At 45.5% G+C, this 246564-nt stretch overlaps 1 protein-coding gene across 4 annotated transcripts; it reads right to left on the reverse strand.

Moving 5' to 3' along the window:
* Positions 1-84337: 84337 nt before the first annotated feature.
* LOC135908450 (calcitonin gene-related peptide type 1 receptor-like) lies at positions 84338-241444 on the reverse strand. 4 transcript variants are annotated; one of them, XM_065440227.1, is made up of 20 exons: positions 240772-241444; positions 148461-148719; positions 111726-111781; positions 110738-110873; positions 109548-109658; positions 100511-100596; positions 99514-99676; positions 99309-99428; positions 97640-97746; positions 96593-96684; positions 95915-96041; positions 95648-95801; positions 93965-94031; positions 93566-93632; positions 93358-93443; positions 90354-90486; positions 89931-89972; positions 89267-89356; positions 87405-87468; positions 84338-84865 (listed from the first exon to the last, which is right to left on the reverse strand). In XM_065440227.1, the coding sequence occupies exons 3-20, from the start codon at positions 111756-111758 to the stop codon at positions 84843-84845; spliced, it is 1701 nt and encodes a 566-aa protein (XP_065296299.1). In that variant the 5' UTR covers positions 111759-111781; positions 148461-148719; positions 240772-241444; the 3' UTR covers positions 84338-84842. The 4 variants fall into 4 exon arrangements, with proteins under 4 accessions (XP_065296299.1, XP_065296307.1, XP_070388393.1 ...); XM_065440235.1 differs by lacking the exon at positions 87405-87468; XM_065440220.2 differs by lacking the exon at positions 84338-84865 and having other exon boundaries at positions 85656-87468.
* Positions 241445-246564: the final 5120 nt, after the last annotated feature.

Below are 246564 nucleotides of genomic sequence, written 5' to 3' on the forward strand. Positions count from 1 at the left end.
CGCTGGCTAATACTTCCACGGCTAGTACACTGACGTAAGTGTACGGCCTAATGACTCAAGATATGGCACAATTGGTAGTACACCGCAAGTGTAATGTGAATTTTCTGCATTTGGTTTCGGCGAGAGACAACTTTGGACCCAATTTCATTCAGATTTTCTTCATGAATTTTACAGTTCAGGTGCAACCAAACGTAAAAAACTCTATGCTTTCCATGACTTTATGGCCTGTTGGATGGTCGGGATTAACAAAAATTGATTCCCTCGTCTTGCCTTCTCGTTCGTATATATATATATATATATATATATATATATATATATATATATATATATATATATATATATATATATATATATATATATATATATATATATATATATATATCATATATATATATATATATATATATATATATATATATATATATATATATATATATATATATAACAACAAAAAACGTCCCTCGAGCTTCGCTCCTTCGAACGTCGTCCTCCTCTTTCTCGCCTGCTGTCGCGTGCCAATCGTCTGATTCTCGCGCACGAGCCGCCGGCCTGTCAGCACCGGCCGAGCGTTGCCTTGCGGTGCTTTGCTTGACGCTCGCGGTGTGGCGGCTACGCAGTTGGGATATGTCGGTCGTCTTTGTCTTCTCGCAATGCTGGCGGCATTAGCCCCCTCCGAAGAAGCATCGTCCCGATGCGTAGAAAAGGCCGAGAGAGGCCAACTGCTTTTGAAGGACAGTGGTCAGAGGATGGCCGGTGCTAGGCTTGATCGTATGTGCAACTTCTGTTAATCAATGTCTTTCGTAGTATGGCTTCATTCGTACTACGTGTACGACCTCTGGGCGAGTCCTGCGTCGTGTGGAGCAGACTTGGCCTTCAGGAGTTACCTCGTAGTTTAAGGGACTTAACCGGCGAAGTACTTTGTAGGGGCCAAAGTAACGGCGCAGTAACTTCTCCGAAAGACCGGGTGTACGTATAGGCGTCCATACCCACACTTTGTCTCCGGGGTTGTACTGTAGCTCTCTTCGCCCTAGGTTGTACCGGTTTGCGTCCACGTGTTGCTGTTGTATGATACGGTGCCTTGCCAACTGCCGTGCTTCTTCTGCCCTTTCTATGTACTCGCTAACGTCAGGGTCGTCTTCGGTGCTGTTGTCTACAGGTAACATCGCGTCCAGTGTCGTTGTTACGGTCCGACCGTAAACAAGTTCAAATGGCGTGAAATGTGTCGTTTCTTGTACTGCAGTATTATACGCAAAGGTGGCATATGGTAGAATACTGTCCCATGTCCGATGCTCGACGTCCACGTACATTGAGATCATGTCAGCGAGCGTTCTATTGAGCCGTTCAGTCAGGCCGTTTGTTTGTGGATGGTACGCTGTGGTTTTTCTATGAGCAGTATGTGTTAGTTTCATAACAGACTGCATCAAACGGGCCACAAAAGCTGTTCCTTTGTCTGTTACGAGTACCTTAGGTGCGCCATCTCGTAATACTATGTGTGTGACAAAAAACTGAGCCACTTCAACGGCGGTTCCTTTTGTAAGAGAACAGGTCTCAGCATACCGGGTCAAATAATCGGTTGCTACCGCAATCCACCGCTTTCCTGAGGATGAAACTGGAAATGGTCCAAGTAAATCCACTCCTATTTGTTCAAATGGCGCTGTCGGTGGCTGTATCGGTTGGAGAAAACCTCATGAGAGTGGCTTGTTGGGCTAGTTGGTACATGGTTATGCTAGGAGAATGCCAGCAAACTTTAGAGCAGGAAAAAATCGAGAGGCAGACAAAGACAAAGAGACAGGAAGGTGGCTGGACTAACAACTGAACTTTATTCATGAAAACAACGTCCCCCAAGTCCGTACTGAACATGCGCAGGCACAACAAAACAAAAACACGGCCAACACCTTATCTATACACGTCTACAGTTATCAAGAAATAAAAGCTCTTTCTTGGAGAAAACCTGCTGGTTTGAGTGGCGGTGTTTTGCGTCTTTGACAATCTCGGCACGATTTGACATAGTGCTGCACTGAATTCATCAACTTCGGCCAGTAATATTTCTGGCGGATTCTCGCCAGAGTCCTACTAACGCCTAAGTGGCCAGCTGCAGGGTCATCATGGCAAGCTTCTAAGATTTCAGCTCGCAGCGATGATGGTACGAGAAGTAGAAACGTCTCACCACTGTGCTCGAAGTTTCGTTTGTAGAGGACGTTGTTCCGGAGGACATACGAACACAATCCGCGAACGAAAACTCGAGGCACTTTCACTTGCCGACCCTCCAGGTACTCGATGAGCAGGAGTAATTCCGGATCAGTACGCTGATGATGAGCCATGTCCGTCGTGTTCACAGCCCCAAGAAATGGGAAATCTTGCTCGTATTCAGGTGACGTAGTTTCGATTGGTGCGCGTGATAAGCAGTCAGCATCATTGTGCTTGCGACCGGACTTGTAAACGACCGTGATGTCATACTCCTGGAGACGCAAACTCCATCTAGCGAGTCTTCCAGAAGGGTCCTTGAGGTTGGCCAGCCAGCACAATGAGTGATGGTCGCTTATGGCTCGAAACGGTCTGCCATATAAGTAAGGCCGGAACTTACTGATGGCCCATATAACCGCCAGGCATTCCTTTTCTGTAGCTGAGTAATTTGTCTCGGCTTTCGATAAGGTACGGCTTGCGTACGCAATGACTTTTTCTTCTCCATTCTGCCACTGAATAAGTATGGCACCGAGACCAACGTTACTCGCGTCGGTGTGGATGTCCGTTTCGGCATTTTCATCAAAATGAAAAATATAATATATATATATATATATATATATATATATATATATATATATATATATTATATATTTTTCATTTTGATGAAAATGCCGAAACGGACATCCTGTGCATGTGTGTGTGCGTATATTAACCTCGCGAAGTGCCACTTTGGCACTTCTAATGCTAAGGCATAAGAAAAGGTGTTCGAATTATCCGCCTATGATTACGCCCAACATCAAACAAACGCTGGTCCTTTTTTTGTTGCTCATTGTAGAGTTCCACATACCCAATCAGGTTGCTGTGAAAGAGGTTCATTGAGGAGCCGCACATACCGAGTGGCACATAACCAGGGACCTAAGTTGCCGTCGAAGATATTAAACAAATAGTGGCACATGCCCAGGAACACATGCCCAGTTACGCAAGTTGGACCGACGGTTGGTTTTGAACCACGTTCGCTCGCACAGAGGCCCACTGCTCTACCTAATAGACTACGAACTCGCCACTGGCGAAATTCGGCCTGAAAGAGGTTAGAGGTACACGGAGACAAAGACGGACGGACGGACGGACCACTAGGTGAAACTCTCAAAGGTTGCGAAGCGCATAAACGAAATTATCTCTATATCTATCTCTAGAACCTGTATCCTGCCAGAAGCGATTGTTTTTGCAAGGGATAAAACTTTGCACTGGTGGTCGAAAAGCCACGGTGCACTCGCAGTTGTGGAGGGCACGCTGCTTTTGTGCTTGACAGTCTATTGCCGCAGTGGAAACGCTGACGTGCCTCGTTTCTATTTGGAGGACGTCCTTTCACTATTATGACAGCCAGAACAAAGAGGACGTTACGAAAACTCTACGCTGTTCTATCAGCGAAAACGTGATCAGGTTTCCTCGAGAAACACATGGGCGTTGAGCAAACACGAATTAAATGCTGAAGTTTCGAAGCCACGTCATGTAGTCTTCTTTCAAGACCGCAAACGCAAGTTAGGTTGACACAGGCATCGCTAAATAAAAAAACATTGATTTCTTAATATAAGGCTGATATTCGGAGCAGCAGTGTTTGTTTTTCAAAGAGCTTAGAAACTTGCACTTCACTGCCAGATAAACACTAATATTTATCTGGACTAGAAGTGCCTCCAAAGAATTAATAAGACCAAAGCCCTAGACGGCTCATGGGTATAAAAATTCAGTGTCTGGCCTTATGTTGCCCGGCGCTGCACCATCCCGCGTTATGGCATCAAAATTATTGGCCCGAAATGCATGGGATGTCCAACTCTCAACGTTTGGTGGTAGTCGAACCCACTTCGAAATGTGGGTGAACAGGCTATCTCTCCAATTTGCATTCCAATTGCCATCGTGAAAGTCGAGACTCGAATCCGCGACCTTTGGTGGGAGTCATATCCTCGACTTTTAGTTGGTGATGAGCTCAGCAGGAGATATGGGCAAGCCAGTTATATCTCCAAGTTGCATGCCAAGGACACCGTCAAGAAAAACACTCGAACCTGCTACCTTTGGTGTTAATTAGGGTATAATTACTTAGGGCAGTGTTAATTAGGGCACATGAACTCACGACCTTTGGTCGAAGAAAACAAGCAATAAAAAGAACGAACGCATTATAATTAAAATGTAAAGTAATGTAAGGAATGTTTTGTGAGCGGGGAGGCTTTCGCCTTTATCCTATTCAGCCTACGCTAAAGTGACTGTCAACATATACAATATTTCATCAGAAAGGAGTTTATGTGACAAGCGTGTATACATAGGGTAAATTGGTGCTGATGCTGGTGATGCAACATTTACTGGGCCCAAAATAAACCGGTGGTGCACACGGGCACCAGACGGGGTGGTTTCCTAGTTACAGGACCCATATGTTCCCAGCAGCTCCTGGTCCCTGCCCGTAAGTGCGAGCAGAGTCGATAGGGTGGGGCTGGATAACAGGGTCTCCCATCGCTCAAGGGGGTGGAGATTGGGGGTGTTGGCGGGAAGGGCAGGAAGGCGGGCTTGAGTTCTGTGCACTCTGCCAAGACGTGCGGCAGGGTGCCCTTTTCTCTTCTGCAAAAAGCACAGAGCCTATCGTATTCCGCAGGTACATGCGGTTCACCAGTACGGGATGCGCAAGTGATACCACTTGCGCTCTACGCAGCATCGTCTGTCGTTGCCTGATGAGTTTGGAGTGCGGTTCTGGCAGTCTGCACCTTTCCTCTCGGTACATCCGGGTAATGTCCCGAAAGCTGGTAACCGGGTGCGGTAGCTCCTCGGGCTCGTGTTCGGCCCGGATTGACATTTCTCGGGCATGGAAGTCGGTGAGTAAACTGGTGACGTTTGAATGGGTTCTATTTGTTTATTAGCGCCAGTTTTGCAATCCCTGTCACCATTGAAAGCATTTTTTAACCGTCGTTAGGTTATTCAAGGTAAAACGTGAGAGGGAAGCATTACAGAAACGAATGAAGCATTCCTTGTAGTGGTTCTTCTTAGGAGAAATCAAGATATCTTAGCAAATTTAGTGGTCATTTAAAATTTGCATGACATGTATCTGCAAAGTCTCCGTTTGAACTTTGCCGAATTATATTGCCGCTTTCTTTATTATGTTCTTATATATCAAACTACGAAAAGCTCAGTTGTTAGCGTTAACTGCAGAGTCTTGAATCTAATTTTAAAAAAGGAATTCCGCGTGCCATTAAATATTAAATGAATAAATAAAACTATGTTCTCCCAATTCACGCGCTGCGGGAGCATGTTGCATTTATGCTTTAGGTGATGTTTGTGAAAAGAGCCTGTCTTGTTTTCTGCAAGCATTGCAAGCATTGAGCTCACGACGATTTTGAGCACTCTATCACTGGGAAATTCTTCGCTTGAACTAAAGCTGACAGCGCTTAAACAACGTAGACACGTCCGACACAAATAACAATATCTCGCACCCTTCAAACAGCGAATCCAACTCATCCTGCTTGAAAGGCTTCTCAGAGTACTCATTTGCACCACTGAAACAGGGCTGTTTCGTTTCGCTCCTCTAGCGTGACAGCGTATCGACGACAACCGGCTCTTCTCTGGACAACCACGCCCTTCTTTCATTACGCGTCGACGCTGTTCGGCGATCCTCAATCCGGCGCTCCTCGATCTCCTCGCCGACACTCGACATTGCTCCACATAGAATGTATACCTCACGCCATGGCTGTTCCAGGGAATGAGGACGCGCAGAATCGCACCCATGCCCCCCCCCCCCCCCCCCGCTCCTCCGGGACTCCCCTGTTTCTGCCCAGATGCAGCGTGTACAAAAATGGCAAGGAAGACGCAAGCCACACAATGGGGCCTCTCTTTACAAGATGAAAGGAAACAGGAGAACGCTGCCCACATCTCCGCGTACGCATGAGCCGCGAGGACACCTACATCTTCCGCCGTGCGCACACACTCGCTCTCTATTTACTCCGTTGACAATAGACGAAATCACTGAAACCCCTCGTGCTGCCATAATTTCCTAGAATGCCTGTCTTTCACGCATAGAACTGGCTCCCTTCAGCAATCTAGGTGTTAGAATCGCTCTCATGGCCCCTCGTGTGGCACCTCCGACAAGTAGGAGGTGATAGTTATTTTCGCTGAAAAGGAATTGGGGGTCTGTGTTGACTGAAGCCTTCTCCCTCTGTGTCCCCTTCTCATTTACAAGCAATTATGCACACGCATTGGGAAGCTTGCGCTTCCCAGGCTTCGCAGCATCTCGAAAGCGTTCGGGGTCCGATCACCGCTTTTCCTGAATGCTCTTGAAGGTATTGAGTCGCATTTTGTTTGAATCGTACTTCACGTAGCGGAAAAGGACGAGGTGACGTAGTGGAAAAGGACGGATGCAAGAGGTCTATCGCTGTCTGCCAACTGAATTGTATTTTAAAGAACACCAGTCGCTTATACGCTTTTGAATGAAGAAGAACCACCCGGATGGAAGGGCGTGCGCACGGAGTGACTGCAAGTACATATGTTTATCCTAAGAACAATCGTCTCTCACTTTGCTTGGCTATGTAATGCCGTTCTGACACAATTATCTTTTGGTATGCCATATGCGTGCGTGATTTCTTTTTTATTCTTTCATACTTTAACGGTCTGCTACTACTGAACACTTGAGCACATGCGCACAATTGCTACAGTGAACGGCTAGATGCTACCATACTAGTTTTTTACATTGTTGTAGTGCTGCCTTCTTTCATCATTGAAACATTGGCCACTTTGTACTGTTTACCTACCCAAAGCTCAAAGGTGTTTCGTAGACAATATCTCAATCGCACTTGGTGAATTTAGTTCAGCGGTTAGTAAAGCACTGTAGTGATTTTAATTTTTTTTATTGCATTATACAATTTCGAAAGTTGGCAGGGAGTGTAGAACACAAATTTGAAGGGGGAACGGGGGACGTGGTGTCTATTGGCTACCTTATTAAGAATACGGGAAAGCCAGTGAACATAAGGTTTGACGTGCACTTATATTTAGTCCTTTTCTCAATCTTCTGTTTGTCTTCCGGAGCACTTTATTTTTCTCCTTTTTCTAGTAGTCGTTTACATGCATAGGTTTCATGATGGGAAATATCTGTATACCCGGCCTCTGTTCGGGTGCAATAAAATAGCTATTCTCCAGTCAATCCTCGCAGGAGTGATGATTGTAGCTGGAACATGAATGGTGCAAATGCGCTATTTCACCAGTTTGGAATGGTCAGCGTCGTAAGATAGGATAGCGTTTTTTCACCTGGATTGACAAACACAGCGCACCAGTTGATTCGCTTGAAATTAAAGATTAATACCTAATTTTTAGTTCTAGGGAACTTACGTGCGAAAACAGCAATTTTATTATAGAGAGCGCCATCGTGGGGAACTACGGAGTAATTTAGATCACCCGGTGTCCTTTACCATGCCCACAATGCACGGTAGAGGGGCGTTCTTGCATTTAGTTAATATTTACTCACAGACCTCTACAGGAAGGAACGATGCTAAAACATGAGTGGATAATGCTAGAACCATGAACACAAGAACAAAGAATTGATCAATTATAGCGTATTACAGCATCAAAATACGGGTATAAACAGTTATGCACGATAACTGTATTCACAACATACAACTATGGTAACAAATTTTCGGACAACACCAAGAAAATGTAGCACATATTAAATGTAGATATTTTTTTTCCAATTTTAATGCAGGAAGTTCCTACACTAAAGGAATACATACAACAAAAAAGGGGTTTCCAGTCACTTTTTTTCAGCAGAAGCTGCTATGTAGTGGCGTTCAGGCGTATGAGCTTTGGCATTCAGGCGTATGAGCTATGGCATTCAGGCTATGAGCGTATGAGTGGCACTCGGGCGTATAACACCCTCATCTACGCCGAATTTTCTGTCGAATGGGTATGCCGGACTCTCCACGAATTCAACGGCCTTTCCGCCCCGGAGCCCGATGGCATAACCAACAAGCGCCTGCGAAACTTAGACAACCCCTCGGTCGTGTACCTCATGGGCGCCATCATTGACGTGTGAGAGTGGGGCGAGTAACCTGACGCCTGGAAACTCACCCAGACTATCCTCATTCTAAAGTAGGGCAAAGCACCTGGCGTCGATAACCTTCGCCCCATCTCGTTCACGTCGTGCGTAAAAGGTGGCCGGGCTTATCGTACTCAACAGAGTCGGCCGGTATATCAAGGACCGAGACTGCTTCACACACCACATGATCGGCTTCAGACCGGGCTCTCGACACAGGATACAACGCTTCTCCTGAAACACGAGATCATAAATGCCGGGCCACTTGGGACACCCACGCCATACTCGGCCTCGACCTTAAGAAGGCGTTCGATAACATAGAACACTCGGCAATTCTTTAGGCGATGGTGGACCTAGAGCTCGGGCGCTGGTTCTACGAGTTAGTCCGCTCCTTCCTAACCCGCAGCAAGGTCGAGCTCCGTGACGGAGACTTCACGTCGGAAGCAGTCAAGCTCGGATGGCGTGGCACACCCCAAGGCCCAGACCACTCGCCGACGCCGTTCAACCTGGTAATGATCGGGCTCTCCGAACACCTCTCGAAGATGAAAGGCCTCAACCATACGGCCTACGTGGACGACATCACCATCTGGTGCTTAGCGGGGTCGAACGGCTTTATCAAACCAGCTCTACAGGAGGCAGTCGAAATCGCTGAGTCCTACCTTGATCACACGGGCCTCAAGTGCTCCAAAACGACAAGTAGTGTAAACAAGTACGGTACACAAGTAGGCAATAGGTCTAAGGGGTCGAAACAGCCGACCGAGTGCAACATCACCGTCCGCACCAGAGATGGTTGCCTCATCCCCAGGGATGACTCAATCCGAGTACTGGGACTGATAATCGAGGTGGGCAGATCAAACATTCAAACGGTCCCCAAGCTTACGACAAAGACGGACACCACGGGCTCAAACAAGACGATCTGCTACGTCTCGTACACGCATTCATCCTATTTCACTTTACCTATACATCACAGCAATGAACAAGTGGAAACAACGGGAGCGTGACAAGCTCAATAGACTCAACGGAAAGGCTCTCGGGCTCCCGATCACCACGCCCACGCATGGACTCCTCGAGCTCGGGGTGCACAATATGCTCGAAGAGATCGCTGAGGCTCTGGAGAGAGCGTAGATGATACGACTGACGACGAAACTAAGACGGGCCGCCACATCTCAGCTACTTCCCTACCGAACACTCTGGATCCACCGGAGTTTACGTCGGTTCCCCGCAAGGTCCGCGACCTGATCACGATCGCACCCATTCCCCGGAACGTACATCCGGAACAAAATAGAGGCTGGCGCCTAGCTCTGCCGACAGCATTCCTCAAACGCATAGACAATAAAGTGGAGGACTTCGTTCTCGTGGACGCCACCGCCTACCAATGCAACCGAGCCTTCCACACGGTAGTGGTTTCATCCTCGCAGCGGACCCTAAACGCCGCCACGGTACTCACACGCAACCCTGAGGTAGCAGAACAAGGGACCATAGTCCTGGCAATGTCCGACGAGAAGCGAGAGGTAGTATTCATGCATTCGACACCGGCTATTAAAGCGTTAGAGAGAGGAGTCGTCTCCTGTCCTCCGCGGCGCTGATCCGAGCACCCTCAAGCACCACACCGTCATCTGGTTTCTCGCCCAACTGGTTCGGATCCCGGGCGCACCGCCCTACCTCAACGAGAGAGCCCATGACGCTGCTCGCGCGCTTACCGACCGCGCCGTACCTCATCCCCGGGCAACCACGTCTCGACGAGTTGGAGACGAACAGGAACGCCCTAGTAACGTACAGTGAAATCACTAAACACTTTTACTTGTGACTACGACTCTTTCCGCCCCCGCACCCAAGGCCAAACAGGCTGCAGGCGCTAACGCTACGCGTTACAGGCACATACCTATCCCAAATCCACCACGTTATACGTCATCTCCCCGGACGTCTACCCCGACGATGCGTGCCGCTCATTCGGGGACACGGTGACACTCGCACACGAGCGCTGGGAGTGTAGAAACGCTCCTCCCGACTCTACCTCGGACAACCGGGAGAAGACCCTACGAAGCCCGCTACTCCAAGACCAGCAAGGCCGTCCAGCAGGCTCCCGCAGCGGCCGCCACGTACTCCCTGTTAGTCCCTGCGTGGGAGACGCCCAGGGCGCGCTGACGTACGTCTTCCAGGACCTGTAATAAACTTTGTCCAATCCAATCGTATGAGCCATTTGAGTATGCTGATGCCTACGACGCAATTATACTTCCCACCTCCAAATTGGTAGTACAAACATTACTCCCGGTTTCACATTTGTCATCATTATGCACCACGTCATGCTTCACTGAACCTTTGTTCAACAAAATTCACGTGCGCGTCTCCCTCATCATACACTCATTTGTCATCATTGACGGCGACTTCAAAGCGAATCCCTACCTTGCGGCGCGGTTGATCGAGATGCACACGGCTGCACAGTTATCATAATTGGCGCCCTTCAATGATCTCGCAGTGTGCTCAGTAACCATTGGTCCCAGCCTACGTTTCAATGACGCACCGCTTACAGCATACCGGATGGCACGTAAGCCTGTCTTGTCCTCGCGTCCTGTCGCTTCAACTGGTTCATTAGAAATTGCAGTCTTTTTTTTTCCTTTACCTAACCTTTTGAGCCATTAACATTGACAAATCTCAACGAAGACGCCTTATACAATTTGGAGCACAAAAAGTCCGCCAACAGCATTTAAGGTTCTTTTCCCTCCGATTGATTCAACAAGTTTCCCTGCATTCAAAAGAAGGTACAATATTTGCCACTAATAATATTGTATTTCGTAACCGCAACTGCGGTTGCGAAATATAACAAGTTACGAAACTGTGGTTTCATAACTGCGTAATTCGCAACCCCATCGTTTGTTTAAACGTCGTCACCTTTGTACGGAAGCAAGCAATACAAATGAATGGCATCATTTCATTCTAACATAACGTTTACTCAACACCTAAACTGTTACGGCAAAAATAGGAAATTCCTACCGTCTTTTGCTTACATTTTTAAAGCGCCCTTGTATCCCATCTGTGTCCTTGTATCCCCAATTGACATTCGCCTTTTATGCTATAGGTATGACCCGTTTGGCGGCCAACATTCCCGACATATGAATTTACGTCAAAACTCCGCTGCACAGAATCCACACAACTACCCTAACCATTATATATGCATTCTGCACACCTCGTGCCTAGTACATCTTCTTGTGAGTTTGCTATCTGCCCGATTGCCTCTTTCATCCTGTCTTTGGTTCGTTCTCGGCTATAACGCTACCAGCATTCTTTGAGAACTTCGCTCTGTTTGCAGCATGTATAAGACCATAACTTTACAGCAAAGATGGCCTGTAGGTGGTCGGCATCTTTCCTTCTCGCCCATGAACAAAAATTATCATCATCGGCAATGGCTCATAACCCCCCTAACCCAGCAAGAATGCAATGGCTTAACTCCTGGTAATGCAGAGGATACAAGCACTCAGCAAAGTGAGGGGAGCAGGGCATAGATTCATTGGAAGCGGGCATACAACGTGGAGAACAGCGCACATTTCAATAAAGAACAAGCACAAAACAAGCGTCTGTCATCATCAGCAATGGCTCATAGCTCCGTGATCAAGCAAAATGCAATGGCTCATACCCCTGTAAACAAAATAAATACTGTGTGTGTTCTGGCTGCCGTCTTCAGGAGCAGACAACGTGGCTTATTGAGCACACGTCCGAGTGGACAACTTGTTGTTGGCTCTCCGGCCTAATCGACTACTTGGGTCACTTCGGCACTGCGCCTGTGAAGCTGGCACTGGGGATGCGGAAAGGGAGTGGTGGGTGAGGGTGGTGACACAAGCAGTGCCCTTCGACATAGCGTATGTGACATTTAGCGCCCCACAAATGCTCCAGCACAGATAGTTTTCAGCAAGTACACATTTGGTTCACGAAATCAAACGTGACGCATTATTGAGAAAAAATAAAAGGTAATAAATGGACATTAGCAACTAACAAGAATAGTTCGTAAGCAGACACTTTTTTAAAACGTAAACAAAAACGCAATGTAATCGCGCTTAAGCGCTTTTTTGTTTTTATATTATATTATTCAGATATCAATGTGTCATCTTCATGTTACATTCTGGCTTACTTGCGTTAGAAATAAGATTCTGAGATGAAATAATGAAGCTGGGCTAGTTAGAGCCGCCTGGAACATAAGTGCACCAGCTGCCGGAGAGTCAGATCAAGAACAGAGCGTTCACATTCCTCGTTCCAGGACAGATGATGCAAGGCAGCCTCCTCACCTGGCACGCAAGCTCTCTTTAACAGAGTGGAACACCCCAAATATAAGGCACACCAGGTTACAGGAACTGAACCCTCCGCTCTAACTGAGATCTTTACCCGGGCTTCGCTGAGATGAGGCATCGCTTCTGCACTGCCTGTGCTTGGGAGTGACCTTTCACGAATGCTTACATTGCATTTATTGGAATGAGCGACAGTGCTATTCATGCGACTTCTGCGGCAGCGAAGTGAACATCGAACATTTATTGTTCCACTGTCGTCGATTTCAGTCGGAAATGCAAACCCTGTCTATAGTATTGCGATGACTACATGGTCGGCCATTGTCCGTGCAGGCAATATTTAAAAGACATCCCCATTGCTCTTCAGCTTACAAAGCTATGAAGGCTCTTTTGCCTTTATTGAGGGTGACTGGCCTGTGTGAGCGCCTTTGACTTGGAGTGGCCGCCCGCGCGCGTGTACGAACTCGCCACGTCTTCCACCCACTCTTCGCTATATCTAATTTGTCTAATCCCACATTCCCGTTCCCCAGTGTATACTCCATCTCAGAAGCTGGCTGCAGCAGGGTCGAAGCTACGAAGCGCGCGGCGGCGGTGTCCCGGCGCAGCGCCAAATAGTGCACTGATTGCATGGAATGTTCCTTGGTCTAATCACTACAATAGGTATTGTTGTGCGTATTGGTGTTATTTAAATCCCACAAGGAGGCCTTCATCTGGATAATTTTACGCTCCTTCGGTTTCGTAAAGCAATTTGTTTGTTTGTTTGTCCACTTTGTGCCAAGACCACTGAAAAAAATAGTACCTGGCAGATTCAAACATTATGTTGCAAAGATGCCAAAAATCGATCCGTGGGTTCAGCACTGATATGAGCCTATTGTCCAGAAAATACTCCGAACCTCTATGTGTGTAGTTAAGAGGACGTACGAAGCAAACGCAAAAAAGACAAAGGCGAGGCATCGTGCGGAGTAGTGCGCCGTCATTAGGAAACATGGCGTTCGCCGTAACAGTCGCATCTCGTTCCCGCCGTTCTTCCAAAGTGCAATGTGTTCCGAAAGAAGCGAAGACGTTAGCTTTAAACGTCTTATAATCGCTTCGCAACCAGCGAGGGCGAGGAACAAGCATGAATTTTCTGGTCAAGAGGACAGCACCACTCTCCAGTGAGCGAGCGGACAGTGTACGAGTGGGTGTCGGAGATGGAAAAGGTGGCAGGGTGTTGACGAAGAAGCGTTCTAGCGGGACAGGTCATGAGGGCAAAAACAAGCAGGACAACTTTCGCCTGGGGGAGTTGAGGAGCGTCGTGCACAACTTTTTTTGGAGAAACGAGATCCCCCTGTTGTCAAGCTGGTGCATCACTTCGAGGGGGACAGCGAGCTTCCATCAGCATCGACAGAAACCATGCACAACACCATGAAGAAGCGTGGCTTCGGATACAAGAACCGTTCTCGGTGAGCACAGTTTAAGGAAGCGACGCACCTTCTGTAGTCTAGCCCCCGCTATCCGCGCTACACTGCGAATCGAGTTGCGCCGAAAATATAGGTATATTTTTTACAGAGTCGAAAGATGGGTCAACGACGGCCACATAAGTAGTCAAGTGTGCGTCGATCTGGACTGTCGACGGACCTCCAAAACTGCAGTGGCAAAGGTTGCAGGTTTACTGTGACCCACTGCGGCGATGAAATGAATTTGTTGAAGGTGCAGGGAAATTGTGTCGCGCAAAGAAAAGCTCAGGCGATTATAATGAGATGAATGGCCAGCGCTACGAAAAGTGGTTCGCTGCGAAATTGTTGCCTCTTCTGCCACCTGGACGTGTTACAGGTATGGACAGTGCAAGGTATCACTCAGTAAAGAAGAATGAGGGGTCACGAATGAGCAGCCTCAAGAAAAAAAAGTACAGGACTGACTTTCTGCAAAGGCTGTTTCGCATGGCCAGGCCATGGTAAAGGATGAACTCATGAAACTCATCAAAAACACTAATACTGATGGAAATCAACACCTAGTGGACCGTATTACTGCACCATCAGACCACCTCTTTGTGCGCTTGCCCAGAACTGCAAATAATTTAGTGCTAATCTACCATGACCGAAGTTGTAGGTTACGAAGGAGCTTTTTGTGCAATAAGTAGGTCACCCTGCAAACAACACATACATAATACAGGCAACTTGCTCAAAGGAGGCTGTGCATTTTATGTGTATCTTTCTGAAGCGAACAAATTAAAACCGGTCCTGTCAGACGTTCTACATCTCTGCAAATCATAGCCAACTGGGGCATTCTCTTTTGTCTATTTCTTTTAATTTGGGCTGTGGCATGGTGATGGCGGCTGAATAAACGTGCTTCTGCAATAAAGAAACATCCCGAAAGCTTGGGCTGTCTGTTTCATAATGTCTTTGTGATGCTGCTGAAATGGCGTAGCTTCGGTATCATGTTATTTGCATCAAAACCGCGACTGGCAATTATCCATGATACCAGCTGAGATAAACATCCCACGGGTGTGTACTCGTCTGAGCATTCACACGTCATCAGATTTGCTTCGTGATAATTTGGGTGAAGCACGAGTTACAGCCGTTTCTCCACACCTTGCTTCTTCCGAAAGAGCACATGTTTTGGCGGCAAGCAGAAATTTCGAAAAGCTTACAACTCCACTGTAAACTAAATAATTATGATCAGTAAATGAAACTCGGCGTAATGTTAAGCGCCCGATGTGCTCTAGCGTTTTCAGCGCATCGCACCACTTTGACCGAAGCTAGCTACGTCGCATGCACGACGGGGAGCTCATACTACAACCGGCGGCAACCGCGCCTACGTTTCGCTTTGTTATTCAACCGCATTGCGCATGCGCAGAGATCCGCGGCAGAGGATGCGCTTTGCCAAGCTCCCATTCCGCAGCGTGGTCGCGGCTTTTCGTGCAGCCTCGACTGCATCGTTCTCTTGGAGGAAGGAAAAATGAACTAGTAGAGAGCGTCAAGGGATTCTGCTGTACTCGGCAAGCCAACCTCCTCTGAAGCCACCCCACCCGCTCGCTGGCCTGGACCTTGTGCCTTAAGGGTAGGAAGTGACCCATATTGTTGTCGAACGATTCATGTTTATTTGGTACGTGGTAACGATTAGTGGCTTAGTGGCGCCTGTCTTCAAATGCATGGAGGCACGCAGGCGCTAGAACGCGTAAGTTTCTGCTACCACGAAAGTCGTTCTTCGCTTAAAAAGCGTTGCCTTAAAGCTTGGAAAGAGACCCGGTAGCCAGACCCTTGACGGCATACATTTCAAAGCATCACTTGTTTTTACCACCGCAGGTAATCGTTGCTCTCACCTCGGTGCCCGTCCAAAGTATGCCGGCCTGAGCGTCCTGTATTGTTTCGTCAAATCATCTGTTGTGTATCTGAAGGTCAGGTGCGTATTTTGTTGCTAATTTTTCTTCCGCTGTCTTGCACCTATATAGGATGAGACGAGATCTTCCGCGGGGTAGTTATTAGTCACGTGTTTGCTTAGTATAAAGTTCTGCTGTGCGTCTTTCGTTGTGAAATAAATAAATAGCATTACTCTTCATTTCATGCTGAAGTCGTCGCCTTTTCTTGAGATTTACGTGCGCTATTTTGTAAGATATTGTGCTGCGACGACCTTAAGCTGTTGGAGACGTGCCTATTGAGTTATCGTCTGTCTGTGGACAGCCAGGAGGCGTTTAGGAGAACGACAGCGTCGACTCCGACCGACTGCCATAACAGTCCACCGACACGGCCATAAATATGGTCGGGGTCCCCGGCTCGCCGGTCCGTAGGGCACATGATGAGACGAATTTTTTTTCACATGGGAAAGCAGTCGCAACGGACCCTGTACGCTCACTTATCGCCTGTACATGTTTGCAGGGCCGAAACACATCATATTGTTTCCTAACAAATGTCCCCAAACGTGACGAATCACCGTCGGAAGGACGGCTTGGTTGCCTCTACATGTTTTCAGGGCGAAAGGCTTTTTTTTAGTTTCCCTGAAACCGCCCTGAAACACGACCAGTCGTCCTTGAGGTGGCCGTCGCGGTTTGTTGGGCACAATGGGCGGTTAGTTACCCGAAACTTTAGTTCGCTAAAGCCTTGGTACCTGTATGGTGCTTGCTTAAGTGGCGAGCCCCATGGTGGTTGATCGCGTTGCCTAGTGACATAACAGATACTCGACTGATTCACACATTTGAATTCCTTCACCCAACGTCGGCGGACATTTGCCACGTCTACAATGCGCGCATATTTGAAAATACTCACAGCAGACGCAACCAAAGCGAGCCGACTAAATCTACCGCTTCCCTATCACGTGAGGACCGATTTCCCATCATCCGATTCCTCGGATGCCTAACAGCCCAAAAGCCTAAAAGCCTAAAAAAAGTCATGACATACCAAGTCGCCCAAACTGCCACGCTTTTGACCCTGTTCTCCGTTCCGTTTCATTACTTACCTTCCTTTTTGCTCGTTGTGAGCTGCGCTACAAGCCTAAAGAAGTTGATTCCTCTAACATTTTTATGAGCATTCTTCAAACGCCCCCTCCTAGTTTTTTGTTCCGTTCCTCTACGGTCATTCTGCCCGCTCAAAGTGAGGAATGCTGCGATACGTGGCAGGCGCGGCTCGGCGCGGCGGGCGCAGAGTAGGAAAGAAGGTGTTCACGCGCCAGGCATCGTTGGAACGCGCGCGACGTCGCCAGACACGGCGGCTGAGGCTTATCGTTGGAGGATATACGCCGGTTGTTCGACACCGTGACGTCGCGGAGCTCTACGCGTGCGCTCGCGTTACGTCGGAGCATAGGTGCCTCTTAAGACGTCGATGAGGCTCTTACGCAACAATTTTTTCCAAGATGCGCAGCGACAAGGCCTTTGCGAGGAAACTAGCTCTGCCGCATAACGTACTCTGCTAACGGACCACGCCACGAAGAAATCCCGAGTTATGAGCCATATACAGTTTTAATGTAAGCATATTAAATATACAGTTTCACCGTAAACATAATAAAAACGCAGATAGCCCTACAAGAAAGGGGCCACCTTTGAAGGTTTTCGTTGGCGTCCGTGAAAAGCAGTCATAGGCCCAGGACACCCGTTAAGGACGCTACAGAATGCAAACGAACAAAAATACTACTCAAACAGTGTGATGGAGTGCATTTGGAGTTAGGTGGCAACGAAAGATGACCGTAAAAGAAAAGGCTTAGTCAGACCTATGCGAATTTGAACAAGCGTGCACTCAGACTTGCACAAACTCGTGGTACGGGCGTTCAACCGATTAGGCCACAGATGAAAGCAAACGGGGTCGAACACAACGCAGAGGTGCTCGTCTTCCTGATTGGTTAAAATCCCGCCAGCCTTTGCATTGCCGGAACCAACTTGTGAGATGGACTACAGGGCAGCCAACCAGACGCACTTCTGGGGGGATATTCTGTAAGAGTCCACCTAGTGGACTGTCGATTTCGGCCCCTGCTGATTGGATGCAGCTGTACGAGCGAGGAGGAGACGAGTGGCCCCAGCCAATCAGCAGCGGCCGAAATGGACAGTCCACTAGGTGGACTCCTACAGAATACCACCCCTGGTTAACATGCCTGCTTTTTGGCTATCTTTCCTCCTCCTTTCCCTCCTTCACTCGGTATGCTTTGCGATTAAAACTGAATGCTTCAAACAGCGCGCAGACGCCCACTGTGATGGTGGCACCCAAGTCTTGATTGAGAATCCTTCAATGCACTGTAATAGAGCAACGTCATTGGAATGCATAAGGCGCACAGCTAAAAAAACACAATTTAGCGTAAGGAAAAGTGGTTGATAGATAACTTACATCGTGTCTCTTAGCCTTCCTTTTCAAACGAAAACATTGAGATTATAATCTCACTGTAATAGAGCAGCGTCATTGGAATACATAAAGCGCACAGCTAGAAAACACAGTTTAGCCTTAGGAAAAGTGGTTGATAGATAACTGACATCGTGTCTCTTAGCCCCCCGTTTCCAATGAAAACAGTGAGATTATAATCTCACTGTTTACATGTATACATTGCGAAAGTGGTTGGAGTTTTATTGCCAGAACTGTTTAAGGATTCGTCACTTTCTTTGCTCATACTTAATAGAGGGCGGCTCCTTGTTTTTCGCAGATGGGGTATTGCTTTCTTGAATAGCGCGCTGCGTTTGGAACTCGTGGTTGCTTTGTGTACGTCCTGTTAAGGCGGCATCATCCGTTCGATACGGTTGTAGCGTGCCAAGCTGGCATATCGAGATTGACCCGCCTCCAGATGACCATATGTCATCGCTATTTTCATTCAGCACAAGAAAATAAACATTGCCTTTGGAAATAGAAAATTTAGACGTCTGGACTCGTATACACATGTCTGTCTTGTTACTATATCCTGATTACTATTTACGAATGGCCCGCAGATTCTTTCATATTCGTCGAGTACAAATGAGCTCTGTCAAAGAGTGTTTCCTGTCCGCGCGGTTAGCCCTTATAAAAATCTTTGTCAGTAGTTGTGCTTAGATATGCCACGGCTGAGGTACTTGTACTCGTGACTCCTGGCGATTTCTCTCTCATATTCAACATTGCAATCGTGTACTTCGTGTCGGCAGTGAAACTATTGCAGCACTTCTACTAGTCGGGCCTGCTACCAGCATGTTGAACGTAGACGCTACCGGATTACTATAACAATGCGAGAGCCTTTAATAGTAAGAGTGTCTTCTGAATGAACGAACTTCATTTTTTGTTGGGAGTTCTGAGGTTTCTCAGCAAGGTTAAATCCAGAAGAACTTGCTACGAATCAAGCTCATGAGTGGCCTTGCTGAATGTGCTTGCCGGATTTATTCAGGATACATAAGAATAACACTCTAGTTTGGACTCCTACAATAAATAGAGAGAAGTTTGGCTGTTGTTTTAAAACTGGTAACTTTCATCGAAGCATGGGAACGTGGTGCATGTGGTATTGTGAATAATAACATCTTTGGGAAGTTCTATAAAACGGTAATTCTGTTTAAGGCAAGAATTGATAAACCACGCTTCCTGCGAACAAAGCAGCTGGGGTTAGTTGTAAACTAAAGCATGAACCAAACATAATTAACACACAATGAACAATCATGCAAAAGTTACCTTTGTTTTATTGACACTACTTTGCGGTGAAGCATCTGATACCCGGCAATATTATGATGAGTATTCCAACCAAAATTCTATTTCTCTGGAATACTGGATAAACTCTCGCCATGAAGTGGTCTTTGTATCTTGCTCTAATTACCAAAAAAACATACAACACCCCCTCCTTGCGGCTATTCCGAAAGCATGGACATTCTGGTCGGCTCCCACGCAGTCCTTTTATAACGAATTGGTAAGAAACATGGCAGTCAACTCGAAAAATATAGTTTTTGTTCTGAGTTCGCCCGAAGAACAAGCCTTGTGTTCTCAGCGCATAGTAAGGCACCCATTATATGTGTACATGACTGATTGGATAATCTTGCCCGTCAGCGAAGTCATACCGAAGCCCACAGATATACTTCAAGTTAGAGAGAAATTAATGGCTTGCAAGTGGAACATTTCTGTCATATCTCAATTGACAGATGCTCAACGGTGTGTTTCGCTGACTGGTGTAAATGCATTGGCCCTGCAGTATGGTCATTACGTAAGCGAAGAGAGAACATCATTCCAATCGAGGTTTTCGAGCCAGCTGATCAGCTTTGGCTGCATTCACAGAGGGAAGGCAAGAGGTCAAGTCAGTTATGGCTGCTCAAGCAAATTTTACTATGACCTAAACGGTGTCCTGGCAAGCATGAATGTTACACACAAGCTCACAGAATGTGGAGACGCAAGAACAACCCTCTTATCTGTCGTTGATGGAAAAACGGATGTGATAATATCGCCGATAAAGGAGGAAGACCAAAGCCTCACGTACTTTTTATATCCTTGTCCGGTGAGATTCACGTACGAAACATTTTACGTGCGCAATGACCACTCCTACGCCAAACTGTCATCTTTCGAGCTGTATAAATCTTCATATGTGGGTATTACCTACACAGTTTTCGCTATGCTGGCAACGCTGCTGGTCTTGAGTGTGCTTGAGTATATTGACATACGCCGCATAGACACGGAGGCATTAATGGACTCTGGAATGGTCCTGGTGGCTTCCTTTTTCGCAACCTCGGTGCCTATTGACGAGGGTCATTCAAGAAGACGCCGGCGGTTTTCTAAATTAGGGCACCTGATAATTCTCTGTGTTTGGGTGCTCGGAATTTTCCCTTTGTCGGTTTACTTTCGCAGCGAACTCACATCTCGTCTCTTGGTCACGCTTCCACCAGACCCCGTTGACACGAAAGAGGAGCTGGAAGCGGCACTTGACAAAAAGCAAATTTTACCATGCCTAGTGAGAGATGGTTGCTTCTACGGTATCGTCGACGGTTTCTTTTCGTACACCAACGACACTTTGGACCACAAACTTAAGCACGCTTTCCAGGCAAACAAGAGAGACACCGACCTGTTGTTTGGCTCGAGCAAAGAATGCCTTCGTTGCGCAAGTAGGCCTGGTTTCGTGTGCTTGCTTTGCGAGCTGGAAGAATGTGCGCACAGCTTTAAGGGGGAGTACGTTGGCTCGCAGGAGCCGCTGAATTTGGTCTTAGTAACCACTCCTGTTCGAAAAAACTTCCACCTCGCTCGCGCCTACGCCCAACTTCTGCAGAGATTGTTTGACACCTCTCTACGCCCTTTCTTCGATTCGAATCCTTGTGACGGCGACACTTCAGCAGGCGCGCATCTGAATGAATTTCAAAAGGAAACTTTACTAATCTTTGAAGTATCCACATTCTTCGTGTTTATGTTGTTGCTCATGGCATTTTCATTTATTACATTTCTTCTGGAGTTATTAGTTGGTAGCCGTTGTAAACGCTAAGTACCATTTATTTGGGTGTATATGATGAGTTTTTATCTTTTTTTAAAAGAACTGTTGATACCTCTGATACGACAGTGCTTTTTCTGTATTCTTAAGACCAGGCGCGCTAGCTTGACTAAAGCGCGCGCTAGTGGAAGAGACCATGCGCGGCAACATTCTTAAAGAACTCGCTAACAAATTATTCGTGGCCGCGACGCTAAAATGGCGATGGTTCCGGCCGAATCGGCTGAGGGTTTTGACGATGCGTCCAATGATGACGCCTTCGATCACGTCGAGCTAAAGGCAATACCCGTCGGTTTCCTGCGCCAGCAGGACCCTTGGTTCAAGTTTCATTCTGTTGGAATTGTCAGCTCGTTAAGGTTTAGTTTATGAAATGTTATTAAGTGGAACGCGCTAGTACTACATTTCGCGATGAATGTGCAACCGTCCTTGATCGCTTCTCATGGGGCAGACCGAGATATAAGTATGTGCATGGTATACAGAGACTCATGTGATACATATAAGTAGGAGATGCGTGTTATACGAAGGTGTGACTTTTACCTCGGGAAATTCGGCATTCTCTTGTTGATGTATGGTTGGCACGAGTATATGTTGAGACCTGTGATGAGTATCGTGTCCATATTCAACTACCAGAACGCTGGATAAGTGAGAATGCTTGGTCACGACCAACACTGCTTTTCGATGAGGTGCTTAACGACAGTCAACGATTTAGTCCGCCGTCTATACCGTTTGCCATCCTTTTTCACGCTTTCATGTGTCCGATTTCAATACAAACATTGGGCGGAATTCAAAACGATGTATTGGCTCGTATTCGCAAGTGTACGCTCATCAAAAGAGGACATCAGCTTACGTGGAGAGGAGTGAAGCACGTCTGCAACAGATGAGCTACTTGACAGTCAAGAAGTATTCAAGTGCTCAATATCACCTTGTGCAGTGACTGCGAACTCAAGTGATCGTCTTCATTGCCTTGTAGTAGTGAAAATGTTGCTTCCTGTTATCACTGATTGTTTTACGTGTGCATAAAAACTATCTGTCTTCAGTATATTCCTTTCTTTACGCGATAGAAGGCTTGCCACGTTCACTGCATGAGACCTGTGTTGTGTGCTGAGATCATGTTCCTCACCTTTGTAGCACAATATCGCTTATGCGCACGGTACGTGATGGTTTACTCATTTGTTTGCTGCCAGCAATAAAGCTTTATAACGTCTTGTAACTTGTGTGCACCTTTTTTTCTACCACTTGATCACATATTGCGTGCGTAAGTTTGGACAACAAAAGCATTCGAAAAACAGTAACGCCGCTGAGCGGCTGCTTAAGTATGCATTCTTTCAATCTTGCCCGCACCACCTTGCTTCTATATGAAGGAAAATTTTTATGCTCTGTACACTGGTCCTATTTAAGTATACCCGCATATATCGCCCGGCTTTCAAAATGATATTCCAGCATAGAGTGAACTCAATCTGATTACGAGCTACAATGTTCATGCAAAAATATGCAAATTCCAAGTGATTTGTTGTGCGTTCCATTTCAGTGCCAGTTTTTCAGTCCCGTAATTTTTACTTCTAGAAGAGATAAGATTGCCAGTATCACCTTGTTCGAAGCAAGAGACTGAATTGCGAAGGCAGGCTTAGTTTTACTCATATTTTGGTTTCGTGGTTAGGATCCCGTCGAGAGCTCCGTTAAATACTTTGCCTTGTAGGACGTCACAATGTTTTCTTGGTCACCTAACCCTTACTCTTGAAAGATTTCTCCTTTTCCGCCAACACTTTTACCAAAGTGATACTGGCGTTATCACACAAGACATAGTGCACTTGCATGATGATTGCAAATGGGCAGCTCGCTAAACAAAAAAGAAAGAAATGAAAATGCGTCAGGCGAATATTAGTTCTCTTGGAATGAGCATGAGAAGCACAACAACAAATCAGTAACATCGGTGACTGGCAGTAGTGGTAGCAGCAACGTGTCTTTCAAAGAGACGATAGCGAATTACTAATCTGCATGCAGTTGTCGAACAGGTCACTGCTTCTTGCATCGAAACGATTGTCGCTTGAACGAAGGCTGTTTATCGATAATGCAGCTTGTCGTTCTAACATGCGCAGTCAGAACCTTTTGCAGCCTTAATATTTGGTAAGCGTGTTGGCTAAGCATGTCGCCAGTGGTTATTTAGAGTCATCGAATCTTACATGAGCAAAGCGCGAGCACGGCAGTGTACAACGCCCACATCCGCTTGGCTACGTCCTGGTAAGAGTGTTGCCAGCCTTTGATTGGGCGCGTGTCGGCCCCCGCAAAATGCTGGGCTCAACTTTCTGCCAATCTTAGAATTTTTGCGACGCAATATGTCGGTCTGCCAAGAGGCCAGCCCGACCATGATTCAGCTTAGCCAGGTACCTGTGACTATTGTAGCTGCGCAAGTGATCCCACCTCAATCCCACTTGATATATATATATATATATATATATATATATATATATATATATATATATATATATATATATATATATATATATATATATATATATAGAGAGAGAGAGAGAGAGAGAGAGAGAGAGAGTGAGAATAAATGCACGTATGCAAAAATAACAGGAATTTACTGACGTTGCTGTCGAGTTTAGGGACTGATCGAGAGTGAGATTGAAATCACACAGAGTTCAATTTCTAAATTTCTCTCTGTAAAAAACAAAAAGTGAGTGAGAAAAAACAAAATGTAAATACAAACTGTACAATCTTGGGCATGCACACATTGACATTAAATTTATATATAAATATCGTTAGCCTGGTTACGCCCACTGCAGGGCAAAGACTTCTTGCATACTTCTCCAACTACCTCGGTCATGTAGTAATTGTGGCCATGTTGTGCCTGCAAACTTCATAATCTAATACGCCCACCTAACTTTCTGCCGTCCCTGCTATGCTTCTCTTCCCTTGCAATCCAGTCCGTAGCCTTTAATGACCATTGGTTATCTTCCCTCCTCATTACATGTCCGGCCCATGCCCATTTCTTTTTCTTGATTTCAACTAAGATGTCATTACCTCGCGGTTGTTTTCTCACCCAATCGGCTCTTTTCTGATCACTTAACGTTACACCCATCGTTCTTCTTTCCATAGCTCGTTGCGTACGTCCTCAATTTAAGTAGGACCCTTTTCGTAAGCCTCCAGGTGTCTGCCTCGTACGTGAGTACTGGTAAGACAAAGCTGTTATACACTTTTCTCTTGGAGGATAATTGCTGCCTGCTGTTCATGATCTGAGAATGCCTGCCAAATGCACCCCAGCCCATTCTTATTCTTCTGATTATTTCCGTCTCATGATCCGGATCCGCGGTCACTACCTACCACAAGGAGATGTATTCCCTTACCACTTGCCACGCTGCCTATCGTAAACTGCTGTTCTCTTCCGAGACTGTTAAATATTACTTTAGTTTTCTGCAGATTAATTTTGAGACCCACCCTTCTGCTTTGCCTCTCCAGGTCAGTGGGCATGCATTGCAATTGGTCCCCTGAGTTACTAAGCAAGGCAGTATCATCAGCGAATCGCAAGTTGCTAAGGTATTCTCCATCAACTTTTATCCGCAATTCTTCCCACTCCAGGTCTCTGAATACCTCCTGTAAACATGCTGTGAATAGCATTGGAGAGATCGTATCTCCCTGCCTGACACCTTTCTTTATCGGGATTTTGTTGCTTTCTTTATGGAGGATTTCGGTGGCGATGGAGCCGCTATATATATATATTTCAGTATTTTTACCTATGGCTCGTCTAGACCATGATTCCGTATTGCCTCCATGACTACTGAGGATTCGACTGAATCAAACACTTCCTCGTAATCAATGAAAGCTATATATAAGGGTTGGTTATATTCCGCACGTTTCTCTATCACCTGATTGATAGTTTGAATATGGTCTAGTGTTGAGGAGCCTTTACGGAGTCCTGCCTGGTCCTTTGGCTGACAGACGTCTAAGGTGTTCCTGATTTTATATGCTATTACCTTAGTAATTGCTTTGTAGGCAATGGACAGTAAGCTGATTGGTCAATATTTGTTCAAGTCTTTGGCATCCCCTTTCTTATGGATTAGGATTATGTTAGGGTTCTTCCAAGATTCCGGTACGATCGAGGTAGCTTCGTATAGCTTCGTATAGCTATCTACAAATTTGCTGTCACAAGCGATGCTTCGGCTTTCGGGCGATACTTCTACTTTTTTACTTAATGAGTTGCTTTCGTTTTTCCCTTTTCTCTATAATCTTCTTAGTATAGCACCCATTTTAGCACGAAATTGTTCCTTGTATTCATGGCGTGTGTATGTGTTTGCGTGACATAATAATAATACTCATAAGAAATGGTGTCCGCCTGGACAGATAACTCTTTAGTAGTGACACAATTTTAATAAATTTCCAGGCTTAATTTTTCCATTCCCGTTACAACTTAAAGAAACGTGAGACAGCAATGCGTTAGTATTATGTCGCAGCTCTATGAGGTCCTGAATCTATCATTTAAACTGCTTCCACCACATTGCAAACTGTTCTTGAAAAGTTCACTCAACACAGGTCCTTTTTTTTCGAGCACTGAACAGCAAGTGACGCTGTCCTGCTCCAGACCAACGTCAATTTCAGGCAGACAGACCACGAACTTGGTGAAGCTCTCAAAGACTGCTGATGGCATAAAAGAAATATCTGCATCTACCTCTAGAACCTGCATCCTGCCAGGATCGATTGTATTCGCAAGAGATAAAACTTTGTACTGGTGTACGAAAAACCCCGGTGCACTCGGCGTTGTGGTGGGCACGCTGCTTTTGCGCTTGACAGTCTATTGTCGGAGTGGAAACGCTGATGTTCCTTTTTCTATTTCGAGAACGTCCGTTCACTATTATGACAACCTGAACAAGGACGCATTACAAAAACTCTACGCTGGGGTAGCTATCAACGAAAACATGATCAGGCTTCCTCGAGAAACACATCGGCGTTGAGCAAACACGAATTAAAAGCTTAAGTTTTGAAGCCACGTCGTGTAGTCTTCTTTCAAGACCGGAAAGGCGATTTAGCTTGATACAGGCATCGCTAAATAAACAAAAAAACGTTTTCTAAATATAAGGCTGATATGCGGCGTGGTAGTGTTTGTTTTTGAAAGTGCTTAGAAACTTGCAATTCAGAGCCAGAAAAACACAAATATTTATCTCGACTAGAAGTGCCTCCAAAGAATTATTAAGGCGAAAGCTCTAGGCGGCTCATGGGAGGCAAATTTGATGTCTGGCGTTACGCTGTCCTGCGTTGCACCATCCCGCGTTATGGCCCCAAAATTAATCGCTCAGAATGCATCAGGAGTCGAACCACTCACCTTTGGTGGGAGTCGAACCCGCTTCCATATATGGGCTAACCGGCTATATCTACAATTTAGATTCCAATTGACATCGTGAACGTCGAGACTCGAACCCACGACCTTTGGTGGGAGTCATATCCTCGACCTTTAGTTGATGAACCCACTTGGAGATATGGGCGAACCGGTTATAATCTCCCTATTTGGATTCCCAAGACAACGTGAAGGACGAGGGTCGAACCTACTACTTTTGGTGTTAATGCGAAGGTAATTAATGCACGGGTAATTAAGATGTACCTAATTAAAGCACTCGAACCAGCGGCCTTTTGTGGTAATTATGGCACAGATATTTAGGGCAGAAATAATTAAGGCACTCGAACTCACGACCTTTGGTGGGACAGCAACCATTTCGCTGAGTAGTTACCGTTGCGCACGTAAAAGGTATCGTACGCATGTGCTATGAAATGGGGAAAGGTGAGGAATCAGACTTCAGCGCACATTCGAACCAGTAAAATTAAGACGTTCGTTACTCCACTCATCCCAATTGGCACGGAGCACTATTTAGATCACGGGTAACAATAAACTTCATGGTGGCACTTAGGTCACGGAGAACACGAAACACATTGTGCATACATCCATTGACACACCTGTAAGTAAACAATTTAACATTAGTTCCAGTTACTCAGCAGTGGCGTTGGCAGAAAGTTCGCTCGATGAGAGACGAGGGGGGGGGGGAGCTCACGTTGCAGCTCGGCCTCCGCCTTATATATTTTTTAGAGGGAACAAATACATGAACAATAACAGCATTGCCATTTCCAAGGATGCTTCAAACGAATTCCTGAATGCTCCGCATTGTCTAGACAAGTAAAACATGTATTCTTTTCTTAAAAGAATGTATTCGTATGTCCTAAAAATTGTGCCAGAAGTAGCTAATGTCAATGCTTAAATGTTTTTTTGTCTGTTTAATAAGTAAAGAAAACATCACACAAACTTTAGAACTTTATTATTTGGGTAGCAGCAGAGCAATGCATGCCGGCGACATGAAAAACAAAAAGGCCATGAAACGAACAAGTTGAGGAAAAATGTTTTAATGAATCTTTGGTATAAAGTTTGTAAACAGGGATAAGGTGCCTCAGAAAGGCTGGCCAACGTTTCGATCTTTGTCTTTGACTTATCTTTGTCAAATCTTTGTCATTCAAGAACTTTTTTTACATGTTTGTAAATATGCTACGGCCAGGAAAAAATCTCAGTGACGCTATCGTTCATTCCAATGCATTGCGCAGGAGCAGCTGTCACCGGTAGTGTATTGTGAGTAATTGCACCGCTATTACAGTCGCAACAGAGAGAACGTATAGAAATCAGGAGTTCTGCAACATATACATTAGAAATATGAAGTTACAGTGGAATTTACAAACGCGTAAATACAGCTTCATAAAGGACCAAATAGTGCCACTGCAAATAAAGTTCACTGAATGCATACACAAGACCTCGCAATAAGATGTCTAAATATACGTATAAATCTGCAATCAATCGGTACATAAATCACTGTACATAATGCGCAATAACAGATTCACAGATCATAGAATACTAAGGTACGCCCCACATCCCTCAACTCCCCCGATGCATCGTGCGCGACGAAAGGCGCAGCGCTTCCTGCACGCTTTTCTCCTTTGCGCACAGAAGACTGAGCCACTACAGTGGATTCCCCCATCCCCCATTCTCTCCTCGCGCTTTCACGTGCAGATACAGCATGCGACGCGCGGTGGCGATGTTCACGCCCTTGGACTTCATATGGAACCTGATGGCCGCGGCAGGAATGCGCCTGGAGTGTCCATTTAATTGATATCGCAATAATATATTAAGATCATCCAGCAACTGAAGAGTCCCATGGCCCATTACTTTCCGCAAAAGCCAAATTAACAAAATCGAACTTTCACTATGCGAGAATTCGCTGCGCCGCAACAATATGTTGCGCGTGTGAGTGTGTGTGGGTGTGAAGGGCGAAGGCAAACAATTAAAAAAAGCGCAAATAAAAGCATGTTTGTCGCAAACGAATGCCTACTTTTGGGCACCTAATGTGGCCACCGAAGGAATATCGCAGAAAACGTGAGACGCTTTGTCCGCAGAGAGCCATGCGCATACTGCTCGGTGTCCTACACCGGCGAGACAAAAGACTTTCCAGAGATGTTGCGATAAGATTGAAGCAGTGTTGCCAGGTTTACCTGTATGTAGCTGGACTACAGAAAAAAAAAATGTTTGGCGTCGACTTTGACGACTTGGCTATGTGGCTATATCTATGCTGCTGAACATCTACCACTTGGCTTCGTTTGCGCTATACGTGGTGCCCTAACCCACGCTTCAGAGGTGGCTCTGATCGAGCAGAAACGAATCCCGAAGGCCATGTTTAAGATGGCTAAGCCGGCAGCGCGGGTGTGCGTGTGTGCGTGCGCGAAATGCCCCACTCCCCTCAGTGCACCGCTGTCTGAGCCGATGGCTTTGAACTTTGATGCACTTCCACTGTGCTTCACCATTCTAACATCTGCACTAGCAACATCGTCTCATCTCCACTTTATCAGTTTCAGTTATCAGACAACCGATTACCGGGCATCGGAATGAGCTTGCGAGTAGAGGATTTTTCACAGTACACTGTACTAAAACGGCTATTGTCAGAAAGGGAGAGAAATGAAACAGGGCCGAGCAATCGTGACGCCGGCATGAAAGAAGGGAAGCACGGATAAATGACACGCTCCAGCGTGTTCATGGCCATCATTTCTGGGGGAAGTATCGCGCCAGGTACCGCTTTCGACTTGCTGCACGTTTCTTTACTGCCATTGCTGTCATTTACTGCCAAGCTTTACCGTAATCTTCCTTTACCTGCAGATGAATTATAACGAGACAGCGTTGAATGTTGCAGAAAATCCGGTATCGGCGCTCAGTGTCGGCGTCATTCTGAGTATACGAGAAAAGTTATCCCAAACCATGGGATATTGAACTAATTATACTAGACTAATTCAATTTCTCAAAGTAAAATGCATCAGAAAATTTTCAGGTATGACATAAACACAACCTACAGACATGATAGGGTCAGATTGTATTTGTAATATGTGAGAAAACATATTCCTATTTAGCAGGGTGCGTTGTTGGGTAAGTTGGTTCATTGTATTTGGAACGATTGGATGCGCTTTGTAGACGAACACAAGAAAGAAGATGGGTCAGGCGCAAACTAACAACTGAAGTTTGTTCGAGGAAAACACTTAAATATCAGTTCCTGCCAGCGCTGGCACATCGGGTATCGGAAGCAGGTAAGAGGAGAAAAAACACAAAATAAGAAAAAACCAATGGCGTGGCTCAGTTAATCATATATTGTAGGAAACGTGCCTCCCTATTGTAAAGTATGATCGATGGGTCACTGATGTATGCTTGTCCTTTCTTTTTTATATACTATGCCTCTAGAAGTTCCCGTGCTATTTCGTTACTGCACTTGCGCAGGATCTTAACATGGTTGAGCAGAGGCCTGCATTTATTATCTAGGCAATGCATGGGTAAATGACGTTGCTCACGGTTTTTAATAGACCTTTCGTGTTCCCGGATTCGCACGTTCAAACAACGGCCCGTCTGGCCTGGACATGTCAGTGGAATCTGATAAATAATGCCAACTTCGCAATCTGAATGGGGGTTCTTGTGTTTCACGCCATAGCCACCTTCCTTCTTTCTGGCGTGATGTCTCTCAATGCGGCCGCAAAGGTGACTCCGCTTGCAGGGAGCCGATTAAACGAGTGGGACACCGTGCTTGGTTGCTGTCTTCTTCAGATTGTGTGCAGTTCTACGAACATAAGGGATTGCGACTGGCTTCGAAGCTTTGTTGGCAACATCAGTGTTTACGTTTTGAGGCGCTTCTAGCCTCTTTTCGAGCGTTTCAACAACTGCCAGCACAACCACACCAGGGAAGCCAGCCTCTTTCAGCCTCGAAATTTGCACGTCGACGCTGGCCTGCATGGCATGTGTACATGCCTATTTCAGAGATTGCTCGATAATCGGTTTAGCAATGTCCCTTTTGGTGAGTTTAGAGTGAACGGAATCATAGGGTAACCGTTGGTTTTGTGTGCGGGGGCAGAAACAGCAAAAACGTGCTCATTGCGAAAGGTAAGATTGAGGTCAAGCAACTGCAGAATGTTGTTGACAGGGAGCCCATGTGTGAGGGTTAGACCTAAGGCATTATGCTCAAAGAGCTTTAAAATGTCTGCAATGACATCGTCGTACCAAGAATCATACCGTTCCTTCAGCTGCACAAGAAAATCGTCAACGTACCTAAAAAACATGTACTACTTTGTCCTTGTCAAGTACACCAAACAATGTGCCGTCAATACTCGATAAAAAGATATTGCATAGAACTGGTGCTACGCGTGACCCAATACACACTCCTTGTCGCTGCAAGAAGTTTTGGTTGTCAAAGGTGATAAAAGTGACATTGAGATAAAATTCCTATAGAGCCAGGAACCCGTCTATCGAGATCATCATCATCATCATCATCATCATCATCATCATCATCAGCCTGGTTACGCCCACTGCAGGGCAAAGGCCTCTCCCATACTTCTCCAACAACCCCGGTCATGTACTAATTGTGGCCATGCCGTGCCTGCTAACGTCTTAATCTCATCCGCCCACCTAACTTTCTGCCGCCCCCTGCTACGCTTCCCTTCCCTTGGGATCCAGTCCGTAACCCTTCATGACCATCGGTTATCTTCCCTCCTCATTACATGTCCTGCCCATGCCCATTTCTTTTTCTTGATTTCAACTAAGATGTCATTAACTCGCGTTTGTTCCCTCACCCAATCTGCTCTATTCTTATCCCTTAACGTTACACCTATCATTCTTCTTTCCATAGCTCGTTGCGTCGTCCTCAATTTGAGTAGAACCCTTTTCGTAAGCCTACAGGTTTCTGCCCCTTAGGTGAGTACTGGTAAGACACAGCTATTATATACTTTTCTCTTGAGGGATAATGGCAACCTGCTGTTCATGATCTGAGAATGCCTGCCAAATGCACCCCAGCCCATTTTTATTCTTCTGATTATTTCCGTCTCATTATCCGGATCCGCCGTCACTACCTGCCCTAAGTAGATGTATTTCCTTACGACTTCCAGTGCCTCGCTGCCTATTGTAAATTGCTGTTCTCTTCCGAGATTGTTAAGCTTTACTTTAGTTTTCTGCAGATTAATTTTTAGACCCACTCTTCTGCTTTGCCTCTCCAGGTCAGTGAGCATGCATTGCAATTGGTCCTCTGAGTTACTAAGCAAGGCAATATCATCAGCGAATCGCAAGTTACTAAGGCATTCTCCATTACCTTTTATCCCCAATTCTTCCCAATCCAGGTCTCTGAACACCTCCTGTAAACATGCTGTGAATAGCATTGGAGATATCGTATCTCCCTGCCTGACGCCTTTCTTTATTGGGATTTTGTTGCTTGCTTTATGGAGGGCTACGGTGGCTGTGGAGCCGCTATAGATATCTTTCAGTATTTTTACATGCGGCCCGTCTACACCCTGATTCCGTAATGCCTCCATGACTGCTGAGGTTTCGACAGAATCAAACGCTTTCTCGTAATCAATGAAAGCTATATATAAGGATTGGTTATATTCCGCACATTTCTCTATCACCTGATTGATAGTGTGAATATGATCTATTGTTGAGTAGCCTTCACGGAAGCCTGCCTGGTCCTTTGCTTGACAGAAGTCTAAGGTGCTCCTGATTCTATTTGCGATTGCCTTAGTAAATAGTTTGTACGCAACGGACAGTAAGCTGATCGGTCTATAATTTTTCAAGTCTTTGGCGTCCCCTTTCTTTTGGATTAGGATTATGTTAGCGCTCTTCCAAAATTCCGGTATGCTCGAGGTCATGAGGCATTGCGTATGCAGGGTGGCCAGTTTCTCTAGAACAATCTGTCCACCATCCTTGAACAAATCTGCCGTTACCTGATCCTTCCCAGCTGCCTTCCCCTTTTGCATATCTCCCAAGGCTTTCTTTACTTCTTCCGGCGTTACCTTTGGGATTTCGAATTCGTCTAGACTATTTTCTCTTCCATTATCGTCGTGGGTGCCACTGGTACTGTATAAATCTCTAAAGAACTCCTCAGCCACTTGAACTATCTCATCCATATTAGTAATGATATTGCCGGCATTGTCTCTTAACGCATACATCTGATTCTTGCCAATTCCTAGTTTCTTCGCTGTTTTTAGGCTTCCTCCGTTCCTGAGAGCATGTTCAATTCTATCCATATTATACTTCCTTATGTCAGCTGTCTTACGGTTGTTGATTAACTTCGAAAGTTCTGCCAGTTCTATTCTAGCTGTAGGGTTAGATGCTTTCATACATTGGTGTTTCTTGATCAGATCTTTCATCTCCTGCGATAGTTTGCCGGTATCCTGCCTAACGGAGTTACCACCGACTTCCATTGCACACTCCTTAATGATGCCCACAAGATTGTCGTTCATTGCTTCAACACTAAGGTCCTCTTCCTGAGTTAAAGCCGAATACCTGTTCTGTAGCTTGATCTGGAATTCCTCTACCGAGATGCCTGCTGAGTTTTGGAAACCTATGACATCGTTAGTTTCAATGGAGCTGCGCACTGATTCAAAAAGTGGCTGGTGAGGTATGGAGTACAATAAATCTTCTTCGTCATCGGAGAACCCAAATCCGATGGAGTCAACTGTCTGCAGAAGCGAAATAACTTATTCAGAATTCTCAGCGGCAAAGGGATCATCAATTTGCAACATTTTCAAGCGCTTCTGCAGAAAGATACTAATTTCATGTTGCCATGTGCCATTCTCGCAAGCAATGGCTCTGAAGGGCACATCAACCTTGTGCGTTGTTGCGGTAAAAAACACAGACAGGCTATCGTTCTTACTGTTGTCAGCAATATCAGACAGTTTGGCTAGTTATAGGTTAGCGCATAAGGAGATTTCGGGTTGTTTTGCGCGAGTACGTTTCACGGGTACCTTTTTAAACTTCTTGAGCACAGCTGCAGTTGCTTTTTCGTTGAAAAGTCCGAAGCGCAGAACGACGAAGCCACCTTCCTTGTTAGATTCGAAGAGCTGGAGGTTGCTCCTTAAAAAGAAGCCGTAAACAAAGCTTGTTGGGTCTTTCTTGTTACCAGTCTTCTTTACTGATTTTGCTGAGCTGTCAACGCCGTCCAATAGATTTTAGATTTTCTTGCGCTGCTGAAGGAACGAAATGATTCTAGGTACGACGATATCATTGCAGACATTTTAAAACTCTTTGAGCGTAATGCCTTAGGTCTAACCTTTACATGCGAGCTCCCTGTCAATATCATTCTGCAGTTTCTTGAAGTCAAACTTATCTTTGGTAGCGAGCACGTTTGTTGCTGTTTCGGCCACCGCACACAAAAGCAACTATTACCCTATGATTCCGTTAGCTCTAAAGTCACCAAAAGGGACATTGCTAAACCGATTATTGAGCAATCTCTGAAATAGGCATGTACACATGCCATGCAGGCCAGCGTCGACGTGCAAATTTCTAGCCTGAAAGAGGCTCGCTTCCCTGGTGTGGGTGTGCTGGCGGATTGTTGAAACGACCGAAAACAGGCTTGAAGCGCCTCAAAAAGTAAACAGTGATGGGCCAACAAAGCTTCCAAGCCAGTCGTAATTCCTTATGTTCATAGAACTGCACACAATCTGAAGAAGACAGCAACCAAGCATGGTGTCCCACTCGTTTTCTCGGCTCCCTGCAAGCTGAGTCACCTTTGCGGCTGCATTGGGAGACATCCCGCCAGAAAGAAGCAAGGTGGCTGTGGCGTGAAACACAAGAACCCCCATGTAGATTGCCAAGTTAGCATTATTTATCAGATTCCCCTGACATGTCCAGGCCAGACGGGCCGTTGTTTGAACGTGGGAATCCGGGAACATGATAGGTCAATTAAAAGCCGTGAGCAACGTCATTTACCCATGCATTGCCTAGATCATAAATGCAGGCCTCTGCTCAACCATGTTAAGATCCTGCGCAAGTGCAGTACCGAAATAGCACGGGAACTTCTAGAGGCATATTGTAAAAAAAAAAAAAAGAAGGGACAAGCATGCACCAGTGACACATCGATAATACTTTACAATAGGGAGGCAGGTTTCCTAGAAAATATGATTAGCTGAGCCAAGCCATTCAATTTTTTCTGATTTTGTGTTTTTTCTCCTCTTATCTACTTCTGATACCCTGATGTGCCTGCACTGGCAGGAACTGATATTTAAGTATTTCCTTCGAATAAACTTCAGTTATTAGTTTGCGCCTGTCCCGTCTTCTTTCCTGTGATAGTCTACAAAACGCTTCCAATCTTTCCAAATATTTCTGTTGCACGGAAACGCAACCACAAACCCTTTTTCTCAAGAGAACAGACTGGTGGTCTAGTTGGTATTGCATAACTTGATGCCAAGCGCAAGAAATGACAACAATGACAGAAGGGAACGAGGGCACATCGCTTTCTCGCTGCCCTTCGAGGTCTGTTTTTTTTGGCGAATTCGGCAAATCGCACTGACGCGCACCGGGCTGCCCTGGGGCGACGATGATTGGATGAAACGGAGTACTGGGGGGCCCGGTGTGCCATGGCGCGATTTGCCGAATTTGCCATGAGGGGGAACGGGGCGCTTGATTCCTTGCAACACCATCCGGATGGAGCTGGTATCCGCGGCCGCGGCGGCCCCGCCATGCCGGGGAAAGACAAAAAAAAAGAACAGAAGGCTCGCTTTCGTGCATAGTGTTAGCCGCCTGCGTTTGCAGGTAAACGTTACAGTTGCAGAAGCTGCAGTTGCCGGGAGGCATGAGAAGCAGTCAGGGATGTTTGAATGTTATCGCGTTCCAGCCTTAAAGGCGAAGCTTCCTCGAAGTATTTTGTTCATGCTTTCGATAGGTTCGGCCTCTGCTGCGATTCGCCGGAACTTGAGTTTCCGGGGCCAACCAAAAGGCGTTACGTGTGCAAGCTTGATGTCGCTGTTGTCGATGTTATGGGTCGACCATCACGGCGTCACAGACGTTTTGTTACGATGGGTTGTGCAAAAAGGGATTGCCGTAGTCAAATGCGAAAATCACGTACAAATTAAACTGCAAATAAAAATGGCTATATTTGACTACAAATTCTTTTTGCTCTGTTTTGTACTTGGCTACGTTTGGGTTACAATTTCGCTAGCTTTGGGCTACGCTGCGTTGTTCGACCTTGCAACACTGTGTTGAAGGTAATGCCCTCAAGCGAACGCGTTGCAATCTTTCGAGTCTCCACAGTGATGGCGCAGAGTGACCATTGCTTCTTGTTCTCGTCTGCTAGCCAGAAAGCATCCATAACTCTGCCAGGCCAAAATCCACTCAGCCAGAGAAAAACGAACGCGCACCGAACTGCGCCGCGCTATAGCCGGGGCAATACGAGAAAAACGCATACGCTCTGGCTGGCTCTAGCAGCCCGCAGGTATCGAGAACAAGAAAATTGAAGATGCTCAATGTGTCCTCGCGAATAAAAGTAAAGTAGAAAAAATAAATAGGAACGTATTTACATTTGCTGGCTTTAGTGTCCTGATATCTATGCTTTGGCGGAGGGTGAAAAAATGTTGATATATTTTTTTCTGAGATGTGATAGCACAAATGAACCAACACGACGCTTCGTCTCAACGGACCTTGCTGCGTGCTTTGTCAACTTGTGCGACAATGTGTTGATTTGGCTTGTCCCGTTGTATGGTCCGATGTACGACTTTCTAAAGTTAAATGCACCTTTGGTGTCAAATGTTTATAAGAACACTGAACTCACAAAGTTCCGGAATTAAAAATCCAAAGCACCACTTTCGAAATGGCAATGCACCCTTCGCATCAAAAGTTTCAGAACGTTTTACCCATAAATTTTCCGAATTGAAATCCATGCATTCCGTAGATTCCGCAGACTCCACGAGATGCCGCGACGAGCCTGCTCCCGATAAAAACACCTTTTAAACTTTGTGCTCGGATGGGGCTCCTTGCATCATGTAACTACGGGTGCATAGGCAATGCCGCGAAATCCAGCTCGAGTTCGCATTATTCGCGTCGAAATGTCTTTTCGAGCGTGAAAATGACATTCCAGATAAAATACAGAGTGACTTCCTGCACCAGAGATTGTGTTGGCGGTGCATGACAGCACAAAAAAACTTTCAGGCTGAAGCCCCATGAGGCCTCACCCTCCCCCCCCCCCCCTGGCTACGCCCCTGGTACTAAGGCACACTCAATTGTCTGCCCAGAAAACGCTGTCATGAAAAGGATAATTTGGTCAATCTGATAACGGCTGTACAGTTGAGCGAAATCAGCCACCCCTGGGTTTGAAAGACACAACTTATGCTCTCGACAAGGCTCTAAAAGTTAACAATCTCGTCTGCTAATAAGGTTTTTTATCTAAGTCTGAATTGAATACTGTGTTCTTACCTGCGAAAACCGTGATTTGGTTATGAGGCACACCATAGTGGGGGACTCCGGATTAATTTTGACCAACTTGTGATCTTTCAACGGCGCGCAATGCATGGGGACACGGAATTGTTTGTATTTAGACCCTCACAAATTATGGCCGCCTTGGTCGGGATTCGAACTTCGGACCTCGTGCTTATACCAAAGCAACACCATAACCGCTAAGCTACTGCGGTGGGCTCGGCTGAGTTCAAGTGTGTCTCTTCGTTTCCATTCGGTGTTACTATAAGGTAACGCCGTCCAATCAGTCATGCAAAGCGTGAAACATATGCCTCGCATGCGTCACAAACAGAGTGGTTGATCTTTAGGCGAACTAAGTAGAAAAGACAACTGCTTTTTACCTTGTTCGCCATGCTTCGCTGCAGCGTCCGATAAAAAAATGCCTATAGGAAGAGACCAGATCGTCCAAGTGGGTGGATGAATAGTCAAAATAAAGTGTCGCACATTTTTTTTTTTTTGTAGCTCATGCAAGCAAGAACGTCTACACTGTCGCGAGAACGTGTCCAGTACTGCAGCAAAGTAGAGTTGCGGTCGGGGTATTCATGAGGCGTGTGTGGTATTCTAAATCTTTCGCAGCACTGTTCGCAGGTAAGCAAAATACCGCTCCTGCGAGAATGTGCATTTTGAATTTGCGGGTATTTGAATACGCATCCACATTAAGCTATTTGATCGCAAAAAGAAAGTTTTTCTTGTTTGGCGTCCCGAAATTATTCTCTCCGACGAAACTACAAAACTGAAAAAAATTACAAACCACTCAATATACACAATACCTCACACGAACATAAACTGCCCTTATGAAACTACCACATTACAAAAATGAACTCGAAAGAATATTTTGATGGGTGAAGCTAGTGATGAAATTGATAAACAATGAGCTTGCCTCACAGTTCAATCTCCTCAGTAACATCCATACAAGTAGCAAAGTTAACTATCACTTCCCTACGATGTAAACTGAGCTATGAAAAGTATATCTCACTAAGTAAATCCTATTATTTTGTGATTCGCACACCTAAAGTAATCATTTGTGAGCGCCTTTTAGGATGCGGTTGCGTACTTTGGCAAGAGAATGTACTCAATGTACCAACTACATTGTTCGGTTCCTGGTGAACACTAACTCACCTCCCTCAAGCAGTCTTCACTGCCTTCCACCGCGCACCTCGCACAGGCGAAGGCAAGCGCCTGATCGGATTCACCCACCTCAATCTAAGGTTCCAGATGAGTACTGCGGTATGTGGAAAGTAGATGTGCGATTCATCTCCCCGCTATTAAAAAGGCGCGTAGCACAGCTTACACATGGGCTAATCACACTTTGAAGAAGGAAATTGCTTAAGCCTGTGGTGCGTCATCAACGAGAAAGGAAGAAAAGAACATACGACAGAGATGGCTCGTTGCTAGGGGATGAGCTTTGTTCGCTACCTTGCACTGGAAAAGGGAGAAATGGAAGAAAAGAATAACAGGATGATAGAAGTCCAGAGTTGATGTGCGCTGGTGTAGCCGACGTATGGGGATTCTCAGCGCTAAGTCCTGTATGGTCGGTCCGTCCCGTGGACTTCAGGAATCGAGGCCGCGCTTTGGTGGCTTTCTGTAGAGCTCTGTCAATTGCGAGACCGTTCTCTCGAGATCTTGTTCGAGGAGGAAAGTTTTGTGTTTCGCTGGTTCACAGCAGCGCGGAGGCCCCACCCACACAAAGCACGGTCACCCCGAATGACGAACGAAATGCGAAGAATATTTGACTATAAAAAAAAAAAGATTAGCAAGAACGCAGTACTCGCGAGCAGCTGTGGAGATGATCCCCTTTCGCACAAAAATCTGCGCGTTACTTTATGGCTTGCGCACACTGAAGTCGGCCAGTAAGGATCCGCCTTTAAACCACATTTTCATCTACGAACCGTTTTCGCCTCTTTCGTGAGGCAGCAATGGTGCTCTCTCACTGTTTGCTCACGCAATCTCGATCTCTCGTTACTAGCGTAAAGCACTTATGGTGTGCTGCATGCACTAAGAAATTTCAATGCAATGGTCAAGGCCAGTATTAGGGTCGAATATGATTTAACAAGAAATCTAACTGTAGTGCTACGTGAGCACTAGCGCGACGCGTCACTGGAGCAACATACAACCCGTAATATGCTCAGCAAAACGAAACACGCAGCCTGGTGAATATATTGTGGAGAGTTATTTGTCAAGAAACCACTACTCGTTCGCTCAGAAGGACTGCATGTACACGCTGAAAATATTGAAACTGTTCTGGTGTTTCCCCCAATGAAATACGGGGTTTCGGTGAAGTCTAGTGACCGAAATGTGTCGGCTTAATAAACCTTCATTGTGACAGTACACACTGCAAGAGAGCCACCACTTTTCCTTCTACATACTTCAGAGTTGTCCAAGCTACGTATGGCTGCTTTATTGCGCTTTGATCACATTGGTCACGGCCGCTCCAACAGACCTGCGTGCTTACTGGTTTGTTCTTTTCGTAATGACGCGACTGTTCTAATTTCCTCCGCGGCTACATTCGTGGAACTCGTCGAACGAGGAACATGCTTTGTTTGCTCACTGTCGCTAACATTGTGATACATTATGCTTCACCACTACGCCTTCCTTGTACAATTTTTTTTGCCAGAACCATGCACGTTATACATGGTAATGAGGCTACACTGCCAGAATCATGTCGCAATCCCTCGATCGCACTCTCGGTTTCTTTGTCGGTTTCTGGCGTGCTACGGACAGAAATGTACTCCTGGAGATTTTTTGCGCAAACACCGTATAAAATTATACACGCGAGGAATTGATACTTTATTCCTTACTTGTACCTTCAACGCAGTGACCCAAGATAGAGGTGTTGCGTGACATGCCATTCGCTCTTTATCTAAATATGACTAATGAAAATTTCAGTGGCTTGGTTTAACGCCGATGTTGAAATAACAATAGCGCAACGGGGCACCGCAAGCAGCTAAACTTATTTATGAGATTTTTTTTCATTGTTGGCGTGGGAGCCGTACAAATATTTATTTAACCCGAAGCTGCAGAATCTTGATGTGGGCGAGTTGGTTTTGCTCTTTTCTTCAAGTATTATTTAACCCGCCTTTCGGTATTTCGATGCGATATGCGAGGTTCATTCGGTGTCTGCAGCGAACTAAACAACGCACCTCTTAGCGAAAGTAAGTGCCATCTCATCAGTAACGAGTAGGTAAAGTCTACATTTGCAGTCATTATGAAACTGCGGCGTGCACGTAACAAGCGAGGACACAAGGCCAAAGTAACACACAAGCTCTCTGTGTTGCCTTTGCCTTGCGTCCATGTTTGCTGTGTGATCGCTGCATGAATAGCTACCAACTCGCCAAACTTTAAGTACCTTTACAATTATACATGTGCTTTAACTGCGGTCTTTCCAATGAAACGCCCATGCAAGTGGGTTGGAGCGTCAGGAATGTGTTCCGCAAGCGATGTCTTATTTAGCCCGTTGCCTCGGCAGAACAACAAATCTCACCGAGATAGAATTTATCGAAACGGGGAATAGGGGGAGGGCAACGCTATAACAAATAAGCATGCGAAGTTTCTTGCCTCGGGATCGCGTGCAGTTTCCTGAAAATATTTCTTTCGGTGTTTCAAACTGTTATATGGCCATTACCAGCTGAGCTTTCCAATGTCACATGATACCTCTATGTTACAAAATGTTTATATTTGGCGGAAAAAAAGGATGATGATGTTAAATGTAATGTGTGGCGAAATGTTTATGTTCGTTCCCTAATAATAACTATTGCAAATTATTTAACAATCATTATTGCTCTTTTTTGGCATTGCACGAGGAGGAGGAAGAAGAGGAACGAAAGAGAGAAGGCAGGGTTGTTAAGTAGAAACGCGTCTAGTTGGCTACCCTACTCTGGGGAACGGGAAAGAGGGAAGAGAAAGATGAGATAGAGAAAGGAGGCGCGGGGGGGGGGGGAGAGAACGGTGAGCTCGCATCGTAGTATGTTTCGCCGATGTTATTGGTAAACTAAACAGGCAGGTTTCTTGTGCTTGCTTGCAATTTGAGCCATGTTGGGGGTAATGTGCAAGTTTTGCAAAAATGTCAAGAATATAGCAGAAAAATATGCTAACAAGCTGACAGCCGAAAAAAAAAAGCGGTGCGATGACAACTAAGTTGCTCTACAACGTGTCAAAACGTAAGCCATTGAGTCACCATCATGAGCAGACTGTGATGCGTTACCCGTAGATACTACACCAAGGTCTAGCTCAAAACAATGAAATAAATTAGAATTTCCTGTAGTGGCACCAGCTGGTTCCCGATATCAATGTACCTATTGATGCCCTGCATTTCTTTTGGCGGGGGGGGGGGGGGGGGGCGCAGGGATGGATTCTAGAGTGGTGAAAACGTAACAAATAGCAATTTCGCCGCACTCACAAGTCCCGATGTCAATGTACTTATTTATTCCCTTCTTTTTTTTTGAGGGGGAGGGGTGGATTCTAGAGTAGTGGAACCATTAAAAATAGCAATTTCGCCGCATTCACACGTTCTCCGCATCACCTTCTTTTTCCACTGACAGCTAATGAGAAATTTTACGAGCGTAATATGGACACACTCGTATACGGACGTCTCATTAAATACTTACAAGTGTTCAAGCGGTTGTGAAGCCGAAATAATACCGCAAACGGCTACTTTGTTGTTTGTATATTGCGGATACGGTTGCAGCAATGCGGCGAAAGCCCCGCAGTGGTATCCGTCTCTGTTCGCTTCACGTAGAGCAAGCCTGAGAAAATTGTACATTGTGCCGCGCGCGGCGTCCCCATTGGCCACGCGCAGTTCGTCTTTAAATTTTCTTCCAAGTAGCCCAGGTTCAGTTAACAAAAAAGCAACGTAGGAAAGAGAGGCGGGAACACACTTGGTACGAATCAACTAGAAATAGACAGCACTTGCGTCATCGCTTGAAGGAGGCGGGACATAGCAATGGCCGCACGACGTAAATGTTGACGTGGAATGCCGCGGCTTGAGGAGAGGGTAATGTTCACCCACTCGTATCTATATGTACCAGTGGGCAAAGATAGGTATCTGTACGTGTCTATCTGCATATACACCAGAACACCGTGAATTCTAAGCGCGCCGCCATATTGATGAACGCCGGTCGCACCATCTATCCCAAGCGCCGCGATGTAGCAGGCCTGGGCTTCCACGCTGGGAGATGCGACCCGGCGCGAAAGCGAAACTTGGGCTTTTTAGCTGGGCGGAAGGCGTGTTTCGCGTTTTTTCTAACCTGCCATTTCCGCTCTCTCGATTCAATCAAACTTCAAGACCTCATGCAAGTCCGCAATGGTCACACTGAGTGCTGTGCAGACTGCAGAAGCGAATATATCGGGTAAGTACGCTATTACGTTTGTAGAAACCACGCGCTATATGCTAGAACACGTGTGAGCTTTTTGGCACGTAATCTGTGAAGGATTTTACAGCACTGTGTTGGTGCCACATTTTATTAAAGCACGCAGAACATTGTCCTCTGCACTTTCAGTTTGATCTTGTTTGTCATGGTCACTACTGGGTTGGCCGCGTTTGGCAACCAACTGGCGAGGTCGTTTGACTGCCTGATTAGCAGACACCTCCCCTTCACCACCTGCACATTGAAAACAAAATAGATGTTATAGTAAGAAGGGCTGTAGTTCTTTCCCATGTCATCACTGTTGTGAAGATATAAAATCCTCTCAAAATGAAATAGAAAATGCACCAGGCCAGTTGTATCGTACGACCACTTAAGAGTACAACATTCAGAACACAAGCCTACAGCACGCGAACAAGCAGCATAGGATGCTAAACCTGCACTCATTAGAAAATGAGGAACTACAGTAGTTATAATGTTCAACTACATGTGCAGTCAAAGCCCGTTTAACAGGGCGAGCATGACAGATGCAGGTGTTGTACAGTTGCACAAACCATGACAGGGCACATACGATTACCATTCCTACTTAAAGCTGCATCATCAGGGACCCCTTTGGTACAAGAAAACAACCGCACCTGCATTCCACAAAATTAGCCCCACCAACTGCAGCTACCTAGTATCACACCTGTTTCGCTTGCGCGAGGTCATATCGGCTTGTTGGCGTTCCCTAAGAAAAAACAGTAAAAAAAGAACTGGTGAGAACGAGCAAAATTTTGTTAGAAAACAACAACAATGATTAAGCACCTTATTTTCCTCACCAAACAGCCCGCACGCAGTTTAGAGCTCAGGAGGCTCAAATGAATTCGTTAGGAATGACACCTACAACACCAGCTCGTAAAGACAGGCGAGCTGCTAGAACACCTTCGGCGACGAGCAGTCGTCTACGTTTTTGTGGACGCATGCTACGTGACGAGCGGACTTCGGTTTACTTTCATTAGCAGTAACGCTCACCAGCAGGGTAACATACTATTGCCTACAACTTGTCGTTCACGCTTAATGGTCATGCCGTTCACCAGCTGCAAGTATCGCTAACCGCAAACTCATCTGTTCCGCTTAACCGTCGGGAGCTCTGCCTGAATGAAAACACGAACACGCTTGCCTTCTTGTTATAGCCAAGGCGAAGCACCGGCGCGGGATTCTGCTTTGTAGGCTTGTTGTCCAGAAAGTGCTCGGAGCAAACCTGCGTGTTGCACACATTACGTTCGTAGGGCGCAGAGTTGAACGTGGCACCAAAATATACACAGATCGAATACTCACTCGTGCATTTTCACTGGGTTGGTAGTACTTCCTATTCACTGCAGCTATCCACCGGTGGCGCAGCTTGTCATTTTTAGTTGCGGACGGAAATCGATGCAGGCTGAAAACACCGCACCGGCACGATTCTCTACGTGTATTGTGCTCTTCGCCAACAGCGCTAAGCAACCTACTCCTTTTCCCGTAGTTATTTCGGCATCCAAACACGACGCAACGATGCCCAGATGACTTCTTGTACTTTGTATCCGCGTGAATGGGCACATTTCCGCACTTTGGAGTCCTAGAGCTAGCGCTAGCCATGTCTGCTTGTCGCCGGCGAACACACTTTTGCAGCCCAGAACAATATGGCGCTGGTCGACCGGGCAATCCGGGTGTGAGAGTATGCGTTCGATTAGTCTGGGTGCGAGGCTAGCGTATTCTGGTCTATACCTATCAGTAATTCTTGTGCGAAAGCATTTCTTGAGAGCTAGCTTCTGTGTTAAGGCCTAGGACAATATCCCTTTCAGGGACATTTAAGGGTGCAAATTTCTTTGGTGTGTACGTGAGGTGTCCTCCGTAGTCTGAAATAAAATCAACTCTAACAGTGTTACCCGAAGACATAGTTAGCGATGCTTGCGTCATGGCACCAGAAAGCACTCGACTCGTTGTGCTTATAACAAACGGATATTTTCTCTTTTTCGAGAAGGCTGTCCAGGTGTTGAACCAGTAAATGTTTTTACTCAAGCAGGCGTCTGCCGATATCTGCATCTCGAGGACGAAGATGGCTGTGTCTGGCTGCAGTCACAATAAGTGGGCGTGTATTGTCACTCGCATTGGAGGAAACCACGAATCTCGCGTATGGAATACGTCCTGCTGATTCGGAACTCGGGTTTCGGCACGTCTAGCTATCCAACTCTTTCGTTAGCTACTTCGCTCGACTGAACAGCGATCTCATAACAGATTAGGAGATCGACTACGGCAACTTCTCTCTTGGATCGATACTCCCGGCGAGCACTATCGTGATACGAGCGTCAGCAGCCGGAATTATTTCGCAAGCATACACAAACAAATGGCTATTTGTTTGATAGATGTTCCTGTTCGTCTATTTGCCTACATTTTCCTTCTCCGTGTTTTCTTTTGCCTGTCTGAAACTGGAGAGAGTGTGGTGAATTTTTTTGTTGCTAATTCTTGCTCCGTAGTTCACGTCCTTCCAAAAGTTTTGTTTCTTTGCCGATCACACTGAATCATATCCTGCTTAGTGTCGCATATTTTCGGCGCATATTTGAGGATGCTGTTGCGTAGGGAAATGCCAGGGAAGGAAAAAAAATGAAACTTCGAATGACACAAACGGAAGAACAGGAGGGCTGCTGGAAGCACCGTGTTCTTTCGTCTGCGTCTTTTGTTTCCTGTCTCATCGCATAAAGCAGAGAACGGAAAAATGGTGCGCCCCTTTTTTAAAATCGTTCAGGCGCATGGGGGTATTCTGTTTTGATTATTTGCAGTGATGATTCTTCCTAATAATATTTGGGGTTTTACGTGCCAAAACCACTTTCTGATTATGAGGCACGCCGTAGTGGAGGACTCTGGGAATTTTGACCACCTGGGGTTCTTTAACGTGCACCTAAATCTAAGCACACGGGTGTTTTCGCATTTCGCCCCCATCGAAATGCGGCCGCCGTGGCCGGGATTCGATCCCGCGACCTCGTGCTCAGCAGCTCAACACCATAACCACTGAGCAACCACGGCGGGTGTGATGATGCTTCCTAACGACGAAACCACTTGGTTACACAGAGCGCATGCAGTGGGACTCTATGGGGCCGAAAGTGATTGATTGTCTGATTTTGAAACTGGATTACTATTTGGGACGTTGGAATTAAGGAGGTGTGTGACAGCCCCGCGAGAGCAAGAGCATCAGTTCCGTCACTACCAGCAATACCAGTGCAAAGTAGGAACATATCCACGAACTTAATCATTTGCAGGCCACGTATGCAGTATAGTCTCTACCAACAAGATAAATATATTATGATAACGACGTTATGAACGACTGTGTTATGGTATACTGTTAGGCATGTTCCCCTACCAATCAGAGTGGCAACCTTGGACAACATAAGCAACAACTCCACCCGCTGGAGGTCCGTGTTACATCCAGACACGCCATTTTCACTGATTGGAGTATTTCTCGCGTCTTTCTAAGCGGCAGTTTTGCACGTAATCACACGCCAGAATATTTCTTCCAAAGTGGCATCAGAAAGAGCGGAATTTCCAGCCATCGTATCGAGGACGACACAAATAGAGTGGCTGATGGTCTCGTCACACCAACAGAGTCGCGTGGACGTGTAGCACCCAGTGTAATTTCGGCTAAGTGCGCTTCCGTAAATCTACTTCCAGCCAGAGGCGACACACCATAGTTGAATCGGTGCGGGAGGACGTGCAGAAGCAGTTCCAGCCTTAACGATGTGTGGGTCGTGGGAAAGCAACGGCCAGCTTTCGACAATGCGGGTTCCCGTCCTACCTAATACGGCCGTGAGCCGTCTTCTTTTTCACTTCTCTGTAGCTGAAGCGCTCCTCGCTCAGGGCGCGCTCGGCTCCCGTTTGATGACTTCAAATTTTCCTCCGCATTTGGCTACTTGTGCTACCAAGTCCTGCACTTCTCTTTAGCCGACCTGCGCCTTTAATTCGTGCTTCCTGTTCGAATTGTAAATTCGGGCACACACTCACGGGTACATACCCATGCGCGGCAACTGACCAAAAATGGGCACATACCCATTGATACCTGTGGCCGAAATCGTCTACTTGGCAAGGCAGCAAAGAGCCAGCAACCGCAAAGCGGAGCCAAGGGGCAAAAATATATCCGCTTTAAAAGGCGACATTTCCGCTGTGATATAAAAAAATGACTGCATGCTAACAGAGATGGATACCCTGATACAAGGGGGTCCGACGGTGAAAATACGGGGTACGTGAGTTTCGATGTTTGGAGGTGAATAGATGAGGACAAGTAATTGAATAATTGAGCTTCACGTGTTTGCTAACGTACGTATGCCATCGCAGTTCAAGAAATATTCGGCGAAGCGCTTTGAAAGTTTCGCCATCGAGAATTTGTGTTGCCGAATTCGCGATAGATATTTGGTTATAGGAAATATGGTAGCGAGAGGAGGAGTACAGAAGTAGGTCCAGCAAAAGAATAACTCTTGGCACTGAAAGAAAATTGGGAAAATCGTCTTAATTCATGATTTTATCGCACGCCATTAGCAACTACAAAAATAAGGTTTGAACAGGACGCTAGCGACAGATCAGCTAAGCGACACATCAGCTAACATCTATTAAAGAAAATGCTCATTGCCTTGCAGTGTAGCCTCTCCTCTTATTGTAGCGTCTCCGGTTTTTCTTTTCTTTCTTTTCTGTCACATACACTGTTCTCTCGTTATCCAGAGGTTGATCCTGAAGTTAAGCTTGAAAGCTCCAGATTTCTTATATAGCCCATGTGTTTCTTTGAACATTTGCTTTCTTTTTCTTGCATAACTGTGAAATGGCCTGCACAGGTGAAAAACGGGTGAGTGAACAGTCAAGGTTGACGTTTACGGGAGTCAGGCGAGCGTGGTTAAATGTTGCCTGAGCATGTTGTGAGTAATCTTACTTGTCACCTAACCACACTCACAACCACACACGCACATGCACACATTCCAAACACCTTTTCTGAAGATAAGGGCTGATTATCGGAAGTGATCACAGAGCCAAGTTATTAAGTTGAAAGGAAGTTTCTTAAAAGGGACAACAAGTAATGCACTTTAGAATTCTGTGAAGCTAGAAAAAAGGCAGAGAAACGTTTGCAACAGAAGTAAAATTAGTCTATATATAGGGATCAAAACCGGGACCGAAACCTTCCAAAGTTCTCGCTCTGCCATCTGAGCTGACTCAAAGCTTTGATTTTTCAAACAGTTGAACATTAATGTGGCGATGTATTAGCTACCTGATTAGTTTGGATGCTTCAAGCTGTCGGTTATTTGGCGACACTAAAGAATCTGCTAAACTACTGCTCAGCGCCCATCGCAGAGCAACCACTTGGAAACGGTATGGCTCCTTTATTAAAACTCCGGACCAAGACACTGTTTATAGATGTGCGTAGCATTTTTATAAACCCGTATCAGTTTCCTTTATAAATTCATGCTACTCTGAGGTGGATGACAAATGGTATTTCATTTCATTCAATTTTTTTAGTGTCTATGCTCCAGTTGCTTTTCCCAAGCAATGTAAGCTCTTTTTTTTTTTTTTGCAGGCACAGGACCTCTAATTGGTTCACTTGCTTCTAACACAACTCCTAAAAGGACATTTCGTTACAGCTGATAATAAAAGTAAAGCTACAAGAGGAATTGATACCATGCTATTGACGTTATTAGGAAGTATCATGTAGCGCTCATGCACTTTGGCTAAAGGTAACTGTTGAAGTACATACTTTGTTAATACCCAGTACACTGTCATCACAGTCCTCGCAGTTCATCTGCATAAAATGTCTGTTATATAATCATATAAAATAGATCCGTGAAGTATTCACGTTTCGCTGCATCCACTATAGAACAATGTGCTTGTGCTGTTCTATTTGTACTTTACCTGTTCTTTTACCTACTAGTACTGTCTGATGCAGTAGCCATAGGGATATGTTGTGTGCGCTGTGATTGAAAGTACGTGGTCTCTGGTCGCATTAGTGGTCGCGGCGGTCTCATTTTGAATGGAGCAGAACGTAACATCGCCTGGTTACTGAGATTTTCGTGCACGTTTGATAACTCCATAGCTGTTGGAAATTTTTATGGTATGCATCACTATGGTGCCTTTCATTCTGCAGTGAGACTCTAGGTGAAAAAAATTCAAGAGCATAGTGCACTTTGTTTACTCTATTGGCTGGACGATTGTTTTACCTTTGCTTACAACACTGCGTTAAGCACAATATTTGAAGGCACGAAAGACGTATTGCACTTTTTCCTTGACTGACTTCCCTCGAATATTACACTCGGTAGTTTCAAGGTGAAAGTGGTGCTTATTAGGAAGTGGAATATATGAAGATGACGCCTGTGATCTTAGACTGCACGGGAATGCGCGTTGACTAGGTATATACACAGTTGTCACATATATACAGCGGCCAGCAGTGACGAAAAGAATATGCTACGCTTGTTTGTTTAGTGTAATGTATGTGAACACGGCAGGGGAGCTTAACCCGAAGAACGCATGCAATCTCTTGTTAAGAGATACGGTTACAGGAACTTCATTTCTTACCTGTACTACTGTATTTGCACAACCCTAATACGCAGGTAGATTGAAATTTCCATGCCCGTTGCAATCGCAACTAATTCTGCAAAATAAAAAAAATGAAGCCTATTCTTATTTTTTAAAAAAGAACTAAATGAAGGCAGCTAGCCATACTGCCAGCGAATGGATGTTCCTTTTTTATGCCATGGTTTGCCGTCCCCATTTTCCAGTTTGCTGTAAGTGTGGAATTTCTAATGCGTTAGATGGAACTGAAGATGACTTTATGTGGTCGGTAGGCAGTGAAAATGAGGTGTCGTCAGACTCCGATAGCCACTAGCCGCTAAGATTCAGCTGTGTGTCTCCTTATGTTACATAACATTTCAACACTGTACGCCTCGACTCAGGTGTCGTTACTCGGTATGCGCGGTAGAATTGGCACCGAGTGTTTTTTAAATTTTTTTTAAGGCGAAAGGCGTCAGGCGGGGAGATACGATCTCTCCAATGCTATTCACAGCGTGTTTACAGGAGGTATTCAGAGACCTGGATTGGGAAGAATTGGGGATAAAAGTTAATGGAGAATACCTTAGTAACTTGCGATTCGCTGATGATATTGCCTTGCTTAGTAACTCAGGGGACCAATTGAAATGCATGCTCAATGACCTGAAGAGGCAAAGCAGAAGAGTGGGTCTAAAAATTATTCTGCAGAAAACTAAAGTAATGTTTAACAGTCTCGGAAGAGAACAGCAATTTACAATTGGTAGCGAGGCACTGGAAGTGGTAAGGGAATACATCTACTTAGGGCAGGTAGTGACGGCGGATCCGGATCACGAGACGGAAATAATCAGAAGAATAAGAATGGGCTGGGGTGCGTTTGGCAGGCATTCTCAGATCATGAACAGCAGCTTGCCATTATCCCTCAAAGAGAAAAGTCTATAATAGCTGTGTCTTACCAGTACTCACCTACGGGGCAGAAACCTGGAGGCTTACGAAAAGGGTTCTACTCAAATTGAGGACGACGCAACGAGCTATGGAAAGAAGAATGATGGGTGTAACGTTAAGGGATAAGAAAAGAGCAGATTGGGTGAGGGAACAAACGCGAGTTAATGACATCTTAGTTGAAATCAAGAAAAAGAAATGGGCATGGGCAGGACATGTAATGAGGAGGGAAGATAACCGATGGTCAATAAGGGTTACGGACTAGATTCCAAGGGAAGGGAAGCGTAGCAGAGGGGCGGCAGAAAGTTAGGTGGGCGGATGAGATTAAGAAGTTTGCAGGGACGGCATGGCCACAATTAGTACATGACCGGGGTTGTTGGAGAAATAAGGGAGAGGCCTTTGCCCTGCAGTGGGCGTAACCACGCTGATGATGATGATGATGATGATGATGATGACTTCTTTATTATTATTAATTGGGCGGTAATATATCTGCACTTTACAATCGGGTGCGCGAATTGTGCAAATAGAGTACTTACTTGATATACCTGGATAGACATGAAATGTCAATACAATAATGCTTGAGGACTGGTTTTGTGAATATTGTAGTTCTGGATAGTGTTAGTCTGAGGCAACTGTTTCTTCTTTAACTGTGGGATGTGAAACATTATTCTAAATTATGTCATTGAACTTGTTCGCGAAGGCTGAAATGTCTTGCTCCTCAGCGTCTTAATTCGCCCCCTTGGTGTTAAGTATGAAGAACAACACTTCAAAAAGCCCTTCAAAAAGAAAAGCACTAACGTACAAATAAAGTGGACATTTTTTCTTTGGTTTCTGCAAACAAGTTGGGCCATTTTCCTCGTCATGGAAAAGAAAGTGTAAATATACATGCAGCTTCCCATGTTGTGCAGACAGTTTTTTTTTTTTTGCTTGCCGCAACCGTCATGGAGTGCCGCACCAGCTCCGTACTAGAAACTCGGCCTCAGCGAAGAGAGATAAAAAGAAAAATGGTGTCCTCGAATACGTGAGCGAAACAAAAGAAGCATAACAGAATGAACCTTTAGCGGCCCAGGCCCGTTTACAGCATTATCTTGTGACGCGATCCGTTAACCACTACCGCAACCCAAGCCCCCGTATCTTACGACATTGGGCCAGATGCTAATGGAAGCCATAAATCAGCTCACATCTCGTTGTAGTTGAGCATCCGTGCAGACATCCGAAACGGCAGTGTAAACAGCCCTGGCGCCGAATAGCTGTGTTTGTGCTCAGCCGTGCGCCGGCATTGCGAGAAGCGGCGTGGCACGCGGAGTGCCTGGAATAGCTCACGGTGGTTTACGGATCGCGAGGAACGTGACGGCGGCCATGAGAGGCCTTGCGACTTGGGTGAGGCGTTGATAAGAAGAAAAAAGAAAGTGATGTTGTGTGAATGTGATCGCACGTCACGATCCTAGGAGACCGGCACTAGCAAATCGCACTTAAGTTTCCCGATATCGGTGCGAGGTAAATAGTGGCCTCTCGTGCGGAATACTGAGCAGGCAGCCGTAGAAGGAGTTGGGCCACTTGTCAGTGACAAATTTGTGGCGGACCTAGTAGAAATGTTGCGGTTGACTAACGTCCCGTCGGCAAACGTGAGACGAATTCGGCGTGCTTTCTCAAGGACGCCGTGAGATCGGACGCGTCGAAACACAAACAGTCCCAATAAGTTAGCTCACGTCAGCCTATTCCTTTGTAGTTCTTGCTCACATAAACACTCGATAAAGCTCACTCATTGTGTTGCAGCAACATTTATACCACGAGTGACGTAGTTACTAGCGCGAACAAGACTAATGGAAAGAAAGGTGGGACAGGACAGAGCGCTAGACCGGGAAGATCTTGAAGTTGCACAGACGTTAGGAAAGGCCCCTTTGTCCTAGAAAGCAGAGTAATTAACGCAGAAAGTTGGGCTAGTTGGTGTTGATGCAGGTGCTGTGACATAATTTTCAACGCGAACAGGACTAATGAAAAATAAAGCGAAAAAGTCGTCCAGTAAATGGATCTTGAGAAGCCATTTACAAGACGTGTCAACCTGTAGCTGGTGGCTGATCCGCTGTTATTTGTGAAAAAAGTTATCAAACACTTCATAACCTGCCTATGAGATACTAAGTATCAGTGGTCATATCGAATTCCTTACCCTTATTTAGACTACTAGAAGTCCAACGCTGCATCTGATGGCCTAATGAATCATGTTCTCCACGGTCTTCGTACACAAACCTGTATTCTTAAGCTCGATCACATATATTTCGAGGATGTGACACGAAGTTAACACGCATGCGCTATATATAAAGCTTACCTGAAGCATTAGGCATAACACTGTATCAGTTATGGGAAGTACAGTGCTATCTCATTAAAAGGACATTATTTAAACGGAATTAGCCGGGTAAGTGGAAGAACATTCTCCAAATTGTCTTGTTCTTTATTTATATATTAAAAAAGAGCTTCCGTTAAAAGATTTCTCATCCCTCTGTAACCGGAACCGCTCGTCGTGCAGAAATGTTGCGAACTATTTGGTTCGTACTAAGCCAATAACGTACTTCGCACAATGCGTGTCCTCTCTACCTTTCTTCCCTTCTTCATGTATGTTGCGCTATGGGTCACTTGTTCAAGAGGTCATGCATTTTTACTGCGCACCATGCGCAGTCGCCGACCAATCTTTGGAATATGCTCATTTATTAGGACACCGTACAGTGCAGCAGAGTCGAGAAGAAGGAGCGATGTTTTTGTTTTGATAAGTGACCTGCGCCTCGTAAAACCCTAAAGCGCCGTAGTTTATAGTCAGATCATTGGTCGGCGAATTTATAAAAACTACGCAACACGCGTATCCAAGCCGTAGAGCTGTCAAAGCATGCATTACCGGTTTGCCGTGTGTGCTCTCTCAACGTTCCGCTTTTATTGCGAAGAATTATATGTCTCATTCCAGCTTCCCATAGGTCGATATGTGCGTAGGCAGGAAGGTGGGAAGGTCGGTATTTCCTGTGTCGCCACATTTCAGGCATTCATAAAAGGAAACGCGAACCTCTGTCTTCGAGACGAGCGGACCAATGCACTCGCCACTATGCCACGATCGCGTTCTTTCTCTTTAATACTTCAGTAAAAACAATAGAAACTACGTCCCTTGGTACTAAAAAGATAATATTACTTCATTTGTCTAGACAGCAATAGTTTAAAAGGCCTTCAGAGAGGCCTTCATAGGCGTCAAACCATCAAGTTCCTGAAACCAGTCGGGCGGTTCAACCATGCGCTTAAGGGCATCGCACGTGTGCGTGGGCGTGCCCGCATACTTCTCTCGCGCCAAAGCCGACTAGCCCCTTGGAGGACGTTTGGCGCCTGCGTCACGTGCCACTTTACAGCTCGCGCCTTGCGACCGCCTGTGTTAGGCAACACACCAGAAATGAAATTGCTCCCTAAATTAACTTACTCTCGCACCCGCGCCTAATTGGTTTCCTCAAAGTTGTGACAGATATTATGCATCATATGTTTCTTTATCGCAAGCTCGCATTAATATGGAACGCACTAACTTAGCGAACTTTCTATGCAAGAGTGTTCGATATTAAATATTTACGTTTTCTGGCGTGGGCACTTGTGTACTTTCTTTTAAGCTTATGTTAATGAAACATAAACGATAACTGAACGCTTCGTGGAAAAGTGAGTACACTTAGTTTTTACCCGTTATTGGTTGGCAGGACCACCGTGATAATCAATTGCAAGCAACCCGGCCGCCAGCACTTGAATCCTGCGCCCAGAGATTGTTGGCTTGAAATTCGTTTATTTTTTTGTCGCACTCGTTCAGCAACTGTCCGTCTAACAAAACGAAGCAGTAATGCACTTGTTAAGTATTTTCAAGCGAAGCTTTCTTTACAAAGATACCAGGACTTACTCGACCGCGGCTGCCGCGTGCTACTGCGGTTTTGCATTGTAGCTCATAGTTTACAAAAAAACATTCAATTACGTCGCCGATGATGGGATAGAACCTCGGTCCCCAAACAAAAGCAGCCTGATGCATTAATGGTTGGCACACAATCGCACGTGTAGCTTTATCGAGCCAAAGCCTTCTAACTATTTGAGACGGCTGCTGCGTGTCCCACACTACGTAGCGTGGGTGCACAAGAGCACACGTGCGTGCCTCACCTTTATTTGCGCCAAAAGACACTGGGACGAAAACGCCAGACTTGCCGCATTTTACCACTGCTTCACATTTATTCAGGGGTGTGTTACAGATCGGCATATCTTTATCTTTTTCTTCCCGAAAATTGTTTGTCTTGTCTATTGCCTATAAGCACCGTTTTCACGTTAAAAAACCCCAGGTGGTGCAAATTTCCGGAGTCCTCCACTACGGCGTGCCTCATAATCAGAAAGTGGTTTTGGCACGTTAAACCCCGTTATTTAATTTTTTAGGCACCGTTTTCCATGGAGAATAGAGAGCGTGAGGATTGAAAATCAAGATTCTTGGTGCTTATAAACTTTCGGAAGAGCGCTAGGTGACGAAATAAGAAAGGCAACAAATGGGCGTCCATTTGTTCTCTTTCTTATCCCTGTCGTCTGGCGCTCTTCCAAAAGTTTCGATCCCGAGTGATCTGTTACCTCGGTAACAATATAACAGCGCAGGGAAAACACCCTCAGATTCACGCACGCACTCAAACACACAAACATGCAACGAGACACCCCCTCACCCTTTTCACACAAGCGTGCCTAAACTGCACTCACAAGACGTTACGACGATGGATTACCAACTAACCCAGCGACAAGTTATTTTATGTCGTGACAACATTTCTGCCCTGGCATAAGCGCGGCGCCAGGCTTACTCCTACACTTTTGCTTGTTCACTCCTTTTCCAGTGCACAGACGTGCTTGCTCTATAAGCAGATATCAATTTAGACATGCTGTAAACAGATGCTTATAAAATGAGTTACCACGTTAAGGCTTTTTTTGCGTACATTATAAAAAGTCCGGTTTCATTGCCTGAGAATCTATTTTCGCATTGTTTCGAAGTTGCATGCAGTGTAGACAGATATACATTAGTCAGTCGCTACACCTCATTTCGTCATCCCCTGGTTTTGTTCGCGTCCTGGCATTGCGTACACAAAATCGGTTGAGACAGGTTACGTTCATTTTCAGATCACGTATACGCAAGCAGCCGGATTGCAAACAGAGCATGTCTGCGGCGCGTATCAGAGGGGCGGGTGCGGAGGCCGGAATCATCCCGGCAGCTCGGGCGGCGTCGGCTCGCTGACTTAATTAGGCGCGAATCCGGCACTGCGATTTGTCGCAGCGCATCGTTAACAGTTCGTGTAGGAAACGAGTCCGCGTGCGAAATAACCTTGAACCGTGGTCAACCCCGAAGCGCAGTTTCGCAATTTTAATAACTGCTCACTATAAGGTTTCTCCCGCTGGAGAGACAGTTAATCGAGCCGGCAGTGTGGCGAAAGATGTTTTTAGGAGGACCGGCTTGTAAATTTGCCCAAAGGTTCTATGGTGCGTATTTCGAGCGGAAGTTGCATTGCGTAGGAGTGTGTCTAGTTAGCCAGCAGTGTTTGAAGTGCGGAATCTAGTGTGCATCTGACATACACGATCAAATCATGGGCCGTCCAATCTAAGCGTATATACCACGTGTTCTTTTTTTAGGTGCTTCAAATTCGTAAAAACTGCCTGTGGCAGATAGCACAATTTTAACCCTTCAGCGAAATTACTCGATGAGATGGCAATCACTTGAAAAAAGAATAAATGTGCTGAATTGAATAATTATGATAATTAGACTAATCAGCGTTTTATTTATTCATTTCGCGGCACATATTTCAAACTATGAATTGCAGCCAGTGAATTCCCAAAACATATCAACTAGGAACAAATGATCAGAATTATAGCAGTTACCAGTTGCAATGATGCCGCATATCTAGAAACTGGTGTCATCCTCAGAATTTGTTTCAGGTTGATATCTTTGCAAGCTGACTAGCTACGAATCGTACATTTAAGTACGCTCCATAAATTAGTAAAGTAAAACGGCAAATATAATATTTCTGTAAATTGTTCAGTTAAGGATTTTAATTTCTCGTCCATGTAATGGCTGCTAAATCGAATAATTGAGCTGAAGGGTTAGAATCGTGCTAACTGCAACAGCTGAATTTGAAAATTCTGGTGCAACCAAAAAACACCCTACATGTTGTTTGCATAGCATTACGGCTTGGTGTGGGCCTTTCTAAACAGATATTTTTCGCGTTCATATTTGTCGTGGCACTAATTTCTTTTCACATACTAACCATTTAACTTCTCGTCATCTTTGAAAACAAAGGTACATGCACACTACAAGTACAAATACGCTTTTTATTGGAGCATAGGTAATCACCACATGCAAAATAATAAACAGAGACAAAGAAATCAATGAGCGACCACCACCCTTGCCCCCTTCCCGAGTGTATTTCTCAGAATCATCTCTTACCCGCAAAGTTCTGGGCTCAAAAGAATTGACGAAGGCAATATTTTCGACCTCGAAGAAATGCGTTGAATAGTACTCCACAGCTTCTGCGTCGTTCTTGTATCCTACCATCCACTCAGCCTAAGTTGTAAGTGCCTGCTATGCGATAGAAAGGAGTTGCCCGAGGTGAAAAACATTGACTTTTGCGGCAGATACACAGCGCACAAGTTAAGTGCACTACGAACGCTCACTTGGACGCTTTAAATATAAGACGTTGCGCCCCAGTTACTTTCAAGAAGGAAGCGTGAGACAATTCTCACAGTAAATCTGCACCGCGCGTAGATTCAGACGCTGAAAATTCCCTTGGCAAAGACGAACGCTGAATATGAGAATGGTCTGCAGGCTCGCAGCACCACCGAAGCTCTCTGGGGCTCTTCGAGGGTTTATTTGTGCGGCTTGCATAACCTGGAGCCTTTATAACGACTGCAAGTGACTCTCCCAAAACGATCCAATATTGTTCTGCCGTCTCTGCCTGGGCGCATCATGTACAATGAGCAATTTTACCGAAAAAAAAATTACCGACGATTACGCTACTTCCTAATGCGAAATTTGAGCGCAGCAAATAAGCTGTTTCACCTTTTCGATAGATTGAGGCAAAGAAATCGAGCAACACATGTATGCGCTATCACATAATTTTTTTTTATTTTTCACACGTATTCCTTTAGCAAAGACTCCACTAACAGTTCTTGACAGTCATGAAGGAAGCTTTGTGGTCGGAGAAATAGACTGATATATGTTCGACTTGGTACACCAATGCTTGATTCTCAAAGACGAGATCTATACAAGTGCCTCGCGAGGTTGTCACAGTAGTGGGACGCGTTACGAGCGAGAGGAACGGGATGTTCTCCCGCATAAGTGTTAGGAAATTGCTGTTTGTCTTCATGTCAACATTAAAGTCCCCCACTACTAACATCGGTGTGGATCGATGGACGGTTAATGCGAGTTGCAGGAAGTGCACGACGTCTTTCGTGAGTGCGGTAGGGGCGAAGTAGGCAGCTACTACCAGCAAGCCGTTGGGCAACTTTGCGGCGCACAGTTCGCCAACTTCATGTGACGTGCCAAACATTTCCGCCGCCACCGATCTGGCTCTCTGATTGCCACCGCACAGGGGTTGCATTGGAGGAGGAGCGAAGAAAGGAATTAAGTTCGAACCGGCACTTTGACAACCGGAGACTCGCAGGAAGAGGGGGGAGGGGGGCGGCGTGTACACCCAGCGGCAAACGATGGGGGCAGAAGCGCGCGCAGCAAGCGGACAACACGATAAAGGGAGGAGGGAAGAGATAGCAGCGACTGACTGATGCCGCTGACACCGATAGTGAGTCAACCCCAGCTGCGTAGTTGGTTTCAGGGACAACGCCGCCGATGCCGACACAAACAATATGATACCCTCGCTTCCGCAGCGCTAAGAACCAGGTCTAGCCGTGGGAAGGTGGTCACGTATTCGTCGACGTGCCGGGGCCTACGTGAAATAACCGGCGCGTCGGCAACTGAAGAGCACCCTATCCGCCACACAAGAACAGGGGGGGGGGGGGGACCCTTTCCTCCTCTTTCTGCATGGCGGCGACGGTGTTCTATGCAGTCACGTTATCTTGACTCTCTAGCGGCGTCAGCGGCATCCAGCGGTATCAGTCGGTCGCTGCTAGCGCTGGGGGGATGAAAGGGGGGCGGAGCTGGTTACGAGGCCGACGACAACGCCAACGACGACGCGAAACCCAGGAACGGACGCCAAAGAGCTGCGCTCTAAAAACGGTTGATGAAGAAGCGTGTGATTCCTACGGCACTGAAGAAATTCGCGATTGCATTTTTAGACCGTGGGACCCTCACTCAGTTGTAATTAAAACGCGTACAGCACAAGCCGTGAATACTACGTCCACCGCACCTCTATAGAGACCGCACTAAACCGGGTAAACTTGGAAACATTTTTGGAGACGAAAGTCTATCGCTACCACAGAAGCCTATTCAGGCGATACTGCATTCTATTTGTGTGCACCAGCTTGAGTGGGTGTTTATAGTTCTGTGCGTCATCATCTGTGGATGCAGTGTTCGCTATGTCCCTCTCTTCTTCTTTTTATTACCCCTTTCATTTGCCACCATGTAGAATAGCTAATTCGACTTATTTATTCTCGCCCTGTGCTCTTCATGCTGCATGTACCTTTTCAAGCTCTGTAAGTTTGTACAAATACTCAAACTAAGTAGCACAGCTTGTAACTTCAACTGGACGCTCCTGTGGCTGACCTTCCTACGTTTATTGCTTTGTTTCCTCTTTCTCCAGAGGATTGTTATTCAAGCCGAATGAACCCAAACAAAATCACCATGTTTCAATCAATTGACACCGGTTGCCGCAGCGCAGTCGAGCGTTTGTAAGTGCTTAATAATAGTAGCATCTGTTCGCTCACGTGCAATGACAGTGGCGTAATGGTTAGGAGGCGCGGTATCAGTGTGCACGTAAACGCTTTATTTCACTTGTTTGAAGGTTTCTAATCAGAAGCTATTTTATAAAAACTTTACTTACCTAAGAAATTTTGCTATTTGACTAACGTTCGAACGCCAGCCCCTCATGATGGCGATAACCGCGGTGACGAAAACTTCAGCGTAGGCACGACCTAACATTAGTGGTGCTTCCGTAAGACAAGTTTTGTGAATACATGCTCCACAAGAAAGTTGGCAGCTCTGAAGAATAAACGTCGAAGTTGATAGCAAGGTACCGCGTTGCGCTCGAACTGCTTGCGCGCTACATTATCGATGCGGGGAGATGACATGGCGCGACGCATCACGCCAGACAACTGCTGATGCGGATCATGAACTGCACCCTGGCTGTTCCTGATCCATGCGTAACACCACGCTATGAGTAAAGCCGGCAACGGTTTTAGAGGCGTCGCTCCTCGATAGCGCACGAGATGACACCAAAGGATAATCGTCGCCATTTGCCAAACTTCCATTGGAATGATTAGATAGCTCCCGCCGTATTCGCAAATGGACCTCGGCTTGGAGCTCTTGCTCCATTCTACCGAATTGAGTACAGCACCACCCCTCGAGTGAAGAAGGTACTACACTTCTCAAGAATCGCCGTGGTCTGTCAATGAAGCGCAGTGACCGCTTCTGTTAAAGAGAAGTGCTGCCATCAACTTTATTGAGTTTATGTGGATAGATGTGTGGAGGAACGTTCTAGAATACGGGGGTTAGCTCACATCAGTGTATGCGCAACCCTGTAATATACACACAGCTCCTCAGCAGGAGTGATAATACGCGCGCGCTCAAAGCCCATGCCAGCAGCGAAGGCCAGAACGCTCGCATGGCTGCGGCAGAGCCTATCAAACGGAGCCTGGCGTTGAGTCTTTTGGGCTTCTTCCATCTTGTAACCAAGCTCAGTGAGCATCTCTGGTAGAGTACAGGTTCTGTACGGTACGTTGCACAATGACCCACCCAAGGTGGGCTTGATGGAGCTGCGTGTCGCCTAAGAATGGAGACACACCTCTTCTGTATATCTGTATATTACATTTCCTCTTTAGCACCTGTACTACATGTTCTTTGTTCTTATGCTTTCAAAAAAGGGCTGGCACGGAGTGCTCCTCTCAAGGAGAGCAAAGTGATCCAGTGTGCAGTTGGAGGGGAGGGGGGGGGTTGTATACGTTAGATTGATGCTGCTTATTGGCGACTGACAATTGAATAACAGATACATTGCTACTGCGTTTTTTATTGCACCATATTTATTCTCAGGTTAAGCGAAAGTTCCATGTCATGGCTGGGCGAAGCATATGCAGAGTGGCAACTTACGCCGTACATTTCCTTTCACTCCGTTGTGACGTTATTAACGTCCACGTGTGGGCCACTTGTGGGCCTTCATACTGTGACAACACGACGGTGAAGGTGGTGGCGCTGATGGTGTGAACGGGCCTCGAGTGTCCGTAGAATTACCACCGAACAAAAAAAAAACATATTACGGTGGAGCGCCTCATAACAGGAGCTACCCACAAAGAAATGTGTTGTTGGACATAATATTAGTCAAGGCTGGCAGGCAATGGCCAATAGCGTTTAAGACCGAAAACCTTCATCGTTTGCAGGCACAGGAAGTGTTGGTTTAGATCAAGGAAGTTTTCTTTTTTTCTGCTTTCTAGGAATGTTTGAGGTGCGCAGCCATTGCTTTTGCTGCGACGCTACAAGGGCCAGATGGAACAAGAGACTCGCGCTACAGGTTTAGTTCTACGTACCTGAAAACTTTCACAATCTCCTTTCACTGAAGTGGCCTGATTTTGCCGCAGAAGGCCGGTAAGTTCGCCGAGCTTGAGCGGCTGCATAGTAAGGGTGAGCAAAGATAAAAAAACATGCTGCTGCATTGGTTCCTCGTCACCACGTGTAGCAGTGCTGTACATAAGACAGCCTTCTTAGCTCAAGTCGTTGACGCGGCAGAAGTTATGCGTTAATTTTCGTTTATTATTGCGCGCCGCACACCTTCCATTCCTTTGCGCTAATGGACCGTTTCCTGTCTGACCTTATGCACTCAGCAGAGCTGTAGAATCTATGGTTAAATTCAATGTGCGTCCGGACTGCCTATTGTGGAGTCTCGAACACAAGATCGCAAGAATGAATTTTCACTATGTATTTCTTGAGGCTCATTCATACAGCATTCCCGTCCTATTTTTTGCCGAGGAGAGAAGGAGGAAACAGAAAAGCTGAAGGCAGGGAGGTTAACCAGAATAATGTCCGACTGGCTACCCTACACAGATGGAATGGGAAAGGGGAAAACAAAGATGACCGGGAGAGAGAGGAGAGAAGCAAAGTAGCGGTGAGTTCGCTGACGCGTGTCGTCTAATAGTGATTGCACTAATAGTCACAGATGTTGACACATTCTTTGCCGACCGCTTTGATGAAGTGCCTGGGACATGCACATAGCTCATCAAATGCCAGTGTGCTCTTGTTGAGGGAGTGTTGCTCCATGTGAACGTTGAGGAACTTGCGCTAGCAAGAGAGAGAGAAGACAGAGGAAGGCAGGGAGGTTAACCAGAGGTAGTTCCGGTTGGCTACCCTGCACGGGGAAGGGTTAAGAAGAATAAAAAGAGAAAGAGAGTGGAAGGGGGAGACAGAGAGAAAGCGAGACGAGAACTAACAAAGCGCGTACACTATAGAGCGGTTGTGGGCGGCGTTCTTAAAGTCTATTGTTAAGCCCGAAGACCACAGGAACATTAATAACGCGAGTTCTTTCAGAGCACTGGCCTAAAGCTTTCAGTTCGGATAGTGGATGGTTGTCACACTGGTCCAGTACTCTGCACATCACTTGTCTCTGGGCAATATATCGCGGGCAGACACAGATAGTGTGTGTGAGCGTCTTGTCGCTGTTGCATGCGTCGCACTTGGGGCAGTTGGCCATTCGTATGAGGAAAGCATATGAGTTCGTAAAGGCAACGCCTAGCCACAGACGGTACAGCGTGGTCTGTTCACGTCGTGGTAACCCAGGTGGCAGGTGCATCCGTACGACCGGAGACAACGAACGCAAACGACACGTGGTGAAAGCATTCGAGTCCCGCAGGGGCAAAGTTCAATCACGGGACATCAATCGCAGCCCAGCCGCAGTGTCTGCTCGCGAAAGCGGAATCAAGACACGTTGGCAAATTTCATGCCCAGATCGGGTGGCTTCGTCGGCGTGGTAGTTCCCACTGGTGTTACAATGCCCTGGAAGCCATTGAAAGATTATGTGGTGTCCCTTGTCGTGGCTGTGATGATAGATGTGTCGAATTTCTGAGGCCTGTTGTTCATTGTGTCCGTGGCGCATTGGGCTTTGTACGCACTACAGGGCGGCCTTCGAGTTCGGTGAAACTCAACAGCTCTGCTGCTGCAGTCTTCATCCCCGCAAAATCTGAAGAAATCAAATTAACAACTTCATGTGTGACCACAACGACGGGTGCAGAACTCGCGGCACTCCGTGCTGCACTTTATTTCATTAAGCAGGAACCACCGCAACAATGCGCTAGCAAGGAGCACACACTAAGCGCCTTGATGAAGCTTTGCGGCAGCAAAGCATTGTGGAGCTATTTAGCATGCGCTCTGTGGATGACGATCACTGCTCCATGATTTTGTTGCGTACGTGTACACCTCTTTTCGACTATGAATGATCATTTCTTGCCCTTTATTTTTTGAGTACCCACAGATCAAAAATGAATTTACCCAAAAGCCTGCCGACATATTTACACTAGCCTGCGCAAATACAGTCTGATTTGATACTGACATTCCGAGAGTGAATTGCAACTAATATTTGGTCTGATTAAGAGGCTTCGGACCGAAAGGCTTCACTAACGACAGCAAACTTTCAGCATAACTTGACATCGCAATCAATGGAAAACATTTAGGCAGACTGGAGAGCACTGATCCCTTACAAAAATGCCTATTAACATTATTTAGAACTTCTACCAACTTTCTATTTACTTTACTGACAGTCTATTTGCATTTACATTCTAGTAGCATTTCTTCATACACTGTCAAAATACTTCTTTCTTACTTCTGTATAAAGAATATTTTAAATACACCGAGAAAAGACTTCCTTCTTACATATGTATAAAGAATATTTTAAATACGCCGTTAAAAGACCTACTTTTTACTTTTGTATATAGAATATTTTAAGTACCCCATTAACATCTTTTCTAGCTTTTGTCAAAATAACTTTAGTACTTCGTCAACAGGCTCGTTACTTTTGTGTAAAGAATGTTTTACTATACATAATCAAAATATGCTTTTTTCTGAAGGACATGTATCCTCAGTGCTTCCACAGGTGGTGCTTTTTGCCGAAAAATATTTAGAATGGGAAGTAACTTGAGAGTTTTTGATAAATTTTTCTAACACACATTATTGCCGATACATGACATACTCAGGAATAAAGCTCCTTGTTTTAAATCACAATTCCAATTTAGGTCGGTAACGAATTGTTGACGGTGTGCTACTAAAATGTTTAAAGAAATATGTTCGTAAACTGTTAGGACTAATCTTCTTAAAGGTTCTATACTGGACTGTCAGCATGCGGTGACGTCAGCACACTTCGAGAAAATTTGCTCGCGATACACCACCTGACCGGTGTGACAGTGGAGTACAGTGCAGGCCGCGGACCAGTTACAGAGCTTTATCCCAGTATTAGGGCTGGCTTATTAAAGGCCGATTTACGCTTGAGCCGTGACACCACCCGCTTGCCGCACGCGTGCATGTCGTGCGGAAAACTGCACATTTCGCACACTGGTTCACAAATTTTGGAATACATTGGGCTCGCACATCCAGTGTAAACCGATATGTGTGTACGAGTCTGTGAAATGTGCAAAATTTCACCCGACCACAGGCGTGCGGGCAGGCGGGTGGTGTGACGCGGGGCTCAAGCGTAAAACGGCCCTTACCAAGCACTGCTATTGCAAGACCGCCGATTAGCTTTGCAGCGAGATAATCAGGTCAGTGTACTCCGCGATATAAATATTGCGCCCTAAGCTGGAACGTGTCGGCGCAGTAGCGTCATGACAGTTGTTAAAAAGATGAAAAAAAAACGAAACTCAGGGTAACCCGGCGCTGGAACGTTATCGCTCAAATATCCAGAAGGCTGCAAAATACAGCTGCTGCTATGTGAGCGCGAGTGTTTACCTGAGTAATCGCACAGGTTGAATAGAAAGAAAAGCTGAACTCTTTGCATGTGACACCTTTCGGTGAAAGAAGAATGAAATTATCCTTACTGTATAAAAGATGTAGCTTGGTTCGCGTCCCCATTCGCACGCTTTCGTCCCTACCTCCTAATAGAATGTTGAAAACTACTAGGACGTTGTATCAAAGTGAAGGCAATGTAACTATGTCAATTGATCTACTTTACGGCATTGGTAGCTTGCTGTGTGAGAAAACAGATTGCAATGGGTTAGTTATGCATGCCTAATATTCAGTGCTTTTGCCTCATAACACGGTGACAAAATTCGCAGCTCTGACAAGGTGTTGCGGTGCCTTTATGATATTCGTAATCATGGCATTGCGGATACCAAGAGCCAGGATAACAAAATCCATGCTTTGGCCGTGGTTCAGGGTTCTGAGAACCGGTAACGTCATAGCCACCACGCTTTGGACATCTATTTAACTATAATTTAGCCGTGTGTTCTTATTACCAGACTTGCAGATGGGAACGACCTTACCCACCTCCCAGTCGTGAGGCTTAGAAACCGTAGAAAGTGACTGCGAGAATATAAGACACAAGAATGATGATGAAATATATTTTGTATGTTTCAGCAGTTTAGAGTTTATAACGTCTATACGTGCTGAGAATGAAAGTTTAAGGTTGTCGATTATGCGCAAAACACCATCAGGATAAAACACCATGCTCAACATGCTAGAAGCTATGTTGCAGGGGACATTAGACAACGGAACGTCATTATCATAAGAAAATATTGACGAAAATGCGTTGTTAAATATGAGTGCGCACTCAGTTACAGGCATGATTTTACCCATATCATCAACAAGAGCTACAGTGCGTGTGTTACTTGGGTTGATAACTGTCCAAAATTTCTGGGGTTGTCTGTTAACATTTTAGGTAAGTAATTATTGAAAAAAGACCATTTGGCATTGCGGACAGCACGTAAGTATTCTCTCTCAGCGGCGTAATATTGATCCGATGAAGTTGGGCTTGGTTTATGCTTGGCACTACGAAAAAGTAATTTTTTTCTTATTTTCCAATCTCTTTAAATTGTTATTGAACCAGGGGTTCTGATGATTCGCACGGAATGTTAGTTTCAGAATTTAGTTTTTGCTAGTTCATTCATTTTATTTGTAAACATTTCCCAATTGTCTTGAACAAATTGTTCATTGAATGAGGTCTCAAAGACTGCAAAAACAGTGCACAATTTTTCATTTATAGCTTCAAAATTTGCTTTTTCATACAGGTTGATAGTTCTGCTGGAAAGAACACGCGGTGTTGGGGCAAAGTCAAATGTGGCATGAATTACCCCTCCTTCTTTTGCATTATTTTCGTAAACATAATATTTTGATGTTATTTTGATGTTATTACTTCTTCTAGCTTAAGAAAGGGATACTCACAATGGATCACATCCATGTCATTATTCAGGTTCTCGAGAAATCCGCAGAGTATAATGAGCCTTTCTATATTTCTTTCATAGATTACGAAAATGCATTTGATTCAGTAGAGATACCAACAGTGATAGCGGCATCACGTAACCAAAGAGTACAGACGCTTGCGTAAATACCTTGAAAAATATCTACAGAGGTTCTACAGCAACCGTAATTCTACCTAAGAAAAGCAGGAAAATACCTATAATGAAAGGAGTCAGACAGGGAGACACAATCTCTCCCATGCTATTCACTGCGTGCTTGGAAGTATTCAAGCTATAAACTGGGAAGCCTTAGGAGTAAACGCCGACGGCGAATATCTCAGCACCCTTCTGTTTTTCGATTACATTGTTCTATTCAGCAACAATGCAGACGGGTTACAACAAATGATTGAGGACCTTAACAAAGAGAGTGTGAAAGTGGGATTGAAAAATAATAGGCATAAGACAAAGATAATGATCAACAGTCGGGCAAAGGAACAAGAGTTCAGGATCACCAGTCGGCCTCTAGAGTCTGTGAAGGAGTACGTTTATCTAGCTCAAACAATCACAGGGAGCTGATCAAGAGTAGGAAATTCACACAGACATTGCAAGCTCCTGACTGGAAGCTTACCATTATCATTGAAAAGGAAGGTGTACAATCAGTGCATTTGACCAGTGTTCACATATGGGGCAGAGACTTGGAGGCTGACAAAGAAGCTTGAGAACAAGTTATGGACCGCGCAAAGAGCGATGGAATGAAGATTGCTAGGCATAACGTTAAGAAACAGAAAGAGAGCGGTTTGGATCAGAGAGCAAACGGGTATAGGCGATATTCTAATTGATATCAAGAGAAAGAGAAATGGAGCTTGACAGGTCCTGTAATGCGCAGGTTAGATAACTGTTGGACCATTAGTGTTACAGAATGAGTACCAAGAGAAGGAAAACGCAATCGAGGACGACAGAAGATTAAGTGGAGTGATGAAATTAGGAAATTTGCGGGCGCTAGTTGGAATCCGTTGGCAATGGACAGGGGTAATTGGAGATCGCACGGAGAGGCCTTCGTCTTGCAGTGGACATACGTATAACAGGCTGGTGATGATGATGCTTTCAGTTTCTTATGCCGCATTTTGGCAGGTTATTATATCACGAACTGTAACGACATGAAATGTTTTAAGGACGATTTTCGTACATATTTGAACTCCTCCACGCCATGCGGTTTGCTTGAAGTTGCTATAAACACGAAGCGTACAAACTACGTTTTCGCAGCTGTCCCGATGACTTTATGTGTGGTAAATATTGTCTGATCATGAACACATTTTTTGCTCTTTCCTACTCTGGCTTTCACGGTTCGCATCGGCGAACCGCGAAAACCAGGCTGCACTGGTTAGACAAGTGTGAATGCGAAAGAAAATCATTCGCACTTCTCTAACCACTGCAACCTATGTCATTTTGAGCCGGTATTTTTTACGCTGATATTTTGTTTTCGAGTAAAAATGAACGAGCACGTGTAATTACAGAAGCGTTCATTAATAAGCCGGGCTTAAACATGAATCCGTCAGCCATTGGTTGCTATCACTGAGAAAGAATTTGTATTGAATGCTGCTTCAAGTTTTGCAATCTGTTTATTTAAATATGGCTGACGCGTTTTGCACATGCTCGGTGCAGCTATCTGGCGCTTTTACGTTCTATGCCTTTTCATAAATAAACACTTGTGAGTAAGCGGTCGCGTGTCCACCTTCTCTGCGTCCGTGTCTATTGTTCTCGCTACAATTTTCGCCGTGAATAAACCATGTAATTTACTTTTTGAGTAGTAAATTATTTATGCAGATAATTGGTTAAGAAAACATTTTGAGAAACTGAAGTTATTCAGGCCACAATTTTGAGTGCTATAACAATAGTTTTCGGCTGTTTTCCATTTTGCGGAAACGACTTTGTGCACTTTCATCATTTTAATAACACGCAGTAAGCACAACGCAGAAAAGGATATGTATTGCAATATCTGCCCCATCTTTGCCATTTCCTCTGCAAGTAAACAGCGATGACGGTTACAACTTTAGCATTCTTGTTAACTTGCATGTGAACCTTGTGAAAAAGCTGTTCTATATATGTAATGTGCTAACCTGAACACACTGACCATCTTGTTTCTGTGCAGGGTTCAGTCTGCAAACATTTTCAGAGGCATCAACTCAGAATGTAAAAAATATATTATCATCGATGCTTGCTAGAGAATATGCGACAGCTGTCATGCCGAAATGAACTAAGTCATTATTTAATTATTATTCTTATTTATTTCTCTATTACCTGTCTCAAAATCTTCTATAAATAGACTTCTTTTAGTGCAAACTGGCATCTGTGTTCCATGTATATGCACCTTCTAGGTTGCATACTGCCTTTTATCAACATGTTCGCACATACTGACAAATGTTATTAGAGGGCTGGTAAAACGTCTGTAGCAAGTACATAAGCCCATGTAAGTAAAGTATTGCCACAATGTTACTACAGAGCCTAAAAACTTGTGTTGGTTTACGGTTACTGGAATGTTTACAGACCATCTATTAACATGCTTCAATTGATGTATGGTGGTCAATTGTTGACAGCATTTTACTAGGGCGTATAACGACAAATGTTCAAAGGTGATTGGTAGGAAGTTGGCAGAACGTTTACAAACATTCTTCCATTGGGAGAATGGTATTTTGGTGTATAAAGAACGCCTGTTAATAGGGGCTTGGTAGGAAGTTGGCAGAACGTTTACAATCATTCTTCTATCGGAAGAAAGTTAATAGGTGGTTGGTAGGAAGTTGGCAGAATATACATATGAACATTCTTTTTTTGAAAGAATGTTACTGGGGAGTATAAAGAGAAATGTTCATATGAAATTGGTAGGAAGTTTAAGACATCCTATGAACACGTTTCTATTGGGAGCTGGTGGCAAATTGTTTCTAGGGTATTACTAGAGCGTTGTTAGGATGTCTAAAGACAGTTCGTAGGACTTCAGTTGATTGTTGGCAGGTTCTAGTATTAATAGACTAAAGACAGTCTAAAAAAAATGTTGCTAGAAATTTTTCTAAGGGAGTGTGCGTTCCTTTGCACGCATTTAATTCTATCTTTTGTGTTGAGAAAGTTTTGTGTATGATAGAGTTCAAAGCCGTAAAAGTTGTACTGAAGGCCACCCAAAAGGCAGACGCAGGTCCGACAAAATCATTGACAGTTAGTGGCAGGACAAAAACAGAAAAAAGAAGCCGCTTTAAATGACTACAGTGACTAGAACAATGATGGCATGACGACGATGATTCGCCACGACAGTGTGACGGCGAAGACAATAATGGCGATTATGACGACCACTATGAGTTCGATGACACCGACAGTTGTAATATTAGGCAATGAGGCGATGCGCACGCATAATAGACCAACTATCAAATAATTGTTGGGGAAAATCTCACGTTTATCTTCAGATAACTTTTTCTAACAGCATAACATGATACCTGCGGTAAATGCTGCGAATATTCCATAAATATATTTTGCAGCTGACTTTATAAAAACATGTCGCAGCTTAGCCTACCACGAATAATCGTATACATATTTTAACAATTTTTCCAGCTCCATGTCATAGGCATTTCACAGATTGAAACACAAGCGCAGGCCCTATTATTCTTTTTAATCTATCGCGACTTAACTGAACTCAACACGAAATACCTACACTTTGACATGCGCATCTAATTACACACCGCAGGCCTTCTATATTGCTCTGGTGATCAAAGAAAACTTTAGTAGTTTGACTGAATGTAGTGATCTTTTCATAATAAATATATTTTACTCTGGCTCATTCCTGTGATCTCCTAATCAGTACATGAAAATCCGTATCAAAACACAGAGCATATTTAACAGGGGCACATGAGACAGTGCACTGGAGGCACGGAAGCCCGAAAGAAGGCGCCAAGAAAAATATCTTCATAATAAGTACTGAATGAATGAATATAAATAGAAGAATACAAGGGGTGGCATGCCGCTCTTTTATGAGCATTACGTGTTCCATGGTTTCTTTCTATAACAGCTGGAGCCACCATATTCAGTATCTCTTCTGTATCCAATTTTCTGAGCCTCTTTATTACCCGTCTACTCTCCTCTTCCGCAATATTTTTGACGCCACAGCGTTAATGAGCTCGCGTCGCAGAAAAGCCGGTGTCGTCGGCGTCGGTGTCGGCGTCGGTGGCGTTGGCCGTGCGCGATAAATCCCAGCAGGCACTTCATGAATAAAAAACAACTTGCAAGATGGGCTGGGTGGGAATCGAACCAGGGTCTCCGGAGTGTGAGACTGAGGCGCTACCACTGAGCCACGAGTTCGATGCTTCAAAGCGGTACAAACGCGCCTCTAATGAATGCGGCGTTGCCTTAGAAACGAGCTGTTTCTAAGGCTCAGGCGTGCGTCGCTTGCTCAGGCGCACATTTCGTTGCCGCGCCGAACGCTGCGTTGCTCGACGCTCACCGCGTCTGATGCGGGGCGCGTAGTCGCTGCGCCGTAGCCCATTGTCTTACATCCCTTGGCGGGTCGACGGGAACGCTGTCGCGTTCCACTCTTGAAGGCGAAGCTTAAGCGTCCTCCAGTTTTTTTTTCTTATGCGCCCTGCCTTTTTCATTTCATGCACGCGGCTAAACGATATCAGCGGCTTTGGCAACAGACACTCCTGCGCGCATGAAGCTCTGGCCCTCGATCAATACGACGAGATATCTTGAGACTGGCTTATAACTGGAAAATGATAGGGCTTAAGCTGATATAGTGAATGGAGTGCGCCTGAGTACTCTTATCTCTGCTGAAAATGGCTAACAGTTGCAAGAGCATCTCATGCTACGTCGAGAGGTTAGCCTAACTCGGCATAAATAGGCGAAGCAATGGGAAGTTCCAAGCCACTAAAATGATGGAGCAGGAACAATGGCGAAGATTGACTTGTCATACAGAACCTATTACCCGAGCTCTCTCTGTTACACCTGATCTTACTAGGCCCTTCAAACAAAGCAAATTAAATCGCGCATGTCCTTATCACCACACAAATACTGCTGTGCAAGGCACTGGAATGCCACTAAAGTATTCCTTTTAGACATTAAGCATCACATCCACTCCAATGAAGAGCAAATTTTCTGAACAGGCATATTTAAGCAGAAAATAAAGAAAAATAATGCGAGCACATCAATAGTCTTGGCGATTGCAAGAACACGTATCTTACAAAGAGTTTATCAATACGCAATACAACGCGTCCTGCCTGTGAACTGCACTATGGCCGCTCATGTCTACCAATTTTAGCCTCGCTTTTACGACCATGGATCGGTGACAACGTTCGATCCCATTGCAAATATATCCTCCGCGTCGAGATAGCTTCTACCAACTAGGGAGCTATATACTCACGCTCATGAACTGGCATCTGCGTTTGGCGCAGATTGCGTAGAAATGTTTGCAATAGCTTGTTCTACGAAATTTCGGGATCAAAAGCGTTCCTAAAATGAACACGCACAAAAAAACACACAACACGCAAATGCACGAAAGAAGCACGCACAGTCCAGCAAACACACGTGCATGCAAACATAACTCGTTTATGTCCTTGCGGAGCCAGACCGTCGGAAACATTCAAACTGCATCACGTCGACTACACCCGGCACATTGTAAATGAAATAGCCGTCGCAATTTGAACCCTCACGCCAGTGTTTACTCCAAGAAGCGGGACCACATCGTGTCCGATCGCGCCGGAGCGCAGGACATGTTTACCTACGCAATTTAAGTTTTTTTTTTCATATTCAACAGATGTACACCCCCCAGACGTTTCCACTATATGCCCTAAGTGATAAAGAAAAAAAAAGCTCCAGTGTCTTGAATGGTGTCGACTCAGTTTGAAGGAAATGGGTTGCGACTGTGCAAGTACACTGTGTCCATCAGAGTGCCGCTTTTTAAGGTTCCCGGATGCTCAATAAACATTCCTCCAAAGAGCATAAAACGAAAGGAATAGTTCCACTAGCTAAGGCATCTGGTAGGACAGTTGGCGTGTCGTAGACGTTCGTGTTTCTTCTTGGTTGTGAGCTGTCCGCTGATAGCTAGAATACCATTTCTTTTCCTGGGTTGCACGCCCGGACTATGGGCACGAATAGAACAGGGCATTGTATCCCAATTTATACAAAGTTAGGACGATTCATAACTGATTTAGCAGCCGGTTAACACGAGCATGAAAAAAGAACTGAGAGGGTGTGTGCTGTTTTTTGTTGTGAAAACGCCGAATGTTCTGGAAATTCCTTCGTTTCCATCGCCTTTCCCACCCTGCCAATAACATCTCTCTAGCCACTCCAATTCGCCTACCTGTATGAACTTGCCAGTGCTTTTCAGAACATGTCGCTACTCAGAAACATTCAATATCTAAGTTTCTTTTAATGCGTTACATGCCCCATGAGGCAGAAAATCCGGTGCGATCAAACGATGGCTCCAAAAATGGCCAACGGCACAAACAATGAAATCACGTCAAAGATGCCCGAATTTACGCCAGATTGATCAGGGAGGCTCTTGCAAACAAACTAAATAATGGCTTTGGAAAGAAAATTTGGTACATCTGCGTGTGGGCGGGACTTTAACCCGGGCATCCGGGGTGCGAGACGAGCACGACTCCACGACGCCATGGCGACCTAGCGAGTGCGTCCTTGCACACGTCGCGTGGCAGCCATCTGGCTGTAAAGTTAGAATGAATTAAGTTTGGTATAAATTATATCAGGGTGGACTAAGGTTAAATAAGCTTGCCACAAAGTAGAACAAGTTAGAATATTGTGGATACAAGTTGATTAACGTGCATTAATGCTGGTACAAATTAGAGCAAGGTGGACTTAGCGAGAGTTTTGAAGGACACGGGACAATGTATGACCACGTATCATGAACGTAATCAATTCATTGCAGAAAGCACTATGCTGTCGCATTCAAGTCACATAATTACAGTTAAAGGACACTAAAGCGAAACAATAAATCAGTTTAGACTAATTAAGCATTGTTTGAGAACCCTGCAGGCAGTCATTAAAAACAACAGTTTGATTATTAGATGAGAAAATGATGGTCCAAGTATCAGTATTTGAATTTCGCGCCGAGACCCCAGCGCCGGTAGGTCAGCGTGACGTCAGGGATTCCAAAGTATGTGTTCGCATTTGGGCCGCGTTGACTGAGTAAATGTTCCCGAAACTTGCAATGTTTAATATTTGGTTCCTTTAGAGCAAAATGTAGTCAATCTGTACCGCTATATGTCATTATCAGGTCCTAGAAGCTGCCATCAAAATCCAAGACGTCACAGCCCCCAGGTGCGGGAACTTAAGTAGGCGTCGCCACCCGTATTTCGTTCTTGCGCTTTTTCTTGCTCACCAAACGTCTTATTGTTGTAAGAGTGGTGTTTTTGGTGTTGTAGAACGGTAATTTACTGATGCAAAACAAATAATTTTTCACTTTAGTGTCCCTTTAGGTGACTGTCAATTTTTTGATGAGTTGCTTCTCTTGAAGTACGTGCACGCGTTAAAGGAAACTAATAAATCTCAATCATGTATATCTTTGACCTTCCTGTTAGTGAAACGAAAATACTGGAAAGGCGGTAACAAGTGCTACAAATTGCCATCTGCATAACACAACGCTTGGAAAACTACACTTAGTATGTTGAAAAAAGCACCCGTCCTCACCATGGAATCAGGGCCCGTTCTCTCGAATTGCTTCACTCAGTAAATTATTCGTAAGCGAACATTCCAGTCAATCATCATGTTGGAGATAATAACAGCAAATGTGACCTGCGAATGGTAGAGGGCAGATACGGACAAAAATATTGGAGAATTTTCTGCCTGGGCTTGTACTAAAAAAAAGTTTTCACGCTGGAATTGCTCGCAAGGGCCGACGACAGACAGTCGTTATGTTGGGCTTGTTACGAATGCGTTGGGCCAATGGCAAAGGACACTTAAGAAAGACGAACTCTCTTTCAGTGCGGCCTTAAATCCGAGACAATCAACTGTTCATCAGCGTAGCTAGCTAGGTGGCAAGCAGATGCAGCGAACAATCAGATTAGTTTGCACATAGAGTGGCCCGAACGCCAACTAGAGCGGACTTAATAAGCCCCTAAACCAGCTGAGATTCAGGTGTCAACGGGTTGTTTTTTCTTGCCACCTTTCTCTTGATTTAGCATTAAGCACGTTCACAAACATTGTTAAAACTGATACAGAAACCTACGCATAGAAAACAAAGTAAAGGAGAAAGATAATTGAGTTGCCCGTCTGAACATGACATATACTGCGAAAAAGAAAAAGAAAAAGAAAAAAAACTCTCCAAATGTGACGACATTATCACAAGCGAGGTGCGGTAAATTATAGATACTCTTGACATATTCGTCCTAAAAAAAGATTTGTAGCGGCAACGGAATTGAAAAAAAAGAACACAATATATTTATTGAATTTTTTTTGCTATAAGCTCGTTCACTGGTACTCTCAGCGAATGTGCAATGCCACTTTATTGGGAACTTTTTGTCGATTCGTACAGCACGACGCATTCGAACACTACTATATTGTTGTGGAATACGATATGCGTGCATATGCGCAAGCGCATTCACACTTATACACGGCGCAACATATTCCAGAAATTTATCTGCTTTATATTTATAGTTTATCTGCTGCGCGACAGACAACTGTGGACTGCCCGGACGCGTGAGTTCGAATCTTCGTGGCAAGCCAAAGCTGCCTATTTCCTTTGCCCGATGGCGCTAGCCAAACAGCTGTGGACTGCCTAGGTGGGCAACGAAGTCGTACCAGAAAGACATACAGTTGCTGTACACCCAGTTTTAATATGTAAAATCATCTCGCACAAATATTTCGGAATATCCTCGAAAAAAGAAACATTTGGGATCGTTGAAAATCAAATCAATACTCCAGTAATCGTTGCCGCGGTTTACGCCCGTCGCCTAGCACCGCAATGCGTCTACAACTGTATCCGTGAAAGCTATTCAAAGTAGTCGAAGTGTGTATTTTAGTGGTCTTATCTATGTAAAAAATATCCGTAGGCATCTCGAGTAATAGCAAAGCAGCCCTGACAAAAAAAGAAAAGAGAATGCACAGAATTTTGAGTTGACAAAGGAGATTGTATAGGAGGAAATGCCGAATCCTTTATGGCTAACCCTACGCAGGTTAACCTTTTCGACCACTTATTTCATTATGACGTTGGATTTCTTCCCTCTTGTCTTAGTATACGGTAACTCCACAAAAGGGTTTCGCATCCGAATTATAGGAAACTACATTCTATGTCTCACATTCGACGTAGCTCCCAAAATGCGAATTATGTTTATGTAAAATATTCCCCGTTAAGCATATTGCATACGAATGACCCCTGCACGCGCTGTAGACCGTGAATAGATTATAACGTGGGCGTGTCGCATGCATAAATTAGGGACCGTCGAATGCGCATCCACGGAATGTTCCACATTCATGATGTTGTCCCTTATCTTATCATTTATCCAAACACTTCTTACGCGCTTGTACTGCAAAACTTGAAAACTGCCTAACAATTCGGCGCAGTAATAAACAAGAACATCGGTTAGAACGTTTCGAGGATTCAACGCATATCATTTCGCATATAGCCAAAGTGACATCCATGCTATATAATTGTTCAGCTACAGAAAAACCGGCTACATTCACTACAGTGTGAGAAATAACATCACCCGTCATGTTGAGCAGCATGACTTGCCCGGTGCAAAATTATCGTAACATCAAGTGTAATCTTGAGACGCGCCTTGGAATGTGCTTGCAGCATTGGGGTCGAACAGGCTACGATCTGATTACAGCGCTATAATGTTTGCCAAGCGAGGTAAACATAACTTTCTTACTAAGTGTCTATTGTTTAGTACGTGTGCCAATAAAGGGCTGTCCAAAGAATAAACGGCTAAAATTCGGATTGCGTAGTGTTCGAGGTAGGGTAAGAGCACTCTCTCGAATACCGCTCGAAGTTCAAGCATCTAGTAGGCGAACAGCGTTATTTATTCAGATTAGTGCACCATAAATTGGCGGAAGATGCTCGCTAAAAGTGTTTATTCCCGGGTCTTTTCTTCAGTTCAACGTTGCCTTATTCAGTCATTTTGAGTATGTTGTTTTACGTTAAAATGAGTAAAAATAGGATTACACGAGAAAGCTGTAAGCGAGATCGGTGCGAGTGCACTACGAAAGTGAAACCCACGCCGATAAAAGCAACGCTTGCTATACCGTCATCTTAGTTTGACCTGTCAGTCAGAGTATCGTGAACAGACGGTGACAGCTCGGTGCGAAGGAATAACGCCAAACCTTTTCATGAAGCTGTCGCACAAAGAGCTGCTGTGTCCCAAGTGGTGCTGCAAAATCTGATATAACAGGCGTCAACTGCTGCGGACCTGAAGACGTACCAACAGCATGCGACCACTTAAAGAAAAGAAGAAAAACAACCGCACCACCACCACCAACAACAACAAAAAAGATTATGCAGATTTTCAACATTCATGAAGGAATCGATATGAAGCGAAGCTTCCTATACCCGTTTTGCTTGTTTGATGGAATATAAAGCCAGGTATAGCCATCTTTCCATTTGTGTTTTTGTCTGCTCGAAAATTTAAATATGTTGGTATCATTTCAAGAAATGTTTTATAAATTTTTCACGATCTAATTAAACTCGATTATTAGATTAGATCAGTTTTTTTCCGACGCATATACAAAGTGCTGTGAGAGCATGTATCGTGACATGTAGTTTCATAAATTCACCTCAACCTCTTTGCACAAACGGACTGATTTAGTACCTTCATATAAATATAATCCGTGATTTCTTATGTGCCCTGATTTTACTGTAGCTAAGTGACCGTATTTGCTGTTTACTTTAGTGCACATATGTGACTGGGTTTTGTGTTGCTGTGTGCCTTAGTTGACTTTAAGTTTTAGCGTTGCATTAGTGTACTTACGTAAAGGGAGCTTGTGGTTTTATGATTTGGTGTTGACAATTTTGTGTTGTTATGATTTCGTTATGTTTTTTACAGTTTATTCCTCTTGAAATCCCTATGTGAAAAGGAGTAGTCGGCGCCAATTAAAGGCGACATCTCCTACATACCATATAGTAATATAAAAAAAGCCTTGTGCCTTTTAACGGCCGCATGCACCTACTGCTTAATGTGCTGTTCGACATTCGATGACCTATATGAAATGATTTAGCCTGGGGATCGATGCAACTATTCTGCTCTGATGCTTTCCTTGTTTTCGCTTGTTTTCCTTTCATTCCCCTGCGATGCAGGTCATTTAGCAGTAAGTATTGTGGGAATTTATTAGGTGTTAAATATATACGGATCACATACCCCGTGAGAATCGACGTGTAGCGAAGCTTTCTTTGCTGTTTGCTTTGATTGAGAATAATTAGCGGTGATGTTCATGACAAAGGTTTACTTTCTTCAACGTTTAGTCCAACACGAGAGGTCATAGTTGATGACAAACGTTACCTTGCGCTTACACAGAGCACACAGGAGGAAGTGTTTGCTTGAGGAGGTGCTGTAGTGCGCCATTCTTCATAACTATTGAAAGGGCTGAGCATATTCATTTCCTCACATGGCGCGTCCCATCAGGGAAGAGCTAATAAACTTTATTGAATTATGGGGCAGTACGTGACCAAAACCACAATCGAATTATGAAGACTGCCTAAGTGGCGGATCGCAGATTTATTTTGACACCGTGGTGTTTTTAATGAGGCCTTAATCTATGCGAGCGAGCGTTCTTTATTTCGCCGCCATCGAAATGCGGCTGCATGATCGGGCTCCAACCCGCGGCCTCAAACAGTGTCATGGCTGCAAGGCTGCTGCGGCGGGCACAGAAGTATTGATTTGACGGGTGACCGAATTGGTGTCGCCTAGACCCTACGGTGCGCTTTAATGCGGCTCTGCTTCTGGACGCCCTGCGTAAGTTCTACGTTTGACAAATTTTCATGGTGTTTATTTTCAGAAATAGCTGACACATGCCATATCATACCTTGAACTCACATTTTTCCCGTTTGTCCGTCGCCGCTGTCATGTCCATAGCAGTAGTGTTTCTTCGCCTCCTCACGTCACCTTTTCCCTTTACCCTCACCTCCCTCTCCCTTGTACGAGAAACACAGAGCGAAGAGTGACATGGCTGTTATGCGCTCGTTTCGCGACTGCTTTGGTTCTACCCCTTTCTTTCATCCTCTTCCTTCTCTCTACCACTCTATTCAGCTTCGCTCAGGACTCGCACTTAGTAGAAAGGCAAGCGCTGTAATTTCTGCAATACTTTTGCGGGGGGTCACGGATAATAACAGCTCTCAAGAGACTAAGTTAGGCACGCCCAGGGAGCTCCAGAGGGTATTGTACACATTCGATGTGGTTGAAAGGTCCAAACGAGTTTCTCGCGTCGTCTTTCCTCTCTTCCGCACTCCTGTCATGTATACACACGCTTTGAACTACCCGCGAAGGGATGAGCTCTACAGCAGCAGCAATGCGAAAGTCGAAGGAACAAACAAATAACTATTTCCTTCAACCGGAGCATGATTACAAAGTGATAGTTATGAGTGGAAGAGTGAGATTTACTATGCCTGATGAAACGTTCGAGTTCAGCGTCAAGATTGAGGCAGAACGAATGACGTTTGGTCTAGACTATAGACTGTTGTCAAGCGCATTCAGATTATTACGCTTCTGTTTGGCTATTGTTAGCTGTAGATTCAAGTCCAGGGCCATATTACTGCGAATAAGAACATATACATTTTTCAACAATTTTTCACTCTGCTGGGGTGAAAAATCATATTGAGCAACAATGGCGTTGAGTGGTTATCTAAAAGATACGCGGCTAGAAAAGACACCACACTTGCACTCTGCTTTATGACGGTGGAGATGGCTCGTGGTGTTAGGCTCGACGGCCTTCAATGCAAGAAGCATAGAGAAAATCGTGCACCAGTGTGTGTGTGTGTGTGCATGGTGGAGAATGGGTCCCCAGCAAAGAGCCCCACTTCGGCGCAGTGAATGCAGGAGGTCACAGCCACGTGGCATATCGAGTCACCACCCAGACGCTGCTCGACACGCATAGAAAAGACGGCATCGAAGAAAAAACAACGGGTGGTCGGGGACGGCGACACCCGAATTTCCCGAAAAGTGTTAACTTACGGCCAACAGCGACGACTGGGGGAGAGCCATCCGGTGCACCATTCTCTCCATGCGGGAGCTAAGCAGCAAGCATGATGCAAGCGACCGGAAACTTCCTCTCCAAACAACGAAAGCACTTGCAGTGGCCTTGAACGGAAGAAGGAACTCAGACTCGGAATACGCGAGAGATTTCTCAGTTTAACTCTGTGTTTTGACACTTAGTAATCTCAATATTAATGCAAAGCAAATGTAAAACAGGTTTGTTTCACAACCAACGAACTGACCTCGCAGAAAGGCGAAAACGACGACCATATCTATCGACCATATATCTTTCCAATCACGCGTTCAAGAACAAACCTTCGTCACGCGGCGTTGCCGAATGCATTCATTAGCGCTACATAACAAGAATTACACTACTAAGGCATTCCTAGGAGGCCACCACTGAAGTCGATGCCCAGTGTATTACTCCAAAGTTTGCGCACTGAGATGAAAGGTCGTTTTCCTGCGAAGAAATCAAGCACTCGCCCATTCTTTTTTTTTAGAGGACCGCGTCTTTTGTTGCCGCACTTTCTCGTATAAGGTATGTATTTTTTAGCCTATTTCATGGATTGTTCTCACGGATATGTGCATTATAAGAACGTGGGCCGTTTAGCCACGTAGCGCACTAAAAATGTAAGCCTATACTCTTCCCCCGCGACAAAGTACCGTGCGCAGTTACTGCATGCCATTCGAACATCCAACTGGCTGAGTAAGACATTGTCTTTCTTCAATTTCAACTAGGGTATAAATCACCTTACAAAGTTTTTTTTTTTCACCTTCTTCATACTTGGCATCTTTCCGATGGGGCTTTTGAGTGAGCTGCGCTTTACGGTTTTGCCAGAGTTATTCACGTTGCTTGTGGCCATTTGCGAGCTGCAGTCTTGTGTCGTTTAGTTATGTTTTACGCTCAGGCAACTTTTGTTTCGTCGATCGCTCTTGACGGGGAGAAGTGACTTTTTTGAGAAGAGTGAACGAACTTTTCTTTGATCGTTTTTAAGCTTTTTAGCGTACAGGCGCTTTCGTAGAGCCACTCCCTTGTTGACGAATGAGTATCTGCTTCTAACTCGGCGGGGCTACTCTAACCCTACAGTAAAGTATACAGCTTTATTAAGTGCAGCAAGAGCTCTAGCTTTCTGCTGTAGCTTTGAGCGGGACTGATGCTGATGGCAAGCAAAAATGTCTTAGCAACACTTGATAAAAGACTTTGTCAACTTCGTCGTTGGGCAGCTTCCCGGTGCGTTCCTAACTGCCTAAGCTGGGTTTTTCGCATGCTTTGTCATTTACGGCCGCCTCCGTCTTCAGAAGTTCGCTCAACATACCTCCGCTGAATCTTGAAAGACGAGTCAACTTCCTTTTTCTTCTCCACGCGTCCGACTTCGCCGCTAAGCATTGCTTGTTAACCATTGTCTTGTTAAGGATTGCTTACTAAGCATTGTCGTTGCTTTGATGCCACCTAGGAAAAGCGTCACCAACCGCGACACGCGACACAACACCCTGTTTGCTTGTTTGAAAAAAAAAAAAGAACTTAGCCACCCTTCCTAAACTGTCCTGTGACCTGATTCAACGAGCACAGGAAAACAACGCATAAACAATATAAATTAATCCCGTCTAGTGACAAAAACATGCCCAATAATGGGTATGTTCAGATGATATGATCGAAAAAATATAATTACACTTCATGCACAAGAGCGGCTGCCTGAGGGTGGCTTCGGGGCTCTGGTTGTCAGCACCTTGTGGTCAATATATTCAAGTTTCAGCTGGTATATGCGATTTATCCAGCACAAGTTATCACTATACGTTTATGGCCTGCTCTATATACAGGTTAATTATGCAGGGTGTTCCAGCTAAAATTAGCCAGAGTTTGAACGCAAATACCACGTAGCTGGACAGAACAAAGGTACTGTTGTTTGCCGTCACTTGGAAATACTCAGATTATCTTTTTCGTCGCGCCTAATTATATATTTCATTCATTCATTCATTCATTCAAATAACATTATTGAGTGCCGAGCGATTTGTTGGGGTGGGCTTGGACCCCGCTTAGGTTTCGGCCAAGGATTGTTGGCTCTTGGCGGCTTCCTCAGCTCGCTCGATGGCCCAGAGGGGCACCCAAATGTACGCAATATTGCCGCGCGACTGGCCGCTCGAGGCACTTTGCGTGTATTCGCCGGCGTCTTTCACGCTCGGAAAAGCACTTTTCTGCAGCGCGTATTCAGCAACAGAAAGCTGTATCGGGAGTTTTAGATGTCGCTGTACAATTTTCTTATTGATACCTTTCATCTAATTATAATATTTAAGAAGCTGATTCATTATTTAAGACTATTTATCTAATCACGCAAAGCGAAAAAAAAGAACAGTTTGAGTATCTCCAAGCGACGGCAAACAACATTACCTTCGTTCTGTCCAGCTATACGTGGCATTTGAATATCTTTAATCTTTGGCTAAAATTAGCTGGGACACCCTTTATATACAATGGTTCCTTACTAACAGGTCTTACTGTATGTACCTTCCCGTCAATAACTTACCCGACAGAGTTCCTTCCTGGTTTTCTTGATGTTGAGATCGGCGTACACCGTAACCGAAAATGGTTCGCAATACTGAAGTTCAGTGCATTCATATGCACCGGGATAGCGTCGCTCGACGACGTCATGAACTTTACGCATAAAATATAGTGCTTTTGTTTTTCATTTCGAACGTATTGAAAGAAAAAACGGCCGCAAAAGTTATTAGAATCACGTCACGATGTTTTATGTGCCCAGGCGGGCATCAGTTGTAAGAAAAAGTCAGGCAATCTACTCACTGAGTAAACTTAATATATTGATTACCCTCGTAGCTACAAACATTACGGCACGTATTTATATTATTACCGTAAACGCAATAGTCATACAATTCAAGCTCTGGAAAGCGTTTTAAAAGAATCATGTAAACCTAAATGATTGGCCTTAAGTTATTTGCTGAATTTGCGTGATTACGTAGGGAGCACTGCGAGCGTCCTGTAACGCTGCCGTAGCACTTCCCGCTTATTTATCGCGATCTTATTCCTCATGGTGCTGTGTGAAACTCCCGATAGGTTCCACAGTCACTTCAGCAGCAGAAGCGAGACGGACGTCTTCATTGCGCTTCATAGCCAATCATCATTTTTCGCCGCTCTTCTACGCCACAGGAAGGTTGCACTGCAACCCGGGCGTCGCAGTGTTTAGCGGGTGTAATCATGTAAAGTCAACAAGTATTTCGAGGCCATTATTTCGGTTATCCTGGCTATTTTCAAATGCTGAAACACGAAATTAAACTTTGATGATAACCTCCTTCAACTTTCCAAGATAAGCATATGAACCATAAAGTTTGCGACTAATAAGAAAAATAATGTAATTCTCTAGTTATTCCGTTGATTGCTTTGGTTTTTTTTTAAAATAATGTCCGACGAGGCACCTAATTATTGTGTAGGGACGTGATTCCAGTAGCCTTTGTGGGCTTCCTTTAAAAAAAAGTATTCAAAGTGAAAAAAAAAGACATGCTGTATAAAGGCAACATTAAATCGACACCAACATACGGCTTCACTTCTTTATACCCAATATATGTGAAACATTCCTATGTCATGAAGAAAGTCCTGAGAGAGAAAGATTATGAAACGTTATTTCTGTGTGACTCTTAGTCTAAGCCGTAGCTGTTAGAGTTCAGCGGCATCGGCCCTCGTCTTGGTGTAGAGTGTATTTGTGGAGGCACGTACGACCCTACGTTCACAAGGCTTCTCGCTTCCGTGTATCTTCAGGCGCTTTCATCCAATTCTGGCGATCTCATTGTCGCAGCAATTCTCTGCATCCTCGTCCATTTTCGTTTTTTTTTCAGCGATCTTTGTTGTTCACTGTGCGTAAGTTCCAACGCTAACAGTTCAAAAGAAACTAGGCTACAGTATGGTATTTACAACTTCGTTGCATCAGTACTAGTGGCCACATTGTGACTCCCAAATGCGCTTTCAGATCCACACCTTGGCTAATAGCCAGATAGATAACGATTGCATATAGAGAGAAAATAATGCAGAGAAAGGCAGGGAGGTTAACCAGAGGTAGTTCATAAGATTTTTATAGTGATTACAGGGAACTACTATCCGACTTATTTTTCGTTCTTTGCATTTAGTTTTATGCTGTCGGAACATTTCAAGTCATCTTCTCATAAACTCTGCTCCGGACAGTTACCGTCTCGGGTTCCTTTCATCTCTGTATTCTTCCTTTTGCGCTGCCTCGGTGCATACGTTCTAGCTCGCATCGAATGAGCGCCGACAAGGCAAATTCTGCCTCACATTGTTTTTTTGCCTTGAATGAGGTTGCTGGACATTAAAACGCCAGAAGAAATAGTGGCAAGCCTTCTAGCTTCCTAAATAATTTTCTGTAATGCATTTTCTATGGAGCAGTTCTAGTTTTGTCTCCCAGGAGCTGTGCGTGTCATGACGTGCTGAGGCAGAAAGTCATCACATTACACTCACCATTTTGATATTCGCTCCGGCTAGCTAGGTAGCCTGTTGTGTTTCCACTTGTTTCATGCGTCAATGTAACAGCGAAATAAACGACGCAGCGACTAAAAACCGCATTCTTGACACTATTTTACCCTGTGTTGGAAAGTATGAAGCACTATCTTTTATTTGCATAATTAGCCTCACCACATGGTGTTTTAGAAGCACCCGTGAAGCAGAGAGCACACAGGAAGCGCTTCAAGATGGGACACAAAGCAGGAACAATACAAACGCTAGGCTGTTCTTTTTTTGTGAGTGTGTGTGTCGTGTGCGTGCGTGTGTGTGTGTGTGTGTGTGTGTGTGTGTGTGTGTGTGTGTATGTGTGCGTGTGTGTGTGTGTGTGTGTTCGCTCTTTCTCTGATGATGAACCACCTAGCCCGTCAGTCAATCCTTGCAGTGAGTACAGCGTAGTTATAAGGCATACGCTTTCAGGAAGCGCACATTACAGTAGCTATAGCTCCCCCAGCCGGCATGCGACAGTTTGTTATATACTCTGTATGTGGAAATGATCCCTTTTTCTTCCCCGTTTATCTCCGCATGTGATTTTCTTTGTCGGCAGGGGTCACATGCAATCCCCTGATTCTACGAACCATAGGCGAAAGCTTGCCGAACAGGGCTTGTCTGCGAGCCAGGCGCTTGAGTTTTCGGGGTAACTTGTACGCCGGTGGCGCTTTTTTTTAAACAAAGAACAATAATAAAGAATAATATCTCAATATCAATTGCAACCATTTCTCAGCGTATAGCTCTGCAGTTGTAATTCTAGCGGCGTCATTCAACGACTACCACAGCTTTGCGCCGTCAGGCTTGGGTTTAAAAAACAAGGGTGCTATCAAAAAAGAAAAATGAAACAAATGGTACGGCAACGGCGTTTAACGCAAAGGTGTCTTAAGCACATTTTGTAATAACAATGTATGGGCATGTAAATAGCCGGTTCTTTTTTAAAACGAAGTGGGACTTCTTTGAAACACGAAGCCAAAAGCCCCAGTAGAAAAAAAGAAAAAAGAGGCGCAACAATGAGTCTGGCTCAAGAATTTTTGATAAACCTACTGTGGGTGACTTGGGAATCATTGCGATATTCCTAGCCGATAACAAGGAACGCGAAAAAAGAAAAGATGGCGGCATAGTACCGTAGTTGTTGCCAATACTTCCAATTTATTGTATAAATAAATGAAATAAGACGATTGACGCGAAACAAACAAAAGTAGCACTTATGATGGAAAGCACCATGTTCACGTAACAGGCAAACCATTCGTACGTCATAAATGCTGTTATGGTGCATTTGGGAAGGACGGTGCAGCATGTTTTATCTTTTCAGTACCTTGTTTCCGTTGCTTGCAGCCCTAGCTCACTTTATTCTGAGGTCGCATTGGGGTTGATGATTATCCGATGAGACGAGCGCCTTCAGATTGTACAAATGTGAGCGCCTATGCTAAGCGCGAACGTCGACTGCAGTGTGAGATGATAAAATCTCGCCATGCTACGCACTTCCTCACCGCTAACCTCTTTTCGGGAATATAGCAAAACAGGAGTGCAGCCCATATTTGAATTGTGACCCTTTTACGCAGTACCCTGCATTTCGTTCCTTTCACACCAAGGTCTGCTGCAGGTGATTTGGCGACACAGACGGACTTCTACCATCAGATGGGCGTCTTGGCAGAAACTGAAAAAGAAATAGCTACTTTGTAAGCTGGGCTTTAGTTCCGCCCAGAAGGGGCAAAAACAAAAGTCAGTTTTTCTTTTATTGCGAGATCCTCTGGAGACAGATTCGATGACTAAAAACGCCTGACTGCATCTCCACCGTGTAATTTCACATTGCATGTCCTCTAATCACTAAACTTTGAAGGTCGCGTGGGAGTTTATGATGAGGAAAATAACTTATGCGAGTGATCACTGCTAGGGCAAACAACGATCGTTATTGCGAAAGTGCATACACTTCGTCACTTATCTTTGGTTGCGTAGTTTCTTTAAAAACAATGTAGAAAAATCTGTGAGTGAATCAGTCACTTCTTTATTTGCAATTTTAATGGAAGTATAAAATTCTAATAGCGGTGTGAGAAACAATTCCTGCTGCTGGTTCTTCACAAAACCTATTACTTCAAAAGGGCCAACTAATGGGCTAGTTAATATCGCATCGCGCAATCTTTACATCAAATAGGGCACCTCGTGTGGCGTGCCCTACTTCAGCTACAGTTCACATAATGGGGTGTTCATTTTACAATTGATGTACTGACACTCATAACTACCTCACCGTGTATAGCCTAGTGTCAGTGCAAGAGAGCCCACATAAAATGTTTTCATAAATTATTACATCAATATAGGGTATTTTGACCACATGCGACTCAATTTGAGCATATTATCGTGCGCTGCGTGCGTAAAGACAACATGCAAGCCATGCAAATTGCGTTCCCGATGTTCGAAAGCAAAAGCCCTTGTACATACACTCTAAGAAAAGTTGGCACACACTCGCAAGTTCATTAAAAGCGGCCGAAAAAATGCGCAATCACACAGCGAATACTCCAGACAACTCCGAACAATCAATTTATTTCAGGCTTCTACATTGGCCTGTTGGCGTGGTGCTCGTACATCCGATACGCAGCAGTGTTATTTGAAATGTACACAACTTTCCGCAATGATGTCGTTTTTCTTGCGCAGGTACCAATTGGTCCAAGTTGTACGACTCGTACATGATGATACACAGCCAGTACTGGCGGCTATTATGATTCACAATGAAACGCGCATGGTGACACGGTGTTTACAACACAACACAACTAATCTAGATATTTGGCACACTGCAGTGGTAGGATTCTGCAACGAGGACGATGTCAATGACTTTCACATACAACAGAACGTTCGTTAACTGGAGTACAATCTACACACCCTGTACATATATCACACTGGTACGCTGTGTTTACAGAACACATGCACACGCTGTAGACCCTCGTTATAGCATAATTTTATATCTCTAAACTGCGTTCCGCTTGATCGAAACCCAATGTTGTAGCCAAATGGCACTTCTCATGTCCTGCAAACGGATGCACTGCTGCTTGACTGGTTGACTTGTATTCGAGGAGCAGCATACGTGAAAAATTTCCATGTCTGCTTTGAGTATGATATCTAGTTGTTCTGTGTTCCTAATTTATGCCCAGCTTCGCACAACGTAGCGATTTTCATCAGATATACCGCGCCCTAAGAAACGTCCTAAAAACAGCCCCCGTGTCATTTGATCCAACACTCATCCATGCTCAAACATATTATAACAATTACGCGCATCGCTAAGGGTATCTTTCATGTTGGCTCGGCTGTCCATGCGAACGTCAGTGTGGTTAATTTGTCAGCGCTGCAGGTTTATGCCAAAATATATACTATCTTTACTACTTCTTTTACGTAACTTAGGGTTGCTATTCTTGAACCTTGGGCTGTTCAAATTACACAGACTTTTTAAGTTTCCGTTCTGTGAATATGCGTTAACGAGGGTCCACGACACGTAAAGGACACGTTGCCTTGAACCCTTGCCACATTGAAGCAAAAAATGACGTGACGTTAGAGATGCCTTCTCTGAGTACTCTACTGGTACTTTCAAGAGATGAGATATATGGAGTACGGTAGTAGTAAGCACCCGATGGCAAACTGTTTAACTCGTAGAGGTCAGCCACGCTTACTTCCTCAAATCTGTCACAATTTATTGAGAATAAGATTATATTTAAGCAAACCAGTAGCCGCGAAGACCAACAGAAGATAAAAGGGTGAGGGGGGGGGGCGAGAGAGGCAGTACGTTCAAGCAAGGTTGGGGCCAGAAGCTGTGAGTTCACAAAACGTGAACACTTTATTAAATACCACTGAACCTTAGTGGGAGGCTTTACATCGAATAACGTTTGTTCTGCTAGGCGACCTCACATAATTTCGACATCATTATGATTTCAAGATGCCTCGTACAGATTTTGCCGGTAGCTCTACTGAAGCCGTTTCAACGCTACGGGCGCGTAATAGGTTAACGGGCGATTAGGCACTTTTATGCTCTCAAGTGCAAATTTTGCACAGGAATGGCAGGGGCATCAAGGCAACACTCTGAAAGTCACAGCGTTAACTACGTCTGTCGACAAGCCAGAAAATCAGCACAGAAAGCTATTCATAGCGCACTCTTCTAACAACATTGAATGTGTACCCTATGGTAGGTACTATGGAAAGGAAATGCGCCTCACTTGAGTGGGAAGGGGCTTGAACTCGGGGTAAGGAAAAATTGGGGTGCAAGCAGTGATAACGGGGCTGTAAGAGGAAAGGTTGTCATAAGCAAGGATCGTCACAGAAGGCGTGTTAGGGCGCCTTACTACAGCAATGCGACAGCCGCCAAACAAGATGCGATGCATGCTGCTGACAAGCAGAAAGCTTGTGCCGGCTTACATGTAATTGTACAATCATTGGTTTTTCGTTGCGCTCAAGAACAACCTCAATCTGGTGCACTTCTACAGGTCTGCCACACAGTGCTATCGCGAATGTATAAGAAAGCCAAGGATGTCCAACGCGAAAAGAGCATGCTGCTTCATCGCCTCGATCAGGTTTTTACAAGTTTGAACGAAGCAAGATCAGAACATTGGCAATCTTCCCCGAACAAGCAGCCAGCAATAAAATTGAAAAAACCAATACTATGTATTCTTCTACTCTGAGTTACGCTTCTTTAAGGGGACCAGCAACGCAATTAACAAAAACATTTTCATATTTCTTATACCGTGTAAATTTCTCAGCAAAAAATTCCTGAATATCTTTCTATGAAAGAAGATATCTGCCCTGAAACTGTCGTGCTGCCACGCCTTTGCAGGTGTTTAATTCCTTTTCGTCGTTTTTTAGATGCTCGAAGGCGTGTTGGAGTGAACACGCTGAAAAATATACACATCTGCTCCGTCCACAGTTTGCTTTGTTTTGGCCTTAGCCTGCAAATCTTGACTGCGCGTCACCATGCCGAACCGCCCTATTTTGAGACTATTATAGTGGTGCAGTGGTACCTCTCCCGCTCAGCAGATGGGGCCGCTGCTATCCTGGTGATCAGGTTTGACAGCTTTTGCACGGGAGGTGCGGGGAGGGCGAATTCACTGCTTAGTTGTGTCCTCCTAATGAAGGTAAACCAATAACATTCATTCGCGTAGGTGCGTTAGAATAATCCAAGGAGAGGCGGGAACTTCAAAGAAAACACTGAAGAAGGGGCCAGTGGTCTGGTGAGCAGAAATGACAAATTTTTCTCATCAGCTGGAAGCATCGTCGTCTACAGACTAGTCACACTTATTTACTATGCTAAAAAAGCATTGCGAATCCCCTTCAAGCACAAAGTCGAGTGTTTGCACATTGTCTCAAGCACGCAATGCGTCGAAATACGATAGGGCAATGCATGAGCAAAGGAAGAAGGTGGGGTGCAAGAAGAGGGTCGTGGGAGGTGCTGAATGAGTGAGTGGGTTTATTCAGACACGCTGCTAGGACACAATGACGGAGGCCAAAAGCAATACAAAAATATCGCCGAGTATGCGCTTTACATGAACTAGTCATGGTGCTGCTGGGATGCTCATGTACAGTGGCATCAGAAAGGCACTCTAGTGCGGAAGTAACCTACGCGCACACCATTATACCCTGCGAGCCGAATATACAATGGCTGGAGCCACATAAGTCCACTTACACAGCATATACAACACAGCGTCAACAGAAAACGCGACAGCAGCACAAAGACACTGTACATAGTTTTTAATATTTTTGTTTGTTTGGAATCGGCTCAGAGCACCGTGGAGGGAGATAAAACGTGGTGGAAGAGTAGGTGCGAGCAGGCGTTCCGCTTGATCAGGCCGGAAGCCATGCGATATGATGCTTATAGGTGGAATGTCAACGTTCATGCAGAAAATAGAGCGACAGAGTTCGAAAATGCCGTGCCCTCTTGATTATTTATTTTTACAGAGGTGGAAGCTTTTCGGGAGGCATGTGGAACACAAAGAGAGTCACCATTAGAACGCTGTCCTCATCGCACTGCGTCTCAAATGACACTGACGCACTTATACTTCTGCGGAGATTTCCTAAAGCGACTTACACTGATGCTGGTATTCGCGTATGACATCCGGCGGCCCTCGTTTCTGAACCACGGCGTTTGCGACAACATTTTCCGCAGAACGCCCAAAACCTGAAAAGAAAGATTCAATCACGCAGTTATCAACTTCGTCGGTGCAGACGTCGCACTTTCTGACTATGCGTGTGATTTGAAGGACGGGTGCTTATTTCGATGCGTGCGACCAGACGAGATGGAAGCAATATTCGCAACACTCATCAAAAAACCTTAAGGAATCAAGGCACGAAATAAAATACGATGTGGGCAGTGCCGGGCGTTATAGATAGCACAATAGACAACACGTATTTTTCTATTCCGTATACATATATAATGCACCATTCCAGCGTTTGCGTAGCATCTCAGAGCTTTCTAATATACACGTATATAGGCAGCTTAGGAGGAGGTGGTGGGTAGTAATGGAGGACCCGTTGCACGTACATATATTTTATTCTATGGCAACTAAATGACGTGTGCCTCGTTTTTTTTAGCTTTCAAAGACCTAAATTAAACAGAAGCAATTGCTTGGGACCAAGCACATTCATCCTACCTGTATAAATGTGTTGTGTGCCTTCTTTCTAATTTATCAGGCTAGTGTCGGAGCAAAAACTATTTAAGGTTGGCACGTGTACGAACATGCCTTTTCACTCACCTCTCCATTGAAGAAGCAAAACAGAAGTGCGACGCAAAGACCCTGAAAGAAATAACGCATCAAACTTTCGTCTTATCGCTTGCTTATACATTCAAACTGATGTTTTGGCCAGCAGTGCAGTTTGTACTAGCGGTAAAGAATTCCACTAATATCCATAAAAAAATGTCTGCCTATCAGGAAAATTATGGACCAGCTCTGTCAGGACGCGCCTTCGTCCCTCCACGCTTAATTCATTATGACACTGGCACAGCATGATATACACTAGAAAAAATACCAGATAAAGAAATGATGCTCCAGCTGAAATAGCGTGTTTTGAGTTACACTTTCTTGTTGTAGTAGTAGACAACACGTATTCGTTTTGTGCAATAATCATGCGCAACTAACGCTGCAGGTTAAAGGTGAGAGAGCCCGACAGTTTGGTACCTGTAACGATGTGACCAGCGCCGATATGACCTCGTAGGCGAGCAGTATGGCGCCTTTGTCTGGTCTGAATGGAGTCAACACGTAGTGCAAACCCAAAAGTGGAAGCAAGATCACAGTTGCTCGCACAGCTTTTCTGAAAATAAAAGAGATCATAAAGGGTTCATGTGAAGAATACGAACAACAAAGAAGCAGACGCGCAGTGTCAGTACGAAGCAATACCATGTGTTGTTGACCACAGCCTCCGTCCCCCTCTCCCATCCCCTCCCCCTCTCCCTCTTTCATCAACACCAGAACCCTGTGCTGCACCCTACTGTTTAGAACCGCACATAGCTTTCTGAAAGACACTACAGAATTCAAGAATTGTGGTATTGCTGCGAAAAATGTACCTGATCTTACGGTGAAGTCGTCCTCTAAAGAAATAATGCACTTACGAGGCTTCTTATGACCGAAAACGCCGCAGAATAAAACTCTTTACTATCACAGCTGTTTCTTCTTAGCGCTCAAGTCAGAATGGTGGCACTGCAGCTCAGCGATAGCGTTGCCCATTTCATTGATGCCAACTAAAAACTACTAATACTTTGCTGATGTGTTGGTTCCTGAATCGTTAGCTGCCCTTGCTTTACAGGCACCTTTGTAGATCAGTGCCTTTCAAAGGGCTGTTGCTTGACCATGGCAAGCAATTCGAGAACTTCGAGGCTCTCAATCTTTCCTTCACGCCATCTTCCCCCATCATACAAAGTTTTTCACGCAATTTTTCTGAGCAGAACAAAACCAGGCCCTTATCAGCCATAGCCATTGTCAACTATTGGCACAGCTGCCGTATACGGACGTGATGAAGGCATACGTTGCACACACATCTTTATTGTTTTCTCTTTTTCATTTAAGGCTTTCCCTCAAGGACCATTGATCAACCTCGAATTCCGTAGTATGCAGCATTGAAACAACTGCTGCCGACGTTTTGCTATCGTCGCCATAAGTGCATGTGAAAGCCCGGTATTGCAATCCTTCTTTCATATTTGCCCGACCTGACGCTCAAATGTGTCCTGCGTAGTTCTGTCAACCTCAACTACCTCACGTCGTAGTTAACTGATTTTACCTTGGTCATCTCCGAAACGCGCGAGCAAAGCCTTTCTTTTTTTTCAACTTGCGGTTTGAACTTGGCACGTATTCCCTGTTTAGTATTGTAAAGCATATGATCGATAGCGAACTTCTGTCGTAGCTCTTTTTAATACTTCGCGCAGCACTTTCGATCCCCCGCCACGTAACATAGCTGCTTTTACCTTCAGAAAAACTTCCAAGCTCATTTTTATGCTTTTTAAGAATATTGAGAGTGCAGAAAGGCGTCATATAACCAAGGATAATTTTTTCATAACACATACACATAGAATTTCTCACTACGCTTGGCAAAGAATGCAATGTAGCTTTAGAATAAAGCCTGTGGCGATTCTTCCATGAACATTCAACAACCTATTGACAAGACGCATGCGAAATTTCTTCTATAAATTTATAGACACATCATGGTACAAGAAATATTGCCTGAAAAAAGAGCAGTGTATTTCGTCGTGCTGCCAGTAAATGTCAGTGCTGCCAGGGAGCGTCAGTGCTGTCAGCAAGAAGCGAGTTCGCAGAGCTGGTATCTCTGGACTTACTGAAACCATTGTGAGCACCTAAGCTGAAGGGAATGTATGTGACATATGGGAAGCATATAAAGACCTACTATACTATGGTCTTAGCATAAAAAGCCAACAAACAAAGACACCAAGGAAAATACAGGGGAAATTATTTGTGTTTAATAAATGAAATTTGAATAATGAAATGAAACGGTAAATTCATGGAAATGAAACTGGATGAAAAAACAGCTTGCCGCTGGAGGGTAACGATCACACGAAGGTTCTGGGATCATTCCCCTCCTGCGGCAACGAGAAAAACGGGGGTCCCTCGGTTAACCCCCTTTCTTCTCGTTCGTTACAGTACGGCTTGGCTTTCAGCAATTATCCCAAAGGAAGTCGAAAATCTTCATGGACAATTACAGAACAATTTTTATTTCTTTCTCGAAGACAGTGTAGATTTTCCGAGGCCACATAATGCTCTTCAATACATTTTAAGATTTACTATTCCAGAAAGCACTTTTCAAAATATGCCACAAATGAGGTTTCTTAAGTATAGCATTTTTTACACCACTACTATCAGACGCTTCCTCAGTGAATACTAGAAAAATTTTGACTTCAATTTCAGAGCTTTTCATTACTAATGGTTCCTTCTCATTGGCCAACCACCTCTGCTAATATGTTCAGCATCAGCATTGCCTAGAATCTGCTGTTAAGAACATTGCTAGCGTAAAGTGACCCAGGTAGGCGAGATGGTCATTGAAGAGCGGCACGTACTCAGTGCATTTGCGGAGCAGCTTCCTAAAGTTTCGGGTTGCTATCCTTGAGTAACACACATGTGTGTTTGATTCGAGCTAGCATCGCACAAATTTGAAAGGTCTTTCTCGTGATTGTAGAGTGGTATATCCCCAGGGTCACATATATTGTTACCTAAGTTGGCGTCAGATACATTCATTGAAGAGCGGCACTCACCTACCGGCACAGACCAACTGACTCAAGGTGGCGTCAAATAAGTTCATTGAAGAGCCGCACAGACCGAGTGGGCCATACCGAGGGCCCCTAGTCGGCGTCAAAGAGTTTAATCGAATGGCGCTACCTGCCCAGTACCGTATATGGAATGATCAATGTCTCCCTGAAAGAGGTTTATTGAAGAGCGCCACATATGTTCACATTGCCACATACTTATCGACCCTAGTGGATCCTCCAGTTAATTTCTAACCCTGTTCCATTATCACAGCAGCCTGATTCGATACTAATTCGAAGATGGACTACTCAGCTACCCAGGAAGGAGGAACAATGCTTAGAGACAAAAATAAAAACGTGTATAAATATACAATTAGTCCTCTGGAAGTGTGCAAAGTACCCTAAGAATGCTAACAAAATAGAGGGAACTATACCTTGTGCTTTCATTGTCAGGAGAATTCACGGCTCGAAGCTTTGTGACCAGGACCCTGACAATGTTGACGAGGAATGCAAAGCTCAGCTGCAAAAGTCGGCACAGACGTTGTCGTTATGTGAATACTTTTTTCTTTTGTAAAAAAAGTCTGTGATCAACCTAGTATCACACTCTGTACTGAAGTTTATCTAAGGAACTGGGAAGCTTACCAGTATAGAGAAGCAAACAGGAACACTGAGTATGTACGTATACCACACGTCATGCTCGACCCAGCACCTGTGTAGAGACAGAGGGAAAACAACAATTTTCACTGCACCAACCACGACTAAAGTGTTCAAATTAAGCTAAATGTATTCGTAGGCTGAGACTCTTCACTTCCTGAGCATACCCTTGACCCTGATTGAATGATGTGTCAGTATGGCTGACTTTTTCGTTTTCAAGCCCCACTGCCATCGGCAGGGATCATACTCAAACATCATTATACCTGCCCGAATTTGATGCAGATCGGAGACTGGGTCATACTTGTTCTAATATTCTAACAGCTGCATTTCAAATGAAATTTGCAGCCTTTTAATTGTAGAATAGGAAAATGAATAATATTCACTTACATTTTTGACGCTTCTGGATCCAAGGATCTCAAAACAGTGTAGGCGATTATTGGAAGCAAAGGAAAACCTGTAAAAGAGCAAAACCTTACTTCTGGTCGCGCCATAGCTCTTGCTTCCCTTTAAAGAAAGGTTGAATTGTATCGAGACCGCGTTTTCTTTCATTCATAATAGCAGACAAAGACTGGAAAAAAAGGTTATGAAAAACTACGGAATTTTAACCACGCGTGCATTGTAACACTCCTGTAACACTCTTGGGACAATAAGGACTAGGCGAAGTTGTGCTTCAATGCCTACAGACTTTCAAAGTGTCAATAACTGACTAGCGAGTTTCTTTCAGCGGATGTTGTAATGCGCACGATTCTCGCAAACCAATGCGAAATTTAGAGCTCGCTTCCTTGAAAGAATACCAAGTGTGCCATGCGCAAGTTAGGCAAGGCAGTACGCTATTTATATAAAGAACATAGCACCGTTTGAGGCGGGACGTGGGGTCGCTGTGAGATGCAGTGAGGAGGCAGGCTCAGGTGGTGACGACATCTGCAGTTTCGCAAAACGTCCTGACGCGTCGAATTCGACTGCCTCAAGTTCTAACGGCTCGCGATAAGGCTATTGCCTCCTAAAGACAATATATGCTGTAGCAGAACACGGGATGCAGTTGACGAAGAGGCATCTTTTAGCCAAATGAAACGGCGCTGAAAGGGAGCGGGGCCTGTAAACAGGTCGTTGAAATATGACGATGGCCCTTCGAGCAAGTCCCCGGCTTCTTACGCGAGCAGAGAATGCCTTACGTGACACGCTTTGAAGACACGCTTTGTACAGTTTTCCATAGAGCAGGGCCGCTTGGCGACGGTGTTCTACTAAGACGAAGACACAGTGAAGCGATTGAAATGCCGAAAACTTAACGAGACTCTCTTCAGGTGTTTGTCCAAACAGGTAGTTAATAAACATTCAGAAAAGATCACAAAACTGCTAGATATCCTTCTTTTCTTGATTATGCGGTGTAATTGAAGCAAACACAAGTTCTCGTTAGTAAATTATCACGTACATACACCTGCTCAAAAGTGCCAGACGTGTGTACATTTTGTCATGTGAACTGCGCAAATCTTGAATGTTGCAATGACGAAGCTTTCAATATAACATTCACTGGTATGTACTCCTGCGCACGGGCTTAGGCACCAACCAGACCTCAAAAGTCGAGCTCTGTGCTCAGGGTAAAAATAATTTCAGCGCTTTTGCATGCTCCTCACTCTTAAAGCCTTTTCGAGTTGGCATTCCGACAATGCTATACTATGTATTGCTGGTTTACGATCTGCTAACTTCCCCCCAAAAAATTCGTCTTTATCACATAGCGATTCCCTTGTGCACGTTGCCCGTAATCTCTCTCTCTCTCTTGTCTTTTACGTGTTATCGTCCACTTTTTCCCTTTCCCCAGTGTGAAGTAGCAAACCGGATATTCCCAACTTGTTATACTATCTGTCTGCCTTGCCATTTCTTCCTTTCTGTCTCCCTCTTTCCTAAATGTACACTTAGCGATGCCAAATAGTTTTCTGAAATGAAGAATGAAAACACGCAGCTAATACTACAATATCTTCTATTCCTTCAAGACAACATCTCGACGCTAGAAAATACCTTCTAACTGATCTCAAAGAACCTCTAACAAGGCCTATGCGCGGTTCATACACGCACCCCAGCCGATGAGCAGGAACCACTTGAGGATCTTGTCCTCCGCGATGAAGGCGAGCACTAAAAGCGTGTGCAGGTACAGGCCTTCGCAGAACATCCACAGGTAGTTGCACAACAAGAAGTACTGCGTCACCACGTGCAGCGCTTGGCACCAGTTCTGTTGTGAAATACAAAACATGGTCGTATTTTTGCACTACCATGCGTAAAGTCCACCTTCCCGAATTATTACGTGAAACTACTTCCTAGGGAACGCTTTCCTCTGCTGCTTACCGGATTTTCTGCGATCACGTGCGGCTGTGCGATGATGTGAATGTACCACAGTATCCAACACAGGTTGTTGACAATGAACGATGTGAACAAGTTTTTGTGGATTGTGATCCTTCGACAACGAAGCGACCTGCAAATAGTGTTCGTTGTGAGCCTGCCCACATCATGTACGCTTTCAGTGCGGAATAATCTGCGCGATCTTTAGGACAAAACAAAGAAAACTGCTCTCGTAATAGACATAATAGTATAGGGCTGTTTAATTTAGCCTAGTTTTGCTAAACTAAGTCACCCGCGGCATTCTAGTTACTCAGCCAACTGAGAGCCCGACATGAGCACCTACGACAGCAATCGCCTCCAACGAATACGCCGGTAAGGATGCTGACTAAGAAAAACAAGCTAGTTAGGCCACTCATAAACATGAAGAATCAGGACACAAGCGGTGGTATACAAAAGGGTCCGGTCAAAGTCAAAGAGGGGAGCATGTAGGTCATGTATTCTAGCTAGCGCTGAGTCGGATGCATGCTAAGAGTTTCATAGAGCCACTACGGTTTCTTTCAATTACATCACGATTAGCTATATAATTTAACGTAACCATCGGGTAACTACTGCATCAAAGATAAAAAGACAAAAGTAAAACAAAAGGCATCTAATGGAAAAGTCAATGGGAAAACTAGCACTCACCTGAAGTAACAGAATATGATCATGGACAACAGAAGTGCGACAAGTGATATTGAGTATCCTGCGACGTATAATGAATTCACCAAGTTTCGAAACTGCAAAATGAAGACAATCGTATTTGTTAGCCTCGCAGTCAAGCAAATTTAGCTTGGAAGAAAATAGAAGCATCTGGGTCCCTATTTGCAAAACGTCGCTTTGGAAGGTGCAGTAAGCCACCAGCGTTTGCCAACAATATAGCTCATGATGGCCAACCCCTTATTAGCGGTATCAACCATCGCAGTAGCGATGGCCGATTGTACATGCCACTTACCAAATAGAACTTTTGAAAACACGGACTTTGGATACTCCACCAAAACATTTAACAAATATTTTTCTTTTAGAGGTTGCGGAGTCAATTTGCAGATCTTTTTTGCAGCCATAATATAGATAGTTCTGATCACCGAAATCCTACTTGCTGCAAACACAGAGACGCATATTTTGAAAACAGGTTGCTGGTAATGAAAGCTATGAATATGTTCTTGTGAGTTATTTGTCCTCAGACCACATCACACTAAAACAGTGCAGCAGTGAATTACCTCCTCGCTTTGAACTGCTAGAACTTTCGCAATACCTTTTTTTTTAGACTCACCGCCTAAATTGCTTATAACATGTGATTACCTCATAAAAGATAATTGGTCATACTCACAGTTGTTAGCCTGTGGTGTCAAAACCACAAGAACTATTCCTATGTCTATCAAAGAGCATTGATGAATTCTGCGCTGCATTTTCTTCATTCACGCAATACCTACCTTCATTTGGATTGTCTATGTTCGCAGGTCTCCAGACTGCGCCAACCCGACAATTTGGAATACCGCCTTGTATTGCGTACATTGGCCAGAATAAATACTCTCTCATCTTAACGTATCAAATCTCAGTAAAACCTGTGTTTTTTATTTAAGTAACTCGAAGTACGTCGGTAAAGTGCGTCGTCTTATCGTAAATAACTATAACTACCACTAAAACAAGGTATTTATGTTGAAAAACGTGAGATTATGGCGCTGCAGTACATACCTGCAAGTCCTGAGTATCCACACATGCTGTGTAATTGGACCAGACCAGTCCCGTGACAGGGTGACGGAACCATGTGCCATTCGTAGTACACGATTTGTGCGCTTGCCCTTTCGAGAAAATGAGAGGAAACAATAAATATGGATCGCGTGATGTGCCTAGTACGCAGACAGAAGCTTACATAAAAATCGCGATTTTTATACAGGATCATCATTATTATTTTCTGGAACTTTAAGACGATCCGCGTGCAGATAACATAATTTTAGTAATTGAACTGGATTATTCAGAGAGGCGGACAATCTTGCTCGAGAAATCGAAACACATATTCAACTAATTACAAAAATTCAATAATTGCATTTCCGAATATTTACTTTAGGTCCCATATTGTAATTTACGAATTGTAGCCGGTGAGCTTGGAATTGGAATTAATTTCCAAAATGACGCCTATTTTGGAGATATGTGCCACTGAACTTGCCCTAAAAATGCACTGTTGTTCCACATACTTTTTCAACAAAACGCTCTTTTATGCATTGGACCACAAAAGTATCCGGAACGCCCATGTATCTCGTTCCACATTTTGGTAAATGGCATCTCGAAACTGGCTTCATTTTGGAAATTCACTTCAACTGGATACGTCTTGCCATCTCGCCAGATACAATCCGTTAATTGCAATATCTGCCGTGAATAAATTAAGAAGTTACTGAATTGCTGTTAATTAGTTCAATGTTTATATCAATTTCTTAAGCTACCAACACCCGCCTTTTCGTATAATCCACTTCAAGGACAAGAATAATGTAATCTGCCACAGGCGATCCTTAAAAATTCCATAAAACATTAAAATGATTACCCTTTATTTCAAAAGCCATTTCAAGCCATTTTCAATAGCCATTTCTTCTTAATTTCAAGGTAGACCAGTCCAGCCATACTGTCGTGCATTTATCGGCTCTATGACAAGCTTCTTCATTAATTTGCTTATATTAAAAATCCGTATATGCATTCATACTGTTCTCCCAGGTTTCCACGCTCACAGATATCTATGAATGGACGGAATTGTTCCAGAATAATGGGTGAGAATGACAAGTTATTCACTTGTTTCTTTGCTCAACATTATGGGCCCGTTTATATGTTACAACTAAAACTACAAAAAGTCCTAGAAGCAAGGATGTGAAAAAGCGAGGATCTCATAGAAGCAAGCAAGTGGAACTATCTTAAGCTGGGGAAGATAGCGATCACTCAGTTGTAATTCCTTACTTGATGTTTACAAGAATGTGGTGCAATCCTCAAAGCATCTCTTCATTTACGTGCCTTTAACGTAGAATTATGATTTTAACACAACGCTGCTATAAAATTCTGGCTTTTATTCCGAAAGTTAATGTTTAATTCTTTCTAGTTTCTATATTAGACCAGCTCTCGTCTCTTCTATTTCGTTTGAGCAGCACTTTTCTTTGTTTCGGTGTTATGAATACTTGCTTACAATTTTCAAATAATGAAAAACATGTAATAAAATTAACCGGTTGTCGTAACTTGTCGCGAAGTTTGAGGTATTCTGCCTTATTGCGTGTTGTGTCGCATTTCGTGGCACTGTTCAGTTAATTATAATGCTACGCGTGCCACTTTCTAAGAAAATGAGCCATGCTGCGTGTAACTGCCACTGTGGTGCCGATGCACTTACTAGTTGACAGAAACCCAGCCACAAACTGAGGACAAGGCGCGTGTACTGTCCGACCGGGAGGCGTGTCGTCCCAGCAGTTCCAGCCATCCCAAGTGCGGGGACACAGTGTCTGGTTTTCGTCTGCGAGAAAGAGCGCGCTGATGGAAATCTTCGATCCTCCGCTGGTCATCGACGGTGCAGGCTGCTGTGACATGCCAGGGCATACCGTTCTCCGCGGGAGGCTTGAGCAGCACCTTCTCGAGGCAGTGCTTGAAGTGGCCGATCTTCTCCTGCCACATCCAGTTCTCGCCGCGCGCTGAGACTTGCTCCCAGGGAACGTACTCGCCGATGTCGTTAGCGATGGCACGCAGCAACGTCAGCTCCGTCTCCTAGAATAAAGAATACAGTGTGAAAGTTCCCAGCCCACAGTGCTGCGAAACGCCACTTAGCAGCCGCCGCGTGACTAAACGGGCTCGAGAGTAATGGCTCAAACCGCGAGGCCTAATGACTTTAGCCAACTTGTCGTCTGCTTCTAATGCTGGCTGTTGTATGTGAATTAGGGCTAGATGAATTTAGTATCCGCTGTCTTTGTGACGTGCTGTTTTTTCTCTTGTTAGGCTCTGAGACTTTTGTTATGTTCGATAACCGCCATTATCTTCTGGTATCAATAGCTTTTTTAGTCAAGTCAATCTTTAAAGAAGTGTAAATGAAGAATAATGTACAGTGACAGTTTAGCAGGTAGCAGAAGGGGTCCTCAAGAAAGACAGAAAACGTTTACATACAGCATTCTTCTTCTTTGTGTAGATATATTTCATCTATGGAACGACGCCTTAGTAAGCTTGCGTGTCGGCAAATTATTGTGCGCCTGCATTTACCACTGAACAGAGAACGAGAGCTCCAGAAATAAAACGGCTGCTTACGGTTTACTTAGGGCAGTCCTTCGCTTTCGTGATGGGCAAGTAGGACGCGCGCAGACATTTTTGGGGGCAAGTTTTATACCAATGCAATTTTTAATCCTACATTTCTATGCTATTCACCATGTCCTGTGTGAGCTCAAATGCCCTTATTATGTTTTGATAGGTATTAAATTACAGTATATCTTGCTGACAGTTGAAAAAGTAATATAAAATTTGGTCCTTATCGTAAAAAAGGAAGTATCAATGTTAATCAATGTTAAGCCTGAGGAAATACCGTCACGAGCCATACACAATAATACTGCTTACGTGATAAGGCGAGCTTGTGCAGGCGCTGTAGTTGCCTGTTTCACCGTTCCATGAACCATTAGCCAGGCACCGGTATTTCGCCGTCCCTGCAATAGTGCGCTGCCATTTATCAGTCACAGACTAAACTGTAGGTAATATACTGAGCCAATAAATACATGAACAGCTGCTGGGAATAGGGAAAACGAAGAAGAATGATAAAGGTCGTGCTTGTGTTCTGTTCAGTTCAGTCTAGGAATGCTACATTTAAACTGTTATTTCTTAGGCACAAGAAAAGTGTGATGTTAGTACATACCGGATTATGCCACATAAAAGCAACGAAACAGAAGCCTCGGAATGCCGACCTCAGATTTTGAACAAACTTGCCTTCGGAAGTACAGTGTTTCGCTGCATTGCTAGAATGCGAATCACGTTGCCATCGGCGGTCATGGTGGGATGAGTTCCACAGTAATATATGTATATTTAAATAGCCATTTTGATATATATATATATATATATATATATATATATATATATATATATATATATATATATATATATATATATATATATATATATATATATATATATATAGGTCCCTACAAGCTGTCTGCGACAGCTTTTTGTCTGGGGGCTTCCAACTAGTGTGTTGGAAATAACGTGGACTCTGATTCCGACTCTGATAAACAAACAAAACAGAATGAAAGGACCCTTTCTTCGGAGACATGATGTCATTGGTGACCACCGCGGGGTGCCGGGTGGTATGTGTTAAATGGTCGCTAATTTAAAAAGAATCCATTAGCTAATTTCTAAACCTTACGTTTCAGCGGGCTCATCGTAATCGGGAAATTGAAGCGAGCTCTCTGTAAAGCTATACGAACTTTCGGATCCGAAAAAAAGAAATGCGATTACCCGCTGAACTGTGACACGATGAAATTCGCCTATCGGAGAGCGCGACATCGAAATTGCCCACCTGCCAGTGCTCTGCGGCTCCGTGCACATGGCTGTCGCAGCGCCCTGGCTGTCCGCTGCTGGTTGACGTAAGCAGCTCGTCGCTTAGAGGGGCGAAGCTTTGAGCCCGCTTCAGCTTCCCAACTTCAGTTTCTTTGGTCGTGCTACAGTTCTATGGGTAATGAGATTTTTTCCAGATCCAAATGTTGATATGGCTTGTACGGGGACCGCGCTTAGATTTGCTTATTACGATTACCTCGCTAAAACAACAAGTTTTCAAGATCATTAATAGTTTTTATTGCGATAGCAATTATATGGACACCCCAGGTACATTTTTGCGGTCGCCGAGATGTTCTGCATAAAGTTCATGGGTGATAACACCGCCGCTGCGCATCGTGTGCTGTATGTGTGAGTGAAAGCACGCGAGGGAAGCCGACGATCCCGGCTTAATCTGACTTGAAAGAACAAAGCGCAAAGCAAACGCGCTGTCTTCCGTCGCGCGAAAGGCCATGGGGGGAGGGGAGGGAGAGCAAGTAGGCAGCGCTGTGCACCGACAGCAAGTGCGCATTTCGCGGCCAGGCTCAAGGACAACTGGCGAACGCGGCTCAATCTCGCGCCCCATATATGAATAAAAGTTGGAAGGCAACGCGGAAGGGAGAGAGAGGCGTGGCGTCGACTTTGCCAAGTGCATACTTTTCCAGGCCACGTGCGGTCGCGCGTGCCGCATCTTGAAAGGAATTTGCAGAGGGCTCATACTTTTGTGCGCGCTGTGTTCTCGCCGCTCCTGCGCTGAACGGGTAGATCGTACGAAGGTCAATTCGCTCGCTGCTGCTGCCGTGCTTGCTCACATCGGCGTTTTGACAGCGAGTGTCCGCGCTGATCGAGTGCAATGTGCTCATGTTTGTTTGTGCACGCTGATAAGATGTTGAATTGTTGATTCACTTAGTACGAAAATGTTTCCAAGGTCATACAGCCGATAAAACTACTATCCTTACTTCGCATAGCTGTCAAATAATTTGCTACCGCAATCGATGCTTCGGCTTTTGGGCGAAACTTCAACTTTTCTTTGTTAATTACTGACTAATGAAGACGTATCACTCGTCACTCTGAGGTCGCCACCACTGACGGCATGTCTCCGAAGAAACTATCCTGTTACTTGGAACGGATACGTTCAAATATTGCTTAGGTCTTTGTAGAAATATCTGGTACATTTCGCAGTGACTCACAGGATGGTTGGAGACGGCTCCCACGATATAGGCACAACCTGTCACGTTTGCAGCACCGCGTAAACCACCGCACATTTGCTTTGTTATGGTCCTTGCTGCACTAGCTGGTGACAGCAGCTCACGATAACGCCTGCACGTTTCGACAGTCGATCGATTTCTGAGCAAGCGATCTTCGAACGCCGGCTGATATTGTCCTCACACCAGGAGGCGACGAAGGCGCGACTGAATTGGTTCAAGTAATCTCGGTGAGTCTAACACTCCCGCGCTTTCTGCGTGTGTCGTCATGTGTTCTGTCTCTCTCGTATTCTCTCTCTCTCATTGTCTCTGGGTGCGTTTCACTCCTCCGCTTTCCTTTCCAACTTTACATCTACATTTACTCCTTTCCCAGTGCAGGGAAGAGAACTGGACGTTTGTATTCCGCTTAACCTCCCTGCGCTTCGCATTTTTTCTCTCTCTCCCATGTATGGCTTCTATTGCAGTTCTCAACGCACAATGGTCTTATTACCTTGTGATATCCAACTTAATAAAGACACGGAATGCAAGAACACGGGGTATTGGCCATTAGTGGGAAGCTGTAGTAACGAAGTAGAACGCGTAGAGATATCGAGTATAAAGCGAAAAGTAAATGAAGCGATCGCATGGCTTGCGTACCTGCTTTCGCAACTTTCATTTCTGCAACTCCGTCGGTTGGGTTTTGCCATTAAAATTTACCCGCTTTGCCCCTTTTTATCTTCTTAGCTAATTGAAAGATTGGCCCATCGCAAAATGAACGTGTTTTCGAAACCTATCAGTACCTGTACATTATAGCCTGGCTGCATACTACTGATGACGCACTCGGAAACTCGATAAGCCTGGCCTTCGTTACTCAAAGAGTTTTAGAACGACTAAGTATAAAGTAGGTATGTGAAAAGAGAAAACATATATGAAGACAGGACCACCTGTAAAATGGTTCCCCGTGTTTTAACTGAACAGGGTATACCAACTAACGTTAGCCAAGCTCTTAATATAAGATGTAGAATATATGAGGACGCAACCAAGAAATAACTCTGCTCAATGCCTTTGTTCTTATCCTCAATGCTGCTGCATTAGCTTCACGCGGAAAAGGCCGTTCCCTACTCGCGGTTACCAACGCAGATACCGAGGCCTCGCCATTTTAACGTGGCGCCGACCCAGGCATTGTGCAGAGTTGTTTATTCCGAGTAACGCCTGGGACGACTCGTGTCGCGGCACGCGGCCGTGTAATCATGCGGCTATTTTCATACTTCGCGCTTTTTCTTTATGCCCGAGGCATAGCCCGAGACATATCACACTGAAGGCAACGGAATCGGGTGTTTTAAAGCACAATTATTCCTTTACTATGAAAATTCGCGCGCACAGTACGGTAATTCAACAGTTCGCTAATAAATCTCCTCTAATTATCGATAGTTGTATTATGAAACAAATCCCCCTGGAGACGTACGTCACTGGTGACCGAATACCATTGGTTGCCTCCTCGTATATTCTATATTTTATTTTTAGGAGCTTAGCTAACGTTAACTGGGACACCCTGTATAAGGGAAATGGAAGAGTGGGAAGAATTCAGATAACATTTTTTTTGTTCAGTTTAAGCGTAGCTCTGTTTATTGCTGCAGAACGAACATGTTCGTTTCGAACTATGGTGTCTGTTAGGATAAGTGAACGAAAGCTGTAAACAAGAAGACAAACGTTTGATGCATGGCGTTTGTGGTGTGATCGGTAGCATGTATAGTTGCTTGTTCGTGACGTGTGTCCCAACAGAATAGTTAAAGTCGAGATTGTTTAATTTCGGGTGTTTGTAAAACACTTCGGAGATAAATCTGTGTTCTCAATAATCCACCAGTATGCTTCTTTGGTTTGGTAAAAAAAATAATTAAATTATGGGGTTTTACGTGCCAAAACCACTTTCTGATTATGAGGCACGCCGTAGTTGGGGACTCCGGAAATTTCGACCACCTGGGGTTCTTTAACGTGCACCTAAATCTAAGTACACGGATGTTTTCGCATTTCGCCCCCATCGAAATGCGGCCGCCGTGGCCGCGATTCGATCCTGCGATATCGCGCTCAGCAGCCCAACACCATAGCCACTGAGCAACCACCGCGGTTTCTTTGGTTTGGTAGTTTCACAATTTATGCCAGAAAAGAAAATGACCCTAGCTGTTACGCCAAGCCCAGTATTTCCTGGTGTTAACAGCGCAAAACGTAGAAAGGACACATGACGTGCAGACAACATTATCTCGGCGTACTTGGTTGTCTTAAAGCACCAAGAAGAATGAAACCTTAATCAATCTGAAGAGATGATAACACATTGTCCACGTTTTTCTAGAACATTGTAAGAACTAGCCCCAATGTCTGATACGCCAAACGAAAGCAAACGTTTGCTCTGCCTCCACACTAGTCTCGTACAAACTAGCTCGTTCCGAGCAGCTAACGTAGCTAGCACAAGCGCCTAACATAATCGAGCATGAAAGTGCAAGAAAGAATGAAAATAACATCCTTCGTGTCGCGCGAATCATTACGCCACACCAACTTGCTAGCAGTGGCAAATTGTAATATAGCAGGACATTGCAAAAATAAGCAGCGCCATAAATACAGAAGCATTCAATCCTATATGTTCAGTGCTTGCACCTAGGAGCTGCCACTTCAGTACTTTTCACCAAGAAGGAAAGCAAAGAATCTGAAACGACGGCTCATCGTCACTTGCAATTCAAGAAATTTACGTGGCTCACATGTCCAATGGTGATGATGATGTGTAGAGTTTTGTAGTGCAAGGGCCAGTCATGGGCAAAGAGAGCCAAGCAATGGGCATGTGCAATGAGCATAGCCTGAAGGGCCAACATTATTACCCTTATATTTAGTCCTACTTGTTAGCCCATAGAATCGAGAGTCTGCGCGAAGAGAGGTATTTCGTTGATGTGTGGCCACTCACTGTAAAAAAAGTATCCTGCTATGGTGAACCTGCGCTGCAGTCACCCTCTCGAACAAGTCAACGAAAACCAAAACCACCTGATGCCGGTCACTGATAACGTGTTTGTCTTTGCGTGTATTTACATACAGCATTCGGAAAAGGAACACAGAATACTACTTGCACAGTTAAGCGAAGTCTTCTTAACGCTAGACCATGGCATCTTCCACACAGTTTAGCATGAATTAAGCAGTGACCCGAGGTCAGATTATGTCGATTTCGATTATGTCCATGGGCTCGCTTCAAATCTTAGTGAGTTATAGCCGTGTATGCTCTAAGCAACGCATCCCTGCCGAATAATTCTTTTGTTCTCGGCACCAGCATTATCAACAACCGTGGTATTTGAAATGTAACAGGGCTCCTACTAACAAGTAGGAAGGTATGAGAACAAGTTGCCTTAGTGCTGGGAAAAATCACTCGTACCATGTGCGGAATGAAAGGAAAGGCGACTGACAGACACATACTGACAAACAATGGCAAGCCAAATTTCGCTGCTTTGGTATGCAATGTACCTCACTTGAAGGACTCGAAACTATAGTCTGCAGTTTTAAAAGGTGCGTGCCTTAAAAAGTAAAAGTGCTGTAACTTCACAACAGATTCTTAAAGTTATAGTTGTCCTCGGAGCTGCGTGTCGCCAATTTCTAAATCAACCCACATAATTAAATGTTATCTCTTTTGAGCCACGATATCATCTTATCATTACAAACCTGACTGTCTGTTGGAGTCGCCTGGTAGGGAACTTGGGGGAGGCAAGTAGCTTATTCAGGCCGAAATTGAAATAGTATAGTGATTAGATCGGAGAACACCTTTTAATCACACTTATTCTTCAGAACTTTTGCGTAAAGAATGCTATTGTAGCTACCACATAGACAAAATGTGCCTTTGGTTTCTTTTAATGCTATTGTCATGAATTTAGACATGTGAGGTAGCAGAGAAGATTACTGTCTGTAAGAGATGAAAGCTTCAAGTGACAAACGCACCACCCATAAACTACGACAATTGCTCGACATGATCTCACTCCGTATTTTTCATTCTGCGCAGCAAAAGTTCCTTCCTTTCTCTTATGCGAGCAAGACTACAATTTGCACAGGAAAAACATATCCATATATTTTAAAACTCTGCAGCGTGTTTTACAGCCTGCTTTTGCATAGGTTATAAGACTTGCTGAAGGGCTACGCGGGTCCTATACTAAGTTTAAGGACCCTGGTTTTCTTTTATGTTTTGGGGGCTTCTAAGATAGTTTCGAAATTCAAGTAAATTCCCAGCCTCAGGAAACAACCATACTGTTTGTCGGGGGCCCTAAATAAAGTTCATGTCGTGGTAAGTCTCCGCTCGAGGCACCTTCTCACCTAAGTTCTTTCGTAGGGACACCGCTGTTTGGAGGGAAGCGTTTTCATTTGCATACATGACACCACGACTCCAGACACGAGTGCCGTCGTTGTCACCAAAAAGAAAACATTGCGAAGAGGCATTTAAGCTTCTTTAGAGTGAGCCGTCTATCTGGCGTACGATGCAGTGGCGCCCGCACATCACTGACAAGAAAGCCTACAGGTTCAACGCTCTTGTAAACAAGCTCCAAAGTTTGTATTACAAAATTATGCACAGTTGGCATCGTCAGTGTCTTCTAAACCGAAAAAAAAATATTTTGCTCACTGATTTACGTAAACGAATGATAGAACTCCTGGACGACAACAACCACAACAACACACTGTACAACAACAACAGACTTATTTTGTAAGCTTTACTTAAAAAATAATATAAATACCTTGAGAAGTCTGTGAGTTTACGAGCGAATAGAACATTGGCAGAAAGCGATAGAAAAAAAAAACATAGGATGAACTTACGGATCTGCTGTATTTGTAGATATAACCCACAGAGCTGGAGCTGCATATTTTGATTCCCGCTCTTGGTGCAGCATCTATTTTAGTTAGAAAACTACAGATTATACATACACAGGAATATACGGGGGTCCTGAACCTTTGGACCTGTTTACAGGTTACTCTGGACACGGCAGCACTATGCAAATGCAGCTGGTATAATTTAGCGCGGGCCAGCCACGCTTTTCTTGACAATGTTCTCCTTGCGCGGAAACAAAAATTTATGGCTGGTCGAGATGGTCTTAGCCGTGTATTTAAGGGCCTTTACAAGCGGTTAGTGGTGACCTAAGAGAATAATTTGCGCGATAGCATTCTGCACGTAAACAAATTGAGCAGATTCAACGCACATGTTCGAATCTATGTGAAGCGAATCTTTATTCAAGCCATCTACATTAGGTTCCATACGACTAACGGTAACGTTTGCTTTTATCTTATTCATGGCGCAACCAAGCGATGTTTATGTTCATTCGCCAAAATGGTCATAACTTTAATTTCACACATTTTTGTGTTGTTGCAGTAGAACGCTCACCAGCAATGCCAAAATAAAAGAAAATAACAGCTATAAACAGCAAGTCAGGCAGATATACAGTTTGAGATGCACATGGAGTGATTTCACGAACGTGAATTCAAAGTGTAAAACTGGTCAAGGGAACAATAGTGCTCGCAGGCGTAAGTTCAGATATATCTTGCTGCATTGAAGGATTCTGGGTCTCTTTTGCCACAGGGGCACATGCGCATTTTAGAGCATGGGCCAAGAATGCGAGCACACCCAGTGGCACATACCAAATAGCTGAATCAAAGAAAATAAAGTAAATCAAAAAATCCTTTTAGTGAAATGCGCTATTCTATTAAGAAGAATACTCAGTCTATTTACTCGCACACTTGCACAGCAGAAGACCCGCTTGGTGGCATAGTGGCGTACCAGCCGACATTATACGTTCAGTTTTCACGCTTTACCCCCCCCCCTTTTTTTTTTGTCACGCAGAAGAAAGTCCACTCACTGGCGTTAACCTGTCCGTCATTATACGTGGCTTATGTAAGCGTGTTTGCTAATACTTTCATTCGACGCATATGTAAGCTCTGCATGCAGATTCGGCAGCACGTCACAGCAGCAGCCGCGAGAAACTCGGGAGGGTAGGCGAAAAGAGAGGTTGGCTTTAAGAACAGCCATATACTTCTGTGCATTCCGCAGCGGTACGTAGTGTCTGCTTACGCAACAGTTTGAATTCGTCATAGCAGTACGCAAGAAACAGCATCACAAAGAGAGAATGACAGGACAACATCTGTGTTGTTTTGCGTCGATTTCTGTGACGTTGCTTATTGCCCGTTGCTATCATGAATAAGTTGTATTATACCCGACTTACCATCCTTAAATACTGAACTTGCATCTTTCAGAAATTTCTGGCCGGCCAAATCTTTTAGTTAGTGTACCACAGTTGAATTCTAGCTCTAGTTGTAAGAACAGATAAGCAGTGAATCGTCTGATAGTGAAGAACAGATATTCGGAGAAATAATTAACGAGAGTGCTCCGCTTATGCTGGCTACACTCAGGTTTCTCAGCCGCTCTAATCACGGCAACGAAGGGAACCAGTGTGCCGTGACGTTGCGACACATTATTTCCTTGGTGCCGCAACCCGAAATTGCCTCTTAGCACTCAGTATATCCATAGTAAACCATCTCGTGCAATCTGATGCTTTCCCAGTGATTAGAAGGTTTGCACTTTCAAGACCTGACAAGCCGGGAATGTCATGTCACCAACTGCTTTATCAACATTGGCTCCCCACTAAAACTTGCTTATTTAACGTCTAAACTGTATGCGAACTGTTTTACAGCACGAAGAGCAGTCCTTACTTCAACATGGCACGCATCCATTAACTGCCTTGTTCTACGAGTCACATGGAAACAATTTGAAGGAATCGGTGCCAGTAGCGTAAGCGATGGCACAGTTGCACTTCGCGGCTTCAACGTGCAGTGCGCACAATACAGGCGAGTATCGGCTCTTCGCGCGGACGTTTAGCCATACTGACCAGTGGCGTTCACTTCACCAGGCAACAGGTCCGGGCAGGCTGCGCGGGCCGTGGCTCCGAGCGGCGTCGGTGGCCAGCACTGCCAACCGTCGAATCGCCAGTCGCACGATGCTGCCGGTTCAGGGCGAGAGCAACAGCAGAGAGCAAAGCATAAATGCACCGAATTAGAGGCTGCAACTGCTTCCATCTCGACCAGGAACACGCCACTTCAACATATTGCATCACGCGCACTGCGTTATAGCATTGCGTTTGTGTCTGCTTACTAAAGGCTCTCACTTTACTAGACTATATATCCCCATCAAGTATAACATACCAACCTCTCACAGGCTACCTCCCCCCCCCCCCTGTGTCTCAATTTCAAGCGGATTAAAACAAGATCAGTTTCTGCACCACACGACATTTTCTGGCATCTATTTCTCTGTGGTTTTAGCAGCACAAGCCAGAGCTTTTGTACGGCCCGAAAGCGTTCACAACAGAACCTGCAGGCCTACTCACTAGTGCTGTAGCCAAAATAAACAACACACTCACGTAAAGGGACAGCACACCAAAAAGAAAATAAAAGAACAATGTGACTCGTAGAAATTCAACGGGTTGAGTCCTTCTGCCATCCTTCCATCTGTCCTTCTGCCATACAACAGCACCCAAGGAAATATTTGCCGAAGTGATCTTCTATATGATAATTGTTATTAACGCCTAAGGTAAACTTCAGCAAAATACGTTTCTTACTGTAGACGCAGAAACCTTCGCCTGTACGCTTTTGAAGTATTTTCGTCCTCGAAAATAAATCACCCCTTCATGGTAAGCGCGTTGCTTCTTTTGTGTGCTGATGTACTACTGGGCTCTACACAACAAGCACGAACTTTCGCAATATGTAGAACTTGTGAGATCAGTTACGGACACCTTTTGTTTCACTTCCCATTGTTTGCATTAATTGTCAGTGACAGTAATGAGTTGTCCTACAGCGCTCCAAGTGTTCTTCTAGAACTGGATTATGCTTTCTCAGGCTCAAGTGGCACAGGCGAGTAAACGCGCATATTTCTTCCATGCAAAAGCCAGCGCGTCACTTAAAATAATGAAAAGTAGTGCGCGCGCATGGGCATACGAGCGATTGTTTGAAAACTACAATATCACCACTTTGGTTGTAGTGACCTCCCGTGTTCATGAATAACTGCTGTTCAAGGCATTCTCACCAGTGTCGTTGTCGCCGGCGTCAAACAGGGCCCGTTGCTCACACTCACGCAGTGCTTTCAGCTGGGCAAACACGCGCTCGGTGCGCGAGCCGTGTGCACTCGAACTGAACCAGGGCAGCAGGCATGCTGACAGGAGCTACAGTGGCACAGTTGAGACAAAAAGCGAGAAAGGTATGACTCGTTATAGCTGAATATGAGCAACTGGGTGAAGGCAGCAAGTAAATAATTAAAGAAGACCACAGTACCGTTTCTCGGTACTATACCCAAATAAAGGGTATGAAATAATAAAAAAATCACAGGCGACCCCACGTCAGTTCTGGTAGCCCAAAATATTTGAAATTAGTAATAACCGTGACATTTTTATCGAACAAATTATTCACTAGAGCAGTGAACTGGGGTAGCTTGTGCGTGGTCATGCTTATTACGGTGACCAGGGCGGAAACATTCATTTTGTCCAACTGTGCTTTCCTTGGGTGTCTGTGACTTTTCGTCGCTTTAGTTCGTGCCGCACACTAAGAAAAAAATAAGAAATGATTCTTTTTTTCACAGCTTTGTAGACATCGAGCCCTCTACAAAGTAAACACAATACGATGGAGCAAAAAAAAAGAAACTGTAACATTAGGTGAAGTGTATAAGGGCAAGAATGATTCCTGTAGTGTATAGGTGGACGATAGGAACCACACTTGCAGGCAGTGTTCTCTTGCCACAACAAAGCATAACGTCGTGATGTAATGTTACACAGCTGTGCTGTTACACGAATGCATGATGCCACGCACTTCTTTATTAGAAGAAGAATGCAGTGAAGATGCAATCCAGTGCCACGTTAAAGTCTAATTAGGCTCAGTACACTAATAGAGCTGGAGCTGTTTGAGAATGAACGGCAGTGCTTACTTTTCTGTTAATTATTATGTCCTATATAATAATAGACAGGTGGGCACCACCTTGCAAAAATGTTCGGAACTTAAAGAAACGGAGAATTTGGTCTTACCAGTGTGACGGACACCCGGTAGCCTCCACTCATAGTGACAAGCAGGGCTGTTTAACCTGCGAAAGAGAAATGAAGGTGAGAAGCAAGAAAGCACGGGATAGTTTTGTGGTACTTTCGGGAAAGACCTTAGCTGTGGTCATACTAACTTCATAACAGCTGATCATTTCATATGTTTAATCATTACACTTACTTATGCTTTCTTTAATAACCTTCGTTAAATCTATTATAACCAAAAACTGACCTATGCAACAGCGGTTTCCCATGATGTAGCTAGTTAATGACACGGCATAAAGCAATTACGAGACATGTAGTTGAACAGAAATATACTTAGAAAGGCAAGTTTTAAAACACGCTAAAATTGCGTTATGTCGAAAGCGACCTTCTGCAAAATTGTGCAACTGCGTTTCTCGAACATCTTGTTTGATCTACGCAACAATCTTGTTGACCTAATCCACATGGTGCACTAATTCCCACAATAGAAAAAAAAAAGTGCTACAGGGAGACACGATTGTGTGGCAATTTTTTTCTCCTGTCTTCAATGCAGGTACACGTCGTCATCTTAAACGTTACTAGAAGCATAGAGTCCCCTAATTTAGTTAAGTAGCTTAGATGCACGGTGAGGCACAACGTTTATGGTAATCTCTCGTGCTTTCTATCTGGGTCATTATTCTTCGCTACAGTGGTTACAAGCAGGCATATACATTGAGGATGCATATTCGAGTAACTAGTGACGACACCTGGCCTGCCCCTAAATGCTTCCGAGACTGCCAACAACGGTGCTAATGCCGGAGGTATGACTGTTCTATACATTCAACTTAGAAGTAGAACTTTCCTTAATCTCACAAGAAAAACATTGAACTGCGTGATTACTTCAAATTATATTGTTTCGCGAAACCCGCAGAGTGTAGCTCAGCGCTAGAAATTTGGTCCACAATAATTTTTCTCACTGACCTTTGTTTCATTACAAAAGAGCTCTCCCATTAATTATCTGCAAGTATGGTCTCGTCAGCGCAAGCTCTTCGCAAAAAAAAATGAAAACATTAGCTTAATCTCATCCCCGCAGAATTCACCATTTTTAACCCAGCAATGGTTACACAGAACCAACTGCATGTGTGCGACCGCACCTGCGCGTGCCTTGAAAACTATCGGACTAAGCAGGCCCAAGATTAAAATTAAATTACATTATGGGGTTTTACGTGCCAAAACCACTTTCTGATTATGAGGCACGCCGTAGTGGAGGACTCCGGAAATTTAGACCTCCTGGGGTTCATTAACGTGCACCTAAATCTAAGTACACGGGTGTTTTCGCCCCCATCGAAATGCGGCCGCCGTGGCCGGCATTCGATCCCGCGACCTCATGCTCTGCAGCCTAACACCATAGACACTGAGCAACCACGGCGGGTATGGCCCAAGATCATGAGACCGACAGGTCAGTGAGAAAAGAAGCGCGTCTCACCACAAGGCCCAAGTCAACTTCCTCCAAAAGTTACACCTTCCGTTTATGTATTGCCCTCCTCAGTTGCTAAAACGTAAAAATCCTTACTAAGTACTAGACTGGTCTGATGCCAGTAGCGATGTTATTTCTCTGGCAGTGTGCGGTATCTTCTGCACGACAACTGCAACCGGAAAGCTTTGGAAAACACTTCTGCAGTGTAGTAAGACGACGATAATCGACACTGGAGTGGCCTATCCGGTAAACATGGTGTGAAGAAATAAACTTGCATAACACAGTGCAGTCATTGCGTTCTTTTCTATTTTAAGGACCATTATACAGCCATCACTTGCACAAAATGCTCTCCTTGTTCAAAGGAAGTGTATATATATATATATATATATATATATATATATATATATATATATATATATATATATATATATATATAATCAGCATCAGCCTGGTTCAGACTGAAGAAGCATCAGACTTTCTGCCGCCCCCTGCTACGTTTCCCTTCCCTTGGGATCCAGTCCGTAACCCTTAATGACCATCGGTTATCTTCCCTCCTCATTACATGTCCTGCTCATGCCCATTTCATTTTCTTGATTTCAGCTAAGATGTCATTAACTCGCGTTTGTTCCCTCACCCAATCTACTCTTTTCTTATCCCTTAACGTTACACCTATCATTCTTCTTTCCATAGCTCGTTGCGTCGTCCTCAATTTGAGTAAGAAAGGGGACGCCAAAGACTTGAAAAATCATAGACCGATCAGCTTACTGTCTGTTGCCTAGAAACTATTTACTAAGGTAATCGCAAATAGAATCAGGAACACCTTAGACTTCTGTCAAGCAAAGGACCAGGCAGGATTCCGTAAAGGGAACTCAACAATAGATCTTATTCACACTATCAATCAGGTGATAGAGAAATGTGCGGAATATAACCAACCCTTATATATAGCTTTCATTGATTACGAGAAAGCGTTTGATTCTGTCGAAACGTCAGCAGTCATGGAGGCATTACGGAATCAGGGTGTAGACAAGCCGTATGTAAATATACTGAAAGATATCTATAGCGGCTCCACAGCCACCGTTGTCCTCCATAAAGCAAGCAACAAAATTCCAATAAAGAAAGGCGTCAGGCAGGGAGATACGATATCTCCAATGCTATTCACAGCGTGTTTACAGGAGGTATTCAGAGACCTGGATTGGGAAGAATTGGGGATAAAATTTAATGGAGAATACCTTAGTAACTTGCGATTCGCTGATGATATTGCCTTGCTTAGTAACTCAGGGGACCAATTGCAATGCATGCTCACTGACCTGGAGAGGCAAAGCAGAAGAGTGGGTCTAAAAATGAATCTGCAGAAAACTAAAGTAATGCTTAACAGTCTTGGAAGAGAGCAGCATATATATATATAAAGAAGCCATCAAATGCACCGAAAGTGCCTCGAGCGGCATTTGAGGGCTTCTTTCACTGAATCTCGCTTTTATCTAGCAAGTACTGAGCAACAGAAAGGTGTATCGGTAGTTTTTCATGTAGCTTTACAATTTTCTCAGTGACACTTCTCATCTAATCATAATATGTGCGAAGTTGATTAATTAATGAAGACTAGTAATGTAATCAGCCGGAATTAAGATCTAAGTTCAGCATGTTCAAGCGACGGCTAACAACGTGACCTTGGTTCTGTTAGGTCACGTGGCATTCGCATATTTTTAAACTCAGGCTAAAGTTAGCTGGGAGACACGGTATATATATATATATATATATATATATGCAATATGTGCTTTGTGGGAGCTCTTCCTGCCATCAGCAAGAACGCATTATCCAGGGCTTGCTGTTTCCTCAGAATGACATAAACAAAGCCAGTGTTTTCATGGCATCGAATAAGCCTGCGCGCGTCGCCCTGGGATAAAGCGCAGGCAAAAGAGAAAAAAAAGAACAGGAAAAGAAGTTACAGGCAGTTCGCTGCTCCTGCTTGCGTGCCTGTACTCGTCCCGAAGCGAGGTGGTCCACTTTATCGATCTACAGCCATCCGAGCGACGCGCATACAAGATTGATTCGCTGCTTCCGCCTTAATCCGTATGCTCGAGATGACGCATCATGTCAGCTGCCATACCGCGCACCCTACAAAGCCTCTTCGCCATCTGAGTACCTGCCTGAACGCTGGTGAACCCTACCCGGAAGCGGAGCGGCCCTTTTCAGATTTGTGATGCCAACGGCGTCGCGAAAAAAATTCACCGCGCATGGTGGCGTCAGCTTCGATGCTTGCAAAGAACGAAAGAGATTGCCGTTCACTGGGTGCGCCACGCTGGTCCCAGTACAGTCTCAGGAAAACTGAGCCTCTGCATCTTCTATGTTGAAGCTATACAGTGGCGTCGACTAAGAGATATTTATTTTCTTTGTTGAGCACAGTGAACAACAGATTGCAGCTTTCCTTGAAAGTGAAAACCTTTGGATGGCGCAGCTGTGCAGTAGTCGTATAGCTTGTGCATTTCAAAATTGATATACTATGAAGTAAAACTATTCCAATCAGTTTTCATTCTGATCCCGTGACGTCAAATGTGCATAACCACCGACGCAAGCACTAGGCGGTACTAAAAACCTTTTTTGAAGAGCCTAATCAAACGCTCTCCTAGTTCATAGGAGGTCACTTTTGTTTGCTTTCGAAGTGACTGACATTGCCTACATTGAGCGTTTTTTAATATCTATTTTGCTGACAAGAGGCAAGAAGCAGGCGGAAATGGAGAGGGTGTCGGTGAACCGACGTACCGCAGTGAAGGTAGATAACTGAATGTGGAGGGTGGTGCCGGTGTCTGTGACTGGTCGGCTTCCGCTTGCGCATTTTGCGGGGGCGGGTCGAAATTGCGGTGGTGTGCAGCTGAACATTAGAACTGCTGTTAAAACGGATCCTCAGCAAAAAAAAGTTGGCAGAGCGAAATCGTATAGCTCCTAAACGGTCTCGAGAACGTTGCACTGCCATGCAATATTTTTTTATTATACGCAAAGAAATCGATGCTAGCCGGTAACTCTGAGCAGCTAGTGCCAGAGCGATCGGCGCTAGCCATCTTCTATTCCTTCTGGAACGGGGCAGTCTGCCGCTGTTAAAAAAACTGTTTTGTCCTGCATAATGCTGCACATTTAACGCGTGCACGTCACTTTGACGTGGTGAGTTCTCGCGGTTTTGTGACGTCGCGTGACAGACAGGCCAAACGGGCGCGGCCCGAAATCTTATGGCCAATCGCAGAGGGCTAATGGCGAAATAAGCGTCGAATGAAAAATTTGTATTTTTGTTCGCTCTATTTACGCATAAACGTTTGCACGTCATATAGGATGGGGAGTTTTCATGGTTTTCCTGACATCCCTTGACAGACAGTTGAAGTTGGGGTGGCCCGGCAATTTTTTCACCAATTTCGGAGGGCTGATTTCCGAATTAGAATAGAAGAAGCTTGTAGCAGCTTTGCGTGTTGGTTCCCTGATTGCTTGCAGCATTTGTGAAAGCTGTGATGAGTGATGGTGCTCCTTTCCACATATAGGATGATGATAATCTTTCCTGGCACCATACCCACGGACTTCTCATTGTTATCATCATCATCATAATTGCAATCATCCTCATCATCGTGCTTATTGACCACAGCAAGATGAAGGGCACATTTTTTTGCGCTTGGCTTGACACGCGCCATAACGTCATAATGGAGCTAAATGTAAGCATGCAGGTCACTTTCATAGAGATACTGCAACAATGACATTATATGTGTTGACCATAGTCCATCTTTCATAGCCTTAAGCTTGCTCACGGTTCAGTTTTGCACTTTTCACCACACTTTCGCCAATTGTCTTTTTCCCAGGGGCGCTATAACGTAAAACTATTCCAAACTTTTCTATTCCGATTCTGCTATCAGCCCTCCACGATTGGTCAAAAACTTTTTCGACCACCCCCACTTCACCTGTCTGTCACGCGACGTCACGAAAACCGCGATACCTCCCCATCTGATATGATGTGTACACACTGATTATGAGCGATTTGACAGAAAAAAGAAAAACAGTTATTTCTGATTCGACACCTTTTCGCCATTAGCCTCCGGCTATTGGTCAAAAGTTTTCGGGCTGCACCCACTTCACCTTCCTGTCACGCGACGTCACAAAACCACGAAAACTCACCGCGTCAAAGTGACGTGTACGCGTTAAAGATGCATTAATATGCCGAACAAAACTAAATTTTCTTCTGAATAGCCACAGGCTGCCCCGTTCCGAAAGGAATAAAAGATAGCGGACGCCGATCGCTCAGGTGCTATATACTCGCACCTGCCGGAGAGCATGGGTGTATTTGCGCATAATAAAGCTTCTTGAGTGGCCGTGTAACCTTTTTGAGCACTTTCGGCACGTTTACCACCTCATTCTGCCAACTCTTCTTTGCTGAGTGTCCCTTTTAGCGTCATTCTTAAGCTTCCGTTGCATGCCACCGCGATTTTCGACCAGCCACCGTAAGCTAAGTAAGGGAAAGCCCGACCAATCGCAGACGCCGGCACCACCCTCTTCATCCGGTTATCGACTTTCAGTGCACTGGCTCAGCCCCATGAAATCCCTCTCCACTTGAGCCTTCTCCTCGCCTCTTGTCAGCCAATTAGATACGACAAGCCGCTCAGTGGAGGCAATGATATTCGTTTTTCAAGCAAACAAAAGTGACCTCCTATGAACGAGGATAGCGTTTTATTGGTGTGTTCAGACAACCCTACGGGTGACCGCCCGGTGCTTGCGTCGGTGGTTACGCAAATTTGACGTCAGGAGATTGGAATATAAAGATATTGGAATAGTTTTACGTTATAGGGCCCCAGGGCACGTCCAAACACACTTCTAGCAATCTGCGATAACCCCTGCCTGGCGCCAGCTGACTTCACCAAAATGCTTCTATTTCGTAATTTCATCGCACTACCTTTACTATACATCCTAAGTGGTCGGTAGCGTCCTTGACATCCTAAGAGCTCCACCCACAAAACCGCACCGCAGTTATCCTGTGTGACTACAGGCTGTGAAGCGTTTTCCGAGAGGTCCATTTATTGAAATTGACTGGCCTTTGCCATGACGTCACAGAAATTAGCCAACGTAATTGTTCGCCGCTTCTGTATAAGTTCTCTGCGGTTTAGACAACTCTGTATTCACGAATGCTTACTGGAGTTCTTAACAACTATATTTCTCTGCCATCCTGGAGTGATCCACCCTCCTCTCCGCAATCTCTGCGTAACTCTAATAGACAACTGGTTATCTTCTCTATACCATATACGACCTGCTTAACTATATTTCCTTTTTCAATCTCCACTAAACTAATGGCTATCCCAGTTTGTTTTTGTCTCAACATTACGCTATCAATATTCTTGCCCCGTCTCTTGCCGCGTGATCATTAGGTTCTTAAGAACAGAAAAAAAATTCTAGCGAAAAAACGCGATCAAAGAAAGGGATGGAAAGAAAGACTGGATGAGCGATTGTTATCGAGTTTTGCTAAACATTTCTTGTTAACCTCAAAGTTATTGCCCCACACGTTTTATGCCGGATGAATGCAACGTACACTTTTTTTTTTCAGGACAGCAGTAGGCGGCTGGTCACGATTGTCTATTCTCCACTACCGTTCTCTTGCTAGTACAATGAACGTTATCCTTGTGCTCGGCAAAATCACCTTAGGCTCGTCTCTTGGACACTGTCGTCTAATGCCCCAAATCACTTTTTGCTAGTCATCTCTGTCACTGCTGGACAGAATGTAACCAGTGAACGATGGGTTGCTAAAGTGTTTTCTTTTGATACTCGCACCTAAGTATTTCCGCTCTAACAACATAGATGGATTTTCTAACCACCCTGTAAATGTCTCAGAGAAAGTGTACCTCCTTGTCTGGTCAATCGTTGATAACCATTTTCCAAATTTTATATTTGGAGCGTTATTTATTATTATTATTTTTTATGGCATGGAATTAGGGTGGCTGATGGGTCTTTATTGATATTCGATGAGATATTCATACATTATTCCGCTGCTGCTTACTGCAGTATCCGCCCAAGACTACTGCTGTATCTAAATATTTCGAGTGCTTTTTGTTATTGATAAAGGCATCGTAAAGATATTTCTGTTACTCAACCGATTTCTCAATTCCTTCATTGACGATCAGAATGTGACATTGTCGAACATTTGTAAGGCAGGCCTGCTGACTGTGCTGACTGTAATCATCTGCTGTTCTGGTTCTATTGAAGATTAGTTTAACTAATATTTTGTAGAGTATCCAGGACAAACTAACGGGCCTATATTTATTCAAATGTTCACCTTCTCCCTTTCTTCGCACTAATGTGATGTCAGGATTATGAGCGTGATAAATGCCTTTCGTCCTCTATATTTTGCGCGGTTGAACTATCCTATCTCTATTTTTAGCCGACAATGTCATATGTACTCCACTGCGCAGTACTATGCGATCCATCTAGTCCACAATAAAACCAATTTCCTTCTGGTCGAATAAATACAACCTGTAACTGAGTCCAACAGTCCAAACTTTGCATTGAGAACTCTTCAGTGCACTCGGAAATTTTACTTTCTGCATCTGAATTGCGAATAAATTGAGTTTTCCGGATTACCTTTTGGCGTGTGCACATTTACTCAGGCAGGTTACTCCGCTTTCAGACTTCGTCAGTCCAGAGGAGCTTAGGAATACTAAGCGACATCATGTACACCTATAACTCGCCTACACAGTTTAAGTAGCACCCTTCTATGCGCGTCAGTACAGTTTTACACGTTTTCTGCACTTAGATTTTTCATTGCTTGTACTTCATCATTGTGCTTCTTTGCTTACTTGTTTGTTTATTTTCTCTTTATTTGCAGTCCGTTTTTTTTTGCCTTGTTTGCAAGATCTGAAGGTGCTGTTAAGTAGTTAGGGGGCGTGGTGGCATTACCACTGCACAGCGTATTTTGCCGTGATTACCGTTCGCTCAATTGGATCATCCATGCTTTTTATTTTTATTTAAAGAATGCTGTAGACCTTATAAGTGCCCTTGCAGGAGGGGCAGAAGTACAGAAAAAACAAGACAAAAAAAGCCGAAGGTCTACATTTTTCAACAGTCGCAAGTTCAGCTGTGAACTCTTTCAATGATTTCAGTGGCAATAGGAAGTGATATGTGCAAGTTGTTCCATTCGGTTATTGTGCGAAGAAACAAGGAATATTTAACAGAGTTGGTCCTGGCAAAATTCGTAGTTTTCTTTTCTGTCCAACTTTTGTTTCAGCTCTTGCTGAAGACAGTCTTGTAACAGCACAAACAAACCACCACAGAGAGAGAGAGCACACAAGGGCAGGCGCAGTCTTTTTGTGCTCTCTCTCTGTGGTCGTTTCTCATCTAGCATTCAATGTTACTCCACTCTAGGAGGGAAAGTTATGTATTGAAAGACAAGAGTGTGTTTCTGCAGAATCTATAACGCTGGCCTGTCTTCATGGCCAGCCAATTTCGGAGCAGACAGTCCTGGAACGCAGGCCTATTCCGTCGTCACACCACAAGTCAGTGAAGGCACTCTTGAAGTTATTGCGCTTGCGTGGCCTATTAGAGCGACTGTAGTTCTCACAGTCGCTCTAATCCACATCCTCTATTTATTTATTTCGAGCCTTTGCATGATCTCTCCGCAATTTATTTCGTCTTTAATTTACCCTTAGCCTTCCCCAAATGCAGGCTAGCGAACCGGAATCTCTTACGGTCAGCCTCCTTGCCTTCCCAACCCCGTTTCTATCTCTATCTATTGCGGCTCAACCCAGGAAGTAGAGCTATTTAACTCAGGATAATAAGCGCTGCCAAGCTACGAACAGGTCAAATAAACAGTTATACACAGACGTTAGTTCATGGGCGACGGTTCGCTAAGCTACTTTGAAGATTTCTGCACGGGGAAAGCCTCCAGGTTTTTGTGTATATCGCACCCACGCTACAGGGCGTCCTCCCGGAAAATGAACACCCCACCAGTCTAAACAGAGTTGGTGCTTGTCTTTAGCATACTTTAAGTCATTTTGTTGTATCGCCAACGCGGCATGTCAGTACCGTGCCTCAACGCTCTGACATCTTCACGCTGCCTTCTCGAATTCCTTTATAAAAAGCCACTAGCTTGCTGTTAAACGGCCCAACTGTACAGAATATAGCATTCGCGGAGGTCAGCGTTCTTGGCAGAATTCCAGACGACGTGCTTTAGGAGCTGCACGCGAATTGACTGTCGACTACAGCTTAATCCTGCTCCTCTCGGGATCAGAATTTCAAATGAGCTGACGCCTCGACTTCATTATCGAGGGATTGGGCATCAAGAGGCCTGCGCGTAAGGTTGAAAGAGGAGTGCCTCGCACAGATAACCTTTGGTGTTCTTATCTCTTCTGCGACGTTCGGTCACGTCCACTAAAGAAACGCGATACCCACCTTGTCTGCGCCGGCGCGGACGCTTAATTAATGCAGCAGTGTGGAACCGGTAATGTATCACGAGAAAAGCGGATGCTTTTATTTTACGGTGTAATAAATGTGAATAATTCTGCAACGCGAAAAAAGCTGCTTACGCATTGCATTAAGTGAACTTTTGTCAAATAATGGTGACGCTGACTTAACTGTGCCCTTCTCGGCTAGGAAAGTGCGTGCTTCACCGATTCATACGTTCTGTTCGCAAGGCATGCAAATCTGCTCACTAAGTCAAAATAAAGTATGTCTATTTTGCCTAAGCAGAGGCAAAAAGAGTGCACGTGCGCTTTCTCTTCAGGAGTGGTCAGAATGAGCTGCCACGTAAGAAGTTTTGCACCCGGAGTGTCGAAGCTAAACTTTTAATGCTTCCACATTCTTAGGCTACTATGGAAAGGTATCTGTATGGCGCAATATGGTATTTGTATAGCGCAATGCGGTATGTATAAAGATATCTGTATGCGCTATACAAATAACCTTTATTTGATGACCGACCAACAAGCCCATATCGCCACCCTCGTCTTAGGCTACGTCCCACCCTTTCTGAGGGCTCAGTATCCATCTGTATAAGTCTGTGTGTATGTATCTAACTGTTTTCCCACCTACATGCGACAGGAAGTGGTCGAATGGGAGCCGCATCGGGCGGCTGTGGTGAGTTGACATGGTTCGAAAGCAACCAGCGTACTAAATTGGTTAACTGAGTATGTGGCAATGCGTACCTCGTGCCGCTCTCCGCTCTTCAACAAACCTGTTTCACGCCGCCATCGCTCACCCAATATGCGGGACTGGGTAAGTATCGCTCTTCAATGAAACTCCTCGACATCGACATGGAGGCCTAGATACGTGTTACTCGGCCTGCGCTCGTCTCCAGTGAATTCTTTTGATGCCAATTTGAGCCACTTGGTGTGTGCCAGTAGGCGTGTCACTTTTCAATAAACTATTTTCACGACAATGCTTTAGCGAGGAACACCATGAAATTACGTTGTATGTGCCACTCTTTAATGAAACTCTCACCAACATGGCTCATGGCATATGTGCCACTAAGTGTGCGGCCAAGCAAGGAAAAAATTTTTAGCGTTCTCAAACACCAGCGCCCGACGCTTCTCGTGTAAGAGGCCACGTGCGGAGTTCCTGGCAGCGCCACTAGACTGCGCTGCGTGTCCGGAAATGATCCTGAGTGCGGAGCGTGGTTGCCTCATGACGCGTTTCTCAGCGTTCGCGCGAACCGTCGCGCCTTGCATTTCGGAGGCCATGGGCAGGCTTCTGGTCAGCAGCGCTAGATGGCGCCAGGCGTTCTTATAAAAGCTCGAAGAGGAGTCCCGCTGCATTGCACACCCCCTACATAATTAGATTCGATGGAGGCAATACGTTGTGTCGCTGTGTTGAGTTAATGATAACGCATTACCTTCGACAGTCATCGTGAGGTGGCTTCAGCCACAATATTTATGTTGTTTCGCTTTTCGTTTTTGTTCAATGAAAACGGATGGGTTGCGGTTCAACTTCGGTTGAAAAAAATAATGGTTAGAACCGGTTCGACCCACTGCATTTTGATTTGCATAACCGAAGAATATTTGCAGGAAAACAGCACAGATTTATTTTGTACAAAAACTCCACGCTGCTGATAAGCTGCACTTAAAAACTACTCTGTTAGTTGTTCTTCATACTGCACGTAGGCGAAAAAGAAATTTGTAAATCCAACACCATTGCAGCAATCTATGTGAAATGAATCGCTGTTTAGCGAGAGAGAGAATATGCTGTGGAACCGCACAGTGCCTTCAATCGTGCGGCTATGCTCAAGAGGAAAGGGAAGAGTATAAAAGCAGAGGAGTGAGCAGTGAGTATTTATTAACAAGCGATCATACCGGTGGTTGCAGTGAAGATTTTACGTACTCTTCAAAAATTCCAGGTGCCAGAAACACAATTCTAATCCACGAGCTGCATTGCTCAAACAGGTGGGCATTAATTGCACGAGAAATCGAAACGAGTGGTTCCCAAATAACGAAAATCGCTAAGTCGTTAAGAAATTGTCTTACGGCACCTAGTGTAATTTGCAAGCTGTAGACAGAGAGATCAGCAAGGCGAATACAGTTGGATGATGACACCAATTTTGAGATAATTCCCGAACTTTGCGAACATATACATTGTCAGTTAAGGTAATTTGTGCTTCAATGCAGAAAACAATGTCTTGTTTAAAAAAAAATAATCTGAGCGACACTGCAGATTTCACATTTTCAAAATTTGCCACTAAAGAATTTTTCAAGAGAACATTCGTTGAAGGCTCATGGCCTACAATTAATTGTTTTACTTTATATGTGCCGTCAGGTAATTAGTAAAAAAACTAATCGCTGTATTATTTTATGCATTAATAGATTGTGCATTACAATTTTTGGTGCGAGCGATGTCTGTCTGTTCGAGTAGTCTAGCTCAAGGACTAGAATCGTGCTATCTTCCGCAATGCGATTTTCACAAATTAGTTCGTGTATTCGCACAGTCGCATGGTGTACACGCTCGTATTCCAAGTGCCCATTCTGAGCCCTGAATGTGGGCCCTTGTTAACGAAATATTCTGAGAGAGCATTGATGGCTCGCTTTACTGATATGTCCGCAACAAGGCCCAGTAACACTCTTTAACTGAACGGCCTGTGGTTAATCGGTGCTAACGAAGATATCAACACCAGCCTACACAGCTGTACCAGGGACAAGCACCAAACATACGTGTTCCACTGTGGTGCTTCACAGGCATTATAATCTGGCCAGTCCACGTGTCGTATGCAAGGCAAATATTCTAGCCTTAACACATCACCCAGTGTGCTCACTGAAGCAATGCGGTCAATACCACACTAACAGTGCTACCACTTTTTTAGAATAATGGCAAGATGGTCTGTATTAGAAATCAGGTTGCCCAGATGAGCCAGAAGTGCATGCTATGCAGGGACGAAAATCCCTGAAAAGGCTGCCAACCTAAACGAAGAACCGGTATTTTTTTTCTTTCGCTTTCACTCCAGTGTGAACTAAATCCTAACGTTGCCGTCCAGTTTCGCTTCGAGCAACGATAACCTTTTTTTTACTGTTTTCGGCTTTCGCTTTTCGGCTCGATTCCAGTTGGATACCACTGTTGCACTATTACAATGCACGAGGCGGGAACGTTGCTTCTTTTAGCGCCTTGCGCGAATCTAGTCGCGGCTGTTAGTTAAGCTAAATGCAATAGTAGTTGTTTTGTTTTGTCACTTGTTCATGAAGAGCTTTTTTACGTAAAGCTTAAAAGGAATTGCTTTTTGTAATGAAATAACGGCTTTGCTGAGGAAATTTAGAGAGTCAGACACATATTTCTTGTGCCTTCGGCACACTTTAACACTAAAGGATTAAGAAGAAGAAGCTATACGGATATGACGGATGTGTTAGAATCTGCGTGAAATTAAGTGGTTAACGAACTAATACACAACGAAATGCGATGAGTACAATTACGCTTATTTTCATCTGATACAACGTGTAATATCATGCAATCTGTGTGTTTATGCACTGCACACGTTGCCCTAGGCACATGTTGCTCAAGAAGAAAAAATATCTGCACCGTACTGTTCTCAAATTATTTGGTCCTTCCCAATTCAAACATATGATATTAACCGAATGTTCAGGTCTATGGGATAGGAAATAGTCCTACAAGAGTTCTACATACAATATTTAAAACCTTTACGTTCACCTGATAACACTAGGAGCAGAATATACAAAACAAGCAACGGCCCACATCGAACACTCAGTTTTCGCCAGGGTCAACGCACATCTCTGATTTCTCGCTAGTCATCTGCGTAAATGAGTCTTCAGGTGCGTAAGTGGCAAGTAAAGACATATATCTTCAACTAAATCAAATAGTAAGAAGGCCCTACACTAGAACTCTCAACTATGGCGCAGTAATCTGTGAATGTTACTCATTCGCGTTGAAAATAAAAGAAAGTTCGGCAGCATGTTACACTCCTGTAACACGTGGAGGCGAAAGCGTGCAGCCCACTTGGTAATGCGCCGTCTCGCACCGTCGCGATGCTGCTTTCGCAGTTCGGCTTCTTCGGCTCGTTTTCGACGCTTAGCTGCGGCTTTGGGCGCTCGTAGGGCGCGGTCAGACTCGCACCAAAGACGTTTCTCTTCGACTTTATGTGGCATCCTATCAGCAGGGGATTCAGACATATGCTGTTCTTTGTGTTTCCAGAGTAATTTCACTGAATGCATGCACTGCTCGCTTCACTTTGCTGAGCGCTTGTAGCATCAGCCTTACGGGGGTATGAGCCATTGCACTTTTTACTTTCTGAAGGGGGTATGAGCCATTGAGAAGGTTACGCGGTATTGTTTGTACCACTCGACTAGACACCGCGTTGCTGTACGTTGTATGCGTGATTCCAATCAATGTATACACTGCACGCTTATCTTTGTTAAGTGCTTCTAACCTCTGCATTGCATAGGGATGACGCATTGACTTTTTTTCTTGCTTACGGCAGGTATATGCCATTACTGATGATGATAGTTTCTCTACCGTTGAACCGGACGACACGTTTTCTTTATTCAGAGCCATCGGGGATATGAACCACTGAAGGCCTTCGACTTAATAAAGAAAAGAAAGAATACTCGAACAATCTGAGCAAACGCGAGGAATCTATTTCTGTCTCACTGAAGAGCGGATATGTGGCGATCTGTCTACTTCATGCCCATCGCAGACGGCGGGAAATCCTAGAATGCTGCGCCCTTGATGCGTCTATGTGTGAAAGATCGCATGCTTGCGGGTAGCAGGCCACTACGCGATAACGAATTACAGGGGCCCGAATTGCTCGCTTCCCCAAGCATGAAGCACACAGAAAGGAGCTATGGACAGCCTAGGCATGCGGGGATGAAGGCGACCAAAAATAATCGGCAGCCAAGGACACGCGCTCGGCGCTAGAGGAGCGTCAACAACGTGCAAATCCTCATGAGTGAACTCAAGCTCCGTCGCGACAGGAGCTGCGTAAATAGACCGGGAAGCGACTGGGAGGCACTGCGTATACACAGGAAGCAAGGGGAAAGAGGCTGTTTGTTCACCTCTCCCGTGGCTGCACGACAGACTGATTCGTTTCCAATTGTTATGACACACAATGGGACCGTGCCTGCAACCTGGCAGTAATGTTGTGCAGATGCTACGCAATTCAGAAACTTCGTAATAGAGGCAAAAAAAATGAGCGTTACTTTCTGCTCGAAATTTTGCGGCTATGAATCCACTTTTCACTCTCCCATGACGTAGAAGTGTGGCTCCTAATAGAAGCAGCAGGCGATTCGTGTCACCTAACGGATGTTTATGCGTCATGGCGGCTGAGGCTGTTCAGCTTGTTCATGGCGTCGCTTCTACGGTTACGTCAAAGGAAGCTTTAAAACTGCTTTTTGGCTGCATCTTCCGTGTGGTTGTGACAACTAGCCGCATAATCTTAGGGCGGTAACACGCAACGTCTCCGGTTTCCTGGAAACTTACCATAGTGCGGCAGATCAACGTCATGTCCGATCCTACCACCTCATTGCGATATATCGGGGCCACCAAGAAAGGTTTCTCGGGCGCGTTATATGGTCTGTTTAGGTGAACAGGTAACGTAAACTATTTTCCTTCCTTCTTTTCCTGCAGAAACATTTTAATAAATGTTTATACGTTCGTCTTTTATTTTCATCAGGCCAGTTTTTTTTCTTACTGTAATTTGGGACTCTAGAGGGGAGGGGAGGGAAAACTTTTGAGTCTTTCGAGAGTTTCGCGGTTATGAGGTCTCCGTCGTCTTCATCTTCTTGGCGCTGGCGACTGGAGACTTCTCTTCAGCAAGGGTGGGCCCCTATTCCAGGGCTCCACTGAGTCGCGCTGCATCGCTCGCGTGCTGCACTAGGGCCCTTTGGGCCGTGAGCTCGCTGCTGGTGAGCCGACTCTCCCATTGCTCCGCACTCGGGTGTTCGTGTTTGTGGAATGCTTTGTTGCGTTCGCACTCCCAGGTGATGTGGTAAAGTGTAGGTTTGGCACCGCACCAAGGGCAGGTGGCCCTGTATTGTGTCGAAAACATCTTATTGAGCACGTGTAAGTTGGGGAAGGAGTTTGTCTGTAGTCTGCGCCAGCTGGTCGCTTCCTCCTTTGAGAGGTCTTTGTGTGGTGGCGGATATCTAATTCTAGTTCCTCTATGTAAGTTCAGGGTCTCTGCGTATCCCCCCTCGCAAGCCTGTAGGTGGGTCTCCGGGGCATTCGACCACCCAGCTCGGAACGCTTCACCTCGAGCTAGGCTGTCTGCCCTTTCGTTCCCCACTATGCCTACGTGACCCGGGATCCAGATTAGTTTGTGTCGGGGCTTTTCCTTCTCGGCGGAGGTGGCTCCGCTGAGTATTCTGAGGGCAGTTTTGCTGATTCTGCCTCTCGTGTAGTTTCTGCACACCTCTTTTGAGTCAGCCACACCATTAGCCTGCTGAGCAAGGCGGCGGAACAGGTGGGCCGCATGATCAATAGGGTGTCCCAAAAGAGATTCGGAATGAAAGAAGAAGACACTCTGAAGCTAGTCAACAGCCTAATTGTCAGCCGAGTCACGTACTCCCTGCCGTACCACGTGACGACCAAGGCAGAAAGAGAGCAAGCAGACACCATCCTCAGGAAGGCGTACAAGACGGCTCTGTGTCTACCGAGAAACACGTCGAACGAGAAGTTGCTCCAGCTGGGCATCAGCAACACCTTCAGCGAGCTCGCCGAGGCTCTGCTGGGTACGCAAACCGCGAAACTCAGAGGCAACCCTACGGGACGAGCGCTCCTGAGGAGGTTGGGTCGGGATACGAGCGGACTGGCAGACAGATACGCGGACGTACCGGACCACCTCAGAAAAACCATTAATGTGGGACCACTGCCAAAAAATATGGATCCCAACTTACACGAAAACAGGCGAAAAGCTAGGGCCGAATATGTTGAGAGAACGCTAGCCCAGCTAGACAATACAGTATACACGGACGCCGCCGTATATCCACACGGAAGAGAACGCGTAGCCGCGACGGTAGTGGTTAATAGGGAAGGAAACCCCATCACGTATGCCACAGCAAAGGTCGCTGGCACAGCGGAGGCCGAGGAGATTGCCGTAGCGCTGGCGGCAGCGGAAGGTTATAGAACAGGCCGATCTTTCAACATACTGGGACTCTAGATCAATTTTGCGTATATATTTAGTGTCTCGCTAGGCTTAAACACCCGGTGCATACTTGCAGGTCCACAGACCAGTCACTATGGTGTTGCACTATACTGAGGTCGAGGTCGTTTGTTTGATTACGGTCATCGCGGCCGCGTTTTGACTGCGGTGAAACGAACAAAGAAAAAAAAACGAAACATAGGTATACATATATTTAGTTGTACGTGAAAGAACCGCAGGTGGTCGAACTTTCTCCAGAGTGCCCCACAATACGACGTGCCTCATTATCAGGTCGGTGTTCTTGGCCCGCAAGGTCGCGGAATGTATTTAATTTACACTATGTTCCCTCGTCATCCGTCCCCTTCCAATTACGCGTCATGCTGCACCAGTTGCTCACGTATTACATACAACCTGGATCAGTACCTAGTGCAGTATATATATATGAGCGTCTGTGGCGCTTGTCTGCTGTAAACGATGCCTCGAATTTCATGCCGGGCAAGAACAGCGGTATCGCTATCATGATGGTCGTACGCAAAAAAGAGGCGCCATTTCACGAACCTTTCCCATGCCTGCTAAGGAGCCCCAGGAGGCCAACAGTATCCCAAAGTGCCCCCCAAAACGGAGGCTGTCATAGCTCAGGTGCGCATGTGAGCTGCATCATCGTTTAAATCACGAAAAATGAACTGTCCCTGTACCTCACAATGCCGGCCATGTTAGCTTCTTTAAGTGCAATATGTAGGTACGCCACAAGAACATTAATATATGGATAATTCGGTACGTATTCATATTCAACAAACTAAAGGCTAAATACATAAGTGTCTTAACATGTCTTAGCACACTGTAAAATAATAAAATTTGGCCAATTTAGTACGCATTCATATAGGACAAACTAAAGGCTGAGGTGAAGGCTTGAGGAAAAGCACTAGAGCAGAAGCAAGTTCCAGGTCTCTCTTGCGCATGGTGCTACTGATGTACAGTTGAGTGCAAAAGTTTAAGGGCCAGAGTTGCCGCAAAGTTTTTTCTTTGTTCTACTCAGCCTAGGCATAAAGGCTAAAATCAATTACATGCCCACGGGCGCCTGCTTGACCAGCGCCATGCTTTTATACAATGTCCCTTGCACGGCTGTGCTAGAACACATCTATATATATATATATATATATATATATATATATATATATATATATATATATATATATATATATATATATATATATATATATATATATATATATATATATGTATATATTGCAGCAACCGCAGCATAAGTGACTGGTGTAGCCACGACATCCTGCTGGTGAACAGCCCCGCCAGCGCTTCCGCGACCTCTTCATGGATCACGTTACGGATATGAGGCGGCAAAGTGCTGGCAGACTCCTGAGTGACGGACACCAGAGATAGCTGTCGTGCGACTTCTTCACGGACGAAATCCTTGATTTGCGTTATCAGGGAGGCTTGTTCTGGGCCGGTGGTAAGGCTGCACAGTGATGCCGCATTTGGTGTGGGATGTCGCCTTGTCAGAGCTCGCTGCTTACGCAATTCATCATGGCTCTGGCACAAGCTGATGACGTCGCCAACAGTGCACGGGTCCTTGGCCAGAAGCATTTGGAACGCGTCATCGTCGATTCCCTTCATGACGTGCTTGATCTTTTCCGCTTCCGTCATGGCAGCGTTCACGCGCCTGCACAAATCGAGAACGTCTTCTATATAGAAAAGAAGAAGAAGAGCCGACCAGTGCGGACGGCTGAATATCGGCTCCCGCTTTGTTAAATGTTTTTGGCAGGTTCTTTTGGCTGCCACGTTACACAATTGCAGTATTCAACGCGGTTGGTCGCAAGCAACCGGAGGACACCGAACTTTCACCGGTGGGTGCTTTTGTGACTTTTCGCCGAGCTGTTTCTGGTGGACCACGCTGGCGCGCCGCTAAACCTAACGCGCTCAGCCTAACGGCAGAGCGGTGGCCGCTCGGCGAGACGCTCGCTCGAGACGCTCGGCGAGTGGCGGCGAGACGCGGTGCTATGGCCTCCAATCCAAGAGTGGTGATGGTTGAAGGCATGGATATTAGTCCGGAGGATGCGGAGTGCTCAGGCTGGGTAACAGCGCTGGGCAAAAAGAAGAAGACCAGGCCGGGCGAGCCGCGGATGCCGGGGCCCGAAGCGAAGAAAAAAAATTACCGACGATTACGTTACTTCCTAATGCGAAATTTGAGCGCAGCAAATAAGCTGTTTCACCTTTTCGATAGATTGAGGCAAAGAAATCGAGCAACACATGTATGCGCTATCACAGAATTTTTTTTTATTTTTCACACGTATTCCTTTAACAAAGACTCCACTAACAGTTCTTGACAGTCATGAAGGAAGCTTTGTGGTCGGAGAAATATACTGATATATGTTCGACTTGGTACACCAATGCTTGATTCTCAAAGACGAGATCTATACAAGTGCCTCGCGAGGTTGTCACAGCCGTGGGACGCGTTACGAGCGAGAGGAACGGGATGTTCTCCCGCATAAGTGTTAGGAAATTGCTGTTTGTCTTTATGTCAACATTAAAGTCCCCCACTACTAACATCGGTGTGGATCGATGGACGGTTAATGCGAGCTGCAGGAGGTGCACGACGTCTTTCGTGAGTGCGGTAGGGGCGAAGTAGGCAGCTACTACCAGCAAGCCGTTGGGCAACTTTGCGGCGCACAGTTCGCCAACTTCAAAGTTCGAGCCGGCGCTTTGACAACCGGAAACTCGCAGGAAGAGGTGGGAAGGGGGCGGCGTGTACACCCAGTGGCAAACGATGGGGGCAGAAGCGCGTGCAGCAAGCGGACAACACGATAAAGGGAGGAGGGAAGAGATAGCAGCGACTGACTGATGCCGCTGACGCCGATAGTGAGTCAACCCCAGCTGCGGAGTTGGTTTCAGGGACAACGCCGCCGATGCCGACACAAACAATATGATACCCTCGCTTCCGCAGCGCTAAGAACCAGGGGGGGGGGGACCCTTTCCTCCTCTTTCTGCATGGCGGCGACGGCGTTCTATGCAGTCACGTTATCTTCACTCTCTAGCGGCGTCAGCGGCATCCAGCGGTATCAGTCGGTCGCTGCTAGCGCTGGGGGGATGAAAGGGGGGCGGAGCTGGTTACGAGGCCGACGACGACGACGACGACGACGACGCGAAACCCAGGAACGGACGCCAAAGAGCTGCGCTCTAAAAGGCGAGAAACGCGGCAGCCGCACTGCCGCACCACGCAGCGCGTTGAAGCGTATCGTGGACGCCTCGAGGCTCCCCAGATTACCGAGGGAGCAATTCAAGATCATCGTCCGACCTCGAGGGGGGCTGGACTTAAAGAAGTCGGATTTGATACACCTCGCCCGGGCGCTGGCCATGGCGGCGGCCCTGGCGCCGACGCAAGTGCAGGATGACACGGTGTGCCCCAATGGCATCCAGAACATCCTCGTTATTTCCACGCCGCATGAAGCGAATGCGCGCGCCTACGCCAAGATCAAGAGGATCCACACGAAGGAGGGGCCCTTCGACGTGGCAGCATACGTGGCGGCATCGGATGACACCTGCAAAGGAGTGGTGCGGGGGGTGGACCCCGAGATCAGCGACGCCGATCTAAAGGCGCTCATTGTCAACCACCGTAACCCCGAAGCATTAGAAGTACGAAGAATCAAGAAGACCCCCACGATCGTTGTGCTTTTTGAAGGACAACGGGTGCCGAATCACGTGGTCTGCGGGACGGTCATGTTGCCTTGCGCCCTGTATCGCAGGCAAGTAGACGTTTGCTACACGTGTGGAGAGCTCGGCCATAGAGCAGACGTCTGCCCTAACGGCGAAGACAAAAGGAAATGCCGCGGTTGTGCCTTGGTTTCCCCACCAGAAGATCATCAGTGCGACCCAAAGTGCGCCATCTGTGGAGGCGCGCACCCGACGGCCGACCGCAGGTGCAGCCAGCGCTTCCAGGTGCCGTACATCGTGCGTCGGAGGCGGCAGCGCCGGCGGCGCGCCCGGGAGGCGCAAGTGGCTGCAGGATCACGTGATGCCAGCGTGGCAGGCGCGGTCCCTTCCCGCGGCCTTTCGGCAACGAGAGGGCGCTCTCGATCCAGGGAGCACGCCGACAGCAGAGCGCGCTCCCGATCCAGCGGGCGTCCCGTGAGCAGAGCGCGCTCCCGTTCTAGGGGACGCTCGCGCTCCAGTGTTCGCATCCAGGAGGGGCCTACCTGGGTGGACAAGGTCAAGGAGACGACGACTGGAAAGAAGGTAACGCACGGTACACTGCCAGAGCAGATGGAGGATCCGCGTCTTGTGGCTTTAAAGCAGGAAAACGCGCAGCTCAAGGCGGAAATGCGTAAGTTGAGGGCAGATCTCGAATCGATTCGTAAAGCACAGCACGGTCATGGCAGCACGTCGCCCGCACCAGCGCAAAAGCCAGTGCTGGGTCAGGCAAAGCGTAAGGCGCCCCCTCCCGAGTCGACCGAGGCTGCGGTGGAGCTGATGGAGGAGGCGTCCGTATCGGCTTCCATGCCCGCCGCGACCATCGCGAAAGGATCGCTTGCAGAACTCCTCGATCGATTAGCGGAGGCGATTAAGACACAGTCCGGAGCTATCGAGCAGCAATCCGAGACCATTAAGAAACAGTCTGAGGCCATTGCTACCCTCAACCGCAGAATGGGGATTATGGAGGCTAAGCTTGTCGACGTAAGCAGACTGAAGGTGGCCGGTAAAGTTAAGAAAGCACATCAGGATTCCGAGGCGTCGGGCAAGTGCACCGCGCTCAAGGGGATGCTAACTATATAGAGACACAATGGCGGACAACACAGACAAATTATTTGTGTGGCAATGGAACTGTGCCAGCTTCAAGAGGCGCAAGGCCTCGCTACAACAGTTCGTGAAAGCACAAGCGGACAAACCGCATGTCCTGCTCCTACAGGAGACCCTTTGTGAGGAAGCGACCTTCTCGGGTTACCGCGTTGTCTCGACGAGAGGGGACGGTAGGAGAGGGGTGATCACTATGGTTAAGAAGGCAATTTCCTTCCAGGAGCACGATATCACAATAGGCAGAGCTGATGCTAGCACTAGATTGGAGGCGCAGCTGGTTGAGATAATCCCTAGTGGCAGGATCAAACAGAGCATATTCGTCCTCAATGTGTACAGCCCTCCGACAGATCAGAGGCAGAGTTTTCGCGGACTCCTAGGCAGGGCAGTCGCCATAGCGGGTGACAGCCCTCTGATAGTGGCAGGGGACTTCAATGCCCCGCACATGGCCTGGGGTTATAATAGACAAACGGCGAAGGGAGTGAACTTAGTGAGCACGGCAGAAGACTGCGCGTTGACCCCAGTGGCGGACCCCCGCTTTCCCACGAGGATAGGCACCTCGGTCTCGAGGGACACGATGCCAGATCTGGCTTTTGTTAGAAACACTGACGCAGCCTGGACTAACTTGCAAGAAAATTTAGGGAGCGACCATCACATTGTGGCGTTATCAATCAGGATCAGAGCGGCCCCACTTAGGATATTTAAGTACGTTGATTGGGATCTCTTCCGAAAGATACGGGACGAAGATGAGTCGGAGTACGGTGCACTGGAGGATCTACTCGCGCAGGTCAAGATAGACGTTGAAAGGGCCACCAAGGAAATATCCACGGACCTTAAGACCCCCAGGATGGACGCGCGCCTGGCGCATCTCCTGGAGGCCAAGAGGTCTGTGCTGGAGAGGTGGAAAACGCAAAGGCTAAATCGCAGGCTGAGAAAGAAGATCGCGGAGCTTAATCGCAGCATAGAGGCACACTGTCTGGAGCTCAACAGGCAACAATGGAACGAAGCCTGCTCTGCAGCAGACGGGCGAATGCGCACGGGGGGAAAATGGAACCTTCTTAAGCACCTGCTCGATGATAAACAGACCAAGGGTAATCAGAGACTCTCCGTAGATAGACTTGTGCATAAGCAAAAACAGGAAGGTCATTCCGATACGTCCCTTCTCCGAGACCTGGCAAGAAAGTATCTTCCGGTAGGAAAGGATGAACTACGGGAATGCCCTCAATACGTGGGGGAGGACGCCCCAAAGCTCGATGATCCGTTTTCTGAGGCAGATATCAGGGACGTGCTCTACAATCTCAATGGTAGGTCGGCCCCTGGACCGGATGACTTAACCAACCGGGTTTTGAGGAACCTGGACGACCGGTCCATTAGCACCATTACAAAGGAAATCAACCAGGTATGGGAGGAAGGTAGTGTTCCGGACTTGTGGAAGCAGGCGACGGTGGTACTGATTCCTAAGCCTGGAAAGCCCCCAAGCCTGGACAACCTCCGGCCCATTTCGCTAACGTCATGTTTGGGTAAGGTTGCCGAACATGTTATACATAACAGGATTTCAAAACACATAGAGCGGGAGGGGTTGTTCTCGTACAATATGGTAGGGTTTAGACCATCTCTTTCCACGCAGGACGTCATGCTACTGCTAAAAAGACAGGTTATTGACAACAGGACTAGAGACGTCAGGGGCATTCTTACACTAGACTTGTCCAAAGCCTTCGACACCGTGTCGCACGACTTCATCTTAAATGAGATTTCGGCATTGAACTTGGGAGGTAGATTTTTCGCGTTTGTGGAGTCCTTCCTGAGGGGCAGGACGGCGGTCGTCAAGGTGGGGCAGAACAAATCAGAACCATTCCCGCTAGGAAACAGAGGCACGCCACAAGGGGCGGTGATCTCCCCCCTCCTATTTAACATTGCAATGCACGGACTCTCGAAGCGGCTGGCCGCCGTGCCAAACGTGGGACACGCGCTGTACGCCGATGACATTACGATCTGGTGTCCGGGAGGCTCGGAGGCGGCCGTGGAACAGGCACTCCAGGAGGCCTTGGACGTGACCCAGTCCTTCCTGGAGGGCACGGGTCTCCAACTCTCCCCGACCAAGTCAGAGCTTATGTTATACAGACCGGCAAGGCAGGGGGTTTGGGGGCTCGTGCCGCTCGAGCAAATCCCCATAGATGTATACACGCGGGACGGCCAGAAGATCCCCAGGGTGAATTCGATTAGAGTTCTAGGATTGTTGCTCGATGCCAGGGGCTGTAATGCCAAAACCATTGCGCACCTGACCGCCAAAACCGAGAATATTCTCAGATTAATCATGAGAGTCTCCAATAAGAAGGGGGGCCTAGGCGAGGACAACCTACTTAGGGTGCATCACGCTTTTCTTATGAGCCACATCAACTATGTGGTATCGGCCCTGCAGTGGACAAAGACTGAAAGGGACAAGCTTGACACGTTGATGCGGAAAAGCGTCAAGAAGGTACTGGGTATTCCGATCACGGCGAGCACGGACAGGCTAATGCAGCTCGGCGTTCATAACACGACCCTCGAACTCATAGAGGCGCAACGAGCGGCGCAGATCACGAGGCTTTCGGGCTCCAGCGCCGGTAGGCGCCTCTTGGAGGCTGCGGGCTTGCAGCCACGTTTCAATCACAGCGAGGTGGTTCAGCTGGACGAGAACTCCAGAGGGACCTACGTCGTCAGTCCGTTCCCTAGAAACGTTCACCCGCAACATAATGCGGGCAGGCGAGCAGCTTGTGCCAGGGCGATATTGAAGAAAACGGTCGGCATGGAAGCCTTCGTGGACGCAGCTCAATATGGGCGCTCCGGTAAATTCACGGTCACGGCGGTCAGCGAAAAGGGCGAGCTCCTATCTGCGGCCTCGGTAGGCGCTGTGACGGCCGACGTGGCAGAACAGGTGGCGGTGGCGCTGGCGATGCAGGATTCAAAAAGGCCGTATATCTACACTGACTCACGCGCGGCCGTCAGGGCTTTCGCTTCGGGAATGGTTGCGAGACAGGTGGAGGTGATTCTGAAAAACAAGTCCGGTACTAATTGTGACCCCATGCATTATATTACATGGTTCCCAGCTCACATGGGCGACAACGTGCTGCCGGGCCGTCCGAACCCCAATGAAATTGCTCACCGCCGTGCGCGAGAATTAACGCGCCGCGACGGCGATGGGGCTACATTGGATCCGGAGGAGCTCGGCCACAGCGACCCGTTATTAACATTTCACGAGATTGTCTCCCATTATAAAGAGGAACGCAGGCGCTTCCCGCCTCCACATCCAAATCTATGCAGATCACAATCGATCACGCTTAGGATGCTTCAGACGAGGTCATATCCCTCGCGAAGTTTCTTAAGCAGGATTTATCCAGAAATTGACCCACAGTGCCCGGATTGTGGGGAGGTTAGCACGCTACCTCATATGCTCTGGCAGTGTCCTGCGTTACGGGATACGTCCCTCACCAGCGAACAGGACTGGGACGAGGCCATATCTAGCACGCAACTCAAGTTCCAGTCCATGGCCGTCCAGAGGGCCCGTGAAAGAGCGGAGAGGCTTGGCCTCCCGATTCCGACATGGGAGCAGCCAGCGGCGAGCCGGGGGCCCCAACGGGTCTCCACCGGCTAGTCCCTCAGGACCTCATTAAAGTTCATTGTCTGTCTGTCTGTCTGTCTGTCTTCTATATAGCTGGTGAATGTCTCACTCGTGTCCTGTGCGCGTGTGCGCAAACGCTGGTCGGCTTGGAGTTTCCTGACGGCGGGTCGGTCAAATACTTCTGTAATCGACGTCTTGAGCGCCGACCACGTTCGGATATCCCTTTCATGATTTCGGAACCAGAGACTGGCCACGCCCGCGAGGTAGAATGACACGTAAGCCAGCTTGTCCGAGTTATTCCATTTGTTGTGAACGCTCACCCGTTCGTAGGATGACAGCCACTCTACAACGTCGTTGTCGTCGGTTCCGCTGAAGATGGGAGGCTCCCGCTGGCGAACGGTGCCAGCGCAAGGGACGGGTGGCGAGGGAAGAGTCTGCTGGTCGGCGTCCGGCATGGCAGAGGGTAGCGTCCGAGAACGGAGTTCCAGGATGGTAGAGTGGAACGTTACCCCGCACCTCCACCACTTATAAAGGAGGTTTATTGGGGTTCGTAGCGACCGCCGGTTCTACGATGCAACGAGCACAGTCCCCGAGCTCGAGCCTCTGCTGCGCGCTTGATGCTGCCGATGCTGCTGACTGCGCGCACGTTCCTCATCTTCCTTACAATGTATATGCATGTGCCGTGGTCTCTAGACTTTTGCACTCGACTGTGCTCGCTGTTGGCTATCAATCTCGCGGACGATAACGAACGCGCTCTAGGAAGCCACAGATATGACATGGTTTCTCGTCTGCTGCAGTGTAGAGTTCCTGTATATACTGGGACCCATATACAGGATTGCAGGGCAGCATTAGATGCCATCTGTCATGCACTAAGTAAATCATGCCGAATATCACTTTCCCTTGTGCTCTTTTCCAAGGAAGCCTCAAGGCATCATTTAAATACAGTGTTCTGTTTCTTAGTCGTCAACAGAATACTAAAATATCGCTCACGGCATGTAGCACCATCATACTACTTTGGCTGGATTATTCTAAAATGCGTAGATTATTTGCACGGGAAGTTTAAGTGCGGAATTAACTTTTTGAAATAATTACTGTATGGAACATATTGAACTTTACCAATTGTAAACGGTGAGTTCACAAGTCTTATTCATTTGTGGCGAATGCGGAAATACACTCCAATTCAGATGTATGGGCATGCGAAATTTGCGAGAAAGCTTCAGTGCCAGTACAGATTTTTTAGCTTCAACGGGCAAACGTTTTGTTGTTGTTGTTGTTGTTGTTGTTGTTGTTGTTGTTGTTGAAATGTACCTATGCCGGACAACAGAGCACCATTACCGCACGTTCAACAGCCGCTTACCTCAAACCTGGTGCTAGTTTCAAAATTGGTTCCTCGTGAATGTGATTTGGGAAATCACTGGCTTCGATTCGTAAATTACAATATCTGTGCTCGAACAGCGAACCCAAACATAACTAGTGAAATATTGCTAATTTACCCATTATGCATTTTGATTCATTGTACCAGTAGTGTCCCTCTCTTTGACTATTCCAGCTCAAACAGAAAACTTGTGCTCATCCCACAGGGGTTTTTTTTTGTGAACATTGGTTTAACGTTAAAAAGAAGAAAACGCCTTTTGTATTGTGGTGACCGGGTCTGTCGCCTCCACGTACGGCTTTGGTGCACACCTTTCCTGTCTTGAGCGCCTTTCTTGCTATTTCTTTCTTTTTGCTTGATAAGACATAAGGCGCATTGAATGTTACAGCCAAGATAACATGATGTAAACATTAGGTGTAACTTCATACTGGTAGCTAGCTAAACCCACATCTCAAGTGCACATCTTTCAAACACGACGCTTCATAAAAGAGGCTTAACGAATCAGCAGAATGCTAAGTATAAATTGCAAGTAAAAAGCGACAGCGGACGAAGGCCGTCTACCGCTCCTCTTCGTCTTACAAGACGAACAAAAATAGCTGAAGAGCCAACAGGCGTGTTGGCGCTTTCTATTTAAGGTTAGTGTACCTGAACGAGTTCATGGGCATACTAAACTTTAGCAGAGACTAAAGTACAGTGAAAACAGGTAGACTACAATGGAGGCATAGAATATGCACTGAAGTACGGGCTGATTTAGTCGGTCTCCAGCATAACGAAGACATTCAAATGCACGTTTATGTTACCATTTTTGGGACATCGCACAAGTTGCGACTTATTACCTCTAGCTGGTCTGTTGCTGAACGTTCTAAATAGTTAACGAAACAGGCATCCTCACCCGTCGCAAGACCTCAACTGGAAGGCATCCAATAGTATGGTCAAGGGTCGTACATTCTCAATAATGTGAACTGGGCAATGCTATCGCGTCATTTTATCTGGTTGTGGCTGGAGTGACAGCCTTATCAATGCACACGAAAACTGTGCCGTTAAGAACAACAACAATAGCAAAGAACCACTGGAGGGGTAGCGTTCCCCATTTTTTCAGTAACTTATTTAGGTTGCCTAACGCCACTAATTACCAATGAAACTGATATGCCTGAAGTGATGTGCCTGATCCTCTGCCTGGTGGCGGCAGAGAATGAGATGAATGGAAGTGATTAATCCATTGGCGGATGCAGTGGATATTCCGCAGCCAGAATAATTGGAAACCTGGGACGAGTCTTTTTCGCAGTAGTTGACAAATGAGGCTTTGCTACTGAAGATTGTTCTCTGAGGCCCGTCAAGGGTGAATATTCAGTTGCGTGGCTGCATGTTGCTAGACTTCAACCACGAGTTTGAGCTCATGAAAGTACTACGTCTGCACAAGCGGGAAAAACACGTGCCGCACACCACAGGCGGTGAAAAGCACGCTGCGAAAGCGAGCGAGCGACATTTTCCTGCCCCAGAGCAAATAAACCTTGAAGCTATCTTTTGCGACATGCCGCTTGCCGCCCATGGAGGACACCAGCTGATTCATTCACATTGGTGAACGCTACAAGAAAATGTGTTTTTTCATCATCACTGGTCACAGCCGCAGTGATTCTACATGATAGCGTGTCACTCACTTGCCCTCTATTCCATTGCCCCCTTCCCTTTAAAGAGGGATAAATAAAGTTTTTCATCATCATCATCATCACTTGCCGCGGCGGCAGAAACGCCAGCAAGAGTGGATATGCCGATGGTGGTGCGTTCTGCCGCTTGCGGCATGCCGCACGCATTTTTGCCGCTAGTGTGGACCGTACCTTTGTACCACACATAACGCTCGTCGCAATTCTGCAGGTGATGCAATTTTTCAAGCATGGGACTGCCATGTGGCACGGCATTGAATCGTATGCCAGGCCCGCACAATATTCCGGCGCCTCTCCGCTGCCTCCCATTAATTGCATGCAGCATTCGCACACCGTGCGAGTGCTGTGGCGAACACCTGGCGCGCTGTTACATTGGCAGACAGACAGGTTTAGTTCAGTGCCACTTGTGCGTCGTTCACATTTTACGCATTGAGGCACTGCAGGAAACTGCGCAGATTTCGCATTCCACAAGCGTGTCTTTCCGAGACGCAAGCGACGTGCGGTCGGTATGGCTGCAGAAGCACCAAATAGCCAAGTAGGCGCGCTTTTACGCTCCGCTCAATCGGGCTGTGCAGGCCGAGCGAGAGAAGCGATCTTCGGTCAACGACCGGCATGAGCGTTGCGCGCAAGCGCACTAGCCTTCCTGGTATGCGGTCGTGTGAAAATTGCTGCCACGTGCCGGTCTGAGTGCAGCGGACTGTAATTACGCAACTAAAACACTCTAGTAAGCACGTGTAGAAACAGGCGACGCACGCACGCACGCCCGTACACTCTCGTCTCTTTTACTGTCAACTGGCGCAAATTAGAAAGGAGTTGTTTGCTTTGCAACGTCTCTCTTTCTTAAACGTGATGTTTCTGGACGTGTCGGTGCATTTAAAGCGGCAAATGAAATGTCTCAAGAATATAACTTGGAAAAGATGACGCGCCGGTATCACGTCAGTCGCTGCTGAGTGATACCTCTGTCTGAATGCACAACTTTGAAAGCTTAAGCACACCTTGCTCGCACATTCGCTTTACACTGTTTGTTTGGTTCGTAGTGTAAGCACGTTCAACCCTGTGGTCACTGCAGAACAGAGCATTATGCCCCTTGCTTTTTTGCTCTCACCCACACTTGGAAATGATGCAAAACGTCGCGCCACCTAAATAAAGAATGCTGGCGATTTTCATGCAGTGGTGCTATTTGTGTAGAAGTAACTTCTTGCGGGTCTCACACTGATAATGAAGTGCGAATGTCTCGCTTTCAGTGGAATTCTCCTCTTCTAGAGTTCGCTCTTTGTTGGAGTTTTGTGTGCCGTAACGAGCTGGCTCGTATGACATGGCAGACGTCTGATAGGTCACACGTGTTTCTGAGACATTCACGAAAGCTATGTCTCCCACAAGCCCACTCCATGTAGGATCTTAGTGTCAGGAGCTGTTATTACTTTCACATGGATGAGAGAGAGAGAGAGAAATAACTTTAGTTACGGCATAACGAGGTCGTAAAATTAGATTGCCAGTGGTCCGTATGGTGGTGGCCGATTGTTTGCCACGACCGTTCCAGCCCAGTTACCTATGCCTGAATCTGGGTGTCATTCGTCGACAGGAGTGACTCTCATGCCTCGTGAGAGGGAGTTGGCGGTATTGACAGTGGAGGAGGATTTCCCTCGCGCTTCCGTAGAATGTGATCTCGGGTAGCATTCATGCAGTTGCAATGTCGGCAGTTAGGTTGGATTTCATCCGGGTAGACTTTTGACAGCCGATGGGGGCTGAGGATGGAATCGGCTTCGATTTGTCTCCAGATCGTAGCATCTTCCTATGTTAGTTCCGTATGCGAATTCACGTATGTTTTGAAATTCTCTCTATAATAAGCAGTAATTTCGTTATATGTGGTAATCTCTTCGTGCGGGAAGTCAAGGGTTCAGGGGTCCATCTCTCGGCTGATTAAACCTCGTACTATCAAGTGGGCCACCTAATTCTCCGGATTCCTCGTGCAAGTGAGCACCCATACAAGTCACATGTTATTGCTGTATTTGCTATCGTTTTTAAGGATGTTGACGTGATCGGCACAGTACAACCCATCACAAAGCTCCTGAGTGCCCTTTTAGAGTCGCTCAAGATGTAATTAGTTGCCCGGCCTGACATGGTCAGCGTCATGGCGGCTCCTTCTGCCTCTAAGGCAGCGGCTGTGCCTACTGTGACTGCGGTAATCAGTTCACCGTGGCCGTTCGCCGCGCATATGGTGTAACAGTCTCTCGCCTACCTAGCAGCGTCAACACATATTATGTTTGGGTGATCCTTAAAGGTTTGTGCGAGTTTTCCCTGCCCTGGCTTTGCTTCTTTCGTCGTGTATACCTGCCAGCATATTTTTGGGCAGGGGTTTAATCGTGAAGTGTGCACGAGTTGCCCCTGGTTACTGAACCCTGTTATTGTGTGCGGAACTAGCGCATCGGCCAAGGTGGCTCAATATCTGAGAGACTGCCTTGGTGCGCGAAAGCCTTTCCTCTTGGGCCGTAAGGTGCCCCTCGATTAATTCCTCCACTGTGATGTGGATTCCCCAAACGTAGTATTTTGTCTGTGCTTGCGCACTTGGGGAGTACCAGAGCACGCTTGTGTGTTTGTCTAACGAGGGAGTTTAGTTTTTCCCCACCCACCTTTGTTAGGTGGTGGTAGAGTAATGAGTAGATCGACTCGACTGGTTACAAAGGCCTAGAGTAATCTGTACAAGTCTCCTTCCTTCATGCTTTTGTTATTAGTTGCCACTATCCTAAGATGTCTTGCTGTTTATTGTACGGTTGCCTGTAGTTCATTTAAATAGTTTTTGTTGAAGTTTTCCTTGTTAAAATTTTCCCTATTAAATTTTCTGTGTAAAGCTTAATATATGGGGTTTTACGTGCCAAAACCACTTTCTGATTATGAGGCACGCCGTAGTGGGGGACTCCGGAAATTTCGACCACCTGGGGTTCTTTAACGTGCACCTAAATCTAAGTACACAGGTGTTTTCGCATTTCACCCCCGTCGAAATGCGGCCGCCGTTGCCGGTCTGTGTAGAGCTTCATACGGATGTATTAGCCAGGGATATGAACACTGATGCTCCTATGCATATAAGCGCGAACATCTTGCAGCTCGCCGAGCTTGCACAGTATAAGATCATACACCACCTAGCTCTTCTTTTAAGGCTTGTCCTCTTACTGACACCTTTTTCTGTGCGCAGTGTTTCTAATCGGTCATTGCACTAATTAACATTCGGTCCTTCCCTCTCTTTTTCCTCGCTCTCTCTCAGCTTGAGATATTGTGTTTTTCAGCCAAGTTTGCACTGCTGCAAACTCTCAGCGGAGACATTATCAACGGCGGCGTTAAGAATGTTTAGAGGCCGCCAACGAGCCCTTCCTTTTAAGTGGAAATCAAATATGCGAGCCACGTCGCCTCCAACCATGTCCAAATTTTCGAACAGGTGTCAGACAGGTTCTATCAGTGAAGCATTAAGTATTTTCCTCATATCGCAAGGTACAATCGTGTAAAGCGCAAAACATAAATTCAAGAATGTGGCTTGCGATAGCCGATACTTCGGCACTACGCTGTATGAGCTGACTAGTTGTCCAGCGTCTCGAAAACACTTTGCAGCCCCTCGGTGATAGCCATTAGGCACGGTATGATTAAACACGGGGCTTTGCACTCATAAGCAGAGGTCGGGCTATAATTCACCGCATTGTGGGTAAGTTCGACCATAGATTTAAGCACATCACATTATAGCGTTTCTTATTTATTCTGAATAATTTCTTTGGATGCTGCAAGCATTCAAGGGCACAATTTATCGTTTTAAGTTTTTTTTTAATTTAGTCACTTCTTGGCTGTAGTAGATGCTCATTCACTTATCGCTTTTACATTATGCCGTAGCTCCGTGACCTGCGTTCTGCATTTTACCCATTTGAAACTGTTTTCTCAAATTTATCCTTTTATGTTTTAGTGGCTTCTGGGTGCGGGCATCATTTTCGTAGAGAGAGAGAGAAAAGTATATTTAAATGAAGACTCGAAGCCTCTTTCAGCACAAGGGGAAAGGCACTCAGTATGGCCCAATCGCTCAGTAAAAAACTTTTCCAAGCCAACAACTGCGGTACGATCACACACTATACTATCTGCACACCACACGAAAAACATCAAAACAGAACAGCACCTCGGGACACTAAAAAGTTGATATCATTTAGATCGCACAGAGCAATTTCTAAAAGCATGTATACATAGAGACATCCCTGACCACAACGCCGTTTGTAAAACTGTGTCGTGTTCAGGGGCATGTTTGAACACAAACAGTGTCATTCCAAAAAAAAAAGTTTCATGGCCTATCGTTGCCTATGATTTAAAAAAGACTGAGCGCGTTAGAGAGTGAGTGCCGATTTAATCAATGTGTGCATCGCCACACATGTTTTACCCAAGCAGTTATAAATACAGCGGCGCTCCGCAACGGCCATTCTTCGGTCACTGCGCGCTGTGGCTCTCTCGCTTCGTACGGCGGTACTCGTGGCGAGCCCCTCGAGATTGTGACACTGATGCGGCGTGACAGTTTCTGTGCTCTTTCCATTCTTTTACTCGTAGATTATTGCCACGAGCAATATTTCCCAAATGAATGCGCTCCATGAGGCATCTCTCGTTCACTCACCTGACATTGTAACAAAAAAACTAAATTAATTTTAGAAAAAAAAAAGTCGTTACTGTTTTCTTCGATGGCCGTTTGATCTGTTCATGATGTTATAATTTTTTTTTGCACCCCTGAATACAAAATTGTAGGAATCTTTAGGAGCTAGTATTTCTTTCGGAGACTTATCAGTGCGAAGGTGAGTTAGTTCCCTGATAGAGACAAGGTATGGGCGGCAACTGCCGTTTCCGGAAATATGTCTTTCTTAAGTTTTGGCCCACAAAACGGAATTAGAACCCAACATTTACCTCACAAATATTTTTTGGATAGTCGTTCCTACATGTTTTGTAATACCTACCAGCCGTAATGGATACACCGTGTTCAGCGTTTGGTCAGCGAGCTAAAAATACCTACGCAGACGCCGACTCGAGTCTTAAATCGCCATCGCCTCGCGACGCTGTTCGGCGTCAAGGCATTAAGCAAATTGCGTTCAATCGACCGGAGACACGCACGGCCGGCCGCCGGCGCCCCGCCAGTGCAGGACTCGAGAAAATTGACCCAAGTAGGCGCATACCGCGACATCGACGTGCGGGGGTGCGTGCAGCTGCACGTATCGGGGCATCTATGACGCCTGACGCCTCACGACGTCGCGGCGGCCCGGCATCCCTTTTGCCTGTAAAAGTCAATGTTTCTTCTTTCCCGAATTTTTGTCTTTACTTCTTTTCTCGTTACGCCCAAACGGATAACGCCAGCACCTGGTTTTAGTTTAAGTACGCTTACGTGTTCGACAGGGCTGAGTGGAGATCAGAGCCGCGTTCCTGGAATATCTTATAGCCAACTATAGATGCCTTTCCTATATGCATGCAGACGAGCGTTAGGTAGCGTTACACCTGTGCTTTTCAGCTGCGTGCAGAGCTTCTGGTCTCGCGCAGACTGTAAAAGCAAAATATTTGCTCTATAGAGTTCACTGTGACTAACACCCTGTTCACGAATTGCTTGATTGGCCACCGATGCACAAAAACCTTAGAAACTGAGAGGCACCTGCTCTAAACGACACCTGAACGCGGGCCTGGAGGGACGTGAGGCTCAATCATGCGTGAGATGCTTCGAGGTGAAAGCTCTTGCATGTTTAGCTAAGAACGGCACGCGGTAGCAATCGTGGCGACAAACAACGCGCCTTGTGTTCTTTTTTTTTTCTTCTTCTGGAACAGCATTTCTATGCAACGAGCCACACGCTTAGATCGATAACCTCCTGCAGAGAGCCAGTGTGAACTTAAACTTTCGTGCTCTAGAAAGTGTCGCATATTACACGCAAGAGTTACTCTCGAGCAGGCGCCCGGCCCCCCGTTCTTCCAACTACACTAATGGAGGATAGCCAAGTATTTTAGTTGTCAGAGGGCGCCAGTGGGTGGCAAAATCTAAGAAAAAAAAAGTGTCGGCACCTGGACCTTTCTTTGAGAGAGTAAACTTTGTTCCATATTTAACTACGTATTATCGGATTTACCCGTAAAGCCCGGAGATGGAAACTGTGGAAGTACGAAAAGTATTGAAGATGGAGTTCACCATGAGTAACTTCGTAGCGCGGGAAACAAAGGACATAACAGAAAGGAAATGACAGAGACGCGCGACATAGTGATATGTGTATGTCGTTTTGCTTTTGCTTTGTCCTCTGTTTGCACGCTAAGAAGAAACGTCATGGGATTCTACGCAGCCCGATCTTTAACACTGGGAAAGCATGCGATAAACGGCTGCTCTCGCGAAGGATTCCGGTTAAGAAAACACATGTTTCTCGCTCTCTTCGTGCGTATAAAGGATTCTTAAAATAAAAACATGTTTTTTTTTCACATACTGTCAATCCCTCATGGGATTGATTATAACAGGAAAGGCAAGTACATAGAGTAGTGTTTGTGAACAAAGAATATAAATAGATTATATAATCATAAGTGTGTTATTGCAAAGGCTTTGGTTTCACTAAACAAAAGAAATAAGTAGTTCATCACAAATGCAATATTTGGGCGCAATATACTATAACAAGGAAGAATCTGAGAAAACAAGAAACCAAACAAGAAAAAGAAAAAAAAACACCTGAAAGCACATGTGATATACAGTACCTAATGAACATGACAAACAGGATGCAGTCATGTGTATGATGCATCATACAAAAGGCACACTCATAGATTAAAGTGTTAGGCTATGAAGATCGGTAACAAACCTGGCTATGTGTCAGAGCTGTAAGGCAAGGAGGTGTTCTTCCACTGAATTAGCAAATGTATCTAGTGAGGAGCTGTTACTAATGGATTCACTCAGTTTATTCCACTCTCTTATCGCTAAAGGAAAGAAGGAATTCTTAAAGCAATCGGTATGAAAAGAATGGTCATTGAGTGTTTGTGTGTTTTTATGCCGCGTCGGCCGTGTTTCATTTCTGGAAATATATCTAGAGGTATCATTGTTAAGCTTGTTATGTAAAAGCTGGTACATAAGTTTAGAACGGGCTAGTACAGCTCGGTTTTGTACTGTTAGGATTCCGGCTTTGTTAAGTAGTTCAGTTGGCGACTCTGTTAATTTATGTTTATTGTATATATACCGTAGAGCTTTCCTTTGTACACCTTCTAGTTTTTTAATTAGTTGTTTAGTGTGTGGAAACCAGATAACATTTGCGTACTCAAGGACTGACCTGACGAAAGTTTTGTAAGCCAGAAGTTTTGTATCGGGTGGTGCTAGTCTGAGGTGCCTTCCTAGAAAGAAAAGGTGTTTCATTGCAGTTGCTGTGACATTGTTTATATGGGAGTTCCATCTGAAGTCATGTGTTAACAGTAATCCGAGGTACTTGTGTTCATGAACTCGTATTAGTGGCACGTCGTTAACGGTATACGTAAAGCTCGAGTTATTTTTTTTTCTAGTGATTGAAAGAACAGCAGATTTCTTAGTATTGATGGTCATCTGCCAGTGGGCACACCAGTTAGACACAGCTTTCAAGTCGTTGTTTAATGTTATATGGTCATCATACGAGTTAATATTTCGATAAAGGATGCAGTCATCTGCAAACAGCCTAATGTTTCCTGTGATTTTTGCGGGTAGGTCATTAATAAAAATTTGAAATAAAACGGGAGCCGGTAAACGGCAACAATGCCTGTTTTCACGCAGTAAAATACACGAGCGCTCTTTGGAATAAAGGTTGAATAAAAGCTTCTTCATACGAAAATTAAGAAACCCCAATTTTCGAGTCTGCTGAAAGCCCACATTCGTGATTAGGCCTTCGAACATGCATGGCCAAGTGACGATCATTCAAAAAGGTTAAAAACACAACTTGGCTTCACTTCTACAGCAATTCGCTTCGTTTTCAGGAATTCTAGCCCTGAGTTTGGCTGCGAAGAAGAAGTAACGCGTGCTAAGAATTCGAACTTCGATGAAGTTTCTACACCGCAGCAAACGTTCAGCATTCGTCCGATCTCACATCTCACGTCTTCATTTTCTTGTAATTTCTTTTTTTTTTCATTTCTCTCGCGCATTCCTAAACACGACTTTACCCAAACATACCGCTCGAACAAGATATGCCGAAATTCCGGGAACTCAGGCCGAAACCCGCGTTCCGAGAGCTCGTATACTAAGCACGCCCACGCATTCCTCGCTTTGCGTATGCAGTGTCGGCGGTATCCGTGCACGTTACTCACCGTTGGCCGGACGGTCGTCGGACGGAGCAGCAGCTGCTTTCGCGAGGAGCTGTGTGGCGCCGGCCTATACCCTTCTCTTTCTCTTTTTTTGTCGTCCGGATAAGCAACGGCTCTTCAGAGATGACCAGCTACGTGATCGGTAGGGCGCCTGCAGAGTGTCCGCGAGGGGCACGATGAGGCCAGCGGGGAGACCACATGGCGCCTAGTGCAACGACACCAGCAACGAGGCGCCCAACATCCGGTCATGCCCAAACAGCTCCTGCAGCAATGCGACAAGGGGAGAGAGAGAGAAAAAAATACACATGATCGCATACAGGTTGCATACATTTCTTTCGTAGAAATACAGTTGTTTTATTAGCTTCAGAGGAATCTTTATAAAGACGACGGCGGCATACCAAGTGCTGGACCTAAACTCGAGTAGAGGAAATAAAGTGGCGTCGTGCAGGTTAACTGCGTTCACCAATGCAAGGTTACACTGACGACAGAATAAAAAAAAAGAAACACCAGCATGGATAAATAACAATGTTTGCAGGGGCGACACAGTAGTTTGAATAACCAGGGTAGAAGGAGAGGAAGGCAAATGGAGGAACCTGAAGAAGATGAAAAGAAAGAAAAATATACCAGGTGTTATTAGACAACACAGAGTGGGAAAGAGGGAATGAAAGACAGGGAAGTTAAGCAGATGCAAGTACTGTTGGCTAATCTGCACTGGGGGAGAGAGGATATAGGGAAGAAAAGAAAGAAAGAACAAAATAGAGAGAAAAGGGCTCCACTCGCGTGCAGACTCGAAGGAGCCCACCAAGTCTATTCACGGTCGTAAAGGCCTGTCGACTTTAAATATTGTTACAAAGCCTTCGTTGCTTTCTGTGCCAGCGACACGCACGTCCGCACGCACGCATAACCAAGAATCTTGGTTATGAAGAAAGGAAGGAAAAAGTGGAGAAGGAAAGGCCGGGAGGTTAACCAGTTTAGCTCAACCGGTTTGCTACCCTACACATGGGAGCGGGATGGCGGGGATGAAATATGGGGAGGAGAAGTAGTAGCTTAGCGCAAATAAAACCACAGACACAAGGAAGACAGACAAGGACAAGTGCTTCCTTGTCTTCCTTGTGTCTGTGGTTTTATTTGCGCTAAGCTACTACTTCAAATATGGACGACCAACTAGCCCAACAGTCAACTCTTCTAGAATTCATTTCTCGTACACTGGGCAACTCCTTTTCTGTGTATGGGGAGGAGAGAGTGAGAGAGCACATAACACAGCACACATATCGTCAGTTACAGTCCATCACTCTCGCGCGGTACGTGACATCACTGTCACAGCCGGTTGTCCAAGCCTGTCTCTTTCAAAATTTGGTTACGAAAATGGTCGTGCTTCAAGTAGGCGTAGTGCTCTTCGTGAATGGTGGCACTGGACGTCATAACGAGATCATAAGCACAGTATGTGCTGAATATTTGTTTCTGTGCCCCACAAGCCACGTGCACGTAGGTGCGCGTCAGACATGCGGATCGAGTGTGCTGTCTCGAGTCTAACCTCGGTCCAGAGGCATTTCTCAAAAATCGCCTGTGGTATACAGCACTATTCTAATCTTTTAACTGGATCCGTCAAAAAGGCGGACAATACATGAACAACAAACCGATTTCAATAATGGACTGAAGTTAATGAAAATCCACTAATTAGGCGTTCTCTAATTACTGTCACATGTTGCCGTTTCAGAATCGTAGCTGGTGATTTGGCATGCCATAATCAGAGTTAGGAATGAATTCTAAGCATGACACCGGTTTTTTTGTATGTGTGTGTGTTTCCCACTACTTCTTTAACAGAACGCAATTTTATTTATTTATTTATTTATTTATTTATTTATTTATTTATTTATTTATTTATTTATTTATTGCTACACAGGACCGCTGAGATTAGGCAAAGCCTGCTGATGCTCGTTGCCTGCTGAAAAGTCTTGTAGGCGATGTTCTGGGATTGCCGTGATATCCACAAGAAACGAAGTGCACACCTGATCCGCTTAGGCTCTATTTAAATGCCCTTTTTAAGAAACTATAAGGAAGGAAACACAGGGACTCGATTTCTGATAATCGTGACACTGTAAAGCAACAGGCATTGAAGCCAACGAAAGCATATGGTAATTAGCTGCGGTTGAAGTATAGATGTAGAAAATAATGAAGGAAAAATGAAAGTGGAAGACTAGGTAACTTGTCACCAGCAGGGACCGAACCCACAAGATTCGCCTTACGTACATGGTTGGTTCGGCTCCTACCAGCAACAAGTTATCATTTCGTGCACTTTTACTTCCCATTTCTTTACTATTTCCTGCATTTCCATTTCAGCCCCAACATATTGTTCCTATGCTTTCGTTGGCTTCATTGCCTATTGGTTTCATATGGTCGTGAATAACAAAGCTCGAGCCCATCTGCTTCCCTTCTCCTCGTTCATCCATAGTGAGGGTCTTGAATGTCGGAGCCTACATGCCATTAGGTAGCATGCAAGGGTTAACTAGCCACGTGCCTCCTCTCCTAAGTAATCATCCTGTGTGATGCCATCGGGCATAAACACATCCACATCCACCTGCTATTTCACTGAGTGACACTAGGTAACACTCCCAAGTGTAGATGTATGCCTAGGTTAGTGTGCGGATCGGTGGCCGTCGCTGTAGCGCAACTGTTAGTTAATCACACGCGTAATACGAAGGTCATGCGTTCGGCCCCGCCCAGCAGAAGGTTAGCTTTTCGTCCAGTTTCATTTCCATTTTCTTCATTATTTTGAGCACCCTTTGAGGACAAGTGACCCCTACGCTTTCCTTGGCTTCATTTCGTGATGCCTTTGTATCCTCGTTATTAAGAATACTGCGCAATCTCACATCTTCAGCTTTGCCAAGGTTGGTTAAAAAGTTTACACCCCTTTGCGCCAATTTAGCCAAATTTAAATTTCGATGCTGAAGGTTTTTAAGCATGAACGCGCACTAGCACTATGACAAAGAAATAATACGCTTGTTGCGATAATATATTAGCATCTCGTATGCGCTTCTTATTCTCCCCATCGAATACGGGAAATTTCATTCGATAATTTTATCGGTTCAAGAAATAAACAAAATTCTAGTGAGAGCACTTTAGCAGAATGGCTATATCAGAAACAGAAAGCCGCCATGATTACAAACAACCTGCAATACCTCACGCCGGACACAGCTAAAATGTGCGTTCACATCTGCGACTTGCGCCAAGCAAAAATAAGCACAAGTGTTGCAGATCCAGGGTGATAAAAGAGACCTAGCCCTTGAGCCACAAGGAAGGAGCTATATTAATTAACAGCCGCAGCAAGTAAGAGTTTTGCTGATTTCAGCAACACCGATTCTGTTTCGAGCATCTTTTGGTAGTTTTTTTTTTAAATTCGAAGAATAACTGATTAGTGCTGATTTTAAGAAGCAACATGAGTTATTAGCAATGTCCAGGGACAGTTGGTTTGCGCGTTAGCAGCTCTTGAAATGCTGCTTGAGTTGCCGTCTGAATTTGTTCTAGATTCAGTAATCGAGTAAACACATATTTTAGCAGTGCGCAAGGTGCAAGGATGCCGCTTCCTTTTTAAAGTTTTCTATCATTTTTTGCCATCAATCCGCACATGGGCCCATGTACCAATTAGTGCGAAATATTCAAGACTTAGAATTGACCAGGAGACTGCAGGGTTCGTGCGAGGAAAGAGGGAATATGGCTTTTCATCAGCAAATCTGATAAAATTGATGCTCCGTAAGTGAAACAGTGTCTTCGAAGGAGTACTAGAATAGAATAAAGCGCTCAGCGGTGATAATTTAAATAGCGCATCGTGCAGTCTATGACATTTCAACATCATAGCAACAAGAAAGCTCACGTGAACGCTTTTGATATGCCTACACTGCATACGATGTGCGACTGTCCTCAAGCGGAAGTGGAAGCATAGATTCGAACTCTGTGCGGCCCATGAGCTTACTTCACTCTAAAATCTACTACCGACAAAAGAGGCCTCCTACTTGTTTATTACGCCTTTCCTTTCCTTGATGAGTTGGGTAAAGGGGAGGAGGAAAGCGGAATAGTTGAATAGGAGGGTTAAGTGCAGTACGTTTCCGAATGTCGTTGCTAGGGCCCCGCTCCCTACAGACAAGAACGAATAGCGCCTCTTTCCTCTGTACAACCTCTCTCTCTCTCTCTCTCTCTCTCTATGAGCGCTATTCTTCGTATTCATTCGAGCAATGCGAAATTGCGAAATCCTCTTTACCTCCCCAAAGACGACTGCACTGTTCATTTTCTTCTCTCGCGCTCCTTCGGTGCTTTCTCCTAGCAGCGCAAGAACACTGCATTCTTTAAGCAGCTTCATACGCTCTATCACTGCACCAAAAAAAGAAGAAAACGATATGGAGCACTGTGATCTACAGAGAAAATTGTTCTGTGAGAAATTGCGTGTGGCACCTGAGAACTATGAGCACCTATTTCCATTTCGCTCCTCATATTTCTCCCTTCCTATCTATTTAAGCCCTATTTCTCTTTCTCCCTGCAAGCTAAAGAAGACTGGACTTTTTCGCTGGATATCTGCCGGCCTTACTTTTGTTTATGTCTCGCTCTCATTTCCTGAAGAGAAATGTTTCTATAGATTTAAGATTCTTAAGAGTTTGTCTTCAACAGATAACGCGCGCAGAGTAAGTTGTGATAACATTTTAACTATAAATAACAGAGAAAAATTTATAAGCAGAGATCTAATATGGTCTGGCTAGCTTTACACACCACGAGTCTAGTCGTGTTTGAGAATGCGTTTTCTGACAGTTTCACGGCGTGCAAGCGCGCTTTGCTTGGTAAGTCTGAACAAGCTGACTAGTAATGGAGGGTGTGTTCTACTAGTCTTTTCTAGGTATTAATGGCAAAAAACACGAAGATACTTTTGCTGCTGTCTTCCCGCATGACCTAGCTAAAGTCGGTAGCTCGACCGCCGTAGTCTGTGCTTAAAATTATAAAATCACAGGACACAAACGTTCAGCAATCTTAAGATGCAATTAATTGGCAACGTTTTGAACATTTGTCGCACATTACCACGCCAAATATAACGGGCGATATGAAGCAAGAGCACCGTGTTAAAACAGCTGCCGATCCAGAGAGCTTCACCGTTTATGGACAACGTCAAAGCTGAATTATTGCGATCCCTAATGTATGCATGTTAGAATACACATTATTCTCCAGTAGTATTTAAGAATTAGGAAATAACGACATTCGAGTGTCAAAATACATCTATAGCGAGCTAAGTCGATGTTCACCGCATACAAGATATCGTAAATACGTTGAAGTCAGCAGTATGCGAAGGAAGAGCATAAATGAAAAAAAGAACAGATCACCGACGATCACGCTACTCCCTAGAGCGAATCTTGAGGTCAGCTGCTTATGCTTTTTTAATGCCCAATATATTGTGGCAAAAAGTATCATACTGAACCACAGGGTCCCCTCGGCGGTGGGGTTGAGCCCCTCCTCGGGTAGCTCGTTCAGCATTAGTTACAGACGAAGCATTTGAACAGGTTGCGTTGCTCATAGTTCAGAAAGCAAGCGTGAACCCGGGAACATTCATACTTTGCATTGCAGTTGCATATTATTGCATTAGGTGGCACATCATGCAGCAGTAGCATAGAGTTACTGTATATGGCTCCCGTAGGGAGCCTGATTTGGCCTTTTGTTTTCCTCGTGCCGCTCCGTTGCCACTCGCTAAGCGCATTCACGCGGAACTCCGAATCGCTGCAGAGGAGCCGCCCTAACAGTGGCAACAAGGCAGCGCCAATACAGCGCCGACCACTCGCTTCGGTCCGAATTCGCGTTTGTTACTGGCTCTCCACCCTGTCAGCAAGAAACAAGTGGCGAAATCCGTCATCGCTAAGTCACTTGTCAAGCTGAGTTCAAATCATTATGTATGTTTTGTCGTAATTATTGAGATCGGCTGTTTGTTTTAATGCTGATAGGATTACAGACACGGCACCAAGCAGTAAAACTGGTTGGATTTCTACTTACTCGATCGCCTAACAGCATTAGCATTGGCGATGCGTTGACGATGTGGAAAGCTACAAAACACTAATTGTTCACTTCGTCAGTAATTTACTACCCCACTCTAGCATGATACATGGTGACGGTAGCGAGCAAACGCCATGTAGACGCTAAAAAGGCACCGAACAGACGCTGTGGCGCAGGTGAACAATTTGTAACGGCTTTCACCAGTACTTTGCTAAGGAAGATGCAAGGTAACTTCAGGAAAAGCGTATAGGTAAAGCAAAGCCCTGCTGTCACATGCATTTAAACGCAGCTTATGGTTAGGATGTTAAAACATTTTTTTGTGCGTGTGAATACACCAATCACGGAGCATGTAACATGATAGCAAACAGACGCTGAGCAGACGACGCGGTGCGGATGAGCACATCTCAAGGGGCATGCGGCCTTTCTATTGGATAAGAATTCATGTAGTTTCGACAGTGCTGCAACCAGCTCGTGAGGTAGATCCCCTTTGCAATACATTTGTGGTTTTGAGGGTACAATAAATGAAATAGCCCCTGCGCGATCGAGAGGTTGCCTCACTGCACAAATATGGATTGCAAGATGGTGGACCCATAGAGTTTCTTAGAAAACTACTAGAGAGAACTCTGGCGCTGCAGTCGTTGTCCTACCATGGGAATGATGGGAAGTACATGGATTTGTCTGATCTTCATGCTTATGGATTCAAACGTTCTTGTGGCTTTGTATATTACGCTATATAGATCTTATTGTCGTATATTTCAGCGCAATCTATATTCTTCGAAGTGCAGAAGACGCCGGGAACGCGTACAATTGCTGTTAATTGCAACGATTGAGCTTGTCTATGTGCCCAAATCGAAACGCGCCAAGCGTCTCCAGCGTCTCAAAGCACTGGCATGCCCACGATAAGTTCATAAGTGCGTTTCATTCGCTTGTCGATACATGCATCCGTGGCTTAATGGTTTCAATATCAGGCTTCTGTACTAGAGTCCCTGTGTTCGAATCCTGCCGTCGGGCAATTTTAATGATCTTTATTTAATTATTTATTACGCAATAAACTGTTGAAAATGACGAGTTTACAAAGTGACAAAGTTGTTTGAAGCCAAAAGGACGAAGTTTAGGCAAATCCATGTACTTCCCATAATTCCCATGCTGGGACAACCGCTCCCATTGTAGCTCACGTAGACACTAGTGCCAGAGTTCCCTCTAGTAATTTTGTAGGAAACTCTATGGGTGGACCTATGCTGAACTGAGTCTCCATATGGGAGCCATATACAGTAACTCTAAAATTGCATAGGTAGCCGTGCAAAGTATATATAGAAGGTTTAAGGAAAAAACGAAAATTAGGGAGATGCATACAAAAATCACAGTATAAAAAAAATGGCCGACGATTACGATAGTGCCCAATGCGAAATTGGAATGTAGCTCTCTACGCCTTTTAATTTTGCGGTATATTGAGGCAAATAATTTGACAAGGATATCACCGCACCCAATGGCAGTGGGCCAGTGCCACCAGCGCCTTCGCCAAGGGAGGGAAGATATGGGAACGCTGGCATGATGAGCGGCATCGGAGCCAGCTGTGGAAGACGGCGATAACGAAGGCGCGAGCGATATAATGAGGCAAAGAATTTGAGACCGAAATCACCTCATTGACTGGGAGTGAGTCAGTGCCGTCAGCGCCTTCGCAGAGGGAGGGGCAGTATTACATTGCTAGCATGTTGAGCGGTGGAAGAAGACGCCGTAGTCGCGAGCAGTAGCACGAGCGCGAGGGGCATGTACGGGAGCACTGGCAGGATGAGCGGCATTGGAGCCAGGTGAGAAAAGAGACGACGAAGAACGTGCGAGCAGTGATAAGAGTGCGTTTGCGAGGTTACGACGACGCCGTCGCTCATCCCAGGAACGGGCGCCTAAGAGCTGCGCCTAAGAACTGCTTCAGGCAGTTGTGTGCCGTTCGCATTTAAGTGAATGAAATACCGCGTCCCTATTCCCGAAATATTCTCAACACTAGAGTTTTTCGTGCGAGAGAACGGTAGCCAATACCGATCTCGTTAGCCTACAGGTTGCCCGCCCGCCAGTGGCAAAGAGCACCAACAAACGTAAAGTTTTTTTAATTTGGTGCCTGTCTCCTAGTTGTTGAGACGATGAAGGGAACCTGGAAGAAGGTCGAGCGTGAGAAACCACTTCATTTACGGCATTGCGAGGCCGTTCCGAAGGGTAGTGGCCAGTTGCTTGCCACGACCGTTTCGGCCCAGTTATTTACTTCTACCTGAATCTGGTAGGCAGTCGTCGACAGGAGCGTCTTCCATGTCTCGTGGGAGGGAGGGATTTGGCAGTAGTGACTGTGTAGGAGGGTTTCCCTCGTATTCCGAAAGAATGATTTCGGGGAAACTTTTGTTGTGGCGGTTGCTGTTGACGTTTTCGTTTACAGCCACAAAAAGGCAAGAGACAATGAATTCAATGAAAGCGTGAGGGATATTTCTTATCCCTTTTTGCATGAAATATACAAACAATAAAGGAAATAAGAACTAAAGGTTGGCAAAATAATCGTTGCCACCAGTGAGAGCCAAACCCGCATTTCTACAGGATGGGCGATTGTCTGCTATAGAGGAAGAAGCGACGGTCGTCCATCCGTCCACTTTCATGGGCATTTCTGTATGGGTACTGAATCTAGTCAAGAGAATGTTCGCGCTATCGTCACGCGTAGGCAGTGTAGCTGATGTTGATGCTCAAATCCGCAGTCATTTCTCCACCTCAGGTAAAATGTTCGGGGGCGTACGACGTTCACACGAAAGCGGATAAATAGATGCACCAATATGAAAGCGCTATAGAGAATTACGCTTAAACCACGCGCACACATAAATTTTTCTATGCTACAAAATAAAAGGAATTAAAAAAAGGTCATTTTGAAGCCATGGGCCACACTGACGTGTTACATCGTTCGGAAAAGGTGGACGCTCTGAGATAATCGGCACGCCTCGAGAGACGCCAGAATACGTCGACGCTTGCCGAGGCAAACATTGTCCACTGTGTCCTTCTAATTTTGTTGCTTTTATTGAGCCAAGGACTACAACGAGCGACGAGTTGACACGACGTACGCGCTCTTGCATAAGTGCGAAAGGAATTCGGCCGAAAGTAGCATTTCGTGACCGCTGTCAAGTTCAAGCCTGTCGTGATGAACGGAATGGGAGAATCCGCACATAAATAACTTCAGCGATAGACTACCAAACAATGGCATCTGATAAAAACATGCGAAAAGCGAGCCGTCCCTCATTCTTCTACGCCGACATGCCCAATTGAATGTCACTAAGTGAGAAGCGTCGACGGCGTATCTCGCCTAAGATGAAGGAAGAAATAAAGAAACAAATATCTTGGGAAATACTTGCAACCTAATAGAAGGTAAAGTTGGCATTGCGAAAATTATATATATAAATAAAAGTGCTCCGAGTGTTGCCATTTGAAATACTGAAAATTACACGTTCATCTTCCGCTGTGACACACCGGCTAGCTGCAAGCCTCCTGAAGTGCTGACCATAAATTTTCCAAGCATAATTTTGACTTTGTGGTCTTTCCGGTCCATTTATATTTTAACATCACTGCAAGTAATTGTTAATCTAGGATGAGGATGCTACAGGGTCTCTTGTACTCATAGAGGGTGGCTATTAATCTGAGAATCTCATATTTGTTTTATTTTTTCCCTGAGGCTAAAATTCAAGAAAGGGAAGAGAAAGGAAAAGCGGGGCGGGGCTGTTGCACCAAGTACTGTTGAGCATGTTATTGTAGAAAAGTAACAATCTTCTGATATCCGTAGCAACACTTTGATTGCAATTATACGAAAGGAATTTCAAATGACAAAATAAACATCAGAAAAACTGACAGAGAGAAATAAATAACGACAGCATCACAAAAAAATGTGTCATACAAGGCGCGTTCTCGTGTACATCGAAGTCAAAGTGCAGCTTAGAGGTGTGCAATATAACGAGGGAAAGAAAGAAATATAAAGAAATATAAACACTTAGGGTGACGGCTTGTGTTCGCTTTAAGTTCTCAAATTGAAAGTGGATCAGCCACGAATAAATAGCAAGATAACAAAACTTTCACTGCGATTGCGTAACTAAGTTTCTAGCGCTCCGAAACCACAGCACGTATTTGCCGGTTTTCTCCTTGCTCCATGCTTTTTGGGAATGGCGCTCCTTCCATTCTGCTTCGCGGAGAATTTGAACTGCATTTAGCGCATGGTGTTGCTATTGTGTATGCAGGAAAATGCGCCGAAAAAAACGTTGAAGGCTTTCGGATCCCATTTCGCTGCCTCAGTAAGTCGGTTCACTTGACGAAGCGAATTCGAGAAGTGGAATGATTAGCGTTAGAGTTCCAAGCCACTGGCCTGCGCCTGTGGCTGCAAGGGGTACGCGTGCAAAGGTTGCTCTCTTTCAAGGTCGAAGCATGTGCGTAATGCGGCGGCAGCAGTCGTGATGGGGAAGTGCTTATCGGCGCCTTACCTAGAATGCTATAGGCTTGGTTTCCTCCAAGAGAATATGCGAACGTAATAACGTTACAGACCTTCAATAAATCAGCGAACGCGTGGGCAAACTAATGCGCGCTTGTCATAATGTGGAAGGCGGTTTTATGGCTTGCGTATGCCGACGCTACACGCACTATTATGCCCCATAGTAGGCCGCACCAGCTGCGTATTTTGTTTCGACTGGCAAACCGGTTACTCATAACAATATTAATATTACTTTTCCTCCATGTACATTCATTAATATCTTCCAGCGAACCTAGCGGCAATAATGCAGGGTTCCACGTTTTCTATGTTATTTTAGAGTGCAAATAAAGCAAGGGTTTCCAAACATGCTTTGTATTTATGAATAGTATGGAGCCTTTTGATTCTTCCTTTTGCAGTGTAAAATACTTTCATGAGTTTGTGCTCGAAATATTACGATAAGCTACGCTTCAGCATAAAAATACACAGCACCACTGTGTATTTCTACAATGACCACAATGACCTTGTTAATCCTCTCGCATAGAAAAGAAACAGCGCAGCGATGGACTACTCAGAATGACTATTTAGGAAGTAGGAGGACTGCAGCTAACAATAACTAGCCCAGATAAATTTATAGGGAAAAAAGCAGAGAATGAGAATATTTGATAGGAAAAAAATCGCTGTTCGCTACTACCATACTTAAAAACCAAGTTTTCAAAAAGCAGTGACGTTATTCCGAAGTTTCACTGCGATAGCGTTCAGGTGCTTGAAACTGCGCTTCCTCTGTCCTTCAATAAATACTTTGTTTAGCGCAAAATGACACAAACAAGAAAGACGACAGGACAAGGCGCTGTCCAGTCGTCTTTCTTGTGTGTGTAGTTTTGCGCTAAACGATGTATTCATGGATTCGCACCAACTAGCCCGCCAGCGCATTGTCTGTCCTTCAAGCCGCTCAATTATGGCTTTGTTGTCCTTTGACGGCACTCTGTAAGAGCCCACCGAGTGGACATGTCCACTAGGTGGACTCTTACAGAATACCTCCCTTGGTTGTGTCGCCTTCATTTTGCCTGTGTGTGCAATAACCAAAGAAAACCGAAGCTTTGCCTACAGCGGCCACCGTTGGTCTAAGCCTTGGTCATACGTCAGTGTTCAAATCAGGTATACGCCAACCACCCACCTATCGCTCAACTGCCGCATTCTAAATCCTAATCAAGGTTTGTAGCACGCGTGACACAGACTTTGAGAGTTCTTGCCTGTATGCCATAGTTGCTTGCGCCATAGCGTTTTCTACAAAAATGACTACAAATAACTATGGTGCCATTGTGAATGCGAGTGGCAAACATGGCGGCAATTATGGCTGGTACGTCGATTCGTCTAAACTTTGTCCGTCTTGGTTCAGACGGTTCTGTGACTGCAAATTCATCATATTCAGCAAAATATTGGTTTATTCATGCAATAATTCACAATGCATGTGCGCATGTGTGCAGATATTTATTGCATTTCTGCCAGCCTGTGAGCTATAAAACGGGTAAAAAATGCGCACGAACATTAGCATAGGAAGAGGGGTGAGAGAGGAAAGAAAGGGAGCAGCACATATTATTGGTTGTTTGCCCTGCGCACACGCTTTCTATCATTTATGGAATGCATACCCATTTTCCTTATGCTTAGGCGCTTCACTTAATGACCACAAGCTATGTAATGCAGAGACTTACAAAATATAGATGTTTTTCTTCATCGCCTTGACCTTTACAGTGCTGTTGTTAATTTACCCTGCTTTGGGAAAGTTGTATGAATAAACTTCCATGGAGCAATTGGGTAGGCCTTTGTTCAGCGCCTTCTATTGCCACAAGAGGGATGGACAGTTGCCGTTGTAATTTCCATCTTGAAGGCATTTTCTTTCTCCAATCTTGCTTTCCCATTCTTTGCGAAACGAGCAAACATCACGGAATCGAATCCCATAGCAGCCACGTCGGCCGCATTTCAATGGGGCCGAAATTCAAAAACAACCGCGTACTTAGATTTAGGTGCACGTTAAAGAACGACAGGCGGTCCAAATTTCCAGTGTCCCCCACTACGGTGTGCCTCATAATCGAATCTCGGTTTTGGCACATAAAACCCCAGAATTTATATTTCTAAAAAAAATAAACAGACAATGCCGGCACAGAAGCTCCAGCGAAACGCTAACCGCAATGGAGCAAGACGGACCCGCGTAAGCACAAAGACAACTGAGTTAGTTCAGATACATAAAAAATCTGCTGCTGCGTGTGCGGCCCACGCTGAAGCTCAACACCGGAGACGCCCAGTCGAGGCGGCGCCGCGGGAGCAGGAGGCCGAAGCGAAGCGCCTACGTCAACAAAACCCTGCAGTTCGAAAGAGCAAAGCGGACGCACACATCGTGCCCGCCGTGAGCATGCCGCAGTACGGGAACGCGATGTCAACGCAAGGTGACAAAACTGACACGACCCTGTATTTCTAACCGATGCTCCTTACGGTCATCGAGTTCTCTCTGTTCATGTGTCTGCACACGCTAGACAACGCGCGTTTACCTGGTCAGCTTATGTTTATTGCAATTCATTGTTCCCCTACAGCTACGAGCCTTACACTACGTGTAATCTTCTAACATGTTGCTATCGCATTTATTCCTTCGTCCTTGTGGTGAAACTGTGAATTTTTTAAAACTTTTCTTTACTTCTATTGCCTTGCCTACGTAATAGCGCAGAAGTCATTGTCAGGCAAAACTGGCCTTGAACTTATACTTCGCAGCTGTGCGCCGACAGCACAGCAGATGCCTTCATTCATTTCACGGCACACATTCTGCCCTGAGCCGAACATGCCTACGAACGCTTATCAAGCACTCTCGCTTAACACCTACAGGGGCTTGTTTCTTTCTCTGTTGATTGATTATTCTCGCCATATCGCGTATGCTTGATTGTATGTATAAAGCGCAGATGGTAAAGCTTTGCGCATGTGATAGTGGCTAGTACACATCAATTATGCAACTGCGCCAGCTGTGATAGGTGACAAGAGCATGCTCGCGCCATCGACACTAATCGGCTTCTCATCGCTTCTGCAAGCTGTTGAGTCGCGATATTCATAAGAAAATGACATATACATAAGAGACAACTACAGTAAGATCTGCATAATTCAACTGAGGTCCGATATGCCAGAAAACGCATTCTTTCATTCATTTATGCAGTCTAAGAATCATAGAGCTTCTCGCTAAAATGACTAGATGCGCTACAATTGTTCAGCCACTAGAAAAATCATGGGTATGCCCATCATAGCAATGGAATTTGTCTAATATTCTTTATCGCGCCTTCAAGTGTACTTGTTACGATACAGAATCGGCTTTATCTTTCTGAATTTTCAAGCTCTGTTATTTTTTTTTCAAATAAAACCACGGAATTAGTATCTGCGCATATGCATAATTAGTACGAATTATTGCATTTATAACCTAATATTTTTTTGAAAATTATAGATTTGGCAAATTCTCAAAGGCGTTTGGAGCCAGAAGGACGTAGTCAAATCTACGCAATGGCCCTAACTGTCTAACTGTCCGACTTGCAGCTCCCCTAAACACTAGCGCAAAAGTTACTTTGCTTTTTTTTTAGGTATAAGTCTATGCTGAAGACCCATAAAAGGTATACAAAGGAGAAAATGGCAGGCTTCAGACAACAAATCAACGTTTACTGGCATAAGGTACGGTATATTGCCATGAGAGACAGCCGTATCGAATGTGGCAAGCTCTGCTATATTTAGTGATTAGTTATTGCTGAGAAGATATGTATAGTACCAGGCGGAGTGCCATTTTAGAGCGCAAGTCCTAGGCGCACGTTCCTGCGACGAGCGTCGGCGACGTAAACGAGCGAACGAGCACAGCGAAAGATGAAAGAGTGAACGCAGAGCGGGATATGAAAGGCGCTGGCCGCGAACGGCGGAGAACAATGAGAGCGTCTCCTGTGGTGGCGTGCGCGCGGGAAACTGGTGTCATGCGGACCCGCCTTAACTGCTCGATGCGCATTCGTAAACGGTTTCAGTCAGACCGCTCCTTTCGCACTATCAGCTCCTCGCGTCAGCTCTCGCTCGCACTTGTTTGGTTTGCTTGGTTTCGTCTCGTTCGCGCTTATTTCGATTGTAATGGTTTGCGATTGTTTTGCAATGTGACTGTATGCTCGACGCGAATCGTTTGTGTCGAAGCCACGCCGCACAAGCGATTACACTGGAACCTTCGAGGAGTCACGTATAAAAGCCGATGCGCTTGACCTGCAGATCAGATTTTCGACGATTGCCGACTCTGCTACATGTCTCTCTCAAATTCCTTGCCTCAGTATATCGCGAAATGAAAACCTTTCGCATTAGGAAGTATCGTAATCGTCACTGAAATTTTCTTTCTTTTATTTTTTGACGTGTTCGTACCCGTTTCGAGGAAGGCAGCTGGCCAACAAAAACAGTTGAGCGAGGAACGACTGAGCAGCATTGCACACGAAGTGCAGCGTTGCCCATAACAAGACAGCAAAGTGCAATAGCATCAATATTCCTTTACTGGCGTACTTACACCAGAAGTAAAGGAAGCATGATCAGTGATAGATACAACGTTTTCGGGAAAGATGCCACTATGGGTCGCAAAGATAGGCAGAGGGGTGTATATTACGCTCTATCCGTTTACAAATTTCTGGTGGCCTTGCGGTACATTTTGTGCCAGCGTAAGCGTTGATTTTAAGCGGCTGAGCCGAGCGCGACGACGTCTGGCGAGCCAGTTTCTTTCTAAGTTATTTGATTCTCCAAGATCACGCTTCCTTCTAATCGGGCGGGGGGCCACTGCTCGACAAATTTAGCCGCGCGAACATTGCTGCCGTCACCGATGTGGCGCCGGCTGGCTGGTGAACGCGTCTCCAGTGGCAGCACTAACAGAGTCGTAAACAGCGCCCTGGGCGAGACCTTGGGGGGCATTCCGTCGCGCCTCGATGGCGCCTTAACGACGTTTCATATGCGGCGATTTAGCGTTGCCAACGGCAAGCCGCAACAAAGCAGCTCGAAGCGACCCCCAGCCTGCACACAAGCGTTTTCACTGTGTATTGCAGAATATGAGGCCAGAGATATGCCCCTCTGACGAACCTCTCTGCCTCTCGGGTTACTGAACCTTCATTGTCGTTCCCCCTCTGTTAACGTGGGAAGCATTTGTTCTGCGAGAGTGCTCACGATAGCTAGCGCGCATTTCAGCGATCGCTACTTCATTATGTCAATGATAAATTATTCCGGGCAAAGGGATAATTTTCGCAAGATAAGCTTCGTAACAGAGGCGCAGATTCAGATTGGCATGATTATCACTAATACAATTTGCATATGGACTATTTCAATATTTAACCCTTAGAAAACAATTGATGGAACATCCTTTAATTGCACTATGTAAGTCAGTCAGAATCTAAGCCATAACGATTCGGTTAAAGCATTGTGTGTAGCACCAGTATTGAGAATTCGGGACCCAAAATCTGCATTCAAGTGCGCGGCTCTTCAAGGTTATACGTTTCCGTGCAGTAGGCAAATGCAGTACAAGAGATGGTTAACCAGAGCAGCAATGCATTTCATCAGGTACATTAGGAGTTCTTGTTTCTCGATATTGGTTAGAGGGAGAAAGCTTATTGAAAAAACCCATGGCGCCGTCTTGCGCAGCGCATGAATGGTTTTCGACGCTTAGAGCAAAAAGCCATAATGTGAACGACGTAAATTTCACATTTGCGTTCAGAGCATGCCCACACATTTCAATTCTGCAGGTTAATTAATAACGTATTATGAATAACAATCATATTGGTCATTATCAACAAAAGGGGTATGTCCGCCACTGCATGCTACGAAGTTGGTTCTGCAAAAATTCTTCTTTTGTCACATATGTCGTATTCGCAATAAATGTTAGAGAGGGGTCGATGACTTACGCCGTGTCATGCATAATATCAACTAGCAGCGGCGAAAAGAGGAAACGGCCACGTAAACGCTTCCACATTCCGCATGCATTAGCGAGACGGTCTTCCCAAATCCCGCAGGGAAGGTCCGGTGGCCATCGCTAGCTGCAGGTGTACCGTCTGTCGATATCACGTCACGTCACTTGAAGGTCACCGACAGCGGGAAATGAAAGCATTTCAAGCTCTAAAGAATATGGCAGATCTCATGCCTTGTGGGAATCGATATTACGCGAAGCAGTGTGCGGCGAGCCTACCAAGTTAACGACCATGAGAGCACCGAGACATGAGCCGCTGCTTCGTGACCTGCATGTCATGGCCTATCATTTGTGTTCATCATACACTCTCGTCATACTGTGCCAATTTTGGTACAGGCCATGTTAACGAAACGAGCATGAGAGCGCCAAGACGTAGGCGGCTAGAAAGCATTTAAAAGTGGCTCATGCACACCGCATTTGTTGCGCAGCCTATACTAACGCCTCGGGTTGCTTTCCTTCAGGATCCCTTCTGAGATGTGTTCGATTCCGCTCAGCACCGGAGAAATTTGAGGGATCTTTTTTGTTAGTGTATAATGATCCGTTCCCACTGCGACCTACCGAGTTACGCAAGTTGGCGTCAAAGATGTTCATTGAAAAACGGCACACGCTTACTGGCACCTGCCCAGTGAACAAAGTTGGCATCGACGATATGCATTGGCGACTGGGACAGAACGAGTGGCACGCACCCAGTGTTCCAAGTCGGTGTCAAAGAGTTTCTCGCAACAGCGCCACCTACCCCTTTCCGTGTATACAGTGACCGATGTCGGCGTAAGAGAGGTTCGTTGAAGAGCGGCACGCATGTACAGACCACCACATACTCAGTGACCTAAGTCGGTCCGATGGTTGTTGGCGGACCCTATTAACTCAGCACTGCAGCACGATTTCCTAGCCATTTCACCACTGACTATCCATTGACCCAGATAGGCGGGAAACCGGTTACATACATACATACATACATACATACATACATACATACATACATACATACATACATACATACATACATACATACATACATACATACATACATACATACATACATACATACATACATACATACATACATACATACGTAGCCCCCAGAAAGTGCGTGAAGTACCCTAAGAGTGCTAACGCAACAAATTCCGTCCACACTCATCTCCTATACACAAATGATTATAGCGATCATTTTCGAGACGCTGCGTCAGAAGTCATATTGGCACAGGCAGGTGCTGTACAACCAGGCGTACAACGCTGGCCACTGATTACCTTAGCATGGTTTTATGTCATTTAGGCGGAAAGAATGTTAGACACATAATAAACGACTGCTCCTAGCAGCCACTGGACAATGGACACTAATTTACGTTCACGGCTATGAGCCAGTTCATTCTCAAAGAAATTTTAAAAGGCTAAACCACAAATGACAGAGAAAAAATACAAAAAAATGAATCTGGAACATTCACGAAACCTTGCGTAATCGAAACGCCAATTCCAGCGAAGTCGAGTTCCAGACGAACGAGACACATTGTAGCTTCAGATAATTTTCTTGTTCAAGTGGTATCCTGCCGGTTAGTCGATAACTACCTCGAATTCCTCGTGAACGCTCTTCAGAGCCCCCACGCTAGGCCAGATCTAGTGCACCGACTACGTTCAACGCTCGAATGGCTACCATTAATGCTCCTAAACTGGCTTTTGCGTTTACAAGCTAACTAAAACGGCTAAATGTATACACATCTATTTATAACCCCTATATGCACCCCGCGTCGCAAAAAGAAATTTTGAGCCGTTTGGTTAAAGCAACTACTATGAAATTTAAACCTTTGCTCGAAGAAAGGTTTCTGTAACACTCCGACAGCAATTTGGAGATTTCTTAGATCAACTTCAGCATACCACCCTTCTATTTTGTTCTGTCCTACCTTTGTTTTTCCCGAAACTCCTGCCCCTACGTGGCGTGGTGGAGCACATTGTAGAGGCCCTTCTCTCAGACCGACCATTCCACCTATCCGCCAACAAAGCTCTCTCTCTCTCACTCAGTTGAACCCCCAGAATTATATGTGTTTTTAAAGGTTATTTTCTTACTGTGTTGCGAAAGCCGCAATTTTGGAACAAGTTACTGGTCGATTTGACAAGTGCTGTTGCAACACGCTATAACCAGTCGGAAGTCGAACCGCTTTAAAGTTGTCTGGAGAGAAAGCCGTTGGGCATAAGGGAAACTTCGTGTTTTCGCCACACCTTGAGGAGTCGCCCGCCAGTCGGGCTTCACAATTACCTTTTCTGTGACACATTTCTTCGTCTAAGGAATTTTCAACAATTAATTGGAAAATTAGTGAACGAATGATACATTAATTAATGAAAGTGGCAAATGTGACCACTGAAACAATGCGCAAATTTAAGAGGCCTGCAATGTGGCACTCATTTTCTATAGATTGTTGATTTTTGCACTTGAATGCGGCATCAAATACGCCTTGCAGGATTACGCTGGCGTGGCACAACGTCCACTCTGAATTCGCGGCACATGTCCACGATGAGACTGCACGGACGGTGAGGAGACCGAAAAAGCTGAAAAGCTGTGACTGTAATGGGTAATTTAATTTCCGCGTACATGGGGCATCATCATCTGTAAAGTATAGCAAAACTTTCGTTCTCCCATGATCTAACGCCGGTTTGCTGCGTTTGGAAGAAAAGCTGCGTGTCTAGGTCTAGACGATAACCAAAAAAGTAACACATTTCACCAAAACACTTTATGCCGTTGACGTAGTCGTGAGACGCAGCAGTATAGACGCTCGCATAGAAAAGTGGACAATAGTTATTCGAGAAAATTCCACGCTGGACGGTCTTTGAAATCACAGGCTCCACCTACCTTTTCAATATATTAAGCTAGGCTCCCTGACGCAATACAGTATTTTCAATACTTTCCCTCATTTCATACGCCTCGAGGCCATCCTCTTGTAAGTATAAAGACGCCTTCACAATCATAAAGCCAGCTGACTGCTTTAGGGTTGTTCTGTTGGTGATGATGGTGATCTATGGCCTGTTAGAGGTCGCTCACGAAAAAGTATAATTTCAAGAAAAGTAGCGCCGAGCTATTTCCAACGTTCAAAGAAGTAAGTGCAACCAGACGCAATTCTTTTGAGAGCACAGAAATCATGAAAAAGTTAGCTGTCTTCACCACCTCCCCACAAGATGAAAACTAAAATTCAGATGACCTATATGATGATTGTGCGAAGAAGTATCGATGACAACGTTTAATGTCATCTCTGGTGTCGTTTTTAAAGCGAAGCTTTCTTGTGGGGGGAGGCTCGCCTGGTTTGTTGACCGTGACTGAGGCCTGGCTGATTTCTTGCCCTATAGGCCAATCGATCACGGTGGAGTACGCGAATCGTGCGTGCCGCTGGGTTCCTTGCAACACCTCCAGATGGCGCTCTCCTCTGCGGCTGCGCTCATTACTTTTCGAAGCGAGATCGGGATGCCTTAGAACATGCACCTACAAAGCGATATATAAGAAGGAAGAAGAAGCATGCGCTTGCTGCGGTAAAGCTAGGGAAACTACGGAGCATGTTTTATTAGAACGTGAAGACGTCTACCCAGCGGTCGATTTAGGCACCACTGGCCTCCTTGAAGCCCTCGGGTTTAGGGGGAGCAATGGTAAAGCAAACATGTCCGCAATAGACATTAGTAAGAGGAGACTGGAGGATTGGTGGAAGAAAAGTAGCGAAACGACAAAAGACGGAGACGTGCAAAAGCACAGTTCGCAATAGGGTATCAGAAAATTTGGGCATGGTAGTTCATAGTGCTCTTTTTTCTTTTTTCATTGTTTAACCAAGGTAGGATATTCGGCAGTGTAGTAGCAAGAGCTTGGTGGCGCAACCCACCACCCCGTTCCACAGGGGACGCTCATAATATCCATCCATCCATCTATCCACGGCGACGCCGGTCGTGCGGGGCAGGGAAAGAAAAAAGAACGACAAAGCTTGCCTTCGCACATCCTCGGCTGCACGCTAATAAGGAAGTAAACACTTCTTGCGGGTACAATGTATTTGAATGGCGCTCCACATGTATGCGCAAACTGCCTCTGAAACCATGATGCGTTGAAGGCGTCCTTCGTACTCGCTAGTAGCCACCAACTCATCTTAACAAAAGGCTCGGTATAATTTGTGTGCTCTAGCGCTTGTGTGCGTGTGTTCGTGTTTCGACTCTTTATGCACTAACACAAAGCTTCGCAGTATATATATGCCAAGTCGTTGGATCAGATTCATTTTCTCTTGTTTCTTTCTATTTTCTTCTTCACCCCCCATTCTGAAATATCTTATGGTCGGGGTTACCTCTGTGGGCCTGTGTGGCACAGTAATGAACACTCTTTGAAACATAGTCTTTCCTGGTCTTCGACGTATTGCGCATGCTCCGCGAATTCCGAGTTCAGAATTCAAAGGAAGAGATCTCCCATGGGCTCACCGAGCAAGGTTAGTCCGCTCCAATCGCTCCTACGAAACCATGGACCACCATTTCCTGGTGCCCACTTTCAATGCCTCGAGTTCCACGACATGGCGATTGTCGTTTGGCCCAAAGAGACAAGTTTGGCCAAGTAGCCGCTGTGCAAACTCTTCACGTACAACCCATACTCAATGGTTTCGCAAACAGGAACGAACGGCGCTGAACCCCCGTCAATTCAGGGTCACCTGCTGGCAAACGAAATATATCGGCCTTCGGGCGTTCTAAGAGTAGAATTGCCTAACGTATGAGCACATCGCAACGGGCCTATTAAGCACCATTACCAATGCAAGCTTCATACTTTACCATCTTCGACGAGGAGATAAGGTTGCACTCGCGCTGTCGGTGCTAAAGGACCGTCAGTGTCGCTATCGAAGTGATTCCTATAGAACCGGATACCGGGCTCCGCCGATTGATTATTCCGTGATCGACATCAGGCACACCAATTTCAACGTAATAAATAAACTTTGCGCCACGATTCTTATCTGCAAGGTGCCCAGGTGTGCGTTGCGGAAGAAGGCTTTCTAATGGCGCCTGCGAATGCCGAAAAACGAACTAAAATATGGGCAGTTTTCATTAATTGCGTGAAGTGCTGTCGAAGCCAAAGCGGCGTAGCCATCAAGCATACAAAAAAGCTGACTTTTCAATTTTGAATAAGCAAGCAGCTAGAGACGAATTTCTATCACGGCCTTACATTTACATCGACTGGGGCCCCCGCCCCTCTCCACCCAAGTCCCTTCTCATAGTCATCAGTTGGCGTTCTCTTATAGCACTTTCTCTGCGAAAGCACGTATACGTTCGGAATACGTAAGTTGTGATGGGTTAGCGCGAACCGCACTCCGTAGTTTGCCATTAAGGGTCACTACGCAGGCCATTGGGCGTGTAGATACGCTCACTTCTCTTTTCTCAGAAGTTCCGGTTAACTCGACAATTTATACCAAAGCAAGGACACTCGGCATTGTTGAGAACTTTGATTTGATAGCCCGGAGCCACATTACAGCCTTATGGATTAGGTAGCGTTGCGTGGCATTACGCATTACGATATCAGATGCATTTCGCCGTTGCTTGTGACCCGACAGCAAGCACTCTACCAAAAACAGGCAACACTTGCAGTTATGAGGGAGCCTTATTTGGGAAAATACTTTGCATCTCATTCTTTATTTTCGCTCATGACTCCTCACGCCAAGTAGTAAATCGAAGCCATATAGCACCTACCCAGCTGCGTGCGAGCCAACGGCGAATGACGAATGGCGAAAAGAACTGGAAAGCAATGTTATAGAAGGGAACCTCTTCTGGCGAATTGCCAAGCGAATTTAGCATGACTAAGCTCTGAACTTGAAACTCCGAAACGTTTAGCAGATGATGCCCGTACTGCTGTTAAATAACGCAGCGTAGTTGCACACGCCCTCACTGGTGCTCACTTCTACGAACATTCGGCTTTCGCTACAAAATATTCATTGCAGCAAAATAGAGTAAAAAGAACAATGCGTCAGTGAAACAACCACCTCTTATGGGAGATTAGATCGCGCTTGAACATCAGTGTCAGCACTTCAACAATCGGGACGAAACCTTCTAAAAAAGCAAAAAAATAAATAGTAAGTGAGTACTCGTTTATTCACCTTAACAATTGTACCTATGGCTTACAAATATATAATCCTGTTGAGTAAATATTGAAGTTCAAGAGAACAAAAATCTACAGCTCAACTTTCAAGAAACGTGTTTTTGGGAAGACGTTCTTGATTACTCGGAGAAATAGGTTGAGGTGTAGTGCATTGGAAAATGTGACAAATATTATGAAAAGATTACAAAAGAAGAACACGAAAATACAAGCGCGAGGCTGCATTCTGTGTTTTACATGTCTTAGGCGGAATGTCTAATGCTTTTGAGAAGGCAGCGTGTCGTACGTCAAAGCCTCACCTTGCTGCATACCTCTGCCCCACTCCCTCGCCACTTGACCTCCTCGACACGCACACACACACGCACGCACACGAACACACACACACGCATACGCGCGCACACACGCGCACACGCATACACATGCGCACACGCACGCGCGCGCACACACACCTACGCACGCACAGCACCCCCCCCCCCCAAACACAAAGAGACACACACACACGGACGCACGCACGCGCACACACGCACACTAACACACACACACACGCATGCTAACACACACACACGCATGCTAACACACACACACGCACGCTAACACACACACACGCACGCGCGCACACACGCACGAACGCAAACACGCACACGCGCACAGACACACACACGCGCGCGCGCACACACACGCACGCACACCCACATACTAAACTGTATTTACCTTGAAAAACACGCAGAACGAAAATGTCTAAAAGAAAAAAATTGGTTTCCTAGCTATGACGTTATTCCTCGACGCCACTTGAGCAATTCTTGAGCAACTTTATTGAAACCCTAAAAGGTTTAAAAATAATGTCATCGCAGCTCCAAGAGCCATGCCGCCTCTCCAAAGTATGGCGCCGCAAGCTGTAGCATGCTTTGTGACAGCGATTTCAGAGAAATTTCTCAATTGAGACGAATCGTGCGTCAAAATTTTACCGCATAAGGAGGAGACATTGACGTCACCACTCGTAATCGTCGCATTTCCTGGTAGTCTGCGAAATTTTGTTTCCGAAATGACGCCTTGTTGGTTTGCTTCTTGCACACTCTTCAGTTGATGTCTCGTGGTATGCCTAGCATGTTACGGTGATGGCAATGGTAACACATGAAATGACCCTTTCATACACAGCACACACGCGCACATCTTATAGAAGCACACACAGAAACTGGTAACTAGTACGTGCGATCGAGGCTACCGTATGTTCAACAAAGTAGTTTGTGAAGCGGGAACAAGCAAAAAAAGAAAAGAACGTTCCCCTTTGAGTCTAGGAAAATAAACAGCCGTGACCCAATCTGTATTATATATTTTTGGGCGCTCCCACGCATGCATCTATTTCCGGCTGAACGGTCGTTGGCTATATTATAAAATAATATCAGTAAAATCGTTTTCATCGCGCAGACGCCAAGGACAATTGCCAAGACACCAAGTGCCACTAATTTTACACGTTACGCACCTCACACGGATTGCGCGAAAAGCCCACATGGCCGCAGTCTGTTCTGTGTTTCATCTTCAGAACGTCAAAACTTGGGCACTTGCCCAGTGCTTCAATGTAGGGTTATAAAATGGGGTATAGGACGGGGTTGGCGTCGGATACTTAAAAGAGCAGCCCCAGCCAATTATACCTGGTATATCTTGGCTTGGTGGCGGCCCGAACCTTTGTTCAGCGCTTCTGAAGCGCTGAACAGTACAGAGTAGAAAACGGGCGATAATCTCTGATTAAGCTACCTGTCTTTCCCTTGCCTTTCTTTCTATCTATCTCTCTGAATCGCTATAATTTAACACTCCCAATGCACTTTTCCCTAACGATATCGACATCCAAATGTATTACGCCTTCTGGCACAAATGCTACGAAAATCACAACTCACGTTAATCTGTTACATTTGCTAAGTTAAGGCACGGTCGGAAACACGCACACACGCACAAACAAAGAAATTGAGAAAATACCGCAGCTTTCTTGTTTGGAGTTACACCCTATTTTTTGGATGTCGCTATCTGTGGATAGTTTATTTCAATGCGACGCAACCTTTGCTCGGCACCATGCAATTAGTGGTAGGCAGGTTCACGTCTCACATTTCCTGGGGCCCGCCTTAATGCTCTATGGTGCCATACATTGAGAAATTTACCGAGAAAATACTAAACAAGCTCTAAACCATTGTACAAGAATGAATTCGTTTATTTCAGTATGGAACGAGAGATTGGTATACCTGTATATTAGTGTTTGGTTACATCGCATCATAATGTAGTGCAAATCGATGGCCGTCGCTGTCGCTAGGTGTGCGCTTAACGCGTGCCGAAGGCTGTTTGTAGCATAATCCGGCATTGAACTAAACAAATTATGAATAACCAATTTCGATTGATACCGAACAACGCGTTTAGCATGCTTTCGTGTGTTTACTTGTGTCACTACGTTGGACTGTATTCTGCGGGTGATGTCATGGGCTCTATAGGTGAGTATGATGGGTGGATTGTTTATTCATTTAAAACGAAGACGCTGTATGGTGTTCCGAACTGGCCCTTGAGAAAGCGGTCCTCCAAGTAGCACCGGTTGTCTTCTGCGCACGGATCTGGTTAGACTCGGTGTTATAGTGAGCTACCTTCCGGGTCGGCACCCGAAAACGGTGAGATAGTCATACGAATTCGGGGTAAGCCTTGGAGAAGGCTAACTGCAATAAATAAAGCGTAACTGCATTGATTCAGAGAATATTTAGCCAAATTGGAACATCTGAGAAAACGCCCGACCATTAGAACCACGTTACCAAGTGGTCACGAGCACAAATATCAGTGCCTAGTTGTCGTGTGAGAAGATACATATGCAAAAAAAATCTTACCCTGTATTTCTGATTCCTGCCGTCTCATACAACATTATAGAATGCCTGGGGGTAAGAGACAGCAATAAATGCCGAAAAGTAGGAAACTTACGACTTCTGACAAAGGAAGGCCAAATGTGAATTTCGACAGTGATCAAGCTGGGGACTAATGAAAGATGGGTTATGGACAACAAATTTCATAGGTCACTATGGCAATACCTCTATGAAAAGGGCCGCCAAGCTTATATTGAGTTTCATGCTGACGTTATGAGTCGAGATGGCTATGGACCTTCTTCTCGCGCGCCTAGGGTCAGGTAGCCTCAAGTTCGCAACAAGGTGAAGCAGCACGAAACGTTCGCTACCCGTCAGCCATCTTCAACATGCCAGCATTGAGAAGGCCAGCGCTCGCGGTCATGGAGTGAGATCTGTTGAAGTTTGCTTATCTACCCGCGACATGCTTGTTATTTTATCAGTAACACGTAATTAATAATTATTGTAAACCTTATCACTGTGTCTTATCACAGAGGAAAAGTTTGCTTGTGAAATCAAAGTCACGCTAGTTTGCACTTGTGTTGCACCGCCGTCGGAATCGCCATCGGAATTCAGTCCAGATGAATAGAGCTGCCGCCACAGGCTTCAACGCGTACTCGTACCACTATTGAAGTGCTCCTGCCGTGCATATGACCTACCTGCTGTATGGGCGTGTAGTGGATGTTAAATTTAACTGGTAGTGCTGGTAGGTTCACGCGTGCTGTTTCTGAGAGTGCAAATAATTCTTCGGATGGAAAAATCTGCGAGGAATATACGTGAATTACAACGCTAACAGAGATACTGGCAACATGTACAACCCCTTATCCTATGCATAGGCATCATAAAGGGGCACTCTAAAGTAAATCTATTACAATCTGTTTCCGTACAATTTTTGTCGCAAGCCCCGCATGATTGGTGAACACTTCTTCAGACCACTACCAATTCACCTGTCCGATATGCGATGTAAAAAAAAAATTACGGCTTTGCATGTGCTAAAACCACGATCTCATTATGAGGCACCTCGTAGTGGAGGACTTCAGAATAATTTGGACCACCTGGGGATCTTTAACGTGCACCTAAATCTAAGCACACTGGTGTTTTTGCATTTCGCCTTCTTCGAGATTCTGTCGCCGTAACGGGGACTTGATCCCGTGACCTCGTGCTTAGCAAGTCAACATATATAGCCACGAAGCAACCACGGCGAGTGTTACGAAAGCCACGAAATCTTCGCATGTATTATGATGTGTAGACAATTTTCACTCGTGATTAGTCCGAATAAAAGAAAATAATGTTTACAATACCACATGTCTTTCGCCATACATGAGCTCATAATGAGAAAGTTGTTTTGGCACGTAAAACCGCGTACTTTTTCTGACGCTATTGGTAAATAATTTCAGCGCTTCGCCTACAGCGCCTGCGTCTCACGGGACGTCACCAAACCTGAAAATATCGTGACATCAAAGCAACGTTTACGCATTAATGATGCATTAACATGTCGAAGAAAATTGAATTTATTTTGTTAGAATAGTCATACGATGTTCCGCTCAGGAAGGAATAAGAAATTGCTACCCATCCCATTTCTCTCGTACTGCCAAATCGCAACTACCGGGGAAAATGGATTTATGTGCGTATAATAAAAATTTGGGGGGGTAGCAGCATGACGCTGGTCAGCCCTTTCCGCACGCATTCTACATCGCTATGCCAACTCTTCTTCGCTGAGAATCCATTTGAGTGGTTATCGTTGACCTTACGGTTGTACGCCACCATGATTTTTGACGGGCCACAGCAAGCTTAACGAGGCGAAGCGGGCCAGTCTCAGACGCTGGTGCCGATCCCGGCATCCGGTCAACTACTTTCAGTGCGCTAGATCGGACCCGCCGAAGCCCTCTCCACTTGTGTCCGCTCTTCTGTTTCCCCTCAGTTATGGAATTAATCAAAACCTGTCACGGTAGGCAATGGTATTCACTTCGAAACAAACAAAAGTGGTCTTTAATAAACCAGAAGGGCATTTGATTGGGCGTTTCAAACAACCCTACGGCTTACCGCCCGATGCTTACGTTAGTGGGTACGTAAATTTGACGCTAAGAAATTGGAACAAAGTTAGAATGGAATGGTTTTACATCCCCTGGTTTGGTGAAATCTTGGAATAAAACTATGTTGTTAAGTGATCGCAGTGAGCAAATGGAATATTTATTCGCTTAGTTCAGAAAGCTGCGTCGATTAAATGGTACGAAAAATATGCTTGAACTTGAACCATATTGAACAGCGGAGATAACCTCTGCAGAAGGGCATTTTCGCAGTTCATCTGTACTCAAGTACGGTGATCTCGCGACGCCAAAAACGGGCTCCAAGTCCAGAATAGGTCATCGTTTACCTGAATGCGTGCATAACGGCTGCAATTAGGCCACATGTGCACAACTTTCATTTTATTTATTGTTTATCATTGCGAACGTTGTTAAGTGTAATGACGTGTTCTGGGACCTCTTATACCTCTCCCAGTAATTCAAACAGCATTCGGAGAGGGCGGAGCAGACACCGTGATTGTTGTTCGACCCCACGCCGCCAGGCACGCAACAGCGAGCATCTGCAGCGGCTGCAGTTTATTTATGGCGGGCTCCCTGTGATAGGCTTGACAGCTGGCCCATGGGATTTGGCGCCCACTCTCCACCGCGCCAGATGCGACACGCATTTCGACACGTTCCGGTGGGCCTGTTGGGACGCTTCTCCACTCGGGGAACAAGGCGCACCCGCGGCTGATTCTGGGCGCCGGTCAGCCGGAGCCCAGAATAGAGCAATAAATGACGCGCAGCAGCGAGTGGAGTGCGTACCAAAAGTCCTGTCGTTGAATTTGTCGGTGCGCTACGATAGAAATCGCATCGCAAGGTTTCCAGATGCCCTAGATACGTAACCGACTGCTATATCTGCTTAGATGTTTTCAGCTGTGCATGCTTAAATACAACCTTCTATTGTTTTTGAATTTCGCGAGCCAGCAATATATACACTTACTGAGGAAAAGGGCAAGTGCATTATGACGAGTCGCGGTGGCTATGACGCTCTGCCGCTACGCCTGAGGCCGCTGGTTTGATTGGTGGTCACGACGATAGCAATCTGTTGGGGGAGAAGGGGTGACTGTAATAACGCTCGCATGCCGCGGTGTCGGTGAACGTTCAAGAACCCACAAGTGAGCAAACTATTTCCAGAGTCCGTCGCTTCGGCGTCATTTATAGCTTACGGTGCCTGCGTCTGGAGATGAAGACTCAGAAGTTCCTCTTTCTTTACCTGCTGTGTAAGGTGGCATATAAAATAATAAATATGTGTTTGCCACCGGAAAGCTATTCGTGTCCGTTCCTCTCCTGTTATCTCCCATGTAACTGTCAAAACATGTTCGTTTCGCACTGAACTCTCTAAATCCAAGCACCGCCAGCGGATGTTTTTTTTTTTTATCCGTATCGAAATAGAATTTGACATTCATGGGCGAGTCTGTCTTGGCTTCCCCACGTTTCCTTTTGTATTTGCTCAAACAATTTTCTCATTCATTTTCTTATTTTTCGCATTGTCTTGTTTCAAAGTGGACGTCCGCACCATTTCGCATTATTGACCGAGCGAAGTTTGGCAGGCAGCGGATGGACGCCTGCCATGCCCGCAGCCACCAATTCACCACGCTTGCGCGCAAGGGTCCTTGAAGCAAACGATTTCAAACTCGCTGACTGCCATTTTGCTTGCAATGGCTGCGGGGTGGGGGGGGGGGGAGGAAAGGAGACGAGAGATTCAGGCAGCGAAGGCCGTGTGTGCTTTCATAGGAAGAATGAGCTCACCATATACCGGTTGGCGTGGAAGATTCTGACAAACCAGGACAAAACTTTTTTGCTGTTGTTTAGATTAGGTATTTTCTTCGATGAAAAGGGCGAAGTATTGCAATTAACTATTTAACACTGTTGATAAGTCTAGACTTGCACGTTCTAACCTTAATTAGTCATTAACAACCCACCTGTCAATAGCGTAGGTATGTGAAGCACTTACAAATGGGTAGGGAACAAAAATATTGCCTGTGTACCCTAGTTGGGCACGAATAATCGGGCACTACGAAAGCAAACAAAATATTTATAGGGAACATCTAGTAATTGTGTACTAGTGCTGTATTAGTAGCAATGTAAAAACGCAATATCAATTGCGAGAATTTTCTTTCGAAATGTATGGAAGTACCGCTTAAATGTCAACAGCTGTCACTGAAACACCCTTCAAATTCAGTACATGTAATGTTGAATGTATATTTAGCAATGTTGAAAATGAGCGCCGAGTGTAATTTTGCCGATACAGAATGTGTAGACAGCTTGTTTTAGAGCGAAGCTGTTTATCCAGACCCTGTGCCGTAGTTGTCGTAGTCGCTAAAGCTATCGTCATCAGCAATGGCTCGAGTGTCGTCGTCTCCTTCCGCAGCTCGCTCCGTTGCCGCTCATCATTCCAGCGTAGAATTTCACTTTTCTTTTGTCGTGATGCGGAGGCCACTGGGGTATGAGCCATTGGTTAAGGAAGTGTGAGCTATTCATTGTCTTACGGGACGCACAGATTTAACTTTGAAGCGCAAGGCTCTTATTGGGAACTGTGAACGCCATCATGTGCCGTCGACTCAAGCGCAAGCAATGCAAGATTCAACGTCTCCAGACAAAGCGCTGCAAGCATAGGAGGCACACCGAGCAGTGCACACGCAAGAGACGACAACTCAAGATCAAGTGGCAGAAGTGACAAGACCAAGCAGATAAAATAACGCGCACAATATCAATGAAAAAAAAAACATTTAGATGGTTTTCATTTCACGCTATGCATTACTGTAAAAACTGGCGCGCAAAAAGGTGGCGGAGCAAATTGCACGGGAAAAAAAAGCATGGCAAAACAAAAAACAGAAACCTCACGTGCAAAAAAAAAAATAACACTGGGAGGAAAAAAAACACCCCTAAAGCATGCTGACTACTTGAAGCACTCAAAATGAAAATGAGGCGAAAAAACGGTGAAACAAAAGGTTTGCAATACCGACTGTTTGCGAAGGTTTATTTGCATGGTGCAACACTCTGGTGTAACTAACACACCTTCACTGTTCTGCCATCCTCACGGACTTCAAGGGGCGGTGATTTTTTTTAATTTATATTGAACAGGCTGCGTTGAGATGATTTTGTTCAGAAACCTCATCTTTCATTTCAGAATGAGAATGTAAAGGATATTACATGGTGATGCTCATGGGGGTGTTCTGGAGGCAAGCGGCGGATTTCTGGAAATGCATTTTAGTCATTAAAGTTATTAAATGAATGAAAGTCATTATATGAATCCAAAAGTAGACTGCATATTGACAGCGTTCAACATGGTGCCATATTTTCTATACTGCAACTAAGTACTTAAATACGGAAGACCAGAAAGTGCTCTTTCTGGTCTTCCCAGTAAACTTCAAAGTGACCCACAAAAAACTCTGCCATGAAAAACTCTTTGCTGCTTGCTCCTCTCTCAGCTCGGCGTAAGTGCTTTCGCCTTGCTTTATTTCATAAACTATATTTCCACAATTCGTACCTACGCGATAATCTAATATCACCTCCTACCTACATTTCCTCTCGCATCGACCATAGCCACAAGGTTGGAATCATTCAGTGCCGCACGAGAACCTGTAACGAATCATTCATTCCTAGGACCTCTCAGGAATGGAACCCCCTTCCCGGCGCAGTTGTCGCAATCAAGGACAACTCAAAGTTTCGTTCGGCATTATCAGACATCATTACTCCCGGATGCAATTAACTAACCACATTTGTTGTTTATTGCTGCTTTGTTTATTTATTTGTGTATATTTTTTTACCCACTCCCCTCTGTAATACTTCGGTCTTGAGGGTACAATAAAATAAATAAATAAATAAAACAAATTCTGATATCACTTCACTTTTACCAATGCGTCATGTACGCACCCTTCCCTCTCATAGGATGCCGGCCGAGTGACTGTATGCTGTGAAGATTAGGAAATCAGCAGCCATGCCTGAATTGCCAGACACGGTTGATTTGGTCAGACCGATAGATTTAGATAAGTGAGGACTAGTTCATGAAATTAACACTGAACAATATTATGAAGAATGAGGCGCGCTTCTAGAAAACCACTGTTTCTTGCGAATGGCTTGGCATGCACGTCCAGAAATTTCTTCCAGCTTAGCTTATCCGTACCAGGGCAACGTAGCATTAACGTACTATATCGTTTACTGCAAAATAGGGGCCACATTTACAAAACGTTTTCTTCGTAAGAGCTCTTTGTTATTAGCTGGCTGTCTTCGTCAATATTATATGTCCAGCATGAGGATTGGGTGGAATTTTATATTAAGAATGGTTGTTGAGTCAGTGCTTTTTTTGTGGACACGGGCCGAGCTGCCAAAATGACAAAATATTTCCTTAAGCGCTGTTTCTCACCTTCTGATCACCTTCACTAACTATAAGTGTGATTCATGTAATTTCTCTTTCATACCTGCGCCTTCACTAGTTACATTTGCGCGAAAATGAGAAGCTCCGGCCAAATACAGGCACCAACGCCTCCCAAAGATAATATAATAAGATAAACGTGTCCAGCCTTGGATTTGGTTGGAATTTCACCTTTTGGGTCATTCTAGAGTAAGGGCCTCCTGTGAATACGGTCCCAGGGCCCGTATTGCAAAAGAAAAGTACTTACACCAGAACTGTTGGTAAAAGATGATGCCATTCAGTCGTTATTATGGCCAAATAATTACCGATGCTGGTCGTATAATGGGAAGCGTCCCTTTAGAACGATACATTAAGTGAATTAGGGCACATGTGACGTTTTCACGAAACAAAGAAACTCTTATGCTTGAATTTTACCTAATAGAAGATTCCAGTCAATCGTCTTGAACGTATTATTACCGAAATCCTAAGCAAAGAGCAATTACGAACGAAAAACTTTCTAAATTTGACCCCGTTTCTTCAATACTGGCCTAAATTGTATATTAAAGGAGGCAATACGAAAGTACATACCGCCTACGGAGTTTAGGGAGAAGCAGCCTCACCAGACCATCAGGTGGATCAGCAATGAAAACGTGTCGCAGACCTAGGTCGAACCATACCACACGAGCTCCGACTGCACCGAGCTGTCAAACTCTATCGTTCTATGTTCTAACCTAGTTAACCAAGTACGAGATCTTATTAGCGGCGCACTGACGCCACGAGATACGGTACTCATAAAAAAAAAGTCGCATTGCACTTTCCAGAACTTCCACCTATGTTCTAATCTTTTTCGAGCACGTATCCTGATCAAATACGCCACCATAGGTCTCTTCCGTTATCTCTTTAAATTATCGCGGCGCATAGTGAACTTAAGCCAAGTCCTTACAACGTCTGCGAAACAAGAACTTCCATAGTTCTGAGAGACTTCTAGCATCAGATTGCAATGTAGGTCCTTATCATTATATATATATATATATATATATATATATATATATATATATATATATGTATGTATGTGTGTGTGTGTGTGTGTGTGTGTGTGTGTGTGTGTGTGTGTGTGTGTGTGTGTGTGCACGCGCACTTTACTCAGCAGGTGACCTAAGCCTCTTATAGCGCATGCCCGCTCGTGTATAGAGCACATGAACGATAGGAGGCCCGGCGAGCGCACGTTAATAGCGTCACGCCTAACCCGATTTCTATGAATGAGGCAGTTGATATTGATCTGCGGCGCAGTGCGGGAATGCCAGCTTTGCATACTCATTTTTCATCATTATTGCGACCTCCTCCTTGATATAATTAATTCGAGCCTTGAGGGCCCTGTCAGCGAAATAACACGGTGGTATATATAAATTTCGACACCTGCCCGTGCGGACGTCGAGGTAATGGTAGGCCACACAAGCGGGTCGCGATATACTGCCGCATTGCTGTACGCGCCCACGCCTATGGCGTTTCGCATACCTCGACAATTCTCGGAAGTGATCGAAGCAAGAGGCTTCTTGCCTATGACGTGCGATATTTTCCTTGTGCTTTATGCGCAGGGCTCCTTCGACCTTGATTGAGGAGCCGAACCGTGTGAAAGCGATCAGAGAGGTCGCACACTTTGCCTTTCGCGCCTCTGGACGCGTGAATAGGAGGGCGTGTCCATCAAACCAGGTCATCGATGGCCCGGCTAAATCACGGTAATAGGGCTTCACGGAGTGCGGCTGCGTCATTCCGCAAGCCCGTAAAAACCTACGTGCGGCACAGACGTGCCGGCATAATGAATGCCTGGAAGGAACGTTATAAGACTTAGGCAAGAACGAAACCGAAGCCCATGCTGTGAACGAAAACCAAAATTTCAATGTCTCAGGAAGCGTACATGAGTATTAGACGTTCATCAGGTGAATATACAAAATACGCGGGTGCAGGAAGTGCACTTGACTTTAAGAGGCGTGTTTCCTGTTGCTAGCCGGGACGTTTCCTTCACTGTGGTGGGGTAAAATTTATTGCTATATAATAACAGCTGTCCAACACTCCACACTGAATAGCCCAGTTAGCACTCTGGCAAGGTCTCATTACAATAGTACAACCTAAGTTTTGTCCAGAAAGTTTCAAATAGCAACAGCCGCTCTAGGCGCTTTTAAACCTGCACTTCAAAATTATAGTGTGATTGCTCCTTGCTAAGTACATGATTGAGCTTTGCTGCTGGGCTTCTTGGTAAAGACGACGGCGAAACTAAAAACAGGTTGACAGGCGCATGTCACTTTTCTGCAGTTAAACCCCAATAATGCGAATCGCACTCGCAGCCTTTACCAGTGCGTAAGTGAAAGTGCCACACTTATGCTTTTTCCTGAGAGAATTGTGAATCACCAATAGAATAAGAGCAACACTTGACTTCAATCAACCAAGAGAACAGGCTGGCTTCAGGAAGGGATACTCTACAATAGATCACATTCATATCATCAATCAGGTAATCAAGAAATCTGCAAAGCACAATCAGCCTCTCTATATGGCTTTCATGCATTATGAAAAGGCATTTGATTCACTAGAGGTACCAGCAATCATGGAGGTATTATGTAATCAAGGAGTACAGGAGGCATACGTGAATATTTTTGGAAATATCTAGAGAGTCAACACCTAGCTTGGTTGTCGACAAGAAAAATAGAAAGATACCCATAAAGAACGGGGCCAGGCAAGGAGACACAATCTCTCCAACGCTATTCTCTGCGTGCTTGGAACAAGAGTTCATGCTCTTAAACTGGGAAGACTTAGGAGTGAGGATGAACGGCGAATATCTCAGCAACCTTCGGTTTGCAGATGACATTGTCCTGTTCAACAACACTGGGGACGAAGTACAACAAATGATTGAGGACCTTAACAGAGAAAGTGTAAGAGCAGGGTATTATATTCGTCGGACGATCCTACCGCTGTCAAGCAGATGTAGGAGTCGTCGGGCTACCTCGCCGCTGCCACCATTTGAAGGAGTCGAAGGTCGTAGAGATGAAATCGGTGAACAGGATTTATTTACATATTAACATATTTTAAGACAAGACATACATCGGCAGTCTAGCGCGACTCCCATATGGAGCCCGCAAGATTAACATTCAGCATACAGCATTCGAGTACACAGCTCACTACTACATTTTCAGCATAACAACGAGCACTCAGCTCCCTACGACGAGCACGACACGAGCACGAGCACGCTCTAGCAGCCGGCAAACGCTGCTTATAAGCCCCCGCTTGACGTCATCGTTCGGCGTGGACGGAGCACGAGTGGTCGGGAATGTTCGTCCAATCATTGTAAATTTGCCAGCGCCCCGCCGTTTGGCCCACACACAAAGGCTCCGGAGTCGACGTCAGAGGGCTTTGTAGAACTCTCGGTACAGCATAGCCCGCGGTGTCGTCGACGGAGGGCCTCGTAGAACTGTGCGCCGTCCCGGGTGGCGCGGCGGCGCACCACATTCCAGAGCTGACCGCGCGCCACGTGGCCGCCGGTCATCCGTAGTTCTCAGAAGGCGCCTCGTCTGGGGGGCTTGGAACACGCGCAGCGGGCTGAAAGCTGGCACGTTGCCACCCCGTACGGCCATTCCTAACAAGGGTTGAAGCCTAAAATGCAGGGGACAATGATTTGTAAGAGCCTGGCAAGGGAACAAGAGTTTAGGATCGCTAGTCAGCCTCTAAAGTCTGTGAACGAGTACGTTTATTTAAGTCAATAATTCACACGGGATCCTTATCAAGAGAAGAAAATTTATAGAGGAATAAAAAACGGGATGGAGTACATATGGCAGGCGTTGCCACATCCTGACTGGCAGCTTACCACTATCAATAAAAAGAATGAAGCAAAATCACTACATTCTACCGGTGCTAGCATACGCAGCAGAAACTTGGACGGTGAAAATAGAGCTCAAGGACAAGTTCAGGACAGCGCAATGAGCGATAGAACTAAGAACATTAGGCGTAATGTTAAGAGAGAGTAAGAGTGCTGTGTGAATTAGAGGGCAACCAGGGATAGCCGATACTCTAAATAACATTAGGCGAAAAAAAAATGGAGCTGCGCAGGCCATGTAATCCTTAGGGTGGATAACCTGTTGACCATTAGAGTTGCAGAATGGGGGCCAAGAGAAGAGAAGCGCAGGCGAGGACAGAAGAAAACTAGGGGGGGCGATGAAATGAGGAAATTCGCAGGTGCAAGTTGGAATCGGCTGGCACAAGGTATGGGCACTCAGAGATTGCAGGGAGAGGCCTTCGTGCTGCCTGGAAGTTAAAAATAGGCTGAAGTCGATGATGAGAGAACTGAGGCACTGAGAAAATTTCAAAAATGCTCTAGGAGCTATTACTTCAATGATAAAGATAAGGATACCTCACGTACCTTAAGCACGTGCAGAAGCCCTCCCATGCACGTCAAGTATAATTTAGACTTTACCCAATACATATAGTGAAGTTGAAAAATCAATTGTAAACACTGGCAGGAAGAAAAAGCAAATAGAGAGAGAGAGAGAGAGGTGGGGGGCTCGTTATTGAATCCTTTAGAAGTTTGCCTCGTGGAATGTCAGGACGAATAAATTAAAGAAGCGAACCTAATATTAAACTGGGAGAACTTGTGCCAAGAACGAAAAGCCCCCTTAACGTGACAACAACAGTAGCGAGCTAGATCATCTGTGGTGGTCGAACGTAGTTGCATGCCTATACTGAAGGCCGACGAATTTTCACACTTTCTTCACGGCATATTCAAGAGAAATCTCCAGTGCTCGCGTATAGATTCGAGGTTAGCCAACGCTATTTGTCTGGTCCTTGTCATCAGATAGAAATACTTGATACCTACAGAAAGCTTGTCTCGCATGAGAACCGATAACAGCGACTTCATGCTTAACATCGCAATGTCATTGCCACTAGGCCTTCACGGTGAGCTTCTATCTTACTTGAGCAGCAAACGTTTTGTATTTCCACCCTGACTCCCGTTTTCCGGACTGGATTGCATTCAACCAGCAACTTCGCCAGATCTTCAGAACGTCCACTTTCAGTACAAGATTGCATACCGAAAGCTCACTGAGGGTGTCTAGACCATCAGCTAGACCTACGCGTGCCGTATAGATGCCATTGCCATTTGATACACCATCAACACCACCATGTCTGAGGCTGAATGCGTGGCCTGCTTTCTCAAGGGAATTCGGCCCATTGCATATCACGCGCTGGCTGTCGAACATCCGCTAACTGTTGCTAACATCATTAGTACTTGTCAGCACATTGGTGAACTGCAGTCCATCTGCTTACCGCTTACCTATGCTGACTCTCGTCTCAGCACTGACGGCGAGCTACGTTTTCTCATTAGGGCGATAATTCGCGAGGAGCCGTCTGACCCCGCCTCGTCCTGTTAGTCGGTCGCCCATGTTCCTCCTTCGAATGCTGCCCCCCGTGACATTATCAGGGACAAATTAATGTCCATAAAAAGCACTGCCATCTCCCCGGGCCTTTTCTGGTGTCGTCAGCTCACTGCATACGCAGAGGTGGCTGCCATAGCTCCAGCTGTTGTACCTCTTACACCGCGTGCGCCACCTGCAAACTAATTGGTGTCTTTACACCGTGCCCTCCGACTGCGCTATACTATTTTCCCTATCGTGATCAACGACCCGCTTGTTACTACCGTGTAATCCCCGGACACACTGCGCGGGTTTGCCGCGAGGGCGAGAATGATGAACCCCACGCATACGATACTTTCGAACATGAAAATCGTGCTAGGACTGGGATGTAGATTCGGCATTGATTCCGCCCGCCTTGGCTTGAGTCGTCATTTCCGCCTGGCTCTCTTGAAATTTCTCGCCCAGCCCGCACAAAAACAAGCCGCTTCACCAACTCATATAGAGGTTCCCTATATCTGCATCTGGTTCTTTCTGAAGACCCAGCATATATTGCCAGCGTCAAACATGTCAACTCTCGCGAATATTTTATGCCATTCACAATGTTTGTCTTGTCGCACACTTTTGCGAATGTTGCGTCAAGCTATACGAAAAATAGATTCTGTTCAGGACAACATTTTAGAAGTGTTCAAGAGTGGGGCAGCACAATGTAGCTAATAGGATATCGAGGGAAGAAATTGTCATATTACCTGTGCCGGCCTGTTCTGGCCGCACAAGGCGCCATGTACAAGACATGTACTTGCTTCTAGCAATTTTTTTAGAGAAGCGCCTGAGGCAGGCAAGATCGGCAAGAGCAAGGTCGCTCGGAAATTCAATCTGATTCGCTAGAAAACACTGTGCTTTTCTTCAGCCTCTGCTTTTCTGGTTTGCTGCTGCTTTGAGTGCTGAGTATGAAGGTAAATAATCGTAAATTGCGTACGCATGTTTCGTACAAAAAACATTTGCTCTTTGCATACATTGCTTTTTTTTTCAATTTATGAGTTTTTTGAAGTACCGAGGGTGTAGTAGTTGTGGCTTCTATTTTAGTCTTGCGGCGCACAATGGTGCCAAAAAAACTATAAACTTTGAAATAAACGATATCTTTATACACCGTTTCTATTATATTTCGTAACATGTGTACATTTAAACAACAGTTCTCTTTCATCTTAGTCGAATCCACATAAGCTGCCGGGTCAACAGTAAGTATCAGCATAAATTAAGCATGACGTTAAGACAATTGAATCATGTATCCCCAAGCAAAACCACTGGCTCTTCAATGCTGTCATTTTGCTCCAGACAGCTCTGAAGTGACTGGACTCCACACAGTTTTCTGAGCCAAAAGGCATTAAACCACGACCACATATCCGCCACTGGCGTGAAGGATTTTTCGAAATTCGTGAAGTTCACCGGCCCCTGTGTGACCGTTTACAGTCTTCCAATGCATTCTCCCGCGAGCACGCAGTTTTCATTCTGTTCCTCTTATCATTCTTTCCGTTTTCCCTTTCCCTTCCCCCCAGTGTAGGGTAGCAAACGGGGCACGTCTGGTCGACATCGTTCCATTTCCTGTCCTTGCTGTTTCTCACTTTTGTGTAGCGGTTGTTGTGCCTGGAAGAGAGGACAGCACGGAAGAAAGGCAAATACAGGGAGGCTCGTAACGGCATTGACCGGCTGGCTACACTACGCGAAAGCAAGAGACAAAAGGCAATTAGAGATGATAGAAAGTATAGACGCACAAAAGAAACGAAAGAATGAAAGAACAAAGAAACTGTACATGAGTTTGATTTAGCCCATCACACTTCGCAAAGTCTGGCACTCAATCCACTAGCTCTAACGAAGCATAACAACGTGTTCAACTCTTTTTGTGTGGAGGACGTTTAATTCCGGTGGCCAGTGTCCGAGGATTCTCGCCTCAGGCAAAGAGCGATTGTCCAGTTTGTTTAATGCTGCTGAAAGTTTCTTTCTAGGAGCACTGAAACGACGACATCCACAAAGGAGACGCGTTTTTGCCTTTTCGCACTGACAGTAGACGCATGTAGGGTTATCGACCATTCCGACGCGATATGAACATGAGTTTGTGAAGGTCACACCGAGGAAAAGGTGGTTGAGAGGCGTTTTTTCAGCTTGCAATATCCCTGGCAAAAGACGGAGCTGTAGATGCAGATCCAAACTATGAAGAGGAGTGTTTGCAAATTCCGTCGACTACGTTCGTGTCAGTGCAAGCTCGCGTGTTAATAAGTGATGCAACAGTCACTGCATCGGTTCTCGACAGTGGTATTGCTACATAGCGAATACCATCATGGGCAGATGGGCGGCCTCCTCCACACGTTACCAAACATGCCGCAATGACCCACTATCCGTTGATATGCGATGTTGTGCGCTTTGTCGATTGCATGAGTATGAATTAGTCTTATGTCAGCGACTACTAATTCATCAGGTGCGCGAGGAAGTGGCCGCTTAAGACAATGGAGCGCTGCCTTGTAGTCAGCGAAAATAAACCATGCATATGACGTCCTGAAATTATGAGCTCCAAAGCAGCACGGGGGGCACTGTGTTCTGGAGGAGTCGATGATGTCTAACGGGATGTCTTGAATTTTATGGTGATAGATGGCGCGTTAATGGCCACTGCATCGGCTGAGCTTGTAGAGGAAACACAACCACTTGTTCCAAAATTCAGGCATCCACCATGTTTCTCATGCAGTTATAGTTTGTGACCTGTTGCATGGCTGAAAATGACAATGTGGTTTTATTTTTGGTTCCTGAAAAAGAAGGATGACTTGAAGTGGGTCTAGACAAGCGATCAAGATGGTTTTTGAACAGACGTGAACTTCAATGGTTAAGTTACAAGGTTGGTGAAAATAACAACGCTGTACGCAGAATGTGAACGACTCGCAATGAGGGACGGGAGGTGATATTGCAGCTGGGTGAAAAGTCTGATGTGCGGAGTTGGGAAACCGTTTTCGAAACCGGGACATGGGTCTCGGGAATCTCAACTCGACAGTGATGTGCACACTATCGTTGTGTTACGCTCACTAGGACGTTTGAGGCACTACTACTAGGTCTTAAGGTGGATTAGTAGCAAACTCTGGTCATTTGTGGCGAAAGAAGAGTAGCAGATCTAGCATTCACATTAGCAACTCGCACATCATCATGGCTTGTTAGACTAGCGGCCGACCGGTGAACCTTGCCTGCATTTACAAAAAAATGCTCCCAGACTAGAAAGTTTTTTTTTATGAGTGGAGCGGAGGAGGAGACAATGGAGAGGAAAGACAAGGAGGTTAGCCAGTGTAAGTACCGGCTGGATTTTTAAGTGAATACCTCTGCTTGGTATAACCCCCTGGAATATTCAACAGCTGCTTACAGCCGGCACGCCTACGGCTTTGGCGGCGAACCAACCGCCAGGCGGCCAATGGGGCTAGTTGTTCGACATGATGATCAGTGTAGAACTCGAGAGCGTCCACAAACAAAGCGCACATGAATTAAGACGAAGGCACAACGATGGAGTAGGCGGTGCCCCGTATTACACTATGCCTTTCTTAATTTGAGCGCGTTAAAGCTACGGCTTCTTGTATCCACCAATGATCGCCCGGATGCCACCTGTATGAAAAAAATTTCAACCCATATGATATACAGAGACCAGCCGGGAGAGGACCGTTCACATGTCTTCCTGAGGACTTCAACATTAAGCGCCCGCTTTCGCCTCCCAATGTGCGTCATTTTCTGGCTTCTCCCGTCCAGCTACGGCTACAGGTGATGTAGCAAGGTGGGCATCCGTGGGAGCGCACGCGACGCGCTAACGAACCGCAGCCCAGGGCGAGCTCGCTCTCGATGGCTCACTCTCCCTGACCCGCTTCGAGCCTAATTGCGGGGCGTCTCAATTTCGGCCGATAGAACGCTCTTAATGGGCCATCAGTCAGAGGCCCCCCCGGACCGCCCCAATCACTTCCCAACCCTCCTCCGCGCCTTCTGAGAGCGCGCTGAAGGTCGAATATACTACACACCAGGGAGCCATAGATTGGGCGATATCGCAGACGGTGAATAAGCACCGGAGAATTCGAAGAAGGGCACCCAAGAGGAAAGCGCGCGGACATGCTTCGCGGGAGGCAATGTTGCAGGTCTTTACTAAACGGCGTACACTAACCACGGATCGTTTAATCGCTGTTACGGGCTATTAGAATGGCTCTCACAATGGCGGACTTTCCCTCTGGAACACGGCTTCAGCTGGGTTGCAAATATCGATTGTGAAAGGGTGAGCGGTTCGCACTCGGCCGGTTGAGGGAATTAGCACAAAGTGCACAATGAAAACGAAAGTGGCGGGAAAGCCGCTAACCGTTCGCCGCACTAGTAAATTTAATTTTACACTCGGAGAAAAATAAGGCGCCTGTGACGACTCTAGAGGCTGACCGCACTTGGCCGAACCGCCCAGCTACAACTCCCTGCAGTATGAAAACGAATATAAACATATAAAACTAAGCACACACAACGCGCATGTTACAATCTCTGTGAAGTGAGGGTTTCCTTAAGTCGATAATTAAAAGCCATATACAACTAAAAGCGATGCGTACAACTGTCTTTACTTTCATTTTATGCAACATGCAATCTCAGTGTCCATGCACCGCAATGGTCACAATTTTATTGCCATACAGTTTTTATGTTTATGCACTACACTGTTCGCAAGTTGTGACGAAATCCAAGCACCAGTTCAGGCACGTGCACACTGTGAGACGGTGGCGATGTTTTCTTCTTGTGGACGGAAGAATGGTGCGGAGAGTTGTAACAAAGAGACGAATGACGCATGTAATAGACGCTTACTTCCTATGTCAGTACGTTTAAGGCTTGTCTACCTCCTATGTCACACTGGTACATATCCATTGATGGTAGGATACGCTGTCGCACATGTGCAATAGCCTAAGAATGGGTGCAGGCCTTAAGCCTGCACCCATTCTTAATTCTGCACCCAGATTAAGCGTTCCGCTTGAAATTCTCGGACGGTGCCTCAACTATGCGTGAGCACGACTAACATGGTCGATTTATATGCGGGTGCGCCAAAATTTCTGGCACTCTTAAAAGCTTTACCATGGCTGGTGGAGCCCGTTATTTGGCTCCACAATTTTTTTTTAATTGCCTATAGAAGACAGCTCAATTCTAACCCTTGATATAAATTACTCGACGAGGCGGCCATTACTTCTACGAGAAATCAAAATGTTCAGTTGAATAATTACGGTAATTAACTTCTTAACAATTTTCTTTGCGCTACATATTTCTATCTACAAATTATAGCTACTGAGTTCGCACGGCGTATCCCCTTGCAGCTAATTCTCTGGACAGCACCAGTCCCGAGATATCAATTTTCAAGGTGTCCGGAGAAATGCATTGGCGTTTCAGTTTCATCTTACCGAAACTGCTGTTTTATGCATTGACGCACACATATAGCTGGAACACCAATGCATTTCGGCGGACACATTGAAAATTAATATCTCGGAACTAGTGCTATGCAGATCATTCGTTTCAAGTGGATACGTCGTGCGAACTCAGCGGCTGTAATTCGTAGATTGAAATATGTGGCGCAGTGTAATTGATTAAAAGTTAACCACACTAGTTACGTTAATTATTTAATTGAACATCTTGATTTCTCGTAGAAGTAATGGCCGCCATCGGGTAACTTATATCAAGGATTAGAACTGAGCTATCTGCCATAGGCAATTTTTAAAAATTTGGTGGAGCTATAAAAAAAACCGTGCATAACCGCATATACAACATGCCAACTAGCATGGCATGGCATATTGCATACATACACATAAATATATGCAGACCCTCACGGCAGCGCCGAAGGTACAAACTTGACTGGATTGTTCACATAGTTGCTATCGCTATAAAATGCGTTGGACTTCATATAGCATCTATTACCAATTCCTGACTAGGACCTTACCACCGTCGTACAAAAGTGTACAATGATTGCATTAAACAGGTGCTGACATAATACTTGTAGGTTAAACAAGGAAGCTCGATCTCAAGTTAAGAAGTGAAATTTAAAACGTTAGGTGTAACGATAAGAGGCAGGAAGAGAGCGGTGTGTATCAGAGAGAAAACGGGGACAGTTGAAATTCTAGTTTACATAAAGCGAAAAAAAATGGAGTTCGGCAGGCCATGTAATGCGCAGGGCAGATAACCGGTAGACCATTAGAGTTGCAGATTGGGTGCCAAGGGTAGGGAATTCACGCAGTCGAGCACGGCGGGAAATAAGTGGGGTGAATAAATTAGAAGGCAATTGGAGATCACTGGGAGAGGTCTTCACCCGGTAATGAGCACCCGGTAATGCTGCTGCTGCTGCTGCTGCTGCTGCTGCTGCTGCTGCTGATGATCATCATCATCATCATTATCATCATATGTACTATACTTAAACACGTGAAATCGTGGTGGGTTAGACAACATACCGAGTCTTTCAGCGAACACTTTCAAAAATTTTTTAAGGTTGCTGCATCAGATAGCCCAATGCTAGTTCATGAGCTTGTTTACTCGAAGAGGTGGAGATTATTTGCACAAATAATTGAAATGAATAATGAATTAATTCACAAAAATTACTAATGAAGCTTTTACTAATTACCTTAAGGCCCGTATTGCAAATTACAAATTCTAGCCGTCATGTTCGCAAGGCGGATCCACTTGGAACCAATTCTCAGAATGACACTAGTTTCGAGAGAATAATTCCCGAAATTTGAGGAGAAATGCATTGGCGTTCCATTAAATTTTGTGCTTGATTGCATAAAATTACGATTTTTAAAGAAGGTAACTGGGTTGCCAATGCATTTCTCCGCAAAGTTCGGGAAGTAATATCTAGAAACTGGTGTCATCCTGAGAATTCCGTCCAGCTGGATCCGCCTCGTGAACTACACGTCTATAATTCTTAAATTGCAATATGGGCGGGCCCATAAGGCAATTCGTTAAAAATTCAAGTAGTTTTTTTTTTCGTAATTAGCCGAATATGCATTTCAGTTCTTTTATTGCGGAAGTAGTGTCCGGCGCTTTGATTACACTACCTGATGAACTAGAATTGCGCTATCTGCCACAGGAACCTCTAATAATTTTTGAAAGTGTTCACTGAAGCACTGTGTTTGTTATTCTTTTAAATCACGCCAAACCGGAAAAAGCGATGTCAATATATCAGCCAGTAAAAAAGCTTTGTCGATTTGTATTGTCTTGCCCCGCGCCCTTGCACGCAATATCTACCTAACCACCTTGTCAAGACCCACATTGAAATTGAAGTACTCAGGACCCATATAAGGCACCTAGCCAGGACTCCTCGTCACCATTTAGCCTCTCTACCAGTGGACAGGCCACACACATCTTTCAGCCAAACGATAACTGCATATGATGAATCATTGCCAGCTTGTTTCACTCCGGCTGCGAGACCTTCGATCCCTCCATGGTGCCTCGCTCAGCCAAAAATCAACCTCGCAATACCTGGTATCTCGAAAAAAGCTGATCTGTCATCACCAGCCCTTAGACAGCTCACGCTACTACATTTGTATGAGAACTACCTTGACTCTACCCATATTTACACTGATGGATCTGTCCTTCCAAGCAGCTCCACGGCGGCAATCTTCATACCAGCGAAAGCTAGAACAATCAAATTTAAGACGACCCACGCGACAACATCGACGGCAGCAGAGCTCGCAGCGCTCTTTACTGCCCTTCAACACATTGGTGATGAACCACCACACAAATGGACAATATTCTGCGATTCGAAGGCGGCACTGCAGTCTCTACTGTCACCTCTACGACGCGGACCACACGAACAGCTAATATTCCATATTAGAGAAATGTTACAACGTACAAGTGATGCAGGCCACGAAATAACCTTTCAGTGGCTTCCAAGTCACTGCGGGATTGTCGGCAATGAACGGGCGGATCACGCTGCCCGCTCAGCCCATACTGAGGAGCGCCACGTCCCAATTCCTCTTTCTAGAACTGACGCGGCACGGAAGCTCCGCCTACTTGCTCGGCAGTGCACCGCGTCGCAATGGAATGAGCCACATTTCAGAAATCCGCGACTGTACTCACTTGACCCAACATTAAGTCTTCGAGCGCCATCACAGCTTCGCCGTAGAGACGCCACGCTTTTATATCGACTTTGGTTGGGCGTTGCCTTTACTAAAGCCTATGCCTTCCGCATAGGGATGACCGACACCCCAACCTGTGACCACTGCGGCCATGAAGAATCAATTGGCCATATTTTGTGCACCTGCCCGCAGTACAGTCCACAGAGGGCATGCCTCAGCCAGGAACTTGACGAACTGGACGGCCAACCGCTATCAGAAAAAAGAATCCTGCAACATCGAAAGGACCTGCCGTCACAGAAGAAGGCCGTGCAAGCGCTTTTGCGCTTCTTGCGATCTACCGGCCTGAGTGAACGACTTTAACTGGAACGCCTTTTGTGTGTGTGTCTCCGTGTGCGCGCGTTCGGTTTTTTTTTCGTTTTTTTTTGCGTTTTCCTCTCTGTCATATTTCTAACCCCTATCCCCCATCCCCAGTGTAGGGTAGCAAACCGGAGACTCATATCTGGTTAACCTCCCTGCCTTTCCTCTTCATTCTCTCTCTCTCTCTACCTAACCTCGAAATATCAAAAGACAAAAAAAAATTGATACAGCGCAAACGCATGCAACCACAAGTATCAAGGACGGGACACAGCGCTTGTGTCCCGTCCTTGATACTTGTGGTTACATGCGTTTGCGCTGTATCAATTTTTATGTCAAGTATGCACCAACTCACCCAGAAAGAAGTTTCAATCAAAAGACAAGTCACCCAACTTCAGGCAGCTTAATCATATGAAGAGTGAATTGCCTGAGGCTTCTATCTGGTGGACTGATGTAATAGGTACACCATTCACAACAGAAAGAAAGCGAAGCGTGGCTTTGTGAGTAGAGTCAGCGTTATCTTTTTGTGTGTGTAATAGAATCAAGTCAAGTATGTTTTACTGGTAAATGAGCAGTTGCATCAGCGTCAGCAATTACAAGACTCTTTTAAATGAACCACTTAGATCTGTCCCAGCTCGTATATTTTTCGCTATGAATGCTTGCTAATGACAAATATTCTCGCCTTGGGCAAACACACATTTTTTTTTTTACATTATACGTTTTATTCCAAGAATAACTCAAACTCATTTAGGTGATTATTGGGATTTTCCTTTATTTATATCATGTTTTCTGTTTCCCTGAAACCATGCTCAGCTTTGTAAAAGATCGCAATATCTGACTTCTGGGCCAATCCGAAACTCGTCAATGGTATCACTGGGGGCCTCCAGCCGTCGAGCAACGTAATTTCTTTCTCTTGGGCTGAGGAAATTCGAATTCCTGTTTTGACAACTCTAGGTCCCTATTTTGTTTCTTCATAACTTCTTTTCCCGGCACTGACTAATGGGAAAATGAGATCTGCAATTATGGGAGCAAGCTTTCCTCTAAAATCGCGCACGAGAGTCATTACCGTGCGGGCACTCCGAGTGCCACGACAATCTTCACTATTTGCGTAAGCGTGCGAAGAGCTCATTTTTGCCGCGGCATCTGCGGGTCACGTTGCAGCTCCCGGCTTCCAATCGTCAGCGGGGTGGAAAGCCGGCGACAGTAACAAAACAGAGTGCGCGAGATTTCCGTCACCGCGAGCATTAAGCCTCCGAGACGAACGCTATACTTTGCCTCGCGGGCTTCAGGACGACGCGAGACCGAGCGTGTCTACCGAGCGAGAGGCGGCGCACACGAGGAAGCAATAAGGCGCTCGCAAATTGTTCCGCGCCGGAGTGGCTTTCCTCAATCATACCGCAGGTTACAGGTGCCACCAAGGCGCCCTGTTTCGCGGTGTAATGGCGTGTACGTATATGATAACAACATATAGAGTGACGTAACGATATATATATATATATATATATATATATATATATATATATATATATATATATATATATATATATTTAGAGAGAGAGAGAGTTTACAAAGATGAAAAGCACGACTTCGCGGTTATCTGTCGTCTACTTACCCAACAGTTTCGGTCAGTGGACGGACCCTTATCAAGGGAAACAGCAAATTCTCGCAACAGTCTGTTTAGACGGAAAGAAAGTGTTTTGGGTAAATAAACCAAAAGTAACCACGATGTTCTGCGTCTTATTTCTCTCTCTCTCTCTCTCTCTCTCTCTATATATATATATATATATATATATATATATATATATATATATATATATATATATATATATATATATATATATATATATATATATATATACACACACACACACATTTACGCGCGGTGTCACATTGCAGCACAACTTCCTCATGCCTCTGTTTTTCTTTCGCGCTGTCTCGTTGTTTTCTCGTGATAAAGCCTCTTTTATGACTTGGCAGAACTGCAACTATCACCCTTATGACCTAAACGCGGACGGCTGGTGGGTGCGCATTTACGCTTGCTGACTCCCTACGCTTACCGTTGGTTGCATAATCCGCAAGTAAGGCGAAGGGGAGGGGGTTGGAGTTGGGGGATGGAAGTGGTACCTGTGCATTCATGCAAACAAACGAAAACCCGACATGGAGCAACAGGACCCATGCTTAAGCACTTCTTTAGAGGAAGGTGGAGCGAACAGTGAAAGGCTGTGAACTTCCATGGAAAACCAAACTCCTTTTCACCCCCCCCCCACAACAGAAAAAAAAAACATACAGCGACAATACGCCTCCGGCTTTATTGCTTAGAAGCAGTATACTAATGAACAAGTAGAATAACCTTCAGCCTTCCCTTAACATCCACTTCTTCCTGTACTCCAAGTTCTCAGGCAGCGTTCAGAGAGGGTCTCCATATATTACACATTACGTACGCTGCCAAAGACAGCAAGCCAAGCGGAAGTATTCGGTGTCAACATATGGATAGATCTACAAGCGCGAAATCGTCTTGGCAAACGTAGGAGGGTGAGATTACGGGTCGATAAACACTCCTTACAAAAGCCTGTCATGTGCGCTTCGTATCGGACGCCGCCGAAGCCATTGCTTGTATCAATACGAGATGAGGAGATTGTGTATAATAGGGTCACAGAATATTGCATGCAATCGAGAGTCCACTTTTATGGTGTTAACGGTGTTTTTACACGTATAATACATGCCGCGTCCAACGAAACGATGAGCTGGCAGTACGTGTTCGATTGTTTTCATTGGGTCTGCTGAATGTTGTCGTCGGCGAGAGACGCTTCGTGAATTGTATAAATTTCCTGACGTCAGGACATTGTCGATGATGGCATGTGGACAGAATTTATTTCCGGTTTCGGTTGCGTATGCTGGCCGTATTGTACTGTGAATCTTAATCGCATATTTCTCAGTTGTCAGCTGCCTAGGCAGGCGTGGGGGGTGGGGGGGAATTGTTCAATCTGAAGCGATGGAGATAGGTTTCAAGAAGACGTGAGCCTGCAGGGATGAACCCAATTCGCCGTTCTTTTGCTTAGGCCGCACCTGTGTGTGGTCTTCTGGGAACTGAGGGATATAAAGTACGACGGAGGGTCCACATTATTGCCTGACACTTATTAAGGTGACGGCACTGCCTCCGTACGAATATAATAATAGCGCATGCTACAAACGTTTGCACTTTGGCTGGTGTAACATTCTGAACAAAATGAAGACTTTCCTAATGTCTCTTCAACACATAATGGTATAAAAAAATTGTCATGAACTGTGGAACAGCTGGGCGTTACATAATGACGCAAAAGTGTTCTGTTCAAGACAGTGCTCTTCATTTGTACCATCACTGTAATAGAAGTGTATAAAACGTCACTTCTGGCAACACTGCCACTTCTAGAGTATTATTGTAATGCCCCAGTATTTTGCTGCAATATTGTAGTGTGTCCATTAACTGTTCCTCGCCACAAGCGAAGTATGCAGCAATGCAAGCTGTATGCATATTCACGCTACCTGCTCATGAGGCAACGAGTAGCCGGCGCAGCATTATTACACAAACATAATCTTTTTTCATCATGTTAGAAAAAAAAGAGAAAGAAAAGTGCGCAGAAATCTATTATATGTGTTCAATATAACTAAGTGCGGCAAAAAAGGACGTGATCTCAAATGTGCGAAGTAAACTACAAAGAGCGAAAATCACATCGCATGCAGCCTTGAAGAACTTACTAACTTTTTAATCCTCGAAAAAAAATTGACCTACGTTCTCCGGTGTTACGGACCAATCCACGATTTGATTATGATGCACGCCATATTGTTGGACTCCGGAATAATTTTAACCACCAGGCAATCTTTAACGTGCCCCCACTGCACAGTACACGGGAATTTTGCATTTCGCTCCAATCTAAATGCTGTAGCCGCAGTGGGGATTTGATCCCGCCACCTCGTGCTTAGCAGTATCGCCGCTAAACCACCGCGGTGGTGGACTTTGCAATTATTACGTTATTATTTACGGTTATGCGAAGCTGTTAAGCGCTATGTAATTCCGATGTCAAATGAATCAATCTCACGCATGCGTGGATAGTTTCAGTGATCGCATGCTGGCACATAAACAACATCGCTTTTGTTAATATTCGTTGCACCACATTAAGATTGCTATACCATATGCGGCACGCAGCAAAGATAAATTCGCATTGATGAAGGCTTGCGTTGGGGCTAGTTGGAATATCATACTTATGTTTAAAGAGCAGCGCTGCAAAGTTGAACGCAGAGACAAGATCAGCGTGTACGTGCAGCTATCGTCTCTGTGTTGAACTTTGTAGCGCTGCTCTTTGAACATAAGTATAAATTCGCAGTTGAATCATAGAGACTTTGGGAAAGCAAAATGGTATGAAGGCATTTTACCCATCTTCTTCCGCGTCGCAGCAGCGCAGAAGATGCATCAGTTTTACCGTCCAGCCATAATGGACCTCCAGTGGCCTAACGACACCGAAAAAAATGGCATTTCCTTGATCACATCTGGTGTTTATTGTGTTATTCTTGGAAGGCTATGTCTCCTCTTTATAAGGAAAAAAATTCTATTTCTCATGTATCTTTTATAGGTTTCTTACTCCGGTCTTTGCCGTGTCACCGGGTGCAGCCACTCGTCACCCTATTCACTCATTTTATTTTGCATAGGCCATAAGTACCTATGGAGCAACGAAAAAATTCTCAACTGTTACACTTCAGTTCTTTCAAATATTTTTTTTTTCATCAGCGCCAGAAATGGACGGATGTGCAGGAAACTGTAAACATTCGCTTATACAAGAAGAGGTATTTTCGATCGCTCGCTACCAGGGGCTCCAGTGACGGTTTCCACAAAACTGATTACATAAGAGATCATCCTAATTTGCAAACCTTTTGGCGCCCGCCGCTTCAGAGACCGATGATGGCGAGACGGTGGCATCTTTTATGTTCCTCCTTCAGGGTGTACTTACGCGCCGCACTTCGCAGCCACGCGATTCAAGAGGCCCGCAGTGAACAGACCCGATGTTAAAGCATTGTCATGTTGTCAGTCATTAAACAAGCGAGGCATTTTCTATGCAGTGTTGCATGCTAGGCTTGTTGATACTGCCAGAGCGCTCCACGCGTCGTTCCATGCCTACATGCGACCGTATCTTCTTTTCTTTTTCGTGCGATGTATTTATGGGCCTTTTGCAAAGAGCGAGAAGAACATTAGCGGAAACGAGCAATTCCTCCGACAACTCAATCTTCTGTGACGTCAGCAGGCTCTCACCGCGACCGCATCTTGCTTCGTGGCGAAAACAACCTACTGCAAAGCGCGCAATGACGCCTTTGTCTTCTATACTGCATTGCTCAGCGTGGCGTTCGAGGTAGCGCGCAAAGACGCTACCACTGTCAGCACCCGCGTAACGGACAAATTTGCGTGCAGTTTGTAGAAGCTTCTCGGTAGCGCATTCGTTAGCGCGCTCGGCATTTCAACTGCCAATTGGTGCAGGCGCATGAGTTCAATAGCAAGTTGCGGTGCATGAGCAAAACTTTGTTCTTCTTGGCCATGTAGGAAGGGATGTGCCCTAACGACAACTCAATAAGGACGCCGATGGCGTAAAGTGACAGTCCAGATGGCCGGGCAGAATGAAGGCCTCAACACACAGAGTTTATAATAGCTCCCGCTAGAGCAATCTGATCTCGAAAGGTAGTAAGCGATTTCTTACTTGCCTTCCCCTCTCGTCTCCACAGGATCTCTCTCTACCTTTCTCAACGCGCATATCTCTCTATATATATGCCGAATGTCACATTGGCGCTCTTTTCTCGTTGTGAAAATACCATCAGCGTTTGCTGGTTAACAGACAGCAATTTTTGGCTGCGCTCTGTTGCATACGCATGCGCAGTGTAAAAACACGCTACTTGTGGTTAAACACGCGCGACGGGCAAGTGATACGACGCGGAAGGGAGGCCAAGTGACTGCACGGCAAATGCGTCCTAGCAGGCGGATCGAAAAAGACGTCCAACGTACATGTACTAATCGTCCGCATTTACTTTGGTTACGTTACGTGCGTGATACACGTGACGTATAGCCGTCTCGTAATGAGCCGTGCCACTGCATTGATTGGCTTTTTTGCGTTGTCTTCCCAAAAGCCGGACTGCTTGACTAAGAGTCTCCATCCCTAAGCGGAAGAATGCCTTCGCGTTGTCACGAAACGGGAGGCGCATAAAAAAGGCCTGTTAGAAGGCGTCGCATGTTTTCTTGGGCCTAAGTGCGAAAGTTTACGCAAGCGAGTTTTATGTGTATATGTGATGTTCAGGAGAAGTGTGATGTATAAGGTGCAGGCTACGCCTTATCCCAAAGAAATGCGTCTGATAGAATTCGCAGGATTTCAAATCTCAAATAAAACACACTCACAATTAACATTAGCGCTTATAGGTAACACGAGGTTGCAATATAAATAAGAAAAAAACACTTAGTCTTTAAGTCAAGTCACATGAATACAACATACACAATTTGAAAAAAAGTGTCGTAAACAGTAAAACGCTGAGTCCAGCCGCCTTATTATAACAATTCAGGGCACAGAAGGGAGCACGGAATACATTCACAGAAAGGCAAGTGAAGTCAGACACAGAACGGAATAAAATTAGCCCAAATAAAATACATATTGTGAGCTTACGAAAAATGATAAAAACTCTACCCATTATTTGCTCCAGAAACATCTCTTGGTTCCGAAAAATCTCTAAAAGGACGTTAGCGGTCGCCTTTGTAATGAATATGTTGGCTATGGACGTAGCATCTTTTGGAAGCGGTACGGCTGGTGGTTTACGGCCATTAAAACGCAAATCAAGCGTTTTATATCAGGTATACGTGTTGAGCGCTTTCTAGTAGATGATGATGTACTTGCTCATCCACCGTTGCCGCAAATGCACTGCGGCTAACACCGCGTATAAAGTGTGTGTGAATGCGCTATCGAACAGCAAATGTTGAACCAGCGTCTCAAATGATCTGATTCTATCCAATGTGTGATCCTATATTGCGAGAGCGATACCTATGTACGTCTAACTCGTAACTAACCCACGCTTATAGCTGTCGGCTTTATCCTATGAGGCGTACTTCGCCTGCCGGACAGAAAAAAACGCGAGAGCACCGACTTTTGGGCAAGTTGGCTACTCAAAGCAGATCACGGTCAAGCGTGCACAAACAAGGAGAAAGTAAGGTGCGGACAGCACAAGCGCTTACTTCTTACTGATCGTTTATACGCAAAATTGCATCCTACGAACACTTTCCTTCATGACGTCACAAGACCGAAATGGCGGAACGTGCCGTGTGTGAGCGCACCTTCTGTCTTTTTTTCTGTCGTCTAAAGAAACTAAGTTTCTGAGCATGGTCACCTGATGTCGGCATTTCAATCCTGTGACGTCGTGAAGGAAGGTGTTCGCACGATGCAATTTTGCGTATAAACGATCAGTTAGAAGTAAGCGCTTCTGCTGTCTACACCTCATTGTGTCCTTGTTTGTGCACGCTTGTCCGTGATCTGCTACACAGAAGGGAGGCTTTGTACTAGTAGCCAGATTTATTCTCCACACTGATATAACGATAATTCAGTCACACACACGATACCCACATTGAGCAGATTTAACGACAGTACCAAGAAAGATGGTATTAGTGTATTACAATGCCGAAACGCTAACTTCGATGTTGTGCATTAGGCATTAGGACCTCTATCGTTTTCCATTAAAGTTTGCCGCATACTGCAGGCTCATTCAGGAGAGGAGAAGCGCTACCCGCTTCATCTCTGATATTTCGCTGCTTCCTCGAGTAACTTCCACCAGCGCCCTTCGTGTACGCCTCGCCTTGTCGCCGTTCGCCGGTGAGTGGTGTGTCGCATCTCAGCTGAGTAATATATATATATATATATATATATATATATATATATATATATATATATATATAAGTGGGGCGAGAAAGTTTAGCCAGCTGAAAACAATTCATGGGCTGTCGACAGCTTCGCTGTCAAAAAAAAACGAGAGAGACAAAAGAAAGAAGGATACTTAAGAAAATCAGCAGATGTGAAGGAGAAACACAAAGCGTGATCGACGAGGATAACTGGTAATACTTAGTACTTGCCTGGTAAAATTCGTTCTGACCTGCACAAACAACACCCCGTAAAATAAAGAGGGCAATTAGCATGAACTGTCGCGTAACGTAAGGGCACAAAAAAAAAGCGGGCAGCAGAACCACGCACATAGATATAGGTCTCAAAATGCAAAGCCTACTTTTCGTAAGCGGAACGGACGGAAACGAGAAAAGAAATAGCCGGCAGATCCCACGCCTTGTGGGAATCGACATTATGCAAAACAGTGTACGGGGAGCCTACTAAGTTAACAAAATAACCATGAGAGCACCAAAATGTAGGCGGCTCTTTTATTACCTACATGACACGCATATCATAACATTCATCTCATGAAGCATCATTTATGTTGGTCATAAAATCTTATCTTAATATGCCAATTTTCGTACATACCAAGATGTAGGCGGCTGTTTCATGAACTAAGAGACACGAATATCATGAGATTCATGTCATGACCTATCGTTTATCTTCGTCATACACTGTCATACTATGCCAATTTTGGTACATACCAAGACGTAGGCGTCTGTTCTATGAGCTCTGCATGATACGTATGTCATGACATTCATGTCACAACCTATCATTTAGGTTCGTCATACAGTGTTGTCTTAATATACCAATTTTGGTACATGCCAAGATGTCGAAGATGGTTTCATGAACTAAGTGACACGCATGTCATGACATTAATGTCATGACATGTGAATCAGGTTCTTCATGAATGTTTGTCATAGTATGCCAAATGTGGTACATACCAAGTTAGCGAAACGATCATGGGAGTACCAAGACGTAGGCGGCTGTTTCATGACCTACATGATACACATACGACATTCATGTCATGACCTATTATATATGTTCCTCATACACTCTTCTCGTACTTGGCCAACGTCGCTACATACCAAGTGAACGAAACGACCATGAGAGCAGCACGACGTAGGCGGCTAGCTATACAGATAGATAGATAGATAGATAGATAGATAGATAGATAGATAGATAGATAGATAGATAGATAGATAGATAGATAGATAGATAGATAGATAGATAGATAGATAGATAGATAGATAGATAGACAGACAGACAGACAGACAGACAGACAGACAGACAGACAGACAGACAGACAGACAGACAGACAGACAGACAGACAGACAGATAGATAGATAGATAGATAGATAGATAGATAGATAGATAGATAGATAGATAGATAGATAGATAGATAGATAGATAGATAGATAGATAGATAGATAGATAGATAGATAGATAGATAGATAGATAGATAGATAGATACTGTCAAAGTGGCAAACATTCACGAAGAAGTACTTCGGATTTAACATAAAAGTGCCAGGCTTAATGGAGACGAGACGGGCCATGTGTGAGCTATCACATTCTATACCTGTGCATCAGAGAGCGGGAAGTACTGTATAGATATAGTTTAGAAAAAGTACCGTAAATTATGAAATAATAAGAAACACATTATTATCTTTTTTTCAACTCAAAACTATGAATAAATTTATGAAAAAAAACACAGCGATACTTTAATAAATATAAGAAATACCTTTATTATGGGAAACAGAGCCTAGGCATCGAGGGAAACCCGCTTGCTTGGGTAGTGAGCTTATTTAGTGAGTTTATTTAGTTTATTTAGGGCAGGATATATGAAGTTGAACTACCTTCACTCCAGCTTGGTCGGTTGTATAATAAATTAACCTTAATGACTGACTGTATCTTACAAGTGCTCATTATACTCATTAAATATAATCTTCATACCTACACCAGTACATGCTCTTCAATACCTAAGCACGGTTATACGCACCGTTCAAGACAGCGGCTGGTTTATACACAGTGCAGTTCTATAACCTACTACTTCGAGCGTACGTGTCAACATTATAAAATGCGATCAGCCGATAACGGCGCGCTCCATCTTCTTCTATTGTTTTTTTTTTCTGTTTTGCCCAGTTTCTTTGGAAACCTTCAAACCAACGTTCTTATGCGATGAAGATGCACGAAAGAAGAGACCATGTCACGAATATGTGCCACGTACTGTACAATTATGGTAAGTTTCATTTTCGTGTGTTCTCTAACAAAGCAAAATAAATTCTTCAGAGTCGTGGTGCTTAAACACGACCATGGCATCTGTCAAACGTGCTCATAAATTATCTGCAGTGTGTTGATCTGTCTGCTACTTTTCTTTCTTTAGGTAACACCGCTAGTCCAGTTCCTCACGGGTCAAGTGCGGTTTCGATGTAGGAGGGGCAACCGGTTAAAATGCCGAAAGCTCTTATTTACGCTCTCTGTTGAAGGCGAATCAATCTCCTGCTATCGGATATATATATATATATATATATATATATATATATATATATATATATATATATATATATATATATATATATATATATATATGTGTGTGTGTGTGTGTGTGTGTGTGTGTGTGTGTGTGTGTGTGTGTTTAATAAGCGTTTACAGCGCTTAGACTTCCACAAGTGAAAAACAATAATGTTACGAATGGATCAGTGAGAGCAATCAAAGACCGATGCTCAATCTCCTCAAATGGATCGGTGTGCTTGCTTCCCGGGGTCGTTGAAGCTAGACCGGTTGCGATCAGGCGTACGCGATCACGTGGTAATCCGTATACGTCCGAGACATCGAGTTGGCCGGAAACGAATGGCGATAAGACGGAAATAAGGTCACGCCCTACACTCTCAAGGAGCAGGGTTCTGACCAAGGCCGAAGAAGCATGGATTGAAGACATCGCAATGACGAAGGCCGAAAACATTACCGCGACGTTTATCCACTGACGTGCCCAGGAGTGGCAAGTCCCGTGTTTACAGTCGCCAACCGGTCAAATACATCCGCTCGTTTTGGCAACAAATAGACCTCCTATATGGTCGGCTTCGCAGTAAGGTAAACCGAAATGTTGTGGTCGTATAGTGCACGTGCTAATGTACCTTCGCGGCTGCTCGTGGCAGCTTCACAACTTTGTAGCTGCGTTGGTGTGAGCGATTCTGCATTCTGAAAGAAGTTATTTGCGGAGTGCTGCTGTAGATATGCATACCAGCAACGTGGGCGTGAGATGATGGGCCACTGAGTGCCGCAAGTGCAGTAATGTTCCAGGCTGTCCGACATCGCACAGCGAAATTGCCGTACGCCAGAAATCGCGCACTGTGTCGGACGTTTACAGCACCATTATTATCTTGTTCAATGTGTACGCATAATTGCCAACGTCGCGCAAGAGCGTGGAAGCACCAGGGCTTGGTATATACTTCGAGGCGCCTGTTTCCCTGGACGTATTGAAGCATAGATGTCCTGTCCCGTGGCACATTTTTTTTCCGCGCAAGGACAAAAGTTCTGTTTGTGCAACGAACAGCTTCGTGCCGCGTGAGTTCCGCTCCGTTCCGGCTCCAAATGTCTCGCACTCAAGCAGACGACGATCTGGCTCGAAATACCCCCCCCCCCCCTTCCCCACTCCCAGCCTGCCTTTCTTTACTCTCCATGACGGCACTCGAAAAGCTGTGCTAATCGGTCTGGAATAGAACAAAGCCAAGCGCTTGTCGAAAGACCGCTTTCACCCGTCGTTAGAAGCTGTCGCAAGCGCATCGAGAACCAAAAAGAAAAAAAAAAACGAAATGAAGTGTAATTGTGCTATTGCCACGTATAGTGACTGAAAAAGCGGATCAAACGCTACAGTGTTTCATTGAATTCTGGAGTTCTATGCGCCAAAAGCACGATTTCATAATGAGGCACACCATATAGTGGTATATTCAGTTGAACAAACTTTAATAAAGGTCCTGCAGGACGCACGTCAGTAAGCAGTGGGCGTCTCCCTCGCAGGGATCGACAGCGAGTACCTGGGGGCCTGCAGGACGGCCAATTGCTGGTACAGTCGTCGACTCCAGATTAATTATGACCAGCTGGGCATCTTTACCGTCACACACTGCGCGGGACGGGGGCGCTATTGCCTTTCGCCCCCATTTAAATGCGGCCGTCGTGACCTGGATTGAACTAAAAAAAAAAATCAGGTTATGTTCCGCTCCGATTTTCAGCGCTTCGTTTAATCTTCCTTAAATGATTACCCTTGCGTTAAAGCACGTGACTTTATCGGGCCAGATGCTGGCGCTGACTGGAAGGTCAGTTCGTACCCGTGGCCATATTTGATGCGTGACACCGTGTAATCTCACACCGGAGCCGAGGTAATTTGAGGTTAACAAAACGACGAAACGCGCCTTTCAGCGCGCGTACGTTATGCCGCTGTTACGACGTATTCGAAAAGCGACTCATGGTAGCAAACTCGTTGACGCCTTTAATCTAGATGAAACTACTGGAGTGCTGTCAACGGCTTTGAACATGTCTAGCTACATTTATTGTACTACAGAGTAGTATCATTTACGAACCGCTGTAATGCGGTTGCTCTCATCTGTTCCCCATCACTGTCGACGTGTTTCATTCTGAGTTGCGAAAAGTGCTCAAGATAGAGTCAAACAGAATACTGTAGTCATTGCTGCTGCAGAAGCAGTCACGAGCGCTGCTTTTCCTTTTTCTACAGCGTGATACCCTGTTGCAGCCAGCTAAACCGGCCTGGTGGGCGTCCTTTATCCGTGGGCAAGCCTCTTGGCCACTATAAGTTACCATGATACTCGGACAGACAAGAGCACGCGCTGTCATTGTAGTCCGTCTGTTATTGTGACTTTGAGCATTCTTTTTAACTAGCGATAGTATATGTTTCACATAAACCCTGCAGTCACAGCGTACACGTTTGTAGACGCGACTTATTTTTACCATTACTGTGCAATAGTTGCAAAGAATAGACAACAAACATTAGACTTTGTATAACTTGAACATTCTTCTTTCCTAAACGGCACCTATTTTACTTTTGAATGAAATGTATCACTTCAGGCGACCGCTTTGGTGAAGGCACAACCATATTTGACGGGTCAGTTGGAGTGGGCCGTTTCGGTTGTTATTGCGAAATATTTTCCCCTTTTTGTAATGCTGGCACCCAATAATTAACCTGTGCATGTAATTCTAGTGGGTGATTCCCTATGTTTAGTGAAGAAACGTATAATGAGTGACTGCACAATATATGAATATTTAATTGATATGTAATCATGATGGGTCTCTATAAACTGCAAAGAGTCATTCTCATCCCACATTGTCTTGGTTTCTGTGGAGCCTCCTGCCTGTTGGCATAAAAGTATGTAAATTTTGTTCACTTGTCGACAGTTGATCGTAATTAGTGACTGAAGGGGATAATTTTACTGCGAGCTTGCTCGTGTGAACTTTCATTATTATTTTGTATGCTTTTTAGTCTATCGCCACATAATTCTCGTAGTAGCTTAGTAACTTCGTCTTTTTTTTTTTTCATGCACTGCTGTATGCAAGTTTGCTTTTTTCTGCGTTGTTGTTCGTGCACAGAGGTAGCATCAGATCTGCGGCCGCATAGATGTGCTGATGGTCGACGTAGTAGATGCGCACGTGTTGCAAATATATCCCGCTCTCTCAATATACATTGAGTGTGGCATGTTGTGCTTGAATTCCGGGACGTTTCCTTTCTTTTTTTGCGTGTTTCTTTTTCGATGCTGTGTTCCTTCTTCCGTGCCGCACGCCTTAATTGATAGCGTTCTTTATTTTGTTTTATTTTATGTGTACATAATCGCCGATCCTTTGGTGGCAAATTGGCAAATTTTTTTCAGGCACTCATCGTTTAATAAGCGGCCCTAGCCATGCTACTCTGTCTTCCGTCTGCGAGCTCCAACAGCTATAAGACCAGCGTGGCATCGGCAATCGATCGACGGGAGACCGGTTTCTCGCTTTAGATGAACGCCGATGCCAGCACAGCTCGCATGCGGAAACGTACGCAGTACGGCAGGCATGCGAGCCGCCAACGCTGACGGAACGAAGTAAGTCATCAGGTGGTGCAACTTGGACACCGGTGATCAACAATACTTCTCAAAACGAAAAAAGCAAATCTGTGCTTCCATTCATAGAATAGGTTCTTTTTTCACGCACAATGCGGAGAAGGCTTATGAAAATCCGATCATACATTATTTTGCTTTTGTTTAATTGACGAGCCATATGTTATTTCGTTTTTTCTTTTTTCTTTTTTTTTTTAGCTGCCGTACGGTACTAGCGCTGGTCCCTGTACTAAGGTATACAGAGAAAAAAAAGCAGTGTTAGATGAGTGAATGCAGGCAAATTATTGTTCTTGAAAAAAAAGTTTTTTTTTCGTTCATTGCGCGAGCAAACATTGATTATTGGTGAAGAAAATGAAAACCAATCTTTCCTTTTCTTTGTTGCACTTTTTTTTCTTTTTCTTTTTATGGCACATCAAACCCGCAACGCCTCTACATTGGCGTTATACAGCTAATCTCCGAATATGTGTTCTTGTTTTCTGGACCGTTTTCGCCAACAAATTCTTTCAAAACTTTTCAGATTTTGTCTTTGGCCCCCTCAGAATGCAACGTTCTTCACCGATGACTGATTCAGTAGGCCCCTGCACAAGGTGTAAGAAATGATCACGCTACGGCGAGCTGGACGGGGAAGTACAGGTTGGTGAGTTCAATTGCATTTCCTTCTTCCGCCTTTCTTTTGGAATTAACTAGATGCCTCTCATCTTAACAGAGGCCACTTTGCTATTTCTGATGTGAAGTTTGCTCATGCAACCCAAGTACTTCCCCATGTGCCTCTGGGTTTACACGTTCTTCATATCCGTGAAGACACTCAAGGACATCTGTTGTCGAAAATATTTTCTTGGTTCTGTTTATTTCAATATTGCCTATTTGGTTTTATTACTGCGCATATAGTAGTACCTTACGGTAAGGATTAACCAGCGAAGGAGAGAAAGTGGTAGATTAAGAACATCGATGAATCCTACACATCCAACCCATATCCTAATTTTCAATTAGAAGGAAAGTGGCGTCTGAAAAAGACATGCGAAAGAAATCTTAACTCCAGCGCTAGGGGAAAGAATAATATTTCAAGCATTAGTAGGTGTATCTGCACTAAAGAAAAGCGATTCCAATTGTAGGATCTGCATGGAATTGATAAATCCGGAAGAGTCTGGTGTAGCGCCTACTTCGTTTCTACGGTCGATAAGGGACGGTTAACGGACAACTTTAAATTTATGAAGAAAAGTCTAGCAGGTGAAAACTTGCAGCAAAGAAAGGTATATTTGCACAATTTTTTCTCAGAATACGCGGCGAATTTACCAACAGTAATGGAAGATTTCGGGGCACGTTGTTCATGTAGCAGGCACAAATTACTACCGGCAAACGCCGGTGCTATACACGGTGTTTCAGTGAACAATTAGAAATTTTTTTTAATAAATTGTCTCTGGAAGATAGCACAATTCGATTCCGTGAACTCGTGTACACGAAGAGGCAGAGAGTACTTGCAAAAAGAATTATATGCATAATCGACTCATTAACAAAGATTCACTAATTCAGTTTTAACGAAATACCTTATGGCACACATTGCAATTTGCAAATTCTAGCTAGTGAGACTGCAAGAAATATGCACATGGAAAAAAATTGTGTGGATCACACCATTTACGAGATATACGCCGTCAAACTTGCGGTGCAAATTCACTGTCGTTGCACTTCCCTTCTTAACAAAACGTCGTTTCATGCATTATAGCACAAAAGTAACTGAACGCCAATGCGTTTCTCCGCAAAGTTCGGGAATTAATATCTCGGAACTGGTGTCATTTTGGGAAATTTGTTCCAGGTGGATATCCTTGCGAACTCTCCGGCTAGAATTTGTAAATTGAAATATGCGCCATAAGGTAATGAGTTAGATGTTTAATTAGTGATTTTCGTTCATTATTCAATTATGCATTTCAATTTTAAGCGAAAGTAATGTAGCCACTTCTGGTAGACGAGCTCACGAACTATACTTACGCTATCTGCCACAGGCAATTAAAAAAAATATATTGAAAGTCTTCGCTGAGACACCAGGTATATTTTCGGCCTTCCAGCCCTCGCGAACTCAGCCGCAGCCTTTACTGTCTCTTCCTGCAATGACGACAGTTCTGCACAAAATCCCACCTTTCGACACGGTGTGAAAAGTCATTACGTTTCGCAACACAAACAAAGAGCAGAAAGCAGTACCTAAATTTTTCTTTCCGGACTCGCCCGTAATACGGAGCTGGCTAAGTGTCACGTTCTGGATAGCCACCTCACTCAGAAAGCTATAGTCTCTCAATTCATTAAAACGAAACATTTTAAAAGCCGTTTAAACGAAACAACCCAATAAACAAGCGCTCTGTCCGGATTCGTCGCAACATGAGTCGACTAAAGCATTTCATTTAGAATATGCTAATTGGCGTTCTACCCACTTTGAATCAAGGACAGCAGTTTTGTGACCTATTGGAAGTGCAATCTTCTTTAAGCAGATTAATCTGTATCTTCATTTGCCTCTACTTTTCTGGCAATGTACCATTGGTATAAACTGCCGAGAGGCATTGCATCTATCATTAATCATGACAATATTGTTAAAGTGCTGAAGATTTTTCTAAATGTGTCATTATTTATGTGTTCAGCGCTTACTGGTTTATGTTATATTTTTCTGTTGATAATTAAGTCACCGTATCGTTTTTGGACGTTTGTTATTGTAACTGAATCCGCCCTATTTAACGCACAAATAAGGCTTGATATTAAACGAATAAATAAAGAAATGAATTGATCAAATATACGGACAACGTTCCGGTCTTCGGCGAAGGTTGCCTTTACAGGTTGTTGTCGAGCGGTGTCAAGATGACGTGCAAGTTGGTCAGCATTTCTCAAGTGTACAACGTGCTGTGAGCGCTTTCTGCCCCCCAAAAAGGAAGACATTTATGTGACAACATATGTTATTCTGCATTTTCACAACTTGCTTTTTTTTTCATCGGTGTGAACGTGTTGTTGAACGTGTTCCGCGACATAAAATACGTGTTGTATTTTATGTAGCGGCAAACGTTGACCAGTGCAACAGTGCCGTACCGGAGAGCAAGCATTCCTTATTTGGCGCCGGAGTTGCTCGCCTGTCTATGCCACTATAGCATGCTATGCTGCAAATGCCAAAGGCCGTGCATGAAGTGACCTACTCATACGCAGTACGCACGCGCAAAACATGCGCAACAAGCACACGCAAATACAAGTGTCTAGCGTGTTTGGTTCGGGCCGGTGTTCCGGGGAAAGACTGCAATAGCGCCTTCCTTGCGCGCGAAGCACTGGCAACGAAACTCCGAGCTCCAAGAATATGTTGTAGCTCAAAGGAGCCGCCACATAATGTTATCCTGGGGCGCAAAGCACGCGCAGGCACATAAAAAAAGATTATGCAAGTCACTGCGCACTTATTACACACTGGAAATGGCCTTAAGCGCGACTTGTGTCGAGAGTATAGTGTGTGCCGCTGACGTGTAATGTGGGGAGGTGGCGCGAGGCGGCGCCTTAGTTAAGTGCAACAAGAACGAACGAACTCTTCTCTTCACTCCTCTGTTTAGTTCGTCAAAGGCACGCTTGCAAGGAAGCGCCACTTAGTCTTGCGTCGGGATGACGGACATGGTGGACGCCGTGGAGTGCTGCTATGAGTGATGAGACAGCGCATAGCCTCGTTGGAGTGCGTCGCACTTGTTGGCTGACAGAGAGCGAAGCGCAGCGGAAAGCGTGCCCAAGCGGGAGCCTTACGAGCCGCCCAGAAGGATGTCGCGTTGTTGGCCCGGCAAGGCATGCGGCAGATGACAGAGGCGCATTAGAAGGCAAGGCACTCTGTTTTTGTTCCGCGACCTCGGGCGTGCATGCTGATGGAGAATTTCTTTGGTGATAGCCGGAAGCGTTGCTGGTGATTGTGGGTGAAGAGGGGAGCCCGCGAGGTGCGGCATCTTTGAGACAGGCCGGTACTTATGCGCGAATGATGCCGCCATTTGAGTGCACATCAGTTCTGTACACTATAGCAATGGCTAGAAAATGTGGGAGATTGCTGAAGTGTTATTATTATTATTATTATTATTATTATTATTATTATTATTATTATTATTATTATTATTATTATTATTATTACGGACAACTTGGGCGCGATTGGAGATCTTTGTTCGATACGCGTTATCTTCGGTCGCTGCAACGTCACAAAATGGGCAGTATGCAAAATTTGTGAGAACAGGAGGGAGAGAGCAGCCAATCGGCGAAGCGGCAAAACTCCCCTGAAGTTTCCTTGCCTCGTTTGTCGTCTGCTAGCATGGAGTGTACTGCAAAATGAAATATTTTTTTGTCTTTGAACCGATGAATAATATCCTCGTATAAAAAAGTCGTTTTAGCTTAAACACATCCTGGAATAGTAATACGTATTACTACTACAATTTAAAACTATTAGTTTCCATGTGTTGTCATTAGGTGGTGTGGCGCACAACAAGGAAAGAAAAAAGGAAACGACGGGAATAGTGACGCACATTGGGTGCCAGTGTCGCTGGCAACCAATGATGGTGTCGAGTTCGCCGCACAACCAACGCACTGTTTGTTTCGAGAAACGAAAGCGACGCCAGAATTCGCTTTCTGTAATCTCTTCAGACGCGTTTCGCACCTCCAACCGCTCTCCTTCATTTTCGAGCAACGCCAACAACCAAAGTTTCCGTCGCAAGCGCGGTTTTCTCGAATTAAACTATGGATTGGATCCAAACGTGCCATTCTGCGGCCGCGGCCGCCGCTTAGATCCAATCCAATCCACTAGACGTGCCATGTGAAGCCGGCCTCGTAAGGAGCATATGATCGCTCCAATTTCATAACTCCCGTCGCGTTTGGCTCCTAGCAGACGACGTGCTCGGTTCGAAGATGATTGACAGGAGCGTGCCATCATTTGAGCTTCACCAAAGACGTGACCGTGTCCCGCGGCTGGTGACATCGGCGCGGAGTACGCCAATTGCGCGCGCGTAGGTAACCGAATGAGCTCGCCGAACAACGATCTCCGATCGCGCCCCTGGGGCACATGTGTGAGTTTTCCATCCATACCGCTCTTACAATTAGATATCTCGCTTCTTGACGGCACGTGACATATATATATATATATATAGTTTTTTTTCTGTCCCCTTGGTTTTTGTCCCCCTCCTCCAATTCTGCTGCGCTCTTTCTTCTCAGTTTATTCCTCGATCGACTAAACCAGTCTCAGCTCAGCACTTGTATTGCCTAGGTGTTCTGTGTCCGTTTGTTTGCGCTCCTTTACAATCGATCTATACCAACTAGTTCAATTATCAACTTGAATCTCTGATAGTATTGAGGATGCAGCAAGTACCTCCTCCCCCCCCCCCTCTACCCACCATTTCCTTCTGCCCATCCCAGCCCAAGGAGACAATAACCCGGATCCGCGCCTGCTAGCCGCACTCCAGAAAGTCAGCATAGCGTGCACCTGGCGGATCATTTGTTTCTTTTCAGTTGCGTCTTGTGAACGTGCTGTCCGTCTCTTGTGGCGTTCCGGTGTTTTCTCCTGGCGAGCCAGACTTTTCCAGAGGAAGGTTGCATGGCGTTCTTTATATATTTGCTAATATATTGGTCCGAAGAAGTATAGTATTATAGCGGTGTCTTATAACGATATACATACTGCTACAACGAAACTTATTTTCTGTATTGCTATTAGTTTTGTGTTGTTCTTTTTTCCAAGAATGAATTCTCATGCCTCAGTAACCGCTACTTCCGCCGGGACCGTTCCAATCGGGTTGGGCAGTGTGTCCTACAGTTATTATTTTATATTTTTTTCGTTCTTTTAGTTTTTAATCTCGCGCGATTTGAAAAGGTATTTCGCTCTCAAAGGGACCACATAGTTGCGTTCGTCCTGTCACGGCGTTTTACTTGAAGTCAATTTCAATATGAAGGCACGAGACAACGGTGTTATCTTTTTTCTTTTAACATCACTACAGTATGCTCTTTTCACTCGTCAATGCTTTCTTTATTACCGAGTCCAGTTGCTGAAGCATCAGCATACACCGATATTGAATTTGAGGGGCGAACTTTCTGAGCTGATATGCCGCGCCCTTTATTTCCTTTTTATCGTCTTTGCGACAGAAGGCCCCCCTCTCCGCCACTAATAAAAAATACACTCGCGCGCTACTTGGTCAGCCCGTGGGGCTTACCCGATTGCATTACGAGAATTGGTGCCCTTTACATTCCTTCGCAGTATCGCGCTTAACTTTCTTTTTTTCTGATATCTTTTGGTGGTCAGAGCAGTCCTACGAGGCACGCCTTCCTATTGAGAGCTTTCTTCTGCCTCTGTGAAGGACAGCGGTCAGCCCCAGTTCTATATATAGATACTTCCCGTACTCGGGCACGCCACGAGTGAAATAGACGCGCACAAGCATGCGAGTGCTTTACGAATAAGAAGTTGGGCGGGTTTTTTCTTGCGAAACTGTTTGACATTCTGCTCGCGAATTCCCTGCGTTCCCTATAGCAGTGCAAGTGGCACAGGCAATGTGAATGTTGAATCAAGAAAAAACGAAAAAAGAAAGCTAAGGAAATCAAAAAGAAAATAAAGTACAGCGGCAGCCGTAATTGAAAGCGTTTGCTCGCCATGTCACGATCTGCCAGTAACATCGGTCGGAAATGGGTGCACGGTCCTGAAGCCTATAGAATGAATCAACCGGGCTGAGCATTACGTATAGCCAGAAGCGCGGTACAGATTCTTCGATGCTGAAATATCCCGTAAGCTTCGGCGACGAATCACCCTGGACACGAAGCTGAGGTAAACACACTAAAATGTGTCCTAGTGCCGAATAAGGAAACCGAAAACGTAGTTTGTATAAACCAATTAAAGGCCCTCGTTCTGCATTGCTTATAAGCTTTCTGAATGAACACGGTTTCTAGAAAGGAAGCCCACTCGCTCGGTCAGTCGGTCGGTCGGTCATCAATCAATCAATCAATCAATCAATCAATCAATCAATCAATCAATCAATCAATCACTCAATCAATCAATCAATCAATCAATCAATCAATGAAAAGCGAACATACCGAGGAAAAGTAATTTCAGCTGTACTTGTGATTACCCCTCTGTATCACCAAGAAAAGCCATTCTTGATATGAAAGGAGGCTTGCTACGGCAAGAAAAGAGGCAAAATCAAAAGGCGGGAGGCCACGCTCATTTGAAATACTCGGACCAGTTCGCCGTGATGTCACGAACGTTAACCGGCATTAGCTCGGTGCTTTAGTTAATTTTCTTATTGTTAAAAAAGGACTACCTTGCATTTCAGCTAAAGACGCCAAACACTGAACTTAGCCAGGTTCGAACATCTTTAGTGCGTCAGCAAGGTCTAAATTCGCAAAAGGAAAGAAAACATCCAAATCTGTGACGTCATTCTGAAGTATTGACACATTAAATTTCATTCTAGAAATCAGCCTGATTCCGCAAAATTAACGTAATATAGTTATGAAAGAATATTTTCGGTGTCATCCTGATCTAGCGTGGTGGGTAGAGCAACGCAGCGTTTTGGGCTTGTTGGTATGACATGACGAGGCTTATAGCGCACCAAAGGACCAGAGCTCAGAAAGACGTGATACACACAGGGGGCTTGTTGAGTAGAGGCATTCGTAGAGTTCAAGCATTGCTCCCGAGGTGCTCCTGGCACAGCCTGTTGCATAAGAGGTTACTCACGTACGTTCATTTGTTCAGCACAGCTTGCCGTAAAAGGATGTCAAGTATCTACGTTTTTCTTACCTCTGCTTCCCGCATTAAATGTATTGCGCTTAACTATCAATAATTTTGTATTGACGTCATTTTAGACATGATGACACGACACGTCATTTTCGACACGACATGACGTAAATGAACGGCTTCCTAATCCCGAGCAGGTCTCACTATGAGTCGATGTATGTATGTCTGACGAAGATACCAATTGGGGCTTAAATATTACGATTTAACAATGCTCACGACACGGCTTTACAACTAAGAGCTTTGAATATAATCGCTGGCGTGCTTCATAAGTTGATATTTATAAATTAATGGTACCATAATTTCTGCGCGGTACTTTATTTGTTAGTCGCGATAGAAATAAAAAAAAAAATCACGGAAGTGCTTGAAGAATAGAGGGCTACGAATACGCGGACTAAACGAGGAACGTGTACGATGGACAAGCGCTCTTTTCTTCAAGTACGCAAAACCAATTTGTCCACATCAAGCTTCACCGAAGTGCAAATGGTTCATTGTGTGGACGAGATCATGATTTCTTTCATCAACGAATTAAGAGAGCACGTACAGTGATTATCGCACAAATGCAACAAGACAGGCTGCTCTCTTTTGAATGCCGGATGCTAAAATATAAGTCCGGGGCTTTACGTGCCAAAGCCACAATATAAATAAGAGACGCGCCGTAGTGGTGGAACCACGGTTTCCTTTCGACCACTTGGGGCTCAATAACGCACTCAATGCGCGGTACGCGAACTACCGTGGTTACTTAGTCGCTATGGTGTTGGGCTGCTAAGCACGAGGAACGCGGGATCGAATCCATACCATGGCGGCCGCATTTCGATTCGATGCGAAAACACCCGTGTACTTAGGAGCACATTAAGGAACCTCAGGTGGTCCTACGGCGTGCTTCGCAATAGGATCGTGGTTTTGGCACGTGAAACCCCATAATGTTTGCACGGTACGCGATCATTTTTGCATTTCGCCCCATCTAAATGCGGTTGCCACGGCAGAGATTTGATCCAACGACCTCGGGCTTAGCGGCTCAACGCCAAAGCCACTGCGCCACCAGGGCGGGTATGTTTGATTTTCGATTAGGAGAGACGTCAAAGTGACATTTCGGCTTAATATGCCATTAACGAAGTCGGGAACTTCCAGAACTTCCAGAATTCCTTCGACGAACACACGGGGACACCACTAAAGCCATTGAGCGTACAGCGGAGGTGCCGGTGATAGACTCTCACCTGGTCAGCCTATGGGAAGAGAGGCGGAAACTGGCCAAGAGGTGGAAAAGGCAACGTCTAAACAAACACCTGAGACAACGCATCGCTCTCTTGGCAGAGCAAGCCCAAGGCCATGCCAACGAGCTCGCTAAAAACGAGTGGGCGACGTTCTGTGGAACCCTGTGGAACTGTGGAACTCTGGGAACGAGCAGTACGTGGCGAATACTACGAAGCATGCTAGACCCGATGAGCACGCGTACTGAGAACAACAAGAAGCTCCAAATTATAGCAGACAACTTCGAGGGTACAGACCAAGATCTCGTTCATGCGCTTCAGAAAAAGTACATAGGACCCTCACCTGCTACGGCATCGTCGTCCGCGAGGAGACAATACGCGGGGGAGGCGAACCCTAAATTAGACGAAGATATAACGTACGCGGAAGTGTATGAGGCGGCGCAATCCGCAGTTAAAAACTCGGCACCGGGCCCAGACTCGATCACAAATGCAATGATTCGAAACATGGATTCGGTAGCCCTAGCGAAAATCACAAAGGTATTTAATAGCGAGTGCTGGGCCAAGGGAGACTTGCCCCAAGAGTGGAAATTGGCTAAAATAATCATGATCCCCAAACCAAAAAAGAATCCCTCGATTGATACACTACGGCCGGTGTCGCTCACGTCCTGCCTAGGTAAGCTCTATGAAAGGGTTATCCATAGCAGATTGCAGCGATACCTGGAAGAGCGGAGCTGGTTCCCGGACTCCATGATAGGATTTCGCACGGGTTTATCTTGCCAGGACGCGTTCCTCCTACTTAGAGATGAAATTCTAACTAATATACCGTACGGCGACGAGAGACTAGCCCTAGCACTAGACCTTAAAGGAGCATTTGACAACGTCTCTCACGCCGCAATATTGGAAGAACTCGAACTCGCGGGTTGTGGTGAGCGCACATACAATTACTTAAGAGCGTTTCTTTCCAACCGCGAGGCGAGCATCAGTATTGGCCAAATCACTTCGGATTTATTTAAAATGCCTGACAAAGGAACACCTCAAGGAGCTATATTAACTCCTCTTCTCTTCAACATTGCGATGTGTCGACTCGCGCGCGATCTGGATCGGATACCCGACCTAGGTTACACGCCCTACGCAGACGACATCGCGCTGTGGACGAGCAGAGGTTCACTAGGGGATAAGGAATATACGCTCCAAAGTGCAGTATTAGCGGTGGAGAAATTTTCTAGGTGGAGTGTCCTGAAGTGCGCACCCGAAAAATCTGAGGTTACCCGGATACACGCGAAAGGCTACAAATCCAGAGGATCGATTAACATCGTGGTTGAGGGCCAATCAGTCCGAGAGGTACCCACGATGCGAGTCCTGGGTTTGTGGCTTCAGAGCGACGGGAGAGCACTACAGACACTCAAGACCCTCAAATCCACAGCCAACAACATAGCCCAAATGATACGTCGCGTGACGTATCGAAAAGCGGGAATGCGAGAAGACGATACCCTAAGGCTCGTACAGGCCTTAGTGGTTAGTCGAATAACCTATGGCTTACCGTACCAAATCCTGAACAGGGAGGAGGAAAAGCAGGCTGACACAATAATTCGAACCGCTTTCAAAGCTGCTCTGGGCCTGCTTAAATGTACTTCAACGGAGCGCATGTTAGCTTTGGGAGTGCACAATACTTTCGACGAACTGAGCCAAGCCACCCTGATGCGACAGAGGGAGCGCCTCAGCTTCACAAAAACTGGTAGGGCAATATTGGCTAGACTCAATATCCCAGCATACCCCATTTATCTCACAGAGCAGGCCGTACCTCTCCCTCCTTCGATGAGATCCAAAATTACAGTAGCCCCAATTCCAAAGAATATGCATCCAGAGTACAACAAAGAAAGGCGCAAAGCACGTGCACAACACATTCAATCAGCCTACTCTAACAACCATAGGTACAACACGTACTACACGGACGCAGCTCTGTATGCAGACACGACCGGGCAGCGCTACCAAAGGAGGTACGCCCTGGCAGTCGTGAACGCTGTCAGCCAACAGCAAATTACCGCGTCGGCCGCGGCGGGATCCCCAGCCTCGGCTGAAATATTAGCAGTGGCGATCGCACTCGCTCACGCGGAGCGTTCGCAAAGGGACTCGGTCGTGGTCACGGACTCCCAGGAGACATGTCGCATGTTTCTCAAGGGGCACGTGACTGCGGCTAGCCTCGCGATAATCCCGAAATCCTTCAACCACCATCATCGCCTACTCTGGTGCCCGGGCCACGCGGGGGTACAGGGGAACGAAAAGGCTAACGCGTTAGCTCGAGGGTTCACTAACCGAGCGACGGCGTCCTCTTCTAACCCCAACCACCCGCACTACCCATCACAAAATTCCACCAATTTAAATGCCAAAGACATCCTTGCTCATCAGCGTGGAGTCCGAAGAAAATACCCGCCGCCTCACCCACAACTTAACGGGGAAGAGGCCGCCGATTGGCGTAAAATACAGACCGGGGTGTTCCCCCATTTAAAATTGCTAAACGCCATGTATCCCACTCGTTATAGGGCCAACTGTCCTTGGTGCGGCGGCATACCTACCCTAATGCACATAACCTGGGAGTGCACTAAGCACCCTCATAGGCCAAACACCAGTAGGACAATGGAGCAGTGGGAGGCACAGCTCGCCCGCTCCGATCTGGCAGGACAAAAGTCCTTAATTAGCCAAGTCAGGCAGGCGGCAGAGGCCAGTGGGGCCCTGGACTGACAGGCTCCGACCACCCCTCCTTCAAATCTTTAGAATCACAATAAAGTTTCTCTCTCTCTCTCTCTCTCCAGATACTTCGCAAGCGAGATATGCATTTTCTCGCGTTTATACCCTTCCAGTTCGACTGGCGACACAAGAATAATGTGCCTACGGTTACACCAAATGACCCACACTTTCAGCAACCTCGGCAGAAGTGCACCAACTAAGTGAAATCTCATAATGAGATTCATCCGGAAAATGCGTGGCAGGTTCTAGAATAATCAGGGACAGCTGCTGTATTGTGCTGAGGCCTTCTGGTGCCGGTGCAGGAACTTCCACGGCAGTCGATGCTTGACAGGACATTTACAATCGAAGCCGGACTTTCATGTCAGCTCTGGCTGAAGATGTCCTATATCACTCATCAGGCGTGCAAGGCACAGCATTCAGATATAGCTGTCGGATGGCTGTTTCTTGCTGTTTAATTTTCTTCTTGACAAAAGCATTGATCGACTGTTGTTTTTACCGTTTTCCTCTCTGCCGTCATTCTGTCTTTGTGCACCTGGCAAAGGTAACATTCTTTAAAGCTTTTAAAGAAATGGCCCCTTTCGCTTGTTTATTTGCCTGACAGACATCTTCGTTTTCTTTCTCACTGCTTAATAAACAATTTGACAAGCCGCACATCTAAACCAAGAGCGAAAAATAATAATGTCATTTGGGCCATGAAAGAATGGAATGCCACGCTTTCCACGGCCAGAAGTTATATGGCGAAACCACGCGAGCACCCAAAAGCCCAAACGCTGCTAATCTTTTTGTCACTCAATGAGGGCATTGGTGTTCCCTGCTTTTCCCTTTTAACGCGGCAGCGTTAACGGCTCCGTGTAGCAGAAAATCACGCGCAGTCGTCCGGCGTTGGACGTCGTTTCGGTAAAAAAGAATTTCGAACCACACATACCCAGGCCCTCCATGTGGTGCAAAATATTGCTGAAACAATTGAATTTTTCAAACTAATATACCTACAAAAATCGTAAAAAACTACTTACTCACAACCTACAGACATAATAGGGTCGACGTTTAATTTGAATATACGACAAAACATGATTCTGTAACGCGAAAGCTGAAACAAACCCCTTTTCCAACGTTTCTACAATTCATAGACCCACGACGGCGACAGCCATTTGCGCGCATTGGCTAGCCCAATTCCTTGCGGCACCTTTAGATGGCGTTCGCCTCCGCCGCATCGCGGCCTACTCAAGAGGCCGCGTTTCTAGGAGAAAGCCCGCCTTCGCGCATATATCGTTCGCCGCCACCGTTGCCCGGTAGACATTACGGTTACATACACTGCAGTTGCGGGAAAGCGTGAGAAGCAGTCAGGGATCTTTGAGTGCTATCGCGTTCCACACTTAAAGGCAAAGCTTGAGCGTTCTCGAAATTTTTCACGCACTTTTACCGAAACTACATATTTCCCGCCCTAGCGCGGTTACGGCGGTGAATACAAAGGCTTGCAGCAATCTTAAGCAAGTACACAAGTCTTCTTCAATGCTCACTAACTCGAACAATGATACCTATCAATGAATCTTTATAAAGAAATGTTTTATGCAAAAGTGGTAACCACTACTCTATGGCATCCGCATCGCACTACACGCGCAGTCGTGACGACAATGGCGGTCATGACTGCCGAAGTTCTGTGGCAGGCTTGCACGTCACTGGCTTTTACAATCCACAGAGAATCCGGAAGCCGGTAAGTGTATGCATTAGATTCTACTGAGACGCTAAGCTATTAGAGAGGCAAGAACACAGGTAAAATTGTGAATAGAGCTTTGGCTACGCCACAAGGTTTGTCAAGGACAGAAAGTTGCGGGGGGTACATGTGGCAGTTACCGACTCATAAACGCAACTCAAACTATAAAGTCTAGGCGTTCACTTCTGCCATCAGCAATGCATTCACTCGGTCATGCACACCACGGACAATATGAAAAGCGCTATTTCTCAGAAAAAAGAAAAGAAAAAGAAAACAAAAGAATGCAGAAGGCATTATGTCGACAGAAGAATTATTCCAGGAGAAGGCGCATTTACACTTGGAATTCAGCCGACTCTGTGCACCTGCACGCTTTTACGAGGGTACGTGCGTGATTTCGCCAGAGAGTCATTAAACGCGCAGGCACACAGAAAGCTACGCGACACGGTCCAGGAATCAAGCCCCGCGCAAACGCGATGCTGTATAGCCACATTTCTCCTGCACGGTCCTGATCTGAACAAAAAAAGAACTAGGAAAAAGAAAGACAATCGACGCGACGAGAAGCTTCGAAAAAAAAAGTTCGCGTTGGCGCTTTTGGCACGCAATTCCCTAGTGTAAAATTACGAGCGTTTGTTTTCCTTCATCGCAGACGGTCCTTCAAACGACGTCTATAAAAGCGAAAATTCACTGACGATTGCGATACCGCTAATGCGAAAGTTGAGCGCCGTTCTATACGTGTTTTCGTTTCGCAATATATTTGCTGGCGCGGAAAATCTTTCTCGTGCGGCATGTTGCAAACGGAACGAAGTTTGGCGCGATTGCCTCGCTAATCGGAAGATCCCGAGAGGCAGCGCGTGGGTGACGCGTGGGTGCGCTTCACACCAACCGCCGCAGCCAGACCTTCGCTCGCGTAGCGCTTTGTTTCCATATATGGTGTCGGTCGACGAGCTCGCCGCATTCCGTCGGTGAACAGACGACAGCTCTCTACTCTGGCGCCCTCTCGTGGCGGTCGTCATCGCAGAGCCCGTCTTGCGTGGCACTGCGCTTTTCTTCTCACGCTTTCGCCGTACCCTCCTCCTGCGCTTTCCTTCTCGCGTTCTCTTTGCTATCGCCGTCTTTCATTCCCCGCTTAGCTCCGCGTTCGGTCTTTTATCTTTCGCAGTGCTCGTTCGCTCGGTTACGGCGAGGGACGACGCCGACCGTAACGCCCATGTATTTCGTCCGACACTTTTGGAAATAATATCTCGAAACCGGTGCCGTCCTGGAAATTCGTTTCAAGCAGATACACTGTCTTGCAAACTCACCACCTACAGTCCGTAAATTATAATATGTGGCGTAAAGTAATTGGCAGAAAGTTAATTTATTAAATTTTTGTTACTGACTTAAATATACGCTTCGATTTCTCGTGCTAGTAATGTCCGTCTCTTCGAATAATCCAATTCGAAAACAAGAATAATGCTTTCTACCACAGCGATATTTAAAAATTCCGTGAAACCTAGGGATGATCCCCGCGTATATTCTTTCATGGCTATTGAGTCATTATGAACAACATACCTCTCAGTCGTCCGATACATCATCTAGAGTTGCCAAATTTTTCTTTCATTTCAGACATTGAAGACTTTGCATCAAGGCTCTGCATTTCAACCTATACTGTTTCATCTCAACTCATGCTTACACTACGTGCTCGGCCGTCCCCTGAAGCCTTCATGACGTGGGCCTAACGTGAACGCCTGAAGACCTCGTGAGCTGTACAATATGTCCAAAGCCTTGCGTTTAATGAAAACCCAGGTTTTCATTATACTCTGTCTCCGTCTTTCGAGTGCGCAACGTCTTGCATCTGCGGCGCACATTCATCGCCTGTTGTGACTTTAGTCTAGAAATAAGGCTACATCACAGAGTACCTTAAGGGCTGCCGAGTTGCAAACGGGTTGTGCAGATAATTGTTCGCTAATTTCCGACAAGTTCACTAAGCCACTACTGCGACTTTTACACGAAAAATATATGCACGTTTTGGTGCAAGCTACAAGACAAAAAGAGAACTTGGGAAGAACAGCGGTTTCTGGATGCCAGATAGCATTTAGACATCGAGCAGCGAATGGGTTGACGACCTCACATTCCGATATTTCTTCTCATTGCGAAGCCTGCTACCTTACTATCATAGAGAATGGCAATGGCGCAGAATGTGATGAATCAGACAACACGGTGGACATATCCGCACCCCACGAAAACGACTCATGCCAAGGAAACTTGGTATGTCCACATGGACCATCTTCGAAAGGTATACCGAACAAGATCACATATCGTTAATACACGCTCGAACCAGAGTGAGCGGGGAAAGACACGCCTTGGGATCCCTTCGCGTGGACCGGCACAATTCCTTTTCGTCATTCTTGTAGCGTACAAGGGAGTCGTTTGTCCATACACCAACCGCTCGGAATGTTATCGCGCCGATCTCCAGACCGGCGCGTCCAGACGCAGCCAGCTACCTTTCCGCATGCAAGCCCCCGGGCACCTAATTCCTGATAAGCTGAACTACCGGAACAGCGAGGCTGCTTATATATATATAGACAGGCAGAGAGAGAGAGAGATTGCTACGCCCCGAAGCCTGTGCGCGTCAGTCGGAGTGCTATACGTTTTACACGTGCGTCCGACTACGCCGAAGCGACATGGTGTCTCTTTCACCTGCGTGCCGTTTTGTTCCCATTGCTCCCCTCCGTCACGCCACACTAAGTGTCGCGAGGGGTCTATAGGAGCGCAGATATGAAGACGAAAGCAATACGCGGTCTCTCTACCTTTATTTCTTTCTTCATTAATGCCGTTCCAAGGCTTCCCCTTTTTCTTGCACGAACGCGGCGACAAGGTCGACGTCCAAAGGATGGTTTGCGCAGCAGGCGGGTGTCATCGGCTGACTCTGTCTCACGGTGGAAGCGGCGACGCGATGCCTCCAGGCGCGAACGGAACGTGATACTGGCCGTTTCCAAGAACGACCTACCCCTCCCCAACCCCCCCACCCTCCTCCTCCCACAACTTTTGCCCTCGTATACCCTCTTAGCTCCTGCCGCGACTTTGCTTTTTCGTACTTCGCTTTCGTTCTAGCGATCGCGTTCCTCCTTCGATACGCTGTCACTGCGTTAGGCTGGGAAGACTTAATGATGCAGTCAGTGACCTCTGCGACGGGTTTCCGACGCATCGCGTCGCCAGAATGGCCGCACACGGGGCAACGCGGCCGTGCAGCGACGAGGAGGTCGGCGCGATCGCTGGAAAAGCCCGACGAAAATTAGCGTCACGTGACAACCGTGGCTAACTCCCTGCCGAAATTTCGCGTGGTCACATTTTTGCACGTATGTTTTCGATAACGCCACATGGACCGTCTCATTTGAAAGAAACATCTGTGTGCGACATACTTGATCCCCCTCGGTTGCGGACCGCTCGATCACAGACCTCCGCGCATCGTTTTATGTAGACAACGTGGCGGATATATATGTGTGTACTTTATTAAACAATACGAAAATTTAAGGAGGCGTGGTCCAGTGCTGAACTTGCCGCCGCCGTCTGCATGACTTGGTTAATTTGGGACTTTTAGACTTGCCAGGATGGAGTGGGTGAGCTGTGCCTCCCACTGCTCCATTGTATAAGAGCAACAGGCGGATGGTTTGTCCAGCTGGCACGTGCTACTTTAAAAGCTAACGCTGATGGGAAAGAAGAATGGTAAAGAAGAAAACCCGATTCGGAAGTGCAATAGGAGATGTTCATATATTTAACACGTCGTGAATAGTCGTCGTTATACGCTGTGAATATGCACTGAAAGGCACTCAACCGATAAATAATGCAACGGGAATTGGGGCGCACGCAATCGTGTGATGTTATTATATCTGATTGATTCGGCTAAAGATAAAGCTGTTGGCAACTATTGAGTCGTCCGTGAAAGGTATCCAAGTGCGGACTGCCCTGCCTGTGGACTGACGGCAACATTGGATCATGTGTTGTGGGAGTGTGAAACCATCGGCTCCTCCTTCAGCGAGGATAGATGGGCTGCGCTCTTGGGCAGCCCCGAACTCAACGGCCAAGCCCTGGCCGTCCAGAGTTCCCGTTGTCGGGCCGTCAAGCTCGGCTTGGCGGTCCCTACGTGAGACTAGCCGGGTGGCGCGGGTCTCCCCTCTGCGTCTTCTCTTGACCGAATAACGCACTTTCACTCATTCACTCACTATTGAGTCGTCGGCTCCTAGATAAACAATAAGTTATTCCGAATAAAGAATTGAGAGGTGAGGTGACGTGCCAACGTTCCGATGGTAAAACGCAACGTGAGCTTCAACAGTCAACATAAATAAAAGTACACACACAGCAATAAAACGACACGTTCTACAGGTTCTGCGACAATGCAAAAGCTACAAATATTGTGTAATACAATGTCATACAATATAACACAACAAGAAAGCCTGCTGAGTGTGAAAACATAGGTGCAATATCACATCTATAAAAAAATTATTAAGCCTTTAATAGCGAGTGTGTGTAATTCTATTATGTCCATTAGACAACTTTGCACTGAAAGTACGGTTTATTTAACGTGTTAGGTTAGTCTGAGTGCTGTGTAGTTTAGATGTTACCTTACATTTTATGCCGAATAAGTTTCTATATTTTATCGCAACTACAATATATAGTTAGGTGGGTGTGTAAACTCAATGATTCCGCGTTTATTTGCGAGGACTTATTCCCAAACCCCTTGCCCAGCGTGGAGTAGCAGGCTACAGCCACTTCACTCATTCCGACTTCTCCACCTTTCTGCCATTAAATATTATCTCTCTCTCTCTCTCTCTTATAGTGTGAAAACGAACGGTGGTATCAACAAGAAAGTTCACACGTTTTCAAACATTCTAGGCATGTCACGCTCACTCTTCTATTACCTTTCTTTTTTTTTCGAGAGGTGGTATCGACCATTTTTTCCCGTGTGAGCTGACAACGTGCGACCTTTAAATCCGCTAGAAGCTCGCATTGACGTAAAATATGTAATCGGCCACCTATTTTCATAACTTGCGTGTCCACATTTACTCGGTGGCAAAAGCAGAAGTAGTTATATAATTCACGTTCTCGCTTTCTGCAGAATGAGTGCGATTTTCCTCCAGAAAGTGCGACTTCAGGAGTGCAATAAATCCTCCTTTCCGCCGGCATGGACGGTTAGCGGGATCGCGAAAAACAAAAAGTATTTCAAGGAAACTTAGATAAAGAAAGAGAGCGAGCTGGGAAGGGGCACTTGCTTTTCAAAAGAGTTGATCGTTGCATTGGTTTATTTCCCAAATTTTTTTCCTCTTTGTCATTTTATTACTTTTATTTTTCTACGCAAAGCGCCAGAACCACTTCGAGGATGGCTAACTTGTTACTTCCCGCATAGGAAAGAAAAAAAAAATCGAAGTGCAATTAGTCTTTCCGGCTATACGCTCTGCTCGTGTTCTTTTTTTTTTTCACCTTCCTTTCAGCACTGGCATTTTATTCCCTGTTGCCTGTCCTCTCCTACGAAGCGCATCGCAACGCTAACGGCGAGGCGGTCTGCAACGCGTCCCCTGACGACCATCGTACTAGACAGGGCCGGGCCGGGGAGAGATGTTTTGCGGTCGTAATGACGCAGCCACGCGAATTATTAGCCTGGGCTGCTGCGCGGGGAAACAAAGGAGCTATTTCGGTATAAAACGCGGGCGAAAAAAAAATAAGGTAGTGGTTTCGTCGGGTATGAGGAATGACGCTGCTTATTGCGGTCGGATCCGGGCTCTGACGACACGCAGGATAAAAGGAGCGCGATGCACATTTCGAGGATTTTACGCCTTCGTAGGTCGACGCTGAATATCGGCTGGTGTTATTTTTGTGTGTGTGCGCTTTTTTTTGTGCTTGCTGGGCGAAGGCGAGAAATACGCGCGAAGATGCGCCTGTAGCGGAATCGCGAGTTTTGAGAACACCCACGTTTGTGAGATGCAGGTATTAATGCATGCACGATGGAGGCGAGTCGAGTTCATCACGTACCTAAAGTTCTGGCGCACACCCGCCAACCGCGTTCTGCTTTATAAGGCTTCATTAATCAGGTCGTTGTTCCTACCGAATACGTACAACCTATATTCATCGACAGAATGTGTACACGAAGAGAATAAAAAGCAAAAGTGGAGGGAAAAAAAAAGGATGACGGAATACAGCTGTCATATTTTTATTTCGCTAGCCCAGAAGGGAAGGCGCACACTTATCTTTGTCAGTGCCTCCGCCCCGTTGTCAAACTAAACGCCGCACGCAACCGCCGCGTCACATCAGGAAGGAGCTTTGCGCCGATCCTCACTCTCTTGCATGCGTAATCAGGTGAACGACAATTCAAATTTAGAGTCGGATATCTCGGAGCACCGACACGCTAGAATTATTCCAACTGCTGATGAGTAGAAACACGACGGCCTCTAACTTTTGAACACAAACATGCCCAATTACTGCAGTCAACAAACAGTTAAGTTAATTGGGCTGCTGACAGTGATAATTATCATCTCACTTTGGGTTCCTCTGTCCTCATAACACATCTGCACGGGGGGTCTTCGCGTGCCCCCCAGCGCCTAATTTTAAGAAAGCCATAAAGCTTAGTTTTGAACACCCTGTATATATATATATATATATATATATATATATATATATATATATATATATATATATATATACATTGTCACCTGAGTGCCAAGAACACGGAATTGAAGTTTGAATCGAATTGAACTCCGGGATTTTACCAGCCAAAACGACGACGATTTGATTATGAGGCACGCTGTATAGTGGAGCACTCCGGATTAAGTTTGACGGCCAGGGTATCATTAACGTCCCGCAATGCCCAACACATGTGTAAAATCTGAGTGCCTCGTTGTCCGGTAGACAAGGCTTCAAGTACAGTGAAGGAGAATATGCCAGAAGAGCCGAGAGCAGCGCGTCTTACGCTGCCATTTATTCCCGCAAGGAGGCGAAGAACTGCCGTGCCACGCGCGCTCGATCGCCGCGCTTCATTGTTCTTATTTTTGCGCGAGATATTTCTATGCTACTATCAACAACATGGTCGTTCTCCCATTTCAAACCCATCGAAATGGTGCTGCCGAAGCCGGGATTTGATTCCGGGACCTCAAGCTTAGCAGCAGTACACCCCAGTCGCTTAGCCACCGCAGCGGTTGAAGTCAATTTGAGTTTGGAGACAAAACAATCTGTCTTAATAAAAAAATCTAGGGTGTTACGTATATATATATATATATATATATATATATATATATATATATATATATATATATATATATATATATATATATATATATATATATATATACATACATACATACATACATACATACATACATACATTTTTGCAAAACAGCTGTGATGTATAGTAGTCGCTGAGCTGGAACACTCGAAGCAGCAGACATTACCGGAAGAAAAATTCAAATAACTAATGAACTAATTAACAGTAATTCACGAATTAACGTTTATATATGTGTACCTTACGTCACATATTCCCATTTACGAAATGCATTCGCGGAGCTTGCATTGCGTATACACTCGGAGCGAATTCTAGCGATCGCACAGGATACCCGCCGGGAAACTTGACGTAAAATTTCATTATTGTTTCACTTAATTTCTTTAGGAAACCACCATTTTACAAAGTGAAGAACAAAACTATCTGGTACTCCTGGCGCGCTATGGCTGCAGCAAGTATTCCGTTTCGCCGCTTCTGCTCCGTGGAGCCGCACTCATGACGCGGCGTCGCAGCCAATGGGAATTTAAGCGCCGTTTCCCAGCTGCAGACGCCGGCTTCCTCACTCAATGGGCCATTTGATGCTTTCGCATCAGATGTATTGTACCTACGGCTCCCAATATATTCAGTGGCAGGCTTTGTATCTATAGCATTCTTTCTCACGAATTGCCACCGGTCCTCAGCGATGTAGAATGAGAAAAAAATCGCGAGAAAGGAACACAGCAGAATAAAAGCCAGAGTTTGGATTTTTTTCTTCTACAGCTATGCTGGATGTGGTTCTCGAAATTTGCGGTCCTGATGCCGTGAAATTCGTTCAAATTTGGAGAAAATATTTTTGCTATGGTACAAATGAAATCCGCGAGAATCATCGGAATTAGGCCATGCAGGCAAATTATTGCTATTTAAAAAAATGAAGTTCTCCAATTTTTCTAAAAATTTTCCAAATTAAGTGCATTAGTTTGAATTAGCGTATGTGGAAAAACAAGCTGAATTGTTTGTTTGGTTTTAGAAGTACAAGGCGAGAGATGTGACCGAGTAAACGGTACCGCCACTGCGACAAATGATGTCCGCGCGTGGTCGTTGTTTCAGGTTGACGGCTGAGCATTCAAGGCTCTTTAAATGATTTATGACTGATATTGCCAGGATTGGGGGCTCAATCCCATCGTCCGTGGTCCTTTGCCAAGATTGGAGTACGGCATGAATTCGGAGGTAGCTGGCCCATGCCGTCGTCCAACTTATTTACGCTGAGATCGTTGATGAAGTGAAGAACTATTTCTCATCGAGAACGAGGAAAAGGGGTTTATTTGCAGAAATTAACTCAGTCTAACATGACTGCTTGAGAAAAAGAGTATCAGTCCAACATGACTGCATGAGAGAAGTGACTCAGTCTAACATGACTGCTCAAGAGAAGTGTCCTCAGCATTCGCACAACCACAGTTTTTATACACTCGATCCGCCGGTCAAACGACGCGGCGACTGTTCGTTTACTCATCACCAACTTACCGCTGCTCTGCAGATCAGTTTACAGACACAAAGGCACACACATTCCGAAGCCCAAACGACGGCGTTGGAGGGTTGCCGTTCCGGGAATTATCGGTGCCGATCGAGGGTCGCTCGTTGTTCTGCGCCACGCCGAAGCGTGAGAAGCACAAAAATACGTCGTTCCCGCGGCAGCTTGTCCATGCGTGTCAAATCAGCTCCGCGTTGGGGAACTCCGGAATCATTGTTCATACACCGAACTAGTTCCGTCACAATGTCGAAGGGGCTGGAGGAAGGAGGCGGATTTCACCACAAAGGCCGCTTCTTCGAACGCCTCCCAGCTGCAGCGACGGAGAGGGGGAGGTGCGCGTCGTGTCGCCCTGTCGTAACTGTGTGGCAATCTTGTTTTGCAGCTCGCCATTCTTAACAGCGCCTCCATGGCCCGGAAAGTCTCGACTGTCTAGCGCTGACAACCGCTAGGCAGGAAGAGAACGGCTGCTGGTCAGGGGGGGGATTGATGTCTTGGCTCGCAGCGACCACTTGTGCATTGATGTCACCGCCCCAAAACATCCAACACGGACAGGCAACTGCAAAATGAACCCCACAACACGGCTCTGCGCCGAGATGACGTGCATTGGCTCTCACTTTAGACTCGCTAGGCTTCAAAAAACAACAACAACATAAGTGCAGAAACAAAAAAAAATGCTACATTTCACTATGCCAATTTCTGAAGCAAATTCCTGCTGACAAATTCAGCAATTATTGGAGGGAATTCTGCTAAATGAGAGGGGATTTTCTTCGCCTAAAGAAAAGCTAACACTAGTAACCCTAAAATTTAGGCGGGACCCCTAACGCAGAATTCAAATTAGCCTGCTCAAACCATCCGCATTGCTATGCAACTTTCCCTTCTTATATCTAACGGAGAAGTTGTACTCTTGGAGAGTGAGGCTCCATCGGAGCAAGCGGCCGTTTTTGTGTGACATTTGATTGAGCCACGTCAGACGACAGTGGTCGGTCTCGCAGATGAACTTCGCTCCGTACAAGTAACACGACAACTTCTGGGCGGCTCAAACCAAACAAGCGCATTCCTTCTCTGAAGCGCCGTAGGCTTCCTCCCTTACATTTAGTTTACGGCTGGCATAGAGGATAGGATGCTCCTCGTTATCGTCGCCGACCTGACTAAGTACCACGCCCTTACCTCTGTCGCTTGCGTCGCATTGAACTATGAATTCCTTTGTGTAGTCTGGCGCGCGAAGCACAGGGCGAGAAACCAATATCGTTTTCAAACTTTGGAAAGCGTTCTCTTTGTCCTTATCCCAGTGTACGTTACTCGGTGCTCCCTTTCGGAGGGCGTTTGTTAATGGACTTGCCAATTGCGAGTAATTCGGAATGTACCGTTGATAGTACCCCACTAGTCCCAAAAATGAACGAAGGCCCGTTTTCGGGCGCGGCTGAGAAAATTCTCCAATCGTAGCTATTTTCAGCTCAGCCGGCCGTCTCATGTCCTGACCGACAACATGGCCCAGATAAGTAACCTGCGAACAACCAAACCTACACTTTTCCGCTTTCATCGTTAAGTCGACTTTAAACGTACGAAGCTTCGCATTCTTGTCGTAATAGACTTTGGCGTTCTTTTGAGCTATTGCCATGTTCTTTCCGACTAGTTCTTGGGTTGCGCTTAGCCGTTCCAATAAATTTAGCACGTATTCAACCACTGTCGGACTCTCCCCTCTATCCTCCCACATCTCTCTTAACATTCTCAGTGGAGACCGGAGTGTCCTCCCATACACTAGTTCTGCTGGTGAGAACCCTGTCGCCTCATGTGGAACCGTTCGCAAAGCAAACAAAGTTGCCGGCAGACAGTTCTCCCAGTCCTCCTTGTGCTCGTAACAGAGCGCACGCAAAACTCGCTTAAGCACCGAATGCCACCTCTCTACACTGTTTGACTGAGGGTGATAGACAGAACTGTGTATTAACTTTACCCCGCACTTTTGCAAGAATGTGGAAGTCAGTGCGCTCGTGAATACTGACCCTTGATCTGCCTGAATTTCGGCTGGAAACCCAACTCGTGCAAACACTGTCAAAAGCGCGTCTACTACTTCGGTGGAGCTGAGCTCTTTCAAAGGGATTGCTTCTGGAAACTTGGTAGCCGGACACAGCATGGTAAACAAGTACCTGTAGCCTGATTTTGTTTTTGGAAGAGGCCCCACCGTGTCTATTACAAGTCGTCTGAAAGGCTCTGTTATTAAGGGCACTACCTTCAGTGGAGCTTTCCAAGTTTCTCCTGGTTTACCAGAACGCTGGCAGGCGTCGCATGATCTTACAAAGTTTTCTACATCTTTGAAACAGCCAGGCAAGTAGTATTCCATAAGCAATCTTTCCTTTGATTTGTTTATGCGTGGCCGGACCACCCATTTCCATGACAAAGACTCAAAAGGTCCTCCCTATACTTAGTAGGTATGACTAACTGATCTAAAATCCTACCCTTTCGATCTCTGTAATGCCGATACAACAATCCTGCTCTCTCATGTATCGTTACGTTGCGCCTAGCAATGCGTTCTTTAGCTGTGTCACGTAATTTAGCTAAGCTCTCATCATTCTTTTGCTCAGCTGCCAGTGACTCTCTATGCACGCGTAAGAGTTGATCAAAGTTCTTTGAGACCGGTGATAATAACGACCCTGTCTCGCTTGTGAGCGCGTCTGCTTGCTCTTCCTACAGGCTAGAACTCTGACACTCTAGTGCTACGCTCTCATTGAGCTGGTCAGCTGGCAGGCTCTCCTCAACTGTTCTTTTGTCCCTCGGGCCTAGCTCGGATTCGGGTATTGAAGCTATCCCCTTTTCTGCTTCCGCTGGAGGAGCTTGAGCATTTTCAGCCGAAAGCGCCGCGATCTTACGAGCTTGGCCTCGGGTCAATGCCTGTACTATGCCCTCTCCCAGTTTGAGCCCTCTGTCACGCAGTAACTGATTCGAACGATTCGAAAAGATGTAGGGATACTGTAGTGACAAAAATTTGGAAACTGCAGCCTCAGTCTCTAGCTCCCCGAATGGTCCACTGATTTTGACTTTGGCCATGGGCAGACACACGCTGTGTTCTTCTACAACCTGTTTTATCCATGCTACTTCTCCGGTGAAGTCATCTACCATCACGTAAGACGGATGGACAATGTCCAGCGTGGCGGCACTGTCTCTTAGCACTCGGCATGGTTTTCCATTAACTTGCAGGTTGTGGAGATACGGACTTAAAAGTTCCATATTCTCATCTTTTTCCTCCACGTAGGAAAAAACTACGCTAGACTTCTCGCAGTTTGCAGCTATATGTCCCAGTTTGTGGCATTTGTAACAGCGAATTGGTCTAACAGATTCGAATTTTCTTTTTTGTTCTTTTTGTGCGGTTTCTCCGTTAAGTTTCTCCTCGCTCTTTTCTGCGGGCTTTTCCGCCATGTCTACAGGCTCAGATCGTCTAGTTTGCGCACCCTTTTTGAACGGAAATGGTTTCCGTGGTCCATTTCGACCGTCCCAGTTTCCCTCCTCGGCGTTCAATTTTCTACGGGTTGCGTACTCTTCGGCTAATTCAGCCGCCCTTTCCACAGTGTTTACATTACCTCTGTCTTGCACCCACAGTTTCACAGCTTGGGGGATGGTTTTGTAAAACTGCTCTAGACACATGCATTCAATGATCATGTCTCTGCTGTCGTACGCTTCCGCGCTTTTAAGCCACTCGACTAGGTTGGCCTTTAAGCTATATGCAAACTCCAGATAGCCCTCGCTATCTTTCTTGCCTGTGCTCCTAAACCTTTGCCGAAAAGCTTCGGCTGAAAGGCGGTATTTCTTCAGGAGACTAGCCTTAACTTTTGCATAATCATATGCATCCTGCACACTCAATCTGGCGATTACTTCCGCCGCCTCACACGGCAACATAGACAACAACCGCTGTGGCCTTGTACTCGGGCCGAAGTTCATCTTTTCGCAAGTCCTTTCAAAGTTGCTTAAGAACAAGCCTATGTCGGTCCCGACCTCAAATGGCTTTAATAGCCTGTCCATGCGGTACGATTCTGCCTCACTTGATCGTCCCAGAGCGCCTTCACTTCCTTGAGACAACTCCAAACGTTTGCTTTTAAGTTCAAGTTGCATTTTTCTTAACTGAAACTCGCGATCTTTATCGCGTTCCTCTCTCTCTCGCTTTTCTCTGTCCAGTTCTTCTCTTTCTCTGTCCCGTTCTTCTCTTTCTCTTTCCCGTTTCTCTCTCTTTTTGAGAAGTTCCATTCCCATTTCAGTATCTTCCTCCCTGGCCTGATTGGAAATTAGCTCCAATAATTCCGATTTGAGCATTTCCTTGCGTACATCTAGGCCCAGTTCCTCACCAACAATCAACAACTCGTCTCTCAGCAGTGTCCTTAAATCCATGACTGCTGCTTTACTGCCTTGATTCTGCTCTCTAAATCTAGCTAGGAAAACACAACCCAGCTAACACACAACAATCTAGCTTCCCTACTGTTCTAAACAGAACAACCACAAAATGAAGCCTAGAGAGTCAAAGCAAAAACCAAGCACTCACCGCAGATACAGCACCATGTCGCAAAGTCCATCCCACCGCTGCCACCAGTTGTCAGGATTAGGGGCTCAATCCCATCGTCCGTGGTCCTTTGCCAAGATTGGAGTACGGCATGAATTCGGAGGTAGCTGGCCCATGCCGTCGTCCAACTTATTTACGCTGAGATCGTTGATGAAGTGAAGAACTATTTCTCATCGACAACGAGGAAAAGGGGTTTATTTACAGAAATTAACTCAGTCTAACATGACTGCTTGAGAAAAAGAGTATCAGTCCAACATGACTGCATGAGAGAAGTGACTCAGTCTAACATGACTGCTCAAGAGAAGTGTCCTCAGCATTCGCACAACCACAGTTTTTATACACTCGATCCGCCGGTCAAACGACGCGGCGACTGTTCGTTTACTCATCACCAACTCACCGCTGCTCTGCAGATCAGTTTACAGACACAAAGGCACACACATTCCGAAGCCCAAACGACGGCGTTGGAGGGTTGCCGTTCCGGGAATTATCGGTGCCGATCGAGGGTCGCTCGTTGTTCTGCGCCACGCCGAAGCGTGAGAAGCACAAAAATACGTCGTTCCCGCGGCAGCTTGTCCATGCGTGTCAAATCAGCTCCGCGTTGGGGAACTCCGGAATCATTGTTCATACACCGAACTAATTCCGTCACAATGTCGAAGGGGCTGGAGGAAGGAGGCGGATTTCACCACAAAGGCCGCTTCTTCGAACGCCTCCCAGCTGCAGCGACGGAGAGGGGGAGGTGCGCGTCGTGTCGCCCTGTCGTAACTGTGTGGCAATCTTGTTTTGCAGCTCGCCATTCTTAACAATATTAGGCGTCATGCGAAAATGCGCTTTGAAAGAGCAAGGCTTCCTTCTTCTCCAAGGTAGAAGCAGATGTTTTGTTGAAATTTTAAATATAAATTCTTGGGTGTACGGGCAAAGACGACGATATGATTACGAGGCACGCTGTACTGGTGGATCTCGGATTAAATTTGAACATATGGGCTTCTTTAGAGTGTACGCAGTACAAGCCACGCGATCGAGAAGCGTTGGAACTTTCCGCAATAATACAAATTCTTTACTACGAATGTGGCTGCTTCCGGCCCACCTGACAGCACTAACTCAAATTTGACTGGGATATTCTGCCGCATTTTGTTTTCCATTCCGTAATTTACGTTTTTACCCCATAACGGCAATTCATACTAAACCTTCACCTTGTTGTACTCTCTTTTCTTACGCACGCTTTCACTCGGCGAAATCAACAGATAAAAAAAAACGATGTTATTATTTCATTTTCTTTTCCTGTTTCTTTTTGAGATCGGCCACAGGCTGTAAGCGGAACTCACAGATAACGAGCTGTGTAAAAACGTTGTAATAAATGTCCGAGGCAGAACCAAAAATGAGCAAGAATGTGTGCCGCGTTTTAGTTGTATAGCCCCTTTATTCAAGAAGCATCGATCTCATATTCCTCATGCCCGAAAAATTGGAAGGCTTCCTCGCGTTTGCGCATGCTCTTAAATTTTTTCTGTGGCTTAAACTTGTGCCTGGGCTTTTACGTGCCAAAAGCACGGCATGATATGGGGTACCCTGTAATGGGAGCCTCCGGATTAATTTTGACCGGATAATTTTGACGACCGCAATTCCGGCGATAGAGAAGGCTATCCAGAATTTCGAAGTGAGAAGCTTGACGACGCAAATCTCGAGAATGCGGAAAAAGGGTCGACGGATTTGAAAGGAAACGGATAAGAGCGCTAATCCAGGCATCTTTGCGTTGCTCCGGAGCCATGTTGCCGCCCGCTGGGAACAAAAGTATTTCGTTCAACGGCAGACAGGCAGGTAGCGCTTTCGGTTGACGCGGGCGAACGGGAAAGCGCATCGACATCGGTCTGGCGGCGGCCAGACCTGTAGGCAACACCCACGTCGGAATCTTGCTACCGCATAGCGCAGCGAGCTAAACGGCCTGACGGATCCTTCAATGCGGACAGTCAACAAAGCGCACGGTGGTCTGTAATTACGTCCTAGGGGTGGTCATAGGGGTAGGGTCAAAATTTCCCAAGTGCCCAGATTATGACTAGATATTATTTCTCGGTAACGGAATACACCGCATCTGCTTTGGTGAGGGTCTGGCTTGCGTGTGCAACGACTTATTCGTCGAATCCAGATTCGCGCTGCGAGAGCGCATGCAGCGCCGAGTCCAACACCCCTGGCGTCGGTGTGGACTTCGGTCGGAGCTACAGGGTCCAAGTGACGCAGAATCGGTGGTGAGGTTAGTAGACGACGCAACTTCTGGAAGGCATCGTCACAATAGGGCGACCAGGCGTAATGGTGGAAGTCGCTCCGTAGAAGCTGCTTCAAGGGAGGGGTGATGGACGCAAAACTCCTAATGGAGCGGCGCAAGTAGGAACAGAGGCCAAGGAAGCTGCGAAGTTCTTTTTCGTCGGTGACGGGAGTTCCTGCCTTTGGAACTTCGGCGATTAGTTTTCCTATTCCGGTGTAAAGCGACGGCGACATACGGCGAAAGAGAGCGGTGTCGAGGCAATGGCGAACGGCGGTCAGCAAGAAGGCGGTGGTAAGAGTATGACGACATCGGGCCGGGGTTCGGAGAAGCAAAGGACGGCGGGCACGGCGAAACATATGGAGCTGGGTCGAAGCTACGGCGGTAGGATGGTGCGTGGCGTCGGTAAGTCAATAAATAAATAAATAAAACTGTATTTACTGCGCATCTTGAATACATGACGAAAGTGCGAAAATGCCGCATGTGTGAGCCGGTTTGCTTCAAATATTAGCCTCAATAAATGCTTCAGATATCGCATTTTTTGTACTTATTTGTATTGTACCGCAGTTTAATTAACACGCAACAACGAAGCGCATGCAGGTATAGGTCTGCTGGTCAAGCGTCCGGCACCGAGCGCGAGAGCTCTGTCTTCGACCGAGGTGTTCACGATGTGTCTCAAGCACACGACTGTATTCTTCGCTGCAATGTACTCCTGTCCTGTTTGTCGTTTCATCGCCATCCATTCCCTTTAACCCTTTCCTTAGCACAGGTTAGCCTGTAGGTACTTACACTGGCTCACCTAGCTGCACGTTATCTGCACGTCGCGTGCGGCTCATAGTTCACCCTTACACTACCACCGTCATCCACACTCCATCTTTCTTCTTCGACTTGTCGCTTTCCCCTAGGCAGGGTAACAGACCAGCCACAAAGCTCCTCCAGCCGACCTCTCTGCACTTCCGCTGCTGTCTCAGCTTCGCTCTAGAGCTCCCTTCCTCGTTCTTCCTTCTCGTTGAGTTCCTTTTAGAGCAAGTCGTAGCAGGCGCCAACGCGTGCTATACAAAGCACCCGCCGTCAACGCTAAAGTATGGCCGTTTTACTCGCTCGAGCAATTTATGTGCGTCATTATTTCCCCCCCACTCTTTGCAGTTACGACAGACATAAGCTGCAAGACGGTTCCGGCGCTGAGCAATTTCTCGGTGAGAGCAGGGAGAAATAAGCAAACGGCAAGTCAGCCACACTTTGCGCTGTTCAGTTGCACGCAAAAAGTTACGCACATCAAACAAGAGGGGCGTGGCTACACAAACAGCTTGCGATGCTGACGTCGGAAACAAGGGACAGTGAGACTGGAGGACGGGGCGGCGGCCACCGCCAAACTCTGCGGCACAATTGCCACCGCTGCTGCTGCGACATTGACCGTACGCATGGTAAACGGATGAAAGCTACGACTCCTATACAACCTCGACGCCGTCCCCCCGCCAGCGTCCGCCATGTACAACCGATGGTCCTTTTCAGGCCCTCTGACACGAAACACGGAAAAGGCGTCCTGTGATGTTAAATCCGATTGCACGCTAATTTTCACCGTACAGCCACGAGGCATCTGGGAGCACGTCATGGTTGAAGCGATGAAATGAATCACCAGTTAAACATGTTCCGAAATTATTCATGGCTAACTCTTACGTCAACATTTCACTCTAGAGAGCGTTCCAATGTAAGCAAAGTAAGAAAGTTAGGAAGGCTCCAAGACATCTGTGCGAACTCCGAATAGGCGCGCTTCAGGAGGACTGTCAGTTGGGTGCGAACGCCTAGAGGACCGCGAGAACTGCTAAGTGCAAGCCTTCGGCTGATGCTACTCAGTTAGGGCGAAATTTACGCTCAGTACCTCTATACTGTCATTCCTGACGATCGTTAGGTCTCCGGTCACATTGTCAGTGTGACATCAAGAAATTTAGGGCCCGTCGAATCCTTCCTTCCGCCAGTGAGTGCTTCCCTGTCTTGGTATTTTGTTAATCAATTGCACGTTGAATAGTTTTACCTGGCACAGTTTCGAAAATTCCCAAAGCCCACATAGTGTCTCTGAGGTTCACTATACAGACAACATTTATGTAGGTGCTAGTATGGGCTTCTTTTTTTAATGTAGTGCTTGCATTTAAAAGCCCGGACGAAATAGGAACGTGAAAAAGCGAAGCTCTCAACAGCTGACGTTCTTAAAAGTGGTACAATGTGAAACTTAGCCTGAAACCTATAAAATTAGACGCATAACGCTTTAAGCGATAAAACGAGATTGCGGTATGAGATGCGGCGTTGATATGACAAATGTAATTCCTATTAGCTGTAAGACATGCTTACACCTGATGTCATAATTGGCGTAAAATTGTGCGCATAATGTCGAGCTTTTGCTGACGTAGTTATTTAGCATGAAATAAAAAAGTCCGGTATTTTGTCTTCAGCCACAAAAGTGAAACCGCGTTAGATACAGTGAAATGGTAGCACCTCTACACAAATACATTACATGCAAATGACGGGACATGTACTCATGCCGCCAGACTCTGTGATACAACCTGCACGCGAGGACCACACATCCGGCCATCACTGGTGATGACTATGGTACTCAACTATAGCATGCCTCATCTTTTTTTTACGTAAGATGGATGCATGTTAATAGTGAAAAAGAAACGCAGGCGATAATCAATTAATAACCGACGGACGACTTTCACGGCGTGTCTATGAAACATAACGGCGTCGTCTCGCGCTCCAAGCAAAATATACGCGTACACTGTCGCGTTTTCCGTTTACACCTCGACTGTCGCGTGCTTCCGGGCATTAAGATTTTCGCTCGCTCGGTCACGCAACCATGCTGCGCGAGACAATCATAGCTGCTCAGGACGGGAAGATACGTAGACCCCCAAACTTTAAACATTGATTAAACACTGGGACCGATATGTGAGAAGAGCCACAAATAATTCGAACGGGCGTGTACCAGCGATCCTAGCAAAATTTGATTCTCGAAGCCTTTGTTGTGAATTGTAAGCCTGAAAGGAAAAAAAAAAGACAGTGAAGTACAGAATTGGATAGAAAAAAAAAGCTTCGTATTGGCAACAGAAGAACACTATGTGGACATGGAGTTGGGAGAATATCTTGTGGATAACACCTCTCGAGCTCTGTAGTCCACTCTTTGATCAATTAAAACGGGTTCTTTTTTTATCCAATGCTGTTATTCGGCCTTTTAGCATAACCGTGGCTGCTGCACGCTTTTGTATCTGGATGTTGTGGTTTCTCTATACGGAGTAGTCGTAGCAATAGACGTCCAGTTGAAACATTTGATTTGTTTGCCTATAGCTTATAGGTACTTCTCTCATAGTTATCTCTTTTCGCAGAAGCCTCATCCCGTCATCAGCGATAGCTACAACATATTGCGAGAAAAAAAGGCCATGACTTTCTGCTTTTCGCATTGAATGTTTAATGCTTTTCGGGAAAAAGAAAAGAAACAAAGCAGTAGGCCTAAAACTCGAATAATTATTATTGTTGATTTCGCGCCTTCTAGGCATACATCTGCATGCGAAGATAATTAAGGGAGATACTCAATTGTCGAGGCAATATGTAAGGCAAAGAAGAAGTCGATGAGACTTACGAGGATCAGCAGCCGGCAGAAGCTCTTCGTGCGCTGTTGAGGCCGTCGCAGCTATCCGCTGTGCACAAGTACAAAGTGAGCCGGTGACAATGAAGAGTCACGTGCGCACACGCTTTGTTCTTGCAGCAGGCGGGTCAGGAACAAAGTTTGGTCGTCTGGTCTTCCATATCACAAACGAAGAGAACAGACAAAAAAAAATAGAGGAGGTGTAGTTGAGAGAAGGAGCCGAACAACTCCTACGAAGCCGGTGCGAGAAATTAACGCTACATCGCTTTGTGCGAAGCGAAACAAGACTTTCGTTCGTGTCTGGGAACACACGTCGGATGGTGCTTCGAAATAGAAACGTCAGCAGTGGCTAAGAAAAAAAGAAAAAAGTCCCGCGGGCAAAACGGCCAGCTGCCGCGATGAACTGAGACAAGGCAGCTGCAGGGCAGTGGAGAAAGTTTAAAGAGGACCTCCCGCGTTGACGAGAAGTTCCTTCTTGCTCGCTTTCAACGAAGTCTTCAGGGAGCAGTGGGAGAGGAGGGGGACGACGACTGGAGTTTATTTAGCGCGTGCCACGCCGTTTCGACCGGAACGCGTGCGGGGATGACACGACGCGAACGCACGCACACACGCAGCCGGGCCGGTCGCCTAGGAGAGCTGAGACTCCGCCGCGCTGTTCGCCGGTCGCGCGGCCGATACCGACTAACCGCCCGCTCCGCGCGCGCGCTGACGGCGATCGGCGGTAAGCGGCCCCTCTCCTCCTCTGTCTCACTCTCCTCACTCTCTCTCCGCGTTGCCTTTTCGGCTTTGCTCCCGCACCAGTCGCTAAGAGGCGGCCGGCGGCGTTTGCACCGGTATGGGACGTGCGCGGCTATGGCACTTGGTCTGCGCCAGCTAGGAACCCTCCATCTGAAGTAACCGTTCATTTGAACGAGTATGATGGCATTATAAGGAGGGAGGGGGGCGGGACTTATACGCGTTTTAGTTTGGGTAAATTTGTTCGTCGTCACTTCAACGAGAGACGCAGACATGAGCGAGAGTTTTACATACATTTATGTCCCCATTCCCTCGTGTTGGATCGGGGAAAGAGTTGGGGGGAAACGGCCGGTGATGAGGGCTTCAAAGAGGAGCGGTGGCTTCGGTATAACTGCCGCATCGTATGCACATTGTCAGCCTGACAGATTGGTAGCGACCATCCGACCGTTTCCCCACCTCTTTTCCCTCTCCCTCCCCGGTTCACTTTCCACCGCCAAGTTACTTCCGACGTCTCGTGTGTATATCGTCCCTGTTAAGGCGTAATTTAATATATGCAAATATGAACTTGAACAATGCGTTTGCATCCCAAGACCCGAAACGTTCGCTTTTGCAAAATGAAAGCAGCACAGAGGCAGCTGCTATGCAGCAGAGCTACAAGTCCCTATAGCACGCGTATAACCACGGGATGGCGTTGAAATTTGTGCAGTAATTGCTGATTTGGTACCAATTAGATTTTGGTCTTGGTGATGACATGGTGAAATGAAAGAGAGCATTTTATAGACAAAAGTTTGTCGAGATCGTTTCGTGCTTGGTTTTATTATTATTGTTTTACCGTTTCTTCCTATATTATGTTTTTTTCCTAAATCATGACACTGAGGTCTGTGCATGCATCGCCACGCTTGGTTATGGGCAAACGTTGTGCTTATTACTGTGGGTAAATAATCATTCGCTATATTCTTAAGTATGCAGTATTATAGTAGGCAATGTAAGATACTTTAGAGATAAAGCACTTAGCGGCTAGTCTATTTTTCATAGCATAGGTGCACTTCCTTTTAGATTTGTTTTATCGCGTAAGGAAGTCATGCCCATACATCACTCAGTTGTTAAAGATGCGGAATTTCGAAAGTCATTATTGTCGTTACATTATTGCGTTCGTCCTTGGTTTTATAAACATCTCCTAAAATTTTTTTAGCACCCGGATTTTCTGCTACCTACAATGGCCTCTAGGCGCACTCGAGCTGTTTGCCACAGCCTTTAGGCCACCCAGCGCTTCGATGGAAAACAAAGTGCCGATTTTATTTGCCAATGTTCATTCCGAATATATGAACAGCGGGCTAAAGCTCTGCGGCATGTTGTCATACCCGCTGAACAAACGTTTCTCATGCGGATGTACTTTTTGACAAAGCCGCCTTATGTTCTCTACTCCTTCTTTGTTTCATCTCTTTATTTGTATACGCATGGGAGGTAGATAGCTGTTAAGCATCAGACTCCGTTCTGGTTGCCTATATTTTTTTACTTATTTAATATTTGATGGATTGAAAACTTGTGCCTCAGAGTTCCCAGATATATCATATTACATTAGGAATGCGTGGTTTACTCATTTGTTTGATTTATTTATTATTATACTTATTTCTTCAGTTGCTCATTTCCATTAGAGGTCCTAGGCAGGGTATATTACATTAGAAATGTGTGGTTACATCAGTGACATCAGGATTCAGTGGCAGCCTGGAAATGAAGTGTATCACACCGAGTCGTTGGGAAGGTCATACTACTGCCGAACAATCTTCATGACAAAAAAAGAAAAGAAAATATCATGACACGAAGATACGATTAGTCTCAGCAGGCGGAGACGAAAGTTTCATCATGGCTTACACGACAACATAGGCGGTGCGCTGGCAAAAGGACTAAAGCACTAAGAAAAGAATGACAAAATTCGCGCCAACGGCACCGTGCGAAAATGTGTCTTTTCATTCGTGTGATAGTAAGTCATAGTACTTACTTTGGCTTAGAAATTCGGGCGAAATAGGAGTAATTCGGGCAAAGAAAATGATCTCCGTGGTTCTGAACCGCTCGCTGCTAGAGTACTCGACAGGGTAGATTTGAGTGAGAGAGAGAGAAAAAAATTACAGGCAAGGAGGTTAGACAGGCGGATGTCCGGTTTTCTACCGTGTGTGGTGAAAAGCGAATGAGGGATTAAAAGAACGAAGGCGAAATGAGAGGGACTTCACGTGCGCACTGCTACACATAGGGTGTCTATAAATGTTTTCTCAAAGTCCATTAATTTCATGAAAAATCATTCGAATGGTGCACAAAGAAGGCAAGTGCATTGCACGCTAATTCATAAGAATTTTACAGAAGAGAAATTTTCAGAAGGAGAGAAGAAATAGCAGGTTTCATCGAAAAAAAACTTGGGTGCCATTGGGTTTCTGCCGAAATGCCGCTCTCACTTTCCAACTAAAATAATTCTTGCAAAATATCGTGCCATATATATATATCTCTCTCTCAAACGCACACGCACGCACACACACACACACACACACACACGCACACGCACACACGCACGCACGCACGCACGCACGCACGCACGCACGCATGGTGTATTCACAAAATACGCCTGTGCTGCAAAGATGTGTCACTTAAGAATACAGTTTAAATTATTGCCTCAGATTTTTCTCCGCAGTAAGTGTCCGTTTTAATTGAAACAATCGCCAAGCTGAAACATAGAAGCATGTCGCAGCATGCAGTATTGAATAGTGGACAGTTCCCCGCGCGACGACCAATTATGGAAAGCAATGCCAGCAGATCCCTGTTCCTGTCACCTAAATTAAACGAGAGAAAGAATACACGCAGTCCTAATTTGCTCCTTACGCAGTTGAAATTTATTTCCTTCCCTGTGTTGTATAACGTGTGCTGGCGGTGTTATTTGATATACTTATTTTCCCTATTCGTAGCAATGTGTTATGGACGTTTAGTTGTATTGTTTCGTTTGTCATGCACAGTAAGTAATAATTACCCACCATATGAATAGGTGCGTTCCTTGTGTGTTTAAACTCCCTCGCTATTATTTATGTTCAGAAGCGTAGAGTGTTGGGTCAGTTGGTGCATCACGTACTGTCGTTGAGCAGGAAATACGGGCGGGAAGAAACGAAGTGTACAGGACGACTGTCCGTCCTGTCCGCTCCATTTCTTCCCGCCCGTATTTCCGCTCAACTACAATACGTACTGTACTATTAAAGTATTGTCTCTGCATAAGGTACCGATTTGGGACTACATTTGCGGAATGTGTGCGCAGATGACTCTCTCGTTTAATTTTTCACTAATGTATGTGTGCTGGAACACTTGGGCTGTGCTGAAGTTGGGCATATTTGTTGCAACTCTTTAGAGTTGCTTTTTGTGGTTTTCGTTCTGAGGCTTTTTTCCTTGAGTTCTTATCGGAATCAATAATCTTCTAACTTTGTTAAAGATTCACTTCATTTTGGGATAGCTGGTTTAATACAGTTTTTGGCACCATAGCGCTTAGGTGACGCGGACGTGGAAGAACGCATAGGAAGCACGAATACAGCCAGTCCTTGTATTTCTTCCTTGTCCACGTCACATAAGCGCTATGTTCTGAATGGCTTCATTAATTGGTGAGTATGACAGCATGTGTGTTTTTACTGCATAGCTTTATTGATTTCAGGCATTTGCCGGTTCTTGTATTGTCTATTGGCTCTATGAAATCTGCTACTGTGGTTGTATATTTAAATTCTAGTATAGCAATTTATTTGTTTGTTTGTTTGTTTGTTTGTTTCTTCGTTTCTCAATACCAAACCAGTCTCCTGGAGGAATTGGGAGCATAATGGCCTGACAGAGAGCTTGGCCGTCCGCAACGGTCATTAGAAAGCGTTGGTATACGCGCGTTTGTTATTACTGAATATCTCCTTTCATTTGGGAGGTCTTCATAGCGGTCTGATTCATTTATTACAGAAGACCTGCAACGCCATAGAGGCATTATTGCAGGGAGGAGACACTGCTTGTCCTCGAGTCATCCTCCATAAACATTTCGGCAACAACACTGGATACATGCAGTGACCATCGTTCTTTCGGGCACTCCGATAATGAGGATGGCGATGATGATTAGCAGCGCAATTCCACAGCGACAGAGCTAGCTCGGCGGGTTCGAACTACCGAACAGCGTTTCTGTGAAACCGCCGCAGCCAAAGCCTTGCGCTGCTTGTTGACTAGTGATATGCAAGCATTCTCAAACACGGCAGCCTCTTTTCGTTAACCACCCTTGTAGGCATGCCAGTCGAGTGAGAAATCGAGACCAAAGCGCAATCGCAAATGCATCGAAAAGCCGCGGGTTGGTGGGACAATGGCCGATGTTTATACATCTCGGTCTTCGGCGCGTTGCCTAACGGTGAAGACCACGAGGGCGGCAGTTATAGCCCGTGGGGAGTGAATGGGGAGCAAACGTTCCCCAAAATGTGATCGCTCCCAGCGGCACAATGCTCGTTCTCGTGCAATCCAGACGACGCTGCTACTCGTGTTGCATCCATTTATGGTATTGCGGTCAGCGAAGCACCGCGAACGTCGTCTATGCGAAACGGGGCCCCCGCTTACTACCTCGTCCTGCGACAATGACCGCGGGGCGCCTATAATAAAACGAGCCATTGCGGCCCTTTTCTTCTTTTCTCGGTGACCTGGTGACGCACTGGGGTTGATGACGTTGCTGTGCCGGGTGCATTTGGAAACGGCGATGTTACATGTTGATTTTGAAAACAAGAAATATTGCAACGTAACCCGCCGCGATGATCCTGCGGCTTTCGTGTCCTGGTATTGAGCGCGTGGCGGCGACTTGAAATTCTTGCCGCAGAGGCTGCATTTTATTGAATGAAAAATGCAACAACAAAAAAAAACGAGAGACGTTAGTGTGCTGGGACATAGGCCACAATTCATTATATTCGGGATCTTGAAGTAAATCCGGAGCCCTCCACTATGAATCGACAGTGAAGTTTCGGAATGTTAAAACGTATAAGTGACTTTGCCTGCAAAGTAAAAGCTGCGCAGGCA

Source organism: Dermacentor albipictus, chromosome 1 (assembly GCF_038994185.2).
Source record: "Dermacentor albipictus isolate Rhodes 1998 colony chromosome 1, USDA_Dalb.pri_finalv2, whole genome shotgun sequence".
NCBI classification, from domain to species: domain Eukaryota; kingdom Metazoa; phylum Arthropoda; class Arachnida; order Ixodida; family Ixodidae; genus Dermacentor; species Dermacentor albipictus.

Coding starts and splice junctions, on each gene's coding strand:
- LOC135908450 (XM_070532292.1), bottom strand. CDS start 111,758: ATGAGTGGAGGCTACCGGGTGTCCGTCACACTG. Junction 99,677..100,510: donor GCACAAGCTCGCCTTATCAC/GTAAGCAGTATT, acceptor TCTTTATTCTAG/GAGACGGAGCTGACGTTGCT. Junction 87,469..89,266: donor ACGCGAATACCAGCATCAGT/GTAAGTCGCTTT, acceptor TTCCTCTTACAG/CCCCGTTATCACTGCTTGCA.